This window comes from Sarcophilus harrisii, chromosome 6, assembly GCF_902635505.1.
Source record: "Sarcophilus harrisii chromosome 6, mSarHar1.11, whole genome shotgun sequence".
Classification (NCBI taxonomy): domain Eukaryota; kingdom Metazoa; phylum Chordata; class Mammalia; order Dasyuromorphia; family Dasyuridae; genus Sarcophilus; species Sarcophilus harrisii.
In genome coordinates this window covers 16,537,382-16,825,739 of record NC_045431.1, presented here as the reverse complement: position 1 = coordinate 16,825,739, position 288,358 = coordinate 16,537,382, and the positions used below count along the sequence as shown (strand labels likewise).

The following is a 288,358-nucleotide window of genomic DNA, read 5'->3' as shown; positions in this document are numbered from 1 at the left end:
GAAAAATTGATTTGCCAGCTATATGGACAGATTGAAAAGGAAAGAAAATAGGAAAAAATAGGGGAGTAAATTAGGAAATTATAGTCTGGGGGAAAGATGATCAGGAGCTGAACCATTGTTCTAGTCTCATCTACCATGAGGATATTATTGAGATCATTCCTCAGCAATGAGTCACCCTTAGAAGTGGATTTAACACTGCTAGCTCAGGATTCTAGCTCAGCAGACGCTCTGGAGCAGCTTGAAGATCAAAGCTCCTGCAGCATCTCATGTGAAGGTGACTGCAGGTCTCCCATCAGCCTCCTTTTCCCACCCCAGACACTGGAAACCAAACCCACCATCCTGAAGCAGGGCAGCCCAGGCTCTGCCCTTGGACTGCCTCGTCACTGTCCCGCAGGCCCCAGAGGCACTGGACCCTAACCAGGGGCCCTTATGCTGAGAGCCCGGCTTCGGGCTTTGGGTTCAAAGCCCATGAGCCCCTGCCGAGTAACCTGGTTGCTGTGTCAATGAGACACATACCTTTGCTCAGGTGACGATCAGTGGCAATTCTGCTCACCAGCTGCTGCTGCTCAGGGCTAGGAGCTGGTTTAAATGTCAGCCGTGCAAGTGGAGTTATTCCCACAAAGGAGCATCTGGCCCACCTGAGCAAACATGCCCGTGCCCCCTCTGGGCTCTGCAGCCTTCTCCCCTCTTGGCACAGACACGACCTAAGACTTGAGATGATCCCTGCTGTCCGCACCCCAAGAAGAATCCTGCCTAGCTAGACATATTGTTGATTACTCCCTGATCTTAATGAGGAGGAACCCCCCTCCCCAAATGCTGGAATTGGATTGTGGAGCAATAAGCCAGCAAAGAAGGCTTGGTGTTCTGCTTTACTTGGTTCTCTTCACTGGTTTGGGGGTTTTGATTGGGGGAAATGTGATTTTGGGGGGTGGATTTTTGCTTTGAGGGTTTTTTGAGGGGGATTGTGATTTTTTTTTTGGTAATCTAGCAGCTGCTCCCAGGGATGGGAATTACTCACACACAAAGGTGAATGCTCTCCACGAGAGGCTTCACACCAGTAACATTTCCCCATGTCTTGCTCTGGATAAATGCGTACAGATGATCACAGCAGGAAATTCTCCATGCCCCATTGGGTGCAAAGCCATTAAATATAGACAGGGCTGATGGAATGCAGTATCGAAACCGAATCATTTTCCCACCCTGACTGCCTTAATTTTTCCAACGGTTGCTCTCACCCACCCAAAATAAATAAGTGAATGTATGAATAATATTTCTAAGAACAGGCAGCTTTAAGACTTATAGTTGGTACTTTTCCCTCCATTACTTGGAGGCATTTCAGATAAAAGATCATTTCTTTTCTATTTTTAACACTTGACTACACTCATGTTACTAAAAATAGGAATGTGCCCCATTCTTTCATTATGCTGACGGGGTCACAGATCATAGAGATGAGGGCCCATGGGGAAAAGTGATCACAGTTCTAAAGAGTTGGTTAAGCAATGAGTATTAACAACACCGTTGCCTCATAATGTCCCAGAAAAAGTCACTTCCCACCCTTCCAGTGGACATTCTCCTGCAAACTCTTAAGCCATGACCCTTATCAGTTAGATTTTATTTTAATCTCTGAAGCCAAAAAAAAACCCAAAAAACTCTGTGTCATGGATTTCTTTAGCAGTTTAGTGAAACTTATAGACACCTCTCTTAGAATAATGGTTTTAAATTCATAAAGTAAAATTATAAAATTAAGAGCCCTGGAAAATTTAAACCCTCCAAAAAAAAAAAAGACTTCCTGTTATATCTTCATCCATTCAGCTAGGAGTCTGACTAGATGAGTTCTAAGTCCTTTCTAGGTCAATGCTCTCTAATTTTTATGAACTAGTTACTTTCTACCAATATCCTAATTAATCCAATGCTAAAGCCCCAAAGATGTTCTGGTCTCACAATTTCCTTCTGAACTGTTCTTTTCTTCCAGATTTTTGTCCTTATAAAATCTAATCCCAAATACTTCACTAAAAAAGACCTTAGCTTAAACACTGCTCCCAATTTCCTCCCCTATAAAATAAGGGACTTTTCCAGACTTAACACTGTATGAACCTATGATGAGATCACTGAACTACTGAAGTAATGTGGCATTAGCTTTTTTGGTCACTACATCAGATGGTGTAAGTTTGAAAGAAAAACTGAAGGCTGCCTCCAAGAATTCTGGTATATCTCCTAATGACGATTTACTTGGAAACCGGGACAAAGAATTGACAAAGGATAAGAAAATATGGAAAAGATATACTTTGAATAAGTGAGAAAAATTGTCATCTGTCTTGATTCTTTAAATTTGACTTTGTCTAAGATCAACGATTACTAGCTTAGTTTTTTTTCTAATAAATTCTACTCCTTATCCTTTGATGTAGTATTTGTATATATCTCTTATTTCCTATCCCTGCTAACTTTTCTACTTTAATTCTGCTCCTTAACTTTCCCTGCTATTACTTAACTTTCCTCTACCCATGGATCCCTCCCTTAATTTCTCTTCAATCTTTTCCTTCCTTCTTTATTCTTGCCCATTAATCTATACACTTATCCCACTGCCGCAAAGCTACATCCTTCTATATCCCACTTTATCCTATGCCCTCCTCCCTATTTCTTTATTGATTCTGGAGGATGCTTTACTTTTTATGGTGTATATGTGTGTATATGTAATGTTCCCTATTTTACATGAGTAGGTTTTCAGAATTATAAGCCCTCCTTCCTCCTCTAATACCTCTGTATCTGTCTTCCTCTGCATCTCATTTTATAACATAAATTTTACCTTTTCCTAGACAGTATTGCTTTTAGAATCAGATTATACTCAACTCTACCCTACTCTTTATTTTGAACTACTCAATTACTGATTTATACATTTCCATGCACAAAACAGAAATGATTTGTCCATGATGAGTTCCTTGATATTGGCTTTTGTATGCTAAATTTTCTATTAAGTTCAAATTTGGTTGAGACAAAGTCCTGAAATCTGCTAGTTAGTTGAATATCTTTTGTTTTTCATTCAATATTATGGATAACTTTGCTGAATGTGACATTGTCAAAACATATGCATGGACAATTTTTTAACATTAACCCTTACAAAACTTGTGTTCCAATTTTTCCCTCTCTTCCCCTCACCCTTTTCCCCTGATGGCAAGTAATCCTATATATGTTAAACACAGTAAAAATATATGTTAAATCCAATATATCCATACATATTTATACAATTCTCTTGCTGGACAAGAAAAATCAGATCAAAAAGGAAAAATGAGAAAGAAAACAAAATGCAAGCAAACAACAAAAAGTGTGAGAATGATATGTTGTGATCCACACTCAGTTCCCACAGTCCTCTCTTTGGGTGCAGATAGCTCTCTTCGTCACAAGATCATTGGAACTATCCTGAATCATTGCCCAGTACTAATTTTCAAAATAATGATTTTCTTCTTAAAGACTATCTCCTTTTCTAGTTGGTTAGCTTTTTTATATAATCTTGTTTTTCTTGTATGGTTTTTATTTCATTTTAGTTTTAGTTTTTCCTCAATCTCTTTGACTTGGTTTTAAAGTCTGAATTCCTCTATAAATTCTTCCTGGGCAGATAGCCATTTAATATTACTCTGTGGAGTAGAAGAAGCTTTCCTGTGCTCCCTTGAAGATGCACCCAGGTCTTCCTTATTCCCATAGTAAGTATGGTTGGCGTCTTTTTTCTTTGCATTGTCATTCTTTTGAAATAAAAACTATTAGTGTGCTCACTATGGTACACTATGGGTATAAGGATGGCGCCCCTGCCTCTGCTTCAGCTCTCCCCTCTGACCAGGAACCCCATATTAAAAGCTGCCCCTTCCTACAAGTGCCTACAGCATCTCTGCCCCCTTGTTTCTACACTCCAGTGTGTTGGCTCCTTCCCACCCAGTTTCAAGTCTCAACAGCACAGCTGGACCTGGAGTTCCTAGACCCCCGACTCCCCACATTGTCTGGAAGTGAAAGTTCTGCAGTTTGGGCCAAGGCTCCAGCCAAACCCAGATATCCCCAGGGCTTTTGCTGGCCATTTCTGTGGGGCTGCCCTAGACTGTGTTTGCACTTCACACTGGCTAATCCCCAACGTGGGGTCTTTCTTTGGGTCTCCAGGTATTCCAGGAGGCCCTCCAGGCTGCCCCAAGTCTTCTTGATTTTTCACTAGTCTATATTTTCCCTGAAGCACGAATTTACTCTGTTTATGGGAGAAATCTGAAGAGCTCGAAATTTACTGACCTTCTCCACCATTTTCCCAGCATCCTCCTCAGAGATTAGCTGTCACCTGAATCAGTGATACAATCACAGATGCTCTGAAATACTGAAAAAAGTCACACTTTGGGGATTACTTAGAATTTGTATTTAATGAAAATCCCTAGGGTTTTTGTTAAAGCAGCTCTCCCTTAGCAGTTCCCCTCCTATATTTTAGGACACAGATGATAGGGGATTTGTTTTACTTGACTATGCATATTTGTCGGGTTATTGGTGGAGAAGTTCTTTTTTTAATGGAAGGTGGAAGAATAAATTTGTTGATTGAAAAAATGTACCCTTAAAGCTTTATATAAATCCTGTTATTATTATTATTTGGTTGTTATTGCAGTATCAATTTAAGACATATGTGCTACTATAGTAACTTAATGATGAGTTGCCTAAAGGCTCCTCATGATCAAAATGATGATCATTCTTCATCAATTTGGCTCTTTCTATTTGGATTATCAGACAAATCTCTTCTGTTGACTTTTTTATTTGTGTATCCCCTTTACCTTGGATAAGGTCATATGAAGGGTCATTCAAATACTTTAAAACGGAGAGATTTAGTGTAGAAAGGGCATAAAATGAATTTTTATGTAAAATAAAATAATTAAGTCAAGTCTTAAAAGATTGTCACTGTTACAGATGAATATTTTAAGGCTTAAAAGAAATGAGACAAGATGTTTGATTTAGCTAAATATATATATATATATAATTCCCAGATTGGATTGAAGCAATTTCAAGTGGAAAATGAATTGTGGTACAGTGGTACAGGTGGCACAGTGGTTAAGCACCAGGCCCCAAACTTCCTAAACTCGATTCTGTTCTCAGACATTTAATGGTTGTGTGATCCTGAATGAGTCACTAAACCCTGTCTGCCTTAGTTTCCTCATGTGTAAATTGAATTAGAGAAGGAAATGGCAAACCACTTCAGTATCTTTGTCAAGAAAATCCTAAAAGAGCTCAAAAAGAGTCAGACACAACTGAAATGATTAAATAAACAAGTATAAACACTTAAATTGCTCTGTAAAAGATGGAGATCATGTTTGCTTGTTCATGAAATGTTTAGTGATTGAAAACAAAAGAGAAAGAACTTTTTTAAAATTGGAAAATATGATAAAGATATAGTTTAAAGACATGAAAAGAGATATCATGCTATGCTGAAAACTTAAAAGTGCTAAATGGTATTATGATCACAGCTCATTTGAATAAAACTATTTTATAATCAAATGTGATAAAATTTTTAAAACTGAAAAATCATAAAACTATTTGCAGACATAATTTTAAGACTATTAATTACTTAGATTAAATTTGGGGAATTGATACCTGCTAAGTGAAAGGTAATTGGCAAGAGAGGGATTTAGAAGTCAGGGATGAGCTTAGGGACAGTAAATAAGAATCATCTATGTGATGATGACGGTTGAATAATATAGAAAATAGAGGAAGAAGATAAAAGGACCAAAGAGATCCCCTTGGAGGACATCACCAGTTAGTGGGCATGTTTAAACACAAATACACATACACATACCCTAAATACATGTCTGTAGTGAAAATTATCATACAAAAAATTATTTGGAATCCATGATTTCATTGAGAGGGAATTCCTGGTATGAAAAATCTGTTCATCAATACAGAAAAGCAACTCCTTTAACTGAAAGTCTTGGAGATCTACCTGGCTCACAGAAAGGTTACTTGCTTATATCCCATAACTAATATATAATAGAGAAAAGACCTGTGTTTTCCTCACTCAAAGATCTTCAAACCTTTACACACTCTCAACATAAAATTATTGTATTAAAGACATAACTAGCAGGGCAGTCAGGTGGCACAGTAAATAGAGCACCTATCCTGAAGTCAGGAGGATTTGATTTATATTTAAGAATAAAACTACTGTGAAAGCTGATTTTCCATTTCTTTGTATTCAAATACAGATATTTTATTAATTTTCTGTTCACTGTCCTCTTTGTAATTATTTTATGGTCAGAACTTTCTTCCCAATCTTCCCATAATATGCAACCATTACTATTACTAAGAATGAAGTTATATTCCTCACTTAATTTTCCCAGAAGTCAAATATAGAAGCAACTGGCCTGTATTTGAACCAATGTGACATTATTCTTAATAAATGCGTTCTTTTCACAATATGAATACTTTTTAGATACTTGAAGACCTCTATCATATTCCCCACAAGTCTTCTCTTCTTCACATTGAACGTCCCCAGGCCCTCCCATTGTTCCATATATACAAGCTTTCTAGACCCCTCATTATCCAGATATCACCAATCTCGAAACGTTACAGTTTCTTACGCACCTCAAAGTTTAATGTTTCCATCCCTCTTCCCCACTTTCTTACCTTAACTTGTACTCATATTTGTGACTCATATTTGAGACCTCAAGAATCACTTCTTTTTCCCAAAGCTCCATTTCCTCTGATCATTTATTCCTTGGAGCATAGGGACAGAGACAATGTGATTTTATTGACATGGGAGGCTCTGGGTGAGGAACTTCCCACTGCTGACCAATGCAAGTCAGCATCTTCTCTGTCCTTTATACTCTGAGAACTGCCTGCAACACTGAGAGGTTGAATGAGATACCCAAGATTTAGAAATACAAATGGACCGTCTGATGTTTGGATACAAAAATAAACTTCACAAGTACAAAATAAGGAAAGCATGTCTTTAGACAATCATTATTCTTGGGGTTTTGTGGACTACAAGCTCCAGAGGAGTCAGCAATAGGATGGATCGGTCAAGAAAGCAAACAGAAATGGAACATATTAAAGAGACATTGCTTCCATGAGATGAACCAAATCAGTTCCAATGGAGCAGTAATGAACTGAGCCAGCTACACCCAGTGAAAGAACTCTGGGAGATGACTAAGAACCATTACATAGAATTCCCAATCCCTATATTTATGCCTACCTGCATTTTTGACTTCCTTCATGGGCTAATTGTACACTATTTCAGAATCTGATTCTTTTTGTACAGCAAAATAATGGTTTGGACATGTATACTTATTGTGTATTTAATTTGTACTTTAATATATTTAACTTGTATTGGTCATCCTGCCATCTGGGGGTGGGGGTGGGGGGAAAGAGAGGAAAAATTGGAACAAGGTTTGTCAATGCTGTAAAATTACCCATGCATATAACTTATAAATAAAAAGCTATTAATAAGGAAAAAAGAGAGAGACATGGCTTCCAGAAAGATGAAGTCCCTACTCTACTCAGCCCCGTTCATGGCTCAAATGGAGCATCGTGTTCAGCTCTGGGTGGGCTGTTTAAGAATAGCAATGGTAGGTAAGCTAGTGTGGCCAAGAGCACTTTGGCTAGTGAAGGTCCCTGGATTTATAGCATGGAAGGATCAGGAGGAAGAGCTGGAGGAGAAAAATCCAGGTGGGATTTGACAGCTGTCATCAAGTATCTGAGGAGTGGGACTTGCAGGGGTAGCATGACCACCTACCTGCAATGTTTCAGTGGGCATTATGTCTCACCCTGGCTGCAGTCTCCCTCTTCCTATTCTAAAAGTCTACGTTTCTTGTCTGTGGGCAATACAGATTCAAATACTAGCCAGGAAATGAAAAGCCTAAGACCTCTGATTAGATCATTCAAGATAGCTCTTGTCTCCCTATTTGTAGCTCCTGTCCCCTTCTCTGGGATTCCAATAGGATTTCCTTTCTCTAGCCAGATTCCTTCTAGTTATTCACATTTATTCTTTGCCCCATAGGAGGGAAATATCTTTGGTTCAGAGGCATTAACTATATTAGAGCACTAGGCCCGGAGACAGGAGACCTGACTTAAATGATTTTCTATCTGTAGGGCAATGAAGAGATTACCGAACCTCTCTAAACCTTTGCCTTCTTGGATGTGGAATGGGAATAATTTTCAGTAGGTACCATGTAGGGTTGCAAGGAAAGAGAATTGGGGCTCCAAGCAAAATCATTCCTAAGTGGAGTTCTGGGCAAATCACACTGTAACTTTCTTTATCCTATTTGTATGAGTCAGAATCAGGTTACGGTGAAAGTTAGTTGGATATCATACATAATAGATACAATAAATGTTTGTGGAATGAATAAATCATTGAAGGACAGTCTTCTCCTTACAAAAGTTTAATATTCAAGTGGGTTCACACCTTAAGGGGGAGAGTCTTGGTAGTGAATTAGGAGCAGAAAAGAGAAAACTTTACTGGGAAGTTATGAGCTGATTCTCTCCACAGATAAGCTCTTAGGACAAGCTGGCAAACCATCTTTCTTCTGTCTTCCTCCCAGAAGCTGCCTTGCCCGAGTTATCTGCCTGCCCCCCGCCCCGGACATAATGGCCTTCTGCAATCACTCCAATGCACCGCACCCCAGAAAAGGCTCTGGTCTCAAGCCCTTTTGTGATTCTCAGTTCATCTCTGCCCCTAATTTCACAGGTCATCCTATGCTATAGAACAAGGAAGAAAGCAAACCTAAAAGAAAAAAAACAAATAAAAAAGAAAAGCAGCAATATGGGAGATTATTAAAAATACTAAAAACCCAGGAACCACAGTAGAAATCACCCTTATATTGCACTCACAAAATCAGGGTTGTTGCTTTCATTTCAATGTCTTCAGCTCAGAGATATCCTCAGCTACTTAGCGACTGACATTTTTTTAAAGTTCCTTCTTTTAAAAGGAGAGGGAAATTGGAAGAGTGGGACAGAAAATGGGAAGGGGGAGAAGAGACACGTGTTTTAGGGCAAGGAGAGAGTCAGAATCAGGTTCAGATTTCGTTTTGCTCAAGAATTAATCTCCACATTCAACTCCAAGCTGCTATCGCTGAGTCAGCTCCATTCCTTTAAGTGACCTGATTCTGTAATTCCATTATTAATATTATGAAAATGGCTTTCCTCTACACTATTTTGTGCTATCAATGGAAAACCACAGCACCCCAAATGCATTAGCCGAGGCTGGGCTCCGGCAGGATTATTTGCATCAATACAAACCGAATTAATCACTGCCCCGATTTGAATAATCAGTCACATGGCAGCCTGGAACCCAGAGGATGGCCCAGCTTCATCTGACTGGGGAGACAGGGAATTTCATTTGGGTCCCTCATTCTCCTGAGCACTGCAGATTTTTCTTGCTCGCTATCGAAACGACATCTTGTCATTTACTTTGCCATTTTTCCCCCATTCCTTGGCAGAGCTGTAATGTCTGCTTCATGCTCACTAATCACCAGGTCTAGGGTTTTTACATGACATGTGCAAAAACCGATAAGCCCGGTAAGGGAGGGGAAAGTTCATCAGAAGAAATAACAAGCCTGATTGTGATAATAAATGTCAGAATAGATAGGGGTCCCTCATATTTTCTCACAGTATTAAATTGCCTTTGATAGCTTCCTCTCTACTGTAATATTTTAAACAAACTCTAATTTTTCACTGCAAAATGGTGATGTAGGAAACAAACAGACACCAAGAAGATGGTTCTCAATGGCTTGGTGGTTATGGTAGATGGTGGTGTTTTTCAGCTTAGCGCACCCAATGGCTCATTCTTTGTTGGACAGCTCCATGGACTAGGCTACCATGTGCATTTCTTAGGGTGCGACAATATTCCATTTTTACACCATAACTGGATTTTGTTGCCATAAGTATAGTTTTAATTTCATTTCACTTCTCAATAACAGTTGTACTAACCTGACCTACTTATGTTATTCCCCAAACTCAGCATTTCATCTCTTGCCTCTCTGCCTTTGCAAAGATGGAATGTCAAGATGAGGGAACAGTCAATTTATTCAAGGTCTATGATGCACTCCCTCCTCACCTGACCCCCTTAGAATCTTCAGCTTCCTTTAAGGTTCAACTCAAGGGTCTCCTTTTCCAGTCCCTCATTTGTGATTAAGTTATCCATCCTGAAATTATTTTATACTTATCTTCATATTTATTGTCTTCCTCCAGTAGCTGTGTGACCCTAAGCAAATCCCTTAGCCCTATTTGCTTCCATTTTCTTATCTATAAAATGAATTTAAGAAGGAAATGCCACTCCCCTGTGGGGAAAATCCAAATGGAGTCATGAGGAGCTGGATGAGACTAAAAGGACGAAACAACAATAAAAACAAATAGGTGCTTATTAATTAAGTGCTTATTGAGTTGAATTACCTAAGGAAGTTCTGTAAGGAAGGTCAGCTAATGCAATCAGCACAATACCATGTGCAGAGAGAAGAACATGAAGGGCTTCATCCTCTGTAAGAAATCTCTCTTCAGTTGTGATTGTGGGATGGCCAACTCCTATGACAATGGGAAACCGTATCAGAGAACATATATCTTCCATTTGTGTTCCTTGCTTGATATAAACAATCAAACAGCCATGGAATAGATCTATACCTCTATATTGTTAGATCTCTCACGGAACCTTACATGATTTAAACAATAATGGAACACACTTTGCCTAAGAGAGCTTCTGAAGTACCATTTTGCTATACCAGATTAAATACATTTTTTGTCACCAAGAAATATTCTTTTGTTCCCTACGTTTTTCTGTCAATTGTGACACTGTAAAAATGGGACCTTCTGTAAAAAATTTTGCCCAGAATGCTGTTTTTTTCCCTTCTCAGATTATTTATATACCAATTTTAAACAGCTGAGAAACTAGGCCCGTGGGTTAGTTACTACTGATGCTTTCTTGGTCATTTTTGGTGATCATATCTGTGATTTTTTTCACAACCATTTTACATCTTTGCCTCTTTCAAAAATTCTGTAGACCAATGCTTCAACATGCTCACAATTACTTTGCCTCCAGCACAGACCTCTCCTGTACAGATAATGCCCAGAAATGTTCAAGAAATATTTATGAATGCTATGTAGGAAATCCTTCTTTACAACCTCCAGTGCCTGCCTTTCTCAGAGATTCAAACTAGAGAGGGCACTAACTCCATCCCCATCCATATAATTATCAATTAATTCAGATGGCATCGGTCTAGGGGACTAGGGAGAAGCACGAAAGTGACGCCCTCCTTAGGAAAAAGCTGTCTCAGTACCAAGGCAGAGCAGAAGATAGAAGCTGAGTGGTTTTCCCATTCCAAAGGAAAGTTCTATTCTTTGGTTCACTCCTGACTACTTCTAATCTTCTCTTTCCTAATACTCTGCAGACGTTCTCCAGGTTTAGCCCCAATCCAAAAGTGATTTGTTTTAGAATGTGGGGCTTAAGTCAGAATGTTTTTTAAAGCCTTTCAGTTCCCAGAAAGCACAGGGCTCTGATCACCACAACACACAGCTAGCTCAAAAACAGATACTGATTAAAGTTTCCAACCAGAAAAGACAAGAATGGGACTGGAAGGAGAGTTTGTTCCTCAGTATAAAATAAGAGGAGGAAAAAAAAGGCAGTTTTGATTTTGAAAGTGCAAAGACACAAAGGACAGATGTAAGCATCCAAGTATATTTCTCCAGGAACACATATCACTGTCTGTGACACTGTTTGTTATTCTGGTGGGAAAGACCTACGACACAAATAGTCTCCTTGTTATTAGAGACACAATTGAGGGAATCCTTGAGTCTGTCACTGCAAAAATATTTGCAAAATCCTGTGCAATATCTATCCCAAACCATGACTTGAATGGGACCAGAAGCAAAAACTTTTAGTTCTTAAGCTGGAAGTGCTTTCTGAGGCATTTAGTGCAAACTCATGCTGGAGAAGGGAAGGGACTTCTTTGCTTAGCGTCGGACTGATATCTCTGTCTTGGAGTTTATGCCAAGGTCACAGATGGCAAAGAGGAGTGAAAATGGGGAGAGGATTGGAAGCAAGACAAAGCAGAGCAAAGCAAGTCCTTCTATATCTGAAAGAAATAAGGGGGGGCTAGATTTAGAGCTGGAAGAAATCAAACAGACCATCTGATCCATGGCTAATTTGACAGAGAACAGACCAGGAAAATAAAATGACTGGGGGCAAGGACTTAAACTGAGTTGGACTTAGGAGCCTGCACTCAATCAGAAAAAAGCAAGTGTGATGGATTTTTAGCCATTTTGGAGGGAGCAGGTAGGCTGAGGTCATATGCCCATGGAGCATAATTATTCCCCAAACAGAACTGAAGGTTTTATGAGGAAATAAACAAAGTCACACCTAAGAGAAGCTTTATCAATTTAAAAGGCTTCCACTCTTACCCCCAAACTGTAAACTATAACTTTTTCTCTGTGGAACTTCTAGTGAGACAGCCCCATAGAGCTCCATCCCCACGTACTCTGAGTTCACCCAGGACAACAGGGGCAAATAGTACATGGCAAATAGAGTAATGCTCGGGAGGAAGGTCCTAAGGAGTTTATTGAGTAGGAGGATAACATGGTCAAATCTGCACTAAAGAAAAATCACTCTGACAGCTGATTGAAGAATGGACTAGAACTTGAAGAGATTTTTAAGAAAACGACCAGCTAGCTATTGCAATGTTGTAGTCCGTCCCTTGTTTTCAAAGAGGACCAATAATGGAACTGGTGACGTCTTGACTAGTATAAGAATTGGATTTAAATGAGGGAGAGCTGCATAAAGTCACCAGCTATGTGCTCTCTTCCAGAGTCATCAAAATCCAGTGGCAGGACAAAAGTCAGGGTCACCAGCGATGGTGCAGGATGCAGAGGACGGCCTTGGCATCTGCCATGTCAGAGCAAGCTTTAAGCACTCATGGCGAATTAGAACAAATTGTTTTTATCCATCCATTCTGCTGGGGGAAATTTCCCTTCCTTAGGGTAAACATCTCACTTAATCCCTGATGGATCTGGGACCTGTTGGTTCCCCTCAACCTGATTTATCCCAGTAGTTCTCAAAGTGTGGTCCAGAGAATCCTGGGGGTCTCCAAAACCCTTTTAGAGGGTCTATAAATTCAAAATTAATTTTTATTTCAGATATGATAACCATCCATAAATATATCTCACATAAACAAACACTTTTTGGACAGAACCTCAATAATTTTTCATAGTATAAAGGGATCATGAGAACAAAAGTTTGGGGACCATTGATTAGTCCATCTGCCAAAATGATTTTACTGGAATCGGCTGCTGACCATGCTACAGCTTCTTGGAGCTAAGGGTGAGAATTGGATGGAAGGGGGCAGCTAGGTGGTGCAGGATAGAGCACCAGCCCTGGAGCCAGGAGGACCTGATTTCAAATCTGGCCTCAGACACTTAACACTTTCTAGCTGTGTGTGACCCTGGGCAAATCACTTAACCCCAACTGCCTCAGGGGGAAAAAAGAAAAGAAAAAGACAATTGGATGGGAGGTGAACACCAAAGATAGAGAGCAGCCCTGAAAAGGGCTCAGGAAGCCCTGAGATCTAACCATGAAGTGATGAGTACCTATAACTGGGTGACAGCAGCATGGGAGGAGAGGAGGGGCCAGAGATTCTGAAAGTAAAACTGACAGGACTTGAAAACAGATTGTGTCATATGGTGGAGAGGGGGGGGGAAAGAGAGGGGATGACCTAGACTGTAAACTTGGATGACTAGGAAAACAGGGCTCCTCTCATCAGGGAAAAAGTTGGGGAGCAGGAAACAAGAAAAGGAGTTCGGATTGAGACATGAATTTAAAATGACATAGGACATCTGGTTCAAGACATCCAATAGGCAGTCGAAGATGAAAAATAGAAATCTTCAGATAAGTTAGAGTTGAATAAGTAGATTTGAGAATCATCAGCATGGAGATAATAACTGAAACCACGGGAGCTGATAAGTTCATCGAGCAAAATAATACAGTGGGAGAAGAGAGCCAGGAGAGAATCCTGGAGGGATCTCTATGGTTAGCAGCTGTGTCTAGATGAAGACCCAGAAAAGGAAACTGGGAAGAAACTATCAGAGAGTTAGAAGGTCAATAAGCACAAATGTGGATCTCAGCAGCTAGAGTGGTCAATGGCAACCAGGTGGCAGAATAACGGTCCTTAGCATATGCAGTCACAAAATAAAGGACAGTGGCAGTTCATTGTTAAATGCAATATAAAAATCCTCAGCCCCTCCACATTGCTGCCAGGACAATAGCCAGGGATCCTTGTGCAACTTTTCCTCAGGAAGGCTTAGAGAGCCAAGAGGTAACATTGTTGGGAAGAGGTTTACTTTCTGGCAACAAGGTAGATGTAAAAGTATCTAAACAGCACCTGCAGAAGAAAAGGGTCGATCCTTTGGGGGCCTCTCATGGGACACAGATTTTCTATTTCCCCATCTCACTTAAAGAGCCTTGGTGCATCATCCAATTGGTTAACCCACTATCCAGCGGGGCCGGCAGAGGGAAATTTTCCCTGTACTATCTTAAGGATCAATAACAGTCCAGGAAACATCATTATCTTTGCTGTAGCTCTGATATTCCCAGTGCTTACGCTTAGTTAGAGATCTGCTCCAAACTGCAAATACATGAATGACATCATCTATCCCCTAGATGAGATCGTTTCGACATCAATGGTCTTGGGTTCAGTCACTCTTCCAAACTTTGCAGGGTTTTGTTCTCTGTTACATTTCTCTTCCTGTTTTTCTCTTCTTCCTTTAGGGCTGCCTGTATCCCATTTCTTGAACATAAGGGTTATTCAGTAATCACCCTAGGTCATTTAAATGGTGTAAGTTCATTATTTATGAACTTCCCACCAAGGAGTGGAGTATGGCAGAAGCAATGACCTATTCCTTGGCTTTCTGCAGGTTAGGCTAGTTGTCATTAAAATACACTGAGACCATCTTCAAGATGTGATTGGTTCAGTGAACTACACTGTTGACATCATTTTCTCTCCCCCTGGGTACAAAACAACTACCAGGAGCTCCAGGTGCTTTCTCATATACTTAATAAGTTAATATTTAGTAATAATATACAAGTTAGACAAGAAAACTTCACTCAACTGAATCAACTTGGATTGTTCTCAGTGCGTGTCCTTGATAATAGTCCTTCTGTTATAGGTAAGTACACGCCAATTTTGTTTACTACTGAATGATCTGTAAGTATTACATTTTGTTCTTTGGCTAAGCAGCCAAAGGTCTAAACTAGTCCAGAACAAGGAGTTTTAAATTCCCAAGGGCCGTGGACTGGCAGTGATTATAAAATCATAGGATGTTAGAGTTTGAAGAAGCAGGGGACAAACCCAGTGATGTCGAACTCACATGTTGATCAACAACCATTTGGCCAACTTGTTATTTTCCCTTTCTTTATCCAAATAAAGCAGAGGTTCAAAAAGGACGATGATTTGTTTTTCTTTGTATCCCTACCATTTAGCAGAGTTCCTGTCATGTAATACAGAGTTGATAATGCTTCTTGATTAACTGAGTAGTTACTCTCATCTTAAAAAAAAAAAAAATAGGATGATACTCTCATCTAGAAAAATAGGAAAAGCTACCTAAAAGGCAATTCCTTCCCACAATTCACAAAAAACAGACCCATTTATAACCATGGTCCTTTGCACAAAACAAAACTGTGGAATAGCCACCAATAGGACTATAGCTGAGCCTCCAAGATGTACTAACACAACGCAAACTTTGACTACCACAGGAATCAAGGCTTCCCCTTCTGTAGAGAAGTCTTTCCAACTTCATCGTTCGGTTTCACAGCAAGAATCCTCTCTCACAAAAATACTTTTCCCTTCACATAAAAACAAACAAATAAATAAGAACTTCACTCAAAAGACAAAATCTAATCCTGGATCAATACTCCCACATTTTACTGAGATGAGCATGTTAATGCCAAGGATTGCAGAGAAGTAAAGTTTTAAAGCCCATCTAAATTAAATATCAGATTTCTGATCACTGCATATTATCTGGGACTGATAGAGGGTCTGTTTAAAACTAATGAAGCCGGCACAGTCCTCCAAGTTCAAGCCGACGGTCGTGGGCCAGTCTATTAGAAGTAAGCGTTGCTTGCCATTTCACTTATTTCTAGGAAATAAGTTCTCAGAAATTGTCACTTAAATTTGATTAGATGGTGAAGTGAAAAGGTGCTGGGCTTGAAATAGATTGGAGACTGTCAAAGTGCTTTGGCTGAACATTTGAATCATTAGCAAGGTGTAAATAGGAACGAGAGGATGCTAGACCAAGAGCAATTAAACTGAATTCTTGTTGGAGTGGTCACCTATGTTCGTACCTTTCTTCCTTGCTCTCCTCCCTCTCTTTAGCACTAGTTCTGTCCCCTCAGGATAAAAATGTAGACTGTCTGAGATGATGACAGCCCACTAATTAATTCAATAGAAAATGGCAGTGATGTCTTGTATTTTTTAGAGTTCCAGCCTTTTACCAGGATTTCACTATTATTCATACAGTATTTAGGAAAAATCCTTTTTGCTCTTTGGTTTGCTCTTTGAAACATAGTGCTCCCAGTGTTCACCACAGTGCTATAAGCATTCTAGCATAATTATCTATACCTATAAAATGGAGTTAATCTTGCTTGTACTTCCTCTCTCAGAAAGATATTTTGAGGAAAGAACTTTCCAAATATTAAAGACTTGTGTATGTTTTCAGTTAGAATATTTATATTTATCCAGGACCAAGAACAAACTTCGTCTATCTCCCCCCGAGAAAACAAACAAAAACCCAGTCCTGTATACACAGGAGATATTTAATAAATATTTATTATTGACAGGCAACATATGGGTGAAAGGAAGTCACCTAGCTCCACTCCCACCTAAGGAACAATCTCCTCTGTATTATTCTTGATAAATGATAATGGGGGGGGAGCAGTGGGAGAGATGCAGAGAAAGGAGATATTACCTCCAAAGGCATCCCTTTCCCCTTGATCATATTTTCTGCACAAAAAAACAGACTGGAAGGTGTCAGAAGGAAAACTTGGGGTATCAAGAAAACAGAGCCTATCATGTAACAAAAACAGGGTTTTTGCAATTTTATTTATATTTTACTGTGAAAACGCTGCCTTCATATTCATGGTATAGTGGAAAGAAGACAGAATCCAGAGTCAGAAGGTTCAGATTCAAATCTCATCTCTGAGGTTTACTACCTACATGACATTAGATAAGATAAACAGCCTTGCTGGGTCTCAGTTTCCTCATCTGGAAAATGAGAAAAGGACTAAATGACCTCGAAGCTGTTTCTAGGTCTAGATCTATGGGCCTGTGCTCTGTATCCCAGAGACATGAATCAATAGCTATCAAGTAGCGAATTTGCTATGGTAGTTTTAACCCTAAGTAAGAGGTCATTAACTAATTGACTGTTTGGATGATGGTGTGAGTGATCCAAACAGCAGTAGATCAAGGGACAAGAAATTTGTTGCTTCCTCCAAGAGAAAGCAAGCAGCTTGAGAGTGGGAGATATTTAATTTTTGTTTCTCTATTCCCAGCACCAAGCCCAGTGCCTGGCACTGGAGAGATACATATTCTTCATTCACTCATCCATTAATGCACCAAGTGTTTATTATTAGCAAGAGGGGTAGAGTCAAGATAGTGGGGGGGGGGAACCAGGAACTCCCCTGGACTGTTCCATATTCCCCTCCAAACAATTTTAAATAATGCCTGAAAATGAATTCTGGAGCAAGAGAATCCCCAAAAGAATGGGGTGAAATCACTTTCCAGCCCAAGACAACTTGGAAATTCAGCAGGGGGAGAGGAGCACAGTCAGCAGCAAGCCGAGCCCCAGCAGCCCAACGGCAGATCTTGTGGGTGACTATGGCTCAGAGGCAGCTTCCATAGATAATGAGGGGAAAAAAACTGGTCAGAGGGGATGGTGGGGATCCTTTTGCTGACCCTGGGTGCAGCCCTCTGGCACACTGCCCACACTATGATCTGGGGGACAGTCCCACATTGCAGTCCCAGAGCACCTGCACACCAGAGCTGGCAGCTGCACTTCAGAAGAATGGGGACCGTGCTGACAATTTTCAGGGCTGTGCAGGTAAATATTTAACAATATTGCCCCTGGGAGAAAAGACAATTTATGCCCAAGATTTTTTTTTTAAAGTTTAATCTATATCATTAACATCATCTCCTTCACTTTCTTAAATATCAACAAAAACAAGATCAACAACAAAACAAAACAGAACAAAAACTCAAACCCTTGTTTGAAGTCTTTCTAGATTTCTGAGTCACAAATGCTTACTTTGAAATTTTAACAATTGCTCTTGGGAGTTGTAAGGAGCTGACTTGGAATATTCCCCATAGTCTTTTCCCATTGCTCCTTAGCACCCATTAACGTGGCCTATACTTTTTTCCTGTATATATACAATTTCTCAGAAAGTAGGTATCAGAAGTCTAAGGAAACAAGACAGAGAACAGGCAAATCCTTCTCTTTAATTGGATAAAACCTTTTGGAGCTTGGGACACGTTGCCCATTGAGGACAAGCCTAGATTGAATGACCACAATAGCAAAGAGAGGTAGGAATCCAAATTTCTGCACAAAAGTGTGCTGGAACTAGACCATGGCCCAGTGTCTTATGCACAATAAATATTCATTAAATCCTAGTTAAAGAAATTAAAGAACAAAAGCCAAGATGGCGGCAAGTATCTACTTTATCTTTTTCCCAGGGCAGGCACTGGCTGCATGGTCTTTTGCATTCCTAGGGAACTAGGATCATGAGACCTTAGAGGTCCTTCAGTTCATCTCCTCCATTTTACAGATAAGGAAATCGAGGACCAGAGAAGCTGGGTGACTTATCCATCATCCCTCAGAGAACATCCAGTTGTACCTCCAAATCCATTGTTCTTTCTATTAAAGCACACGGGCTCCAAGACAGCCACATGAGCAGCCCCCTGCCCCTCATCTGGCTCAATGACTATCCACTTGGCTTATTGAGCTGCTATTTAACCTCAGGCTCCATTTTCTGCCTCCCTATGGTTAAATAGCAGAAAACTCAGATGTGAAAGGAAAGCCAGCATGGAGTGACATTTAGCATGTTGGTGAAGTTCCAGTTAGAAGTCCTATTTCTCTTGGCAAGGACTGGGAACCATCATTTATTCCTTCAAGGTAACAAATCTGGCCATTCATAAAAGTCAGGTTAGATTTAAATGGATGGAATTTGAGAGTAAACGGTCTTTTTACAGCTGAGATACCGAACGCCAAGAGGGGCAAAGTGACCTGTGCTAGGTCAGAGACTAAATTAATGGCTAAGCCAGGACTTGACCCTAGACCTCCTGCCTTTCCATACACTGCTCTTTCTGCTACAATATACTTCTCATTCTAATCAACAATTATTGAGTGAATATATGAATTGAGTCTCATGGGGGACAGATAAGACTATACTGTGGCTGTTCTTCAGCAGTAAAAATGCCCTATAAGTAGGAGGTAATTAAATACAATGGAAAGGCCATAGGACTGAGGAGTCAGGGGGTCTGGGTTCTAGCCTAGGCTCCCAACCTTCCCTCACATGTATAGTCTTAGTCACCAGAGGAGAGCTATTATATTCCTTTAGAACTACAGTGACTATCCCAAGGAGTGTTTCTAATGCTATACCAGCTACAATCAGTGCATCCCTCTCCATTGTTGCCATTTAATCATGTCTGACTCTTCATGACCCCATTTGAGATTTTCTTGGCAGAGATAGTAGAGTGATTTACCTTTTCCTTTTCTGCCTCATTTTATAGATGAGGAAATGGAGGCAAACAGGGTTAAGTGACTTGCCCAGGGTCACATAGCTGGTTTCCGAGACCAGTGTAGACTCAGTATAGATACTTAGTACAAACGTATATTATTGATTCATATGCTACTAATTCAGAACTGATAACAATCAAATAGAGGCTGGGCTAGGTATACCTGTGCATTAGTTATAGGAGGAAAGGTAAGTCAAAGCATTAAAAGATAGTAGAAAGTTTAGATGAAATGAAAAGTGCTTAAAGAGCTTACAAACATCCACTTACAATAGCAATTGAGATTCTAGCTTAATGTATACTTTACTATTTATTAAAGGAGTTCCTTAAGATCAATCAATAAGCATTTATCATATATCAGATTCTGGATTTTGACTCTAGAAACCAGAGCAGCACAATATATGAGTATTTGCTATAGATTCATTCACTGGTTCCCATCTCCAAGTTCTGATATTTGATAGTTCTATGAGCTGAGCAACTCGACCCCTCATCTTAGATCCTTAGTTTCATCATCTGAAAATAGCACTAACCATGTTTACACTATCCAGATCAAAGGGTTGTTGTGAGGAAAGCACTTTGTAAATCTCAAAATATAATAAATATAAAATATTGATGTAAGGAAATTCAAAGCCTAAGGCTTCCCCACTTTCACTCATCCCAGGTGGAAAGAAAGGAGACTTAGGATATTGGGAAAGCTGCCTCTAGAGAAAAGGCTGGTTTTCTGTAATCTATTAGTACAAGGGTGGGATAGAAAACATTTACCCTAAACTAGAATAAAGTCTCCAACATAAAGATCCAAGCTCCAATAACCAGGAAGCCAAGGTTATTTTTTTAAGTTTTTAATATAATCATAATACTTATGTGACTCTGATAAAGAGTTAGAGGTGGGGGAAAGAATTTTCTACTGCAGATAAAAAATCTTCTTTAGTTAAAACCCTAAAAAAGACAAGTCATTGTTTGAGGGAAAAAGCCTGGGAAACTTGTTTTGGTGGTTTGGGAGGATTCATGAATGAAGATAATGAGAGTTGCTAATTTTCTGAAAGCATTATGGAAATTGTGGCTTTGAATGAAAAGGAAAGGGACATCTCACTCTTCTCAAGAGGAATAAATAACACTAGTTTAGGATTCCAGGATACAGTCAGAAATTAGAAATATATAAAAACCACACAAGTACTTTTCAATAGCATTGTATATGGTAGCACCCATTGTATATTAATATAGATAAAATAATACGATGAAAAGGTCAAGGGAATACATATGGTATATGTATATACTTAGAGACAACACACCTAGGAGAAGCCCTCAGGAGGACCTGGCAAGAGCAGCAGGATGACATTGCGAGGAGACTTTGGCTACCCTGTGCCTTCCTAGGGATGAGTTAGTTCTCCACATGGGGACCCTGAGCATCTGCCTTCATTATCTCTTTCACCTTGTGTTCAGTATATGTCTATTTTCCTCACTGGGATGTGGGAGAATGCCCAAGGAACCCAACCACATCTTCTCATTACATATGATGTTTGTCCACACAGTCCCTTAAGTCATCCTTACAATTTGACAGTACCAATCTTCTTGAGAATATGGCAGTCCTTCACTTATCCACCTGTTGTCCTCCCCCTCCTTCCCTTATCTCTTCTCCTTTCTTCCCTCCAAGGAAAGAAAGGGAATGAAGGAACAAAGGAATGAAGGAAAAGCATCTCTCAAGCACCTATCAATTGCCAAAAGCTCTAGGAATAGAGAGAGGCAAAACAGTCTGTTGTCTCAAGGAGCTCACAGAGGGAAACAACATAAATTAGACATTTCAGCATGAAGTCAGATGAAAGGGCCCAGTGGTCTTCAGCGTATAACAGCAAAGCAGATGGTAATGCATCTCCTTAAGTGCCGTTTCTCCTTCCCTTCCTGCTGTCCCTAGAGGAATATCATGACGCCTCGTGAAAATATACATAGGTTATATTTCAGTGGTTCACAATCTCACTGAAGTCAATACATCCTCCAGTGGATAAACATTGAAACCCATCCATATCTTCCCATCACATGTACTCTTGTCCTTGTGGCCCCATAAGCTGAGTCCCACAAGACTTACCCAACATTCTGGAGGCATTCTGGGCCCTTTTAAAAACATTTTTTTTGTAAAATTCAGCAGTATTCGAATTACACAATTCTTTATATCTTCTCTGTATGTTTCTGTCTCTGTCTCTGTCTCTTTCTCACTGACTGACCTCTAGCTGTGCTCATGACCTTCCTTCTTGATGTCTTTTATACCCCTTCTTGAATCATCATTGTCCACATGATATAACCTACTTACACTGCATTTCTCTCCATTTCAGAAGTCAGCTGCAATTCTGCTTCTTTGATCTTCTATAATGTGTAAAAAAAAAAATAGGATGTTATCTCAAAGAACAGCTTAAAATCATTGGAAGCGATTCAATTTCCCAAATTCAGAATTTCTCATTCTGTTCACTTCTTTCCATTCAGCTGAGCCCAGATTATTCTAATACATGCCCCAGACATACATACTGATGGACTAATTCAACTCTCTGTCACAGACTGAACAATAGGTATGTTTGTTCACTTGAAGTTTCCTCTCTGAATTATTAGGAATCTCCTGGAGATCTCACTTAGGATATTATACAGTGTCCAAATCATACATTTTCCAATCTAGCTAGGAAACAAAGTCTAGAAAGACCTGAGTAAAAAGTAGAAGAGTAATCCCCCACATCGTAGGCCAAGAGTTGTCTTGTATAGCAAAATCTCTCCCCCATCTGACTTCCAGAGTCACTGAAATTCCATCATTCCTTTGGGACTACTCTTTTCAGATATTTCCTTAATAATAGAATTTAGAATGAGAAGGGACTTTTGAGATAATTGAAGACAATTCTTTCATTTTAGAGATGGGGAAACTAGGAGCCCTAAAGGTCACTAGTCACAAGACATATAGGGAGTAAGCAGCAAGGCTGGAATTTCAAACCTAGGTCCTCTGACTCAAATTCTGGGTTCCAGTTTCTGGTTGACATTCAAATCTTCCCAGGGTACCCTATTAAGCCAGTATCACCTTAAAGTAAATTGCCACCTAGAATAGAACTTTCCATATATACAGTAATACATAAATTATTGAACTGACCTGTTGGATTTCAACAAATTACTTTACTCCTCCAAAACAACAGAAAAAATTCTGAAAAGTGGGTTGATGAAAAGTACCAAAACTAGGCTCACAAGAACGATGGCTTCAAACCATTTCCTTTTTCCCTGATCCATCAATCAGTCAACAAATTTTGATCAAATGCTTCTTTTGTGCCAGTCACTGTGTTCCCACTGGAGATATAAATACAAAAGAAAAACAGACCTGATCGCTAAGGTTTCATTTTGTGCAAGCTCTTTGGTGTTACCTTCCATCCCACTTTCCCTCAATGTATGTTCCCATCTCCTACTTTAATGAGATAATTGAAGCTCTCTGTCATGAATTCCCCTTGTTTCCCTCCTTCAGATCTCAAACATACTCATTTTTCTTCTACAAATATTTTAGTCTGGCATTCAAAGTCCTTTACAATATGAGTGCTACCTACCTTTCCACATGACTTGCCTCTCACACCCTCCATGTCCCAGTCAGACTTCTCTCAGAGCTACCATCCCATTTCCCATTTCTGTACATTTACACAAGCTGTCCTCCCTGTCAGAATCTACTTTTTCTTTAATTCAGCCTCTCAGCTGCTCTTCTGTGAAGCCTTCCTTGATCTCCCTAGTCACTAATTCATTCTTGTTCAACTTTCATTACACTTGCTTATTTGTATTCATATTGTACCTGCCTTACAGAATGTAAGCCCCTTGAGAAGAACTGTTTCAGTTTATTCTTTATGTCCCCAAGTCTGAAATACAGTAAATTAAAATTTTGTTGAAGTGAATTTTTTAAAAAAGAGAGATTAGTTCAAAAACAAATTTCACTTATTTTATAATTTTATCTAGGGCTTGCCTCAGACACAATGAATAGAATGCAGGTTACCTTTTTAAAGTGATTATAATTTAACGATAAAATAATGCGATGAAAAGGTCAATGGAAATAGTAGCTAATAAACAAGTCAGCAAAGACAGACAGTCCTGATTGAGACAACTTTGGAGACATCACAGCAGGGAAACATTCCATCCATTCAAGTTTCTCCTCCCCCTCTCATTAGTGAGACAGCTTTCCCTTCAGAAACCAAACATTTATAAACAGCTGGCCAAACAATATCTACTACTCACAGATGTGTGGTTTTTTCCTCTAAAGAAAAAGCCTATTTCTCTTTCCCAGCTCATTTCATCCCCCACCAGCCCCGTTCATTCCCACATCTGTAAAGCTTCACCCGACACCATTTTGAAATTTCACTGTTAATCTGGGAAAATATCTAATTTCAGTATTGAAAGGATTAAAAGCTATTATGGGAGAGAATAACTTATTTCTTATGGGGAAAAAGCAAGGGAGAGAAAAAGCACCCATTTCCTAAACTCTTTTGTTTCCAGTCAAAAAGAGGCCCCAGCATGTTTTCCAACAACCTCCCCAAAGTCATTATGGCTTCCAAGCCAGCTGGATTACTTGATAATAATAATTCTTTGCACTTACAGAGTGCCTTTCCTCTGAGGAGCTCCAAGTAATTTACAAACACTTATTAATTAATCCTCAACACCCATGTGAGATGGGGATGTGCTATGATGCCCCTTTTGACAGATGCTTCAAGTGGGCAAATGGAGACCAAGTGATGTTAGATCTGAGTCCAAGGTCACGACATGGTCAAGCTTGCTGGACAAATTCCCAGATCCACTGGATTGCCTCTAAGATATATTTTTCTTTCACTTTGCAGCTTTACGATGCCTTATATTGCCATGTGTCACACTCCTCAGAAGATTTCAAATTTTCTGGATGCAAGAAAGGCAATACAAACATGATTTGTTATAGTGCATTAATATTTTGGTTTGGTTTTTTTTTTCCTTTAAGATATAATATAGTCCCCAAGAAGAGTCTGTTCTAAGAACATTAATTTGATACTTAGTACACACAAATTTCACTTATTTTCTAAAAAAAAAAAAAAAAGGCTGAAATCTAGTCTAAGCAGAAATAAAAATGCCATAACAGCTCAATAAGTGTGAAAAGGGGAACAGAGAAAAGAAAAAAAAAAGCATGTGCTGCCTTCACCAGGTCTTTGTATTTTTACAGCAACATCCAATTAGGAAGTAAATGAAAATTTACTTTTCCAAACAAAATGCACTTAAAACAACACTCAACTCAACTCCCTTAAACATAGTCCACTTCCATTAACAACTAAGCATTTACACTTGTCAGCAACAGCTTTTCTTGGCTGTAGGTAAAATTCTGAACCCAAATTCAGGAATGGTTTCCAATTCATTTTTAACAGCTTCTTACTCAGTTGTAGAGTGGCATTTTTAATCTTTTCCCCACTTAAAAAACCATATAATTGGTTTGTTCCTTAAATGCAAGAAAAAGCTTGGGGGGAAAAATAAAGAATTTATATATGGTACACCAAAAAATCAGATACATCCCTAATGACATTAGTCTAGGCCACATCAATCCATCTAAACTGCTTAAAACCAGGAAGACTCAGGTGGTGCTATAAAATTGACTGCAATCATAAACCACAAGTACACAGAACTAAAGATAAATCATGCTTCCCACTTCCTGCCAAAGAAGTGATAGACTTAAAATCCAGAATGAGAAATGCATTTTTTAACATGGCCAATGGGGGAATTAGTTTTGTCAGGCTACAAGTGTTTATTGTAAAAGATTTTATTTTTTGGTTTTCTTTTTAATTGTTCAGTGGGGAGGTGAGGGGAGATGAAGTAGGAGAAATCTAACAAATTAATTTGAATTTTAAACATAAAAATATCAAATTGATAGCTACTGTTTCCCTTTGGTAAACTAATATTGAAAGCATGGAAGACAGAAACCATCTCCCTTGGCGGTTACTGGTGCTTATAGAAAATTATTCTAAACAAGCTCATAATTCAAGGTCTGGCTCACAAGGCAGCCCGTGTCACTTCAGGATAGTTTTCATTTTTAAGAAGTTTTTTCCTAACACTGACAGTGGGAAGCAAGATGGGCTGCTTTACAAGATCCCCAGGGATAAGGATGTATATCCTATATATCATTAGATGCATTTAAGCAAAAGTTAGAACACTTGTTTGCTTATTACAGAAAGTGTTCTAATTATGGCACAGATATGAACTAGATGACATAAAGGTGTTTTATTTTGGGGTTTTCCTAGTCTGGAAAGCTTTAATTTTCAGAGGCCAAGATCTTTTGACACAGCTGTTGAATTAGTGCAGGGATTCTTATCCTGGGATCCATAGATGGATTTTGGGGAGCAATGGTCCATAAATTTTAAAATGAAAATGCATCTATATACACATAGATGTGTATAGATACACACACACACACACACATATATATATATGTATATATATATATAATCTCTCACTGAAATCTTTAATTATAAAAACCAAGGTCAAAGGAGAGAGTCTTTGGATCAGAATTAAAGTATTTACAGGAGTAATGATGTCAATGAGTCTTCAAGAAACCTCAAGACCATTCAACTGATGGGTTTATGGGTCCCTGTAACATGTCTCTGCCCTGCAGGACTTTACAATCTCACTGAGAACCTACTGAACACTTGAAAAAATGACTAGCAAAAGATGGTAAGCCAAAAGAAAGAGACAAGTGAGATGAAATCACTGTGGCTTGGGAAGGAGATGAAGGGTAAGCCTCCCTAACCAACCTTACCTTTCCTTTCTGATATCTTAAAGATGGAAGATTCTGGTCTTGAAGCTTGAGGAGGATGTATTTAAGGCCAGCCCTCGGCAAAAATGTAAAATAAATGATGTGTCTTTTGCAAAATACAGTCTAATAATTACTTTGGTTAAGAGATAATGACTAAAGAAAATGAACTGTGGGTATCACGTATTCAGGATAGAATTTCCATTCAAAAATTCAAATGGCTCACTAAAAATTAGAAAAAAAAAGTCTGATCTGATAATTGGGTCTTCAACTAGGAACCCTTTTAATTAGTAACTAATAATTTAAGAAAAAGGAAAGAATAGTTTGAATTCACCGTAGAGTAACAAAGATAGAAATTACAGGCACAGCCTTTTGGGGAAAGGCAAGAGGAATAATGATTAATTTACATAAATGTTCAGCAGGGAGTAAGAAACCAATTAGTCACTTGTTTGTTGTCAGCTCCTATAATTTAAAATATTTGCAAAGTACTTATCAAATTTGATGGAGCCCTGTCTTAGAAGGTAAGCTTCAAAAACAAGCTACAAGAAATTCATGCTTTGCTTAAAGAGACTAAGGGGAAAGCTATGAGAAGACATGAAGCAAGCCTCTTTAAGATAAGGAAGGTAAATATAACAGAAAAGAATCTGAAGACAAGTTTATTCATCTAGTGAAAGATTCTGTATACTGGATAAATCACAGGATGATTTATGGAATCAGTTTCATTAATTTTAATACAATGTGCATGTGAACAATATATAGTTTGGTTGACATCTGAATAAATGAACTAGACTACGATGACTTATTGACTCTGTACCACCCTGATGTATCCCTATTATTCCTGATCTGATTGGCTAAGAAGGGTAAGGGAGATTCAAATCTATCCTGAAAAACAAATAGCTTAACACATTGTAGATGGGGTTTCTTTTAAGTATTTGTTCAGCATTGATGGTAAGGAAGATGGACAGGAAAGGGGAAATATAGAGAGTTGTTAGTGAAATTGGAAGACTTGGCCAACTTATATTGGTCAGATGAAAGGAGCAGACTATAGAACAATATGGCTAGGGTCAGAGTAAGAAAGTGCATCATGGGCCAAGATGATGTAGAAAAGGCAGAAAGGTAGAAAAAGACTCCTATAAGTTCTGCATAAATCCTCTACCAATGCCTTTAAATAACCAACAAAACTATTCCTAGAGTGGAAGAACCCTCAAAAGATGTGGTGAAATAATTTTCCAGCCAAAGACAACTTAGAAGGTTGCCCTGTCACATCTGAGTGTGAGTGACCCACAGTCCAACTCAGGTCACATCAAATCAGGAGCAGCCCTTGGGAACCACTGAATCAACAGCTAGAGTGGGCACTTCTGGACTTCTCAGCCCTCAGAGAGTGGACATCGAACAATAGTCAGATTGCAGTGTTGTCTTTGCTAGCCCTGAGGCAGGATTCTATTACTTTTTCTATACGTGGATCCCGGTCACAGTCCTGGGTAGCAGTCCCTGAGCAAGGAGGATCATTAGCACACCAGAGTCTATAACCACAATGAAGATGGACCCTCTTCCTCACAGTTCTGAGGCCATTCCTAAGTGATCACTCATAGCTCAGAGCACAGGCCAAAAGGGCAGTAACTATACCTCTTAATGTCATACCACCTTGGAAGAACTGAAAACTTACAGTCCCTGGAAGAATCTCTAAAAATAGCCGCACAAAATGTCTGAATTTTGGGACCGTGCACTCTCCATCCTGAAAGTAGAGCCCTACTTTAACAAAGAGTTAGAAGTCTAGTAATATGTTGGGAAAATGAGCAAATAACAGAAAAAAATTCTGACCATATAAAGTTATTATAGTGACAAGAAAGATCAAAAGACACACTCAGAAGATAATAAAGTCAAAGCTCTACATCCAAAGAACCAAAACAATGAAAAAAATAGAAGACAATGTGAAATAGCTCATTGGAAAAAAAAACAACTGACCTTGAAAATGGATTCAGGAAAGATAATTTTTTTAAAATATTGGACTACTTGAAAATCATGACCAAAAAAAGAGCCCAGACATCATAGTTCAAGAAATCACAGAAAACTGCCCTGATAGCATAAAAATCAGATGATAAAATAAAATTTAAAAGAATTGACCAATGTCTTTCTGAAAGAAATCCCAAAATGAAAACTCCCAGAAATATTATATCTAAATTCCAGAGGTTCCCAATTAAAGAAAAACTATTGCAAGCTTGGAATCTGATATCCTGGAGGGTGAAGGAAGAAGGTTTATAACCAAGTATCACCTACTCAGGCAAAGGGAGTATAATCCTTCAGGGGGAAAATGATATTCAATGAAATAGAAAACTTTCAAGCATTCTTGATTAGAAGACCAGAATTGAATAGAAAATTTGACTTTCAAATACAATTCTCCTAAAATGATAAACAGGAAAGGGAAATCATAAGAGACTTTCTAAGATTAGACTGTTTACATTCCTATATATTTGTTACTCCTAAGAACTTTGTCATTATTGGGGCAGTTAGAAGGAGTATATATAGACAGAGGACACAGGCATGAATTGAATATGAAGGGATGGTATCAAAAAAAATAAAATAAAATTAAGTGGTGAGAGAGAAATGCACAAGAAGAAAGGGAAAGTGAATGGAATAAATTATGTGACATAAAAGAGGCAAGAAAAAGCTTTTACACTGGAGGTGAAGATAGGAGAGGTAAGGGGAAAGTGAGCCTTATCATCATCAAAATTCGCTCAAAGAGGGAATGACATATATTCAATTGAATACAGAAATCTATGTCATCCTGCAAGAAAGTAGGATGAAAAGAGGATAAGAGAAGAGGGGATGGTTGATATAAGGGAGAGCAGATTGGGAGATGGGGTAGCACATTTCTCTGATAAAAGCCTCATTTCTCAAACATATAGAGAATTGAGTCAAAAAATTTAATGAGTCATTCCCCAATTGATAAATGATCAAAAGATATGTTAAGGTAAATAATCAAAGCTATTGGTAGCCATATTAAATATGCTCTAAATCACTGTTGATTAGAGAAATGCAAATTAAAAACAATTTTGAGATCCTACTTCCAAATCTATTAGATTTGCTAATAGAACAGAGAAGGAAAATTACAAATGTTAGAGGGGACATGGGAAAAGTGAGATATTAATGCACTGTTGGTAGAGTTATGAACTACTTTAGCTATTCCACAGAGCAATTTGAAACTATGCTAAAAAGGATATAAAAACTTATCTACTCTTTGAACTAGCAATATTACTACTAGTTCTGTATCCAAAAAGAAAAGGACAATGCACAAAATATTTATAGTGGCTTTTTTTCTGTTGGCAAAGAATTGGAAATTGAGGAGATGCTTATCATTTGGGGAATGGCTGAACAAATTGTAGTATGTGATTGTAATGGAATACTCTTGTGCTATAAGAAATGGTGGGCAACACCATTTGAAATGGTGCAAAAATGTTTGTGGCAGCCCTTTTTGTGGGGGCAAGAAACTGGAAACTGAGTGGATGCCCAACAGTTGGAGAATGGCTGAATAAGTTAGGTATATGAATGTGATGGAATATGATTGTTCTGTAAGAAATGATCAGGAGAATGATTTCAGAGAGACCTGGGGAGATTTACATGAACGGATGCTGAGTGAAAGAACCAGGAGGTCATTGTACACACAAACAGCAAGATTATACAATGATCAATTCTGATGGACATGACTCTTTCCAACAATGAGATGATTAATGCCAGCACCAATGATCTTGTGATGAAGAGACCCATCTATACCCAGAGAGAAGACTGTGGGATCTGAGTGTGGATCACAGCATAACATTCTCACTCTTTTTGTCACTGTTCACTTGCATTTTCTTTTCTTACTCATTTTCTTTACTTTTTTTTATTTGGTTTTTCTTGTACAGCAAAAGAATTATATAAATATGTTTATACATATTGGATTTAACATCTATTTTAACATGTATAGCACATATTGGATTGGTTGCCATTTAGGGGAGGAGGTGGGGGAAAGAAGGGGAAAATCTGAAACACAAGGCTATGCAAGGGTCAGTGTTGAAAAATTATCTGTGCATGTTTTGAAGCTAATAAGCTTTTATAAAAGAAGATTCTTCCAGATATAAATGTATGATTCTTTGATCCTTTTCTTTTTATGCCACAGTAATTTTCTGATATTCCACCCTTCCTCCACTGAGGACTCTATTTTAATAAAAAGCTACAATTGGAAAAAAAAAAAGAAACAATGAACAGGATGATTTTAGAGAGGATTGGAGAGAATTACATAAACTAATGCTAAGTGAAATGAGCAGAACCAGCATTACATTGTTGACACATATATAACACATCAATTTATTGTCTTCTCAATAAGGGGGATGAGAAGGATGGGAGAGAATTTAAAGCTCAGCTTTAAAAATGAATGTTAAAAATTATTTTTACACGTAAATGGGGAAAATGTTTATCACTGAAAAATTCTCTAATACTATCACCAGGGCTAGGTTCTTGAACATAATACCAAGTATATACTGTAATATGAATTTTAAAAGCATAAGACCATCATTCTTGAAAGCTAACAAAGGGACCAAGCCACTATAAACACCTATCTAAAAGACCAAAAAGACACAGAAGCATTATCAGGAATTAACCTCTATCTATTACAATGGGATAATATTCTTCATTTTTTTTCCTTCCAGAGACACTCCCACCTTTGTTTTTAACTTTGGGTTTTCCTATTTGGTGAAAGTAGTGTGGTAAAACCTGAGTTTTACCTAGGTTCTGCCTTTGCTAGCTATGTTTGTGAGTACTTAATCTCTCTGACCTCTGTTTCCTCATTTGTAAAATGAAGGTAATTTGACTTGTAATACCTACCTCAAAGAGTTTTTGTAAGACAACGTGAGTAGTTATTAGTTCAATTCAATCTGTCTTTTTGGTTTCTTAATCTCTACTATTTGGAGTGTACCTTGAACACAACAGAGAAGATGGGACAGCTAAGAGTGGGATGATGTGATACTAGACACCTTGCTTCCCTTGCTTAAGTCTAGAGGGATACAAGTAAACTTCATTTCACTTGTTTTTATTAGGATGAAGTCATGAGCTGTCCATTTAAAGGTGGTCCTGAAAGAGAAATACTGAGAGCTTAAAGAAGCAGAAATTCTGGTTTCTCTACAGTAGCAAAAATGCTAGTGTGGATATCTACTGGATGCTGCAAATGCAACATCAAACAGCAACCGCTCAGAGGTAGCCTGATTTATAATGCCACCAGGTAGCACAATTTATTTACAGCACTCCCAGAAAGTCCTAACACCCAGTTTGTCATTGTCTACTCTCAAGTCTATGACTAGTTTGCTTTTTTTTTTCCCTGAAAGAAACTATCCCCTTCCTTCCTCACTTACTCTAAGCCCTATGGTGGATCCTAATCCTTTCCTCTTCATCATCCCAGATAAGCCCTTTATATCTTCCTCAGCATCCTATCTAATACATCGTATACAGCAAAAAAAAAAAAAAAATGAATGAATGAATGAATGGTAGTAAGTTGCAATAAAGAACAGAACAATAGAAATTGGGGGGATTTGGTTAGAATCCTTAAAAAAGCAATAAAAACCATTTCCTCTCAGAAAAGCTGGCTAGGATGAAAATCCAAAACTTCTGAGTTCTGCTTAAGCCTGCTGCAGAAATTCTCCATAGGAAGACCCCGACAGGAATTTATTCTAATGACTCTCCAGAAATAGTTATGGAACGTGTAAAAATATGTATACATAGCAGGTGAGCTGATCTAAAACTTCTTATCATTTGCAAGATGCTTGTTATTGGTTAATTGGGTGTCATATCAGTGGTGAGCTGACTAACAACTCAGCCAGCTAGGGACAGGTGCCATAGAAATACTGGAGGATACAAAAATGATCTAGCTGAAGATGCAAAACTGTCTTTCTACTGCTGTTCTGAAATTAGTGGAGGAACATAAGACATTATCAAATTTAGATGCTTTTATTCAGTGACTCCTCTATCACTTCAGAATTAATTTTAAGTGGGGGCAGAAACATCTTCAAATGAATGTCTCCAAATGGGATTGAAGCCCAACAAGTGATAATTTGGTCCTCATGTCCCTCAGAGAGGTTGTGGTCCAAGGAAAATCTACACTAAAATCCCAGAAAGTACAGCATCAAGGTATATAACACATCTGAGGTAAATTATTAGTTCATATAACAGTCTTTCTAGAGATTGCTACTCACAAGTTTACAAGATCTATGCATTCATGTTTCTCAAATTTACATTTAAGAATGAACAAGAATATGTGCACATAGAACTTCACTTTGTAAGTTGTTTTTTTCAAGCAACTCTTTTTTTCCTTTAAAGCTTCAGACATGATGGAGAAGGAAAGAGAAGTGCTCATGTTTTCATCTGAGTGGTTGTCAAACCCACTCATATTTCAGTACATCAGAAAGAACCGTATGTTGCTAAAATTCAAGCAGCTTGATACAAGTTTATTTATCCAATGGACCTAATTCTTCAAAGGTCACCTTATTCCAACATGAAAGCAAATCGCTGTTTGCCTGATCATTTTTAAGGAAGACCCAAAGAAATCTAAAAGGATGTTTGCCAGTTTCAAAAATCTCCACATTTCATCTTATGGATCACTAATAATGTATCCTTAACGCCAATATCGGGATATTGTCTCCAGGCAACATGATTTACAGAAAGTACCGAGACCTAGTTCAGCTACCATCTCCTGTTAGATCCAGTGATAGTATTTAAAAAGAAACAATACTCCCTCTTCTCCAGTTCCCCCAACCCCTATGGTGGGCTCTAATTCTTTCCCTGTGACTGCCAATGGAAAATGATGGGCAAGACATTAAGCATCCTTCTGCTGCAGGTTCTTTCTTTGCACAACGGTAATTCTATAGCACAGATTACATGCTCTTAGGAAAAGAATTGTAGCTTCATCTACATTTTTCCTGAGCCAAATACATTTGGGGCATTCAAAAAAACTATTCCTTATAGCCCCCCTTAGCAATGTTGTGTAGATTAATTAAGGATGGTAACAGCTCTGGGAATAGGGAACATCTTAGGATTCTGAGACAAACAGAGCTTACAGCAATTCTTAATACAGCGAGAATCATGAAAACAGTAAGAGACTGAGACAAGCCAGAAGGTCCCTACACCAAGGGGAAGGTGACTCCTGCCCAGTTGTAAAGACAAGTGGCAACAAAAGCATAAGCCAGTATTTCCACAGTGACACGACATGCAAGCTGTATTTGCTTTTTGGATGTTAGGGAAACAAATTACACATACACCTATATACAACCTAAGCTGCAAAGCAAAATACATGTCACTGCATAGATAAAATGATTGTGCAGCTCAGACAAAATTCTTTTTCTGAAGGGACGGCAGCGAGAAAGATTATATGCTCAGAAGCATTCAGTCATACCCGACCTTTCTTACTGAAGATTATGATTAATCTGCAAAAAACATGGGTCATGTCACTTTAAACAGTGCACGGCCACATTTGTACTAAGGACCTCAAGGTTTCTATCATGATAGATGGCTACAGTTCTGTAGCACTATTTAGAATGCATGATGTCAAAATCCTCCAAGTCAAAAATATTTTTCACCATATATCACTGATTACAACATAATAAAAATATAATAGATTTCTTTCAAATCCACTCCCCAATTGGGAGACAGTTTAAATGTTGTTCATGACAAGGATACCTTTATTATTTTAGTTACTAGAGGAATTCTCCAGTTTCCAGGTCAATAAAAAGGATGATATTAGGAGTCGACAGAAATGCTAAATCTAGGAGCAGAGGCTTCTGAAGATTTATGTGTAAATAGTTAGGGCTCAAAAAAAAGGAAAGCTGTACTTTTTTATGTTTCTTTCATTTAGGAATATTTATATAAGTCTTTGAACCAAACTCCACATTAGAGATTTGTAGCACCATGTTCCCACAAACTTATCAAATATTAAGGAACCCATTTGCAGAAAAATAATGCTACACATGCCAAAAAAGATAAAATAATATTTAAACTCTTTCCTTTCTTTTTCCCAAAAAGAAACTTTTGTTTTTCATTGACCCTCACAACTTATTGAAGAAGTCGTTAAAAGTCTTTCTTTGAATGATCCTTTATGCCCTGCTTATCTTATTTCATTTATGAGTTGGGGAGAAGGGGGTGGGGGATAGAATTGGATCAACTAGTCTCTAAGATCCCTTTCAGGTTTTAATCTATGATCTTATGATCAGTTTCACTGAAAGTAAGCAATGTAATAGACCCAGAATTTAATCAGAGGACAAATTTGGATTGGATAATATTTAGGAAATTGACAGAATTTTCAATGATGCTGAAGTAAAAACTATCATCAAAACCCAGACTTTAACTCCAGGACTCTTACTGGTGATGTATGGTTGTGAATCATTTGTTTTGGGGCTTGGGGGTTTTTTCTGGACACTTTTCCTGACCCCACATGGGGGGTTTTCTTGGCAAAGACACTGAAGTGGTTTATCAGTTCCTTCTACAGCTCATTTTGCAGACAAGAAACTGAGGCAAGCAGGGTTGAACGATTTCCTAAGCGAGTAATGTGTCAGAGTCCAGATCTGAATTCATGAAGATCAATCTGCCTGATTCCATGTCCTCTGCTTTATTAGTATACTAGTCTCTCCCAGAAAAAAGCAAAGTTGTAAGTAGCACTAAGGGCAATGGACAACTGTCTGCAAGGTATAAGCAGCCATATTACCAATGATGGTTTATTCATGAGAAATGACATAAAACATAGCTTTGAGAATATGCATTGCTAGAAAAGGAGGTAAGCCAGGCATACAAGAGTGGAACAAGACAAATGAATAGCACAAAGTGCTCCACAAAATATTAAAAGAATGATGAGGAAGTTCTTTATCTAATGAAGAACTAACAGAAAGTCACAGCCAAATATTATGCCCATATATTGAGATCTTAGAACCATTTAAGTACCAAAGAAAGAATTTAAAAGGGATGTTGAACCACATAATGCTATGCAAGATATACCTCTAAGGTGGAAAACTTATTTACTTAGGAACATATTTCAAACTCTAGGGGCAGAGTCAAAAATGTTGCCACAAGAAAAAATAGTATTTTTATTATGTGTTATAAATTCCCCAATTAGCCTTGAAGTATACAAATGAAGTCAAAATATCAAAAAATATTTTTAAAAACACAATAAATGTGAGTTTAATTAAATTATATCTACTTGGTTAGTCTAACAGCATTCACAACAAGCAAAAACAATGTATAATTTTATGGAGTGAGCTTTTGTGCACACTTCCATCCTAAAAATGAATTCATTTGTCATTTATTAAAGGCTTTTGACATTGATCAGAGAGGTGATTCTACTAAAAATCATTAATGGGTCTGGATTTTGTGGGATGAAAGTTGCATCTGGTACTTCTAAAATGGAAGTGGCTGTTAGTCAGTAAATATAATCTGAAGCACAAATTCTTTGTCAGGCGCGAATTTATTTTCTGCCCTTGAGGAACTCACAATCTCATAACAGAGATAACATGAAAACAGATATAGATATTCACTGCCACATACATATACATGTACAGAAGTATACAACACATAAAGAAGTACATATACACATATGTATGCATACACCACTATATATACAAGATATATATAGGATAAATTGTTAATAATCAACACTGAGAAGTCCCTAAAATAATGGGGGATTAGGAAAGGCTTTTGTAGATGTTAGGATTTTAGCTGAGACTTGAAGGAAATCAAGGAACACAGAAGGCAGAGATGAGTAAGGAGTGACAGGGTTTGAAGTGTAAGAAGGAAAGACATAAATAGGGTCAGGTTATAAAGGACTTTAAATGTCTTACAAAGGATTTATACTTTTGATCTTGGTGGTGATTGAATGACATTATTTATTTATGTGTGTGTATTATGAGATAGGGAAAGAGAATGACTGTGATATCTGCACTTTAGAAAGATTAATTTGAAATCTGACTGGATAATTGTTTGGAGTGATGGAGACTTGTGGCAAGGAGACCAATTAGGAGGCCTCAATTTACTATCCTAAAAGCCTACAATTAAGACACAATTTCTTATTTAAGTAGGTAATTAACATTGATAATAAAAATCCATACAGATGTAAAACCATAATTAATAAATCTACTTTAATTCTCCACTCAATTTTCTCCAAAGTTCTATCATACCTAACTTTTTAAAAATTCTATTCACATCCTTAACTCCTTTTTTGTTTGTTTTGTGGTTAGATTTATTTAGTTCTGATAGAAGGAGGTTGCAATCCCCAACTAGTTTAGTTTCGCTGTCTATTTCTTTTTGCAATTCACTTAACTTTTCCTCTAAGAATTTGGATGCTATTCAGTTGGTGCATATATGTTTAGTTTTGATAATACTTCTTTATCTATGGTACCCTTTAACAAGATGTAGTTTCCTTCCTTATCTCTTTTAATTTGATCTATTTTTGCTTTTTACTTGATCTAAGCTCAGGACTGCTACTTGTACATTATTTTATTCAGCTGATACATAACATATTCTGCTCCAGCCTTTTACCTTTACACTGTATGTATCACTCTGCTTCAAATGTATTTCTTGTAAACAACACATTGTAGGATTCTGATTTTTAATCCATTCTGCTATTGCTTCTGTTTTATGGGAGAATTAATCTGATGGACATTCTCAGTAGAGATTACTAACTCTATATTTTCTGCCATACTATTTTTCCATGTTTATATGTTTCTCTCTCCTTTCCCCTTTTCTCTTCTTCCAGTAATTTGCTTCTGGTCACCACCTCCTTCAATATGCTCTCCCTTTTTTAGTTTCCCTTTCCTTATCCTTTTCCCCTTTTACTTCTGCCCTCCTTTCTATTATCATCTCTTTCCTTTCTTTTTTTCCCTCCTACTTCCCTTACAGGCTGAGACAAATGTGTGTGTGTGTGTGTGTGTGTGTGTGTGTGTGTGTGTGTATTCTATCTTTGAGCCAAATCTGATGAGATTAAGATCCAAACACTGCTCACCCCCTCTCTTCTTTCCTTCAATTGTAATAGGTCTTTTATACCTCTTCATATGAAATAAATTACCCCATTTTATCTCTCCCTTCCTCCTCTCCCAGCACAATCCCTTTTCCACCCCAATTTCTTTTTTATATCATTACATTAAAGTCAACTTATATCTACATCTTCTATGTATATCCCTTCTAATTGCCCTGACAAAAATACAACTTTCAAGAGTTATCTTCCCATGTATGAATGTAAACATTTTAATGTTAAAATGTTTGTTTTTATTTTGTTTACCTTTTTATGCTTCTCTTGAGTCTTGTATTTGAAGATCAAATTTTCTGTTCATCTCTAGTCTTTTCATTAGAAATGATTGAAAATCCTCTATTTTGTTGAATGTCCATCTTTTCCTCTAAAAGATAAATGCTTGATTTTGCTGGGAAATTTATTCTTGGTTAGTACAAACTTTTTTGCCTTCCAGAATATCATGTTATAGGCCCTTTGATTCTTTAATGAGGAAGTTACTAGGTCCTGAATAACCATCATAATGCCTCATCAATATTTGAATTATTTCTTTCTTAGAGCTTACAGTATGTTCTCTTTGATCTGATAAATCTGGAATTTAGTTACAATATTCCCTACAGTTTTCATTTTGGAATCTCTTTCAGGAAGTGACTGGTGAATTCTTTAAATGATTATTTTACTCTCTGATTCTAAAATAGCAAGGCAGTTTTCCTTGATGATTTCTTAAAAGATATTGTCCAGGCTCGTATTTTCATCATGGTTTTCAAGTAGGACAATAATTCTCTGATTCTCTCTTGGATCTATTTTCTAGGTCAGTTGTTTTTTTTTTTTTTCCCAATGAGAAATCTGGAAAATTATTATACTCTGAATGCTTCATGACTCCAAAATCCATTCAGAGGCTGGATCTGAGAGAAACTGGGGAGAGCTCAGACAATGTTCTGTCTATTCTCTGCCATCTTGATTCCAGCCCCTAAATTAAATAATTTATAGGATATTTCAAAGAGGCAAGTGAACCATTACTCTGAGCAAGTAAACCTCCTGGTACTCTGTTGTTTGTTGTTGTTGTTGCTGTTGCTATTTTTGTTGTTGCTGCTGCCACTGCTGCTGCTGTTGTTGTTATTTCATCTCTAAATTAACAAAAAAAACAAAATCAAGGATCTTTTATTGCCCCCCCCAAAAAAGACTAAGTCTGAAATCAAAGAACTTTGATAGTAGAATCTTCTTCCCTTGGCACCTTCTTTCACAGTTTCCTCCCCTACAACAGGTCACCTTTTTACCAATTCAATCTATTCTCTTGAGTTTATTCTGATGGGAGAAGTAGGTTTTATACAAGACATATTTAGGCAAACTAAAATTGTCTCAAGGAAGATCACAATCCCAGATCCATTAAAACTTGATCCTGCTAACCAAAGTTTGTGATGATAAAAATACATATTATTTATTAAAGAAGTCATCTTCTAATCAATGGTCAAAGCATAAAATGTTTCAGATACAATGAATATTTGTTTCCTCCCATTTAGCTTATTAAGGCTACCCTCAGCTCTCAACCATATATGATTATTGTATGTAAATCATATTAATGCCTTCTCTAAGTTTGCTACATAGAATTCTGAGATTCTTCCTTTCTATCTAGCAAAGATTTTAGTAGAGTAAATAGGCTGATAAATATTATTTCTTGCTCTCACATAATAAGTTTATGTTTTTCAGTCACTCATGACTGAAAAAGATGGACAAGATATCTCAGAGAGAAAACAAAAAGAAAAATTTTCCTTACCCATTCCAGAAGATTGGAGCTGGAAGATTGTGATGAAAGAAGGAAAGGTTCACTGGTCCTTTGTTTTTTTCTTCATCACAATCACATTAAAGTGATATAATAGGTTATCATAGTCGGTTATATAATCGTTTTTCATAAAATGTGGGATTGGACTTTCTTAGGAAGTAGGGATTTCTTACGTTCCAAGAAAAATAATGTAGATCTAGAAATGCTACCAGGAGATAAATGATTCCTAATGCCAAGAAAAAAAGGGAGCAGTAACATAGTTGGTGACACCCTTTTGAGGGGTACTGAGTCATTTATGGGTCAACCTGATATGAATCATAAAGATATTAGCTATATTATTAGAGCATGCATTCAGAATGTATGGAAACAGAATGGAAGATGTTTGGCTAAAAATCAGTAGAGGAAGAAACAAAAGTAATATTACTTTTTTTATGACTTTTGAAGTCCATGACAAAAACAAAATGGAGACTTTAGAGAAACAAGTAGCATTTGTCACTATAGATAAAAGGTAAGAGAATAAAGACTTGGAAAGTACACAGTTGTTTAGGAAGTTGGTGTGATTGGAAGCAATTTGGATGTCTGCACTATAGTTTAAAATAAAGGAATAATGGACTTTCATTCCAAGAATGGAAGATGTTTGGCTAAAAATCAGTAGAGGAAGAAACAAAAGTAATTATTTCCCTAGAAATAGTCCATATAGACCACCTATACAGAAGAAAGAAATAGATGAGGAAACAAAAGATTGCCTAGAGTGAGGATATAGTATTGATAGATTATTTGAACTACACTGGGATGTATGAATGTGTGTGTCCATGTTTATGTGCACAAATGACAAGACTAGAGGAGTGAATAATTTCTTTACTTAACTTAAAAATTTCAGAGGGCCGGAACTCTGAGAAAAATATGCTTGAAACAAGAATATATATAACAAGGTGTTAACTCAATGGAATTGATGAGATGATGGTTCTCTAGTTCACATATTTAGCGTGGTGATGTAATGGTTCTCTAGTTCACACATATTCAGTATGCCGTAATGATATAATTGTAATAGGGTATTTAAGGGCTGAGAAAGACTGGAAAAGACACATTCCATGACTCTCCTGACTTCATCACTTCTCCACTAAGACCAAGGACTTAAGCTGATCCCCAGGACTTCCAGAAAGCTAGCCTGGACATTACAAAAAATAATCCTATTCTTCAAATGGCAGAGGAAGTGACAGGACACTGCTCATCTGTATCTGACTCTTACCTACTGGGTCAGTTTAGAAAAGCAGCATTGATCAGCAGAGGTTCAGCTCACTTCTCACTTCCTTTTTAGTCCCGATTACTGGATTGGCCAGCCATGAAGATATCTGGATATTATCTGTATTTCTCCAATATCTTAGAACAGTAGGAACTTAATAAACACTAAATGTTTGCTGGATGGGTGGATATATAATCTGGAAGACTTCCTAAAGAGGGCAAACAGAACAATGAAATTAGAAACTATGCCATGAGTGAATTCAAATTAATTCCACAAACATATGCTAATTTCCTATTATGTGCAAATGGTTCTTGTCTTCCAGAAGCTGACTCCCTCCTGGGAGGAATTCAACATGTACAAAGATAAACAAATAACCTGGAAAACAGAAGACTTGGCCCAGGATTGGGAAGGTCTGAAGGGTTGTCATGTGCAAGTGGGATTATACATTTCTCTTCTGCCACAAATGACAAAAAGGAGAGCAGCAGAGATGTCATTTGGCTTGACCCAAGGAAAAATTTATTCACATTTTCTGCTTCCCAAAGTGGAATGGGCTGGCTTGAGGAATAGGAAATTACTTTTCACTAGGATGTCTCAAGTTCAATGAATACTTTTTAGAGATGTTGATAGTACAGTGAATGAAGCACTGGTATTTTGTAAACCTTAAAGAGCTACAAAAATGCTAGCCTTTATTTAAAAGATTTCCAATTCAGGTACAAATTGCATTAGATGACCTTCCAACAATAAGATTAAAACATTATTGTAAAACAGCAAATAGCTCATGTTGAAGGTCAAAGAACATATGATAAAGAAGCAAGGAAAAATAAGGCTGAAAAAACAGGGAGTATCAATTTGTGGAGATACTTGAATGCCAAACTAAGAAAATTGGACTTTATTTGTTGGGTTAAGGAAGCTATTGACAGCTTTGATGGAATTAGATTTATATATGTTGGAATATTTAAGCCTGAAAAGGACCCTAAAAATCACACAAGTTCTCTCTATTCATAAAACAGGAAACATGTCTAGGTCTATTTTTCATTCTGTTTTTTCCTCTAGTGAAAGACATAATTCCTTCTAATCTGTTGCCTTTTGGGGGAGACAGTAGTACCTGTGAAAGAATTTGTATGCTCCATGACATTAAAATGAATAGATATGGTTCTTTTCCTTTTTTATTGTTCTTCTAGTCATGTTTGACTCTTCATGATCCCTTTTGGGATTTTCTTGGCAAAGATCCATTTTTGGTTTTTTTGCCATTTCCTGTTCCAGTTCATTTTGCAGATGAGAAACCTGAAGTAAACAGAGTTCAGTGACTTTCCAGGGTCACATAGCTAACAAGAATCTGAGACCAGATTTGAACTCAGGAAGATGAGTCTTCTTGACTCCAGACTCAACACTCTATTCCCAGTGCCATCCAGCCGCTTCATTTGTATTCCTAGCAATTAGCAAAATAACTGGTATATAGTAATAATTGCTTACTTACTTGACAATTCTGAAATTCAATGATTGGAAGTGCTACCATGGAGAAGCATTAGGCTTGATCTAATTGATCAATCCAATAATAATTTATTAAATAAGCCAAAAGATAGCCCCTGTCTTCAAGGAGCTTTTGGACCAATGGACCTCTGAAACTAGAACCAAAACATCTTGCCCCACCATAATCCAGCCCAATGGGAAAACTCTGACACAAGAAAATATTAGATAGGCATCTAGGTGGCAGAGTGACTAAAACACAAGACATATAGTCAAGAAGACCTGAGTTCAAAGTCTGCCTCAGACTAGCCATATGACCTTGGACAAGTTAAACTCTCCATGCCTCAGTTTCCCTCATCTATAAAATGAGGAAAATATTACTCTATCACCTCACATAGTTGTTGTGAGAATCAGGTGAGTCCACATATGTAAAGGATTTTGCAAACTTCAAAGCACTATACAAATACTAACAATTATAAGTTATAATATCCTAATAAATATAATGCCTTAAAGGAAACATATATTCTTGCTGGGAAATTCTCTCGGGATGCTGCTGGTCCCAGGATGCTTTTCTTTTTCTAATTCTAGAAAATGAGCTTGAGAAGGCAGTATTGACTTCCTGTTGAACTGATTGTTTCTTTCAGAAGGCAGATATTCCAAGCCAAAGTCCTAGCTTTCTATCACTTGGGGCAGTTTTATTTACTTTCCAAATATCTCCAAAGAGATTGATAACCAGGCCATAAGTTAACTTCTAGGACTTTTGAGCTTACTCATTTGACTATATCTACAGGAGAAATTGTTAAGTAAAGAGGGAAGATGATAGGAAATCGAGCCAGTCTGTCCAGAAAGAGAACAAAATAATGAAGTGTAAGTAGCAGCATGTAAAGTCTAGTTGAAGAAATGGAGAGTATTTATAATGAAGACTAATAATCACATTAATTCACATTCTGAAGTGCTTTAAGATTTATAACATGTTTCCTCACAACCAACAAGTAAAAGAGGAAGTACAAGTTTTATTCTCTCCATTTTACACACGGAGAAACCAAAGCTTAAAGAAATGAAGTTTGCCCAAAGTCATATAGCTCATATATGTCAGGAGAAAAGCTTGCAGTGGGGATGGAACTAGGAGGAAGAGAAAAAAAGGAAAATTGGAAAATTGAAGGAGACTGCAGATTTATACCATGTCCTGGATGTCATGACTATTGGTAGATTGCATTCTGCTCATGCCCACCATTCAGCATTTCCTTGCCTGTTTTGGTCACCTAAAAGAATCATTCTGCTAAAATGATGATGGTCCATGACTTACAGCTGCATGCATCACTTGGAGTTTATTCCAATGGATTTCTAACCCCCTGAATGCAGGCAATCCAGCATAGCACAGTGGGGACAGTGTTGAATTTAAGATTAGAAGACTTGGATTCAGATCCTGGCATTGCCTATTATTAGGGTAACTTTGAGTAGATCACATCATTTCTGCTATTTCTTCATCTTCCTCAGTTTCCTAACAAAGAAGTTACAAATAGATTTTTCCAAAGGTCTCTGCCAAAGCCTAAATAGTATATTATATAATAAAATAATATTATATAATTACAATATATAATATTATATAATATATGGTGTGTATAATACATAATAAATAATTATATATAATAAATATATAATCCTATGGTCCACAGCATAGGACTAGGATCAGTGGGTGGAAGATAGAGTGAGATAGAAATGGGCACAGGACAAGGAAAAACTTTCTCCAAGAGTTGTCTAAGATGAAAGGAAACTGCTTCTTCCAAGTATTAGAGCTGAGCTAAGTGGTCATCTGCCAGGAATATATCCTCAAAGAGATTCCTTCATTGGCACTAAATTGGATGACCAGACCCCTGTGGTCCCAGCAATTCTAAGATAATATCATTCATGTCTGATCATGGAGAAGAGAGAAGTTGATTCAATTTGGATTAACCTCTAAAATGGAAGTGTCCCAATCTCTGACTTTCCAAATTCAGATGACCCTAAGGTACTTTGAAAATCTAAAGCAACAAAGTCTAAGTGTTAAAATATGGAGATGGGATATTACTGGGATGTGCTTGAACATAAAATTGAATCCTTCATATTTTTTGGTCCTGAACCAAAGACAATTTCACAAAATAACTCAACATGAAATATTTAATTAGCGGCTCTTAAATAAAACATTCACTTAATTAACACACAATCTTAGCTTTTTATTGAGTCTCTGTTTCTGTAATGAGACTGATGTATAACTCACATTCCTCTGCCTGTTAACTTCTCCTTTTGTTTACAAACTGTTTTCAGCTCTCTTGTTCAGTGCAATTGTGAGCAATATTCATATTCCAAGAGATATCAAGAAACCATTCCAAACGAGAAGTATTTTATGTTCTAAATTGCATAGAAAATAGAGGTGACTTTTTTGCAGAGTGCACTGCAGATGTGGCATCTTAATGCAAGTGCTCACAAAAAAATGTAAAAGAGAAACCTGCATCATGGGGACAATTATATCTTACAATACATTCTCTTCCCTAATCAACTCAGGCTGCTCCAAGGAGAAAAGAATTGTCTTTTGTTCTTTTTTTTAATGTAGCTTATGGAGTCTACCTGCTTACTGATAAATCTGACATTATTGAAAAAATAAGGTAACAGATTTAGAAACAAAAATTATTCACACTGAAAAATTATATAATTAACAGATTTGTCTTCCAGAGGAAAGGCTCAAATATCATATTTAGTGCAAGGTTGCCATCTAATGGTGAATGAAAGAAGATAACACAGAAACGACTGGAGGTTTAAGAGTTTCAAGAAGCAAAAAAATGAAGGGATTTAACAGGCTATCTGATCATGAAAAAGTCCACAGAAAATGATTCAAGTTTCATAAGGCCATTGTTTTCATTTAACATTCAACAGAGCAAGGACTAGGACCTTTTATTCTTCCCCTTCTTTTTCTATTTGAATTGCTAGAAAGAAAAATGATTAGCACTGGATGTGTCCCAACAGTATAATAATTAATTAGAGGAAGCAGGGGAATAAAATGAAAAGAAGAAAAGCATATCAGTAACTGGAGAGGAAAGGAACACTCTAAGGTTTTCCCTTATTTCACACTAGAGAAATATTACAAAACGATTTGAGAAGGTTCTAAAAATTCACCCATTCCTGGATTGAGTCTATGTAGATAATGAGAGAGAGAGAGAGAGAGAGAGATGATAGATAGATAGATAAGATAGATAGATAGATATAGATATTCTATTCGTGTGTATATATGTATATACATATGCAGGAATATGTTGAAATCAGCTTAAAATGCTCAAAAGAGTCAGTTGTTAAATTTTCTGTATGATCATTTACACTTCAAAAATTGACAAATACTACAAATCATGACTTAATTTATTGTTTTGTTGATTGTCTGGATTTAAGAAAGTGACAAAATCTTAATGATGTCATTCAACTTAATGACGTGTTGTATATACTTTTTTTCTGGAGAGTTTATTGTTAAACATTTATCAGCACATCACTATATTCATGTTGTATAGGTATGAATTTGCTAACCATTTATCCTTTGGGAAATAGCTCAGATTCTTATAAATCTGACAGATTCTTTATATATTTAAAAGATGAGTCCTTTTTCTGAGAAACTACTTATAAAAATCTTCTCCCAATTTTCTGTTTTCCTTCTAATCTTGGCTGCATTGGTTTTATTTGTACAAAACCTTTTTAATTTAATGTCATTGAAATTATACATTTTTAGCCTTACAATGTTTTTTTTCTTTATTCATAAGTTGTTTTCCTGCCCATAAGTCTAATAGCTAATATGTTCCATGCTCTTCTAATTTTTTGTGAAATATCTCTTTATATCTAGGTCATGTATCCATTTTGACCTTATCTTGGTAAATGGCATAAGATATTGGTCTATGTCCAATTTCTGCCAGTCTGCTTTCCAGCTTCTCCAACAATATTTACCAAATAATGAATTCTTATCCGAAAACCTTACATTACAAAATCTTTACATTTGTCAAACACAGGGTTATTATAATAATTTACTACTGTTCTGTTGTATGTCTACTTTGTTCCATTGATTTATCTTTCTATTTCTTATTGAATAGCAGATAGTTATAATTAGTTTTAAAGTATAATTGAAGATCTGATAGAACTGAAACTCCTTCCTTTGCAGTTTTTTCATTAATTCCTCTGATATTGTTGTCCTTTTTTCTTCCAAATTATTTTTGGTTATGAAATTGAAGTGACATTGAATAAATAGATTAGATTAAATTATTTTATTATATGCCTCTGCATAATTATTTTCCAATTTTAATTGATATTTCCCAATTATTTAAATATGACTTTATTTGTATAAAGAGTATATTGTATTTTATGTTCATCTAAGTTCTGAGAGGTTTTTTGGTAGGTATACTTCCAGGTATTTTATAATGCTTACAATTGTTTTGAATGGGTTTTCTCTTGCAATCTCTTTTTGAAAGATTTGTTGATGCTAATGATTTAAGTGGTTTATTTTATATCCTGCTACTTCACTAAAATTATTGTTTACCCTAACTTTGTAGTTGAATCTTCAGGATTTTCCAAGTATATCATCACATTATCTCGGGAAAGAGATCATTTTATTGCTTCATTGTCCATTTCAATGCCTTCAATTCTTTTTTTCTCTTATTACTTTTGCTAACATTTTCAGTATGGTACTTAATAATATTGGTGACAATGGGCAATGTTGTTTTATTCCTGATCTTGCTGGGAGGCTTCCAATTTATCCCCATTACAAATAATGTTTACTGAATGTTTTAGGTAGATGTTTCTTATTACCTTAAGAAAAAAATCCTTTATACATATGTTATCAAGGGTTTTTAATAGGAATGAGTGCTATATTTTATCAAAAACCTTTTCTGCATCTATTTATATAATCATGATTTTTGTTATTTTTGCTATTGTTCAAATCAATTACTATAATAGTTTTCCATATGTTAAGCCATCCCTGAATTCCTGGCATAAATCACAATATATAATCATGGTAATGTATAGTTGTACTCTCCTAGCTAGGACTTTATTTAGGATTTTTTTTTCATCTACATCCATCAATGAAATTGCTATACAATTTTCTTTCTTTGTATTTTTCTTCTTAGTTTAGATATTAGTAGCATATTTGTTTCACAAAAGGACTTTGAAAAGATTCCTTCTTTGTTTATTATTGCTAATAATTTAATATTGGAATATTATATACACACTTGAAATTGGAATAATTAATATTGGAATAAGGTACACATTCAAGTTATTTAACTTTGGAATTATTTGATCTCTAAATGTCTGGCAGAATTCACTTGTAAATCCATTTGAACCTGATGCTTTTCTCTTAAGAACCTCATTTGTAACCAGTTCAATTTCTTTTTTAAAATAAATTTATTTATATATTCTATTTCCTCTTCTATTAATCTAGGGACTTTACATTTTTGTAATTCTTATATTTCACTTAAATTGTTAAATTTGTTGGGCAAAATTGTAATTGCTTTGATTTCTTTTTCATTTGTGGTATATTCATCCTTTTCATTTTTAATACTAGTAATTTGCTCTTCTTTACTCTTTTCAAAATCAGATTAACCAATTATTATGTCTGTTTTATTGATTTTTTCACAAAAATAACTCAATTTTATTTATTAGTTCAATGATTTTTTTCTTAGATTCAATTTTATTAATCTCACCTTTATTTCTATGATTTTTTCTTTAAGATTAGATAGTTTAGTCTCCAACTAGTTTTTAATCTACATTTCCACAGCCTCTTACTAAATGTCATTTTTAATTCTTGGGATCTAAAAATGATGCATTTTATATTTCTTCTTTTCTGCATTTAACTATAAAGTTTTTAATGTCCTAATATATGATCACTTTTTGTTTAGGTACCATATACTCCTGAGGAAAAAAAAGGTGTATTCCTTTATATTTTCACTCAATTCTCTCCAGATAACTATTATTTCTAGCTTATCTAAAATTCTATTCGCTTCTTAAACATCTTTTTTATTTATTTCTTGCTTAAATTTATCTCATTCTCAGGGGGGAAGGAGAAAGCTCTCCAGTATTTCTACCTGTAGTTTATTTAACTCTTCCTTTAAAAATTTAAATGCTCTAACATTTGCTGCATAGAGGTTTTGTGTTGATATTATCTCATCTTCTATGGAATCATACTGTAGTTTCCCTTTTTATATTCACAATTATTAACAATTAATTATTCATTAAATATTTATTAGCTTTAATTTTAGTTGATCATGATTTTTTTACCTCAGTTGAAGCAAAATAGATTCCACTTCAGCTCTTATTTAACTCTTTGTGTATCTCTCATTTTTTAAATTTGTTTCTTGTAAACACAATATTGTTGGATTCTGATTTTTAATCCATTCTGCTATTCATTTCTGCTTTATGGGTGAGTTCATCTCATTCACATTCAAAGTTATAATTACTAGTTGTGTATTTTTCTCCATCCTATTTTTCCTCTCCATTATCCTTCTCACCCTCTTTTTGCCCTACCCTTTTAAAGAATCTCTTCCTTATCCTCCTATGCCTTAATCTCCCCATCCCTATAAGAATCACTTCCTTTCTTTCTCTCCACCTTCCTACTTCTTGATCTACAAATCCTTCACCCTCTTGTTTCCTTATAAATTTTGAACATTCATATGCCCTTATAGATGCATATGCTATTTCCTCATTTAATGCAGTTCTGATGAGAATAAAGTTCCAGCACTACCAGCCCTCTAACCTTCTTCCACTGTAACAGTTCTTCCATTGATTCTTCTTTTCTATGAGATAACTGCTCCATTTTCTCTCTTCCTACCTAACCTTATTTTTTTGGAATCATCCCATCATACTCAGATCCACCCCAAAACTTTAATCTATAAATGATCTTTCAAACTAACCAAATAATAACATTCTTAAGAGTGCAGAAAACCTTTTCCTACATAAGAACTGAACAATTTGACCTTCTTGAGTCCCTTATAAATGGCCTTCAATGTTTACCTTATGTTTCTGCTGGATCTTACATGTCAAATTTTCCATTTTTTTTCCTTTTGTCACAAATACCTGAAAGTCTTTCAATCAGGGTTATATTTAGTTTTATTAGATAAATTATTCTTTCTTACCAAACCTTCTTCTTTGTTCTTTGAAATATAATGTTTCAAGTATTCAGTCTCTTAACATAGGAGCTGGTCGATGTTATATTGTCCTGTAGCTCCATATTATTTAAGTTGACTTTTTTTCTAGTTGTTTATAGTATTTTCTTCTTAACTCAAAAGCTTCAAAACTTGGCTGTGATATTTCTGTGAATTTTCATCTTGAGATCTCTTTCAGATGGTGATCAATAGATTGTTTCTATTTCTATTTTATCTTTTGATTCCAGGACTTCTCTAATGATTTCTTGCTATAGAGAATCTAGACTCTTTTTATAATCATAACTTTTCAACAATTCTTATATTGTCTCTCCTAGAGTCTGAGGCATCAACCCTGCCCTGTCCTCAGGCTTGAGACTAGAATCTGGTTTCCAAATAATATTTTGCATTTTCTGCTTTTTTCATTGTTTTTAATTTTATTTTTTCTTGGAGTCATGCCATTAAATTTCCCTTTTCTAATTTTTCAGGAATTATTTTCTTCCCTAAGTTTTTGAATCTCTTTTTTCAATTAGTTGGCTTTTTTTTCATAATTTTCTTGATTTCCTTGATTTTTTTTTAATTTCCCCATTTTTTCTCAACTTCTCTTATTTGGTTTTTGAAGGCCTTTTTAAATTCCTCTGGGAATACTTTGGGGATTAGGGCCATTTAACATTTTTCTTTGAAATAGAAATGCTTTTTCTAAGTTCTTGCTAAGTCTTGCAGACTTTGGACCTGATTTTACTTTAGAAAGGCTTGTCCCTAGGTGAATCTCTAATAGACAGCTGCTGGCCCAATTAAAGCAGCTAGCTGGAAGGTTCTGCAGATTCAGAGCAACAGAACTGCAACCTTCATTTTCCATAATCCCTTTTTTGGGACACATGCCAGTGACCTGAATCTGTGATCCTGCTCTGGAGTCACAGAGCAAAAATTATAGATCTACCCCTTGATCTGCACCTATAAGCTAAATCTATGTCCCTATTCTGGGATCAGAGAGACAAAGTTTCAGGTTCACTCTTCTTCAAAAGTCACCTCAATGGTCACTTGCCCATGCCTGATTTCCCAATCTTGGCCGGAAAAAATGAGGAACTAAGATTTTTTTCTTGGATCTCCCCATCACTATTGGGGAGAATCCATGTCGGAATAGTGGTGGAAAAACATCTGAGCTGTTCTGCTTCCTTCTAGTCCATTATTTCTGCACTTACTTCTGCCAGGTTTTGACCATAGTTTACCCAAATTTTTAGCAAAACTTTTGATAAAATATCTCATACTATACTTGTGGAGGTAGAGAGATGTGAAATAAATAATAATGTAATTAGATGGATTCAGCACTGGTTGAAAAGCTGGTTTCACAAAATAATTATTAGCACAATGTCAATGTGGGAGGAAGTCTCCAATGAAGAACCTCCAAGAATCTCAGGCTGCTTAGCATTTTTATCCATGCTAATGAACATTGTAGGTAACCCTGAGCTGGGATGGATAACCAACATATTGAATGACAGAGTCAGAATCCAAAAACTTAGAGAAATAAGATAAAATTCAAATAAAGATACTTGTAATATAAAATAAGATAAAATTCAATAGGGATATTTGTAATATTACATCTGAGTACAAAAAGTAATTTCAGAAATAGAAAATAGATGCACCAGAATTTTTACATGGAAGAGAGGAGACTTGAAGGACATGGTATGATATATCTCTTCAAGTATTTGAAGTACTGTTGTTGGGAGGAAGGATGTGACTAGTTGTCTTGGGCCCATAAACAACAGAACCAAGAACAGTGGGTAGCATTTGCAAACAGCCGAATTGAAGCTTTCTATCAGATTAAAAGAAAAAACACTTCGTGAGAATAGAGATATCCCAAAGTAGAATGACCTACCTTGAAAGGTTGCTCAGAGGTCCTTCAAGAAGTGGGTGGATCATCACTTGTCAGGTACATTATTATTGCACATAAGAGCTAGACTAAATGTGTTGGGTACTCTGCTAAGCACTGAGGAGACAGGGACAAAAATTAAGTAATCACTGCCCTCAAGGAATCTTATTGCAGTGGTATAGTAGAATAAGCTTGGACCAACCCAAATCAGTTCTCTTGAGAATCAAATATTAAGTTTTCACTGTGATCATTTTCAGTTTGGAAATCAGTCACCATCACAAATCAGGGTTTGATTTATTGTTTTGTTGACTGTCTAGCTTTCAAAAAGTGATAGAAAAATTGCTAATGCAGATTAAACTTAAAAGAATGTCTTACATACTTGTTCCCCAGAGAATGGATTGTTAAATATTTAGCAGCAAACCTCAGTTTTGATGACAGCAGTTTCCATTAAGAAATGAGGTCAGAAGTGAGAAGCAAGAATTAAGAAGGGAGTAAGAGAAAAAGAAGTGGACCTATTTTAGAAACCCTTTCAAGGAGTTAGTCACAAAAGGCAGGAGAGACATAGAATGGGGGAATGGATGAGGTAAAGAATTTGGAGCCATGTGGAAGACATGAGCATGTTTGTTGTGCAAAATAAATTAAATAAAAGGTGTTATTGAGGGTAGATATGGCCAGAAAAGGTGGCTGAGTTGATGACATAACAAGAACAGCTTCAATGGTACCTTAACTTCTTGTTTAGTCTTTTTCAATTATTCTACTCTTTATGACCCTATTTGGGACTTTTTTGACAAAGCTGCTAAAATGATTTCCATTTCCTTCTCCAGATCATTTTAAAGACGAAGAACTGAAGCAAACATGGTTAAATGGTTTGCTTGGACCACTCAGCTAGTGTCTGAGACCAGATTTGAACTCATGAAGTTAATTCCTAGTCCAGTGCTCCATCCATTATACCACCCAGTATCACTGAGCTAATAAATGAAGACCTCCAATAGACTCTCAATGAGGAATATGGGAAAATTTAGAAAAGAAACACAGAATAACGTATGGAAGGGATACAAGTGATATTATTTCCCAGAAACACTTCCAACCAATGAAATCCAGAATGAACCAAAGGGACAAAACACAGCTCTTTAAGCATTATTAGTCACTTACATCTTGATGTGAATAAGTCAACCTGGTCATTTAGTAAAAGCAGGTTTTGATAAAAGGCAGGATGAGGAGGGCACAAAAGCATCTGCAAACCAAGAAGAACCAAGGAGCCAATGGTACAGAATGGGGAAGCCTTCCCCTCACCACTCATGCTTATTTCAATCCGACTAAGGCCAATTTTGCACAAAAAATTAACAAAATAACACCCATAGCAAGCCCTTCCCAATAGCCCTGTAGATAGATAATGGAAAGAGTTCTGCTAATGGAATAGGAAGCTTCAAACCAAAAAGTTTGTGACACAGTCATAGTTAAGTAACCTTTTGCAAAGCCAGATATGCCAATCGAAAGTTTTGTGCTCTTTCTACCATGTCTCTGATGTGTTCTACTACCTGGTTACCACCCTCTTCCCTTTCTGCTGCAGATATCTTCATCACACTTGAAGGAAGAGAAAAGACAGCTAGCTTCCATACTTTTTCAGTATTTTTTTTTAGCATTTTTCAGTTTGTAGTTTCACTCATGATACAAAATCTGGGGGATGTTAACTTTTGCTGATATTTGAACTATTTAATTACTATTTACTGTCTCTCAGCATTTTATGTCCATATTTTCGTTGGGTTTTTCAGTTGCTTTTCTAGGATTTATTTTCTATTTGCAACTTGCCATTTCCTCCTCCTCGATTATCCTTCCTCCAGACACAGCATCCTTTGGTCAATATTCCAGTCACATAGATAATATCAGAATCAGTCTCTTGATTCCAGGTCTAGCCCTCTTTCCACCATACTGTACTATATATGATGAGAACCAGGTCAAAGCAAAATGCTAGGCTACCAACACTTTCAGTAGAAAGCTGCAAAATACAAGGAAATGTAAAATTGTGAAATAAAGCATCATCAAGTTAAAGTAATTTAGAAAATAAGATGTAATATTATGCTCTATGAGTGGTCAGAGGAGTCTCTGATCCCACTCTCCAAAGTTTAGTTCCTGTTAAGGTCTTCGAAAGTTAATGCTGATCAAAATTGGGTCATAATCAACTATGATCGACCTCATTCTCGACAATAAAGTGATCCAAGACAATTCCAGCAGACCTAGGATGGAAAATAGCATCTGAACCCAAAGAAAAACCTGTGGAGACTGATTGCAGATTGGAACAGACTATTTTCATCTTTTTTATTTTTTCTTTTTCATTGCTTTTCCCTTTTGTTTTGATGTTTCTTTCACAACATGACTAATATGGAATGATTTTACATGTATAACCTATATGAGATTGCTCTCTATTTTGAGGAGGGGAGAAGAAAAGAATGGAGGAAAAAATTTGGAATTCAAAATCTTACAAAAGTGAATATTAAAAATTATTCTTACATATAATCGGGGAAAATGAAATACTATTAAGTGGAAAATTTTACCAACACAAATTTAAAAAGAAAAAAGAAAGAAAGAAACATTAACCTAATATTCTCCTGCAAGATTTGTTGATATGGCACATTCTAACTCTACTTTCTCCATCCTGAGAGCTTCTGAGCTAAGGTATTCCCAATGAATCTTCAGGAAAAACTCCTTTGCTATTAGTCCAAGCTACTTAATTCCATTGCCACAAGTGGTTCTGGGTCTTCAACTTGATTTAACCCCTTGCACAACCCCCTTCCAAGAGGCTGAAGGAGTTTGCATGGGACTCCATGTCTGCCTAAATTGCTGTATATCTGCCCATAGTGGTTGATACTAAACCTGAGAATCAATCAAGCATTTTGACCCATCCCAGTGTGCCTTTGTGCCATTCATCTCAACTCAACTCCATGTTTGTATAGCCCCTCTCTCTTTAAAAGTAACCGGTATTACATGTGGAATCCAATACCTAGGTTCATATACTGGCTTTGTTCATTTTTACCTCCATGCTTTTCATTTCTGGTTTTATCTCCAAGACAAGTGTTTCCTTTAACATAAAATTCATGATTTTTTTAGATTTGAGTCTTATTTCAAACACTGGGCACTTCACTTAACTTCTTTCATGGACCATTATTGTAAGAAAGTTCGAGGTTTCAACACACTGATAATGGGGTCCATAACATAGCCACAGAAAATAGAACTACAACCAGTAGATTTCTGAAAATATTTCTAATCCTAAATCCCAATTATAGGCAGACTTTTTAAATTTTTTATCATACTTTACAAATATTAAGACTTTTGTGTTTTGTTTTGTTTTACAAATTCAATGTGGTGACCCTGCTGCAAGCAAGTCCATCAGTGCCATTTTTATTTCATGTTTTTTTGGAGGGGTTGTTGTTTGTTTGGGCAATCAGGGTTAAGTGACTTGCCCAGGATCACACAGCTAGAAAGTATCTGAGGCTAAGAATTCAGTTCTTCCTAACTACAGGGCCAGCCCTCTTCAATACCACAGAGGTCCTCAAACTTTTTAAATAGGGGGCCGGTTCACTGTTGGAGGGCCGGACTATAGTAAAAACAAAACCTTAGTTTTGTGGGCCTTTAAATAAAGAAACTTCATAGCCCTGGGTGGGGGGGATAAACATCCTCAGCTGCTGCATCTGACCCATGGGCCATAGTTTCAGGACCCCTGATGTCCTAATGACTTCTTATCAATACTATTTTTCCAGTAGCATGTGTTCACATCATGTCTGTGACATTTTGGTCATTTGTACAGTATTTCAAACTTCATTATTATTATTATATGTTATGGTGATCTGTGATCAGTGATCTTGGATTCTTACTATCGTAATGTTTTGAGGTGCCATGAAGTATGTCCATATAAAACGATGAACTTAACTGATAAATGGGTTCCTCCTACAGCCATTTCTTCTCTCTCCCTCTCCTCAAGCTTCCCTGTTCCCTGAGACACAATAATATTGAAATCAGGCCAATGAATAACCCCCTCAATAGCTTCCAAGTGTCCAAGTGAAAGGGAGAATCCATCAATGAGGCAAATTTCTTGTTTTATTTTATGAAATGGCCACCACACCCCAGCCTTCAGCAACTCCCACCCTGACCGATCAGCAGCACAGAGGCAAGACTCTGCCAGCAAAAAGATTACGACTTGCTGAAAATTCAAGTGATGGTTAGTATTTCTTAGCAACAATTTTTTTAAATTAAGGTGCATTCTTTTTTTAGACATGATATTTTTGCACATTTAAATATGACTTTCATATTCACTAAAAAACCAGAAATTTCATGGGACTCACCTCAGGGTGCTATATGCTTGACTGGAGTGGTCTGGAAGTGAATCTGCAAGATTTCTGAGTTTTTCCTCTATGTCACACTTGAAAACCACCACACTCCCACTTAGTTTTATGTCTTTATGAAAAGACATTGGAAAATACGATCCAGCAAATTTAACGTGTGCCACAGGGTGGCAGCATTGTGACTATTTTGGGAGTTAAAGGCAGTTACTGAAAATCCTGATTTTCCTGGGTGTGAGAGAGATATCAAACTTCTGAGTTGAATATAAAGAATAAATATATTGATATGCTTTTGGCAATTGATTCTTGTTTGTCTAATAAATAATGAAAAACTAAGTGTCCCAAAGACATGGGCATCTGTGAACTCAAGGCAAAGTTTAAAAACTGCATAAATTTGAAAATTGAGCTTCCTCTGTGTTCTAGCCCTTCTGGAAAGTAACTTGGAATGAGGTTTCAAAAGTTACTACAACCAAAGTTGTACCTTTGGCCTACAGAGGCTGCTAACACCTCAAGGTGGTCAAAGACAAAAAAAAAGACCCAGACTCACCCCAAAAGGGCTCCATTGAGGTACCCATTGATGGTGGAATAGCTAAATAATGAGCAAAATGCAATAATCATGTTGCTATGAGAAATGTGAAAAGTGTCAAGAAACAAGAAAAGGGAATTGATGCAATGAAATAAGTAGAACCAGGAAAATAAAACTTTAACAATAGAAATGGAAAAAAAAATAAATAAAGCCATATCTGAAGACCCTAAAGAAGAGCAGAGAAAATTAATCACAAAGAGAAGACATAGGTATGAGTGTAATTGCCTTTATTGTCAGATGAAATCAATGTGATGGGTGATTTTGCATCCATCTATTCTTTTTTTAAAAAAAATCCTTGTTACAGGGATTGTGTTGGAGGGGAGAAAGGGCTCTATTTGAAAACTACCATGAGTAAACAGCAGACTTTATCATTTCCTTCCTTCCATTTGGCCTGTGCTGTGAGCATCCTTCAGGAGCATGGCAAACTTGGATTCAGTGAGCTCATTTGTGTTTTGTTTGAAGACAATAGTCACTTAACAAAAAGTTATTAGGGGCACAATATAGGGATTAGGGCCTCAAAGCCCTAGATATGAGGTTTGTTTCAAACACCAGACACTTCACTTCACCTCTCTCAGATCTTTTTTTTTAATCTAAAAGATACAAATGATAATAATAATAATATGTATAGCATTTGTTTCACACTAACCTCAGGTTCTTTTGCGAGGTCCAAATGAAATCACACATACACCAGTAAATTTTAAAGTGATTTATGAGTTACTATTAGTACAATAATGACATAATAAAGGGTGAAAATGATGGCCTATTAGAAAGAACTCTGGGATTTAGAGTCATGGTGAAGACAGATGACTTCAAGATTACAAACTCAAGTGGCTGTGTGCGTGTGCGTGTGTGTGTGTGTGTACTGGAAACCAAAAATTTATAATATGTATTATCTCTGAAAGAGGGAGACCCTCAGGACAAAAAGAAACAACTGCTATTTACAGTCACTCTGAACTACTAGAGCCCAAAAAATGGCCAAGTGAGCTTCACCTGGGCTTGAACTTATTGGTCAATTGATGAGGTCAGATTGATTTGGGTTTAAAGCCAAGAAGATTGTGAATATTTCAAATAATAGAGTTTAGAGGAGGATCAGGTTTGAGGAGAAAGAGAATTAATTTGGACACAAAGAGTTCCCTGTAAGGGCTGCATAAGCAGTAAATCCATGTATGAACCAAATATTTCTTTGGCAAAACATTCACATAAGCACAGGATGGAGACTTGGTAATTATCCCCTGGAGGAATGACTCACGCTTAATAATAATCAAACAATTAATTCAGAATTACAGAACCTAAGAATTGTAAAACATCTCAGAATTCATTAAGTCTAACCTGTATCTGAATAAGAATACCATCTATATTGGAAATGTCAAACACAAATTCAAACAAGGTCACAAGACTTAGAAAAACCACATATTAATGTGATCTACACTATGGTGTTTTTATTTCTTTTGTTAAATATTTCCAAAATACATTTTTATCTGGTTCAGGCTGCACTCAGAGGATAGGCTGTGTTTAATGCCTCATATCTACAATATTTCCAAAATGATGATGTCCAGTCTCATTGGAATTACTCCAGGGATAAAGAATTAGCTACTTCTAAAATTGCTACCCATTAGAACTCCTTATAAATGATCAGGAGGAATTTGACTTTGGAATACTATACTATCTCTCATTGTCCACTTCACCCTTTGTATTACCAAAGCCCTTTCCTCAACTCAATCACAATACAAAACATGAAATCATTTCATTTGGTCCTAGTTATGGACTCTGATAAATATTAAGGATGGACCCGATAACCAGTACCCTGTTAATTCAATTTTAATTTTCGGACATAAGTTGCTGAACAGTTACAAAAAAAAAGTTTTATTTTGCCCTAACCCAGCAGATAATTAAATGTACATGTACACGTGGCTTCTAAAGATGGTGGCTTTCTTATCTCAAATTTATGGTACTTCAAATAGTCTTTAGACACCTACCACGTTGGAAGGTCCATGACTCCATGTGGGTGACAACTTTTATGGATTAATGTGATTATTGGGGAACTGTATTGGGTTGTATTTTTTAAAGGAAATTTATCCTTGTTGCTAGGAAACAGGAGGACATCTTAGTTCTATCATAGTATTTTTATTCCAATAGTTTTGTGTTTTTCAGTTTATCACACACTAGATTATTGTGCTTGATAATTCTAGGTCGTATTTAGTCATTTTGTTTCATTGATCAACTTTAAAAAAAAAATGTTAACCAATACTTAATATAAATGACAGTGTCTTATATTTCTGTATCAGATCTGGCAATATTATGCCTTCTTATTTCCTACTTTTTTTGTCTTTCTCTACATTTTGGCCCTTTGTTCCTCCAGATGAATTCTATTTTGTTCAGCTACTACAATGTAAGGATAAAGGATACCCCAACCATTTTGGAGAGTAGTTTGGAACTATGCTCAAAAAGTTATCAAACTGTGCATACCCTTTGATCCAGCAGTGTTACTACTGGGATTATATCCCAAAGAGATTATAAAGAAGGGAAAGGGACCTGTATGTGCACGAATGTTTGTGGCAGCCCTTTTTGTAGTGGCTAGAAACTGGAAACTGAATGGATGTCCATCAGTTGGAGAATGGCTGAATAAATTGTGGTATATGAAAATTATGGAATATTACTGTTCTGTAAGAAATGACCAACAGGATGATTTCAGAAAGGCCTGGAGAGACTTACACGAACTGATGCTGAGTGAAATGAGCAGGACCAGGAGATCATTATATACTTCAACAACAATACTAGATGATGACCAGTTCTGATGGATCAGGCCATCCTCAGCAACGAGATCAACCAAATCATTTCTAATGGAGCAGTAATGAACTGAACTAGCTATGCCCAGAAAAAGAACTCTGGGAGATGACTAAAAACCATTACATTGAATTCCCAATCCCTATATTTATGCACACCTGCATTTTTGATTTCCTTCACAAGCTAATTGTACAATAATTCAGAGTCTGATTCTTTTTGTACAGCAAAATAATGTTTTGGTCATGTATACTTATTGTGTATCTAAGCTATATTTTAATATATTTAACATCTACTGGTCATCCTGCCATTTAGGGGAGGGGGTGGGGGGGTAAGAGGTGAAAAATTGGAACAAGAGGTTTGGCAATTGTTAATGCTGTAAAGTTACCCATGTATATATCCTGTAAATAAAAGGCTATTAAATTAAAAAAAAAAAAAAAAAAAAAAAAGGATAAAGGATACCAATAAAATGTATTTTGAAAGGAGAACTTCTATAAGATCTGATAAAAAAAAATGTCACATTTTTCAATAGTTAATTATCAATTCCTATCAAATTTCTAGAATGGCTTACCAAAGTGGTGGTTGATGTACATTTACAAAAGAAAACAAATCACGTGTTCACTAAAAACAAGTCAGGTCAAACTAAATCGGTTGGCCTTTTTGACTGATAGTTAAAGAGAATATACATAATACATTTTATTTCAGCAAGTTATTTCACAAATTTTTTTTTGCAATTTATTAAAGTGAAAATTCAATAGAGTTGTAGCTGATTCAACAATCTTATTCAAGAGTATTGATGATAATACAATGTGAGGCTGCAGGGAAGTCTCAGTATTATGGCCCAGGAATTGATACTTGGGATTTTCATATTTTTACTATGAACTCTTCCTATTTCTTTTTTATCAATGACTTGAATGAAGACAATGAAGACATACTTATCAAATTTATTTACCTAAATGTTTGATTAATTGAATGGAATATCACAAACCTGAAATAATAAGTTGAATAAAAGAATCAAGTTACAAAATAATTTCAATCAGTTTAAATGATTTTAAGATAATTTACCAATACACAAATCAAAAAGTTAAAAAGTTATTTTCTCACAAGACAAAATTTAATAAGTATAAATATAAAGTTCCCTATTGTCATTTAGTATATTTCATAAATCTGTTATTTCCCTGATGTGGAACTCCATTAATGTATATTAAAACTCCATTACAATTTAATGAATGCACTTCAAGAGTTGTACAGACAAAAAAAGACAAAAATAAAATAGTTCACATATATGTAATATGCCTACATGTATACATGTGATATATATATATACATATATAATACATATAATTATTTATTCATTCATTTACTCATTACCAGAAGCTATGACTTGGGGGAAGGCACTAGTAGCTTCACTTAGAAAGTAGAATTTGAGTAGTGGCAAGAAACTGGAAATGAAGTGGATGACCATCAATTGTGAGAAAGGCTGAATAAGTTATGCTATATGAATGCTATGAAATATTATTATTTTATAAAAAACAATCAGCAGGAAGATTTCAGAGAGGCCTGGAGAAAGTTGCCTGAACTGCTGCTGAGTGAAATGAGCAGAACGGAGCATGGCAACAGCAGGATTATCCGATGATCATTTCTGAAGCATGTGGCTCTCTTCAACAATGAGACGATTCAGTCCAGTTCCTTTTGGTCTTGGGATGCTGAGAACCATCTACACCCAGAGAGAGGATTGTGGGGACTGAGTGTGGATCACAAAGTAACATTTTCACTTCTTTTATTGTTGTTTGCTTGAATTTCATTTTCTTTCGCATTTTTTTCTTTTTTGATCTGATTCTTCTTGTGCAGCAGGATAATTGTATAAATACACATGCCAATATTGGATTTACATATATTTTTAACTATTTTTAACATATTAATATAATTACTTGCCATCTGGGAGAGGGTTTGGGGAGATAAATTGGAACCCAAGGTTTTGCAAGGGTCAATGGTGAAAAATTATCTTTGCATATGTTTTGAAAATAAAAACCTTCAATTTAAAAAAGTATAATTTGAGTTGAGTTTTGAGGAAGACTGGATTTGAGGAAGTAGAAGTGGGGAAGAACAGCATAGGAAATGAAAGATAGTACTTTCAAAGAATAAAAAGGACTACAGTGTGCATGAAAGGGAATTATATGTGTAGTAAAACTAGAAAATTAAGTAGAAATCATGCCAAAGTTTTTCTATGACCTAGAGATAATAAGGAACCATTGGTGTTTACTGAGTAGGGTATTACATAGCCAAATACACATTATAGAATTATCACTTTGGCAGCTTTGTGGAAGATGGATCAAGGAAGACAAGACCTGAGGGAGAGAGAGCAATTAAAACTATTGTAATAGTTCAGGGTAGAGGATTAAGATCTGAAATAAGGTGTTGGGGAATAATTAGAAAGAGTATGCAAGCAGAAGACATGTTAGAAATTCTGCAATAATTAGATGGTAGAATTTGGCAACTAGGGAGCTGGAATTAGAGTAAGTAGTGGATGACACAGAGGTTTTTAATCTGGGAGGCTAGAAGGATTAGTGGAGTCTTTGGAAGAAGTAGGTAATTTAGAAAGGGTTTGTCTTTAGTGGGAAGATGATGAGTGCTGTTCTGGACAAAAATGCCTATGAAATATCCATTTTGAAAAGACCACTAAGTAATTGGTGGTGCAGGCCTGGAGCTCTGGAAACTGGAAGTGGGAAGGGGAGAAGGAAGGAAGTATGGGAAAGGTCACAGGGATCCACTGCTCAGACATCACAGATGTCAGAAGTGACCCCTGAGGCTCTCTGGTCCACCTCTTTCACTTTCTGGACTATGCACCAAACCCAGAGAAGTGAAGTGGCTCAGCCCAAAGTCACACAGGAAGGCAAGGAAGAAGGAAATTTGTGAGGAAGAAAGTAGCTTCAATGGCTGCCTAACCAGGGTGCCTATTTTTATGATAAGGATCATACAATAAGTCATCCCAGCCTCGGAAAACCTATATTACCTGTAAGTTTGCAAAGAAGATTCCAACTAAGCCCTCCAATGTAGATGAAAAAAAACTGTTCCTGAAGTTGAGACCCGGGTTCTCATTACAACCTCTTCCCCTGTGCTAGCCCTCCCATCGCAGATGTTTCCAAGTGTGTAAACTGGCCCTAATGAGCTGTAATTTATGCCCAACTTTCACAGCAGAACAGTTACAAAGCGTGATAGGATTCGAAACAGGGTTTTTAATTCTATAAACATCCATATATGCTTATGAAAAAATAATCAAATTTGATTTCATGGTAAAGAAGGGCTTTTTGGTGTGAATGGAAAGCATATGTGCCAACATAAGGAGTAGACTGTACAATCACTTAAAGCTTTAAAAAGCTAAATATTAAACATCAAACAGAAAGAGAAAATTACATTTAAATTTTTTTGCTTCAGTGTAGAAAAAAACTGTTATTAATAAAGCAAAAGCCATCAAATGAAACGATGTTAGGAATGGAAAGGAGTTCAAAGACCATTTAGCAAACCCATATTTTCTAAAACAAAATTTTGACGTCTTTTGTTTCAAAGATTATATATCTTCTTCTGCTTTATCCCTAATTTCTCCAGAACCATTCTTATTACTGATGAGGAAAATTAAACCCAGAGGGTTAAAATGACTTACCTGAGTTCATATAAGTACCCAGAACCAAGACAGGGGCTGGGTTCCCTTTCTCTGCCCAGTATTTCCTTCAGTATATCATACCTTCTTCCATTATGTTAAAAAGCTCTGCAAATCTTTATTTCATGTATGCCCAAATTATAATAACAAAATGAAAAGAAAATTCAGGATCTCATTAATAAGAGAAGTAAAAGTTCACCATGAGGTTCAAAGCTTATTTTTAAATATCTAAGAGGAGAATAAAGTGTCTTGTGGGAGCAAAAAAGATTACTAAATAAAAACACCATATTTTCTGGCATTGTGAGATATTTGACAAAGAAAATGCAAAAGTGCTATATCACTTCAAATATCTTCCACAAAAAGAAGCTTAAAAAGGTGACTATAAGCACTTATATATTCTCTTTTTAAATTTACATGTTACCTGCTATATTACACATATCTCTTTATATTTATGTGTACATTTACATACAAACACACATCTTGGAGAGGGCAGGGAGAGAGGAAATACACTCTGAACCTGTTCAGCAGCACAGAATTTGTCTCACACAATCCAACAATGACAGACTAGCAAACACACCTTTAAACTTCAACTTTAGACAAGCAATCCACCCTCACCTACACACTCAAACTCCAGGCCATCAATCTGTTACCACCTCCATTCTTACTCGTCTCCTCAGGACCCATTTCCACTGTCCTAGATCATATCTAACAGACATACAGTCCACAAGCCACAAGCAGCTCACAATGAGCTGAATACAGGCTGAACCAGGTTAAGACAGAATTGGGGAATATTTAGAAAATAATATAGATAATAAATAAAATATAGATAATGTTCTAGGTGGTTTTCCAAGCCAACGTGAGTCCTTGGATTCCTCAAGCACAGTGTCCCTTCTTTATGATGGAATTCAGCACCACTGCTCTAGATGATTTTAGTACCAGGAACATAGTTTCCATTTTTCACTGCATTTATCATTTTTGACCATTTAGCCTTTATACTGATGACTCATGTGACTTACCGCTTCTTCACCCTCTATGATTTATGGCCTTCATCTCCACTCCACATTAGCCACCCACAGCAAGACTCTATATTAGGCCCTATCATCACTCCCCATGGCTCCACTTCCAAGCTTTCAAATGAGTTTTTCTTTTGCTTTTAATGGCGTATTCAATCACTCATTCATACAACAAGAACTTTCAGATACTACACAAAGACAAAACCAGATTAATATCTGTCTACAAGGAACTTCTGTGTTAGTGGAGGGAAGCAACGTGGACACATACAAATCTATAAAAAATACATTAAAAAATATTGGGGGGAAGGATGAGTCAGAGATAGCCTTGTGGGGAGGGGGGCCCTTCAGCTGAGTCTTGAAGGGAGCTGAAGAGTCCAGGAGGGGGAGGGGGGAATTCCAGGCTGAGAGGACAGGCTGTACAAAGGCAAGGAGAAAGGAGATAGTGTGTCATGTACAGGGAGCGACAAGTCGGCCAGTTGGGGCGTAACGTGAGATTAGTCTGGAAAGAGCCCTTGGAGCCAGATGCTAAGGACACCAGAGGGAAGAGGGGGTTTTATTCTGGGAAGAAAGGGCCAAAACTACGGAAGGGCAGCTAGGTGGATCCACTTACCTTCCTAACTTAATTTGGGCTCAGATACCTGCTCCCGGGTCACCTGGGCAAGTCACTTACTTCCCCTGGAATCAGCTTAACTATCTATAAAGCGGGCTAACAGAAACTACCTCTCAGAACTGCTGAAAGGATCAGTCATTCAATACCTGTCAAGCACTTAGCCTGGAACAAGGTAGGAAATGTCTAGATAAGTAGCCCTGGGGTCCCGCTCAGTGGATGAAGGGCCAGATCTGGGAGCGCCAGTCAAGCCCTCAGGCAAGGCTATACAATCATCTGCTATCATCACACCATGGGCAATGCCATTCTTCAATCACTCGTCTTCTTCAAGTCCAAAGGACAACAGCCAACCCATTCTCATCTGAGTTGTTGGACTGAATTCTTTTGTGTGACCTCAAAGTCACAGAGGAGACTTTATAATATCTAAGACATGATACAATCAACCCAATGTCATCCATTAATCGGAGTCTCTGGAAAATGTCATCATCAATTATGAATCTTTCATTTGAACTCCACATAGAACCATGAGAATGACTTAGGCTGTTGCTGAACCTAGTTCTTCTTCTTTATATCTTCCTTCATTTTAATTTATTTTTCAAGGAATTTTGAATGACTTATGCAAGAGACTTGTTAATCTTTGAGATGCCATTTTCTCCTACTAAATGTGATTTTTAAAAAAATGAAAGCAAATGACAATAGAATCCTGTTTTTCATTTTTGTTAGTCAATTATTTGAATGTGTAAAGAGGAAAAGGGGTCTACTAAACAATACCATGTGAAAAATCTGACTGCTCATTTCCTGTATTTTTCTAAAGAATGCCTTTTGACATATATATATGTAGATTATTTTGTTAAAAATTTTTGTTTCTTTTGATGTTGCATGCTTTCCAAGATATAACCCTCCAGAGATCTAGTTGCTCTAATAGAAAAGGAAAAAAAAGGAGTTAAATCAAAAACTAACTCACCATGTCTAACAGCATATGTTTTTTCATACCCTTATTCCCACCACTTCTGCAAAGGAAGAGGGTACATTTTCTTTTTTATTTTCCAGGCAAAGCTAACTTATAATACTCCAAATTATTTTTAAAAATTGAAGAATTTGAATAATTGAATAATTAAAATACAAAATAATTACTCTCAATATTATTGTAGTTAAAATCCCAGAATCACCTCTACTCCATGATGAGTCATAAGAATAGGTCTGTGTGGTACACCTGTTTTTATTGCATCTTGCAGATTTTTTTTTTAACAAACTGAAAGTTTGTGGCATCAAGCAAGCCTATCAGCACCATTTTTCCACAAAGTGCTCCCACTATGTTTGTGTCATATATAGTATGTGAGAAGCCCTCCTCCAAACTGTACTAAGGTACTTCTATTAAGCAGACAACCTGAAAACAAAATTAATATTTGAGGGCTCTTTCAGTACCTCGGCAAGCACCAAGGCATTTGTGAGCCTAGAAAGGGTAGGACTATTATGCACTGTTTGTGTATGAAAATGAAGTATATTCATGGGTTTTGCCCAGGAATTTTTGATTCTGAAAACACCTAGGGACCGAAATGGGGCCCTATGTGAAGCATTCGAAAGATGTTCAGGAAGGAAAACGATGCGATTGGATCCTTGTGCAAGAAAAATCAGGGAGGTCCAAGGACCCCAAAAAGATACACAGAGTATTCAGACATCAGTTACTAAACTCCATGTTTGGCAAGGACATCTCTGGAGGAAAACGTCCTCTGACCACACAAAGGCTTGCTGAGCAGTGGGACACCTCACCACCCCTCCACTTGAAACTAGACGCAAAAGACCACAGAAGCATGGTGGGGAGTCATCCACCAAGCCCAGCCCAAGGGCCCTGCTTCCAATAATCACTGTTACACTTCTCCCCATCTTCATTCTGTCTCCTGCTTTTTCTAAATCCCTCCAAGCTCCACCACTTCCACAAGAAGTTCCTGCCAGTCCCCCTAACTCTAGGGCCTTCTCTCTGCTGAGTGTCTTCAAGCGATCATGAAATTACCCTGTACAGCTGACCAAGAGCTCAGAGGAGCAGGAGCCCTCGTCTTTCCCTCTACACCAAGCGCTTATGCTCCTGACACAACTGGGCAAGGCCCCCTGCCCTCCTTTCCCCTCTGGAGCCATCTGGGGTCAGTGGCCAGCTACAGACCAGGACGGGCAATGGCCCGATAGAGGGGGAGACTTGTTAAGCTGAAGTCTTTAACAGGTCTCAGTTTGACTGAGGCACAGTCCATTCAGTGATTAAGGCAGAGAGGCAAAGGAAAGGAAAGGAAGAGACAGAGAGAGAGAGGGAGAGAAAGGAGGAGACCAGGGAAAGAGGGGAAGAAGGGAGAGCTCGGGGACAAACAACAAACATGGGTGGAGAACATCTTTCCTTACTCTAACCTGTATCATGATCATTTCTGCTACATTTTGCCTTTTGCTTTCAATAGGAGACAGAGTAGATGTCATTATTCTTCAAGCCTACAGCAAGGGACAGCAACATCATGACCAGATCCATTAATGGAAATTATTTTAAAAGTGAACAGTGTAATATTATTTAATAAGTATTCTCAAAGATTTTAACAACTTCTAACATCATCTGGATTCAAATGTACTAAGTATTTAACATGTTTGGATGACTCAAGCACTTAAAATCCAGCAAAACAAAGTTTAAAAAATGAAATATCAATTAGAAAGATTACATTTAAACCCACTCAGAATAAACAGTTTCTCCACAGAACTACTCCTCCCCCAAGAGGCTTATGCTAAGAACTTTTGGTTTCCACTGTCTTTTGTTGCTAGTTGCCTTGTAATTCAATAATAAAATTCTAAGGAAAATAATGTAAGCTTGCTTGGAAATTGACTTTCAGTTTAACACGTAAGATTTTTAAGGTTATTCCAATGAGACCCAAGAGACCCAAAAGGAATATGTCATTATAAGACCCAGCTTCTTAAACTATGGTTGAAGACTCCATTCGGGATTTCATAACTTACTGTGGAGAGTCATGAAATTATAATTTATCAACACTAAATGTTTGATTTGCATACCAATTCAAATACCTATATATCCAGGGTGACATAAAACATAAGCTCTTAGACCATTGATTATAAACTAAGGGTTTACAAAGCCTAAATAGGCATTCTTATTCTCCAGCATACAGACATCTATATAATATCAAAGAGCCTAAAAGTAAAAAAAAAATGCTTGAAACTATTTTTAACTAAAGTGAGATACCACCTGTCATTTTCTAGGACACCATTCTACACAAAGAAAGAACCTAGAAGTGGAGCATGAAAAGAAAAGAGGGGGAACAGTAGGTCATGTGTTTGAACTCTTAATATGGATCTTATTAGCTACAGAAATGTAATACAGTTAAATGTATAAAGACTTGGGATGGGAAGATGTGTCTGAGTGCTAATGTCTATGACATTAGGGAAAGCATTTAATTGGAATTTAGTTACGAAATAAATGTCAGAATATTGGATAAAGGATAAAGGACCAGCCTTGAGGTTGGTGCCCAAGCACCAACTCTGACATTTCATGGGTTTATGATTTTTTTAATAAATCATTTAACCTTTTATTGTTTCAAGAAACTAAAATTATAAATTGCAAAACAAATGTCAAGCTGCATTAAGAATTTTCTTGACCAGAAGTTCCCTTAATTGTTACTCACATGCTAAGATCAAAAGAAAAGAGACCCTCCAAAAAATTCACTTTAATCCAATTCACATAGAATTAAGACATCATTACTTCCGTGATTCCTCCTAGAATTGTGGTGAAACAAACACTTAAAATGTGGGAAAGGGAAACAACACTGCTAAAAGTTGTTCTATTCATTTTTTTCTAGTCAAGGAGCAAAGTTTATTGAAAGTAATATAATGCAGACTGAATTAAGGGAATTCAGTGAAGAAACAGATCCAAGGAGAGTCATTTCATCCAGCTTCTACCATAGAAATGCTAATTCTATAGCTCAAGGGTAGGTTTAGGGAATAATCTCCAGATGAATTAAGGATAATCTCCAAAATTTGATTATCACTGACCAGATCATCAGTTGCTGACTATTCCTTAAAGATATGTGGCTCATCAGTGCCCCCTCCCCTTTGAAATATTTTCTAGTAATCTAACACATTTCATTATGTCATAAAAAATAATTTGGAGGATGAAGTCAAAAGGGCAGAGAGAATCCAGGAAGTTCCCTGAGCTCTCCCGAGTTTCACTGAAAATAACATTAAATCAAGCCTCTAAAAGAAGTCTGAAGTGAAAGTGGAATTTTGGAATTCCAATGTCATTGTCTGGAATGACACAATGTCTAGAGTGACAGAATCCACAAAAAAAGAGTGAAATAATTTTCATGTCCAAGATAACTTCAGGAAAGGCAGCCCAGCGCCTCAGTCTCCTTGTATTGTTATCATCCTCTCACTTGAAGAGATCTATTCTGCTGGTCAGAATTAGATCTCCAGTAGCCACTACCAGGTGGGCTCCTATGACACTGGAAGAAAATATAATATGCGTAAGCTGAAGTTTAAAAAAAAGAGCAGGGCAGCAATTCTGATCTCAGACAAAGCAAAAGGAAAAATAAAATCTCATTAAAATGAGACATGGAAAGAAATTATCTCTTGCTAAAAGCTACCCTATAAAATGAAGCATTATCAATACTAAACATATATGCACCAAGTGTGTATGTATGTGTGTGTATATGCATGTGTGTTTATTTATGAGTATGTATGCATCCAAATTCTTAAAGAAGAAATTAAACAAGTTATGGGAAGAAATACATAGCAAAACAATACTATCAGGGACCCTCAATCTCCCCTCTCAGAACTAGATAAATCTATCCACAAAATAAACAGAAAGAAGTTGAGATGAATAAAATTTTAGAAACATTAGATATGATAGACCTTTGGAGAATACTAAATAGGGATAGAAAGGAATATAGGTTTTTAATGCCACTACACAAAAAAATGACCATTGCTAGACATAAAAACTTTGCATACAAATGCAGAAAGGCAGAAATATTCTTTTTGGAACATGATGAAATCAAAATTACATGTTACAGAAAGCCATGGAAAGACAGATTAAAAGTTACTTGGAAACAAATAATCTAATCCTAAATAATGAGTGGATCAAATCACAAATCATTAAAACAATAGTTATATTAAAGAGAATAACAATAATGAGACAACATATCAAAATTTATAGCATACAGTGAAAGCAGTATTTGGGAGAAGTTTTATATCTCCAAATGCTTACAATAACAAATTTGAGAAAAAGCAAGGATTTATCTATCAGATCTGTACAGAAGGGAAGAATTTATGACCAAACCAGAGACAGAGAACATATGAAGATATGAACATCACATATTGAATCTAAAATGGATAATTTCAATTACATTAAATTAAAAAGATTTTGCACAAACAAAAGCAATGAAACCAAAGTTAGAATGAAAGCAGAAAAATGGAGAACAATTTTTACACCATTATGTTTCTGATAAACTCCACATCTATAAAGAACTGAATCAAATTTATAAGAATACAAAATCCTTCTCCAATTAAGTCAAAGGATATGAACAGGCCGTTTTCAGATAAAGAAATTAAAGATATCTAGTCATAAAATGCTCTAAGATATTGATTAAAAATGAAAATTGAAACAACTTTGAGGTACCACCTTATATCTATCAGATTGACTAATATGACAGAAAAGGAAAATAAATTTTGGAGATGTGGGAAATTTGGGGCACTAATGCTTTGTTGGTGAAGTTGTGAACTGATTATAGAGCAAGTTTGAACTATACCCAAAGAATACAAAACTATACATGCCCTTTGATCCCTCAAAACCACTACTAAGTCTCTATCACAAAAGATTCATGAAAAAAAGAACGGGACCTACATGCACAAAAATATTTATAGTAGCCCTTTGTGTGGTGGCAAAATATTGGAAATTGAAGCAATGTCCATCAATTGGGCAACAGTTGAACAAATTGTGGTATATGAATGTAAAAGAATACTTACTGTGCTATATGAAATGAGAGGCAGATTACAGAAAAATGTTGACATATTATATTGAGTGAAATGAGCAGAATCAGAAGAATATTGTACACAGTACCAGCACCATGATGCAATAATCAATTATAATAGCTTTTAGGAATACAATGATCCAAGACAATTCCAAAAGACTCATGGTGAAAAATACTTTCCACCACCAGAAAAAGAACTATGGGATCTGAATGCCCATCAAAGCACATTATTTTCACCTTTGCAGTTGTTTTCACAACTTTTTTCCTTTTGTTCTGTTTCTTCTTTCACAACATAACTAGTGTGGAAATATGTTTACATGATTGCCCATGTAATCTACATCAGCTTGCTTAACACCTTGGGGAAAGGGAATTGGAGAAAGGGAAAAAATAGGAACTCAAAATTTAATTTAAATTGAGTGTTGAAAACTATCTTTACAAATAATTGAAAAACAAAATACTATTTCCAAAAAAAAAAAAAAAAAAATTGTCACATACTGCTGAATCCTGGGGCAGAAAGCTTCTGTAAAGTTTAGCACATAGTTCTCAAGCATTTGAAAAGACCTCTGAGTGCTCCTAGCCTTTCAATTTCGTTTAACTTATAGGGCTATACCATAAGCATTCTTGTGCATTTTATGCAGAGCCACCCCAAGGAAAAAAGACTTTTTTGACTTTGTAACCAAGTCAGTGATCATAGAGTTGGAAGAAACCCAAAAGACCATCCACCTAATACAAATATCTCATTCTAAAAATAAAGATGATGAAACTCAGGGAGACCCAAGTTTTTCCTCTCTTCTGAGACCAAAAGCCTGAGGAAATCTTGAAATTAATATGACTTTTTAAAATTATCTGACATAACTGGTTTCATACAGGACCAATCAAAACTTTAGAGAACAATAATGTCAACAATTACTGTGTGAGGAGATGATCTTCAGACAGCTATATGAGCATGTCAAATTTCAAATTTAGATGCATAATACTTATCACAATGAAAGCCATAGGTGTATCAGTTATCAAAATATATCACTACATGCTGAATCAGCTAACACATAAATATACATTTTCCCAATCTTATTTAGATTCCTTTTCTATACTAGGTTCTATCACTGACTGTGACAACCATGATTAAAATGGGTTTGCTAAACATTAGCAAACATCTATAGGTAAATCGCCAATTTACTGTTGGTAAGTTATTAATTTATGGAAGACCAAAAATGATCTGTCATTATCCTATCAGATTGATTCCAGTACTTTTCCTCCTATAATCTTATTTAATGGGGAAAAAGAACTGAAATTGAAGTCAGGATTCTAGTCCTTCCTACACTATTTATTAGCTATGTGACTTTGAATTCCATTTTCACATCTGTAAAATGGTGCTACTATTAACACTGTTCACCTCTGGGTTACTGTGAAGATTACAAGCTAATGAGATAATAAATTAAGTAGTTTATAAATATAAGCTCTTGCTACAACTTTTGACCAATTTGAAACTGTTTTTCTTCTCTCTACTTCTATGTCACTGTTTCTCAAAAGTATATCTGCTTTTTAACATTGTATTATATTGTGTCATCCTGTTTACTTGATTGTAAAACTGCAGAAGTTCTGATTCAGCACTTCTTCCAAATACTCAAACTTGTTGCAATGCAATTGATCAGAAAACTTGAGCATCATACACATTTCGTATTTATGCCAGAAGCCAGCTACCGTCACTATTTATTATATTTATGTATTTCTTGACCACTTAATGTATCTAACTGTGCTATCATCTATATTAGGCTCCTATCTTTTCTATTTCTCACGGACAAAGTTGAATGTCAACTTTGCAACTCCATTTTCCCCTTAAGCTCTATGGTTTTTATTACATCATTTTGTATAGCATGGTGATTTTTAAGAAAGCACATATTCCACATAATGGAACAGACCATAGTTGGAAACAGAGCACAGTGCTTTTGTGTACCCCATAATCTAGCATAGGAGACCAAAGTTTAACTTAAAATGAATTTAATTCTTAACTTCAACTAGACACTAAAGTAACTTGAGATGCCTTAAGATCTGAGAATCAATTATAATATGAGTAGTATTTCTAAGACCAAGTCTAAACCCAGTAGGTTATTTTAAAATTATGACTCAGTTTTTAATAATATGGATTAAAAGACAGACAATACAATTTTTCATTTAGTAATTACTTCCAGTAGTATAGCGAATAAGACAACAGCTACAGTTACAAGTGGAGCAAACGCTTCTACAAGGTCATCTTTGATTCAAGTAAGGGGAAACATCTTTAAATAAGGTAAGATGCAAAGGGTAGGGCTTTAAAAAAACTCAATTACCTTCATTTGTTTTTTAATAAAAAGAACAATTTATCAAAATATAATTCTAAATCAAGTTTAAATAAATCAGCACTGAAGATTTTTAGGTTTACTAAACTCTGCAAAATATTTTAAGTGTTTTCAAACTCAAATTTCACATTACAGTTTATGATAATCACCTACTACCTAAATCTTGATTTCTTGTCAAACTTTTATAAATCTGTGACTTCATCAGAGTGGATATATTTCCACTCCCACAAATGCAAGTTGAAATCCTTTCATACCTTAGGAAATAACACTGCATGATTTTTTTCTGGTCTTTTAATTTTTTTTTTTTCTGGTGAATCTTTTTGATAATGTGCTTCTCTGAACTCAGAGACCCCGATCCTGGAGGGAAAAAAAGCCTGTTGGTAGGCCATAACCTTCTTAGGTTGACAGGAACTTTCTGAGTTTTTACTCGATAGAATAAGCACCTGTACAAACTGAAGGTCATATTGCTAAACAGATCAAATATAAAAAATCAGCCATATACATATACATATACACATATACATACATGCATGTGCATGTGGAGATGGACACCCACACAAACAACAAAAAAATAAAAAGCATTTATAGTAGCAAAAAAATGGAAATAATGAAAATGTTTATCAAGCAGGAAATGACTAAACCAATTATAGTAAATGAATATGCCATAATAAACTATGACAGGGACAGTTTTAGTGAAACCTGTTAAGACTTGTATGAATTAATGCTGAGTGAAAAGTGAGTGGAACAAGAATATACATAAGAACACTGACAAAAAAAAAATAAAAACAAATTACCTCGAAATACTTAAGAACTATAATTAATGCATTGGCCAACCAGGATTCCACACCACTGGACTGATGCAAAGCATAATATCTACTTTCTGACATTTAGGGTTCAGAATAAGACTTTAGATAGATAGATATACCCAGAGAAAGTAGGAAAGCAAGAAAGCAGGAAGGAGGGGGGAGGGAGGGAAGAACAGAGAGAGGAAGGGAAGGAAGGAAGGGAGGGAGGGAAGGAGGAAGAAAACAGACAGGAATCTATTTGTTCAGTTTGGGTTCTTCTCTCTCTCTCTCTCTCACACACACACACACACACACACACGGTAAAGATTGGAGTGAAGTTAAGGGGATGGGAGAGAAAGAAATATATATCCATTTTTTCAAAAACAAATAGTTTTTATAGAAATATGGTTAAAATATTTGTACATGTGTAACTTGGGTTGGATTGCTTACTGTCCTGGGCAGAAGGAAGATAAGGAATGGAAGGAGAAAAAAATTTACAACTCAAAATCTTATTAAAAAATGAATGTTGAAAATTATCTTTGTATGTACCTGGAAAAACATTGAAATCTGTTTTTATTTTTTTAAAGGATCACTTCTCCCCTTAATAAATGAAAAGTAACATGTCAATGAAGCAAATTATATATTCATCTAAACAAAGAGGGACAAGGGCTATATATTTTGAAGGTTTGTAAGCTATTAAATAGCTAAAGCAATGAAGGATTTAAAATTACCATCCAGGTATTTTCCTTTTTCCCAGATTATTACTGAGTATCCTGCCAGAAAGCTGAAGGAGTAAGGATTCTTCTTGAGTTTCACTGTATCCAGTTCTGTGACATATCATCTATACTTTTGTATTTCCTTCTTTCTGTGATCATAGGGAAACAAAAGTTCTACTTAAGGAGTTTTTGTAACTTAAGTAGGACTAATTATAATTGTGTGTGTGTGTGTGTGTGTTTGTGTGTGTGTGTTGTCCTAGAAACCTGGTACATAGAATGATGTTTCCATTAAAAATGCTTTTCTCTTCCCAGCTGTGTGATCCTGGGCAAGTCATTTAACCCCAATTGCCTTAGCAAAAAAAAATAAAATTAAAAAAAATGCTTATCAAATTGAGCTCAGGAATGATCTTTCGGATTAACCTCTTCTTAGTTTGGACCTACATAGATAGTAACCAAAAAAAAAAAAAAAAAAAGTCTGACAGTTTCTCATTTTTATCATCTGAAATCCTTCTAAATCGAGCTGGGGATTCAATATCTTATAAGATATGAGTCTTCAAATATGACCCTAACATCCAATTTGGAAACCACTGCATATACTATTTGAATGCCAAGGATTTCCAAGGAAATCTAGCAAAACTCTCTGAAGAAATATGAAATTACAAATTTTAATAATTGTTGAATTTCAATTTGGAACTTGTTATAGCCAATACACTCTTCATAACATATCACTAATATCTGAACATCCAGAATCCTGAGCTTCCATTAATGAAGCCTGGTAATCTGAATATAAAACAAAGGCACTTCTATTTTATATATAGTCAGCCATATACATATACATATACACATATACATACATGCATGTGCATGTGGAGATGGACACCCACACAAATAACAAAAAAATAAAAAGCATTTATAGTAGCAAAAAAATGAAATAATGAAAATGTCTATCAAGCAGGAAATGACTAAACCATATAGTAAATAAATATGCCATAATAGACTATGACAGGGACAGTTTTAGTGAAACCTGTTAAGACTTGTATGAATTAATGCTGAGTGAAAAGTGAGTAGAACAAGAATATACATAAGAACACTGACAAAAAAAAAACAAAAACAAATTACCTCGAAATACTTAAGAACTATAATTAATGCATTGGCCAACCAGGATTCTAGACCACTGGACTGATGTGATATATATCTATATCTATCTATCTATCTACATATATATATATGATATAGATATATATATCTATATCATATATATATTTGACTCAAATTACCTATGAACGTAATCACACTACCTAACATGCTAGTAAATAAATGACTCATGTTCAGTAAACTCAGGCCCAGCCTTTATCCAAAAAATGTGGAATTCAAATTAATTACATTTAATCAAGTTGAAAAATGCATTCTAAATTCTAAATAAATGGCACTTTTATTGCTTCAAAAAATTAAATTATTAAAAAACTTATAATAAACTCCTTACCTGTAAAAACAAACAAACAGAAAAAAAGGACTTGAGATTAAAGAATTAATTTAACTATTTACCATGTAGATAGTTTTCACTGCTAAGGCCAAAAAATCCATGTATTTTCCAAAGTTGCCAGTTGAATGAAAATTACCAATCTCTGTCATAAGTAAGTGGCTGACTTTCAAGGTATGACTAATAATTATTAAGGCCAAATGAATTTTGGGTACATGAATCACTTTAGTCTTTAAGCCCTTTTTAATTCTTTAGAACTTTCACCTCACCTTCATCATTCTTTATTTTCATAGTACCTCTTCCATACTGAAACATACTCTTACTTTTTTTCTTTACCCTTTAAGCCAGTCTATCCTAATCTTAGTTAATGTTTTTTTTTTTTTGTTTGTTTGTTTTACTTAACCCCTTTTTTACCTTCATTCTGGAATTTGTAGAACAAGCACCTTAAAATGTAAAAGAAATCACTTATCCAAATTCTATTCTTAAGAAAAATCTTAACATGTCCTTAAACAAGTACTAAACAGAATTAATAACTTTAAAATTACATGAGATTTCAACTACTAACATTCATATAAGTGAAAGCATTTCTTTGGAGTGAAAATTCTTGTTTACCAATCAGCATTTTCATGTAACCTTAACAGAAAAGCTCAAATATCTTTTTTTTTTTTTTTGGGGGGGGGGGAACACCCATGATATGCAACAACTGACTCCAGACAATAAGGATACATCTTTCATCCAAGCACACACAATATTGAAGAGATCTCTGATTTTTTTTTTTAAGTGCTGAGAGGTGAAGGAAAAAAAAAATCCCAATTTCTATACATTTTATTGCTCTAACTTTTAACTTTTTAAAGTAAGCCAACTAAAGGTATCCCTCCAGAAAATTACACCTGCAATATCAATTTAATGAATCTCAAGTTAATAAATTATAGCAGGCTAAATGCATGTTTGCCTTAATATTAAAACATTTAAACACTGTATGTTATATACATCATAAAACAGGATAAGAATTTTTTTTGGAAGCTCAACTTTTAAAATGCCACTATTATTTAGAAGGCAATGAAACAACTAGGAAGCTTAGCACAGTTTTCAAGCAGCCATATATAACTGTGTAAGTGGTGTGTCACCCTCAACATAAATCAACGCAATCCCACACAATAACGTCTCCAATTTATTATCTTTTCCACAGTACAAAGTTTCACAAACCAAATATCCTTTGTAGGTATTCGAAGTCTGTAAACAAGTGCCCATTCTCCCCCCACCCCAGTTTAAGTTTGTGAATGTTTAAGTCCTTCAATCAAGTTCCAGGTTTGTCACTTGCAAAAAGAATCAAGAATCTCCGCTCATTAAATTATTTATATCTTTTATCATACAGCCTGCAATGCAGTAAAATCACAGTGAAAGCCCTTGGGGAAAAAACGACAGAAACAAAAACCATGATCTTTACAGCAGGACTTGAAACTTTAGAGTAATAAATGCATCTAAAGAAGCTTCCCATAATAAAAGTGTGGGTTTCCATTTCCAGAAATCAAGTCAGTTAGAAATCCTAGGTTCTACTTAAAAACCCATTTAGATTTAAAAGTGAAAACAGCCTCCTCAACTTCATTTTTTTTTAAGCCCTAGACAGTTTCACTTGCAGAGATTTTTTTTTCCAGTCTGGAAAACAGTAGTGCAATTAGTTTTACTTCTTTTAAGTAACTTAGTCCAGTATTGTAAATAACTCTGTGGAAAGATAAGAAGATGCTCTGGTAAACAAGAAATTTTTGCAAGCCCATGCCGGCTTACTAGTCCATTAAAGCTCAGAAGTCCAAAGTGGCTTTCAAAAAAAATTTTTTTTATATACATAACTAATAACAAAGCAGAAATAAATAGGCAGGAATAACTGTAAACTGTCTCAATGTTTTAATGATTTTTTTTTTCAGTGACAGCTGGTTTGACGATGGTAGAGTCACTTTAATAAGCAAACAGTTGCCTTTAAGGGCATTCCACTATGGCATTCATTCTGGAAAGCCCAAATGGAATTACATTCCTAAAATTTTAAAATAACAAAAAAAAAATTAAGTGAAAGATAAAGAAAGGTTTAATGACGCCACACTTAGGGATTTCTACCAGCCAAGTCACTTGGATTTCTTCTTAAAAAGGCTTTTAATTTTGGATGGCTTTTTGCTCTTCTCCCCATTCTGACAAAGGTCCTGCGGGATGCTGCTTATCCTGGGAACGTGTGGAATTTCTTGAATGGGTTTGCTTTCGTTGTTGGCTGAAGAACACGAAGTGTGGCGAGGTTTGGGAGCAGGCAGACCACTAGAAAGCTGGTTCATGCTGCAGGATTTCTCCAGGATCCCATTGTACACTTTGCTTGCAGGACTGAAGATCATACTCTTAGTTTCTGTCAGACCCATACAGTCAGGAGAGCCTCTGGAAATATTAGCAGTTACTGGCGAGTCTCCTCTGGATGAATCTTCCAGTGAGAGTTCCTCCCTCGATATTTTTCGAGGAGACAACGTATGGTACATCTCAAGGCTTGAAGGTGGAGATTGTTTTCTTCCAATGGACGAGTTTAAGGAGTCACATTCTGAAGCTGTATCTGGTACTTCCCTAAATGAGACAAAATCAAAACAAGAAAGCTAAAGATGAAATTCTGACATGAAAAGATGACAACATAATTTAGTTCACAAATAATTACAGCGAATCTATGTAATTCAAAAGGAGGGGAGGGGGAGAGAGATCCTGAAAGTGACTTCCACAAGTTTCAATAAGCAAACCAAGAATAATCTTCATCATTAAAATTTACGTTATTTGCAAAAATGTAAAAATCTGATGTTTTATTTAGGAAATGGAGGAAATGCTAAAATATTTTTATTTCTGATCTGGAAAACAGTTTATAATAAATTGGAAATAGGACTATCTAATGTAGTAACACTTTAAACGGTTTATTTTTTTTTATTTCAAGATCTACTATAAATCATTGTCTTGTTTAACATGTATTTCAAAGCATAACTGAGTATTAGAATTTGAAAAATTGTTCTCTTCATTTTCCCTCTCCCAGTCATTGTTAAATTATTTGGTTAACTGGGCAGTTAAAAATTTACAGTGGAAAACTCAGTTTCATTCATTCAAAAAAAGTAGAATCAATTAGAATGCATCAAAGTACATGGTTATGAGCATGTTAAAGATTGTGTCATTTAAAGGGGAAAATCATAAAAAATAAAACTGGTCAGGTTGCTCTTATTTAAATCTTAAAAAAGCAAACATTCCTTCCAAAATTGCCTTAGTAACTGACATTTTATTGAAATTAGATAGATATTTGCATTAGAATGTTCTACATTAAATTAAATTAAACTAAATTAGAACAAATGAAAATGTGTATTTCCACAGGTACAAGCATCTATTTGGAAAAGATGTTATCCTAACCCCTGATTTTTTCAGTCATCTGATTATACTTTTAATTTCTGTCAGCACATGATCAAAATGACATCTGAAAACATTTGCAGCTAGTCATGATCCTAGTCTGGATCAAATGAGAATTATTGCCTTGATTTTTTAAAAATTAGATAGAAGTCTTTTATTTTTATATTTAAAAATATAAAATATTTTAAAATATTTCTCAGTTACTATTTTCCTACCACTGATTCCTACATATCTTTGAAGAGGCAATGTTTGAATTACCACACACCACTTTAAGGACACTCAGTCAGTTAACTTAAAATCAAAAATTAAAGTATAAGAGGCAATTAAAAAAAATCTTCTTATTCATTAAAATGCTCAAATTAAAGGAGCATAAATAACTAGGTATATTCCTATACCCACTCCTTCATGACTTTTGTATGGCTTCTTTCCATCCCTGAGAAAAGTAAAGAAAAAGAAAAAGTATTTATGGTAGAAAGGAATAATGAAAAAAATAGGGGAGATAGTCAAGAAGACAAATAGTAAACAAAAGGTAAAAATGGAATATAAATAGAGATGAATGCTAAGGAAAAAAACTTCACAAAACCACCTTCTAAACTATTGTTGTTCTCACAACTCACACCTGTAACCATCCATCCATTTCTTGGAGTACAGCACCATGACAATTTTCCAGTATTGATTGAGTGTCTGAGTCCAGTTATAGGTCTGAAGACCTCATGTAGGAGGAAACTCTCAAATTTACCACTACCACTCGCCCTAAGAAGCACAAGGTAGGTGAAAGCATGAGGAAGCTGAAGACATGAGTAATCACATATTTCTGATACTATAATTCGAGTTGGAAAAGCCTCCTTTTTAGTAGAGGAGCATTTTTTACTAAACTCACATATAACTTATCCTGGGAAAGATTAGTCCTCCTCCTGCCAGAGTAGCATTCTCTACTAATCAGCAGAAATGCTGCCTATTTGTTTCATTTCACAATTAGACTTACTAAATCAATATTTTAGCAGAGGCATAGGAGAGAGAGACAATCTCAGGTTTAGGAAAATCTGGGCTCAAATCCAGCCTCAGATATGTATTGACTTCGTGATCCTGTGCAAGTCATTTAACATTTCCATTTCCCAGGTAACTCTTTAAGAAAATGAATAGGAGAACAACTGTTCCGACGTATTAGTTGGGGGAGTTTTCTCACCAGAAGTTCCTAACTGATGATAGCACAGGTGCAGACCAAGAAGAAATAAAAACAAAGCATTATTTAATGAATTGAACACTGGATGAGAAGTAGGAAGAACTAAATTTTAGTCTGGACTCTGTAATTAATTGTGATTTTTCAATAAGTCACTAAACCTTAAGCATAACTATAACTATACATCCCTAAAATATGAAAAATGAACATGACTAAAGTAACAAAACTCTAAATTGCAATCATTTCTAATATATTCAGAATGATTTAGGGTCCTTCTCCACAGCAGTTTCTTTCCTATCCTACATAATCTTCTAAAGACACTAAGCTTTAATATACATTTAATACTAATATCTAGTCATTGTTACCAATAATTTGTTGTGTACAAATGCAGTGTAAAAAATGACAAAGACAATTGGAAAAAGAAGTAGACTATTCATATTTTTTAAAAAATGAATAATCAAAAATATAACCTGACTACCATCCCAGGGACCTCAAAATAATATAAGACCAAGAAGAAATACTCCATCATACTGGATAGCTCTCTTTTGAATCAAACTGGTTAAGAAGGATATGTATCATGAAAACTCTGTGTGTGTGTGTGTGTGTGTGTAATGTTTTTTAACCATTTTTGTAATGGCAAAGAACTGAAAATTAAGAGAGTGCATATCAATGGAAAATGGATAAACCAATTGTGGAATTGTGGTGTATGAATGAAATGGAATGCTATCATAAAATATTATAAAAGGGACAATTACAAATAAACTTGGGAAAGTTTGAATACAGAGTAAAGTGACCAGAACCAGGAGAACAATTTTAAAAATAACAACATTATAAAGAAAAACCAACTTTGAAAGTCTTAGGAACTTAGAGCAATGAAATGACTAAACATGACTCCAGAATGCTAACAACTCATTTTATCTTCCTGGTAGAAAGGTGCTGGATTCAACATGCAAAATGAGAGAAATATTTTTTTGGACATGACCAATATTGGATTTTGTTTTAATTGACTATGTGTATTTGTTATGACATTTTTTAAGAGTAAGATGCTATAAGACATCTTATAAGACATGTTCTAAGACAAAATATTATAAGACACCTAAGAGTAAGAGAGAGAGTTTGTGGGGGTGTGACAACATTCCCCTATACTCCTCCCCCCACACACACACACACCAGAAATATACAGAAAAATTTAAAGACAAGCAGAAGAGCTTTGAAAGTAGGAAGTTGTGTTTTAAAATAAAAGCAAGCAATATATGGCGGATTTGGAGTGTCATGTACAATCCTCTGAAGCTGTACAATGTTTACTGAAATGCTGATTTTATTTGATAATATTTGTTAAAGTTCAGGTTAGAATTGTTTTAAAGGTATGGATGTATGGTACTCTGTGCTGATGGAGGGTATACTAGAACATACGAAGTGTGTCCCATGGTCTACTAGTGCATGGAACTACTGCTTTCATCTTATCATTTCCATGTGCTTTACACTCATGTCCGTATAGATGATAACTTTACGAGCTTATAAAATTCTTAGACAAACTCTTTCAGTGTAATTTTCTTTGAACAACATGGCATAAATCAATAACTATAGGATTGATTACTTTAGCAGGACTTTCAGTTCAAAGCACTTGCACCTAAATGATCTCATTTGGTAGAAACACAGCACAATTTAAAGGCAAGGGGCAGTATGTGCACATGTGGATAAATAGCCAAGGCAGGACCAACAGTAACTAGACAGAGGCTCTACCACACTTCTTCCTCTAGGCCTAGATGACCTATGACTGAATGGCACATGTCATTATTCCCTGAGAGTGGTTTTCTGAGCCTCCACTACCCTCTGTATTCAGATAGTCATTTTATAACTAATTATTTACTTGATATTTTGTTATGTGGATCAGCTGTTCTCTGTCATTTGGCTGCTTTGTGTGTGAAATTCTAACCCAGGTTAAAAATATTTCACAAGATAGTATCCAAATAAAAACCTAATAAAACTAAACCCCATAAGATATCAAAAGGTTTCTATCTCTACAGACTCAAACAAGTAGATTAAGTAATTCAAGTAAGTTGAGCTAGTTAAATTGAGTTTTCCACATTCCTGGATTTTCTCTTATTGTGTATATATAGCCTGTTTTACTGCAGAAGTACATAAATAATTTATCATATCAATTATTGCCAATTTGGACAATCTGGATTCTCAAAAGGTCAAATTAGAAAGAGGAAAGGAAATATTTATTATTCCCTAATAATATTATTCTAATAATCACTTTAACTCAATTTTCTTTCAACTTTGTAAATGCTTAAATGTCTACAATGTGATAATTTTGTAGCTGTATCAGTCTGCTTTTTTTGAAAGATTTTGGGCCAGGTAGAGAAAAAATGGTCATAAGTACTATATATAGATAGTTTAGATCAGTCTCCTAGTATAAAAGGCTCCTAACAATTGTAATTACAATGCTAGTAACTGACTTGTGAAAAATTAGAGTTAGAAACCATGTGGTCCTAAAACTTCATTTTAAAGAAGAGGAAACAGACTCACAGAAGTCTTATTTCCTATTATTTCCATTAGCACTAGCCCTCTTTGTAATGAGATTGTGCTTTACCATTACTATACATTCTCAAGTAATCCTCACAATGAGGTGAGAATTTCCTGGTGATTAAGAAAACTGAGCCTCGATGAGGTTGACTATGACAAGCTCACAGATAAAAGTAGCCAAAGTGCAGCAGACTCTCAATCCAGAGCTAGCTCAGAGAAAGACTCCTGTAAATGTTATATTTCCAAGTGCTTAAGCCCACCAAAGTTTTACATAGTAAGTCATAACTCATACCACTGTTTGTCAGCAGTGAAGTAAATGGCCTCTTCCTCCTCCTCCGTGCGATAAAGAGCGGGGCAACTGGAAACTGAAAGAATATCAGGATCAGGGGAAGGCAAAGAAGGCTGCATGTGCTGAGGATGCCGAGGATGAGGGGGGTGGGCAGGAAGCTGAGTGTGTGGACACTGTGGAGATGATGGCACAATGCTCCGGCGGGAACGGCAGAGACTGCTGCTTCTGGCTAATGATACAGCAGATTTTGCTATGGACCCTAAAAAAGGAAATCAAATATTTAAAGAACGCTTCCCCACACAAGATGCAAACTGCAATCTCGACCACAAGCTGCCTTTATTCATATTCACACACAGGAGAGAACTGAGGTACAACTGTTTGACCATCTTTACCACATTTGCTTTCTGCTTTTGGCCCAATATCACTTGCTCCTAAGAAAATTAAGTGGTTTTTGTTTGTTTTTAAGAAATAAATAGTTGTTTTGATGGCAATTGGCTTAAAAGCCAAGAGAAATAAAATGAATACAAGTATACTGTAAAAACTGAGCAATATCATCACCAATTGTCTATTGTTGATCTGTCAATGTTAAAGTTAAAGATGACTAGCATTGTTAATGTCACAGAATTGCTAAAATAATTTAAAGGATACTTCTGTCAACTGCAAAAGCATTAATGGTTCTGGACTTTCTTTAATCATATAGTCATATTTTGGGGTTGATTTTAAACAGATATTTTTTCAGACACTACAATCAAATACAGATACTAAAACCACATAACTTGAAAACATTATAAATTAGGAAACCTTTTGTCCTATGTTACTGTCCTTTTTTTTTTTTTTTTTTTTTCCATATTGTGCTTTTGCTGATTTAGGGAACTTCAGATGAGGAAATCCTATTGATCAATGGAGATGGGCCTCTGCTCGGCAACTAACTTACTGTATTAGAAAGGACACTAAAAGCTTAAGGGACTTGCCCAGAGTCACAAAGCATGTGTCAGAAACAGGGCAAAAAGCTAGGACTTCTTAAATTTGAGGTCACCTTCTATCCACAACATCACTATAAAGTTACATACCCTTTCAGGTCTTCTCAGCTTAGAGTTGAATAAACTGAAGCCCCAAGTTGTGCCTTGCCCAAGACCATAACAAATATTTTAACTCTGGGGTTTCCATTTGGTCCATTTAAATTTTCAGGAACTTTGCTACTTATGGGAAGATTTTATATTTCCTTTGCCAAGCTCTTAAATCCCTTTCAAATTGTTTCTTCCACAGCTCTCATTTCTTTTTCAATTTGGTGCTCAGGTACTCGTTTCATTTGTACAAACATTTTTAAGCTCATTAAGAAAAACCAAAAGCCTTGCTTCATCTTTTGCAGGAATTCTGGATGAACTGGTGCCCAAGCTGTGCTTTTCTCCGCAGCTTTGCTTGTAGTTGTTTGGGGCTCATTCTCTTTTTCTGAGTTTGTCACCATAACTTTTTCACAATGGACCTTTTTTGTTGTTCCCTTTTCCAGCCTCCTCGACACTGGACTGGTCCTGCTGCTGCTTTCTTGAGAACATTCATTCAATAACACATTCCAGGATCTCGATCTCAGAGAGAGCTTGGGCTCCAAACTGCAAGCACTTTTTAATGCTCCCAGAGTAATAGGAATCTAGCCCGCTGCTCTAAGCGCTGCAGGTTTTGTTCTAAGCAACATGAAATGTAGGTCCCAAGTTGGTCTGGATTTCCTGTCCTGGTTGTTCTTCCATGGGGGTGGGGAGTAGGGGAGAGGCCCTTGACGCTAGAACGGAGACACCTCTCGTGTGGGCTGATCTACACTCCGCTGCTTCCGCCTGAACTTCCCCTCCTTTCTCAGTGAGCTAACACGCTCTGGGGGCCTCCCTGCCCAAGCTTCCCTCCTCCATCTGCCCCGTGTGACTAAGTTCCCCCCAGCGGTGCCTTGGAGCAGGTCTGCAATCTCCTCCAAGCCAGAGCCCAGCCCAGTCTACGAGCTTTCCCAAGCCCCGGGCTGACTGGTCTAGGCAAATGGCCCCTGATCTTTTTCTGGAATTTCCCATAAATCCTCGGCCTGGTGTGTTTTCTACATCTATTGGGGGCAGTTTTTCCTGGGGAGCACTCAGTTCTATGACTTCTGTCTACACCATTTTGATTCCAATTATACATAATCTTTCTAGGTTATTATTTTTCCTTTTGTTTATAATTAAAATAGAAGTTTTAAGAGCAGTCATATGTAAAAATAACCATAAGAAGGCAATTTCTAAATATTCTATTTTTTAAAATAACCTAAAGTGGTGAGATCCTTAATTTCACTATATCTTAAGCCCATTTTTTTAAAAGGTGTCTATCTCTTTCCATTCTTTGTGTCTAACTTTCTAGTAGCAAGCAAGGTGAAATTAAGATTCACCATAAAGAAATTTATCAAGAAGACCTGTTTTCTAGGAGCATATATATTTTGGACATCAAAGATTATCCAGTACAGTAAATATTGGGATTTATATGTTTTTAATATCCCTAGCACTTAGCATAGTGCCTACCTTTTAAAAAGTAAGCACTTAAAAAATGCATGCTAACTCTCTTTAAATTTTGCAAGACATTACACACTTTATTTCATCTGAGCTTCACAAGACCCCTATACAGGTAAAGAAACCAACTGTCATATATAGCTTTACCTACAGACAAGTCCCAGCAGTTCACTATTTCTTATTAGAAGTGCAGAATTACTAGTAAGGTTATTTTTCAGTCACTTAGCATTAAGTATCACATGGCAAAAACAAGATGTGCATCATGCACTTCTTGGTTCCCTATTTATTCTTAACAAAAGGATAATACATTTTTACATTCTTTTTAAAAAAATATTTTCCCAATTACATGTAAAAACAATTTTTAACATTTGTTTTTTTTTAATTTCAAGTTTCAAATTCTTTGCTTCTGTAGATTATTCATGTGCCATTCATGCAAAACATATTTCCATATTGATATGTGAAAGAAAACAGATCCCTTCCTCTCTCCCCCTCAAAAAATTAAGAAAAATAAAAAGAACTTAAAAAGTATACTTAGAACTACATTCAGACTCCATCAATTCTTTCAGGAAAGTAAATTTTGAACATGGTATCATTATACAGCATCAAAGTAAAAATGAACTCATTTAAGGATGAATATACACACAATACATATGAGCACACACACACAAAATATATTTATATGTGTGTGTATGTATGTATGTGTCTCCTTAGGGATAAGGAGAATAGAAACAACATTTTGGAAATAAATTTCATTGTTACATACACAATATATTATTTTAAAATCCCAAGCTTGTTTTTATTTCTACTTCTTCCCTGTATTTTCTCACTATAAATATTCTGATTTGATAGCTAAAATTTTTAAAGTTATGTACAGTAATATCTGAAACTCCTGGGTGTCATAAAGATAATAAAAAGAAATTTTGTAAACCTGAACATGGCATAAAAAAATGTAATTTATAGTCATCATTACTACAGATTCATTAGAAATCTGTTTTAAGGCTAAAGCATAAGTAGCAAAGCATTGATCTTGGAGCCAGAAGACCTGACTACCATGTTCTGTCACGTGACTTTTCTAAGTCCCCATTTCCTCATGTATAATATGGACTAGATAGGTTGCCTACATCAATAGTTAAGAGGGCCAGTCTCCATGTTAAGAACACTCGGGCTCAGATTTACTTCTGGTACACAGTGATTTTGTGAACCTGGACAAATCATTTAAACTTCTCAATATTTATTTAAATTCAATAATATGATGGTTTCACAAATTATACTTTTGAATTCTGAGTATTTAAATGATAATGTGAAAAAAGCCTCAGAGAAATTGAATTAACAGATTGTTAGGCAATGATAAAAAAAACTACATTAGAAATCTGGTTTAAAAAAAAATTCCATCATCAATTTTAACTATTTTAATTATAATCATCTATTACATTATCTATTTTAAGCATACGACCTTACCTGAAAACTGTGAGACAATTGGAGGTGTATCTTCATCTAAGTCATCAACTCCGCCAGCGATTGGGTAGGGTGGAATAGAGACTCTGGGCATCACTACCCAACTGTGATCAGAATAAAGAGAGGAGGTCAGGCTTGGTAGTCCTGAATTATGGGCTATCTGAAAACCACAGATCTTCTCAATCTGCTGCCAGCGAAAAAGTCGTTCTCGTAAACAAGTTGTCAACTCAGAGAGAGCTTTCCTGGGAAAAGTGAAGACAGTGGTTCTCATCATATGAGTGAATTTGATGTGAAATAATAAATGTGACTTATTATAAAGAGTTCACAGTAAAATAATCAACATATGTATTTATTGAGACTGGGAAAGGAAAAAAATTAAACTTTACAAGGACACATAATTTGTACAATTTGACATGCCAAATTCTGATGCAAATGTCTGTAAATTAATCAATTTTTTAAAAAATCATGTTAAAAGAGATTACTGATTCCAATTTTCTTACTTTGCTTCCAGAATTTTATGGTCCACCTCATCCAGAGATGAGCTGTGTGCAACATGCAGAGTTCCAAAGACTGTGTTCCTCTTTTTCTTAATCTTCTCTGCCTAAGAACATTAGAAAAGAATGATCTAAACATCAACCTTAAAACACATTTATAGACAATACCTACACATTACTGAAGTTTTATTTTGCTAAAAATAAATTTAATAATCATGGGAATTACTACAAAATTAGTAACTCAGAAAACATTTTTATGATAAATAGAACAATGAAGAAGCATGCTTTCTCAAAAAGCATTATTAATCAATGGAATTCAAAATCCTGTTCTAAATACTTTTCCCCTAATCTCTAGTGCTGAAACAAACAAACAAGCAGCAACAACAACAAAACCTGAGTGGTTCCACTGAGGCCATCAAAAAAAGTATTAATGAGACCCTACTACAATGGAAGGAGTTAGTAAGCACTTGGGTTTACCAGAAACCAAGTTAACATTTCGTCTTATTTCAAACAATTAAATAAGGCATCAGATAAGAACTTTCAGTTACTACTAACCTGAATCAGATATGAAGCAGCAACCTAAAGGAGAAAAGCTCCGTATAAAACATTTGTAATAATGATGAAAATTTTAAATCGTCATTAATTTTCTCCTGGTAAAATACATATTCTTCTAAATTTAGCATACATTTTATAACCTACTACTAAATATTACTCAGGACACTCTTATACCTTAGAAAGTTAAAATAATTCCATTCTTAATGTCTTATTAAGAAACAAAATCAACATGTTTTTAAAACAAGAGACAAAATAAAATACCTCATCCTTAGCGATTGCTAATTGCATTTCAGCATTTTGTCTTTTGATATTGTAGTACTGTACTTCTACTTCATGTGTTAACTGAAGCCATTTTTGCAATGCATCTGGAACAGACCAACTACTTCTTAGTTCAAATTCCTTCTCAGCTTTTTTCAGAGCCATCCGAACCTTAAAAATGAGGAATATTTAAATGCTTAAGACATCACTGAGCTGTATATTAAAAAAAAAAAAAAAAAAAAACCTAATTCTTTTTTAATGTTTTAATGAACTGCTCTAGACAATTTTTTTAAAACATCACTAGCAGACACACCTACTCACAACACTTGTAACAAAACAATGTCTTATATCAGACGGGATGCTTGCTTTTTTAGACTAAAAGGAAAAAACCTAAGGCAGGACCTTAAATCTATGTCATATCTCTATAAAATCTGCCACAGAGAAAAAACTGAATTAACCTGCTAAATTTATCACTGAAGGCAGATGTGGATACTGGGCAATGGTTGTACAGATATAGACAATAGTGGTAAGAATCTGGAGAGCAGAATTATTGTGTAACATGGATACCAGGTAAAGAGTAGTAAATCAATGGTCTGGAGTATTGGTACTAGGGAAGCACAGAATTAGGGATGAAGTCAATTGCTCATCTCCCACTGAGAGAAGATATAAAAAGATAGGATTTATGTGAAAGGAAAAGAACAAACTTTGAAGAGCTTAGTAAATTCAAAATATCAAAAATTTGAATAAGCAGCCAAAATCCCATTTCAGGCTACACTAACAGAAGTATGCCCAGGTAGATAATAACTGTATCATTCACTACCCTGACTATGACAACATCTGAAATAATGTGCTGAATTTATGGTGCTTCATTTTAGAAAGGACACTGACAAACTGGAGTCAGTCTCAAAGAGAACAACTGAAGATCACCTGAAAGAGCTATAGTTGTTTAGAATAAATTAGAAAGAATAAGAGTTGGGGAAAGGAAAGAAATGGCTGGCTTAAAATATTTGAAAAATAATTAAGGTAGAGATGGAATTAACTTCATTCTGCTTGATTTCATGGAGAGAAAACTAAGATTAACAGGAAGAAGTTATAGAGAGGGAGATTTCAATTAAAAAACATTTCCTTACCATAAGCTATCACCACTTCTCAGTCACTTTCCTTTTTTGAGAAATCTATCCCCCAGTCAAAATCTGGTTAACTGTTACATATAGACCTACTAGACATTTCTCTTCCTTCCATAATGAGTTCAACATTCCTAATTCCTGATGATTTCAACAGACTTGTTGATACTCCCTCTAAAACCCTAACCTCCCAGGTGCTCAATTTACTCATTTTTTAATGGCCCATTACAGCCATATACAAGGATGAATTATATTTTACGTCCCTTGCCCCCTTATATTGATGAGGTTGCTCTGCCAAGTCCCAGACTTGCACCGCTCCCATCTGCATTCCCATGCATGGCAGGCATCCATCTACCATGAGTCCACTACGAATTTTTGCCACCTAACTTTACCTGAGCCCTAATGGATCCTTTTAAGCCTCTGTGCAGAATTCATGGCTTGCACAAAAGAAATAATTGATAAACAGAACAACTTAAAATGGCAAATCTCACCAAAGAACCAAAAGAGAGAACTGATTGGAAATGAAAATATAGAAAAGTAAAAAATAATTTGGAAAAGATTTAAATAGCTATTATGTTTTTTTTAAAGTTTAATCTCTATATAAGCAAAACACCTTGATATCAAAGACAGGATGTAGAAAGACAACTTCAGGATCAGCGGACTCCCAGAAAAAAAAAAAAAATGTCAGAAATCTAAATTCCATAATGCAAATAATAACAGAAGAAAACTGACTAGAACTACAAAATGCAGATAAAATACCAGGTGAATGGGTCTAGACATCACTTCTAGAAAAAAACAAACAAACCCAACCCTAAGATGTTCATTCCAAGAAACATAGTGGGGTTTAGTTAACATTTCCAATGACAAACAGCAAATGTTGTTAGGAAACAGATCAATCTTCAGATGTAAAGAAAAGGAAATGTAAATTACACCAACACTATTCAGCACCTGCCATAATGTATTACAGAGAATAAAAGAGTTCAGGATGTAACCTATAGTAACATGTCCTGTAAAATGAGCCTACCCATTAATGGAAAAAAGATGGATATTTAATTTTTAAAAAGAGTTTGAAGCATTCTTAAAAAGAAAAGAAAACAAAACTTCAATTACTTGCTTTTCAAATAACCTAGATAACAGAAATACAAGAAAGGAAAACAAACATAACAACTAAGGACAACAAAAACAAGTAACAATGAAGAGGTCAATGAGAGATTTATTTCCAAAAACATTCAAGGAGACTGGAGTAAAAGCAAAACAAAAACAGAAGAAGTAATGGTGGAGAGAAATAGGCCAGAAACAGAACAGACTTCACACTTCACTATCTACAGATGAATCAATGTTTTAGAAAGACTAAATTAAAGAAAGGGGAGTGTGAAAAGGGGAACAGGGTAGGAGAGAACAAAAGGGAATAAGTCATCACTTATACATTACCCTAATCAAGTCAAAGGTCCATGAAGAAATAACAATTCCTCTAGTCTGTCAACAAGAAGAAAATCTACAGGAGAATGGGCAAGGAAGCAAAAGGAAATACTAAAAGAGAAGAACAAATGGGCAAAACTTTATTACAGTGGGGAGAGAAGGTGCTATTTAAACAATGTTCTCAAGAGGAATAGAGATAGTCTATAAAGAGAAATGAAGAACTTAACAGTAAATATAAATAGGAATTTGGTTCTTAAAAAGCACCAAATTCATCCTGACTTGTAAGGACAATCATAGCTGGGGAGGGAGGGATCAAGAAGGAATAACACACAAATGACACCCAGAAAAGGAGAACAAAGAACAAGGAAGAAGATCTCATGGCAAATGACCATGGGGAGAGCAAAGGTTAATAATGAACTGTACAGTGAAGGACAGAGAAAAATTCCTTAACATCGGGAGAATAACCTCTCTATCTCCTACAGGAATTGGTATTTCTAAGAGTGAATAACAACACGAAAAGGGCCATGGAACAAAATATATAAAGCAATAATAAACTGTTTAGAAAAAGAAAGGATAGACACTTTAAAAGGTTTAACATCATGAAGAAAACATAGGCTAAAGAACTAACAGATATAATGGCCAAGAATTAAAGAAGTCTACAATAAATAGAACAGGAAAATAAATAATAAAAAATGAAAGGAAAATTACTTTTTAGGGGAAAAAAGGCACAGGAAATAAAATTCTAAAACATTACCAAAAAAACAAGTTAAAGGTAAAAGAATAGGGATTTTATTTCACTTACTGAAATGAAAAGGAAAAATGGGGAAGAATTAAATAAAAATGATTCGATCTATGATGTGGGGTTTGGCACCAAAAGTTGGGGTTTGGTCATGTGAAGAATTTGCAATGGCTATTTTCTTTGGCAAAAACATAGATTCATTTAGGTAAGAGGTTAGAGACAAAATGAAGGAACATAATAGAAATCGGGAAGGATAAATATGAAATGGAGTTGGGACAGCATATGAAAGACAAGTTCCTCAGTAGAACTCACAATTACCCAGTGGAAAGGGAGCCCCCATGAGACTGGGGCACGTCCTTAGCTGACAGGCTAAATCCTGAAAGAGACCTACTCCCCCAAAAGAGCTAGTTATTAGTAGGGAGGAGAAGGGAGGGTGGGAAGCATAGAGAATTAGGGGAGTTACCACGTGTTATGACCATGGCGGGCTAACCCAAAGGAAGGCAACAGCCATGGGATGGCCCGTAAGTAGATTCTATACAGAAAATGTAACCACGGGGACTTGACTGGAATTCCTGAGGGCACAGCAAGGTGAGACTGTGGAGATCTCTACAGAGGGAGGTCTCCAGAGATTGACAAAACCTGGGTTTCAGACTGGATCACCTCCCCAGAAGGTGGGACCATGGAGCTCAACGGATCCCTATCAAAGCCTTCTCCCCTGCTTGCCTCAGGGCTCAATTCTTTGATTTCTCTCTGTCAAAAACCCCATTCATAACCTCATCACTCTTATGAAAGTCACCATTATTTTGGTAGTTTGAAAGAAAGGCTTGGGCTGAGCTGTGGAAGATGGGTGATTCTAAAGAAAAAATTTGTGTAAGGAGAGATAAAAAAAGAGTAATTATCTCCTACAAATGAGACAGATTTGTAAGGAAGAACTGATGCAGAAACTTGTATGGGGAAAGGCAGGTAGAGCTGGAACTATACTTTTTTGGGGAATGGGTTAAAGAAGAAACATGTGTGTGTGTGTATGTACATATCTGTTTATATCGAATCTGTTATGTTCCTTTTTTCTTCTTAGGTATTTAAAATGAATAGAAAATTTTACAAAAGAAAGAAGAGAATCTAATAAATTGAAAAAAGAATGACAAATTGGTTAAGGAAAAAACCTCACTTGTAAGCAATCTTGCTTTTAAGAAACACACACACACACACACACACACACACACACACACGACAGGTTAGGGGAAAAAATTACTATCAATAAATTAATCCAAGATAAATCAATCCAAACAGTAAGAGTTGCAAACACATTATCAAATATGCAAAGCCAATCATTTACAACACAAAAAGGGAAAAAGGAGGCAACTAAATTATGCTGAAAGGAACCATAGATAACAAATTACTATCATTAATAAACATATTGCTACAAAGTGCCTTATTATTTAAATTCATTTTTTAAAAAGACAATAATACAACACTAGCTGGATATTTCAATGATTTCTCCATTCTGGACAAATCTAACAAAAAAGTTATACAAAAAAGCAAATACAGCATTAAAAAAAATTTCAGGAAAAACTATAGCTAAAAAAACCTATCATATCTTCTAAATGAATCTGCTAAAGAACCTGCATTTTTCTCAGAAATAAAAAAAAACACACAAGGAATTGAGAGATATATGGGTAAACACACTTGAGGCAGAGTGATAGAAGCAGAGCTTTGAAAACACATATATAATGCAAATAGAAAAAAAATAACAAAAGAAATTGAATGTTGTGTAATTATAATAACCAAACAAGGCCCTAAAGAAAAATTGAAAAAAATATGTAACTTTCCTCCTCCCTCTTTGAAGGGTTAGACATGGTTAATGGAATGGTTGTTTTGGCTAAATTACTGTTTTTTTCTTTCATTGGGGATGATCAATGTAATAAAAAACAAAAGATCAAAAATATTAAAAATTTTAATTTGTTGAATGACTATTAAAGCTTAAACAACAGTTGATGGAACAGTTAAAAAAAAAAAAGAGTAAAACTATATATATGTAAAGGTAATCCAAAAGTTAATATATAAAAAAAACAAAATTTATAAATGATTACCTGCCTGGTAGAAAATGTACTTTTTGAGAAATTCTTTTAAAATATAGAATCTATATAAATAACTAAAAAAGATCCCATTAAGGTAAACAAACTTTTCATTTGTAAAAGAAAAATTTCAACCTATGATTCTTTTATTACTCATGATTCCTGGCTTGAAAGGTGGGTGGAAGCTTTAAAAATAAATAATAAAACAACCTAGATTATTTGCTAATAATTGAAGTAGTAGAACTATCATCTTTCCTCAAGTCCTATAGTGTAACACCTAAACACCTACATTCAAATGCAATTTCTTTAAGAGGATGAATATGTTGAGATGGACAATCTTTAAATGTCATGAATTTTTTACAAAGCCAAGTAGGGAGAACTTGTGATTTTATTGTATGTAAATATATCCTCTATAATTAAACATATAGAATAAGCTAACGTATTGTCAGTGATGCTAAAAATTAAAGGCTTATTAATTTTTTTTTAAGCTAAAGCTCAAAAACTGGTATACAGTAGAGACCTGTATCTTTTAAGAAAATTTCCATATGGACTATTTTTAAATGACTATCTCCTAGAAATCAAAATAAAGTAGTAAATGAAAGAATGAATGAATGAACAAATAAACAAACAAATAAATAAATAGGTTGGAGATAAGTGAATGGAGACTACAATTCTATTTATCATGACTTATGAGCAAAGAATCAGCCAGCAACACAGTATTTCACTGGAAGAGAATTAAAATGGAGGAGCATGTCGGTATTTTGATAATGTTACTGACCAAACATTACTCCGAAAAATAATTCACTTCATTATTTATTTTGTGCTACATTTGTCACTGGCAAATAAATGTGTGGTCAGTATTTATTCTATCAATACAAAATTATTTACAAATAAAGCAAATTAAATAGAACACAAAAATATGTATAATATATACAGATATAAGAAAAGGGAAATTAAATACCTGTTCCAATTCCTGCTCTGCATACTGGCGTCTACTCAATTCACATTCAGCTCCCTCCCGCAATTCTCTCAGTCGACAAGCCTCCTCCTTTGCATAATTGATTTCATCCATCATTTTGCGCTCTAAATTTTGCTTTTCCACAGCAACATTTCTATTTTCTTCTTGTGCCTTTTCAAGCCTTAGAACAGAATAAGGGGGGAAAAAAAAAAAGCAAATGACCACAGCAGTCTAATGTTTGATAAACTCAAAGATTCAAGTTTTGGGGTAAGAAATCAAGAACTAAGAAAAATTGTTAGGAAAACTAGGAAGCAGTTTGGAAGAAACTAGGTATAGATCAACATCTTACACTGTATACCTAGATAAAATCAAAATAAATAAATGATTCAGAAATAAATGATGAAAGTATTAACTAAGCACAGAAAAATGTAGCTGTTGGACATGAATAGTTTATATCCCAAACAAGAGATAACAAGGATTGTGGGAAATTAAAAAGGGATAATTTTGATTACCTGAAATTAAAAATGTTTTCTCCAAACAAAGCTGATGAAGCCAAAAACTGAAAAGTGGGAAAAAATTTTCATAGCAAGTTTCTCTGATGGAGATCTCATTTCTCAAATATAGAGGGAACTGATTCAAATATATATAATTAAGAGTCCCCAAAATTGGGAGACTCACTGTACTATTGGAAGAGTTGTGAACTAGTCCTTCTGAACTCTGCTCAGAGGGCTATAAAACTGTGCATACCCTTTGGCCAAAATATATACCATTAGGTACATGTCCTAAAGAGATCCAAAAAAAAAAAAGGATCTAGTTATATAAAAATATTTATAGCCATTTTTGTGGGTTTGAGTTTTTTTATTATTTATTTGTTTGTTTCGATTGCAGAGAGTTGAAAATTGGGGGAAGCCCATCAATTGGGGCATGAATGGCTGAACAAGTGGGATTGGAGACAGAATACTGTTGTGCTGCTATAAGACATGATGAGCAGGATGGTTTCAGAAAAAATTGAGAAGACTTTTTATTAACTTAAACAATGTAAAATGAGAAGAACCAAGAGAATACTGTTCACAGTAACTGCATTATTGTATAAAGATCAACTGTGAAAAATTTACCTATTGTGATCAAGATAATGATCCAAGACAATTCCAAAGGACGCATGATGAAAAATACTATCTACCTTCATTTTTTTAATTTTCTTTTTCTTTTTTTATTTTTGTTTGTGTTTTATTTTGTAATATAGTTAATGGAATAGTTATATGACTCAACGTGTAAAGCTGATTTTTGCTTTCTTAAGGAAGGGGCAAGGGTGAAAGGAAGAGAGAGAATATGGAACTCAATTCTTTTAATTGTTTTAAAAAAATATGTGCAACGGGAAATATTTAATGAAATTAATGAAAAATATATTAAAAGTACATAAATCACAAATTGATGCTAAATTTTTATAAAAATCACTTTATTTTCCTATGTAAGTTGTCAATATCACAGTGACCTTAAGCAGCTTATAAGACATATAACTTTTTCTCTTCCATACCTCTCTTGTAAGTCCATGAGACTTTGCTCAGCAGTTTGCAGACTCTCTAGGTCTTTCATCATTTTGGCAACATGTTCTTTGGATGTCTTATTCTGAGTATAAGCAAACCAGCAACCTCCAACCCCAATTACTATGGAAACTGTGAGCACAAAGTCCTTCATCCAGTTGTGAGGTGGACCTACATAAATAATAAAATATGTACATGGGACATAAAGATTCAAATTAGTTTATCTGGTAGAATAGTAGCTCATAGAAGAAATTACTTTGAAAAAGCAAGCAGTAACAACATCCTAATAGTTTAAACTTGAATCCCTTTTTAAAACCATTTGAACACAAAAGAAATGAAATCCTTCACTACTGGTTCACCTCTAGCACACATCAATATTATATCAACAATACTATATTGTCTTTTTACACGACAGCAGGGAAAACTGCATTAGTAATTTGTTTTATCTAGCTAGGTTTTATATTTATACCCAAATAAAGTCAATTACAAACTCATGCCACCCATCACTCCAACAGTAATTTTTAGGAGCACTGCAACACCAAAAAGGCAACAAAGAAGTATGAAAACATAATTTGGGTAATATATGACAAATCGTGTTCTAATTTTCAAGTTTTGCTATAGCATATTTTCATGTATTCTGTTTATTTATGAAAGAAACCTCAAATATAACTTAATTTATAATAACCATCCAAAAAATTCTTCATTAAAATATATAAACTCTGGGGTAGCTAGTTGGTGTAGTGCATAGAGCACCAGCTCTGAAGTCAGGAGGACCTGAGTTCAAATCTAGCCTCAGAAACTTAACACCTCCTGGTTGTGTGCTGGGAAAGTCACTTAATCCCAACTGCCTCAGCAAAATAAATAAATAAATAAATGTGTGTTTGTGTGTGTGTGTGTGTGTGTGTGTGTGTGTGTGTGAGTGTGAGTGAAATAAACTTTAAGGAATTTCCAGAAGCTTTCTGGAGTTAAAAAATAAAAATACAATAAATAACAGACTAATTTTTAGAAAAGGCCACTTATATAAATACTAAAAAATGATTGACAAATCCCTTTTCAAAAATTGTCTGTACTGAACCCTAGCCTAATGATTAAAAAAAAAAAAAAAAAAAAAAAAGCTTCTAACATAGAAGAATATGATAACTTAATATTATTCCAAATGATAGAGAGATTAATGATATATCCTTAAATTAAATGAAATTACTCAGTTATAGACTGGTAATCAGAGTTCAACTGTACTATAAATATAAGTCAGAGTTTGATCACTAATTTCTATAAAGGACCAATCCGAAAAATTTCAGGTTCCACTTCTGGCATAATGAAATTGCAGAATACTTTGTCATTGAAAGTCCCTAAAGTATGAATTCTTCTTAGCCAATTACCAATTCCTCCTACATATTTCCTACTATTTATTGTTATTTCTTCACTTAGTTAATTGCTAGCCCTTTAAATTATTCTTTACCTACTTGGGTTAGAATGAATACTAACGTGTTAGAGGTCCAAATAAAACGACATCCAATGCCTTTAGCTGAAGTTTTTGTCTATGACTCCGATCAATTATTTTCAACTGAGAAATCACAAATACTGGTTCAGGTCCTGCTATCCTGTTCAAAAAAAAAAAAAAAAAAAGCTGAAATGAGAACTCATTTATACATATACACACACACACGCTCTCTCCCATATATATGTGAATGGGAATTTAATTATGGTTATATTTGTATATTAAAGTTTGCATATAACCTCTGCAAAATTGAAATAAAAATTATACTGTCTTAGATTATAATCAACAATTTAGCTAAGACTAATTTTTTTATCTGTATAACTAAAAACGGTAATTTAATTAGCATAAAATATCTATCCTTATTATTCAGATGCTTTATAATTTTTAAAATATTTTAAAATGACTGATAGCTATATATTATGACTACCATGCAAATAAAGTGAAAAGCAGCGTAGTTATTAACTTGGGATCCATGACCTCAAGGGTCTCTGGAAAAAATTTAAGGGGATCATGTACTTAGACAAGGGAAAAGGGAAATTACTTCTTTGCTTTTACTACCTTCTAACTGATGGATAGCATTTCTTTCAATTATCTAAAATATTATTTGGAGAAGGCTTCTATAAGCTAAAACAGAATGCCAAAGGACGCTACAGTACCAAAAAAAATTAAATAAAACCTTGGGTAGTAAACTAATGAATGATTCATAAGATATAGTTCTAAATCCTGGCTCTCCTATTCCCAACTTACATGAATTTGAAAAAATCATCTAAGCTTGGAGCCTCAATTTGCTCATGTTTAAAAAATGGAAAGCTAATGCTTGTTCTACATCATAAGTCTTCAGAGAAAAACAAAGGAAAATATGTATCAAAATATTTTAATATGTCAAGTTATTATATTATCATTAAAACAAATATCATCATCATTACCACACAATGAGGATAAGAATCTGAAAGCAAGAATTTGCTCTTAAATAGGCTATTACATATGCTATTGTATATAGGGAAAAGAATATTGGGAGGAAATGGGAGAAGGGAGATTCCCATTTGCCTTTGAATTTTGTGGGATATATACCTAGTAAAAATATTTTGTTCTTATTATATAGAAAGGATGATAACTTTTGATATCTTTTAATTCTATTTTCATGAAACTAATAATTGTCTAGTGAGTATATTTTCTGATTCTCTGTAGTTTCCTAAGTGTTGTCATGTTCTCCTCACCAATATTATACCTTGATTTTTCTCCCATCTTGCTTCTAAACCTAAAGATTCCAGAACATGTCAAATCAGTAGGAAGCGAGGTGATGCTGGCTTTCAGGGATAGAGAACATCTATTAAGCATCTCCTCCATGGCAAGAATAGCAACACTCTCAGGAAGATAATAAACTCACAGAAGGATATGCAAAAAACTATACACTAAGCAGATTCAAATGAACTGGGGAGAGTGGCAAGAAGATAGCAGGGAAGACCAGGATAGATCTAAGGCAAATGCAGTACTTGAGCTCAGTCCTTGTGGGAAGGGGCTACATCCCAAGCCCTGAGGATATGCAAAGACAAAGAGATGAGAGATGAAAATGTCCATTGTAAGCAATGGAAAAAAGAATCATAGAGAACATGGAAGAAAATAATATGTAATAAAGCTGAAAAGATAGGAAAGAGCTTTAAATGTCAGCGTTAACAGGGAGCTGCTGGAATTTAATGGATATAGAGGTGCCATGGTCACATCTGTCCTGTAAGAAAAATCATCCTTTGGTAATTACTTGCAGAATGGACTGGAAGAAAAGAGACTAGAGTCACGAAGATCAATTAGAAGGCTATTAGAACAGCCATAGCATATCCTTCTATCCATAGCATAAATCCTATTGGCTCTAAGTCATTAATCTTAGGATAGATTGCTGTAGTTGCTTTGCTGATGTTTCTTTTATGTGTGTGTGTGTGTGTGTGTTTGTGTGTGTGTGTGTGTATACATACATACAAGAGAACTGTATAACATTTTCATTAATCTACATTTTGCAAATATATATATATATATATATATATATTTGCAAAATGTAGATTAATGAAAAGACAATATGGAGGATGAAAAGTCAAGATTTGGCAAGCAACAACATAGAAGGGGAGTAGAATGATAGCAAAGAAGGATAATACAGGAGTGGCAAAGCTGGGAAATCAGAGTCATGACAATGTCTAAAGAAATAGTGAAGTCTAGAAGGGAAGTAGATTTAAAGGAAAAGATAATGGAGTTTTATCTTGGGCACATTCTTTCTGAGATATCTTTGGAACATCAAGACTAAAAAGTTCCCTTCCTCTTCCCCTGGATTGATATAAGAACTATTTTTCTATCACAAAAAGAGCCTAGCAAAGGATCTAGATTATAACTCTCATTCTATAACTTGTATATATACTCTCTCTCTCTCTCTCTCTCTCTCTCTCTCTCTATATATATATATATATATATATATATATATATATATATACTCTATAACACTTGTATAACATGGGATAAATGCTTTCTCCTCCCCAAGACTTGATTTCTTCAGCTGTAAACTGAGATGACTGGACCAGATAAATACAAAGCTCTCTTTGTTCACTAATCCTATTATCCTATAATCTTAAAATGGTTTGTTTCTTTATGGTCAAGAATAATTCTAGTAGTCTAAATAATAATTGCTTTTCTGTTGGAATTCATCTGCATAACATTTTAGAACAAGTTTTAGGAATAGTTTATGTCATGAGTTTCCTTCCTAAGTCTGGTTTGTTTAATATGCCTTTTCTGTTTTGGTAATATATGGATATTTGATAGACTTGTAGATATTCTTACATTTCATTTAAGAAATCTGTTTTGTTGGTATGAATGCCTTGATTTTAGTACAGTTTTATAAGTCTGTTATGCTGTTTCCATAGAAATGAAGACCAAAAGAAAGTCCAATTGGGTAAATTCACAATTACTGAGGGGCTGAGTCTAAAGAATAATTCACTAAAGATCTTGGAAGTATTCTAGTGAAACACTCCAAGGACCTATACTTGGGCTTCTGCAGCATGACGTTTACTCAGTAACTTAGACAAAAGCATAAATGGCATGCTTATCAAATTTCCAAATACTGCAAAGTCAGGTGGGGCAGATTAAGATGCATAAAATATCCTAACAAGCATCCTAACAAAAAGCTAAAACATTGGGCTGAGACCAAGAATATTAAAATTAATAAAGGTAAAGACTTACACTGCAGTTTTAATCTCCCTCATAAGTATATGATGTAGAAGGTCTAGCTAGAACTTTTTTTTTTTTTTTTTTTTTTTTTTTTTTTTGGCTAGGTGGGAGGTTAGTTCGCTCAAAGATATGGCAATTTTAGGAAACTCCAGTTCAATGGACATCAATGGTATCATGGCAGCCAAGCAAGTGCAACATGAGGTTGCATTGAGAAGTATGGATACAATAAGTAGGGGCAGAAAAGTCTCAGCGTAGTCTGCCTTAGCCATACAGACAATAGAGGATTCTAGTCAGTTTGAAGAACATTTGAGAGATGGTGGTTTCAAATTTTAAATCTCTGAACCAGAAACAAGTATTCTAATTTCATGCAGCTCTTAGAACTGAGTAGGATACAGACGCCCACATAGTGAAGAGCCTTGTTTCCTTCAAATGATCCTTCTATGGCTGATCTATAGGGACAGAAGGAGCTCATTTCCCTGCTGTTGACACTCTCTATCTTATGAATGTCCCTTCTGTGCACCCAGCTACAATTGCATCAGCCACATCATTCAGCACAAAAAGACTCAAAATTCAACAGTGATGATAATGTGCCTGCTCTCCTCACAGTAGCTGTGGCTCCCAAAAGTTGGCCACCTGGCACAAGGTAAAAAAGAAAAGGGAATGCTTCTTCCATCAAACTCTGAGGACAAGAAGTGTGTTCCTCTCTAAGCAGTATGTTTGTCGTACATAAAGATATTCTTAATGTGTATGCATGTAAACTGGGAGCCATCTATCATTTCATCAGTAAAATATCTACATTTATCTAAAATCTCTATGGGTAGAAATGTACGCTATCTTTTTAAAAATACATCTCTGGAGAATTTGTTTTCATTTCAATATAAGGTATTCAGTTTCCATAATGAAAAAGGTATTTCCAGAATATCCTTTTTTACAAAAGGAAAAAAAAATGCCTTTTAAAAACAAAAAATAAAGAAGGAATCACCTGGGAAGGGTTGTTCCTTTGACGTTGTTTTCCCTAAAATTCTTCTCATACTGAGGAAGTTCAACCACTTCTATCAGCCACTGAAGGGTGTCTTCAAGTGTCCAATTGTGAACTAGAAAAAAAAATAATAAAGGACTCCTTTCAAATACATTTTCTTTACAAAAAAAAAATTAATTCCCATAAAGGAAAATAAAACCATTCATTAGGCTGGGAAGTACATTCAATTCAATCAAGGAAATGCCTATAGCATATTTAGTACCCAGAGGAGAGGAAATACATAATAACCAGAAAACATAATCCCTGCCTCAGGAGGCTTACAATCTATAATGGACAAGAAAGAAAACAAAACCTTTCCAGTGGCTAAATGAAAGCACAGTTCTAAGAATAGGTATTTGCGCACATTTTAGGAGGAGTGGAATAATCTAATAACTCCCAAGTTACTGAAGAATTTCAGGAGAGTGACAGAATGAGAGAGAGGGGGAAAGAAGCTGTTCCATGCACAAAGGAACCACCAATAATGGCTTAAAGTTGAATCTAGGAAAAATAAATGTGGGAGAGAATTAACATATTTACAACAAAGTAAATGATACTGTCCAAACAGAGAAAAGCTAAACAATGCAGCATGTAATCAAAGATTACTGTAAGACTTTTGATATTATTTTTGTGAAAGATGTAGAAGGTTTTGAAAAAAGGAGTGACGAAATGGAAGCAGTTTTTAAAAAGTGCTTTTGTTGCAGCATCAAGAATGAGAAAAAAAATCTTCAGGTAAGAAAGTTCAAAGAACAGTGAAGCAGTTAATATTTGAGTGAAATATCAATGAATTCAATGGAATTGATTTAAAAAGATGAAAGAAAGCATCATCACATACAAATAATTGGATAAAAATGGCAAGTTTAAATAACCTCTATATCATGTGACTGAATGTAAGGTCTGCTAGAAAAATTAATAAATACAGAATATTAAAAATGGCTAGAAATTGAGAAATCATCTAGACTAGTTCTCTCACCTTACAGGTGAGAAAGCTAATAGCAAAAGAACTGAAGTGATCTGTCTAAAGTACTCTGCTAATTTCGGTATTGTATATGCATAATTTTTAGGTTCTGATTTGCAGAATATGAGAAATGCAGCAAGAGAAAGAGTGTTGAGAATCAACTCTGTATGAATAAGCTTCATTAGTAAAATAGTCATCCACTAGCAAAATGAATTTCTGGTCATTTACTTTTCTCACGTACTCTTTAAAGACACAATATAAAGAAACTGAAAATAAAAATAGATTAATGTTTTTATAAATATATATATACCTGTACCTTTCAGTATGTCACAACCTCCAAATGATCCCCCTAGTCTTTAATACTAGAAATGACATAGAAGGTGCTGGCCTCCATTGGCAGAGGTTCTTTATCTGGTAGCTACCTATACGAATTAAGTCACAGGTTCTGTCCTTACCCCCATCTCTTTTAGCACCGGAGAAGCAATGTGTTCTAGTAGAAGTCACTAGTCAAGGAATTTGAAAAAATAAACATGATCTTAAATATTTCTCTCATATTTAAAGCTATGTGATTATTAGCAAGGGACCTCACTAATACAAAATAGTTCCAAATAAAGAAAGTACCTCTGACAATTCAGCTTGTGTGTGTGGGGTGTCTTATCAAGTACCTTTTAGAAATACAATATAAAGAAATTTTAAGTTAAAACAGGTTTATATTGTTATACTGTGTATTAACAGAAATACTTATTTTTCAAATTAATATTTTTTAGAAATTTTAGGTAAATACAAAATTGTGGAGATCCATTTTTTTTTTTTAATTGTTCTCTCAAGGTCTAAATCCAATCTTCCCACATGCAGGAAAGTCCTAAGTTAGGACTATATACCTGCAACTGCAATAGTAATTCTGCCAAATAACTAAAAATACTAGCAAGAAATAGAGGAGATGGATTCCTTTCACTCAATTCCCACATCAGAGCCAGTAATTTCACTTTTATACTTCTTCCTGTTCAACAACATCTTACAGTGAGAGTTAGTCAATCTTAGCGGCCAAGAAACTACATCATAACTATGTTTGGCACAAGTGAGCAGCCCTGCGTGCACAATCAGATGGTTGGTGGCTGTCTTTGTAGTTGAAGAGGACCACAATGACATCACCATGTCAGAGGTGAGTGACAGTGGGTCGGACTGTGGCCAATCAGAGCGATGTGGGCTCAGAGGGCTCTCAGGGACAAACAATCCCTATGAATGCTTGAGGAGGACTCTCTAACTCTGCTGGTCTCACGTTTCTTCTGGGCTACTTCAGTCCCGCTTTGCTCCTAGAAGCCAGCACCTTCTCTGAGGAGGGGACAACACGCTGGGTGATCCTGTGTCAGTGTCTTCCATGTCACAACTAATTCTAAAGTTCTTAAGAGAGACTCTGAGTGTCCTTGTATTGCTTTTTCCGACCACCTGGTGAACGCCCACCCTGTGTGAGCACTTTATAAAATAATTGCTTTGGTAAATATACATTTGACATTCACACAATGTGGCCAGCCCAATGGAGTTGTGCTTTCTGCAGCAGAGTTGAAATGCTGGGCAGTTTGGTTCAAGAAAGAACCTCAGTATCTGAAAAGTGATATCTCTCTCTCTCTCTCTCTCTCTCTCTCACACACACACACACACACACACACACACACACGAAAATAGGATTAGACTCTCTATGGTATTTTTAAAGCTGGTTAACTTAAACTTCCAAAATTATCTTAATTCCCAGCATCAGCATATGAAAGAATGAGAATATATACTGCAAAATAACCTACTGATCAACCTATTTTCATAAATTTCTAATGGCATATTGTCTTTGGTAATGTTTTGGGGATTTTTTTTTAACGACTAATAAGTTGCTCTTTGTCACCTGCCATTATTTTTGTGCTTCAATGAGATGCAAAAGAAAAATCTTTATCATATTGTCTAAAATAAAAAAGTTTATTACATGGCCCTTACCACAACGGTTAATGATCTGCCTGCACTATGTGCCTGACCTCATTGATGACAATCCCCCAGACAAGCTTGTTTCTACGTAGCCACTGTATGATTTGCAAAGAAGTCACAGTCCCACTGGATGTGACTGGGCAAGTCACAACGGAAGTTAATTAAAATTTAGGGTTTGGATAGACAAAAGTAACATGAAGGACATCTAGAATAAGGTGATTGTGATTTGTGCTCTCAGTAAGAGTTCTCCTTTCAAAGTACAGAATGTGACCCACTGGACTTGGTTAGGGTGATGTGAGTTCAAATTCTTTCTCAGACACATATCAGCTTTCTAAAAAAACTGAAAATCACTTAACATGTCCCAGACTGAGTTTTCTCATCTATAAAATGAGGATAATAAGAATATCTGTCATACACTTCAGTGTAAGAAAAAAGAAAGAAAGAAAGAAAGAATATAGGCATAATAACTTTGCAAACTTTAAAGCACTAGATAAATGTCAAGTAATTATTATTTTAAGTAATTCTGGAAAATATAAAAGCATGACTGCTAGACTTTTAACAGATTCCACTATTTCTTTCTTTTTCCCCCCCCACTATTTCTTTCTAAGAAAAACCATTTCCAAGGCAAATATCAGTTTAAGAAAATGAAGACCTGCCTGCTCTTCACTGTCTCCCCAAACACATATTTGTTAAAGAACACTAATAATACAGGTCTTTGACACTTCTTCCGCCCAAAGTTTATAATTTCTAATTTTTAAAAAGAGTTTTCCATAAAGCCATTTGAAGACAAAAACCTGTCCAAAAGCAAAAGGAATACAAATGATTATCAGAACCAAAAATGAGCAATAAAAAGTAATAAAGAGATCTTTGGAAGAAAATAATGTTCAAAACAATAAAATAACTCAAGGAGCAATCAACATTATTTATCTTTTTAAAATATGTGGTGACAAAGAAAACTATTTCAAGATTGGAAAAACTTTTATTTCCCAATCTATACAAATGATTATCCAAGAAAAAAAAATTGAAATTTTTAGTGTAGGAATATTAACAGAAAAGCATTCTGAAGAAGTTTTCTGTTTGATTTGCAATTCTATATGCCTGCTTTATGGGACGTTTTAACACCTCACCGGTTATTAATAATGAATTTTGTTTTTCTGTGAAATACAATTTGTAGCAAGAGCTTCACTTGTTTAGAGTTGATGAATGAAGTTTTCCCATTTTAACCCTACCACAAAAGATAAAAAATAAACTACTAACTGTCCTGCCCACTGCTACTATCTAATAGTGGATAGAAAAATCATTGGACTTGAAGCTGAAGGTCTTTCATCTTTGTCACTTACTTAAGGCACCTTGAACAAATCTAGACTTTACCTCCCACATCAATGATGGGGTTGGACCAAGCAAAATAAAAGTCCCTTACAGTTCTCAAGCCATGACCTTAACCACTAACTGAGAGGGGAAGTGACTGGCCCAACAATACAGTGGTAATAAGGAACAAAGCTAAGATTCAAACACAATTTTCTGACTACAAACCAAAAATTCTTAGCCTGCAATGTTATTTACAGATAGAGCCTAACTTTCCTTATTAAACTTGTGAATTCCCTGAGGACATGGATAATGTTTTTATAACTGTTTAATTGAACAAATATGTATTTTATGTGTGGAGGTATACATAATGAGTTATTTTTTAAAGTATTTATTTAAAAGATATGCCAAAATACTTTTTAAAAATTACTAATTCCTTTTTCACATGAATTAAAAAACAAAACCTGAAATGACTAATAGAATCCACTGCCTAAGAGAAAAATGCCTTTAGAAAACCTATTATTAATAGAAACTATTCATTATCTTAGACAGTAATGACTAGGGAATATTTTAATTGCATTGTTATAGTGACTGTGCAAAATTTTCTTCTATTTCTGATTTTAGTTTGTAACATTTCATAAAATCTTACTACATCCATATTCCAAAGAAATCAATACAATGACCATCCATGATTACAGAAGAATGATAGAGAAACATATTATCTACCTCTCAACACAGGTGATAGATTCAGGATGCAGGATAAGCGATGACATATTTTTGCATAGAGCTATTGGTGTTAATTCATTTTGCTTGACTAATACAAATTTATCAAAAGGAAATTTTTTTGGCCTCTTTTTCCAGAGTGCAGAGATGAAAAAGAAAGAAAATAAACTTCTAAGACACTTTAAAAACAGAGAAGTTGAGAAGAGTGCTACAGATGTAAATGTTGCATGCAACACAGGGTCACTGTGTTACTAGTTTTCTTTATTATTCTTTGTTATAAGAGAATTCTAATGGAGTTGGGAGTAATCTAAAAATAATAATGTAAAAAAAACCCTGTCAATAAACATTTTTTTAAAACAAAGAAAAAGGCAAAGGACTCATATGCAGAAATATTTACCATGATTTTTTTCATAGTAATTCAAACTGGAAACTTAAAGGAGTGTCTGTCTACAGGGGGATAACTAAGGAAATTATAGCATATGATTATTATAGAATACCACTGTGCATAAGAAATGTCAAAAATACTCAAATTTTTGGAAGAAATTGGGAAGATTTATGAACTAGTAGAAAGTAAAAAAACATAACTAGGAGAACAATTTACACAGTGACAAAAACATCTTTCAAAAAAGTAACTGTGAAAGATTTTACAAGTGACAAATAGACGACAATCTTCAAATCCCGAGGAATGAAGTATAATATACTACTTATCTTCTGCCACTGAGATGATGAATTAAAACCGCAGAATGATATATTATTGGATATTAGCCAATGTGAGATTTGTTTTAGTGAACTATGCATATCTATAATGAAGGGTTTTCTTTTTACTCTTAAAAAAAGTGGTTCAGTATAGGGCAAGGGAAAAACTATAGGCAGAAGAGATATTAAGTGCAAAAAGAAAAAATTTAAAGTCTTCCCATGAGTCTCTGAAATCTTTCTTCATTCATTATGGCATAACAATATTTCATTACATTTATATATTACAGTTTAAGCACTCCTAGATTTATAAACATATTCTACTTAGGTTAACTAAGGTCTTTTCTTATTATAAAGAAAGCTCTAAGTAAAAGGAAAACAACAATTTAGTAACTTTTCTTTCAATGATGATACCTCTCTACTTTTTCCATCATATCCCTTGATAACTTTTAATGATCAAAAAGATGTGTTTTTTATGATTCTGTAACAAGATACACTGGGTAAATTAATGAGCAGAGCAATATATCTATATGGATAATTTAATATTATGTTTTATACAATATTTTGACATGAATTCTATTCTCTCTACAGTTATTTGGGACTTATTTTTGTAACTTTTTTTATACTTACATTTATTTATCTAAATTCCACAGTGTAATGATAGGTTAATTTCAAAAAATGTATTGAATACTGCTACTCATAGAGGGAATTTCTCTTCTTACCTTTAACACCCTAGGTTTGGAATATAAAATAAAATAAAATGGTTTATACATTTACTTTGTATGGCATGTATTTGCTAAAGCTTTAAGTTATTTCAAGTTTTCATCAATTCTCAGGAGTTCTTGGTATAAATCATGATATCCTCTGCAAACAGAGATTATTTTAATTACTCTTTACCTATGTTTGTTCTCTTATTTTAAAAATCTTATTGCCATGATTACTTTTACTAATAACCTGTCAAATAAGTGAAACCATTAAGCAATTGCTTTATTGCTGACCTTAATGAAAAACTTCTATTGTTTCTCTGTTATAATAATTTAAGCTTGTGGATTTATTTGTCTTCTGTTTTGTTTTTGCTTTTTTACCACTGTCACTTCCTATTACCTTACCATCATTACTCAATTCTCCAATGTAAAGACAAAACCAATAAAACAAAAAGAAAGAAAGCACTTTTCATCATCAATCTCTCAGGAGAGATTAGTCATTACAATTAAACTAGTTCTATTGGGTTTCATTGCCATCTTTGGATATATTATTGCAGTTGTTATAAATATTTTTCTAGTATGATATACTAAATTAAATCTTCTTTCCAAATTTTCCAGCCATTCTTGTCAAATATGGAAGCTCCCTCAATCACAACACCAGCATGGTTAAGTTTATACTATTTATCAGACACTGCTGCTAAAATGCTAAAAATAGAAAAACAAAATCCAACAGTCAGAAGCCTACAGTAGAGAGGAAGACATACACAAACATGTGCATATGTTTTTAAACACACAGACACACACAACACAAAATACATACGAAGCAGAGAGAGTACCATGGGGAATGGGGCAGTGAGAAGGTTTATCACAAACAGGGAAGATCTGAAAAGGCCTCATGGAGAAGAATCACTTGTTCTGAGTCTTGAAAGAAACCGGGAATTCCAAGAATAAGCAGTTTTTTAAAAATGAGAACAAATATTCCAGATATGAGAAACAATCAGTACAAAGGGAATGAAGGGGGTTTAATAATATCAAACTGATCTGAAGAGCTGCCCTGTAGAGAAAGGAGTGATGTACAATAAATGAAGTTGCAAAGACAGGAAAGGCCTGGTTATGAAAAGTCTAAGTCAAACGGAAGATTCTGAAGATGATCTTAAAAGTAATACCATTATTTTATTGACTAGGAAGATACATGAGGGTGGAAAACATAATATGGTATAATTGTGATTTAAGAAAATTATGTTGGTAACTGAGTGTAAGATAGATTGAGTGTGGAGAAGCTTGAAACAGGATACAAGATAATGAGGACCCTGAATTAGGATGGTAGCTCTATCAGTAAAGGAGATATAGTATTCAAGAGACATTGTGGAAAAAGAAATAACAAAATTTGACAATTTTGTGATGACACCAAGGTTGTGCAGCTAGGTTATGGAGACACGACAATGCCTTCAATAGCATCAAGGAAGTTGAGAAGGGAGATGGGTTTTCAGGAAAAGATAAGCTCAGTTTGGGACAGAAAGGAACTATAGTTCAAAACACAACTGATTCTCTTCTCCTTCACAATCACATCTGAGAAGATAGAAAACGAGATCCAGAGATCTGATCATCTTTGTACAGTACTGAAAGTGTAGGGAGAAGAAAGAGGGCCCAGGACAGAGCCCAGAGGTAAACCAGTCAGCCAGTATGACACTCATGGTGATCCCACAAAGGAAAACCAAGATAGGAAAAATTTGGGAGAAAACCAGGAGAGAGGGAAGTGAGAGAAGAACCCAGCGAGTACACATTCAGGATGGTGGGTAGGAGTCAACCATCAAAAGCCACACATAAGTCAAGGAAATGGAGGACTGAGAAAGGACCACTGGATTAATTAAATTTAATAGGCAATTAATAAACAATAATAATTAAATTAAATAAGCAATTACCACTTTTTGTGGTACCTGAACTCATCAAGCCCTGGACTGTCAATGGTTAAAGGATCATGAGTCTTTCTCAGTGGTATGTGTATTTGATGACTGACCTAGTCAGCAAGACTACAAGTCAAATCCCACTTCATACACTCACTACTTGTATAACTCCTAACCTGTTTGCCTTAGTTTCCTGACCTCTAAAATAGGAAGGGTAATTGCACCTACATCTCAGAAGATAGTTATGAGGTAGAGGTACCGGTAAAATGCTTTTTAAGTCTTAAAGTACTATGTAAATACTAGCTTTCACTATTTCACCATTCTAACTTTCTATTTCTAAATTAGTTTTAACTGACGAGTGCCTTATAACATAGTTTGAGATTATACAGGAATATTGCACTTCTTTCACAGCTTATTTCATTATTTTCCTTTGAGAATAAGGAATCCAAAAAGTTTTCTTCCTTCTAATAAAGTGGCTCTTTTTAAAATCTTCCCAAGTTTTATAGTAACCCATTAGGAGCTTGACTAGTATAATACTAAGTTTATAGAATAATTCAATTAGTTATCATTTTTATTATACAGCTCAAGCATGAATATCGCATATCTCTTCAATGTCTTAAGATTTTTATTTCTATGAAATAGAGGTGGTTCTTAATCTGGGGTCCAAGAACATTTTTTATTAAAGCTTTTTATTTACAAAATATATGCATGGGTAATTTTTCAACAATGACCCTTGAAAAACTGTTCCAATTTTTTCCCTCCTTCCCCCCATCCCCACCCCTAGATGGCAGGTAGTCCAATACATGTTAACTATGTTAAAATATATGTTAAATCCAACATATGTATACATACTTATACAGTTATCTTGCTGCACAAGAATGTAAAAATCTAGATCTAGATCTAGAAAGAAAAAAAAAAAAAACCTGCGAAGGAAAACAAAATGCAAGCAAGCATCAACCGAAAGTGTGAAAATGCTATGTTGTGGTCCACACTCAGTTCCCACAGGCCTCTCTCTGGGTGTATATGGCTTTTTTCATCACTGAATAATTGGAACTGGTTTGAATCATCTCACTGCTGAAGAGAGCCATGTCCATCAGAACTGATCATCGTATAAGTCTTATTGTTGCCTCAAGAAGAACAATTTTTGAAAATATTTTGAAAACTATCTTTAATATAATTGGTTTCTTTCATAATCCTCTGTATCTTATTTTATGCATTTTAAAATATTACTATGAAAAAAAAGTCCATCAACTTCACCAAACTGTCAAAGCAGTCCATAAAAAAAATATTACCCATATGAAGTCTGAGTGTCTTTTCAGGTTAACTCCCACAAATTTTTATATATTTTATAATTGTTTTTCATGGAATTCTCTACTGTTTCCTCTAGGTTTGCAAGCAGTTACTTTACTAAAGCTTTCTTTTTACTTTTTCTTATTTCTTTTTTTGATTTCCTGAAGTTTCCAAGGAAATCATCATTCTTATAATTATTCCTTCCATACCACAGGAGTAAAGAGTACAGCACTCCTGTGATCTGGAAAATTTATATAAAATTTTTTTGGTTTGCCCTTCTTACCAAAGAAGCTTGATTTTTTTTTCTTTTATGGGCTAAAGCATTCTACATATAGTCTGAATTTCTAAATTTTTACTGTTATCTGCCTTGTTTGCCTTCTTTGCATGTCAAGTGAAGCTTCTGCAAAATTCCCAAAAATTCCCATTTATTATGCCAACCCACGATATACTGAAACTACAATGAGGAAAGTCATGATGTAGAAGACATAACTGTGTTTAAGGATAATTTGCCTCCTCTTTGTCAATCTTTGGTGCCTTTATATCCTGAAGGTGTTTCTCTTATCTTACTATCAAAACTAACAACACACATGTAGATTATTCCCTCCAAATTCTGCTCCCAGTTTTTCAATCTTTCTTATATTTTAGGACTGATCTCCTCCATTCCACTTCAGTCACACAGAAAGATAATCAATCATACTTGATTTCCACTTCTAAAACCAATACTCTAAATTAATGTTATTTCCTTATAACCTTGTATCATCCCATTTCTTTCTGTCCTTATTCCCAAATCTATTCCTCATTCCCAAACTAACATTTAATTGCTCCATCTCTCAATACTTTTTCTATGCCGACATCCCATTTCTGGCTATTCTCTTCCTTTCTTAATTTCTACCATTTAAATCATAAGCTCAACTCTACATAATATCTTCTCCTCAAATTACACTCCCCTCCTCTCTCCTCTCCCTGTGTCTGTGTGTGTGTGTGTATGCGTGTCTGTCTGTCTTGTCTGTCTCTCTCTCTCTCTCTCTCATCCCATCATGATTATACTCGTTGCCAAATGTGCCAAGTCACCATACAACATACTCCAAACCCAGAAGTCACACAATTATGCTGCCTAAATCCACTACAAATTGATGTCACATAATCTCAATGAGGTTTTCACTGCAGTAAGTCATTCCTTTGCTCCTCCCTAATTGATTCTCTCTAGCCTACTCACAAAAGCATCTCTTTCAAAATCATTTTTCTCTTTTCTTAAACTATTTTGCTTAAAAACAACAGCAACCTATCTTACCATGCCATCCCATGACCCAATTAATGACTTCTAGCAGAAATATAACCCCTTCTGTTTGGGTTTTAAAGTTTTTCACAAACTGTCCCTTTCCACCCTTTTCACTTCCCGTGTACTTGGAAGCCTGACCATTTGGTTTTCTTGTCTCTCCACACCCGGGATATTCTAGCTCTGATCTGTGGGCCTTTGCACTGTTTAGTTGCTTGGCCCAATCTGAGGTCCCTCAAGCTACTGCTGTCTTCCCCAGTCCCCAGATCTCACGTCTGCTGCTTTATATGTACTTTTACAGACACTTTTAAATTCTCCCAATTGAGTGCCAGGTCAGAATACAATCTTCTTGTGGGGAATGGAGCACTTTGCTTTTCCGTTTCCAGCACCCAGCATCGTACTCGGCACATGCATAAATGTTCCTGTTAACCTCTGCAATCTCTCTTGCGTGTGCTTTCTGACACAGCCTCCCTGGAAGAGGCCCTCAATGCTTTCCACCTAGACTCCTGCATCAGCACTGCCTCAGTTCTCTCCTTAATCCAATCTATTCTCCCTTCGGCTGTCAAATTAAATCTCCTAAAGCAAAAATCCACTCCATGTCACTCCCCAATCCCAATTCAATAAGCCCCTGCCAAAGTAGGGGATGCCCGGGTGTGGAAGACTTTGAATACCTCCACATCCGGGCCTCCCCTACCTTGGCAGTCTGCTTACACCTTCCTTCCCCCACCAACTCTCCAATACAATAAAGCCCACTAAAAACAACCCAGCATGAAAGACTTAAGAAGTCTCCCTGACACAATAAACAACCATTACTTTAGAGAATCCATGTTAATGCAATACATTTTATGTAGGTTTGGTAATAAATGAAAATGTTTCTTTTATGAAGCAATGAGAAAGGAATAGATGGGGAAGGGGGAAAGAAGCTTAATCTAGTCCCCCCATTTTGTAACAGACAAGCTTTTAATCTTCAGAATACACAGTATGCATTGTGCTCATGATGGTCTGCTGTGCTCTTTTACCCTGAGTCCTAAAAAGCTTCATTTTGGATCAGAGATTGTGAGTTAAAAGAGACCTTGGAGGCTGTCTCAGACACCTCCCCCCCCCCCCCAAAAAAAAGCACTATTTAAGAAATCCTAAGTGAACAGTCTTCAGATCTATTAAAACCAGGGAACATAGCGAAGACAGAAAGAAGTCACCAACTGTCCCCAAAGGAAGGATAAGTCTCAGGAACATGAAGCCAAAATCCAGAGCTCCTACCTCAAAGAAAAAGGATGGCAAGTATCCAAAAAGAAGCAGTTCAAATACCAAGGAACAAAAGTCAGGATTACACAAGACTTGGCACATTCTACTTAAGAGAGAGATCTTTGAATAACATTCCAAAAAGCAAAACAAGATTTACAAAGAAGAAAAAATTTTCCTACAAAGCTGAGTATTATCCTACAGGAGGACCAGAGTTGGGAGGTGGGGAGGGAGAGAGATCTTTAATGGAATAAGAGGATTAGCAAGCATTTCTGATGAAAAGACTAGAGTTAATAATAATGTAAAATATAAAGACAAGGGTGGTCCAGAGAAATCCAGAGAGGTAAATTTATTGGAGCAAATAGAAGGAGCTTTATGATGATGTAATACTGATATTTTAACAGGAAGAGAAGCAAGGATCCCTTTGGAACCCTAAGGTGTCCAAAGGGTCCTGAGAAAGGTAAGAAAAAAAGAGGAAATGTTGGTAGATTGGTTCTCTTCTTAGTATTTGAAGAGTAGAAAAAGGAGAAAGGAAGAAGGTAGGGTGGTACTTGTTATTGATCCTAATTGGAATGAGAGAGGTATACAAAATGTATCATAGGGTGGCAGAATATATATTATATGAATTTCATCCTTATCTAAAATGGAAAACACACTTAGAAAAGAGATTGTTGCAGAAATGCATCAAATTCTATTGGAAAACAAGTGGCATTGTGGAAGACGGTGGATATTAAGTGGGAAAATAACGTTGGGGGGAGAAGAAAGTTACAAGCAAACAAACTTTTAAAATCTGATGAGAGAAATAAGAGTTACTCAGCTCCAGACACAGAGGTGATGGATAGATAGCACAGAGATATGCATTTATAGACATACCATTATGTGAATTTCTTTTGCTTGACTGAATATATGTTACAAGGATCACTTTTTCATTCTTTCTCTCAGTTTGGGAAGGTTGGTGAGGAGGAATTACCAATAGTGATCCCCAAAATAAGAGAGTCATTGAAAACTTTTTTTTAAAATGCATATAAGAGAAAAGAAGGCAGTTCAGAAGAAAATTCTGAATATGTATATTTTATTGTATACATGATTTAAGGCTAAGTCATAAAAAATTAAGACAATTTCAAATAAAATTTTTTTTGTGTTCTTTTACTCATCTATTCATGAAAATGTTCTTTTTGACATTTAAATTTAAAATTTTATAAATTAAAGTTAGAAACTTAAAAATTTAAGTTCAGGACGATAGAATAGGTCTGAAACTGCAAAAGTAATCTAATGCCAAATCACAGAATAGAGGAGAGCCTGGGTTATAACAGGTTATGTCAGTAAAACAAACTCTATCAAGTCCAACCAAACTTAAAAAGCTTTAAATATAAACCTAGCAATGGTCTATCATACAACTCCTTTAAATGTTTGTTTGTTTAAAGGATATAGACCAGAATGTAACATTTCTGAAGAATGGACAGTTTAGTCTATGAATTACACTACATAGAATCTTATATGTAGAACTTGCTTTATTTGAGCAAATAAGAGCAGCTCTATAACCTTCATTTCCATTTTAATAAATAATGATAAAACTGTTTCAAACTTCTTAACACCAAACATCAAAACAAATCTTCAAGAATATCCAAGCATATTGCAAGGGGCCATTTATAGATTTGGGTCTACTCCAAATAAAAGGGACTATCATCCTCCCTAGCGATTACTCCAACTTTCTGCTCTCTGAAAACCTGCTTTGCTTCATAATCCCTCCCTCCTCAGAACATCTTTTGCTTTACTGTGGAAATTGAGGCCAGCTGCTATGTACTCCTCCTCCTCCCCCACTTGCAATACTTCAAAACCTCTCTGCACCTCCACAAGTTCTCACCTCCTTTGCCCAAGCTAACCTCTCTAATCTGCTCCTTTACATACATCTCATTCTATCTTATCTAGAAATCAGTTCTTACAATTATTCCAATCTGCCCCCACCTTCAATCTCTCCCTAAACATTGCCTCCTTCCCTCCTGCTCAGATCATTTTGCATCCTTGGGGAAAAAAAATCTTCACTTAATTATGCCATGCATTCAAGGCAGCTTCCTTTTTTTCCTTCTTTTCACTGCCAACCTCCCAGATTCATCTCTATTTCCTCACTACCTCTTCATTTCTTAGTTTCTTGAAATCGAATTTCTAACTCCACTATGCTGTTCTATCAAAGGTTATCAATTACCTCAACTGCCATATCTTAATGGCTTTTACACTCAATGCTTACCCTCCTTGACATTGTGTTCAGTTTTTGGCACTGCTGATCATTGTCCTTCCTGGACATTCTCTCTTCTCTTGGCTTCTGTGAGGAAAGCTTCACTGTATGTCTGACCACTCTGCAAAGTCCTGTTCTGGATCATCACTCATACCCCTGATCCTAAAGCATGTAGATCACCAAAAAACTCTTCAAAGCCTCTATTATACTAACACTCCCATGAGGGTTTGATCTATCCTCTGTGATTTCAATGATCATTTCTACACAGATGAAATGCTAAATTGAACTTCTCAGTTACTACCTAAAGTAAAAATAGCTAGGCTTTATATAATGCTTTAATATTTTTAAATTCATTACCTCATTTTATCCTCACAACAATCCTAGAAGGTAGGTATTAAAAGCATTACTGTGTCAATTTTGCAAATAAATAAATCCAAACTCTATGTCTGCTTGGCAATAGACTATAAACTTCCTGAAGGGAAGGGCTATTTGATTTTTATTTTTGTATCTCTAGAGTGCTTGACAGAAAGTAGATTCATTGATCCAAGTGACCAGGATGACAAAGATTCTAAATGACCACAGCAGACTTTGAATTAGATCTCAACTTAAAATACAGAGTTCTTTTCACATCATGATATTTTTTTCAAGAACTATTGCCAAAAATGTTAGAATGTAATTATTACTACATCACTTTAAAACAGCACTGTATCAAGGAATATAGTTACTGTTTCATTAAATGAGTTCATAGAATCAAATATATTTCCATGGAAAATCTCAGCCATAGAAACACTTTTTCCAAATCCGATGAACACAAAATTGTATCTAGAATTGTTTTTTTAAAGAATAAGTAAATTTATTTAAAAACTTCATGATTTGGTAAATATACAGGTCTTACACTCTCTAAGTTTACCATGGGCTATTTTTAAAACTTAATTATACCTATTATTCTATAACTTTAGATTCATTCTTTTCTACTGCTACCTTTGGCAAGAACTTTGAGTAAACTCAAGTGACAGAATTTCCCAAAAACAGCACTACAAACACCTTCCTACAAACACAGTTTTACTGATGGGTGTAATTTGGAAAGCCATGCAACCAACATAGCCGCACAGTGCTCCCAGACAACACAGGCATCTTGCCATCTGTGCTACTGCCCACCTCTTGCTACTGTTCACATTTCCAAACTCCCTCTATCACCCCATTGGGTTAATCCACTCGGTTTTGGGACACCACTAGGCCAGAACTATCAAAGATGGAAGTCGAACAGCACCTCTGCATTCTATAACTAGCTGACCCAGGACACATCTGCATCCCAGCCAAGAATTCTACCAAGACACCTAGTAGAAAAATCAGTTGTCTGAAGTAGTCCCATACTCCCTCTCTTCTTTTCTACTTCTTTTTTTTTCTCTCAGAGAAACACAATCAAATCGACATGACTGGAGAGGGCATGAAATTCTACTGCCTTGTGCTTAATGGACTTCTCAGAAGGCTATGACAATCATTTAACTTCTGAGAGCTGGTAGATAACTTTCTAAGACAAGCAAGCATAGATCAAAGCCCACTCTCAATGTCAGCTTGATTCCTCCCTGATCCCATTCCCCAGCAACTTCCATTTTGCACTTTTATTACAACCTATGAACATTCCTTTTGTTTTTAATAAATTGCCCATAATAATCAATTTAATTCTGTTAAATGTTAGGTACGATCCTAAAATCACCCTAGTCTTCAATTTGGTAATTAGAGGTAAACATGGTAGTGAATACAGTGAGTGATAGGTCTGGAATCAGGAAGACCTAAGTTCAAATCCAGTTTCAGACATTAGCTGTGCGAATCTGGGCAACTCAGTCTCTATTTGCCTCACCTTCCTTGACTGTAAAATGGGTATAAAAGCAGCACTTACTTCCCAGGGTGGCTGTGAAGACCAAATGAGATAATAATTGTAAAACATTAATCATAATGTAATGTAATCATCATTTTTCCTTACTCTCTCATTTCCTACAGATGAGTTAAATTCTATCAATTCTATCTCCACACCAGTTTTATATCTATCCTTCCTCTTCTCTCCATTGAAAGTATCACCAGTCCCCCTGCTACCACTGTAACAACCTCCTGACTAGTCTGCCTAGTCTTCCTTTCTCAAATCTTTCTTTCTCCAGTAGCCCAACATAATATTCTTAAAGCTCGGGTCTGATCATGTCACTGTGATTTCTCTTCTGAAGAAGCTGCAGTGGCTCCCCATTGTCTGCAATGTCAAATACAAACCCTTTGGAAGTTTTTTTTTAATAATCTAGCTCCATCTTACCCCTCCCTCCAGGATAAGAACAAAACTCTCCCTCCCACAGCGTTAGGTTTATGTGTTATCCATAGAGACAATGCTATGGGCTCCAGAGCCATCTCTCTTCACATTATCTTTCCAGATTTCCCCAAGTTGTTAACATGCCCTTCCTATCTCTGTGTATTCACTCTGTATACAGTATGCTTTCCCTCATAGGTGGAGATAGTGTTCACCACAAAGGAGAAGCACTTTAGGCCTAAGCCCCCAAGGCCACATCTGGGCAGTTCAGATTTTTAGCAAGTTCTTCCTGATGGTTGAGCTTACACTCAAGTCTTCCCGACTTCTTCCTCCCTGATTCTAGTTATACCCTATAATTCCTCTTCGACATTATAGTCCTTCAATTTTTTTTTTTTTAATAACCATCATGTCTTCCCTTAAATTTGTAATTGGCCTAGAGCCCAGACTGTACCTAGTCTGGGTCCTGAATGAATGTTTTTGATTTGTCTGATTGATAGCAGTGGCAATAATGAAATCATTTATAAGCCTAAGTGAAAGGAACACTATTAGGCTGCTGCCTTTTGGAGAGATTAATTTAATTAACTTTCCTTGTTCCAGAATATCCAATATTTCCTTAAACAACTCAGCTGGCATACTTTCTCTAAGATTTCAGAGCCTTGATAGACTAAACCATATTGTTTTTACACTGATATATTTATCAAGTTGCTGAAAAAGAACCTGTAAATTTTACTTTTCAGATCTCATCCCTCAGTGTCAGCAACAAATTTGTCCTTTTTGTTAACTAAGTCATCAAAACTCTATGTTATGTAGAGTAAATTTGGAGTAGTTTATCTTCTCAGTGCATCAATGCTACTAAGTAAGAAAAGAAGGTAATTTCAAGGTATATAGTGGTAACAGAACAGAACCCTTTATGAGTCTTTTTTTGCCCTTCAGCTTTCTGGTCTCCAGAATGCCTGGGACTGGACCTTTTGAGAAACAACTGCTTCAAGTCTTATAAGTAATAAAATGATAATTAACAAAAAATAACTAAATTCCTAGAGAAAATAGCAAAAACAGCAGTAGTTTATGTTTAAACTGAGAAATTTATCTTATCCTCATAAAACCTAAGAGCTGGACAAATAAAGAGTATCTAGAAAGATATTTAAGATCTCTTTCAATTCAAATTCTGATTTTGTATTTTTTCCAAAATCACATTAGACCATTTGATGAAGCATGGGACCCATTAAAGCTCAAATTTTTAAAAACAAAACTACAAAGTAATGAGAAATGTGGCACCCTTTATACCAAGAAATTCAAATACATTGTGCAGAAAGTAATATAATAGTCATTCACTAATTTCCAAAACCTTGAAGACTGTATGTGTATCCTCAACAAAATACTTCTGTGGAGATTCTATTATAAGATACATGGAGAATATGTATTTTATCATTCTCAGAAACCACCCATTTGGGTTGGGATGTAGGGGGAAAGGAAAGGGAGGAGGAGACAGGAAGAGAAAAAACTGGTAAATAATACAGACATAAGCCTAAAACACATTTTTACTAACAGCACCAAAATTTTCCTTCCTTTTTCAAAAGCCCCCAATTACAAACACAACGTGTGTTGTATTATTGTTATAATCGGATTCATGCAACTTTTAGCATGCTCATTAAAAATACATGTTATTGATGAGGAAAATCTGATGATCAACAGACACTCACTGAAAAAAAAAATCTGTCTTAAAGTAACTCACACTGCATTCTGAGATATGCTTACCTTTGTTAAGGTCACAGGCAGTTGTTCAGAAGTGTGCGACTAGCAGGCAGAAACCTCGATTATTATAGAAAGACTCTAGCCTCTTTATTGTTAGATTGCTGACAACAAAGATTTGGGACTAGACAAAAATGGAAAATAATAAGTTTCTATTTCTATAAACGTATAATGCTAACTGTTCAAAATCAAAACAAAAACAACTGTGCTTAACTCACAAAGACAAAATTTCTTGATTTACCCTTTATTCTCCTCAATCTTCTAAGAAAATTAAATAAAATTATTTCACAGGGAATACATTTTTAGAAATGGCCCAAGCAGGAATTTGCTTAGTCACACATATTTTAGAAAAGTTGGGGGTTTTCCCTTATTTTCCTCAAAGAATAAGTGAATTTTTTAAAAAGAACATCTTTAATAGGAAGATGTATCTGTTGCATTCTAAGCGAGTAACTCTCAAACTCAGTAAAATACTCAGATTCTTGAGCATCACAAATACAATGTGTTAGCATTTTTAAAAAATTCATTATGTCAAAATATTTACTATACATATCCTTATAATATTAAAGTAAAAGCACACATATGAGTGAACGGAACTCATATGTAAAAGTACACTATTCCTATTTAAAAGTACAACATTAGTCAGTACATTCTGAGTTGTTTTCTCACCCAATTCTTCAAAGACATACAAACAACAAGTGATTATCCCCTCCTCTTCCTGGTTCTGTCCTCAGTCTTTGATCACTCCTTAACTGTCTGCTTTACTTTATTTCTAACTATAGGTCTTTCTCCTCAGACTATCTCCTCAGACTCAGAAAGTACTACTCTTCTCTATCTATGTTCACTTCCCCTTAGTTAACTCATTCCCCTTGGACAAATTATAACTTATGGGAATTAATTTCAAATTTACATATTTAGTACCAAGCTTCAAGCTGTAATGCATGTCTGTGTTTCCAATTGCCATGTTAGCTTTATGTGGATTTGTGTTGTCAATTCACACTTGTCACATCCAAAATAAAATTCATTAACTCTACACCAAAAATATCTTCCCTTCCCTACTACTCCTTCATTATTAGTAACAATATGTTCTTTCAACTTTTTAAGGTTAGAGATCTTGGGAGTTGGTCCTTCAACTTCTATACCTTATCTGGCACTCAATCTAGTTGATTTTTCACTAAAAATATCTCCTGCATTCACATATTCTCCTCTATTTCTATTACTACCATCTTAGTCTATGATGGTATCATCCAACATCTGAATTACTACAAAAGCCTCCAATATCTATTAACCTTAAATACCACTGCCAGACAATTTTTTCTTAATTACAACTTTGATCAAATCACTCAGCTCAAAATTCTTTAATAGCTCCCTATATTAAATCCAAATTCTTCTCCCTGTCTTTCTAGATTCTCCATAAACTGGTCAAATGCTATCTGACCCATTTAACTTCATTTTCCAGTCATCTTAAATTCACATCCTCTGTTCTAGTCAAAGTATCCTCATTATCTCCTGAATACTTCATGTTCTTATTTGCCTCTGCCCCTTCATTCAGGTGTTTGGCTCACTTTCCCTACTAGCTCCCATCTGTCTCATTCTCATCTTCCAAGGATTAGATCAAATTCCAACTATTCTGTGAAGAACATTAGCGTCCAATGCACTACACCCTTTTCTGATTTGCTACTGTGCCATGATCAGTGGTTAATAATTTAGCACTTAAAATATTTTCTAAATGTTTCATGTGTACAAATATTCTCTCCTCAACTATACTGAGTTCTTAGTAAGGACATACAAATATAGTATGCATTCAAACAAAACCTTCTAAGTGAAGAACCAAGTAAATTTCCTTCTCCCAGTTAATAGATTTGTCCCTTCATTACTTGAACTGTCCTATACTCCTTTAATTAAAAAAAAGAACAAAAAAGATTACTTAAGTAATCTGAAATGAACTGTGAAGTCTGAAGGATTTATATAGGATTCACATTCTTCAATATGCTTTAAACTTGAGTGAAGCTAAAAGTAAAAAGATAGATTAAAAAAAAAAAAAGAAAAAAGGCCAAGTGCTATAATAAACATGACTAAAAACACTGGTTAAGAAAATCTTCATATGCCCAGTAACTACATGATATAATACATAGAAATCAATTAACCTGAGCTTTGATTATTATACTCTACAGAAGAGAGAGACTGAATATCGATAGAAAGAAAAGAGCTTTCTAGACAGGATCCTTGACTATCTCAAAGATATGGCAGTTTTTTGTTTTGTTTTGTTTAATATTCTCCCAGATGTCAAAAAGTAATTTGGAGTCTAAAACCTAAGATGGCCAGCCAGGCAGCCCAGTGGATAGAGTGATAGGCCTGTAGAGAGCAAGATTCATCTTCCTGAGTTCAGATCAGACTTCAGACACTTACTGGCTGCATGATCTTGGGCAAGTTTTTTAACCCTGTTAGCCTCAGTGTCCTCATTTGTAAAATGAACCAGAAAAGGAAGTGGCCAACCCATAACTTTGCCAAAAAAAACCCCAAAAGGCATCACAAAAGGTTGGTCACAACTGAAAAAAAAAAAAAAGAATGAACAACAAAACTAAACTATGTTTAAAGAAATGAACTGCATAGTCAAAGTTAATCTTTGAAAGTTCAATTTTTCATCTAATTTGTATAACTATAAACCTTCCAACCCTGTTGCAGCTATATCAATAAACAAGATAGCATAATGAAGAAGGTTTAAAGAAAACAAAAGAATTATTTTTAAAGTAATCAAACAATCAACACATTTGGAGGGAAGGGATACTAAAAAAAAAAAAAAAAAAAAAAAAAAAAAAAGTTCTGCTTCCACATTAAAAAGGAGATACAATAAAATATTAGTCCTGTTTGGAGTAGAATTGGATGTTAATAAATATTTTATGCTTGCATGCATTTTAATGCCCAGGACTGTAAGCAAAAGTCAACCTCTCCCCACCCCCTCAAAGATTAAGAAAGTTCAGTGCAACACTTCAATTTGCTCTCAGTAGTTGGAATAACAAAAAACAATCTACTGTTCAAAACAAGCCCATGGATTCTAAATAGTGAATCACAAACAGTGACAAGTGGCCAGCCCTCATTTTTACCTTCTGGAGAAGGCTCTGCTACTGTACTTCCAAACTTGAGGTATCCCTTGAGTCTGTGAACATAGCAGAGGAAAAATGCAGAGCAATTCAGGTGTGTAGAAAACCATAAGAAGGCAATTCTGCACAAATTCACACTCAATTTTTGAAAAGCATACCTTGCAAATTACATTGAAAACATGACATAGTTAATTACATTCTGGAAAACATTCTACCTTACAAAGGAACCTGACAGTGAAAATATGTATTCTCAGAGATTTTACGAAGAAAAAAGTACAGAAAGATAGCGGTGATGCAGCTAATTTATGTACATTTTCTTGACACAAATTATAAACTACTGTACCCTGGAGTGCTGACAAACAAGATATTAAAAGGTACATAAGAGAAAGTCAAGTCCATCTGAAATGCAAATATCTTCCTCAAATGCAAGAGATGTTATTTATTCATCTTTAAAACAAAAACAAACAAAAAAAACTAGACATCATGGGTTCTTGGGTCCTCCAATTTCGAAGATTCCTCAGTTTCAGGTCCCTCAATTTCATAATTCCCAACAGGAAAAGTGAAAAATGAAGAGAAAAAATTAACATAATCAGACAAATCCCTGATACCCATCTTTATGGAAACAGTAACCAGATGATCATTACTCAGAAACTAATAAACATTTTATGACCTCCAAACTTACTTATTTGGCTACTTCTGTATACCACAAAGTGAGTTATTTGATTAAAAGAGGATCAGCAGCAGCCCGTAACTGAAAGTACATAGATTAATTCTTATTTATAGGAAATTCCTAATTTCCAAATCCTTAAACTAACTTTTAATCTACTTGATTAATAAACTTACCCTGACCATTTTATAATGTTTGTAGAACTCTTTAATGATCAATGTGAATCTATGATCTACTTTATATTTAAGAGAAAGTAAGGGCTTTTTCATCAGAGGTCCCAATAACAACACTTCTAATATTCTGTATGTATATGTCACCAAAAAACAGACCTTACTCTGTGGACACAACACTGTATACAATGAAAAATGAATACTTTCTTTACTGAAGAATATGTTTATCTTTAAAATAAGAATATTATAGAAAAGTTTATGAAAGCCAAAATTTTAAGAAAACAACAGATAAAGTTACAAAGCATTAAATTTTTTCTTAATGTCTTAATATTACCTTTTCCCCAGCTATCAGAATAGTGGAGAACCCCACCAATAGAATGATACAGTAAAAATCCCATTGCATCCAAGACAAAGAGGTTCTTTATAGACAAAGTTGTTTGCAAGTTCCAGATGACGGCTCAAAATAATAGATCCTGTTGACCTGGTGATGACAAATTCTCACAAATAACATGATAAAATACTTTCACTTGTTCCATATCCACCTGACATGACAGCACAGAAAAATGTCATATTATAAATTATTTTAAACAACTGACAAGAGGGGGTTTTACTAGAAGGAAAGAGCATGATGCAATGGAAGAGCTAGCTGGACTTAGAAGCAAAGCCTAGATTCAAAGGCTAGCTACACTGCTTACTGTCCAATCTTGGGAATGTGCACTAAGTTTTCTAGGCCTTAACTTTCTTAGCACAAAAATGAAAAGGCTTGGCCTAGACAGGTTTCCAGGTTTTTTTCTGGCTATAACTCCACAATTGCCATCATGTTTTTGGCAACAAAATTCAACAGCCTTAAATTTGGACATTCCTTCCAACCACATGTTAAATAAGTCAACTTCACTGAAAAAAGAAAACAAAAACAAAAAAGAAGTAACAGATGTCTTTAGCATATTGTTTGTGGTGATTAAACAAAGTTGGTCTCAGAAGACTTTATTTGTAACATGACACTTGCCTCTCTGGAGCATTTTTCAACTCAGAGTATTAGAAATAGAAAAAACTTACTAATATTGTAAATTACAGTTTTTAAACAAAAGAAATAGTGATGAAAACACTGTATCCAGAAACACTAAAGTCACTAACATTATTAACAAAATCTCCCCTTACAATGCAGGTTGGCACCCTCTCAGCAAATTAGTCCTTAAGAGGGTTCTGAAAAGCACTGAGAGATTATGTGATATGTCCAGGAGGAAAAATTTGAATTCAGGTTTTCCTGGCTTTTAAATTAGCTTTTATCTACTCTCTTCTAAAATCCTTTGTGAAAACAAATTTACAAAACAATTTCAAAGGGCCTATTAAATTATTTTAATGTCCTTTTATTAAATATATATCTATTAAGGTGCTCCCATGTGCTAAGCACTGTTTTTGGTGAGGGGGGTAGAGAAATAAAACTTAAATTGGCCCTACCTTCAAGAAGTATAAATTCTATTGAAGGAAATAACACATATACAACAAAAGGTAGGTGGGTGGATGGATGGATGGATGGATGGATTCAAAGAATGAATGATACAAGTGAATTGCAAAGTATAAGAATCAGGTCAAAATCAACCTATCCTATTTAGCCCCAAAATAGAACACATCTCTAAGTTTGGTCCTAACATATTTATGAGGTGAAAATATATCCTAGTCAATCAATCTACCCAATCTTTGAGATTAAGTGAGAAAAGTCCTTGAAAGTTCTTGGATAAGGTGATATTCTAACTAGTACATGACTTAGGTATAAGTGAGACAGACTGGCACAAAGTCGCCCATCTCACTCCCTCTTCCAGAGTCATCAAAGTCCACTTGGAGACTGAGAAGCCACGAGTCGGAGTTGAGTTAGAGGCAGAAGCTGGCAGAGGCAAAAGACAAGCTACAAGAGCTCTTGGAACCAGGGAGGGAGAGAGGGCTCTAAGAAAGCTAACCGGGCCCAAGGAAAGAGACAAGACTTGGAAGGAGAAAATAAACATTTGGATTTTATCAGCTGGCTGCATTTTGAGTGATTATTACTTTGAACTAAGGCTGCCTCCAGAGAACCTCCCCTGAGAAACCTGCTCCCAGAGGGAACCATTATGTATTTGAAAAAGAAGAGAACACCACATTTTGGCAAGCAAGACCAGAAAGTCAGGACCGCAGATGGTCCAGGATACAGGCGATGACCTTGGAGTCCAATGTCTGATGAGGCTCTAAATGTTCCACAGCACCTGTCTTAACCAGTTTAAGAGCAGGGAATTTGATAAAATCCAATGGGGAGTTGTATAAAATCAGAGAACTAGTTAAGATTCCAAGAAATTCAAGCAAACAAGAAGACTAAATCACAAAGCAGTTAGGAAAGAATAAGTTGTAACAAGATTGAAAAAGGAGAGGGTTAGGTTGTAAAAGGTCTCTGAATGACAAAGGAGGTATATTTGATCTTAAAGGTGATAGGATGCTACTAACTTAGAGGATAACATGATCAGATCTGAGTTGGAAGAGTACTTTGGTTGCTCTGTGGAAAATGGACAGGATTGGGCAGAAACTTGAGGCAGGGAAATCAACTTAGTTAAGAAGCTGGAAGACTGGGAAAACAGTGAGATCTTCAACAGTAATCCGGAAGTTTGGAAGAGGGAAGGTTTAGGAGGGAAGCCAATGAGTTCAATCTGGGACATTAAGATTGAGATGTCCAAAAAACAACTGAAGCTGCAAATGTGAAGATCAGTATAAACAGATTTGAGAATCCCTAACATAGAGATGATAATTAAATCTGTGGGAGTTGATGAGATCATCAAGAAAAATAATACAGAAGGGAAAGAGAAGAGGATCCAAGACAGAGCCCTGAGGGACATCAAAGACCACATTCTCAAGAAATTTAACCATAAAAGGGAGGAAAGCTATAGCATGATAGCAAGCAGAGATGGATGGATCAAGTAAAGATTTTGGAGGGTAGGGAAGGATGTTTGGGTAAGCTGGAACATTGTGCTAGGTGCTGGTTATATAGACAAAATAGTTCCTGCCCTAAAAGCATCTTAATTCTATCAGATGAGATAACAGGTAAATAAATAAGGATACATAAAATATCAAAGATAAATCCAAAGGTTGTTTTGTTTTTGATAAAGAAGAAATTGGCATGTGGAAAAATTAAGAATAGTTATTTAAAGAAATGGAACCTGTAGAGGGCCAATATTGAATAAGTCTATGAACAGCAAGGGTTCAGTCCAGGTCTTACTTGAGACCTACTCTCTATTGGGATGAACTATTCAAACTATGGGCTCACCATCTCACTAACAATTGTAAAGCTACACTTGGTAAATTCAGGATAATCTTAATGGAGAATGCATGTGGCAGGAACAAGGCATTTTAACTATAAATTGAATCAAAGATATACTTGGTAAACTTGGGACAGGAAAAGGCATTTTACTATAGAATGAATCAAAGACATACTTGAGGTAAATATCTTGCTATGATAATTTCTTCTCTGTGATAAATATCACTACAATTCTGTTTACAATTCTGTGGATGTTACTGAACATCACAACTGTACTATTTGAAATTCTGTGGTTTTAGGTATTGATAGTTAAGGGGGAGACAGAAATGTCAAAGTGTGTATTGTACACTGACTCTGAAAAGGAAATGATGCTAGTGACACCAGACTAAAAAGCAGAAAACTCTGACCCTCACACTATAATAAAAAGAAGACTGCACAGAATATCTTCCTCCTGGTCCTCGGTTATTCCTTCACATTCCCAGAGAAGGGAGAGACTCCTTTGGCTGGACTAGAGTGCAAAAAGGGGACAGTGAATAATAATGTTAAATAATTAGGTAGAATAGAATGTGAAGGACTGTAAAAACAAAAGAAAAGAATTTATATTTGATGCAAAAGGTAATAGGACACTCCTGGAGTGGAAGAAGCAATGAAGTGATGTATATTGGATTTAAGAAAATTGTTGGGATGCTGCTTGGAAAACACAATGGAAAAGAACAGGAGTTTAAGAAAATTGTTGGGATGCTGCTTGGAAAATACAATGGAAAAGAACAGGAGGCAGGGAGGCAAATTAGGAGCCTACTGCAAGAAAGCAGATAAGAAGCAATGAGGACCTGAGGAAAGGGCAAGGCTAAGTGAGGGAAGGAATCCTGAGTGAGATGTGGTGGAGGCAGAGACAACAAGATTGAGCAATTGACTAAACAAGGGAGCAGCCTGACAGCTCAAGGCTAAGAACACCATTGGGGGAGGGGGAGACACTTAGATGATCGCCCCAAGACAGAAGGACCCACAAGCTTCAAAGGCCTGACTCAGTCTCTTCTCCAAAATCTGCTGTAGCTTCATGTCTCAAGAGAGAATTCACTATAATTCTGTTATAGGGGAAATTACTTTTTTTAGAATTATTGATAAAATGGAAGGAAATACAGATGCATACATGATGTAACAGAACTGTGTACCCCTGATCTTTGGGGGGGGAGAGGGGGCATGGACCTGGGTTGGAAAAACCCTAAATCTCAACCTCTCTTGACCATTGGAAGTATTTCCCCTGGTAATCAAGTAGGAGGGTAGGGATCCTCCCAAAGGTTGGGAGGGGTTGAGATTTAGGGTTTTTCCAACCCAGGTCCACGCCCCACCAAAGATCAGGAGTATACAGTTCTATTACATCATATATATAAAGTTTTCTCTGTGATGAGAGTATAAGCAGCCATGTCTTTGCATCCCCCACAATGCATGGCAGGCAGCATATCACACATAAAATCCTCATCCAACATACATCTGTTTGTTATTCCACTGACTCTACATTCATATAGTTGGAATTTTTAGTTTTTTTCTTAGCAGTTCTTGGCATTTCCTTGCCTAATAACACACTCAATACAAGTGATCAGGGTTGGAATGTGAACAGAAACACTATATTAGATACCTCTGAATAGTGATCATTTACAGAGCCCCTTTTCATTTCCTAAACAAATAAACTAACCAGCCATTATTCACCTAGCTTTACTATAATATCTATCAGAAGAGCTAGAAGAGACATACTTTTATATAAAACTCTACTTTCATTAGAACTACATCTTATCACGAATAAAAATAATCTATTTTGGAGAACAGCAATTGCCATGATCTTTCTGAAGGTTAAAAATTTAACAATCCTTATTATCAGCAACTTATTCTTTATATCTAAGAGGGAGCACAATACATATTAATACTCAGAACACTTGGGTTCTAATCTTGGTCACACCATTTAAACAACTTTAACAAGTAACAAAAGCCCACAGCCTTATCTAAAAATAAGGATAATTTTATCTGCCATAAATTTCTCACAAATTTGTTGTAAGTCAACAGGTAAGGTAAAAGACAGTGAATGTGAAAGTTTACTATCAATCATAAAGCATTATCCAAATGTAAAGCATCATCATTGTATTTGACCTGAACTTTCTCTAATAAAATGGGAACTCATTTGCACTTCTATTATTTTCAAAGGAGACAGAAAAGACTTACTCTCAAGATAAGACACTTCTATTTACTTAAAAACTAATATCAAATTGAGTTATATCCTTTTCTTCTCTCCATATGAATAACTCAGATCTTTATAATTCCCCTCAAAAAAGTAATAACTTAATAGCATTTTCCTAAACTTATTTTAAGATTTCAGATTATAACCTTTTTAAATTCTGAAGCCTAGAATTGTACACACTGTTCTTAAAAAAAAGTTAACTATTGTCCTGTAGGAAAGATTACTTCGCAGTTCTTAGGAATACTATATAGCATATTGATCTATTCAGTATCCTTGCTTACAAAGTACAGTGTTAATGAATAAATGTTTTTCACTATGAACCTAAAATTATCTCATATAATATTGTATATAATTCTTTCCATTGCCATATTTTAATTCACTTCTCACACTTATCAAAATCACTGTGAATTCTAATGACATTCCAAAATCACTCACATTGAACAACACTGCTTTCACTGAACTGCTGCCATTTGCAAACCAAACAAATAAATGGAATTATCATTCAATATAATAACAAAAATGAGAACCTATGAACCCCAATACAAACATACCTGTATAACTTTATTTCTCCCCAACTGACAATTATTTAGCAACAAACTATCTCTAGAATCAAGAGATTCTTACTGTTTATTGTGTCATGAGCCCCTCGAGCAGTCTGATGGAGCTTATAGACTCCATCCTGGAATAACATTTAAAATGTATAAAATAAAATATATAAAATTAAAGAAAATAAAAATGGAGGTTTTCCCCATGTCAGTTAAAAGAATCCTCTGAAATATGAACTATGGACTATTTGATGGTCTGTAGGATCCTGGGTTAGGACCCTTTGCTCAAGATTCAGACTTCCAAAAACATAGTTTCATATTTTTCCATTTTTTAAATGAATCTCTGATGTAGTATATAGCCAGATGGTACAATGACTAGAGTATTGGGTCTAGGGATATAAAGATCTGAGTCCAAATTATGTCTCAGAGACTCAGTAGCTATATGACCCTATTCATCGCTCATTTGTCTGTTTCCTCATCTATAAAAAGGAGAAGATAATAACACTCACCTCCCAGGATTCTTGTGAGAATCAAATGAGATATATGTAAAGCATTTTTGCAAACTTTAAAGATCTAGATCAAGTAAGCCATTAAAATCAATATCATCATCATGCAGAAAACAAGGTCCACCAAAAATGGTTATCACTGAGTTGATTGAAGAATCTTAGCAAATGATGGTCCATATAACTGAATTTTTTAGGCAACTGCACTTAACACTTTAAGCACCAAAACTTTTATTTAAACAACTTTTTGATAGAAATTGCTCTAAGATGATACTATGTGCACCCAGTCTCTCATAGCGGAACACACTGACTCTGTTTTGATAGATCCAATGCATAACATAAATACCTATTATTCTGCCAGGACAGTGCTTGGTACTGGGATCCTTGGACTGGGTAGTGCCACATTGCTTTTTTATAACTTTTTGACTCATTTTTCAGAGGACCTGGTCCTATAATATGCCTACAGCATGATACAGATGGATAAACTCAAATCTATATAGACATGGAAAGATACCTGATGTTGAATGGATTAAAGCCCAAGTATTAGTGTCTTTGCACCTATACACCAAGTCTTATAGCCATCTAGTGTCTATATTACATGTACAATACTAGAATTTCCTTTAACTTTCAGTGACCCTCAAAAAAGCCCTCACTACTTTTAATTTGCTACTTGATTTTCTACATACTAATGTGGATGATGAACTGAGAAAATGCTCCCATAAAATAAAGTGCACAGACTTTGTGACCACCATTATACTAATACTCTAGCACTGAGCACAAAGTGCTTTTCCACTTATTCTAGAGTCATGGAAAATAAAAATTCAAAACTGTTAGATATCAGACTTCTAAATAAATAATTATTTTGAAACATTTAACATTCTTTCTTGATCTGTTAATTCTATTTATCAAGAGATAAAAATTAGCTTGATATGAGTACTTAGCAAAGCCATGCTTATTACCTAGTGCTGCACTATTCTCAAGAAAATTAACGTCATATTAATTTTCACCAGTAATTGTCTGTATACAGGTAATAAGCTTAAAGATTTACAATTTAAAGGATACTCCCTATTCGAACAGAAGCATTTAAAGAACTTCTTTAACACAAGCTGAACTTATTATAATTACCAATAAGAAACAATAAAATTACTATTTAATCAAAAAAATATCAAAATCACTAAATATTCTGCAATGACATCCTAATCCTCTTGAAATTATGTAAATCACTGAAAACAGATTTTAAAAGACTAGGAATTTTTTTTTTAATTATCTTTTTACCAGGTCTTCCCTTTCATTTTAATTTTCTATATCAATCTACTGCTCATACTTTTTTTGTTCCTTTTTCTAAACATAAAGGTTGGGAAAACCTCTATAAATATTCATTTTACCTTCATTTGAATCAATTAAGCATTCATCTCTTCCTTTAATAAACAATATTTTTATTTCCATTCCTTTTGTTTTATTATATATAATCATAAATTTATAGGTGCTTCTATTTGAAAAAGAGGTAAAAGATCACCTGGAAAATCACAAACATAAATTATTAGAAAAATGTTCTCTAAATTTTAATTTCTATCATATATTTTGCATGATTTCTTTAGCATTCTTGTTTACATTCCTAAATATTTTACTCTTTCCTTCCAGTTTCCATTTTTCTTTACTATATTATCTTGCAACTGCTTTCCAACTTTAAAACTAACAACTTTGGGAGGAGGTGGAAGTATTATGGAATGGAAAAGCATACATTAATCATGTATTATAGCCCAAGATATGTATTAAATGCTGGAGATTCTAAGAGAAACATTAGATAACTGCTATTTTCATAAAGCTGATGCTCTAATTGGGGAAGAATAACCATAAATGAGGAAAGAGTTCATGCCAAGATGGAATGATCAAATGGTCCTTAGATTCTAATAGAAAAGTACTTGGCCAGATGGCAAAGCCCTGAGGACTTTGGGAAGCAATGGCAGAACAAATGGTCCCAGGGCAAGAGAACTGTGGCTCCAAGAGTCAGAGCAAAATGAAGATCTGGGAAACCTACAGAAGAATTGGGGATGGAGGATTTAAATCAGCATCCATCTCAGAGCTGATATCATTCAGTACAGTTGTGAAATAAATGCCAGTTTTAAGAACTATAAGAAACTTAATAGCAATAAAGGTTGAGTATCCAAATGAATTCATGATTCACTGCTTCTCCCTTCTCTGTGTACTAATGATTCCAACTTCTACTTTGCCAACATTTGGGAAGAAAGGAAAAGGAGACAGAATTTAAATCAGTCAATTTGGTTAAAAATATATATATCAAAATTACTATTAGATTCTAGCATTCCTTCAGTATTTCATTTGCCTCTCAAAACCAAAAGTTACTCAAAAAAGTTTTATTTGAACAGAAATATATCTTAGTGACTGATAAACTAAATATGTCCATAAGTAAATTAAACCTTAAAATGCTAAAAAGTTATCACCAGACACTGACATTTATTATTAATGAAAAAAAATTATTTCACTAAATGTTTTGGGAAAACACACAAGTTAACAAAAAATAAATGGGGAAAAATGAAAAGTTTCGATCTTGGCATTTTGAGTTTTTCTTACCTTCTGATGTTTTCCATCTTTTCCATAAATCTTCAACAGTAATATGCTTATCTTCTCTATGCAGATGGCTATGTTTATTAGTAGCATCCTTATATTTCATATCTTCTCTGATAAACTACAGAAGAAAAAAAACTAGGTTAAATGCTAGTAATCCTAGAAGGAAAATTAAATGTTATTCTTAATGAACTGATGAATAGAACAAATACTCAACTGTACTGCTAAAGGAAAAAAAAAAGTCTTATACTTTATTATTTATGGATAGAATTAGATAACTTCTGAAGTTGCCTCTAAAACTGAGAACATCTAGACACCAGAAAATACTAACTTTGGTCCGAACATAAGGAACATAAGGATGATGGGAGGCAGAAGCAGATATTGACTGAATGAATCAATCCCTAGTCAATTCAAGAAACAGAGTATCTAGTTGTTCCTTAATACTAGCATTATGCAGTGAAATTAAAAAACATTTATTTCTTCAACTATGAAGCTTCTTTTGGAAAATGGAAAAAGTTTATATTAAAATTTAAAGGAAGTTTTTCAGACTTCTTTTAAAATAAATTCCCAATTCTTATTTTTAAAAAACTGATGAAATATTTTTGATACTTTAGATTTATAATAAATAATTTTTGAGAAAAGATTATTTAAATAATTCTTAGCCACAGTATACTCCCAAATGTACTTCCATATACATACTTATACTATACAGGTTCACACATTTCATGTTGAAAAGGAACTAAGAGATAATCTAGTCCAACTCACCTCCACTCTCTTTTTCCTGTTTAACAGGAAATGGCAGTTTCAGAAGGTAAGGTGATTTGCCCAGTTATAAAGACTCCAAGCAGCAGAGCTCTAATTTGAACCATGCATTCACGCTACTGTGTCACAATGTCTTCTTAAAGTTATTTCTTATTAAGAAGATAATGTCCAAAGATATTCTATTATTTAAAACATTTGTATTTTGCCCTTTCTAAAACCAGATAAATGGCGGCAATAGCAGCAACAAGCAGGGATGGTGTCAAAGTTAAAGTCAAAAGTAACCAATAGTGGAGTATTGCTATCAGATTAGAAAAACATGATTTTCACACTTGAAAGTAGTTGCTCCTTAAGCCTTATCCATAATCTCAAATAAAGATATTGTATAAACTACAAAAAAATTCATTTTACTTATTTTGTTCAGAAAGTCAGTATGTAAGCGTAGTAGAAAAAGCTGCTGGCTTCAAGGTTGGAAATACTGATGTGTACTAAAGACCCTCAAAGACAATAAGCTGCAGTGATGGTGGTGGTCTACATTGCTAAGGGCAGTTTCCTTATCCATAGGAGTTCTGCAGGCCACTGAAATCATACTTTCAATAAGGACTCTATTCTTAATCCTTTGTTGTAGTGTAGTGTAGTAACACTAAGAAGAAAAGATTCTGATTCCCCTGATTGAGAAAGTTGGGAACAATCAATCACAAGGAGTTTTTTACCCAAAGAAGAGGTATAAAAATTTTCAAAACTTTGTGTTAAGGGAAAATTATAGGGAAGCGTACATAACTATAAAAAGACTGAAAAGTTTCAATGACAAATGAATCTTAGAAACCAATCAACAAGTATTGATAAAGTGCCTACTATGTGCTGGGCACTGAGCTGCTGACACAAGTACACAGAAAGAAATAAATTTTACTTGCAAGGGGTTTACAATCTAAGAAGGGAGATAACAAATATATATATGTATGTATATATATATATAATGTATGTACAATATAAATATAGTATTTAAGTATTTTAGTTAAATATAAGACAGTTTGAAAAAGAGAGCAATTGCCACAGAAAAGATTAGAAGGGAAGATCAGAAAAAGCCTTATGCAGAAAATGACACATGAAATATGTGTTAAAAAGAAAGAGATGGGCCTCATGAGATAGAATTGAGAAAGGATTCCATACATGTGAGAAGCTCAGTGAAAAGACACAAGATAGCACATATGATGGCATATGTGAAACATAAAGTTTGGAACATGAAGTATGAGAAAAGAGTGTCTAACGAGGCTCAAAAGAAGGGCTAACTTGATTAAATATCACTACCCACCAAATCAATCCAACAAACTATATCTATGATGCACTTTTCTCATGCAAGTCACTATGCTCTTTGTTACACATCAAGGTTACAAAGACAATCTGAAAAAGCAATTTCACTAAAGAGATATAATATGTAAACAGGCTTGCTTGACAAGGAAAAAGAAAGCACAAAGAACTAAGGGACCCAGAGAGGTTTCCTACTGGCGGGAATGTAAATCTTAAATGAAAATAAGAATTCTATGAGAGGTGGATCTCAAATCTATTAGGATGACAGGAAAAGATAATGACAAATGTTGGAGGGAATGTGAGAAAACTGGGACACTGATACATTGTTGGTAGAATTGTGAACTGATTCAACCATTCTAGAGAACAATAGGGAACTATGCCCAAACAGCTATCAAACTGTGTCACCCTTTGATCCAGCAATGTCTCTACTGGGTGTGTATCTCAAGGAGATCATAAAAGAGATAGCAGGTAGGAAAGGAGGGAGAAAAATATGGAGCACAGGGTTTTGGGAGAATGAATGTTGAAAACTATCTCTGTATGTTATAATGTCCAGACTAACTTTCTGGAGGGCCTCAGGATTACTCAAAGTCCTTGGTCTTTAGGAGGAGAAGTGAAGGAGGCAGGGAAGTTGCCAGATGGCTTGTCAAAGATGGATCCTGGACTCTGGAGTCTGGAGCCTGAAGTCCTCTCTCCTCAGCATGCTGTGGCAGAGAGGCTCTGACCCTCTCCCTCAGCCCTCCAATTCTTGCCTCGGATTACCTCAACACAACACATTCAGCAAGCACCAATCCTGAGAAGGGCCATCACATCATCATATGTTTACAGAACCATTATCACACATTGAGTAAGTAATTAGTCTTAAGTGCTTTGTTGTCTTAGATTCAAATTTACCTTTTCAGGGTTCTAGCCCTCTACAGCATGTATTTTGAAAAATAAAAAGCTATTATTATAAAAATAAAAGAAAGAAGTGGGGAGATTGCTCTGAATTGGGGAAGAGTTGGGACAGTTTGTGAAAAGGCAGAAAAGCTGGTCATAAAATGTCAAGTTTGAGAACAGCAAGAAAGCTAGTCTGTTTAGAGCACAGAGGGGATAAAAGGGAGAAATGTAAAATAAGCTTGGAAAGGCAGAATGAAGCCAGATCATGAAGAGTTTCAATATCAGGCTGAAGATTTTGTCTTTCATCCGAGAGGCTATAGTGAGCCACTAAAGATCCTTGAGCACAGAAGTAAGAGAGTCTTCTGGCATATATGTGAAAGACATATTGGAGAGGAAGAGAAACTAGGTACAAGGAAATCAACAATTCAGACAAGAGGGAATAAGGTTGTGAGTTATGGTGGTAGGTGCAAGAATAGAGAGAAAAAAAACAGATTCATGTTTTGCTATCAAAGTACAGCCAGAAAAACTGGTGCCTAACTGATTGGGTATGGAACAGTGATTCAAGATGACCAAGGTTATGAATCTGGATGACTAGCAGATTGGCAATGCCCTACACAGAAACACAAAGAGATTTCTAGGAAGGGTGGATTTAAGAAGAATATCAAATTTCATTTTCAGCATGGAAAAATGAAATTGAATCTAAAGTATCTAGAGGACCTTCATTTGGAAAAGTTCAATAAAGAAGATGATATGGAGGTGGTCACTCAGGAGTAAAAAATAGAACAAGGTATACCGATTTGATAGTCATCTATATAAAAATCATATTTAAACCCAGAGAAGCTAATGAGTTTCTCAATGAAAGAGAAGGCCAAGACAGAAATATATGGGAAACTCTTCTTAGAAGGCAGGATATGGATGAAGACTGAAATGCAATAAGAGAGACAATGTCATGACAATCCAAAGAAGAAGGATGATTCAGGAGGAGAAGGAATTGGCCGTTCATGTCAATGGTAAAGAAAATACAAGAAGAGTAAGAAACAAGAAAAATTCTTCCAATTTTGCAATTAAGATACCATTGGTAACCCTGAAGAAGTCAATTTTAATTGAGTGTTCCAAGAAAAAATTACGTGAAAAGGGGTTTAGATTTGAATGGTAGAGAGGAAGATGTTCAGAGTATAAACAGCATTTGGACTCAAAACAATGAATTTAGCATTCTGGGTTGATATTTCAATCCTAAATGTAAAACTGTACATTTATTCTTTAAAATTTCTCTTTAGACTCATTTCATCATTATAGTCTGCCACAAGTGAACAACCAGCCCACAAACAGCTGGACACACGTGCAAGACCCTATTCGCAAGTGAAAGGAGATAGGCTCTATTAAGAAATAAGACACGAGTATTTTAATAACTGCAAGCTGTATGTACATAACCTAAAATCTAAATCTAAAACTTTATCATCACATGAAAAATGACAGGACTGGAGGAAAAAGACCATCACAGCAAGACAAAAAGGAATTTTAAAAACATACCAGAATTGTTGTAAGGATTCAATGAGATATTTATAAAACTCTTAGTACTACTCCTGGACACTAAGTATTTGCTTATTACTCTGCTAATAAATGTCTATTGACTAACCGGTGGTACAAAATGGGAAGTTCTGTCCCCTTTTATATATTCTAGTTTATTAATTCTCCAACTGTGATCTGATGGCAGAACATGGGACGACTAGCACCATACATTACATACATTAGGAAATAAAATACATTGGCTCAATTAAAATGAAGGAAGTGAAAGCCTGTGCTGTTTAAACAAACCAAACTTAGAAGGCCAAAGGACATAGATTTGCACCCTGACTCTGCAATTGGACCCCTGGGTGACCAAACAAATTAGTTAATCTCTGTGGGCCTCATAAAAGGAGAAAGTTGAACTTTCATGTTTAATATCTTTTCTAGCTCAAAATCTGTGGCATTATTATCTTAGCTGATCACACTGAACATGCAAAAGAAACAACCTGATATTTAGAACTGTATTGTTTTTGAAATTATGCAAACAAATCAGCAAGTTAATTACAGCTTAATTTCTAAACACTTTGAAGGAAATTAGGTGATTCTGGAGATCTATGGAACCCTTGACAAAAAAAAAAAAAATCTCATTCCTATATTACATAAATATAGAATTTTAGAAACAGAGCACGTCATCTCAAAATCCTACTCAATAACAGAGAACTATCAATAGTAGAGAATATGCTCCCTTGTTGGACAGAACTTTCTTCCTTTAGACAATCTTCCTCTGATTGTTGGGGAGACTTTTCTTACAATCAGTCAACTCCACCTTTCTAAAGAGCCAAGAGAGAAAGAGAGAGAGAGAGACAAAAAGAGAGAGAAGGGAGCCATGCAGCACCTTTGGCACAGAACCTTCAAGTACTAACATGGTTTACATGACTGTAAATTATCTACATGTACATGACATGTACATTATCTGACCAAGCAGCTAGGTCAAAGGTATTAGGCCAAAGTCAGAAAGGCCTGTATTCAAATCCAGCTTCAAATACTACTGTGTGACCTTGTTTACTTCAATTTGTTTGTAAAGTGAGTTATAAGGAAATAACCAATCAGTCTAGTATCTTTGCCAAGAAAAGCCAAAAGGAATTACAAAGTGTAATATCCGGACTAGCTTTCTGGAGGACCTCTGAATGGGACTTGGTCTTAGGTGAGGAAGTGATAAAGGTAGGAGAGCCACCAGGAAGATGGTCATGGATAGAGTCTGGAGTCTGCTTATTTCAAGTCCTCTTGGCCCTTAAATATCTTAGTATGATTACATCACTACAGCACACTGAACATGTGCCAACTGTAGAACCATTACATCACCAGATGATATTATATGCCAACTAAAGTGATTATATCATTATATCCCACTAAGTATATGTGAACTAGAGAACCATTATCTCATCAATCACACTGAGTAAACACCCTGCTGTAAGTATCCCTGCTTCAAGTATACCTTTCCCAGAGTTCTCCACTATCTGTGTCCTCTACAAGAGTCATATACAACTGAAAAACAACTATTCATTTAACCCCTCAGTGCACCAAGAACTCTCTACCAGCTGAACAATTCCATATGTTTTTTGAGATTTCTTTCTACTCTTCAATGATCTGAGACCTTTTATTTAAGTTCCAAGTTCTCTCTCACTCCTGGTCCCTCCCCACCTCTAAGAAGGCATATCATTGAAACATGATACCTTTTATACATCTGAAGTCATGTAAAACATATTTATGCATGTGTGACGTTCAGGGTAAGGGAATAAATAGAGAAAAATGCTTTGATCTATACTCTGAGTACAACAGTTCACTATCTGGAAGAGAATAACATTTTATATCATGAGTCTTTTGGATTCATGTAGGATCACTGGATTGATCAGAATAGCAAAGTCTTTCATAGTTGATTACATTTAACACATTGCTATTATTGTATAGACTGCTGTCTGGGTCCTATTCATTTCATCTGTTCATATAAGCCTCTCTAGATTTTTCTGAACCCATCCTGCTCATCATTTCTTATAGCACAACAGTATTCCATCACAATCTATTATACAACTTGCTCCACAATTCCCCAATTATGGGCATCTCTTCAATTTCCAATTCTTTGTCACCACAAAAAGAGGTGCTATCTAGAAATATTTTTGTACAAATAGGTCTTTTTCTTTTGTCTTTGATCTCTTTGGAATACAGACTTTATAGTGCTCAGTTCATTTTTTCTAAAACTATGCCCTTCATTGTTTCTTATAAACACAGTGGTATTCCATCATATTCATATACTATAACTTGGTTAGCTATTTCCCCACTGATAGGCATCCCATCCATTTCCAATACTTTGCCACCACAAAGAGCTTCTCTAAATATTTTTTATACACATGAGTCCTTTTCCTTTTTCTTGATCTCCTTGGGGCATGAACCTAACAGCTATATTGTTAAGTCAAAAGGTATGAACAGTTTTAAAGCCCTTATGCATAGTTCCAAACTGCTTTCTAGAATAATTAATGAGTCTTTAATTTTAACACTTACAATATGCATTAACGAGGGAGTTTCCTCACTGGGAGCTTTCTAACAATGAAATCATAGGTTCAAAAGCCCCTATATTTCCCCTTCTCTGCCAAAAGCACCCTTAGGGCTAAGCATAACTCAAAAGCCTCTTCTCAAGACAGCCCATCAGCAACTCAAATTTACTATGCTATTCTCCTATATATCTTTCTCCAGACTAAGTATCTCCAGCTTCTTCAATTATTTATTGTACAGCATATTCTCCACTAATCATTTTATTAGGGAAGCTGCCTTTCTTAATATGATTTAAGATTATGTGAACATTTGTAGCTACAATGTCACATGATGACTCATGATGCTGAGTTTTTAGTCTCTAAATACCCCTAATCAGTCTGATCTCTAAGAATATCATTCTCCTGAACTTTGGAACCAGAGAATAGACATTTTAATCCTATTGAAATTTTTCTTTCAATTCAGCCCATTATTTTAGTCTGTTAAGATGTCTGATAATGAAGAATGGGATCGGAGAGGTGATCAATGGTCTCAACCCTTTTATCTAAGTATCCTGGAAAATTTCTTAAAGAACTAAGGATGCTCTATAGCTCTCAGAAATGGGACCTACTCTTATAGTTTTACCATTCTACATCTACATGAAATGAGAAATCCCTCCCTTATTTATGGATATTATTTATTAATATATAATGCTTGTTCACCCCACATCCTTTTCCTTGTTGTCCCTCCTTTGGAATACAGCACATCGAATATGTATGATAATTCAGTCATAGATTTCATCCCATCAAGCTTTAGTAATAACTGTTGTTGAAATTTGTCTCCCTACATTAGGATATCTAATTCCTCTTGACTGTTGCCTGGCATTTGTACATAGCTACATAAACATCCGAGGCAGTGGTTTTACTGGGTTTTTTGTCTTTTGAATTTCTAAGTATCCAATAGCTCTTTTTTCCTTTACAGGGACTATTTTTTATATTGTTTTTATATTTTTATATTAGATAATATAGATAGTTTGACAGATAAGAATAAGAAGTTTTTTCCCTCCCCAATACTTTGTCTTTTAAAGTATCTCTGATTAGATTTGAAAGATCCTTGCATCATTAATTGCTTCTTAATATATTTTCAACTCAATATCTTGTAAGCATCTCAAAGTGTTCAAAACAGAAATTATTCTCTCTCCCATCTTTTCTTCTCCCCAATCTTTCTCTCATTCTAACTTTTCTATTTCTGTCACAGATACTATCATCCTTCTAGTCACTCAAATTTACAATTTCAGAGTCATCCCTGACCCTTAATTCTCTACTATACATACCCCAAACACTCACCAAGTGTGGTTGATTCCACTTCTACAGTATCTCTCACAAATCCTTCTCTCCACTTAGATAGCTACTAACCTAATCCAACCCTTAATCACGTTTTGCCTGGACAAGTGAATTACATGTTTATCAGATTTCTAGATGATAAAAAGTAGAAGGGATAACTAAAGTGTTAGATTACAGCATTAGGGTGTAAAAGGATGCTGAAGCAAGGACTTATGAACTGAATTTAATAAAACGCAATTAGCTGAGAAGTGACAATTCTACACTTGACTTGAAAAAGGCATTTCAAAAGTACATAATAGTAGAAATATGACTAGATAATAGTTAAAGAAATTTTGGAGGGGTTAACAAGATGCAAGTTCATTATCAATTAGCACTCAGCCTAAATAAGATAATCCCTAGACTGAAATAAGAGACGCTTGGTATCAAGAATTAGGGAGATAATAATCTTACTGGACTTTGCCCTAAGTATAACAGAAATAAATTAGAAAACTACCAAGTAATTACAAACAAGATGTGAAGATACTTAAAAATTGTGGCATTAATGCCATTTGTTAAAGACTTTGGGTAAGAGGAGAAATAGTGAAGGAGACAGGAATGTTAATAGGAATCATGAGAAAGAGATACTAAACTTGTTCTCTTTGGTTCCAAAAACCAGAAACAGAAAAAGAAACAAAAAGTAAGATTTAGGTTGATCTAAACAGGGTCTGAAATAGATGACCTTCACCAGATAGTAGTGTGCCTCTGTTGTCCATAGGAATATCTATCTGTCTGTGTGTTTGTCTCTGTCTCTGTCTGTCTCTTTCTCTCTCTGTCTCTCTCTCTGAAATAGAATTTTAATTATTTGGTAAGATGTTTTTCATACAATACTAATTTTTCCTTTAATTAAAATAATAGAAAATGGAAGTATTTTTCAAATACTCTATCATTTTGTAGTTTTAATCAGTAAACCATTCTAAAGTTGAAGTACAATGCCAGGTCCTAATTTTTTTTTCCCCCTTTGAGCAAACATGTGATTTCATTAATACAGTGAGCTTCCTATGAAAAACCTGTTCTAACAAAACAGACTGGCACTTTAGCAGCAACTGACAGTCTTAGAGAATTACCTTGAGTAATGAGAAATTAAATGGCATACCCAGATTCCCACATCCATGAGTCTAAGACAAGACTTGACTCCAGGCCTTCCTATGTCTAAGACTGTTTCTTTTTGTCAACCATCCATATCACCTCTTCAAAGATGGCAGAAATAAAAAGACAAAAAAGTAAATAGTACTTTACCCTCAGAGAGTTTACATTCACTAAGGGGAGACAACACCCTTACTTTTAAGTTCTGTTATTCAATGTGGCTCATATGTTTAAAGTGTCAAAGTAAGAGTTTTTCAGAAATAATTTCCAAACAGGAAAGCACAGCCCTCCAGCAGAATGGCTATTAAAGACTCTCTCAACATAATCTTAGATGCTTTTGCTTCATCCTAAAATTTTATCTTGGCAGTAAGTTTACAATGAGTCTAGTGCAGCTAACTGAGATGTGACACAACCTTTGAACAACTTCAGAAAGCTACAAGATAAGAATATAGATAAATCTAATGTGTAATGTAAACCTGAAAAAGCAAACAAAATGACATGAACCAATCTGCTTTAATAATTCTTTCAAAATTCAAAAGCTGCTCAAAGTTGATATTAGGAAATAAAACATGCTTTAAATAGATGTAGTAGTTGCTGTTCATGCTGGTGTGGTTGAAGGGAAGATATTAGTACAGTGAAAATAAGTGAGAACTACTCTTCTATATGTTACAAGTTTTAAGACACACAAAGTAAGCAAAAAAACTAAACATTCAAGCATTCTTAAATTTCTTAAATAAGAAAATGAAATTTCATGCCAACTTCAAAGAAGCAAGTCTCTCAAATGAGATGCCATTTTTTTTCATTATGATTTGGTACTTTCTCTGAACATTATGCTAAACATAGTCATGCTTCTATATCAGACTCACTACTAAAATATAGATAGATTTTGAAATAATTACTAAAAATCCTTAATATGATATGTCTTCTTTGATTTCAATCTAAATCTTTTCAAAGACTATGCCACTATTACTGATTCCTATACAGGTTCGGTTTCTCATCTACTAACTTAATCTATAAAAAGTAAAACAGAGAATATTTTTTTACTTGCTCTCTCTATGCATTCTGTGCTACAAAGAAAATTTAAGAAGTATGATTGCTAAGACAATTAACAGGTCATTCCACAGTAAATTGCATCCTCCAACTCAAGATATTTTTTAAAAAGTAGTCAAACCCCAACATTTCTGCTAAGAACTGTCTAGATAAATCCAGTAAGTCCTTTGTAGTCCTATAATCCTATCACAATAAGCTTGCCAGCTTTCATTTTTGTACTATGCCTAACCAAAGAAAAAATAGAATTCCATCGCACACTAATGAAATGAAATATAGTGGGATGATAGGAAGCAAAGAGAAAAAGAGTCATTAGTAAGCACTCTCTGATAAAGAAAAAAGTAAAACAAATAATAATATATATTATTAGAATATGAGTTTTATCATTCATTCACCTGCCAATAGTAGGTATTCACTATGTCTTTTGTATTTTACTTCTGTTTCTTAGAAAAGTTGAACAATTTCCTTTCATTAGAAACAAATCTGTGTGTGTATACACATAATACACTTTATATCGTTTCTAGGAAAAACGGTAACAACTCATATTTAACATCTAAGGATAAGACTTCATGCTCAATTAAAAATACCAATTCTTCTATCTGGAAGCTGATTTCTTGGCTATTTTATCATAAGAAATACAATAATTAATGATTGATCTGGGACCACTAGGAGGTTATTACAAAATATTTTAAGATAACTGAAACCTACGAAACCAAATTCTTCCATTTTCATTTCTTATGAAAAATCTTTCTGAAAAATCACAGAGCAACCAAATTTTTTAAAAAGTAGTTTTGAAAAGAATGGCAACCTATCAACAACTACATGAAAGATCATTCAAATCACTAATGATAAGAGAAATGCAAATGAAAACAACTCATACCCAGCAAATTGGCAAAGGCATAAGATGGAAATAGTCAATGTTGGAGAGGCTGCAGGAAGACAGGCACACAAGAACACTTGGTGAAGTTGTGAATTGGTCCAACCATTCTGGAAAACAATTTGGAAGTATGTGAGCAAAGTCACTATAACATTCATATCTTCTGACTCTTGAGATCCCACTAATTGGCTCATATCACAAAATAGATCACAAACAAAAAAAAGCTTCATATGCACCAAGATATTTCCAACAGTACTTTTATGGTAGGAAAAAAAACTGGAAACAATATAGACTCCTCCTGAATGAAGATTACTGAACAGATTCCAATATATAAATATAATGCAACATTACTATGTTATAATAATGAATATGAAGAATTCAGAAAAACTGGAAAGATTTATATGTACTAATAATAGAATGAAGGAGAATCAAAAGAATACAAGAAATTATTATAATACTGTAACTGAAAGCAGCACTAACATGAAACCAAATTTTAAAGGAATTATAATGACTCTAGAAGAGGTGAAGAACCTCCTCCTTTAGAGAGAGATTCAGATATTATAGTTGCAGAGTGTGACATATACTGCCAAATGTGGTAGCTGCATCATTTGGTCACATTTAAGTGGTTTTCTCTGCCACATTGGAAAAGAGGGTACAGTGTTTAATATCTAGAAATGACTGTGACAGAAAAATAACAGGTATCAATCAAATTTATAAAAATAACATGTAAACTAGACACAGTTGCTATATTAGTTGACTTTATCAAATGCTATAGTATATTCTTAGGAAGAGGGTAAAGAGGACATTTAAGTCATTAAACGGTCAAACCATTTCATGGAGATAACATATCAGACATTTGGCCCCAGAGATCAAACAGTAAAAAGATATATAAAATATTCAGAGCAGCACTTTTTTGTAGTAGCAAAGAACAAGAAATTAAAGTGGGCACTCATTGAATGGACAATGGCAAAACAAACTACAATGGAATAAATCAAGCAATATAAAATGGTGCTGTAAAAAGGGAATCTATTTAGAAAAACTTGAATGGGACCACAGCAAAGGGAAAGAGCACTACCTCAAGTCACAGACACTGGGTTCAGGTCCTCCATGACACCTACTGTAAACTGTTGGGCACATCTCAAAACGTTCCGGGAGTCAATGAAATGGTCAGACTGGCTGGTCCATCCTAATGGGGAGTGAAGAGAATGGAGCAAGAGAACAGCTGACATGGAGACTACTACACTCTAAGCCAGTGAAAGTGCTGTGAGATCTGTGATGTGTGAGCAGCGAGTCACAGTTATCTGTGACTGCTCCAAAAAGTGATCATTCTTTCTTTCTCTTTCCCTCTTGGAGGAAGAAGGTGAAGAATAAGGCTTGCGTTTGCAGAATGTACTGTACTAATTGTTGTAGGGTGAGGAAAGAAGGGGAGGATAATAACAATAATTTTAAAAGACAAAAAATGAAGAACATCAACAAAACATTAAAAATATATAGAGAGAAAATAGCAAAAAGGAGGTTCAGACAAGGATATAGAAGAGAAGAGCTGTGTTGGAAATATAATTATATTTAACATGTAATATATGTATATGTGAGATTGCCAGTGACATACAAAATCATCTTTTTTCTGTTCTTTATATGTGGAAATGTTCATGTACTGATGTTTATCAAAGTCATAATATAAATACAAGAAAATATATTTTTATAAATTTAATAACCTTGAAATTTTTTAAAGTATACCACAGAAACAATCAACAAACTTAAAAAATTGAAATGTGCTCACTGTGCATTGTAAACATGAAATTATAAGGACTGAAAAATGCTTATTATCAATCCCAATGATTTCATTAGGCCACTTTGCTTACACAATTTTTCAGAGCATATACTTTATCCAGTGGAGGATGGTTGGGGTATTTCCATCTGCTAGAAAATATCTATTATATAAAAAACAAAATGCAGCACCAAAAAAATGTTTAAACCAAAAAAGAATTTAAAATTAAAGGGATTTCAAGTTTTACACAATGAAAACCAAGGTCAGAAAGATTGAGTGACTTCTCTCGAGTTGGACAAGTAGTAAGTACCTATCAGAATCCAAATGAAGATTCTCTGACTCCACATCCAATCCTCTATTATAAAACTGTCTCTAAGTCCCATTCCTTAGTTTGATATTTTTGTAATTTGTCACTTTCCTAAGAAGATGCAGTTAAGCAAATATAGTTACAAGAAGCTCAAGGCTATACAAAATGCTAAAGCAGCCGTCCCCTTAAATGACTTTCTCGATAAGCCAAAAATCTTTATACTTCACTGTTATCAATGGTCTCTGACTTCTCACCGTCACTTAAACTACTGTCTATAATGTCTATATTGTTAAAAAAATAATGACAACAAGACTGTATTGTGGATAAGACCAAAAAAAAAAAAAAAGTGTCAATTCAGCACATCAAGGATTTCAGTTTGGTGATGATTATAGCATTAAGCATTTGTATTGGTGCCTACTCTGACAAGCACTGTGGTGAATGCTTTAAAAATATCAACCCATTTTTTCCTCACGATCTTCAAGGATATATGCTGTTATTAACTACATTTTGCAATTGGGGAAACTAATGGAAAAGGGATGGGATCATTAAGGCTGATGTGTGCCTGAGGCTGCATTTGAATTCAGGTTTTCCTGACTGCAGATGTAATATTATATTCATTATGACACTTTGTTACCCTAAGTTAGCAACTTCATCTTAAGGTTTATAAATTCATCATATAATATTATAATCACTATGACACTTAGTTAGCCTAGGTTAGCAACTTCATCTTAAGGTTTTATAAATTCACCATAGTTCACATATGATATTACTACTTTAAATATTACCAATTCCTCTTTTCTTCAAATACTTCTTGGTATGTGAAATTGTTTTTTTTTTTTTTACTTCAGATAGAAAGGACATTAAAAATTATTTAGTTTTTAATAGGACTGAAAATTCACTAGGATGTTTGTATAATCATCAACTCTACTGAAACTTTTCTATCATTCATTTTACCTTCTGAACAACCCTATGATCTAGTTAGCATAACTGATGTAAATAACTTTAAAATGGTAGACAAGATAAACATTTGTTTGATTTTACTGAGTTTAAGTTACCCAAAGAGAGTTCTATAATTACATTGTAATAGAAGTATAAAATCAATAACTATTTTTACAATAGCTTTTTGTTTTTCCAAAAACATGCAAAGACAGTTTTCAACATTCATCTTTGCAAAGCCTTTTATTACACAAGAAAAATGTAGATAAGATAAATAACTCAGAGTCAAAAAGAATCTCAGAGGCCACTGACTCCCATCCCCTTGTTTTAAAGCTGAAGAAATTAAGGTGAATGAAAATTATGTGATTAAGCCAAGGTCACACTGATGTAACTGTCAGAAATAAGAAAAGTAGCTGTGGCTAATCAATCTTTAGCTCAGAAGAATAACTTTAAAGGCTGCTTCTGTCTAAAAGGACATTTTCAGGTCATCCTTAGAGTGACTGGCTGAAAAGTTATCCTGTGACCACTCACAGTCATGAAAATCTTTGTGACAAGGCATAGACAACAGAGTCAGAAATTTTACGTTCTAGATTAATCAAGCACATAACAGAAGACTATAGTATATTATGTTAAAAAGCTCTTTTCTAAACTTCAGTTCATGCATCTGTATCCCTGAGATACTAAAATTTATACTATTTTCCACAAAGAACATTCACCATAGAAGCATTTTATCAACCAAAAAAAGTGCCAGAGCATTAAAAGAATAGTAAGCTAACATAAAGACATTCATTCATTTGTATCATGTTCTATAGTTTCTATTTAATTTTCACAGTACTCAGAGTGGTCTAGTTCTTTTTTTTTGAGGGGGGGATTTATTGAAATCTAATCTCTTCTCCAAACTATATACTGTCTTTCCCTCCCAAGTTCACTTTGCTGGCTTTTTTTTTTTTAATTTGATTCCCTTTACAACTTCAAGCGATGGAAACATCAGTTTTACTTGTTCTTATAGAGCTGATTTCTCCCTAAATCTTTCCTTCTGTTCTTTTCTCTTTCTCTGTCCATTGATTCTCCTGCAATTACATGTTTTCGAAGTAGAAAAGGCCAGTCTATTATAAATGCTGGCTACCAGTGAGTTCATGCTGTATACTCAGAGCAAAGCGAACAAAGTTACAAAACAAGTAGCGTTTGGTGGTTCTTGGCTATGCTTGCTTGCAGCTAAGTGCTCAAAAACTCTCTCTTTAGCACCAGATAGGACTACTCTTTCCCCTCTCTTCTTCTCTGATCAGTTAGTTCTTTGGCCATTGAGTTTTCCGGTCTTTTCAGAAGCCTACTCATCCCAGAGAGCCCAAAACTGGCTATCCATAAAAAACTTTCTGAATGCAAAGCAAGGAAATAAAGAAATAAACACAATGAGATTTTTTTTTAAAGATTAATTCTTATTTTTTTCTCAATCACATATAAAAAAAGATTTTTACACTTTGTTTTTTAAAATATTGAGTTTTAAATTATCTTCCTTTCTCCCCTCCTGCATAGGTCACACATTTGCAATCAGGCAAAACATATCTGCATGCCATGTGGAAGAAAGGAAGGAAGTCAAATGAGGAAGGGAGGGAAGAAGGGAGAGAGAAAAAGAAAAGAGAATGAAAGAGTTTAAAAGTATGCTTCAATCAGCATTCAATTCTTTTGCTGAAAGTGGACAGCATTTTTTCATCCTAAATCCTTCAATACAGTCATGGATCATCGTTATTTAGTAACTAAATCATTCACAGTTGATCTTCAACACAATATTGATGTTACTATAGACAGTGTACTATTAGTTCTGCCCCATTTCACTTTGCATTAGTTCAAGTAAGTCTTCCCAGGATTTCAGAAAGTAATCTACTCACCATTTCGTATAGCACAATAGTATTCATTGTAATCATATATCACAACTGTTTAGCCATTCCCAAATTCATAATTCCCTCAATTTCCAATTCTTTGCCACCATAGAAAAGAGCTGCTATAAACATTTTTGTACATATACATTCTTTTCCTTTTTGTTTTTTCTCTCTTTTGGGATACAGACCTAGTACTAGTATTGCTAGGTCAAAGAGTATGCAAAGTTTAGTAGTCCTTTGGGCACAGTTACAAACCATTCTCCACAGTTCATAATTCTACCAACAATGCATTCCTGCCCCAATCCTCCTTCTGTCACCTTGGTCAATCTGATAAGTATGAGGTGGCACCTCAGAATTGTTTTAATTTGCCTATCTCTAATCAATAATGATTTAGGGTATTTTTTTCTACCTATTGAGTAAAATTATATGATTTTTGTTGGGGTTTTTTAATTGAGCTGGTCAATTTCGCTGATCCAATATTTAACCAGCTCTGCAATACTGGTATAAAACTCAAATGGTTAAAGTGCATGATTTTTGTGACATATTACTATCATCTCCTTGCTAGTATTTTATTGAAACTTTTTGCATCAATATTTACTGGGGAGTAGTTTTTGCCATTTTGGCTCTTCTTGATTTAGGTAGCAGCATCATATTTCTATTACAAAAGCAATTTGGTATGGTTCCTTTGCAATTTTTCCACATAATTTATATATTAATTGTCCCTTAACTGTTTCATAAAATTCACCTATGAATTCATCTTGCCCTGGGGACTTTTTCTTAGGTGGCTCCCTGATGGCATGTTCAATTTCTTTTTCTAAGACCGAATCTTTTAAGTATTCTATGTTCCCCTTGGTTAATCTGGACAGTTTATATTTTTGTAAATATTCATCTATTTCACTTAAATTATTAGATTTACTGGCCTAAATATAATTGGAAAAAGTAGTTCCTAACAATTGCTTTAATTTCATTTGAATTGGTTGTCAATTCACCCTTTTAATTTTTGATACTAATAATGTGGCTTTCTGGATTTTTAAACAAATTAACCAATGGCTTATCTATGTTAAGGGAGGGGGTCCCTACAAACTCCTATTTCTACTTATTAATTTAAAGATTTTCTTATTTTCAATTGCTTCATTGATTTTTATGATTTCTAATTTGATGTTTGATTAGAGATTATTAATTTGGTTTTTTTGCTTGCTTTTTACTTTCATTGCCCAAAGAGAGCAATTTATTTGCTCTCTTTTTGCCATAAATGCTGCTTTAGCTGCATTCCATCAATTTTGGGATTTTGTCTCATTATTTCTCATTGTTTCTCTTTTAAACATTTATTGTTTTTGATTTGTTCCTTGATCCAGTCATGTTTTTGGTGTTTCCATTTAATTTTTAATCTAGGTTTCCATGGTTCTTTAATGAACTAATTTTCATTGCATTATGGTCTGGAAAACATATATTTAGTATTTCTGCTTTTCTGTATTGAGTTGTGATGCTTTTAAAACCTATTATGTGGTCAATTTTTGTGAACATGCCATATACATCTGTGGAAAAGGTATACTCCTTTCTTATTCCAATTCACTTTTTTCTAGAAGCCTATCATGTTTAACTTTTTGAAATATCTATTATCTCCTTACCTTTTTTTGTTGGCACTTATTTCATCTCGCTCTGAAGGAGTTAAGTTGAGTTATCCCATTTATATAATTTTACTATTTCCTCCATAACTCATTTAACTTTTTTTTTAAATTCTAGATGCTATGACATTTGTTGTACATAAGTTAAGATATAAACTCACTGATATAAGTTCATTGTCTATGATACTTCTTACTAAAATATAATTTCCCAGATTATTTCTTTTAATTAGGTCTATTTTTGTTTTTGCTTTTTGTCTGAAATCAGGATTTCTAGTCCATTCTGTTAGCCACCTCTGTTTTACGGGTGAGCTCATCCCATTCACTTTCACAGTCATGATCCTTCCTTCATATTTTTCCCCAGTTTCTCTCTCCTTTCTTTTGCAAGCTGTTAAATCTTGTGCACTTTTCACTGTGGCTCTATATTTAAATTGTTTCTTTCTGACTACTTGCAATATTTTCCCTTTATCTGGGAGCCCTGGAACTTGATTATAATATTCCTGGAAGTGTTCATTTTGGTATTTCTTTCAGGAGATGATTGGTGAGTTCTTTCGATGTGTATCTTACCATCTGGATTTAAAGATTTTAGAGCTGTTTTCTTTGATGATTTCTTGAAATATCATGGCTAAAAGTCTTTTTCTTAACCATGGATTTTAGATAGTCCAATAATTCCTAAATTATCTCTCCTCAATCTATTATCCAGGTCTGTTTCATTTTTCCAATGAAATAGTTCAAATTTTCTCCTTTTTTTTTATTTCTTCATTTTGTTTTATTATTTCTTGGCATTTCTAGAGTCATTAGTTTCTAGCTGTCCAATTCTAATTTATAAGGAATTATTCTCCAATAAGCTTTTGTTTTTCTTTTTCCATTTGGCCAATTCTGTTTTTTAAGGCATTTTCCTCTTCAAAAGATTTTTAGGCATAATTTAACATTTGGTCAATTGCAGTTTTTAATGTATTATTTACATCAGTGGGTTTTTTTTGGAGGGGCGAGGTTAACACAGTTATTGAGTCTCTTTTTATAATTTTCTTGTATCACTCTCATTTTTCCCATTTTCCTTATTTGATTTTTTAAAATTCTTTTTTAAATCTCTTCCAGTAGCAGTAATGAACTGAACCAGCTACGCCCAGAGAAAGAACTCTGGGAGATGACTAAAAACCATTACATTGAATTCCCAATCCCTATATTTATGCCCACCTGCATTTTTGATTTTCTTCACAAGCTAATTGTATAATATTTCAGAGTCTGATTCTTTTTGTACAGCAAAATAACGTTTTGGTCATGTATACTTATTGTGTATCTAATTTATATTTTAATGTATTTAACATCTACTGGTCATCCTGCCATCTAGGGGAGGGGGTGGGGGGTAAGAGGTGAAAAATTGGAACAAGAGGTTTGGAAAATTGTTAATGCTGTAAAGTTACCCATGCATATAACCTGTAAATAAAAGGCTATTAAATAAAAAAAAAAAACTCTATTGAGTTTATGTCCACTTAACATTTTTCTTTAAGACTTTGCTTATAGCTGTTTTGACATTGCTTTCTTTAGGATTTGTGCCTTGATCTTCCCTGTCACACTAGTAACTTGTTTGGTCAGATTTTTTTTTTTTGTTATTAGTTCATTTTCCCAACCTATGTCCTGACTTCGAACTTTGTGTTAATGTTGGGCTCTGCTCCTGGGGTGGGTACTGCCCCAAGTTTCAGTTCTTTCTTACTACTGTTTTCTGAGCTAGCTCTGAAGACTGTGGGTTTTCAGTGCTTCTAAGGTAGTATAATCTAAGGAGTGGTATGATCTCCTGGCTGTACTCTGGGCTGGACCTTGTTCCCCTATAGTCAGCAGTGCTAGCACCAGGGCTCCCCTCTATCGTGGAACTGAGACCAGGGTCCTTACTCCTCCATGAGTGACCACAACCAATCCTCTCTGCCCTGGAACTGAAAGAAGAGCCTCTGCACCCCTGCAGTAGCCATAAGCGCTCAGGACCAAAAGTGATCTTTCCCAACCAGTTACCTAACCCTCCCAAGCCCTGGTCAGTTAAATGAGAGAGCTCCAGAAGCTGCTGCTGCCACCAGTGCAGGTACCACCCAGACCCTGGGCTTGCTGTCATGGCTTATGCTGCATGAGTTGCACTGAGCTCCACGTCTGACAAGACAGACTTTCCTGCTAACTTGCTAAGCTGTTGGGGGTTAAAAAATTGTTTCACCTAATCTTCTGCAGGTTCTACTACTCCAGAATCTTACTTGAGGCATTATTTTAGAGTTGTTTGGAGGGGAATTGGAAGAAGTCTGCTGAGTTCTGATCATAATCAAGTGATACAATATAAGATTAAAATAACCCGAACACCATTAATAAGTGTCTATTGTACTTACTGCTCTAAAAGATAGTAAAATACATTAAATCTCAATGATAGCAAATTACGCTATTTACTGTGAGAGTGCTCTTTCCATATGCTGTACTTAGTCATGAATACTTTAAAAAGATGTTCTTCTATGTGGAACAACTTTCACAAAATTCCTTCTGTGGAGCCTCACTGTGGTGTGGACACGATCCATGGTTTTCAAAGGCAATGTCAACAAGTTCCAACTGTCTTAACACAAATACTTCCATATTTCAGATTCTACAAGTCTCCAAGATCATTTAGTGAAAATTAACAAGGTTATGATAATTTGTACTAGTAAAGGGAATTCCCACAAAAAAAAAAAAAAAAAAAACTACAGATCTTTGAATTCACTCAGAAGTAGGTTCCTTTGCTAGTTTCAAACAAAAAGTCGAATAACTACTTGTTAAGGATATTGTGGAAGGAATTACTGGTCAGGTATGGGTTAGAGTGGAAAGCCTCAGAGGTGCCTTCTAAATGTATCATTTGTTGCTCTGAAATAAAGTTAGCCAAGTAAAAGGATTTATTCATCACTGCAGTATTTTAAATAAAGTTAATTTCATGCTTCTTATGCAAATCTTAAAATACCAAAAAACACTCACAAGAATAATATTTCAAATTTTTTTTTAATTTGATAGCATCAACACTCCCAACCACTCCATCTTCTTTGAGGTGAAGGCTATAGAATTCCTCACCAAAAATTTATCTGCAGTTATGTTTGTATATTTATGGCTATGATTGAGAGAAAATAACCCTAAATTATAGCAAAGGATACTGTTTTTACTGTACAGTCTAATAATTTCCATCAGAGTTACTGAATTTGTTGTGTTATTATAATAAAGATTTATCCCCTTTAATATGGGTCAATGTCAGTAGACAGCAAAAGTGGTATTATTCTCCTAAAGTTAAAGTAGAAATCCGTATGGATATTGCTACCAACCACATCTCACATTTTTCCTGATAGTATCAGAATACCAGAAATAAACTGAGATGTCCAAAAATAGAACAATTATAAGAAAACAAGATATGTGGGGGTAACCAGATGGATATGCAAGAATTTTCAAAACCACTATCATTTGATCATTTTACTAAAAACTGAAAGTATTTTCTGCTAACTTTGCTTTGGCATGTTATTTTTATTTTTTTTCCTTGTTTTTGATATACCTATATAAATTGCTTTTCCCAAGAAATAGTAGTAGATATGCACTAATGTTAATATATATTTCATAGGTAGAATCTTTGCATGAAAGTTTAAAAATAGAATTTTTCAAATGATTTTGCTTTATAATTAACTACACAATATCAATCCAACCAGTATAAAATTAAAGTCATTCTTGACATTTTTCAAAATGTCTACTACTACAATAGGAGTCAGGGAAAAGAAGAAAAATGAGATATGAAAAGAATGGGAGTGAAAAAAAGAAAAAGACATCACGTAAAAGCCAAAAGCAATCAGTATTTTATCACCTTTGATTACAAGAATATGCATTAACAATATACATTTCCATCAATTTGCCTTTTACTAGGAGGGCAGCTAAGAAATACAGTAAGAGGAAAAAAAAAAATACAGGAGTAAGACCTGCATTCAAAACCAGCCTCTGAAATGTACTAGCTGTATGTGACTGGGCAAATTACTTAACTCTGTTCAATCGGCTCATGAGCACGGGAAAGAAATAGCAAACCACTCCAATATCTTTGCCAAGAAAGCCCCAAATGGGATCACAGAGTGTTAGACATGACTTAAATAAATAAATAAAACTACTAAGATAGAGCCACAGCAGAGGAAATAGTAGGTATCTACAGTGTCTACAATGTGTCAGGCACTCTGCAAAGCACTGGGACAAAATAGCAGAATAGCCACCTGTCATCAAACCACCTCACAAAGTAAATGAAAGAATTAGCAACAGGAGTCAAATCATCTGGGGGGAAAAAACTAGCATCATCTGCATCTAGATATCTCCAAACATCATCATCAAATCTTCATCATCATCATCATCAAAAGGCCAGGCCTGGTGTAGAGACACTGAAGCCATAATTGACCTTAGGTCAAAATATACTGCCCTGGATTAAAACTTCCATCCTATTTCTAATCTTCAAAAGAGCAAGTTCTTCAAAAAATTTATTTTATCATAATTCCAGAAATTTCAAGAAACTACCTCCCCATTCTGTAGAAGGCAACACAGCAAATGAAATTATAAAAAAGATAATCCATTATTTTTTACACATGCAGAAAATAAAATGCAGGAAGAGCATGCAACTTCAATTTCACATTTTAAGGGCTATCAGGAGTATTTCATACTTTGCAGTTATATCTTCAGCACCTAGTACAGTCCCTGGCATATAACATTTAATAAATACTTATACTTTGCTGACAGAATTACAAAAACTTGTAAACTATGTTAGCTTCTGGGATTTCAACAAACACAAATTGCTATACCCATCTTAAACTGACAGAAGAATTACTGAACAATACAAGCAACTAATATAGACTTGGGGCAGCAGAGTGGCAAGTGGATAGAGTGCCAAGCTTGGAGTCAGAGGGACTCATCTTCCAGAGTTCAAAGTCAGCCTCAGACCCTTATAGGCTCCGTGACCCTATGCAAGTCACTTCATCCTGTTTACCACTGTTTCCTCATGTGTAAAATGAGTTGGAAAAGGAAAAGGCAAACCACTCCAGCAACCCTGTTTAAAAAAAAAAACTTCAAATGCAGTCACAAAAAGTCAGACAGGACTGAAAAAATGAGCCAGGGACAACAACATATATTCCTTTAAAAGCTGCTATCATCCCAAATCACTGATTGGGCCTAATCCAGGAAGGCCCTGTATACATAGAGCTAAACTTCAAGACATCCAAGGATTCTGGAAGATCTACAGATGCTAGAGGGCTTTTTTGTGTCACTTTATTTTGCTTTTACTGAAACCAATGACAACGTTTCTTCTAATCTATGGTACAGAAATTCTGTCCACCTCTGAACTTTCAGGAATACAATAAAAAAAAAAAGGTTTCTAAAACTGCTTAGGAGCAATGAACTTCTACCAATGAATATTCAGTCATTCTAGTAATCCCATTTGCATATCCTCCCCCTTCCTCCAGTCTTAGGAGGAAAGGAGCCTGAAGGAACTAGGCCACATCACAACTAATACCATAATAAGTTTAATTTTAGTCAAAAGTGCTCTATGTTAAATGATGATGACTAATAACAATTTATATAGCATTATGAGTTTTACAAAACACTTGTCATCTCATTTGATCTGCAATGTTCCCTGAATTCTTTTTCAACAGCTGCACAGACCTATAATTTTTCTGGGCAGAAATTTTTCCTTCAGAACTTTAAAAGTTTGGGGTTTTTTAATACGTATAATATAAATACTTGCAATGAAAATTAAAAATCTATATGCTTTTGATTTTATTTGCTAATCAAATGATACAATAGAATTTATTAGTTTTATCAAAATGTTCACATCAATAGTCACTATTTACACAGGTGTCTTTGCTTTCCTTTTCTAATGATAATGTCATCTTTATAACCTGATTTTAAAGTCTATCTCACAGAACTTTCTGTTGCTAGATGACTTTAGTAAAGCAATAGCTCCAACCAATCATCATTTTCCCATCCATATAAAAACAAAAAGACACCTAGATCATTTCTAAGACCAGCCAAGATCACATGGCTTCAATGGAGAAATCCCACAGTAGTTGATAAACCAATTATAACATTTAGAACATCAAGAAAGAAAAGCAAATGTCAAAAATGTAATTAGTTAACTTAAAATCAGTAGTGTTTTTAAAAGAAAATTTCTGCTACAAAGTTAAATGACTTGTCCAGGGTCACACAACTAAAAGGTATCTGAGGTACCTCAGATATGAACTGAATTCAGGACATAACTCTATATTGTGCCACCTCAACATGGTCGTCTTATTCTAATTAAGTTTCTAAAACAGGCATAATACAGACTTACATAACATGTCTTTCAATTTGCCATTATAAAAATATAATCATGAAAATATTCATATTTGGGGTTCTTCTTGGAAAAGAAATCAGAGTCAGTATAGAAGAAAATATTCAGAAGTAGTTAACTTTCCAAATAATGATGCATGAATTCTACTATTTTTATTTATTGTACTTCTCTTTTGAAATGATTATAAACTTGAACCACTGAGAAAATTGGAGTTTAAAATAAAATAATTTTAAAATTTTATGCCAATCTTTTTTTAAAGGAATAAAATGAATCTCTGTTCTAGAATCACTTTAAATTAATAAAGAACAAGGTACAGAGAACATTAAACTTAAGAGAAGATCTTCATGAATCTTAAATGTTTATTTGACTTACTTTACCGGTTAGTCACCTAAACTTCTCCAAAACTATTTCCTTAAAACCTAAGACTTTTCCACGATTTGAAAAATTATGCCTTTCACAAAATTCCACAAAGTTTCATCTAACTTTAAAATGTAGTAAAATTAAACAAATAGACAGACAGAAAGACAGACAGACAGATAGATAGATAGACTGATAGATAGATAACTTCCAATAGTTGGGCAGCAACAAATTTATTAAGCTTGTACCTGCCATGTGCCAGATACTTGGCTAAGATAAATACTAAATTACTCATCTAAAGTGTCCCACCATTACATGGAGGTGATTCTGGGTCTACAAGGTTATACAGGTGAAAACTCTGGGAGGTCCTAACAACTGGAAAAGTATAGGAGAGATTATGATTATAAAAAGAACAATATTTGAAGTTAGACTTAAGTTAGGTCAATTTAATAAATTAAGGCTGGAGATTTAAAGTTCAATTAAAACAATCTTTACTATCCGGAGAAACCCTGGGGCCCCTACCCTGCTCTAATCAGTAGTTTCTAAGTGCTCCCAAGAAACTCATACATACCCCAGCAATTTCCAACCACCCTAGTACTGGAACACCTGGCAAAACTAATCCAAGGATATTTCTACAACTTTGTTTCTATAACTTCTCATCTCTCCCCTCCTGCAGCTGGATTGAAAGAACAAGCTTCTAGAGTTACAAGGATTTCCCAGGGCTACTCTTTTACTTGTACTCACCACAGCTATCCAGGGACTTTGTCAAGTTCAAAGAGAAAAAACTCTCCCTATATTCCAGTGGAGTTTTGGCTTAAACTTTTGACAACTTTTCCCCTGATGCTGGGCCTTTTTATGCTCTTAAATGACTAAAACAAACAGGCTCCCCATCCCCTTCTAAAAAAAAAAAAAGAAAGAAAGAAAAAGAAAAAGCTCGGCTGCATGCTGTTGGAGCAATGTGGAGAGGGAAGGAGGCAAGAACAAAGTGATAAAGGAACATGCAAAAAGAGGCAAACACAACTGGCCTTCAGCATTTGCTCCTACTCAAAAGCAACCTAGGGCAGCTCACCCACCATCGGTACAAATGTGGCTCAACTCCTACCACAAAAACCCTACATTCAAGAATCCTGTGTGCAGGGACTTATAGTAGGCAAAAGGTAAAATGAAACCAAAACTCGGATGATGGAGACAATAGTATAGAGCTTTTTAAAACGCAAGTTTTGAAAGTAAGTAAAGTCTCTGAAAGTGAAGAGGAAGAAGAGAGACTCAGAGGTTAAGACTCGGGCTTCAAAAGGAGATGGGGGGTGGGGGGAAGGTAAAAGGAAAACCAAAGGCTTTTCCTTTCAGAATTGAAAACCACAAATACGTGAAAAGACAAAGCCAAAATTTCATGGAAAGGAAAAGAATGAAGCAGACTAAAAAAATAAAGATGGCAAAAAAGGGAGAACGAAAAAAGTGCGGGATGATGATCCCTGGAAAGACAGGAATAGTCAATTAACAATTGAGAATTAAATATCAGGACGTTGAAGGAATAACCCCAAGATCAAAGTTCTACAAAGTTATTGTTTTTTAAGTCTTAAGAGAACATGAAGGAAAGCCTTCTTGTACCTACTTCATCACTTTCCTCCACTTCAATGCCACCATCTTTGTCATCATCCATTTGTTTATGTATTGTTCGAAGAGCTTCTAGACTAAATCTGTCTTCTTCAGTAAAACATGGTGGACTCAATGAAATGCAAGGATCTGAAAAGAAATAAAACAGGACAATTACCAATCAGCTACAAAAAAACAGATTACAATTAACAGTTTGAAGGAAAAAAATGTTTTAATCTCAAATCAAGTTAACATTTCCAACAAAGAATGCTATGTATAGCAGTACATGTTCTTAAACAGAATTTCATCCAATTCCATTTAAATGAATGTTAAATTGCTACTTCATAAAACATTCCAATATTAAATTCAAGTTTGTATTTTTCTACCTAAGTACACTATTTCAGCATATATTAATATCTTTTTTTCCTTCTCTTCAATATCCACATTTAATATTCATCTAAAAGAACATTTAATAATCTCCTCAGGCAAAATGGCCATCAATGAAGCCATAAATGACAGTAGATCAAATAGATTTTCTGCAATACAGTTAAACAAAAATATGATTTTCAGAAACACATCTGAAAAAACAAGATATCACAAAAATGATATATAAAAAGATTTGGTTGAGAAAATATTAAATGTCTGCTGTCTCCTGTAAACCAGGAACTGTGCAAAGCAGCTATAAACACTAAGAATTAAACAACTATTACTTTCCTACAACCTGCTACTTTTTCTAATAAGAGAGAGAAAAGGAAAAACTAGAATTAACAGAAGTTCGGCAATTAGAAAGCTGGTCTTTTGCTTAAAATTAGAAAATCAAATATCCTGTCCCCCCAAAAAAAGTCTTAGCTATTTTAAACAAGTTCATGGGATCATTCAGCAGTAATATATAGGGGGCAAAAGATTTAAAGAATCACAATTTTATCTATTTTCTTCAAGATTTTTTAGCTAAGTCTTCAAGAAGTTAAAAAAAAAAAAAAAAAACAACCTAACGTTTAAGAAGAAATATGAATGATCATGAATTGGAAATGGATTTTTTTTTAAAAAAAGAACATTAATGAAATAGCTTTTACCATTAAAAATTGAAAAAAATAAAAACAATGAAAAAGATAAACTTGGAATGAATGTACTGATAAAGAGTAAACTAAGTAGAACAAAGAAAGCAACACAAACGTTAAATACAACAGTATACATCACAAGAACAATTAAAAAAAAAAAGAAAACCATGTAATGACAGTATTAAATCTTGATTCAGGTAAGGAGATGAAAAGAGAAACTACTTTTTGTTTAAAAAGTTGGGTTTTAGATTTCTAGTCATATGAAAAGGTGCTATAAATCACTACTGATCAGAGAAATGAAAATTAAGACAACTCTGAGATACCACTACACACCTGTCAGATTGGCTAAGATGACAGGAAAAGATAATGACGAATGCTGGAAGAGATTATGGGAAAACTGGGACACTAATGCATTGAACTGATCCAACCATTCTGGAGAGTAATTTGGAACTATGCTCAAAGAGCTATCAAACTTTGTATATCCTTTGATCCAGCAGTGTTTCTACTGGGCTTATATTCCAAAGAGATCTTAAAGGAGGGAAAGAAACCCACATGTGCAAAAACGTTTGCAGCAGTGCTCTTTGTAGTGGCAAGAAATAGAGTGGATTCCCATCAGTTGGAGAATGGCTGAATATATGATATATGAATGTTATGGAATATTATTGTTCTTAAAAGAAACCATCAGCAGGATGATTTCAGAGAAATGTGGAGAGACTTATATGAACTGATGTTGAGTGAAATGAGGAGAACCAGGAGATCTGGCAACAGCAAAATCATATGATGATCGATTGAGGTCAGTTCCAATGATCTTGTGATGAAGAGAGCCATATACTCAGAGAGAGGACTAGAGGAACTGAGTGTGAATCACAACATAGCATTTTCACTCTTTTTTGTTGTTTCCTTCCATTTTGTTTCCTTTCTCAATTTTTTTCCCTTTTTGATCTGATTTTTCTTGTGTAGCAAGATAATTGTATAAATAAAAAATAAATCTATATATTGGATTTAACATATAGTTTTAACATGTTTAACATATATTGGATTACTTACCATCTACGGGAGGAGGTGGGGGGTGGGAATTAGGAGGGAAATTGAAACACAAGGTTTTGCAAGGCTCAATGTTGAAAAATTATCCATGAATATGTTTTGAATTTTTTTTAAAGTTGGGGTTATAGAGTTGAAATGTCACATCCAAAAGGAAGGTTCATGTGAGTAAGCCCTACACGATAAAAACTTTTTTTTTTCATTAGTCATCCATAAAGCTACCGAAAAGGGAAGAAGAGAAATACAGAGTTGTCATGGTCGGTAACCATGATCTTGAAAAGTGATCAAGAGGTTACCGTTTATACTTACAATAAAATACCCAATGTAGCAAGCAAACCAACATTTTAAAAGCCACTACATTTAGTTGGTCTTTTAACGAATTCACAAATTTACTCCTGATCATTTAAAAAGAAAAAAATCTTAGAATCAAACTATTCCCTTCACATCTCCCCAATGGATTCACTTTCCTATTAAACACAATGGCTCTTCTAAACCTTTTCATTCACAAACCTTCTAAAGCTTCCCTTTCTCACACCCTCTCAGCTAAGAACGTTGCCTCATATTTCACTTAAAGTGAGGCAATTCACAAAGAGGTCCCCTCTTTTCCCCTGTTCCTCTTCTCAAATCACTCATATGCCTTCTGCCACTATCTCCTCCTTCACCCTTTTCTCAAAGGTAGCCTTTCTCCTTGCAAAAACTCATTTCTCTATAAGCACAAGGGATTACAATCTATTCCACCTTTTCAAGTAGTTGCCACCTCAATCATATTCCCCTTCTCTCATCTTCCACCTGATTTCTATCTACTGATTACTTCCCTAAATGTCTACAAAAATGCCCATCTCTCCACAGCCCAAGCCAACTTCATCTGTCTATCCCTGCAAACTATCATCCTTTATCTAACTACCATTTTAAGGCTAAACACCTTGAAAAGACCATCTATAAAGAGCCCATACTTCCTTTCTTTATATTTTTTTCTCTCTGCAATCTAGCTTCAGACTTCATCATTCAACTTACACTAGTCACTAAAAGTCTTCATCCTTCTTAGTTTTCCTGCAGCCTTTGAAACTGTCCATTATCTCTGCTCCTTGATTAATATTCTCTTCTCTATATTTTCATAATATTGCTCTTTTCATAACATTTGCTCCTACTCAAAAGCAACCTACCATCAGTACAAAATTGGCACAACTTGCACCACAAAAACCCTATGTTCAAGAGTCTTGTATGCAGGGACTTATAGTAGGCAAAAGGTAATATGAAATCAAAACTCAGATGATGGAGACAATACTATAGAACTTTTTAAAATCCAAGTTCGGCTCCTCCTCTGTCTTCTTTAGGAGATCTAAAGAGAAGAGGCCCTTCTTCCATATCATGTGTACTAATTGTAGGTATCCTTTAAGGCTCTGTCCTAGTCCCTCTTCTTTTCTCCCTCTATACTATCTCACTTGGCAATACGATAATTCCCATGGTTTCAATTTTCACCTCCCTGCAGATAACTCCCAGATTTACCTATCCAGCTCTAACCTCTCTCCCAAGAGGCAGACCTATCTTAAATTCAACATATCTAAAAGTGAATTCATTATCTTTCCCTTAAAACCCAATCCCTCTTCCTAATTTCCCACATCACCATACTTCCAATCATCTGGGCTTACCAGCTCCTTATTTTGTTACCCCATATATCCATTTCTCACAGCATGTCACATTGATCCCAGTGTTGGCTGGGATTAAAATACACTGCCATTTTAATGAGAAAATAGGCATTCTATATCAAAATAGAAAAAGGCATTCTGACAAAGAAAATTAATATCATTATAAATACTCAATGACTAATTCAGAATGCAGAATAAAGTTGGATAGCAAGAGAAGGAGTTCACATTTATAAAGCTCTTTTTAAGGTTGATATAATCAACAAATGGTAAATAAGATGGTCAGGAAAACTGCCTAAGTATCAGTAGAAACAAGAATAATTATTCTATTTGCAAATATTTTAAAAGGACAGAGATAAAGACGTACTCAGGTACTTATAACAAGTACCATAAAACTTTATATATAACTACCACTGAACAACTTAATATAGTAGCCCTGGGTTTAGGAAGTTGTTTCACATCTGAGAAGACAATGAACAGGAGTGAGGAGAGAATGGAGGCAAGGAGAGGAGTGAGCAGGCTGTGGAAAGAGTGAAGACATGAGGTGATGGAGAGGGTGGAGGCCATGCAGAAGAGAGAAGGGGATATCTGTGAGAAATGGGGTAAGAAAGTAAGGAGCTGGTAAGCCTAGATGATTGGGAGAATAGTATGTGGTCTACAGTGATAGGGAAATTAGGAAGGAGGATAGTTTTAAGGGAAAAATGAGTTCACTTTTAGGCATATTGAATTTAAGATATGTCTGGGATATGGAATTTAAGATATCTAAAAGGCATTTGGAAATCTAAGGCTCTCGGGAGAGGTTAGGGCTAGCTAAGTAAATCTGGGAGTTATCTGCAGGGAGGTGAAAACTGAAACTATGTACATCTTCTAAGACAACTTTCAGGAGCCACTGTGACAGAAGATTATTACCTGGCAACCAGACTTCTCAGATAACAAGACAATCTTCAAAATAAGCCTGTACTCAAATACAAGCCTTAGAGAATTCAGAGTAACCACTCCTCTACAATGAGATATCATATTAGAATTGTAATGGAAGTTTAATTGAGGTTAAGATACAAGATAAATTTAAAAGTAACATTTTGTGATAAATTTCATTTTGAACATTACTTCAAATATTTATTTTATTAATATTGTCACATTATAGACAATCTTAAAAAATATCCTAGTGTGTTTTACTATTTGATAGTTACAAAAAACCTGAAAAGTTTAAGAATGTTATCATTATCATTTTATCAGAGGATGAGGCTTCAAAAGGTTATGATTTTCCTAAGATCCCAGTCAGCACGAACACTGAACTAAGACCAGACCTCTCCTGCCCTCTTTTATGTGCTATCTCCCAAAATGAGAACATGAATTCCTTAGGTCAAAGATTGCCTTGAATTTCTATCTATATTCCTTTCGTGCAGTGCTAAGCTACTTAAAATTTACTTAGCCAACTTTCTGTCTCTTGAATCCATTGGGTTTTTTTCCCACTATAACACATGATCTCTTTCTCTTTCTCCCTCATTCATTTCCTTCCTATTTCCTAAATTCTGAGAAGTAATAGAGTTTGACCTTAGAAACTCTAAAGCTATGCACAACAAAGCCAAAATCATCTTAAAAAGGAACAAGATTCAGATAATAACAAAGTTTTGTGAAGCACAAACCATATGAATGTACTTTACAAATTCTTTACCTTTAATATCAATACTGATGCTTTTAACAATAAGAATGGAACGTTAAAAGCAGAACTGATAAATAAGGCTCGAATGGACTTCTTTACACAAGAACATTAGTAAAAATTAATAAAAACACTACTGGTAAAATTACGAATCATTGAATATTTTTGTTGTTACTCCATGTGACAAATTTGCCAACAAATCAGAAAACTCTCATGGCTAAGCAGACTACTAGAAAAAAGAGCCAATGTTGAAGTCTAAAAAATGTTAAGGCTCCTTACCTTAGCCTCATACTGGAACATTCACATGACATGACCTGTCATGTTCTCTGGTACCTAAGATTTAATCATCTTTTTTGATGATAAAGGGAGTCTCCTCAATGAGTTTTCTCCACTAAGACATGACAGATCAGGACCGAAAAATCAAAATAAATAAAAAGGTTTGTGCATGGATGGGTTAGCACCAATGGTTTTCGAACTTGGTGGGAATGGAGTATTTTTACACCTTTGCTAAAGTACATTATACATTCTGTTTTAACTAATTATTAATCATGAGACTCAGAGGCAAACCATTTCATGTCTCTCAGCCTCAGTAGCCTTACCTATAAAATGGAACAATAATATCTATCTCACAAGTTTGTAAGGATCAAATGCCTTAACTAATGTAAAGGACTCTCTATACCTTAAAAACACTATATAAATACTATCTATCATTATTATTGCTTAGAATTGATGGATGAGATATAACTTATTACGTATACTGTAATTATACTTCTTTCAAAAACCCAGAAATTCAATGGAATCCCAGGATTTTGCAAAACTTTAAAATTACTACTCAAGACCATGCTGTTTTTTGTGAGCATGCTAAATTTAGTGATACCTGCAAAATATTTTTGTGATCTGTATTAGTAAATAATTTTGAATAAATGGAATGCAACTGACACCAAGCTGGGTGGGGCAATTGAAACTTTGGAAAACATAAGGAGGAAAATTCATATTTATGTTAAACTTTATGGATTAAATGGTTTTATACACATTAATTCAATCTGAGTCTCAACTCCTTAAGTCAAGTAAAGAAATTATTATTCTGTATTTTACAGACTTGGTTGAGTTTACAGAGTTAATAAGTATCAAATCCAAGTATACTGTTGCCAGTGTAGTGTATTCACTAGCACCCTGCTATTCTGGGACAGTGGCTTTTAATAATACTGAAAAGTTAAGAGTAAAATATCTATCAAAAGCAAAATCAATCACAGCAGAGTAGAAATTTAAATTATTGTACACAGATCCAAAACAGAGTAGATAGAGGACTGAGAAAAGAGCAGAAGGGGGGGGGGGGGGAGAATGTGTTCATATATGACTGAAAATTTGTAAGCAATTTAAGGTTATTTCTACAAAATATTCTGAATTCATCAATACAAGTTTGACAACAAATAATACTTTTTCTATTTTTGACATTGGTTTCATCTATACAGAAAGGATGTCTGAATTTTAAGGGGAGCACATATTAAGAACACACTGAAACTAAAGAGTAAGGAATAAAGGGAAAATAACAATAAAATAAGAAAACAATAACCTGGAACTAATCTCCTCTAGATAAACCCAGCATATTTTGATGATGCTACTATCTGCAAGGGGATAAATTTCTACATCCATGTCTCTCAGTTCCGGCCTTCACGCAAATCACTTAACAGTACAGGGCGTTTGGGAATGGGAGGTGTAATGGTAGAATTAATTAGTAGTGGAATCACTTTTAGATTAGATGATAAAATTATGAAATCAGAGGAATAATTGAGAGTTACATCTAGTTCTAAAAATCTAACCAATTTTCTTGTTTGATAAATTGAGAGATCATAAGTTCTTGGATCATTCTCAAACCTTTGTTTTCCCTTACTTCCTCTTAGACTTAATATTGACTCCAAAAAACAAAGCACATCATCAACCCAGATCTTCCAGCCAATGTAATAGTTAAGACACTACTACAAGCAAAAGAAATTGAAAAGCTGAAAAGTACATATTAGCTGAGACAGAAATGATCCAAAAAATAAAATAATTTTGATCACATGAAATGTAAAAGCTGTTGTATAAAAATAATGCAGTTAGGATAAGAAGAGGAAGTGTTAGTTAAAGGAAAATATCTTTGTTATCAAACTTCTTTGAGAATGTTTCTAAGGAACCATTCCTCAATAGCAAGTGGAACACTGATGATTATATATACACACATATGTGTGTGTGTGTATATGTGTGTGTGTAGTTTTCTCAACACTGTTCGTATTTTGCTTCCTCCTTGTCTAAGCTTTTCTTAGTCTCTTTTGTGAACTCATCAATCATATCAAACGCTATAACTATCTTTCCCCAAGGTTTTGTCTCAGGCCCTCTTTATTTCTCCTTCTATCAAGTCTGTCCTCACACTCTCAACAGCTCCTATGAATTCAGTTAGACTAGCTACTTATTTTGATATTCATTTTGTTTTTGAAGTTTTACATACTCTAATTTTATATGTTTAGCTGCAGGAAGAGGTGATGATTGCTTTCAATTTTGTTAACTTCTTTTTTGGGTTTAAGAATTTGCACTTTAATCAAAAGTTTAAATGTGTTGCTTTTTCAAGGTTTTTTGTTGCATTCTAATTTTGTAGGTGTGTTTTTCAACTCTTCTGTAAAAACCATAGATATTAATTTTCCACTAAGTACTGCTTTAGCTGTATCCTGTAAGTTTTGGTATGTTAATTTATTGTCTTCAGTTTCTCTGATAAACTTTCATTGCTTCTAAAATTTGTGCTTTGATCCACCATTTCTCTGGCATTAAGTTTAGTCTCCAATTAAGTTTTCATTCTCTCTTCAATTCTCTCTACTCAATGACAAGGAAAAACAACAAATCTTAAGAAAAATAACAAAAAATGTAATCAGAGAAACTGACAGTTAAACAATATCTTAGAAACAACAGATTTCAAAAGAGAAAAACAAAGGGACTATGTGCCAGAACTTCAAAGACCCTGTATTGAATATATTGTTTATTTCATCATGGTCAGTAAAGTATGTGTTTTATGCATAATAAAAATGATGACTTCTACCCCTTATCTTCTAAGTTAATTTAAAGCATAATAGATTCTGTTCACATGACAATGTTTTTTTTTCCCCTTTTCTTATTTTGCATTTAAGTTCAAATTTGTTTTTTTTTTTAAAGAGGAAATATGACTAACACTTGATATCTATAAATAAATGTGATGTTTTCACAATACTATCCTTCTGTGACACTTGCCAGGTGTCATCACAGACTTTTATTCTTTTTTTTAATCTGCCTCTTCTTTTCCCCATCCAAAATTGAAATTGTTTTGTTTATATTTTCTCCTACATCTAATCCCCACCTTTTCCTGCATCCAATTATTTTTTTAGTTGGAGTAAATGTACAAATACATTTGGTGTATCTGTATTTGTGTGAGAGTACTACACCTTCTCTTGATCTAATTCAGAAAAATACCTTAGTCAAACTACATAGAAAACATAGCTCTAACATCAAAACTACCTAACAAGTGTCTATTTTTAGGTTTTCATTTTTTCAAAAATCTTTCCCTTAAAGTTTTCCTGCCAAATATATTACTGTCTCCTCAGACAGCAATCTATCTGGCTTTATTTCTTCCTACTTATTTTCACATCTGTTATTTTACAATCTCCTACAGCTTTAAATGCAAAGATTAAGTGTTTGAGCTGTATTTTATAAGCAAGGGTGAGTCTCTGAAAGTTAGTTGTTTTAATAATAACAGTAACATGCTGAGAGGAATGCACTAAAAAAATTAGCCCAAAGATAAAGATCTGAACTAGGTAGGTGGGGTGGTAACAGCAGGAATGGGAAAAGACAAATGGGCACATAACATTAAAAAGGAAACGAAACAAGATGCTTTGCAATTGATTGGATTAGCTACAAAATAATTTAATTATATATCAGATGTTGCTTCACTAACCTATACTTCAAGGCATAAATGTCCACATTTTAATGTCTATTCAGTCCCTGCAAATCGATTACAGCCTATACAACTGTTATATGGAAGAGCTTTCCAAAAATTAAAGTTCAAAACTAAATTCAACTGTTAGGATTACTGCTGAAACCTGTTTTTCTACTATTTAAGAAAAAATGGGCTGCATTTATGCCCCCCAAAAAAGGCACATTTTAGGCAAGATAACAAATGAGAAAAACTCAGACTATACAAGTTGACCCCAATACCAAACTAATGACTGCATTCTACTAATAACTCACAACATCATTAACTGCTAAGAACTTGGCTTACTACACTCAAAGTTATTTCTGATGCTCATGATTAGGATTTTCATAAATAAATCCACTGTTTTTCTCCCTTTTAATTTTTATTTGAACTAATGATTGTTTTCAAAATTAACTCTGTTTCAAAGTGAAAATTTCCTTTACGTTTTAGTTCTTTTCTACCAAAAACTAATATTCTTGGTTCCATATTGATATTGAAAAATCAATATATGATTTTAGAGTAAATATTCTCAATCACTTTAGATTCTATGAGCATTACATACATGTGCTCCTTGACATGTAGATTTTCAAAGTTATTTTAAGAATAATGAAGATATTTCAAATTCATAAGGGAAATGAACAGTACCTTCTCTGTCCTATTCAATTATATCCAAAGGAGTTATCCTTAGACAGATATTGCAGACTTTAATAAGACTCAATTCAATAGAGTTAATAGAAAAATAATTTAGGGAAGCATTATTAATATCACAAGAAAACTTACATTCCTCCATAATTTAACACATCACAATGCTTTAACTCCCTAATAAAACTTAAATAAATTCTATGATTTCTTAACTGCCAAATCCAATGATTTTTCCTTTTTCTTCATTCTTCATAACATTTTTTCAGCCTTTGATACAGTTAACTACAGTATTAATTTCTTTCTTCTCTTCTTTCTCTCATTCACCCAGACACCAGCCTACTTTAGAACATCACCTCTCCTCTACATTACTACAGAAAATTTCTGTAGTTAAGTGGCTTCTCCTCTCTACAATCCAACCTTCCCAGAATTGTCAAGCTGATAGCCTACCCGGCTATAGGAAATAGAAACTTATTTGTTATTTAAACCATAGTTTGTCATTAAAGCTACAATGTAAGTTCCCACCTCTTTCTTTTTTTTATTGCCTGTTACTCTCCTCCACAAACATTGTGATGCAGCGCAAGTGTCCTCTGGCTGTTGCTCATACATTGGACTCCCTTTCCCAATATCACAGCTTCACAGCAGCTGCCTCTCATACCTTGAAAGCTCTTCCACTTCACTTCACTTCACTTCACTTCACTTCACTTCACTTCACTTCTCTCTCTCTCTCTCTCTCTCTCTCAGTATTCCTAGTTTGCAAGTCTAGTTCCAGTGCTACTTCCTAGATGTGATCTATTCTGATTCACCTAATTTCTAGGTTATTTCTCCCAAAAATAACCTTTTATACATTTTGCATATACTCATAAATGTGCAGACTTTCTCCCCTAGATAGACTAAATTTCCTGAGACCTGGGACTGTTGTCTTTTTTCTTTGCAAAGTGTATGATAAAGGCACTCAATAATAAAATACTGTTGACTGATTTCCACAGCACCAAGAAATCCATTAAATCACTTATTTAATTCATTATATATTTCGAAAAATTTTATATTGGTTTTATATCACCAACCCCAAAACCAAAGATACTTAAAATAACTGTATAAGACAATGGTGTCAAATACAAAGAGAAATGAATCACTGTGGACAGCAGATTAACGAGAGAAAACCACAAATTAACATTACCTATGTCGTATTACACACAGAGATATATAGATATATATTTACACACATATATATACATATAAAATTTTCTTGAGCATTTTCCAATTACATTTTTTCTGGCTCTAACCTCACTTAGGTATCTAGGAGTTTTGTGCACAATAGGTGAAGAATTTGATTCCAGTCTAACACATTTATTTAATCTCCTTCTTATGATTTTCTTCACTAAGTTTTAACTTGAGAATGCAACATCTAAAAGAACAATGGCTTAGGAATACAAAAGACTGAATTCTAAGAAGCTGAGGTCTGCCACTGACTGCATATGTGAATAGCAGTTTCCACTGATAGGTATCTTTTAGCTATGAAATGATAGTTAAAGTCCCTAGGTCACACGATCAAAAATGGAAGCCCAGACATATTCTTTGATCCTCAATAATTCTCAAAACTCTTCAAAGTATGAATTATGATCAAATGGCAAGCAATTGCAAATGTCTCTACAGACTAAAAAACATCAAAAACCCTAAGGAAGTAACAATCTGAAAAAGGCAAAGGAAACAAATCCTTAAAATGATCATTTCACTGTCTTCCCAATCAGCCCCCAGACTTTAGCAGAATCACACAACAGTATCCATGGCCTCATGATCTGGACCCTCAGCTGCTTCTGCTTCAGTCTCTACTATAGAATACACTGCCCTCACACACCCTTTCTATGGCCACACAGAACACTGTCCCCTATTCCTGTGTTGAAGAAGGGAAATAGAAGAACTAAAGAGACAGCTAGAATAACGCACTAGACTGTGAATGGGCTATAACCGTTTTGAAGGAAAAAGGATTATTAGTGTGACAAGCTGGGGCCAGTTCTGTTCTTCTCCTACCCCCAGGGACTGGGATTGAGACAAGTGAAGGGTGAACAGGCCAGGGAAGGTAGGAAGAAGCTGAGGCAGGTAGGAGGTCTAGCCCTGAAGGAAGGGATTCAGCACCAGAAGGAAAGAATAGCTGATCTCACTGCAGCTGTGCTTTCCCCAACAATGAGACTTGTGAACCATCTATTTCTGCCCATTGTATCCATGTTTGTCTATGCCTTACTACCAGTCTTCCCCTAGGAGAGAGAGTAGTAGACAAAAAAGGGAACCTGGAGAGAGACTTTACAAAGAACTTAATCTTAATAAAGTTCTCCAAAGTAAATCAGTACATAACATTCGGTTATTTCAATGAGGTGAAAATAGGGCAGAATATAGAAAATTTTTGGAAAAGCTTAATAAAAATGGTCAAAGACTTTCCAAAACTCCAAAAACCTTAAATTTATGCATCACAAATATTTGTTTCATCAAGAAAGTCACAAGTTATTGAATATGAAGAGCAAAAGGATTTCAAAAAAATCACCAATGACACATTAACAAAATGGAAACAATAGATACTAATAAAAGGTTTTGTTTTTTTTTTCTATCAGCTCCCTATGTCAAAGCAAGTTAAAATATAAGAAAGGATGAATTAAGGCTAAAAATGACAAAAATACAAATAGTATTACAAAAGATCCCCAAACTGATTTATATTTTAAAAAATCAATAATGCTAAAACATTAGAGATGCAGGAAATCATAATAATAACAATTAGCATTTCTTTTAAGTTTTAGGTTTGCCTCAAAGGCCTCTTTTTCATAATAACTGTAAGGTAGATATTATCCCCATTTTATAGACAAAAAAATTGAAACTATAGGGATTAAACTTAAGCAATTTGTCCATGTTCACATAAGCAATAAGAGGTAAGATTTTATCCCAGGTCTGTTGACTCCAAAACCAGTGCTCTATTCATATGCCACAACAGACTATAACCATGCCCTCAAGTAATCTAATGATAATAAAGCAATTAACAATCCAAGGATGCCAAAGCCTCCAGAAATTACTGGCCATCAATCAACATAAAGGCAGTCACAAAACACATTTCAATAACGATTATAAATTCTTAAAAGCAACTCACTAAACAACAAAAAAAAGTGAATGGTAAAATAAACCTGCAAGAGAACATAATGAAATGAAATTGAAATTGTTGTGCCTTTTTTTTTTTAAACAAACTATTTTCCTTATGGATAATAATGAAACCAGATTAGGACAATACCATTTTACAGAGATAGATGTATGACAGGAAAGAAAAAAACACCATGATAGATAATAGTAGCACTTATATAGTGCCTTATGGTTTGCAAAGCACTTTACAAATATCTCATTTTATCCTTAAATAGCCCTGAGAAATTGATGCTATTATTTTACCCAGTTTACAGATAATGAAACTGAGGCACAGAGATGGTAAGTAACTTGTTCAGAGTTATACAAATACTAAGTATCTGAGGATAGATTTGGAGTCAAGTCTTTCTGATGCCAGGTCCAAGATTCTCAGCCACTCTTATTACCCAGCTGTGGGCTCCAACTGCACTAATACATTGTCAGAGATCTAGAGGACTGTCCTCAATTTGATTGATAGACCCTAGGAGAACACCCACAGTAGAAGATAGACAAGAATCATGTGAAATGGTCAGAAATTGATGGCTTATAAGTCTTACTACTGGACCAACAGCTAGAGAAAGTACTGCTTCAATGAGATCCCAGACCTAGTTACTTAAGTAACTCAGTATCCACTGTGAGAAAGGAAAAAATGGCCTTAAAAGAATCAAAGTTGATCAAACTGAATACATAGAGAACAAATCTGTCTTTTAAACTATTGCAGGGATCTTCAAACTATGGCCAGCGGGCCAGATGCGGCAGCAGAAGACGATTATCCCCCTCACCCAGGGCTATGAAGTTTCTTTATTTAAAGGCCCACAAAACAAAGTTTTTGTTTTTACTAGAGTCCGGCCCTCCAACAGTCTGAGGTACAGTGACCTGGCCCCCTGTTTAAAAAGTCTGAGGACCCCTGCTATAGTGTTTTGAAGGTACTTCAGGATCAATTATTTATATATCTTAAATGGTCAAAGTTGTCAAAATATTGGGGGGAAATCAGAAGGTTATTACACCCTCCCAAAAAAGGCAATTAAGATACCAATCAGTGATCCATATCTTTTCTTATCTCTATAATACCTTTTATAAAAATGATCTACATATTTATCAAGAGTATAATCTTTACAGGAATAACATATATGTATATATTATATTTATATACATATATATGTGTGTGCATATACATATACACACACATACTTGTATGTATGTATATATGGTAAACTTAATGATGACACAAGAAGGTAAATAAGCAGGCTTTCACTGATTAGATACTCCAACAGACCACATATCTTCACAGTCACAAAATTGCCTGAAAAATCCAAGAATAAAAGATCCCACAACATTTGTTTATTGATTTTTTTTAAAAAGCTCCATTTCTTACATCAAAAATAAAATCGTAGAGGCTCTCTTCTAAAAAGATAACTCCCAATGCATTTGTTAAAATCATTTAGAATCCTCTGATAGATGCAGTAAGAAACAATTTTGTTCAATGAGTTTCTGACTACCAGTGTCAACTGCAGCCTAAAATAAGGAAACTTATGTTCATAAAAATTATCTAACACTGTTAGGGCTGATGTCCATCACAGAGTACAAACGGAAACGATTCCCTATAGATGGTACAGTCCTCTAGATGCTCCCGTTGGCTATGACATTATAACTGTTAATGCAAGGCCAAGAATGTTGCAAAGTCCCTTCAAGAGGGTCACAGATATCCTGAAGACTTTGGTCCAAACAATTAATTCAGAAAAAAAAGCAAGCAGATGAAGAATGTGCACTGTCCATGATGTATCTAGTTGGGTAGACAGATTTTTGAGTTACTTTATATTTATATTTTCAACAGACATTACAGATGAAAAACAAGGTTAAGTCCAGAATTGAACAGGAAGAAGAAAAGAAACTGATAGGGGGAGGGGGAAGAGGAATAAGAAAGAGAAGAGGAAGAAAGTTAAAGGGATGGGATTCTTGTAGCTCAATACATTCACTTTTATCATAAAGAGTTTTTATTTCAGCAATCATCTATCTGCCAGTGGAAATTTAAAGATATGATAAAGATGTGATAAAATATCATCACACTTTTTTATTAAAGATATAAAGAGAATTCACTTTGAGGTGACAAGTTAACACTTTGGGGGACCTCTCTAAGCTTCTCAGTTACTAAAAATTGAAAGTAGTATTTCAGATTTATTTTTTCTTAAATTTACTTAAAATTTCTTTGTCCTATCATCTGAAGAGTTTTAATTTTTATGCCTTCTGTCATCATTTGGTGGAGGAAAGGAAGTTTCTTTTATCCATAGTACCTCACAGTTTTGTTCTGAAAATCAAAAATGCCTGTTAAGCATCAGCATGGGAAATGGAGAAGGAAAGAGACATGAAGACACACAGAGAGAGTGTATCAGGAAAACCATACCATTCTTTTCAGTTATCACAAACTAGTTCTGTAAAATCAAAAAGCAAGCATTTTAAGTGTCTTCTAAATGCCAGCACTGTGCCGAGCAATACAGATATAAAGAGAAAATTAAATAGATCTTGTTCTTGAATTTACTTTCTAATGAGGGAGATGAGATGTATATTCATAAATATATACAAAATATGCACAAAATAAATGTAAGGAATGAGGAAAGGACTAGGGCTGAGAGAGAGGGAATTTATTGTTTGGACCAAAGTCTTCAGGATATCTGTGACCCTTTTGGCAGGGCTATGCATATTAACAAAATCTAATCTTGTTATTTTGCAAAATTTAATCTTGCATTAAGCAAAATCTATAAAGAAATAAAGGGGAAGGAGTAGGTATTTGGGAAAGCAAAGGATGAGGGAAGAAGTTTAAGCTAATGTGTGGATTCCTCGTTGTTTACTCAAAACATCTGGGAAAATGTGGATTGTCCCTTGTCAGACAGTTATATAGAAATTAATATTTCTTCAACCCAGACTTGGGTGATCAAAGTCAACTAGTGCAGGACCCTCATGGAATATACCCCAGTCCCTAATTGTAATACTGACTCTCATTGTTAACCAATCAGAGTTGCCTGTTATCTACTCTTCCAAGGGCACATAAACTGTGAGTCCAGCACCCTGAAGGATCTTTAGCATCTGAGAATGTCACTGGCCTCTTTTTATTAATAAAGATGGTAGCCTTATTAATAAAAATGATTAAAGCACCCAGAAATTATGTCTCTAAAACTTTTTAAACATTATACTATATATGTGTCAAATACTTTTTGAAAATATAATCAAGATGATGAATTTTGGGGCTACTCTGACTAAGGCCTGGAAGAGTTACAATCTGTTGTAGATGAAGACTTACACTGATAAAATCAAGAATACTTGAAGTTTTATACACACACACACACACACACACACAGAGGCACATGCACACATACATGCACATGTGGGTGGGTCTATTTACCAGGGAAGAGATGATCTTTAACCATTCTCCAGGCAAAAACTTTTACAATTATTATCCATTTTTATTTTTACTCTAGATAAAATGCCTAATAGTAAATGTAATGAGATAAAACTAAGCCATTGTGTGACTAAAATGTAAAAAAGTTAAACTGTCTGAGGTGCTGATCTGTAGTAATAAAACCTTTCTTCCCATTTAAGCCTTCCTCCCCTTCTCCTCTTGTTAATAGGAAACCCACACTTGCACACAGTCCAAGAAAATGCCACCTATCATATGACAACAGATGGAACGCGACAGCCACGGCTTACTTCCACAACTCAGGAACTACTACAGCATGTAAAAAAGGTAAGAGTATAGGAAGATATCTGCCTAAATAGACTGGCAATCACTAGTACGTACCATGCATTCTTCCTTTCTCCAGAATTCCACTAGTAGTTTTAAAAAGTGGTTTAGGTGGACCTATGATGCAATGAATAAAACAATTCATGAAATTGTCTTGACAACTTTAAAAAATATTCTTCCCTGTTTCCCTGAAACAGAATAAACATGTGAATTTATAATGAAAAACTATCTTCTTTTCTCCATGAGACAGAAATAAGTTTAGTTAATGTAAAATTAAAACATCACTTTTCTCACTGAATAACAAGAATAGTACCATAAATGTAACTATATTTTAACATAATATAAAACTGCAAACATAAATAAACATAAACAGTGAACATAAAACAGGTCAACAAAATGGAAATTTTCAATACCCTGGAACTATCCTGCTCATTTCAATTTGTTTTTTTAAGGTAGAAGAAAATGTTTGCTTAGCTTTGCTATAAGAGTCACAAGATTATATTATTTCTATAGTAACTAGGAACAACTGAATGAATGACATAGAATTTATTAGGTGCAAAATGCTATGCTAATCTGGAGATACAAACAGAAAATCTAGACAGTCTATACTCTCAAGGAGCTCCCTTTCTAAAAGAGGGGACAATATAGATAGAAGCTTGCTACTTACTGCAAGCCAGATGGAACAGTTCCATGAAGGCCTCAAATCCTTAGAGCTAGTCAATCAGGTGGATACCTCAAGGTCAGTACCTCAAATTATTTTTGTTTTAAAGTTTATTTTATTTGAAAAAACAGAGTAAGGAAAAAAACAGAAAAGAAATGCAAAACAAAAGAAAACATTGTGTCATGTGCCCACCAGAACATCAGGGAGGATTGAAAATGTATAAGAACAAATTACCAGATCAAGAAAGTATATATATTAGCAAGAAATTATATTCATAAACATCCATTTTTCTCATTGAAAATTGTAAATAATTTTTCTGGATATGATTATTTTTGGCTGCAGACCTAGTTCTTTTGATTGTCGATAGGTATGATTCTAGGACCTACAGTCTTTTTATTGTAACTGTTGCTATGTCTTATACAATCCTAATTGTAGCTCCAGCATATTTGAATTGCTTTTTTCTTGTTTTTTGCAAAATGTTCGCTTTGATCTGGGGGTTTTGAAATTTCACAAAAGTACTCCTATATGTTTTCCACAAAGGATCTCTTTGAGGTAGTAATCAGTGGATTTTTTTTTATTTCTGTTTTCCCCTCATGTTCTATTACTCCAGGACAATTTTCTTGAATTATCTCCTGCATTATTGTGTCAAGTTTCTTTTTTTGGTCACAACTTCCTGGTATTACAAATATTCTTATAGTTTCTCTTCTTGATCTGTTCTCTAGATCTGTCATTTTTCTTATAAGCTGTTTCACATTCTGCTCTATTTTCTCATTCAGTTTTGTTATTTCTTGGTCTCTCTCTTAGTTTCACGGGCTTCCCTTTGCCCAAATCTAATTTTCAAAGAATTATTTACATCTTTGAGGCTCTGTACCTCCTTTTCTGGCTGGTTAACTTTTTTTTTTTTCATAAGCTTCTTGTTTCTCTTAGATGGTTTTTTGATTTTTTTTTCCTTAATGTCTCTCATTTGATTATTGAATTGTTTTTTTGAGTTTTCCTATAAATTCTCTCTGGGCAGGGAGCCATTTCACATTACTCTAGGGTAGAAGCTTTTTTTTTTTTTTTTTTTTTTAAACTAAAGTGTCCTCCTCTGAAGATGAACCCCAGCCTTCCCTGTTCTTTAAGGTATATTCTTTAGGACAACACTGGGAGGTAGATGAAATTATCCCCAATTTATAGGAGAGGAAACTGAGACAAACTGGGGTTAAGTGATTTGCCCAGGATCCCATAGATAATAAGTGAGGCTGGAATCGACTTCAGGTCTTCCTGACTCCAAACCCACCACTTTATTCACTGAGCTATTCAGTTGCCTTCTAGTTCATAAAAATAAGTTAATCCTAACTCCATGTGCATCAACTTAATGGGGCAGAATGATTTTTAAAAAGAGAAGGTAGGAGGTCAGTAGGTTTCTCAAGTAAAATCAAATACCGGATTATAAGAAGTATAAGAAAAAAATATGCTTCTCTATAAAGTGATAGAGAATTTGAGAAAACTGTCATCTTCTACCCACTTTTCAAAGAGTAATATAGGTGGAGAAAAGTGGAAGAAATCTAATGTCAGAAAGTTTCACTGGGAGAAGAGACAGGGCCAGCCATAAGCAATTAATTTGAAACTTGACTTTCACTTCTTCCAGCTTCCATTTTCACCTCTTCCCTGAATCTACTAACATCTACTCTTCCAGTACTTTGACTAGTCAAAGCCTCAGACTACAGTATACCCAGCACGGTGCTCCCCTCATGAAGCCTGAAATTCCAAGATTAGCCCTTTAATTCTTCCATGTCCTCTGAAAACAGATCTAACAGAAAGAAAGAGGACTATCTTGAAGTCAAGCGACCTGGGTAATCATCCTGGTTGTGAGCCCCAGGGCAAATCTAAAATAACCAGTCTTCTTCAAAGTCCTCAACAAAAAAGAATGAACTCCAACCATTGATCTCCAAAAATCTCTTCCAATAGAAAAAAAAAAAAAAAATTCAGTCAAGTATTGACTACAGATCTCAACTGGTAATTTTATTATGACTTGACAAAGAAATGTAAACTTTAACTACAATCTCCTTTCCCACAAGTCATGTTGCCACAACTTTTACTATTTTCTCAGTATAGTTAAGGGAAAAGGGAAAAGAAAGCTAAGAATTCTATTAAAACACAGGTGGTAAGTGAATGGTTGACCTATTCATTTTCCCTCTTATCAATGTCCTTCTCCTCTATTATTCTTCTCAAGAGTATATGCTACCAGGTTTCCTTTAAAACAGTAGTTCCTAAACTTATTTGTCTCCAGCCATCTTTTATACTTCTAAAAATTATTTAAGATTCACCTAAGAGTTTTTCTTAAAGTCATATTTGTTGATATTTGCCATTTTAGAAATTAAAACTTTTTTTTTTCCTTAAAGAGAAAAGTGTGCCCCAGGTGTCAATACTGGCTTTTAAAACACATTACTGAAGCAAGTATAAATTTCTCAGTACATTCCTGAGCAGGGGAATTTCAATTAAAAACCACTGACTCCAAAAGCACATATTTAAGTCACATAGGCCAGCTATCTTTCAAAACTTAAAATTTTATTGAGGTCAATAAAACCTTTTTTATATGAATAATTAGTAAAATAATAATAATAAATGAATGAATATTTAATACAAGATAAAGCAACTAAAAATCCTGTTAAACTATCTATATTTAATGTAAGTGATGTAGGTTGCTACCAAGAATTAAATAAAAACTTATTAAGTAGCAGCACATATTACAGTATTTAGGTGGATTTTAATCTCTGTAAAGCTCAACAAGGATTTCTTTGTCAAATTCAAGAAAAAAATCCAATAACTCCTTTGATGGCAATTTTAATATGTGGAAACTTAGAAACTTTAGTCTTAAAATTCCCTTCTTTTTTTCTTTTAGTGTCACATGCAATTTTCTACTTAACCCCCTGCATAAAGATATACTGTATTATATATTTGAAGAATTTAAACTATAATAATTTTAAGGTGTTCGTTAGCTAGTCTCTTACTAAACAGCTTACCTACACCAAAATATCTCACCTTCTTTTCAAAGTATTATGACTTAGAAATCTTGAAAGATTAGAAAAAATTTTTTAAAAGTTTCAAAGCCATTTTTTCTACTCAAAAGAGTATCCATGTATACACACACACACAGACTCAAGAACCTACATAAGTAATCTCTCTGTAACTATAGTATAAAGGCATTCACAAGAAAAAATTTAACAATAAATGCATTATTCATTTTTTCAAATGGTAGTTTTATGACTGACAAAAAAATTTCATAAAGAAAATTAATTGCAATAGAACAAATAATTTGGCTCCACTTCTTTTTCAATAAAAATCCTTCTATTCAGTAAACATACCTCATGTATGCAGAATATCTAACTAGATAATTATAATTACTAACCTCACGCTATGTTGTAGCAAGTACTAAAAAAAAAAAAAAAAAAAAAAACACAAATTCAAACCTAAAAATCTGTATTTCTCAGATTTATAAGTTGGTATAACAATTCTCCTAGTCGATGACAATCCTCTTTATCTTATGGCATTCTTATCAGACTTCACACTTGAAAAATAAGCAGACATTTATTATCTAAAGATATATATTTAGATATAGAATAAAATGTTCACTTTGCTAATTAAGAGAATGTGTTTAAATGACGGAATTTAACTTCTAGAGAAATACAGGTATAAGGATAGAATATAAGAAAAAGCTGTTATAAAGCAAAAATATCATAATGAAATTAGTTTTAGCACATGAAAATTTAAACTATCATAAAGATGTTTTCTTCACTTACAATCTATTAACTATTTTTTTTATTTTTATGATGGTAAGGACAGTTTATTATCACAGCTTAACTTTTATTTATTTTTTTCTCTCTTTATTTTTTATTATAGCTTTTTATTTACAAGTTATATGCACGGGTAATTTTACAGCATTGACAATTGCTAAACCTTTTGTTCCAATTTTTCCTCTTCTTTCCCCCATCCCCTCCCCACCAATGGCAGGTTGACCAATATATGTTAAATTCTATTAACTATTTTAAATGCTAATCGTATTTTAATAATTGTTTTTCTTTACACCCAATTAATTTTATTTTATACATTTTAAAATGTTATTCTGAGAAGGAGTATAATTGACTCCTTCAAACTGACAAAAGGATGTATGACACCCAAAAAGGTAAAACTGTCTCTTCCTCTGCACTGTCACTTGTACTAGCTGTCTTCTCCGTAAGAGAGAAGTCCTGCTAACGTTGAGACAAGGGGAAAGGCTGGTCTATTTCTGCTTTGTCCACTGCCTCTTCCATCTCTCTTCTGTCCTCCTTCTGCATCTCTAAAGATTCCTTTGAGGTTCACTCCAATTACCTCTATCATCCAAGCCAGTTGCTGTGATCTGTTATTCTCCCTTCATTTCTCAAGGAGGTAAGCATTTCAACCAAAATTCTCCTGGCCTACAGACCCACAAATGCCAAATCCTATCTTCATAATTAGGAGCTTCAACATAAACATCTTGTTGAAGACTCTGGCCTCCTAAATTATTAACCTCAAATCCCAACACTTACATTTTCATACCATTCGGTCACTCCATCTAAGCTGATATCTTAAATGTCACCTTCTTTTCATCCTTTGATGAAAAAGATTAGGGTGAAGATTTCCCATCCATTCCCTTTTCACCACTCAAACACTCAAAAATCCTAGTCTAGGCCATCATTACCTCCCATCTGGAGTACTGCAACTGTCTTACTATTCATCTCCCTGCCCTACATCTTACCCCTACAGCTGCCAAAGTGATACTCAAAGCAGAGCTCTGTAATACTTCCCTGATCAATAAACCCCAATAGTTCTCTATTATCTCAAGATCAAAATAAAAGCTCTTATTTAGCACAGTAAACCCTTCACAATTTGTCTCACCTACCTTTATAGGCTTATTATACATTATTATCCTTTGTGTACCCTTTAATCTAGTCATCTAATCTTATTCTTCCCCACACATTTTATTCTACCTCCTAACCCTTGTGCTTTTCTACAGGAAAAAACCAAGAAATCTGCACAATATCTAGAAAAAAAGCCTAAAATTAATAGCATCACTTAATCAAAGACTCAACTAGAATACTTGGAAAAAATGAAGCAAAAGTTAAAAGATACTATGAATTGAGTGCTCTAGAGGAAAGCTGCTTAACTTGGGGTCTATTCAAAAAAATTAATTTGATAACTGTATTTCAATATAAAATGCATTTAAAAGCATTATTCTGAGAAGGCCTGCATAAACTTCACCAGATTGCCAAAGGGATCCACAATGCAAAAGAAATTAAGTAGCTTATTTTAGAATAAAGCAAGGGAAAATGAAATGAGTATTCTAGAATGGGGCTTCTTAAAACTTTTTCCACTTTTCAACCAAGAAACTGTTATGTAATTCAGGGTACATATATATGTAAAACAGGTATACAAATCAAACATTTACTGATAATAAATCATAATTTCATGAACCCCCACATTCAGTTATGAGATCCCATCTACACACACAAAAAAAAGTGTAACTAGTGACACAGTAAGAGTTAAATACCAATGAGCCTCAGTCAAGATTTGGCAGATGCTATTAAGATAAACAGAACTTAAAATACATTCTTCCAGGAGAAAAATAAAATCAAGTTATAAAATGAAAAGCTTTACCTATCAAACCTGAATATAATCCTCCAATAGAAAAAAATTACACTTTAATAAACTACAAGACTTCCAAAAATCACTGATGAAAGTAAGAGTTGAACATATATATATATATACACATATATATATATTATAAAATATACAATAAAGAATCAAAAGAACAAAGCAAAATTTTCTGATAAAGAAGTGTTCACAATCAAATAGCACTGGAAACAAGTGTTCCCTCAGAATCCTGATGCTCAAGAGGGCATAAATAAGACACATTTTGATGCTCTTAAGAGAGGAAAGAAAAGTATTAGAGAAGAATGAAAAAGATAAGACTGACTTTCTCATATAATCAAGGTATGCAAAAAAGATCTTTTATTTAAAAAAATGATGAAAGGGATTCTGCGGAGAAGGCTATATCCATGAACCTTGTTTTCATCTGAACAAGACAGATGAATGGATAACATACATACAGAGGCTGAGGATTTGGGGTGGGGGGAGGAAGGGGTGATGCACACACAAATGTGTGTGTCTATGTTACTGTCATTGTATTAATTTACTGTGCTACAACTACTATCTAATTGTCTCAATTTTTAGTTACCTTCTAGGGTTCTTTAAGTAGGACTTCATAGCTTCAAAAAGCAATGGTTTTGTTTCTTCTTTGCCTTCCATATTATATCATTTTCCTTTTCTTATATTCCTCTGGTAACATTTCTAGAATACTATAAAATTTCATGATGTATATCCTTCCTTTCCACTTTATCTCACTGGAAAGACCTCAAGTCTCTCTATTATGTCTTACACTGTCATTTTACAGAAAGGCCCATTCATTCCTATTCTTTTTCAATTATTAATAAACAAGTATATAATTTTGTCAAGTTTTTCTCCATTACTCTGCATCTATAATCATTCCATTTTTTATCACAGAATGTATTACATTTTTAAAGATAATATCAATCCTGAATTCTCAGTATAAATCCAAATTGATCATAATGTCTAAGCTCTTTGATATTTTGCTGTAGCCTTATTGCTAATATTGTATTCAATATTTTCTATTACTATTCATCAGAAATACTGGTTGGTAGTTTGCTTTCTCTTCTTTGTCTATTTCTCCCAGATTTACACACCAAGACCATATCTTTGCCAAGAAAATCCCAAATGGAGTCAACAAAGAGTTGGACAGATTGAAAATGACTGAACAAGAAAATGTAAGACCAAGAGTCACTTCCCAATGGAGAACTGATCAAAGGATTGGAATTAATAAACTCAAAAGAAGAATTTTCAACAACCAAATAAAAGATTATTCCATACCACTAAAAAGAGAGATATAGAAGAGATAACTGAAGTTTCTCTTCACACCAAATTAGAAAAAAAAAAATCAAAAAAATTTCCTTTGTTGGCAGGACTGTACACTAAAACACTGTTAATGGAAATGTGATTAAGTCCAAACATTATGAAAAATAATTTTAAATTATGTGAGATATCATTATATGGTGTTCATATCCTTTAATCCACTGTGGGGCATGTATCTCAAGAATGTCAAAAGATAAAATGACCCCATATATATCAAGATATTTGCTTAATATGATGAAAAAAACAAACAAACTTGGAAACAAAGCTGACATTAAAACAGACACACACACACACACGGAATTCCAACAAACAGTTCAAACTGATATTGACTGAAGGAATCAGAACGAAGAAAACAATATAACCACAGTACCATCAATAAAAGGAAAGGAACACGAAAACAGAGTCCAATGTTCTATAATGACCAGTCTTGACCCAGGCAAAGAAATGAGAAAATGTACTTCCTTCTTTTCCTCAAAGAGGAAAATGTGTATAAATGTCGATAGTTGGTCGTAACTGTTTTTCTGTAACAAGGAAAAGTCACTGGGTGGAAGGGATACATCTACAAATGATTATGATGCAAAGATAAAATATTCAAAAGAAAATATTTTAAGACACACAAAAAATTGAATTATCAGTAAATTCTAAAAAAAAAAAGATAAAAGTAGAATGAGAATTTGTGTTTAAAAAAAAAGCATTTCAAAATGCTTTGTATTAAATTTTTAAAAAAGCATTTCAAAATGCTCACTAATGGTAACAGTTAATATTTATCTAAGTATGTAGGTGGTATAGAAAATAAGATCAGTGAACCTATGTTATCCAAGATATTGGTAAGATCTTCTCAGAACCTACATTTCAGAACAGAGTCCCAGATTATCCCTGAATCGGTGGAGTTGTCCCTATGCATGCCTCAGGTACCTCTTTACTACACTCCTAGAATCTCTTCTTTCATTTGGTGAGCTCTAACTGGAAGTTGAAGTTGAATTTTGAATTCCTCTATGGGTAGCTTACCTTCTCAAATGGGTAGTTCCCATTAGGAAAGAAACTGTCTTTCCCTTTGCTTTCCCTGTAACTTCAGTACTTAGCACATAATAGTAAGCACTTAATAAATGCTTATGATGACTGATAAGCAATTTAGGATGACACAAAGTGGATTACTCAGAAAGTTAATGACTAATTCAAGGTTACAAATATAACAGGTATCTAAACCAGGACTTGCACAGCAATGTCATTTCCACTATATATTCAACTTTTTTACTTACATGTCTTTGGGTGGAAGGTTATAAATGCTCTTCCTGCCTCTAACTGAATTACTGGGGCAGATATTAACTCTACCAGAGAATATAAAGAACAATGAACTATTCTTATATCACTTCAGTCCTGTTTTATTTTCTTAGTTCAGAATAAGCCTCTTTTGTTTCCTAAAACTTTAATCCAATAACAATTTCATGCAATTTTATTAGCAATAGCTTTTCAGGGGCTATGATGGTATAGATATATTCCAACATTCATTCAGACAAACATATAAATTTAAAATACAGCCCTCACATACCATCAGTGCTATATTTATATATTTACACAAATCCACAAAACAAAGATGTCTTCTTTTTTCTTCAATTGCAAAAGGAATATCGTTTGATCATTATTATGCTTGGGGAGGAATTTTTTTTTAAATGTTACAGAAATCATTAAATTTGCTATTAAAGAACTAAAAGTCTACTCAAGGTTTGTTATAATTCATACCCGCTACTCACCTAAAAAAAAATCAAAGTCTATCCAAGTAAAAGGTGCTAAGAGCCTGAACTACAATGGGGACTAAGTGAGGGGTTGGAGAAAGAGGATCTGCTTGCAAGAACTGCTGGGAAGGCAGAACCAACAAGAGTGGACCCAAGTAGTAATCACTAGATGTGAAGGAGAAACCCAAGATTAAGAACCTGGGAAGCTGAAAGAGTACTAGTAGGTGCCTCAAGAGAAATAGTAAAGCTAGCTTTTGGGGGAGGAGGGGAAGAACATTCCATTTGAACAGTGAGGAGTCTCCAAATTTAAAGAGTCAGTGTACTCCCTTTCCTGCATAGCCTTCAAAAAGGCATTTTTCTCAGGGGCAGCTAGATGGCACAGTGGATAGAGAACCAGCCCTGAAGTCACGAGGACCTGAGTTCAAATTCGGCCTCAGACACTTAATACTTCCTAGAAGTATGACCCTGGGCAAGTCACTTAGTCCAATTGCTCCTGCATTTTTTTTCTTCTCCCTGTGTCCTAGTTTCTTCATCTTCATCTGTATAGTAAGGAATTTTGGACTGTGTAACCTCTAAGGTTCCTTATAATTCTAAATCTATGATCCTAAGAATAGCAAAAGTAAGAAAATTAAAAGTTACTAGACAGTACAGACAAAGAAGGGTTTAATGAAAGGGGATCAAAAGAGCACCTCCAAGAGAGACAAGAAGGTCAATAGGATAGCAAATAGGTCACCAGTCTGAAGGCCTCTTCAGTATCCTCAAACCACTTCCCAAATATCTTCTAATGTATGTCATTCTTCCATCTTCTCTTCCACTAAATATTCTGATCAACAAAAATGTATGACATGTACAATATTTTCTCACTATTGAGAAAGAAGTGCTAATTTAGAAAACAAAGTCATATACAAGACTTAAAGAGCTATCACAAGGAAAAACAAAGTAAATTCAAAATTATGAGATTTATTAACATGTCACATAGGCAGAACTGAAAAGCTTAATTGTCTATTTTTACCACAAAGTATTTGCCATGTCAGCTATACTTATCACAGAAGAAAGAGTAGGGTCAATATTATAATAGTATACAAGTCATTATAGTAACTCCACACCCCAAGAAATCTGTACCTGCAGAAGAACAACTGGGCTCTATCAACATTAGAATAAGAGGAATCGATAGCCACAAGGAACTGCTTACAAAGAGGAAGGGCTGAGGGGACTTTTCCATTTCTCAGCTGGTTTTTTAAGTGTTGACCAAAACAAAGGGAGGAGGGGGGTCAGCAAAACAAAAAACCCACCATTTTGAAGATATTGCTGAGATTTCAGTTTTCTTACATTTTTAAGCTTTTAACACAAACACCAAATTAAAAAGACATATCTATAGTAGAACAGAAAAAGAGGATTATAGATAAAATTGCAAATCTCTATTATGTACAACTTGCTTTTAGCATAAGTATGATAAAAATAAAGATATGCATTTATGATTACATATTATGGAATATACTCTATGATGACACAAGAGGATAGATGATCATAATGAATTCAATATCTAATTTTATCAAATTTATCCTGCCTATCTGTGATTCTTTCTGACCGTCTGTACTTTTCTGTATATTTTGAAAAATACTTCAATGATCCTTTTTTTCTCTCTTTTATTAGTCTGAAACTTAAAATTTTTATTAAAAATTCCAAGAAGTGAAAGTATTCTAAGAAAACATAACATTTGCTATCTAAGGCCAAAAACTGAAATTTTTTTCATAACACACCATTAGGACAAGACATGAATTCCACTACAACATCATGGCTAATCCCCTGGGATAAGTCACTTTCCCCAACTTAAAATGTTGAAGGACTGAGATAAGAGTCTTCTCTCTTTTTATTTACTTCCCAAGATCCCAAATATATAGATTAAAGGTGGCAATCTCTTCCTTCCAAGGATTGCTTCCATTTAACAACTGCATACTACAGCTATCTCATAAAGGCATAGAATGCACCTCCCTTCTCAAATCCAAATCTGAATTCAACAGAGGTCTTAATAAAATCAAAGATTCATTTGTATTTATTTTGTACCCTTAACTTTGACCTTCAATCTCTACTTTTAATCTCTGTATGCAAAAAGACCTTATATGAATTCTAAGTCCTTTTTATTATTTTAACACTTCTGTGGGCGTGGGGGTGTGGGTGTAGGTGTGTTCTCTCATATATTAAAAGATCATTGGACTTCTGGATTTTAATATCCTGAATCTCTAATTTGGTTAATTTTCTACAATAGAAGTGAATTTGGAATTTTTCTCTTCTCACTTAAGAAGATGCTATTTATATGAATATTTATTAATGTGAATGATATAAAAAATAATGGGGCATCTAAATGGCACACTTAGAATCGGAAAGACCTCAAGTTTAAATGTGGGCCACAGACACTTAAGTCCTCTGTTTCAGTTTCCCCAAATGTAAAATCCAGAGTTGCTGTGAGGATCAAATAACATAATAATTGTAAATTGCTTATTATAGTGCCTAGCACATAGCAACTACTACATAAATATTAGTTCTTGTTATTGTTGTTGTGGTTATTGCAGTGGTGTTATTTAGCAGCTGGTTAACAAATTAAAATTTCCTATTTAAATCTCAAAAGCAAGAAAACACTCAATTCACAATATTCATTTATAGATGGGATGTCAAATTGCATATTTTTTTCTATAAAATAACACTATATGGGACAGGTTCAGCAAAAGTTGAATACTGTGTAGGAGGTTGAATTATATGGCCTTCTATGTAGATTAAACCATCTCATAATGAAATGGGCTGTATCTTCAAGAACTGAGTTTCTAACTTAATTCTATCTGTCAGGAATATTGTAAAGAAGAAATTACTACAGTGACTAAAAGAAGATTAAACTAAGCAATTTTTAAGTTCCTTTCTAATTCTGAGATCCTAAGATCCATCCTCAATAATGTTTTTGCTTTTTCCCTGGGCATTAACCATGCCCAAAAATATCTTTTAGAATTTTAAGTTCATTGCTTCTCTGCCGGGAAGTTGGTAGTATGTTTCATATTCATTCTTTTGTATTGATTTAGGTTTATCACTGTGTTTGTCAAAGTTCCATGATCTTTCATGGTTGTTTCTCTCTATAATACTGATATCATTATATAAATTTAAATTGTTCTACTAATTCTGCTCACTTTACTTGATGTCAAATCATAAATGTCTTTCCAATCTATGTCCATTTCACATGGCTGCCAAGTGACTGAGATGTAATGTCAACCAAAGTCTTCTTCAGTCTAAACCTAATGCATTCTCCATTATATGAAATAGTTCACAATTCAAAATTACATGGATCCCAAAGAACAATGAAGGTAAAAGAAGTAGGCAGATTTAAATATATTATAAATTATTACTTATCAGTCAACAACCATGCATGAATTGCAACATGATTTCTTTCTTGTGATTTCAATGGAAAATGTTCATTGGGAAGAAAAGATTTAGAGGCAATACAATCCAGCACAGATCTGCATAATTATTTGGAAAAAATGGAAAGGATTTAAACTACCTACCTTATTAATGGCTTTTTGTGTTCTTCCTACTCAAATGCTATTGTGATGCTATTTTGATATTTTATTAAGCATTTACTAGGAACCAGGGATATAAGAAAGGCAAATACATTACTCTTGCCCCCCAAAAGTGCATATTCCAATGGGAAAGTCAATATGCAAAAACTTCACATGCAACCTCTCATTTTATAGATCAGAAAAATGTGGTTCAGAAAGGCTGACTTGCCCAATCTCAGAGGGATAATAATGAGAAATCTAAACTCCAAAGCTCTTAAGTCCTTTCCAGTGCACCATGCTGCCATCTCAGGAAGAAGAATGATACTAAATATATAAAATATGTAATAATAGTATATAATAATAGGATGTTATAATAATTCCCATAATAGTAATTTCCTTATCCCCTTTAATTCTTTATTACCAATCATATGAGTTATTAAAGAGAAAGTATTATTATCAGCACAAGCTCTTAGGCAACAATAGGAACAGGGAAACACCTGAAGAGATCAAAGAGCAGAAGTGAGATTAGACAAGTGAAACGTTATGGATACTAAAGGTTTGGAGAATTAGGATAAGGAAAATACTTTAAACTGATATGGTTAGGACTTCTAGAGGCAAAATGAATTCTAGATAGCTCCTTCTGAGTCAACTAATTAGGAAGCATATTACATTTCATTTTGTCCCAATTTCATTTCCTACAAAACTACAAAATGCAGTTCTGAAAGCAATTAACAAAAGACTCAGTCACCTTTTAGAAATAGAATGTCACAATATGATCATGTACTATTTCAATTGAAAACATTTTAATTAAATTTAAATGATAACCTAGATTTTAAAACTTCAAATTATGCTGCACTAAAAAAGAGATAATTTCATAATCATTAGAAACATTTTGGATTTTCATAATCTAGACTCAAAGTTTTAAAATATAAATCTTAACAGAGAAAGAATTTTCTTCAAAGATAAGTAAATATTAAAGACAACATGTAATTTCACTGCACAACTGGTTCCCAAGAGTCATATGTCTATAAAGATAAAATGGAAAGTTGTTGCTCGTCTTTACAAAGACATAAGTAACCTAAAATGGCAACAGAAAATTTTGATTAGATATGATGAAGGACTGGACTGTAAAGCTGATTAAACCCTGGAACAAGCTACCAGAAGCAGCTTTATATTTTTCATCTGTGGAAATCTTTAAAAAATTTAACCAAAGTCTATCATCAATATTTTATCTATAATCATGAAACTTAGACTAGACAACTTCGAGATCCCTTTCCAGCATACTTTTATACTTTTATGGAATTTTTTATGACATATAACAAACCACTCTAATGGAAAAAAAAAAAAAAAGAACTGTTAACTGGGAATCAAAAGACCTGGACTGTGTGTTCTAACATTTTTTGTGACAAAGAAGATCATGTAATTTCTCAGGGTCTTTTCTCCACATGAGGAGAAGGCTATAGTGATCTTTAAGTTCTCCTTCAGCTTTGATGGCTAATGATATATAATTTTACCAACAAAAGGAAGTGGACAGAGGAGTAAAAGTAAATTTCTGTTGACTGAATAAATCAGAATAATGACAAGAGAAAGCCTAAGGTTTGTTAAGAACCACAGGAAGATTTATTGTATTAATATCAGTCTTTCTACTTTAAGCAGTTAAGTGCTATTGAAATCTCATCAACAGTTCTTTATCAAGCCACGCAGTATGCTCCAAAGGATGAAATAAGCAGCCCATGGGAACATTATTACAACAAGAGTACTTTTTATTAATTATATACTTCTTCCTCAAAATTAATGATGGATCATCCTGGGCCATACACACAGGCCTGGAAAGGTCTTAAGTCCAAACATTTCATCCTACAAATGAGAAAAATAAAGCTTAAAAGGTTCAGTAAATTGCCTTGGCCCAGCCTAGCCTGACCCCAGGGCCCTACAATAATGATCTTTGCATTGTATCACAAATACAAATTTGTATTATCTCTATTTTCTTTACACAGGAAATTATGAATCATATGGAAACCTACATTTCCTGATAAAGGAGTCTTGATGCCAACTTAAAGAAAATGTTTTTATCAGTCCAAACCTATGATTTCATGGGGAACTTGCTCCAGAGGGATTGGCAAACAAACTTTACAGAAATATATCATCTTAGAAAGCTGCCTGAAATCCTGAAAAGTTCCATAACTAGTGCAACATGAATCAGGAACTAGACTCCAAGACCCTTTTCATGAAACAATTCTGCCTCTACAAACATCAATGTAAATTAATGTAGATCTTAAATACATCCTGCTATGATGCAGAACATGGGAAGACAGGGACCCTCTTGGCAAAGGACTTCCAGAGACTCATTTGATGTTTTCAGTGTGGTAAAGTAGGGCATCTAAAAGCTCAACGTAAGCAAAGAGATAGAGTAAGAAGACAGGTGAGACTCACTGATGCTTTCAGTGTGGTAAAATAGGGCATCTAAAAGCTCAATGTAAGCAAAGAGATAGAGTAAGAAGACAGGTGAGAGAACAAGACCCAAAACCCCATGTCCAAAATGCCACAAGGGCTTCACTGGGCCTCAGAATGTTGATTGACCCAGGGAAATGAGAGGCAGGTTCCAGCTCAAGACTTCAAACAAAAAACAGGTAGGGCATGATGGCAGCCAAGATTACACCCAGAGAGTCTTTAGAAGTTCAGGACTTTGATATGATCAATCCGCAGAGAAGCAATCAGATGGGAGAAAGGGATTACAACTGGGGAGAATATAGGCTTTTTAACCTGACAGAAGAGCACTGTCCAGTTCGAGCAGCTCCAATATAATTGTCAGGTGATGAGGAGAAATCCAGAAAATGGTGAATGGAAGGGACTAGACAGGTTAACTGCTTGGGAGAGAGGGTTTGCTTATGTCTCTACAGAAGGAGAAAGAATCAGATGGGTACCAATGAGCACCTTGGGAGAGACAGAAAAAGGAAAAAACCTCAAAACAAAGGAGAAGACTTAAGAAACCTCTGACACTGAAAGAGCATGGCTCATAATGAGATTGTTGCAGGACTTGAAAACCAGCAGGAATCATTGGATTCCTGAGATGAAAAATTGTTGATAAGAGTATTGCAAAACTTCAAAACCAGCAAGGAATCATTGGATTCTCTGACACATGATGAGATTATTGCAGGACTTCAAAACTTGCAGGAATTATTGGATTCCCTGAGACATGAAGTAATGGGCAATAGGTTGGTTTTGGACTATTTCTAGGACGTATGGACATGTATAATTCCTCATGTTGATTCATGTTGTTTGTTAAGTCATTACTAGCTTGTGCTATATTGCTATGTGCTTGTGTAATATGGACTTATGTATACCTGTTTCAAGTGAGACCCTTCAGAAATGCACTAATCTGATTTGATTCCCCATTTCCTTTGGTGTTTTCATCTCTCTTCCTGAGATTTCAGGGAGGGCGTATCACCTCATTTGGGGGGTTTTCACCTCCCTGAAAAGTCAGGGCCCTCCCTGACCATGACCACCTATGCTCTAAAACAAAAGAAAGCTCTTTTGAGCCAGAACTCTGTACTTAAAATAAGGATTCTTACAAGGTGCTAACTCAGTTGAATCAATAATACAATGATTATCTAGTTTAGCACAGTGATTAATAGTTCTGCAGTTCAGTACATGTATTTAGTACTTAATATAATACTACATACAAGATTCACACCTAGAATGATGTAATTAAAATAGAGCATATAAAGCTGGGACAGACTCAGCCAAAGACATTCCATCATCCACCTTTGTGGTGGCTGGAGGCTGAAGCACAAGCCCTGGGACTGAGAGCTAGATCCATTCACTTCATCTCACACCACTATGGAGGCTGGCCTCCTGCACTTCTCCCACTGAGACCAAGGCTGGTCTGAAAGGCTCTCCAGAAAGCTAGCCCGGGCCCCAGGCAAGGAAACTAGACTGTGAAGGAGATAATAAAGGATTTGGACTTTAACACCTCGCTATACTTGTGGTGATTAATCAACTGAAAAGAAGGCTGCCCCAGAGACCTCCAGAAAACCAACCGAGAACATTACACACCCTATCCCTCCACTTCTAAAATTCCTTACCACCCCTTACCACCCCATGTTAAGGGTAGAGTATTATAATCAGTTATAAAAACATGGCATAAATTCTATGCTAATCAGATAGGAAGAACACATTAAACATAAACACACTCAATAAAAACTAATAGTAAAGTAACAAAGAAAAGGAAAAATGAAGTAAGATTTTCATCCTTAAGTCCCATTTTCAAAGTAAGTGCAATCTCTCAGGAATAAGGAAACTATATATATTTTGGCGGGGGGAGGGTTAGGGTGACTCATTCTCTGAATTAAGGATGTGATAGGTGGAATACCTCTCACTGTTGCTACCTTTTCCAGTTAATCACTGTTCCACTTCTCAAAGCACCCCTACTCCAAGTTAAAAAAAAATCTTGCTCTTCCTACACAGTTGTAAAAAGTTTCTATAGTTTCTTTTCCACCCAGATAATGATATAACATACTCAAGGCCAAGTGTTACTGATCTTCTGTGAGACTATCCTGGTTAAATGACAGCAATTAATCAATATATTAGTGTTTTAATTAGTCTGGTATCATCAAACCTGAAAGAAAAGGGCTACTCAAAGGCTAGGAGAAACTTGACTCTCTGACAACCCCCACCCACACAGGACAGCCAGTCCTCACTTCTACCTACATTAGGAAGAGCAAATACACCTCCCTTCCCCATCATGATCCCATCCACCTACCCCTTCCTACCGTTACAGGCAAGGTACTAGAATCCATCCGCTGATGAGTCCTGAACTCACTTCTTTTGCCTTTTTAATTCTCAGCAAAACTCACTTCCATGCAAATTGCAGTTAAACTTCATGGAGGCACTTTAAAGCGCTCAAGCCAGGCAGAGCCAAGATGACAGGTTAGGGGAAGCCATCCAATGAATTCTCCCAACATTCCCCACAAAACAACTCTAAAATAATACCTCAAAACAAATTTTGGATGGCAGAGCTAACAAAACATTGGGGTGAGACATTTTTCTGGCCTAAGGGAACTTAAGAGGTTGGTAGAAGCCTGTGACCCCAAATGAAGGCTGGCCAGAGTCCACACAAGCAGCCTCTATTGCTACCACAGAAGCAGCAGCCGTTTCAGGATCTCAGCCCAGAAACAGTGAGGAGGTCAAACAATTAGTAAGAAATTACAAGGGACCCTTTGCTATCACCAGTATAATTAGTGCTGACGGGCAACTTCTTTGTCCATACACACCCCTGGATAACACTTCCAGAGTAAAAAGAACAAAGTAGTCGATCAGTCACAAGGGAACAGGGGCCTCATCAGAGTTTCAAAGCAAAGAAGCCTGACAGCCCTTATGGCTGAAAGGGGTCAGGGTCTTCTGAATAAGGCCACAACCAGAAAAGTAGTGATCACCCCTCTCCCAGGACCAAAGCACCAAAAATCTGCAGACCCCCCCCCCAGGACTAAATTTGAAAACAGCAGCCCCAAAAGTCTGAACCTTGGCATAGTGCCTGGTAACTCCCAGGTGAACAGAGCCAATTTTTACATAATATTCAAAGTGAAGAAAGAGCCCAGAGAAATGAAGGAAGGGAGGGAGGAAAAGAGGGAGGAAAAGAGAAGGAAGGAAAGGAGGGAGGGAGGGTGGGAAGAAAAGAAGAGAGTAAGGGAAGGAGGAAAAAGAAAGGGAGCAAGGGAGGAAAGGGAGGGAGGTTTTTGACCATAAAAAGACTCTAAAGTGGCAAGGAAGAGCAAAAAAATAAGCTCAGGAAAAAAAATTAAAAAACAGTTACCAAAAAAGCCTCAAAGAAAAATGTTAATAGGCCCAAATCAAACAAAAATTTCTGAAAAACTTAAAAGAGATAACAGTGGAAGAGTAAAAACTGGTAAAAAGAAGTGAGAGTGATGCAGAAAATTATGAAATTTGAATTAACAGCTCAGTAAAAGAGGCACACACCAAAAAATACTAAAGATAATAACAACTAAAAAAACAATACTAGCTTAGTGGTAAAAGAGACTCAGAAATCCACTTTAGACAAAAACTCCTTAAAATGAAGAATTAGCTACATGGAAAAAGAGTTATATAAGTTCACTGAAGAAAATTATTGCATATTAATTAGAATTCAGCAATTGGAAGTTAAGGCCTCAAAAGACATCAAGAAACAATAAATCAAAGTCAAAAGAATGAAAAAATGGAAGAAAATATGAAATATCTCATTGAATAAACAACTGACCTAAAAAAGAGATCAAGGAGAAATAGTTTAAAAATTATAGGACTACTTAAAAAGCCATGATCAAAGAATAAACCTAGACATCATTTCAAAATATTATCAAAGAAAAACTCTTCCAATATTTTAAATCTAGAGAGAATACAAGAAGAATTGAAATAACACCAATTACCTCCTGAAAGAGATTCCAAAAGGAGAGCTCCCAGGAATATTGTGGCCAATTTCCAGAGCTCTCAAATCAAAGAGAAAATACTTCAAAAATAGCCAACTATTGAATTTACAACTCAGATTATCAAGGAGCTCACTGTCAGATTAACACAACATTTAGTAGTTTTCACATTAAAGGAATGGAAAACGATGTTCTGGGAGGCAAAAGGGGAAAAAAAAAGAAGATAGGAAAGAAAAGAAATTGAAACATTTTTAAATAAAGACATAGAAGGGAGTTCAAGGGCTCAAGAGAGAGAGCTAAATTCCCAAATCAGGAAAATGTGAGTTCAAATCCAGACTCATTCACTTACTTAATATCCATGTGATCCTGGGCAAGTTACAATCTCTATCAGACAACAGGAAAACAGCTGCTCCCTATTTCTCAAGATTGTTAATGAAGATAATTGTAAAGCATTTTGCAAATCTTAAAAACCTATCTAAATACTAGTTACTGCTATTATTAAGAACAGAAGAAGTTCAAAATGAAACAGAAATAGAGCTCAACTTGGAAAGTGTTGCTATATTTAGTTATACTTTTAAAAAAATAAGATGTATATAACAATCGCAGTTTAAACATATAATCTGTTCTACTTTGTATATGAGAATGTTCTTTTATAATCAAAAATTTCAGGAAAAAAGTTTAAATATTAAACTAATAGAAACATATATCTCTGTGTAAAAGATTGAACTTAAGAATAAAATGGAAGATATACACAATAATTTGGTTGAAAAAAATTAGAATTTTTTTTAAAAAGCCATAAGTTCAACTTGTATTAAGACAAGCAAAAATGCTAATATAATTATAGACTGCCTTAAGAAAGGCATCGAATCCAAGAATAAGGAAAAATTATACTTTCATTATACTATATCAGACAGAACCAGATCTCAAATACTAATTACAGCTAAATACAATATTGACTAAGGACACTGATTTGTTAAAGAGATTTAAAAGGAAGGAAACCAAAGGAATAAAAGGCTTCAAAGTTCATGATGTGAAAATCAGGTGAAGGAATTGAAGATGTTTAACCTAGAGAAGTGAAGATTTAAGAGAACATGCTAACTTTCATCAAGTATTAGATGGATTACTCAAGAGGAAAAAGGGTATTAAAATTGTTCTTGTCATCCTCAGGAGGCAGAACTAATAATACTAAGTAGTTATGAAAAAGGCAAATTTAGGCATTATTGAGAGAGAAATTTTCATAATGAGAGTCATCTCAAAATGGAATGAACTGCCTCAGAAGTAATAGGTCCCTCTACTAAAGGTTGTATACAAAGACTAGCTCTGCTGTATGTTTACTTGTCAATCATGTTACAGAAAAGATACTTTGGAGAAAAGCTTCAAAGGCCCCTTCCAATTCTAACATTCTGTAGTTCAACTTCATCCACAGTTTCAAATAAAATAAAATAAAAAATTTCTCTCCATTTACATACAGAAATTAAGGTATTCACCTCAGCAAATAAGTCAACTCAAGTTAAGCATTTATGTTCTTTGAAATTTGTGCGAAATCACTAGAAAAGGTAAAATTCCGGTGTTTTAAAGTCATTGCTGGGAAGCAAGGTTTATTAAGAATTTTAGGTAAGAAACAAATGAAACACAGACATGGAGTATAACTGTGCAAAGGCATGGAAATGGGAGGTAAATTATTGTGGGAATGACAGGGGGTAATGTGTAATCAGTCTAGAAAAATAGGTTTCAGGCAAAATGCAAAGGGCTTTAAATAGCAAACTTTAATTAACAAACAAAAGGACTTATATTTTATCCTAAAAAAAAATGGGAACAACCAAAATTCTTGGCAAGATAGCAGCAACTTTATCTGTACTGAATATAAAAGTCCTTAATTTTTCTATGTATATTTTCTACTCCAGAATCTCATACTCTGTTTAATTAATGTTAAATTTATTAATTCTTAAAAGTAAGCTGCCAGTTCACTCCCAATCATAATTTGCATTTTTACACTCTCAGTGTTAGCACTTCTTTTTAGGAAGCAGTAATAGATTTAGACCCAGGATCTGTGAATTAGTTTTAAAATATTTTGATAACTGTACTCTGATATAATTAGTTTCCTTTGAAATCATGTATTTTTATTTTGCATTTAAAAAAGATTGAGGTGTCCACAGATTTTAGTAAATAACCAAAGTGATCCCAATACAATAAAGCTTAAGAACTCTGGGTTACAAAGAAACATGTCTCCAAGAAGTTGAAGCCATTTCAGCCCTGCTTCAATTAAAAAAAAAAAAAAAAAAAAAGGTTAGACTGCTCTTGGCTACAGAAAATAAAGAGTTGCTGGTAGAAGTTGAAGAAAAGCAGATTTAAGCTTGATATAAGGAAAAACTTCCTAGTAACTACAACTATGCAACTATGGAATGCCATGGCCTCAGGAGAATACAATGATCACATTTTGAGATACAGTCACAATGATTCTTAGGCAACGGCTGGACCAGAAAGTCTATGAAATCCCTAACAATTTCAACTTCTAGATTCAGGAATTTCATTTGTATTATGGTAGTCAACTTCACTACTTATTTTTACCTCTGCATTACTTATAACTACTTGCATGCTGAATGGCAATTTTTTTTTATACTGGACATTAAAAGTCCACACTTGAAGCCCTATTGTTCACTGCTATCACTTATAAATTCACAACTAAAACTATTCATCAAATATTTATTAAGTGTCTTAAGTACTTAAGTACTTAAGTATTAAGTATTAAGTATTAAGAATATAAAGTCAGGTGAGTTTTAATCAATGGTCCTCCTTAAGTATTCAGTAATTACATATGATCTCCTCAAAAGCAATCCAAAGAAAATGTAGCATTCTACAATATCTTGTTAACATCATACTAATCGTATTTGATTTTTTTTTTTGGAATATGTAAAGCACACAAGAAAGCCCAATCTAGAAAAAAAAAAAAAAAAAACAGAAATGAATTCTGTAGTACACAAAGGGACCAAAAACTAACTGTAAAAGCACTGTACTTTTCAAATTCAACGTATTTTAAATAATTTAGCTCAATAAAAATACAATAAACTACAGTGACAAAAATAAATTATGTAACAATTATTTACATTATGTCACATTGACTTATTTCTGAAGCCTATTAAGCTTTCTAAAACTCATCCTCTAGCAATCTTGAAATGGAAACTTTAGAGAGTTATAAAAACCTGATCTCATAAAGAACTGGCGACAAAGTTAGAAAGACCACTACAGCAAAAGCTGTTGTAGCACCTTGGAAAAGTTATTCTTTTAAAACTAAAAAGAAACACAGTGGTGAATTTCCTTATTATTAGGAGCTTCTCAAACGACAGTTAAGACACTCAGATGCATGCATGCATGCATACATACATATACACACTCCTTTAAAGACATCTTCTTTTCAAATAAAACTTAGAACAGGTATACAATATTACTCAAATTACAACACATATTCCCATAAAAACTATAAATTATGAAGGATATATATGTATTTTCCCTTTTTGTTTACTCAAATATATCAATTTAAATGTACATAATAATCTTAAGGTCCATGTAAAAACTTACAATAAGTCATGGTTTCTTCTTAACAATAACTTAGGAAATTATTATTTGGATGATAACCTGCCCAGTCATCACTCAGGAATGTTTTCATGAAAAGAAAATGCAAATGGAAATTACTTGATTATTAAAGCATTTGTATACACCTAAAAGAGCAAGCCTGAAGAAGTTGAGGTCTGCCTGATGAATTAAAGCCAGTTTTCAGTAGCAAAGAAGTTTCAGAACTTGAGATTTAACCCTAAGTGCTTATTTGGTGATATCATTCAAAATGTAAATAATTTCTCAATTATTAATCATTAAATATTTTAAAAGCATCTCTGAGTCAGAATGCTGATGTACAAGACTCTGGAAATACAAAGACAAAAATGAAGTAGTCCCTCTTCTCAGGCACCTACAATTCTTTAGGGAAAGACAGTTAATAGCTAATATTTGGATAGCATCTACTATGTGTCAAGATACTTTGCTAAGCGCTTTACAAATATACTATCTTTAATTTAAGTACAAGGAGAACATGGTTATTTAGGTAAGGACGGCACTAGCAATCTGGCAGGAAGAGAAAAAAGGAAAATCTATGGACATGCTTGAGGTAAGTATAAAAATATTCATAACAGTTCTTATGTTAGAGGCAAAAAATGGAAATTAAGGGGATTCCTACCAATTGAAGAATGGCTAGATTAATTATGGTATTGTACCATAAGAATTAACCAAAGGACAGTTTCAGAGAAATTTATGAGCTGAATCTAAATGAAGTGAGCAAAAACCAAATAATTTATATAAATCTACAAAAAAATTTGTGTAATAGCAATATAATGTATCATATAACAATATAAATATATAATAACAATATTATAAAGGCAAATAGCTTTAAAAAAAAAAAACTCAAGAACTTTGATCAATGTAATGACCAACTATGACTCCAGAAAAAAAAATGAAGCATGTTTCTGATAGAGGGGTAATGCACCCTGGTAAAGAATGAGACACCTATTTTAAAACACCTATAACATTGCTATTTGTTCTGCTTGACTACACATACCTGGGGAGGGGAAACTACAAAAGATGGAGATTTGTAGAAGAAAGGTTGAAGATGGAATCCATCGCAGAGAGGATGAAAGTAGTCTGGGTCCAGCTTGGCTAGAACATAGAATAAATGAAGCTCTAACATTAGATAATAAGGGAGAAGTAGAGGTGGAACCAGTTTGTGGAGATCTTTGACGATCAGAACTGGAGTTTACATATAGTGATACCATCATAGTAGTGCATTAGGAAAATTAGTCAGGTGAGCAATGTAAAGGATAGCTTAGAATCAGAGCAGACAAGAGGAAAATAACCACTTCGGAAGCCATTAAGAGATTCAGCAAAAGACAACCTGAAGGGCTGGTTGCAAAAATGGAAAAGAGATGCCAGATGCAAAAAGGGTTTGAGGAATAGATAAGACAGAAATGTGTCTTTATGTGTGATGTCTCTCCTATTTTCTCTGGCAGATTACCTCCCAAATAATCTCATCTATTTATTGAATCTGCCAACCTCTCTCTGCACTAGTTTACTACCTTCAAAAATGCCCAAGTTTTTTGTCCTTTAAAAAAAAAAAAAAAAAAAAAACTCACTCCAATTATCTCCTTATGCTATTGCTCTAGGTTCTCTTCATTCTGTTACATTCCATTCCACACTAGCAATTCCCTTTCTCCTCATTCCCACCAAAGTGACCAGTCATCTTTTGATTGCCAAATAACAAGATGTTTTCTTAGTCCTCACTTCATTCTGCCAACAGCCCTCCCCCCTAGATACATTCTCTTCTCTGATTTTCATGGGACCACTCAGGCCTGGTTGTCCTTCAATTTATTTGATGGCTGCTTTTCAGTGTCCTTTGCCAGTTGGTTATCTATTTCACAACCCCTAACAATGGTTATTCCCCATGGATCTGTCCCACTCTTTTCATTTCTTCCTCTTTTATCTTCTTTGTTGGTATAGCCATGCCAATTTTTTTCTAAGTCAAATTTAATGGTTTGGATTTTATTTATATTTTTAAGATTTGGCTTTAAAAATTTCATATTTATATGTATGTATACTCACACATATTCAGAGATGGTTGTTGAATCTATGGGAACTGATGCCATTACCAAGAATGACATCTCCCACAAACAGGATCAGGGGTATTTAGTGCTCCTCCAAACTTGGTTATTCCCATATGGGTGCTTTTCCACAAGCTCTCCCTACTCTAAATACACATCCCTACCTTCCGAACAATAATTCAGGCACCTTTCTTGAATAACTGATGTCTAGAATCTGACCAGTTTATTTTCCTCCTTTCCCATAGTCATAAAGCAATGACTACAAACTTTTTTTGATCACACAAAAAATTTATCAGTAAATTTTATCAGTGTAAAATGTTTATCTGTAAATATATCAGTATATTTGTCAGTATCCTGATATATTTATCAGTAAAAAAAAAAAAGCTTTGCATAAACACCTAATAAGTATATTTATAAACCAAACACAAGTATTACTATGTTGATATATTATACATTATTAAATGTAAAAAGAAACCTTTAAAAAGATGATTAAAATGCAATAACTACTTTATGATACAAATTCTTTTTTACTATCACTATTAATATTTAAGTCACTAAAATTACTATTTAATAATAGTTTAATGAAGACAATGTAACTGAATACCCTTTTTTTTTCAAGATCTTAGTTTAACACTCTGGGACATAAAGATTCAAAAGTCTGTCTTATTCTAGTTATTCCCATATAATTAGGTCTGCTATAACACTTGCAATTTTGAAACAACTAATTTGTTCCAACTTAACTGATATGTTAGGGAATATTCTGATACTCAATTACATCTACAAGAAGTATCAAGTGAAAACAGAAAACTACTCCACTTCACAATAACTTACAATTTATAAAATAAAAATAGATCTCTTCTGTTGCCCAACTCAATACTAGTTTTAGTTCCTCCAAGAAGCCATCTTTGAGGTACTCAGCTTGAAGTGATCTCTTCCCCCTCAAATTTCTCTGAGTTTTCTGTTTGGATGTGTCTTTATTCTGACTTGTATTATTATAGTTATACTCATCCTTTATCTCCCCTAATATACTGTAAAGCAAGAGATGGCAAAATAATATTAGACTGCATCTGCTCTGTAGCAAATATATAACTGAATAAGGTATATGATAAATGGATGGAAAATTATAAGGCTTACAGTGGCATTTTATTGCAGCATAATTCTTTTGCTGCAAAAATGGGTTGGGGACTTATTTTGGTTCTGTCACATTTTTACAGACAGGACAGTGGCTGCTTTTTATTAACAGCTTTACAAATTACCATTTAACAAAAATCAGCCTTCTCTGTTCATGGGCATTAATGCTATGAAATTTTAAAAGCCATTTATTTTTATGCAGAATATTTCATTATTCTATATGACTAAATCTAAAGTACTGATAACCTGCTTTCCTTTGCCTTTTCCTGGTGGTTTTAAAGGATCCCCCCCCCCAAGTATAATTAATGTCAGTATTTAATGTGAAGAATAAGTATATATTAACACTTCCTTACAAACCTCAAAGAGCTCAAAGTTTAAGATGTTATTTTCTAATATAGAGAATAGAGTATAGAGTATAACATTTCATAAAATGTCTGAAGACCTGACAAAACTATCCTCTCTAAATTCAAAAGTAACTGCTTATTCAGAAACACAGATTAAAATACTGTGAATACTCTGAAAGCAAGATGAATATTTTCATTTTTTTTCATAGTAAGAGAAGAATATGGAGTTTTTTTTAATTATCCTAAGTCATACTCTACTCAGAGCTTCTTCTTGTTTCTTATAACCTGTAGACCACTATCCTGCTCAAGAACATAATGAGACTTAAATAAGTAGGAGATAGTCAATCTCTGATAAACCTCAACACTGGCTAGCTAGTTTCTACGTTAGTTCTAAAGATCATAAATGTTCTTCAAAATAAGGAGTGTTTGCTTATTAATCAGACATAAAGAACATCATTGACACATTTCAAGTGCCAATAACTGCAAGTAATGGTGCGCTTAGCAATTATGTTGCAAAAAAAATTTTTTTTAATATAACATTATCCACAGCTCTCTAATGTTGAAACTGTTTAATCTACTTTTACATTAATTGCAATTGAACTATCATATATACAAAACATTATTTAGAAAGGTATTAGTCAACTTGGACCTCCGGAGTGCCAATACATCAATATTTTTGCCAATTAGGTCAGTAATAAGTGTGCTTAAATTCAATTTTTAAAATATTAAAGGACTGCTTTTATGGAAGATACTATACCAAGAAGATACAAACACAAAAACAAAACAGCTGCTACTCTCAAAGAGCTTACCTTCTTTTGGGAAGAGACAGGAATAGATACGGTAGGGAGTGAAAGAGACAAAGAGCAGAGCCTATCTAGTACCTGGAGAACTTAGAAAGAATATTAATGCAAAGCTCTAGAGGAAGGAAGGAAAGAAAGAAAGAATGAAAGGGAGCTTTGTGGAGAGAATAGCCCCTGATCTTACAGAAGGTAAAGAATTTTTAAATTAAAGATAGGAAATGAAGAATTAAAGATGGGAAATGGGAATAAAAATGGGGGATAGTGCAGAAGTGGACAAAGTGATATAAAGTTCATGAAGCAACAGTTTGGATGGAATAATACTATTGAGGTGAACTGTATGTTCTATAAACAATAGAAACTCACACTAGATTTGAACATAGGAGAAAAAAGTAACAAACTTAGAAAGGTTATTTTAGATTTTGTTTTGTCTGTTTTTCTCTTGGGCGAAAATGTTTATCTAACCTCATTCTGAAGTCTATTCAATCAAACAGCAGATAAAGAGAGTTTGTCTAACTACTTCTCAAAATGAAGCAAAAAAAGAAAACTATTTCTCACCGTCTTAAGTACTGCTTTATAGTTTAGAACTCACAAAATGGAGTGAACTCAAACAGTACTAACAGGGTGGGCCTGAGGAAAGATCCTAAAGAACTAATTTTTTTCTATTACTCATAAACAAGTCCTAAGATTAAAGTTCCAAGGTGCTAAAGATTTTCTGGAACAGATCAAAAGGCAAGTTTAGTGCAATTTTTTAGTCTACCAATGGGGTAGGTATTAAGTGAACCTCCTAATACCTTGTCTGCAACTTTCAGTCCAAGAGGTGTGCCTAGAACAACTGAGCAGTGAAGTGACTCACCCACATATTTACTTTCTCCCTGTTACCTAACTCAGTTTTCTCATCTGAAAAAGGGGGAAATACTTACACTACTTATTTCATAAGGTTGGTAAAAAACAACAACAGTATACTATGTAAACCTATATACAAATGTGTTCTATTATTACTACTAAAGTTTGGCCAACTGCAAATACTTAACCCATTAGTATACTAAAACTTTTAAATTCTGGCAGACCATTCTGCCACATACCTGGGATTCATCTTCCATCCTTACGGTCACAGGTCTTCTCTATAAAAGGATGACATTTTCCTTCAAGACTCAGCTCTGATGCTACCTCCTTCTGAAGCCTGCCCAGGCTATTCTCCCCCTCTTTTGGTAGTAGCACATTTCATCCTTTGCCCCTTACCCACAATTCTTTATATTACCATACCACATAGATTGTTGGTAAATTAATAGCTCCTTGAAATGAGATTCTATTATTTTTCAACATTCTACTCCTTAATAAGTACTTAGTGCTGTTGAATTGAAAAAAAAAATTCAATGATAAAATCTAAAAACATCAATATAATGTAATAAAATTAGAGAGAATCTAAGGAAGTATTCAAATAGAGGGTCTAAACAATTTAATGATTCTGAAGTATGGAATCTACAACATGTTCAGATCAAATATAACATATGTTACTACAGTAAGAACGGCCACCTCGGAACTGGAAGGCTACAGGAAATCCCCTTCCCCTCCCAGCTAACAACTCTGGGATTTCCCTTCTCTCCTCTCACTGCCAGATGTTTTCTTGAACCACCCCCACACTCTCCTAGTGACTACCCAATCTGATGTTCTCTTCAGGCAGAATATGTAGTAAAAAGACTGGGGAGACAGAAAGAGAAGGGGGAGAGGAAGGCTAAATGCACTCCAGCCTCTTCATCCTTTCCAAGTCCCAACTTTACAAATGAGGAACAAAGATCAGAGGATGGTAACTGGATTGCTCGCAGGGGTCCTCAAACTACGGCCCTCGGGCCAGATGGGACAGCTGAGGACAATTATCCCCCTCACCCAGAGCTATGAAGTTTCTTTATTTAAAGGCCCACAAAACAAAGTTTTTGTTTTTACTATAGTCCGGCCCTCCAACAGTCTGAGGGACAGTAAACTAGCCCCCTATTTAAAAAGTCTGAGGACCCCTGGCCAAGGTGACAGTGTTAGTAACTGGCACAGCCAGTTGAGTGCCGGTCATATGGTCCCTAGGCCTTTGAGTACAACCAGCTATTTAAGCTGATTTCATCTCAGACCCACATCTGAAAAAAATGAAGAATTGGATTCCAAGACCTCTTCTCAGAGCTGTCTTCAGGCTCACCTATGACCACAGGGTCATTTAGCCCTTGTTTATTCTTTGGCTTTTATAAACCTTAAAAAATCTCACTATAATTATGACTTGATATAACTAAAAAGAAGAAGCGTTTTTCCCTCTCAAACACACATCTAGCAAATAAGCAGGAACCTTCATATTCTACTTCCCCTTTGCTACTGGTGAAAAATTTAAAAACTTAGAAAAGCTCAGAAAAGCCATTTGCTAGAAGGCTAAATAAGACCCTATAATGTTCTAAAGTAGGCTAAAGATAGAAGAAGTAGCTACCATGAAAATCTACTAGGCACAAGAAAAGGAAATGAAATTTGTCCCAAACTAGAAATGACTGCTGCAAAGAAACCTACAAATGTCCTGTCTCATAGCACAGAGACTCCTTGGGAACCACATTTCTATTCCTAACTTTCATTCCCCAACCAATCCTCCAAGGCAACATTCCAAGAATCATCAGTGATAGAAAAGCTAAAACTTCTCGATTCTAAAACTTCAAAGAAGCATATATTAAACCTAAATACTGGTTCTGATTAAGATCCAATCAAGGCAAGTCAGTTAACCTCTTAAGAGTCTCAGTTTAAGAAAGACTGGGCTATGTAGTCTCTAAATGACTCTTTGAACAGCAGCAGGTAAAGGTATGACAAGCTGGAAGATAGATTCCTACTAACCCAAACTGAAATCAGAATATATTTTCCCATATCAAGACCATGATGTGTGGTAGTTGTGTTCTATATTACAAATAATATAGTATAAACTTCAATATTATGAACTTTTGCAGAATTGCCTTGAGAACCTAATCAACATTTACAACATTGATTCTCTAAGAAAATTTATTCTGAATTCCAAATCACTCAAAACAATAAAGACCTGCATGGTGTGAAATGGTATGGTATGAAAAATCATTCAATAATATAGTATGTAATTATACTTGCTATAGAACTAAAAATGCAATTTTAATTTAGGTTCTGTTCCATTAATACATTTTTATGGAATATTCTTTTTTTTACAAATTATTTCCATTCTAGAATAATTACTCATTCTTAAATCTGACTTACAAAGTAAAGCTTTCGTCCAAATAAATTTTAACCCATTTCCCCCAAAATTTTCTATCTAGAAAGCAGTGTCAAAAGGTACATGAATTAATCCATAAAATTGTCTTATGACATTGAATTTGAAAATACAAGAACCTGAAAAAAACTTTTAAACCAAATGAACTTTAAATAGATGTCATGAAATGAAGCAGTGTGAAAACCTCAGAAATGAGCTGATGACTAAAGTCCCATTTTATTATATAGCCCACTAGCTCCCTAAACATGCTGCCTGCTAAATTGCTTTCAATTTTACTCATAAAATGTATGCACTATATGTTGATTTTTATGATGTGGATTAGAATTTAAAAGCAAATATATATAATCTTCCATACACCTCTTATATTCTGAGCCACCTCCTCTGATTTCTACAATACAAACACAAACATAGACACATAGACACACACACACACACACACACACACACACACACAAAATCTATATACTTGATCTCTGGCAAGGCAGTTCTCAGAATCTGTTTCCTCAAGCTCTTCAAAATTAATGAGGATTCCTTTATATTCCTAAAAATTGAGGACCCTTATGAGCTTTTGTTTACATATAGAGTTGTACATATCAATACTATAATAAAAATTGAAACTTATTTTGAATATTAGTTCATTGATAATAACCCCATTAGATATTAATATAAATAAATTTATGAAAAGTGACTATATTTTCCAAAAGAGAGAACAACATTTAATAAAAATTGCACTGTTTGATAGATAGGTAGATAGAAAACAAGTGGATTCTCCTATTTACTTCTGCATTCAACCTACTGCAAAGGCTATGATTCAAATATAAGAGACTCCAATATCAAGTAGATATTTAGTTAGAAAAAAGAAGGAATATTTTAATAGGCAAATAATGCTTTAAAATCCTAAAGGACCCCTCCCCAAGGACCTCAGTCCATACTTTTGAGAACTGCTGTGTAAAGGTAAAACAGAAATTCAGATAGTGAAAATCCAACTTGATAGCTCACCAATTCATTCTGATGAAGTTACCATATTGTGTGTGTGAAAGCATTAATTTATTCAAGACAACACCCAAATAATTGATTTTCTAAATGTAATAAATGTCTCAAAATATATCAAACGCCTTCATTAAAATACTCAAGGCAGTCGAACTTCATTGAGAGAAAGTGTTTGAAGGAATACAAAGTCTTAAGAATTTTCCAAAGATGCGATGAACATGATAATCTGAAAAGGCAACAGTAAAGACCAACCAGGAAATGATTTTGGTTGTCTGTTTTGATAGAAACAAGAAGACTACTCATTACTAATAGAGATCTTTAATCAAGAGTAAGAGAAGGTACAATCATACCCTTAAAATGCTCAAGGATACTCAAATTTCAAAATGTATACTTATGTCATGTTCTCTACTTACTAATTTCTCTAAATCCAAACCATTTTTAGCACTACCCACAAAATAAAATGTTTAAGTTCGATCACTCTCCTTTTTGAAGGATTCCATACAATAGGAATGATGTTTAGGGTTTAACATGAAATTTCACAGATAGAAAGAATTAAGCAGTCTAATAAGGAGCTAATAATAGAAAGTTGTGAGGAAGTGTTTTGCCTGAGATCAAGCATATAGCTGTTCTTGTTTGTTTTTCTTAACTCTAATTCAAATAATAAAAATTGGCAGATATATATCATGTATGAGTAGAATTTTTATTAATATGAATAAAATGGAAAGCAATTTAGCATGATCAGGGAACTGGTGGACCATATAATAAAGTGGACTTTTAGTCATCTGCTCATTCTAAATTGTAAGGAAGGTACCTTTGAAATCATCTAGTCCAATTTCATGTCCAATATTCCAAATCGATAAACTATTCATGGCTTTTGTGCTAGATTCCAAGGTTACCATAAATGTAAAAGTCATGAGATTTGAAGGGGAAATAAACTAAATAACATACATCCTGTGTTAATTTCTTTTAAACTTTAAATTTCAATTACTAACATCACCAATATTCAAAAATGGGGAGGAGCTAGAAAGGAATTCCAAACTCAATATCATGTCACTGCATGTAACATAAAAGTCAATGTGAACAATGAAGCACAGACCTATTTGGGCAAGTCACCAATCTTTTGATCTACAGAGGTCTACCATTCCTTCTTTGGATATTAGTGGTATCTGGAAAGAAACCAAAGCTCTCAAAAGGATTATTAAAACAGAAATTCCATCAGACTACAGGCATCTTTGTATGACCTATGCAATACTAAGCATTTTGTGAATACTCTATAAAATATCGAGCTTTCTCAAACATTTGCTCAACTGTCATTCGTAAAATATTTAGAACCAATTTCGTAACAGAACTTCTCATTTCAAGTGGCTTCAAATAACTATACTCTCTTAATATCTATACCTCAAACCTTAATCTCTCCTTCCATTCACCAACAAACACACCTTAACAGTTACGCTGTTTCTACAATTGCTTCTTTGATAATACATTAACTTCTTATAAAATAAGCGTTTCAAGTTTCCAGCTACAGGAGTCAAAGAGTAAGTATAAATAATGGCAAGCAAAAAAAATAATAATCAATGCAGAATAACACTGCAAGTAAATAAACCAACAACGCTGAATTCTGGAGTTTGCATGTTTTTAAATGGGTTTCTTTTTTTTCTTTTTTAAAGCGTAATATAGCTTCTCATTCTACTATATTTCCTATTAAAACCTGAGTGAGCTGAGTTTTCTACCTAAACAATTCCTTTTTTGCTGTACAGTTATCATCCATGAGTGAAACTGCAGACTGGTCTCACAGAAGCAACTGGCTCCCCAGATCAATTCTCTGAGCATCTCTATTAGTAACGTCGGGACTCCTGTTGCAATGTCACTTCGGCTAGCAAATGATGGGTGCTCTTGCTACATTAATGCCATTTTACTTTAAAGTATACTTTTCCTTGAAACTAATGGGCCTAGAGAAGTTACTTTTCACATAATATATAACCTAGATAAATATATATATATATATATATATATGTATAACCTAGATAAAACGTATACTCAAATGTATAATCTAGATTTAAAAAAAAAAAAAAAAAAAAAAACAATTTCTGCAGCCAGTTACCAAAAGAAATCAACTTAATGATGCTCAGGATCCAAAACATTAGTTATAAATGAGGCCTAAACAAAAAACAAAATCTTAACTTATCCTAACGAACACTATGACGAGAAATCTCCCGATAAGTAACATTGCTCATCTTCCTAGTATTTAGAGATGCCGCTGCTAGCTCCACAGTCAGTTCCTCTAGAATGCCCTGTATGTGATGATGGCAAATATCTCGCTACTTGCCTGGAATCTTCACTCTCTCTCTCTCTGTCTCTCTCTCTCTCTCTCTGGGGGAGTTCTCCCTCTCACAATAATTACGGCCCCTCAGAAGGCCAAAGGTTTCCCGGAGCAGATGTCAGACCATTACTACGCATTCCGAGCCGCTTTAGCCGTCTCCCGAGGGACCCTGACTTAGCATGAGGTAGAAGGGATGCGTGGCAATGCCCGGGAAGCCTGTGCGAAGGCAGCCTCGGGGGCAGCTTCTCTACCGCATTGCTGCTGCCGCTGCCGCTGCCGCTGCCGCTGCCGCTGCTACTACTACTGTTGCTGCCGCTGCTACTGTTGTTGCTACTGTTGCTGCCGCTGCTACAGTTGCTATTGCTCCGCGGCCGCCGCTGCTGCAGCCGCGCCGACTTTCTCCAACCTCCCCCCCACCCCAGGGCTCCACAACTTGGAGGCGGCGGAGGAGCGGCGCCGGCACAAGGCAGAGCGGGGAAGCCGGCAGGCGGCTCCGGGCGCCTCTCCCCGCGCCCCGGCCCGCGACGCCCCCGCCACCCGCCCCCGCCTCACCTGTCACCAGGGCCGGGCTCTCCCCCGAGGAGGCGGCGGCGGCGGCGGCGGCGGCTCCGGCCAACGACGTCCTCCGGCCGCGCAGGCTCCCGGGCAGCAGTTCGCATCCGTCCGCCGCCCCGGCGGCCAGCAAGCCCAGCAGCAGCACCGCGGTCCAGCCGGGGCCCGGAGCCCCGGGGCACGGGGGATGGAGGCGCGGCGGCGGCGGGGCGGCCGCGGGCCACGGCCACGGCCCCGGCCCCGGCGGCTCCAGGGGCCGCCCCCGCCGCCTCGGGCTCGGGCGCCCGCCCGCCGCTCGCCCGCTCCCCGGGGCCTCGGCGGCGTCGGGAGCTCGGCTGCGGGCCCCGCTCATGGGCTCCGGTAGTTTTTCTTTTCTGACGCGGAGAGGGGGGGAGCGAGCGAAGCGCCTTCAGGCCGCGCACGACACCCGGCGCGGCCGCCGCGTCGGAACCTGGGGCCGCTGCTCTGGCGCCGCCAACCACCCGGCAACAGCGCCAACGCCGGCGCCGCCGCCGCCGCCGCCACCGCCGCCGCGCATCCCCCCGCCCCCTCGGCCGCGAGCTCCTAGTACCACGCTCGGGCTGGCCGCTGCCGAAGGCTGCTCCCGCTCCCCCGCCCCCCTGCGCTCCCGCCCCTCGCTCGGGCACCGAGGCGCGCCGCGCCCCACCTCCCGCGCACCGCGCAGGCGCGGCCCCTCTCCCGCGCAGGCTCCGAGAGGCGGCCCCGCGCGCTTCCCTCCCCCTCCCTCCTCCGGGAGGCGGGGCCCCAGGAAGGGGCGGGCAGAGATGCGGGGAGGGCTGCTCTTCGGAGCGAGCTTTCCCTCTGGGGTTTAGCCACGCACAAAAGTGGGGCGGGGACCTTGGGGGGAAGGAAGGAAGGAAGGCCTCCCCCCACCCCACTCCGCCCCCACTCACCCGAGCCGACTCTTAGGGCTTTGAGCCATTGCATTGAGGGAGAGGCCACTGCGAGTGAAAACCAATTGGAGAAATAGGAACAATAAAACTTAAAATTTCCAGGGAAACTTTGCGATCAGAAGAAAACTTATCAAATTTTACCCATTTCTTTCCCAATGTGAGTTTCTGTTGTTGAGGGGCGGACTACAAACTGAGGGGGGGAGGCAGATAATGTGGGGGCGCAGGGGACTGTTCACTTTTACTGCTCTCTCCCCCCTCCAAGGAACAGGTGTGGTGCACGCACACCGAAGTTTGGTTTTAAGTAGCATTCTAATGGTTTTGAGGTGTACAAAGGGGGAGGCTGGAGGTGGGGTTTTCTCCTAAGAGGAACTGGATCATCTTCGTTCAAGACAGACGAACCGGCCCGTTTTGTCAAGTACTGCTCAACTTTAGTGAAAAAGAATGCTGAATCCTAAAGTTAGATATTATTAAAGGCGCTGCACACTCACATTCCTTTTCCCCAGTACTAACTGCAGATAGGAACATATAAAAAATAGCATAAAAGTGTCTTCTTTTTTCCTACTGAAAAACTGACCCAAACACTCACAGAAGCTGTGGGCAGACAGACAAGTAAGAAAGACAAAGAGAAGCATTCTTTCCTGGAGAAGCAGATCTACAACTACAGAGAACAGTGCAAGATTTCAGCGCTGACAATCAATCAGTCAACAAATGTTTATTGACAGACTTCTTGAGGACTTGGTGGATAGGTGACAATTCTTTGTGGGGCAACTGGGAGGTTAGATTTCCGCCGCTGGAAACCCACCCAGTCAAATATTTGTTAAGTCCCTGACATATGCAAAATCGTTGTGCTGCTGTCCAGAGGGATCACAGAAGTTACAAGGAAACGGGCTAAGTTCCTATTCTCCAAAAGGTCACAATTTGGGGGGACTTTGACAAAATTAAGGCTCATAAAAAGGTAATTCCACAAGTATTTATTCTGTGCCTCAAGAATTTACAATCCTATTAGGGAGATAAGATTTATACCCATTGTCAAGGGAAGATTGGTTGGGACAGAATAAAACAAAAGCACATAATAAGCAAGAAAGTAATAATGGCAACATAAAGCAACAGATAAATATCACAGGATCATAAATTTAGAGCTGGAAGGAACCCTAGAGGTCATCTAGTTACCTTAGTCGTTTTACAAGTGAAGAAATTGAAGCCTAAAAAGGTCACATAGTGAATGGCAGAAGTGAATTTGAACTAAGGTCCTCTAACTCCAAATTCAGTAGCTCCCATGAGGCTGTTAGAGAATGGAGGTCTTGTGCAACGGAGTACACTGTGGGGCGGTTTTTATTTGTTCTTTTAGTTGATATTTCTACACTCTACAGAGGCCGATAGTTTTAGAATGCAGGGCGTTTGGAGGCTGCATCGAAAAAGAGGAAGTTTTAAACTCAGTAGGAGTTGGTGGCAGAAGCTGAGAAAGTAGAAACATGCTGGCTTCTATGGCAAATAGAGCACATCCCTGTGCCTCTTGCTTCTTACCTCTATTTCTAGCAACAAAAGTGCTGATGATGAAGTGGATTTCGGGAATGAAACTTATTCATTAAGAGAGTAGAATGCCCATGGATACAAATGAGGGAAGGGAAATTTCCACTCCTTTAAGACACACCTACTCCTAGCATCAGATTTCTCTGGATCCCTATGTACTTCTATTTGAAAGGCCAATATGTGAACCCTCTGCACCAGATGGGGTAGTATCCTCACTCTCTCTATCAATCACTCGATTAGGGAGTATTTATTAAGCGCCTATTGCGAACCTCGCTGAGCTTTTGAGCTGAATCCACATTCTGTGCACCACCTCTCTCCTGCCTCGGGCCATCTCTCAACATCTATTCCATCAGAATTGAACAATCAACAATCTGAATTGACGCAGTTCGTTGGCTTAATAGGTAGGGTCCACCTTCACGTCCAAAGATCAGAGTTCAAGTCCATTTTCATGCACAAGCTAGCAAATTGGCAATGTCTCTTAATCTCTTTGTCTTAATTTCCTCAACTGTAAAATGGGCATAATAAGTGCACTTAACTTGTGAGGATCAAATGAAATATTTGTTAAAAAGTGCTGACCACACACTTTACGCCAAATAAACGTTTATTCTTTCCCCTCCCTTCCCATGCGGAAAGTGCTTTGCAAACGCTCGAATAAATGTTAGTCAGGTCCCAATACGACGGTCCTCTCTCCTCTCTCGTTTTCAAAAGTTAAATAGGGGCCAGCTCAACTCCCACCTGTCCGGGAAAGCCAGCGTGCAAAATCAAAGCAGAAAGAACCCTGGTGGAGCTCGTACTGAAATCTCACATGTCATCCTCCTTTAACGAATTTCTGTTAGACTTCCTATCAGCACCGCGCCAATTAAGCTAATTATACGCCGTCTAGTATTGTTTTTAAGGGTTACATGGGCGGGTTTTGGACCACACGGCCAACGCCTCGAGGGCAGGCCCCCCGTGCGCAGCACACTTTCCTGGGACCCCCCCGAGGGGCAGGGCACAGCCCTTCTGGAGCACCAGCGGCCCCCGGGGTGGTCCTGCCTGGCAGAGGGGCAGACTCCCACCTCGCCCCTTCACCAGCGCCTCCCTGCCTCTCCATCACGCTCTCCTCGGGGTGCGCTCTCTGGGGCACTGGCCCAGACCCCCCTCGCAACCCACCAGAGGAAGTCCAGCGGGGCCCCTCCTCATAGCTGCGCCAAGCCCGCACTCGCCCCATTTCAAAGCGCTTACGCATCTTCCCTCTTCCCCCGCCCACGTTAATTCCAGCTCCCAGGAAGACGCTTCGGAGCCCATCGCTTTCCCAGAGCTTTGCGGAGATTTCGTGGAGCTAACTGCGCCTGCGCGCACAGCCGCGCTGACGCATGCTCAGTGCGGCCGATAACGCTGAGGGGTTGTGCTAGCACCTAGGTGGCCCGCTTTTCTTCAAACTGCCTGCCCGCAGTCGCTTCCACTTCCGGGTCCTTAGCCGCGGCCGCTCCCGGAGCGCTCTGGTGGCCTTCGCACTACGAAGTGGCGTCCCCACGTGGGTGGCGGGCTGTGGTCCGGAGAGCCAGAGGGAGGAGGAGGATAAGCAGGGGAGGGGGGTGGGAGGATGCGGCTGGAAGGTGACCGGAGAGATCTCCCTCGTTCTCAGGCGCGCGTGGGCTCCTCCATCTCTTCTTCGCCATGAGTGACATTTCCCAAACGCCTCCCCCCTAGTCCCCTCCCCCTCGCCTACCGACCGGCGCCGCGGAGAATCCCGCCCACCTCCTCTAGTCTTCCACGCACCTGCCGCGTGCAGCTCGGGACCCCCAGGGAGCAAAGCAACATGGGCACCTGCCGTTTGCAGCTCGGGACCCCCGAGGGAGCAAAGCAACATGGGCGCCCGCCGTGTGCAGCTCGGGACCTCCGAGGGAGCAAAGCAATACGAGCGCCTGCCGGGTGCAGCTCGGGACCCCCCAGGGAGCAAAGCAATATGAGTCCTTGCCACATTGCAGCTCGGGACCCCCCAGGGAGCAAAGCAATATGGGCACCCGCCACGGGCAGCTCGGGACCCCCCAGGGAGCAAAGCAATACGGGCACCTGCCGTTTGCAGCTCGGGACCCCAGGGAGCAAAGCAATATGAGTCCTTGCCACATTGCAGCTCGGGACCCCCCAGGGAGCAAAGCAATATGAGTCCTTGCCACATTGCAGCTCGGGACCCCCCAGGGAGCAAAGCAATATGAGTCCTTGCCACATTGCAGCTCGGGACCCCCCAGGGAGCAAAGCAACATGGGCACCCGCCACGGGCAGCTCGGGACCCCCCAGGGAGCAAAGCAATACGGGCACCTGCCGTTTGCAGCTCGGGACCCCCGAGGGAGCAAAGCAACATGGGCACCTACCGGGTGCAGCTCGGGACCCCCGAGGGAGCGAAGCAATATGGGCGCCTGCTCTGTGCAGCTCGGGACCCCCCAGGAAGCAAATCAATATGGGCACCTGCCGGGTGCAGCTCGGGGCCCCCCAGGGAGCAAAGCAACATGGGCGCCTGCCAGGTGCAGCTCGGGACCCCCGAGAGAGCAAAGCAATATGGGCACCTGCTGGGAACATCTCGGGACCCTAAAGAGAGCAAAGCAATATGGGCACCTGCCGTGTGCAGCTCGGGACCCCTAAGGGCAACAAAGCAATATGAGCACCTGCTGGGAACATCTCAGGATCCCAAAGAGATCAAAGCAATATGAGTAAGTACGTGCCAAATTGCAGCTCGGGACCCCTAGGGCAACAAAGCAATATGAGCACCTGCTGTGTGCAACTCACCTACCCGGAGAAAGGAGCAAAACAATAAAGAAAAAGCACTAGTCCTTGACTAGAAGTGGAAGAACCATTACCAAACTTCTCTAGATCTCAGTTTCTTCAGCTGTAAAGCTGTTGGTGTTGGATTCCTATCGTCCCTTCCGGATCTAAATCTTTGGTTCGAGTAGGGTAATAAGCCAGCAACACAAATGAATTAAGCCTTTATGAAGTGCCTTCCACTTTGCCACCTACCACCTACAGTAGATGCTGAATGAAAATAGTCATGTCCTAGAGCAGCTTTAGGGAGACAGTATTTATGTAAGATAGATATATAGTTGGATACATAAATATACACATGGGCATATACATAGATGGATAAAGAGATATAAGGCGATGGGGGATGGGAAGGAGGAAAGAGTCTTCCTGTAAGTGATGCTTAGGGTGAACACAGAATATAAACATTCAGAGGGAGGTGATCTGTGAATTCATTAAAGGTGGGGGAGGGCCTGTGTAAAGGCCCCCACACTCATGATAGAGGTCTCAGAAAGAAAAAATAAATCAACAATCGTTAAGTTTCTACTGTAACACTAGATACTGTTTGAAAAGTAGTCCATCTGGAAATGGAGACATGCATAATGGGCATAGAATCAGAGAACTTAAGCTTTTTCAAATGAAGAACTAAGATCCAGAGAACTCAAGTTCATCTCTTCCTCCTTTCTCTGCTTCTATAGCATCTTCAATAGATGCATTTCCTCCAAAAATGCAGATAATACCACATCCATGCATGCAATCCTGTAAAACTCTTGTTCACGGCCCCCCATCAGTTTACCACAGAGAGTCTACCAAAACCACTTGGGCCTTTGCCTTGAGTTCCTTTGATATTACAAGAATACTATCACTTTGGGCAAACATGTATTTCTTGGCATTAATGATCAGACGGTTGTCAAATAGTCTATTACCTCTTTATCACATGTTCTGTGGAATCTTGTATAACTTTTAACATGTACATGAGAGATCTCTTGTTGTCTGAGAGTCTCTAAGATAGCATTTTGTCCTACCAAACAAAAAACTTTTTTAATAAACAAAAGAAGAAAAGGGCAAGGGCACAAATAAAAGAGGTAACCTTGGAAAGACGGCAAAATGGAAAAGTGAAAAAGTATGAAACGGGAAAATAATTGAATTTATGACCAGTTTTTCTCAAGTAGGAAGGAAAGTGATCTAAAAAGATGTTGTGTGTGGAACTCAAACCTAATGAAAAGAGAAGACATGAAATAGATTTCTGGGAGCATTCAACTAAGATTAGATAATATGAACTGGTAGTAGACTCCATCATCTCGGTTTTATGACTTCCCAAGACAATGCAACTTAACTCAATAATTAGCCAAATTATCTTACACCAGCATTCCTCTCCCACTGAGTTGTTTCTCCTTTTCCCTTTATGGCTAATATACTACTTTCTGCTCTTAATAATATCCTTTACATCATTCTTCCTGTGAAAACCATTGTTGAAGCCAATTTAAATCAATTATACATCTTTCAATTCCCTTCAAGTTATGTGTAATTTTCATTCTTCCATGATCATGTTGTTCCTCTATTGGCAATCATATATTATCATTAGGAGACTACTGGTGCTAAGAGTATGGCTTCTGTGGCAGGAAATAGTCTGGGGCTTTTGAAAGTACAATGCAAATTTACTGATGAGATGCAAACCAATACCCTTCAACAGTATTTCAGATGTAGCTCTGTCTGTCTGCAGCACTTAATTAAAATATACATAGTGCTGAATGGATGCATAACAAACATTTTTCTTTAATTTTTTTTATTTAAAAACAAATAGAAAATAGAAAAAAAAAACTTTGTCATGTGCACAGAACATAGGAACGGATTCAAAATATAAAACAATAAATATTTATTTCAAGAAGCCTATATAATAAATACTACAGATTGTGCCCAAAGTGTCCATCTTTTCTTTGCTTCCTTGTAGGTTTTCTTTTGCTCTCGGTTGTGCACTTTTTACTTTATTCTTTTGTCCCCCTTTCATTTCCCCTCTTCCTCAAGAAAGCCACAATTATATATACATATGTGAATATACATACATATGCATTTATACATATATATACATACATATACATAATTATACATTTATAAGTATATATGTATTCATATACATCTCTGTAAGACCAGTATACTTGTTTACGCTCTATTTCTCTGAAGGTGGATGACATCTTCCCTCATAAGTCCAAGACTTTCCATATTTTTCAAAAACCACCAACTCATCATTTTCTACACCAAAGCAATATTCTAACCTTGCATTGCCTAGTTATTTTAAATAATCTGGAAATTTTCTAAGAAATAACATAAACTTTCTTTTTAGAATACACTAGTCATCAACCCAATTTTGCTGTTTTGTTATTTTTTACTATGCTAGTCTCAGAGCAAACAACTTACCTTTTTGAGTATTATCATATCAAATCATAGAATAACAGAGTTAGAAATTAAGCGATCCCAAGTTTTTAAAAAATCCTAAGGCTATTTGAAAAGTACAGAATACACTGTATCACTATTTTGTAAGCCCCAAAACTAAAAGCATGTTTACTGCTAATGAACAGTATGGTGAGGCAGATGGGAGAAGGCCACAGAAATGTACTCTCATAAGAGATAGCATGTGGGAGTAGACTTCTGGAAAAGCTGGTGGCTTATCTTAGTTAAGGAGGTGGAAGCAAAAACAATGGGAAACTCTTAGAAGGCTTTGTGATATACATTTATCTTTGTTTATGTATTTTCTGGCCAGAAATCACCCATGAGTTATTTCCTATGCAGAAAAAAACAACATTAATTTAGTTGTAATAAAAAGAATAATAGATTGTATATTCGAAGTCCTTTATTCTTATTTGCTGACACTTAATTAGATGAATCACTTCCAACAGTCACTTCACCTATCCAGGATTCCTTTTCTCATCTATACAATAAGTAGATTAGATAAGATGATCTCTAAGATCTTTTTAGATGTTGATGGAGAAAAAAATCAAAAATAGTGGATGCTGATATACATGGTATTGCCTAAATTCTGGATGTATGTTTGGCAACATGATGTTTTAATTTCTTTCTATGTTAGCCAAGCACCACTAAAACATTTTATAATGCTTGTGATCATTTTTATAGGAATAGCCTTTTAGTAGTTAATGCAGCAAGAGTTTAGATTGAATGCTGAAATAAAATATTCAGAAAAATCATTAAATAAAAATTTATGGCAATTCATTTAATCAAAAGAGAAAATAATACAATTTCAAAAACTATCTACATATCATTCTTTACATAGAAAGAAAAACATTTAAGTTTGAAAAACTAAATTTGATTCATCTAGAATTTTCCAGGACTTGTTGCTACAGGCGTATTGTAATTTTATCAGGATTTGGTATCAATGAACCACTGCAGAGTATAAGACCTAAAAAAAAATTACAAAATGATATTAAAGTTATTTTTAATTCTATTACTAATACTTAGTGAGATTTATCTGTTTTCAAGTTTATTAAGCATTTTCCATGTATCATTCAATACTACTACTAATAATAATAATATCTTATATTAAGAACTAATTATCATGTACAAGACACTTGATAAATATAGTCTCATTGGATCCCCACCTCAACCTTAGGAGATAAATGCTATTATCCATTTTATTGATGAGGAAACTGAGGCCAAAAGAAGTTAAGTGACTTGCTCAGATACTGTTAGTATCTGAGGTTAAATCTCTATCCGCTGGGGCCACTGTTTGAGTCTCATGACAACTGTGTGAGGTGGGTGCTCTAATACTTCAATGGATAGGTAGTCTTGCTGATGTGGTTATTTCCCTCAGCACTGCAAATCAAGTCTGCCTTTTCTGCGTGATTCTTGTCCATATCCTCCCATAAAATTATGTCAGGGTATCCTTTTAAATATCATTATCACCACTTTGCCGATAGTATAACTGAGATATTAAGTGATTTTGTCTATTGCATAGCAGAAGTAGGAGGTCTTTCTGACTTATCAGCTCTCAATCTATAACACTACATTGCCTCTAATATTAACAGCTTGTATGTATTCTAGAGCAGAAGTCAGAGAATGAGATCTTGTGAAGACCGTGTATTTTAAAATCAGCCAGAGTCAGGAATTCAGGTTAGGGGAAGGTCATCAGTCTTTATTCGCAGTGAAGAAAGATCGGAGCTGGAAGAGAATGGGCAGTAGCAATGTGTGCAGCTGAGTCAAGAAGCTAGCTAGACCAGAAGCCACACGACCAGCAGCTGCTAGCATGGAGCCCAGGCTCAATCTCTCCCAGTCTCTCTTCCTGTCTCTCTGCCTCCACCCACCAAAATCGTCATTTCCTATACAACACATTAGGACTTGCACAGAGAGTGGGCAGGGGCCATTCTTTATCCAAGCATGTATATTAATAGAGTATAGTCCAATTACTATTTAGCCTCACGTGCTTGGGACCTCAGTGCATCAACTCAAGCCTCAGCCCATTACAAGATCTGAACAATTAAAACGCAATTGGGAAATGTTTAACTAAATAAATAAAAATGCAATATAATGTAGAACCTGTAATTTTTTTTTTCTGAATCAATCTATGACTATCAGGGACCCATTTCTATTTGAGTTTGACACTATTGCTCTAGAATATCATCTGTTACCATTGATTACATCTCCTCCTAATGAATAGTCTGTTCTTGCTAGATTTTCATGGTATTTTCTCTCACCTGGTCCTCTTACACATGACTACTTCATTGCTGGTTCCTCATCAATTTCTTGTCCTGCAAATATGGGTGTCTCCCCAGGTTCTAGGCCCTCATCTCTTATTTTTCTAAACTCTTTCAGTTCTCATGAATGCAAATAGAACATACATCTCTATATCCCTAATCTCTCCTGAATTCATCCATCCAATCCAGAATTTATCTTCTGCTTTGTGTACATTTCGACAGTCAATCAACTCTTCTCTTTCTTTACTCCTATTCCTAATTAATAGTGCATCTGTTTTTCACCTTTCTGGAGTTTTTTTTTTTGTTGTTGTTTTTACTATTTCTACTTCCTCTGCATTACGTTGAGGACTGTGGTGGTAAAGTCCATGTGTAATGGGTTTATTGTAATTGATTAAGAAAACAGTTATTGGGATTTTTCTCTTATTTTTCTTTTTTGTTATCTTTCCAATTTCAGCCCTAAATATCCTCAGGATATTTTTGCTCTGTTGGGACTCCCACAAAGTTCTCTGTGAATTTCTTTTTCATCTCACTATTTCTTCCTGTTTCGTGAGGATATACTACTTATACTCTTCCAACATCTTCCTTCATAAGAACTTTTAAAAAATTTATTCTAAACCATTATTGCCATGGCTACAGTGTCTTTCCACTTGGCAAGGAAATTAAATATTTACTGATAGAGATGGTACCTAAGCTTTTTTGTTCTTGTTGTGGTAATTGCTTTATATCTTTTTTAATTTCCTTAGGAAGTGGTAATAATCTGTGGTGAAATTTGTCCCTTCCCATGTGTACAAAAATATTTATAGTAGCTCTTTTTGTGGTGGCAAATAATTGGAAATTAAAGGGATACTCATCAATTGGGGAATGGCTGAACAAACTGTGGTATGTGAATATAATGATATATTGTGCTACAAGGAATGATGAGCAGGATGATTTCAGAAAAAAAAACTGGAAAGACTTACATGAACTGATGCTGAGTGAAGTGAGCAGAACTAGGAAAACATTATACACAGTAACAGTAAGACTGTAGGAATTAACTCTGATAGACTCCACTCAACAAAATAATGATCCAAGACAATCCAATTGTAATGGAAACCGCCATCTGCATCTAGAGAAAAAACTAGAGTCTGAATGCAGATTAAAGCATTACTATTTTCACTTTTTTATTGTTATTTTTTTCTTTTGTTTTGTTTTCTCTTTTGTTTTGAGTCTTCTTTCACAACGTAACTAATGTGGGAATATGTTTAATATGATTGTGTGTGTGTGTGTGTGTGTATAACCTATCTTATCGCTTTCTGTCTTGGGGAGGGGAGAAAAATTTGGAACTCCAAATCTTACCAAGATAAATGTTGAAAACTACTATCTTTTACTATCAAGCAAAAGAAAGAAAGAAATTTGTTCCTTTATCTATTTCTTGTTTTTCAACATCAGTTCTGGTATTTTCTGGATCCATGATCTCATCTATATGATTATCTTCACTGATTTGCAGATGACATTGTATTGATTGCATCCTGTCTCTGATTCTTATAGAGCATCTCAAGTGATATCTATAATTGTTCAAAATAGTTTGGCCTAAATATCCAAGCAAAAACTCCAAGAGGATAAAGAATGCATAGTGTCTGTCACAGATTAATATGTGCAGTTAAATAAATGACCTATAAACCTCATCCATCAGTATACGTATCTTGGGCTAATCTTGTAAATGGATAGTAAACTTGGCCAAAAAGCTTATTCATCTGTTAATGCTCTATAGCTACAATTCTTTTGTTACGAAAGTCTCTAATAAATAAAATTTGAAGACTACCCAAAGGGAAATTAAGTATGCATGATGTACAGGAGCAGGCTATAAGATATTACAAATAAGCCATTACAAACAATTATACAGAATCAATGGTAAAAGATGTTTTTAGAGAAATGTATAACAGGGGTAAAATGTGTCATTCATGTGGCAGGGGTGAAAGATAACTAATAGGACCTACACGCTCTGTTAATATCCATATAATGTCAAGAGAACTTGTTGAAGATTTTTGGATGCATATTATGTCACAGACATTATGCCAGTGAGGATGCAAAGACAAAATCAAAACTATCATGCCTTTAAAACTATGTTTCTAAGCAACCTTTGCTGCCTTTTCTGCCATTTTGCCACTGTCTCTGAAAAAATTGGACAAAATATGAAAAAATTTATATTTTAATTGTCTCATTGGTTGCCATGTCAAAGAATTCATCCCCAAGTGGCCAGTCTGTTGGCAATGTACCTCTTTATGGTTAGACTAATTATCAGAAAGCAGTCATAATCTGTTTCCAGGATTATGTCCCAAATTTTTCCAACACAGTAGAACTACTAGTGCTTCTGTTTCTCTGGCAAACTTTGATCTTAGAAAAGTTAGGAGTATTGGAATAGAATCTCAGTATAGTCTCCCTTATCGTTTAATTTTTAAATTTCCTTCTAGTTTGATAATTCATTTGTATGCATTGGAAACTATTTCTGTATCAAATACCAGTCATTAAAATATAATTGTTTTCCTTATGTATGATGTTTATTCTTGTCACAACCAGCTCCTTTTACTCTCTCCTCAAAGTTTTAAGAAAATTCTCACGATATGTAATTATGATGCTTTGGTATAATCCACAAATCTTTTACCATTTTGTTTTGTTTTGCTTCTAAACAAGTTCCCCAACATATTCCAACATTGTAACATCTTAGCCATTTATAACAAGTATTGGATTAAATGAGTACTTACGGTTAGTGATTGTCACTATATCATCAGTTTTATTATCCATATTATTAGAAAAGCAATAGTATAACTAATTTTAAAAAATATTTTAATAGCAACTTACCTATGGATCATCTATTCAGAAACCTCAAGCGTCTTGAACTAAGCAAAGATCTTGAGCAACCAAAATAGATTTCACAAAGTCCTCATTCTAGAGTCTATTTAACAGCAAATTAGAAAGAGCAGATGGGGTTACTAGACATAGACATTCTATAAATAGCAAGTATGACAGCTTACAGGCTGATTAAAAGAAAAGATACAGAAGAGAAACAATTTATATATATATAATGTATATGTATATATATATATATATATATATATATACACACACACACACACATATATATATATACGAGGTATATATACGTGTACAGCTATTTAATGTCCACTTAACAACTCTATGTGTTGTTTTAACAGTTTACAAATAAAATACTCACCTAATCCTCACAACAACTTTGTGAGATAGATTAAAAATATTTTTATTACTTCCATTTTAAAAGGGAAGGGAATGGGATCCAAAAGATTAAGTAATTAATAAGAGGAGGCTTATGCACAATTCTTTCTCTAAGTCCTTTGTTCTTTTGTACTGGAACCTTTTATTCATAACCATAGCACTGAGTTCATTGAGAAAGTTCGACCATGAGGATTTCTCAATAATTATATTTTGGGTTGTATTCTTCACCTAAAGATTCTCCTAAAAGATAGCAATAAATGTTGGAGGGGATGTCGGAAAACTGGGACACTAAACATTGTTGGTGGAGTTGTGAACGGATCCAACCAATCTAGAGAGCAATTTGGAACCCTGCACAAAGGGTTATCAAACTGTGCATACCATTTTGATCCAGCAATGTCTCTACTGGGTCTGTATCCCAAAGAGATCATTTTTAAAAAGGGAAAGGGCCCCAAATGTGCAAAAATGTTTGTCTCAGCCTTTTATGTAGTGGTAAGGAACTGGAAACTGAGCCCATGAATTGGGGAATGGCTGAAAAAATTATGGTATATGAATGTTTTGAAATATTATTGTCATGAAATATTGCTGAAATGATCAGCAGGATGATTTAAGAAAGGCCTGGAAAGAATTACAGGTACTGATTCTAAGTGAAGTAAGTAGCACCAGGAGAACATTGTACGTGGCAATAACAAGATTATGTGATGATCAATTCTGAGGGATTTGGCTCTTTTCAACAATGAGATGATTCAGGCCAATTCCCATGATCTTATGATAGAGAGTGTCATCTGCATCTAGAAAGAGGACTATAGGGACTGAATGTGGCCCCAACATAGTATTTTCACTTTTTTGTTGTTATTCTCTTGCCTTTTTTTTCTTTCTCATTTTCCCAATTTTGATATGATTTTTCTTGTGCAGCATGATTTTTGTAGAATTGTGTATAGAAGAACTGTGCATGTTTAACATATATTGGATTATTTGCTATCTAGGGAAGGGGAGAGGGAGAAAATTTTGGAATACAAGGTTTTGCAAGAGTAAATATTGAATGAGATGATTGATGTCAATTCCAATGATCTTGTGATGGAGAGAACCATCTACACCCAGAGAGAGCACTGTGGGAACTGAGTGTGGATCACAACATACATTTTTACTCTTTTTGTTGTTGTTCACTTGCATTTTGTTTTCTTATTCACTTACTTTCCTTTTTAATCTGATTTTTCTTGTGCAGCAAGAGAATTGTATAAATATGTTTACACATATAGGATTTAACATATATTTTACCATGTATAACATATATTGGATAACTTGCCGTCTTGGGGGAGAGGGGGGAAGGAGGGGAAAATCTGAAAACACAAGGTTATGCAAGAATCAATGTTGAAAAATTAACATGTGCATATATTTTGAAAATAAAAAGCTTTTTAAAAATTAAGAGTAAATGTTGAAAGCTATCTTTGCATATATTTTGAAAACAAAAGGCTCTTACTTAAAAAAAAAAAAAGATTTCCTTAGTAACATGTATTACTCTAGGTACCTTTAGCATCCAGCAATCATTCAGGTGAAAAAAACAGGTCTTCTGGACCTCCTCAGGGCTCCATCAAATCTAGTTAATCTTTTCAGGTTACCTCAGATAGGCTCCCCTCTTCTCCTGCTTGTAATGCCAGTGTTTTTTCCTCTTCTCATATCTGTCTGGAGAGAACTGCTGCTACATTTCCAACTCTCTGACACATTGTCTCCATCTGACACCACTTTCTGCTGGGGAAGGAGAGTTGGAGAGTCAAGAATGATGGAAACAGAAAAACATTTGTGGCTCCTGAAGAGCCTTGTACCAGTGCATCTCTCTTTCTAATAAAGAGATCACCCGTCAGTGTATCGCTCTCTCTAAGTCTGTGTGTATCCTCCTTGTAAAGGCCAAGTACCAGAAGGAAGTTCACAACCATGGGACTCAAAACAAGGGGTATTTATGCTTTGTGAAGACAGACAGAGAGGAGACACTTAACTAAATCATTCTGGAATATGAGAGCATCTCTGTTACAACATTCTACAATACCTGATCATCATAATAAAGTATCAAGAAAATACTAAAGAATATACAGTTTATGCTTTTAGAAAAGAATAACATGTACAGCACCTTCTATAATGATCTCCACCAAAAGTAGCTAAAATAAAAGAAGTTTTGTATTTACTGGGGTAAGTTTAAATGGCTGGACTTTTGTAGAACACTTCATTTCCCTTATAATGTTTAGATTTTTTAAAGGATATTAGTTTCTTTATTTGTGGAACATGGTCTTAGATTTACATTTGAATATGAGTTCACAAAATGTTTTGGAGTTTCACAATACTACAAAGGTAATTAAATGATGAAGACTTGATTTACAAATGTGTGGAAAGCTGAAATTTACCAAACCAAAACTGCATCTCAGTATTCCCTTATGCTCTTCACCTCCTCTCAGAAGTAAATGCCATCATTTCTCAGATTGATAAAAAAAAAAATACTAACCCAAAATAAGATGCTATAAATTCACAAAAATATTGTTCACACCTCCCCTCACCTGAGGATAATTGGGGAAAAAAATCTGTCCAGTTGTCGGCAGATGGGGGAATAAAAGAGAATAGTAAGTGGCAACAATGAACTTTATAATAGAATCCCTAATTATGATAAGAACTTAACCATGAGATTCTGCTCCTGATAAGCTTCAATTTAGGTAATAAAAAGTTGATCTTATTATTTTAATCTTCTGAAATGGTGTCTATAAATGATAGTTATAATGAAACCTATTGTTGTAATTCCATCAAATGTTTTGGCTTATCATCGCCTAACACCTTGGGTTACTTGGGAAACTTCTGACATCTGCTAAGGGAGCTGCTGAGTGCCAAAAATGACATTATAACTTTCCAGTTTCTTAGTCAGGGAGGTCTCCATTTCCTGAACTCAATTTTTTAGGAATATTCTCCCAGACCAAGAACAAGATATTGTTCCCCAGTTCCCCAACCATATCTTCTTTCCCCCAATCCTCTTGTCCCAATATAATCCACATATGAGACACTTAGTCCTCAGTGAAGGCTGAATAAAGAAATATCAAATTTATGCAAATCTTGGTTTTCAATTTACAATTCAAAAATTAATTCAAAGGCAGAGCCTGGAATGACTGAAATTTTATTATTTAACTATTCTTTAGCATAGCACCTAGGAAACAAAAACAGAATAAGATTGTTGAGATCCTCATTTATTCTTTAAAATCTTGGATGCTATTTGACAATCTTAACTTTTCTAATAAATAATAGGTAAACTAATCATATCCTGAAAATTTCATAGAATAAGCAACATCGTTCTTTAAGTTACCCATTTTAATTTGTATAAAATAACCTTAAAATAAACAATGACAGTGTTGTTTAGATTTTAAAATATTTTAAAATTTATGATTTAAAAACATTTTAAAATTTATGATTTAAAAACATTTTAAAGTTTATTATTTAAAATGTCGATATTTTATTATGAATATGTATTTGGGTTTAAAAGCTTTCATTTTATTTTGGTTTGGTCAAATATTATAAGTCTATTATATCTCATTGTAATTCCTGCTGGAATAATTTTGAATACTTCTATGTCTTTTGCTCAGTGCCACGAGATTTATTTTCTCTATTCACAAACTGCTTTTTGGAAGATGGGGTATAGCAGCAGTAACCTACTTATAAAAGATCTACATGAATTAACTGGAATGAATTTATTGTGTTCTGAATCCCTACTAAATAATTACTTTTTAACCATGGTTTTCATTTGTATATCAAAGCACTGGAAGGCCTACAAGCTTACTCACTCAGCCTGTCCACCTAGCCCAGACTTAAAAGGAGTCACAGCCCAGACACTGACCTACTAAAAGTCCACAGGGACTTGTGAGACTTTAGTAGATGTCAACACTTCACAGTGACCGAATTTGTGCTATCTTCCTAGGAGATAAATATTAAGGACACATGACAAGTTATAATTGCAAACACAAGAAAGCTTCAATCACTTACTTTCCCATTCAATTGAGTTTAGCAGCTAGCATTCATTTCATGAATTCTAACAGTGCCTTTCTTTAGGAAATAATTATACGAACTATATTCTACCACCAAAGAAATTAGGTACAATTCTGTGAACAGATAGTAAGCCAACAAACATCAACAGACTCCCTAGTGGGAGGAAAAGAGGGACACAGTTTGTTTGTATGGGAAACTGAAATATCCAGACATAAATTGAAAATGTTAACCACTGTCGTGTTAGGGCCCTGTTATCAACAACTGATGGAACTAATTTTTTTTCTAAGTGTTGCTAATAAGTTTGATATCAAATAGGAAAAGTCTAAATTGACTTTTAGCTCCTAGTTCAGGTTTCTCAGCCACTCCCCAACTATTTACATTAATGACAACGAACAATAGCACAAATCATACAAAGTAATGAATGATGTTCATGTTTGGCTTTGAAATGTTGTCAAAGAGCAATATTCATTCATGCACAAATAAAAGTGAGCTGGCTATTTGGTTTGGGATGCCTCCAAGCTCTACCTGATAATAACAGTGCTTCTAAATCCAAGTTCGGGATGGGGTTTTCTGCAATTCTTTCCTTCATAGGAGGTCAGTTGACCCCGCTGTGTGGCTGTTAAACACCGCAAGACCAAACTGAGACCAGAAGACGTTTTTCATTGGCGATGTACCCATGGAAAAGCAAAGCCTACTGCACATTAATACCAGCCAGGCAAGCCGCTTCCTACCTGTACACCTTCAGCTGGAACTACTGCAGAATAATGTCCCTGGCCTGCAAGAGTGCCTTCAATCAGGACACCTGATTCTACACATACTCCCCAAATCAACACCCTAGATCCACTTGGTGGACTCCATCTGGCAAAAGAAATGAATCCTGAATGTGACCGCCCTCTCTGGGAAGGACTGCACTTGCCAAGAGAATTGGCAAACAGGCTGGAAATGAAGCTTGGGGATTAACTAGTCCCAGACTGAAACTGGCTGCCTTCTTTTATTTTTTAATTTCCCCCAGAAGCTTCCCCGGGGAACTGGGCTATGCTGGACACAATCAGTACATTTGCAGTGAAATTTTCAGAAATCTTCAAAGGCTGCAAATCAGGCTTTGATTTATATCATTTTGTCCATTGTCTAGACTTCAAAAGATGTTGATATTGTAGTTTCTACTTAAAAGTGTGTCCCAAGTAAAAAAATTTAAACTTTTTCTGGAAAGATATTTATCAGTGTACCCCTTGATTTTGTTAAAAAAAAATACAATCACTCATTTAAGAAGATCCTAGAGGCCAGGAGTAGGAAATAAATCAATATGTGGTTCATTTTAGCTGAGGAAAATCTCAATTAAATCACTGCTAAATTTTATGCTTTGGGGTCCATTTGAGGTGTCTTCAATTGGGAAAACTAGGTTCTCCCTGTTGATTGGGATGCTACAGTTGTTTCTGGGTCTCTGAGGTAGCCAAATCTAAACCATCTGCAGAATCAAAACCTAAACTCCCTGCCAATCTCGGAGATCCCTGAATTGAGATCCTGGCTCCCTTGAGAGCCCAGATTCCTGAATTCGATCCTGTCACTCTATCAATTTGCACCAGTATGGTGCTTAGAAATCCAAGATTTGACTTCACATCACACACAGACAGACAGACAGACACACACACACACACACACACACACACACACACTCATCCCAAGCATTTATTGCAGGAGAAATCACATATGATTTTCTTCCTCTTCCTCTTCCTCTTTCTCCCCCTTCCTTTTGTTTTCTCCTCCTCCTGCTTTACTTCTTTTTCTTCCTTTCCCCCCTCCATCCAAAGTAAAATTGCCTATAGTTAAAATATCAGTTTCCAAATCCAAATGTGTGATTGGGTTTTCTGCAATTCCTTCCTCTAAACTAGGGGATTGGGAAGAACTGACCTCACTGTATGGATGTCAAACACCACAAAACCAAATTGGAACCAGAAGACAACTTTCATCAGCAATGAAATACATGGGAAAGCAAAGGTATGTTATCACTTGAAAAACAATTCAATCATTCCCTAGAATCTCTGAGGATTCTTGCAAAAGTTATATCCCTCATCTGTGATCTAGAATTTATCCTTTCTCTCAAGATAGACTTTACACAAGGATTCATTTGATAATATCTATTAAATTGTAATTAATCTCCTTTAGGAAAGGGACTTCATCCCAGAGCTTCAACGCTTTGCATAATCAAGCAATAATCATTTATTAAGTGGCTACTATTGTCCCGGGTACTGTACAAGTCAAAAGAAATGCAAAGACAAAAAAACCAAAAGATTCTTGTCCTCAGTGACTTTAAATTTTATTAGGGGAGACAGCATGAACATATATAAATATATGGAAGAGGCAATAGCAGTACAAGCATCAGTAAAAACCTCAAATACATAATGGCACTTGACCTGAACGTCGATGGATCCTAGTTATTTTCTGAGGACAAAGTGAGGAGAGAATGATGGACAAAGACTTAGAGATCTTGGCTGCTTCAAAAATTACTGATAAAAATATTCTTGTACTTACCAGATCTTTCCCATTTTAGACCTTTTTAGGCTCTAGTACGATCCAGTTTAAAAAAGGAAGAAGGAGGAGGAGGAAGAGGAGGATTGGGAAGTAGAGGAGGAAGAAAGAAAAAAATCTATTTTTGTTTAGTTAAGGTTTTCCTCCCTATCCTGAACTGTGCAAGATAATTTCCTCCATTCTTTATTTTTTTAAATGATATAACCTTTTTTAACATTTATATTAATTTGCTATTTATTGTGGTATACAATCTAAGATATTGGTCTAATTCAATTTATGTTCTCTCTGTCTTTGTCTGTCTGTCTGTCTGTCTGTCTCTCTCTCTCTCTCTTTTTCTCTCTCTCGTAGTTTTCCCAGAAGTTTTGGCCCAATGTAACATACTATACTACTAGGTTCTATTGCTTCTGGGTCTTACTTAACTGGCCTATTCCTTTGAGCAACTTTTGGATTTTTTAATCAGTATGTTAAAAGATAAATTCTTTGAGTTTTTATCCTGATTAACAAGGCAAAACTCAGGAAAAGAAAATTAAGAGTTTATTAAAAATATATCAAGGCAACAACACACTGATTACTAGAGATTAGCTAGGGATTCAAGACAGAGCCAGCTTTTATTGAAAATTTTCAGCATGAGATAAAGATAATTCAGATAGGTCCACATCAACAAAAAGGGATGAGCCATTGCATCTTAGCTCATCCCCTACTGCCTGTATAGCACTTTAACCTGCTATGTTATAGATAGTAGCTAATACAAAAGACACAGACATCTCCTACTACTGATTCATAAGTGAGAATGGGAACAATGGGTCACTGAGTCAGCCTAACTTTCAACAAGTACAAGATAAGTCTTCATGAGGTTTTTGGTTGTACTTCAAGGGCCTACAATGACGTTCTCATGACGTTCTCCTGTTTTCTCTCGTATTTCACCAATTTTATTTTTCTTTACTCCCCAGGATGAACTTTGCACTCCATTTAATAATTTGCCCTTATACATTCATTTATACTACCTGGCATTCTCCTTTTTTTGCCTCCATCAACACAGTAAAAATCCAGATAATATTCGCCTCCTTATTCTTCCTTTCCTTACTTGAAAAGTCTGTACACATCAGTTTGAAGTCACTTGTTTGTTTCTTGGTTAGTGGTCTTTTTCACTAACCTGTATTTATTGTACCAACTGTTTATTAAGCTCCTTCAGGGTAGAAATCATGACTTCATGTTCATTTGTGTCTCTCCCCATGGTTTCCAGTACTGTGTTCAGTACATATTCAGTAAATATTTACAACTTAGTAGTCACTTTATCATAAGGGAAAGCATCAAGTTGCATGCCAGAAAACTGTTTTCCCAGCAGGAAAGCATCTTCTAATTACAAGAGCTTATTGTATTGCTTTGACCTTTCCTTTTTCACTCAGACATTTATTAAAACACCACAGCTTTAAAGCTTTCAAGTTTTTTGTGGAACAAAGGATAATAGAAAGGGGGAAATGCTAAACTAAATATTGGAAGAGAAGATAGAAGAATGAATATGAAGAGTTAAAATGGGACTTAAAAATTTTGCCTTTAGAAGGAAAAACTCCATTTTTAGGCCTCACTTAAAGGTTTTGTGTTATTTTTGTTTAGACTGACACAGCCTGAAGACAATACCTGCATAAATTTAAAATGCCTGAAGCATATAGTTCTCAAGGATACCAGGTCTCTAAAAATAATAGGTCTTAAGAAAGAGAATGATTTCCCACCCATATAAGGCCTTAGAGTAAAAGAATTGTATCATCTGAGGTTTCTTTTGCTTTTGATTTTTTTAATTAAAAAGTCAAATTACCTTGAATTCGATAGAAAACATGAACTGCTGTTTTAAAAAATACACCGTGTATATTTGTTTGTTATATATCCCAAAAATTTCAGCCACAAAGAATTCTTGAATACTACTTAATACCATCCAATATAAGATTTATTGAAAGAAACTTCTTGGAAAAAAACAAAAAAGAAATTCATTGAAACAAATACTGTTATATTTAGTAAACATACAAAAACCAATAGACACAATAATATGAATAAGTACTTTGTATTTTCAAGGTAGCTTGAAGTTGATAAATACTTCAGCTCTAAGAGCATGCTGATAATTTTTTTATGATAACTTTGAAAAAGTTGAGAAAAAGCTCTCACTGAAGTCAGAGAGACTGGAAAATTTGCATTTTCTCACTTGAATCCTATATTCAAACCAATATTCTTTAAAAAATTTTATCGATACCTTTAGTTTCCATGTTCTGGATTCACCCCATCCATTTTCTTTTCACATCCACTGAGCTTTCTATTGTAGCAAAGGAAAAAATAACAAAACCAACAGTATAGCAAACTAGTCTAATAGACCATACAATTTAGTCTCCTCTTCAAAGGAAGGAGAGAGCTTCTGTCCTTGTCTCTTATCTGGGCAAGATTCAGAACTCATACTCTTAATTCTCCATGTAGTTAAGAAGTGGTTTCATCTTGCTTGATGGTCTAGATTATCTAATGTAGCCATGAGTGAACTACTGAATCAAGGAAACCTTTTCCAATCCTCCTTAAAGTTAGTGCTTTCCCTCTCTTTATTATCTCCAATTTGTCATATCTAAATCTTGCTTGTTATGTTTAGTTATTTTCATGTTATGTCCCCCGTTAGACTGTGAGCTCCTTGAGAACAAAGATTGTCTTTTACCTTTTTTTGTAGTCCTAGTGCTTGGTACAATAATTGGCTCCTAGTAAGTAGGTGTCTAATAAATGCTTATTGACTGACTCGCTACCTATCTCCAGTTGGTGGTGTTTAATAACATTATCAGACTAAAGAAAAGATTTGCTATAAAGTGGAGAAAATTTTTATTACTTTCAACTGGCTATGTCCATTGAGGTAGAACACGTGTCCTAAAAAGAATAGCATAGACCATGGGCCTGGCTGCATGGGAAAATACTGAAAAGTATAAGCTTAGTCTCCATTTGTTAATATGTACAAAAGCATATAGATAATAGGGAAATAAAACTATTTTCTGCTGAAAAGAAATAAATCAAACTTGACCCATTCTTGATTCATTGAGAAGATGATAGGAAAAATTGTGATCTTGGAGGCAGAAAAGATGTGGCTTTTGATGACCTGGAATATCCAGCAAGAAACTGGCAGAAGGGGATAAAACTTTTATCCAGTTGAAAGTAACCATTGCTGGAACAGAAACTAATTGAAGAAGAAGAATAATGCTAAAATATAGGAAATAAGAGTAGAGCCATCCTCTTCTTTCTGAGATAATACTTTTAGAAGCTGTGGGTGCTTCTAAACCTCTCTCACATTCACATTTTTAACTTCAGGTCTGATATCCTTAGACTTCCCTAAACCTGAATCCTGAAAAGATAATTATACTTCTAGAAAGTTATAATCCAGTTTAATTTTTGTTGCTTCTGGGATTGTATGGTTAGCATTTTATATTAGAAATAAAATTTCCCATGTGAAAATTTTTCTTTCTTCTGATTCTCTTTTTAACTAGTTCAGAGCTACATTTTCCTCTACTCTTGAATCCTTTTTGTCTTTAACTACCTATTGTATATTTTATCTTATTTTTATTACTTTTTTACCTTTTATTTTCAAAATACATCCATAGATAGTTTTCAACATTCATCCTTTGTGTTCCAAATTTTTTTCTCCCTTCCTTTCCCCCATCCCTCTTAGACAGCAAGCAATTTAATATATGTTAAATATGTGCACTTCTTCTATACATATTTCTACATTTGTCATATTAAAACAAGAAATATATATCTTATTTTTTAATGAACAAAAATTTATTTTTTTTTCTTTTACCTAATTTCCCTCTCTACTGGAAACCAAAAAAAGAGAAAACTTTTGTCACATATCCCTAAATCATAAAATTTAGGACCTGCTAAAAGTTTGTAGCTCCTTGGTTTGAAGCCACCTTTGTGATCTTTGAGGATCGAGGCATTCAGTCCCCAGAGAACATAGCAACAAGAACCCAAATAAGGTAGACCAGTATCATATGAAGCTCAGCATTCCCTCTGGGAAGTCCAAAGAACTAGCCCTATAATAACTTGTGACACAAAAGCGATTTAAAGAAGAAAGGTTGGAAGAATGAATAAACAAAAATGACTTTCAACATAAAGAGGTATTATGGAACTGAAAAATCCTCTCTTCCAGAGGAGGAAGAAAGGAATCAACAGAATTGGTCTGAGAGCCTCCTTGAAATGGAAGTTCTGGGGATGAATTGACCAATCAAAAGAAGGGATCATAGGTAATCCTATGTGGAGCGTAATCTTTCGTAATGAAAAGGCTTCTGAGGATGATGGTGGTAAAGACATCTTTCAGGGTGAAGTGGCTACTGGGATATGGTAAAGAAAGAAGTCTGAAAAGTCAAGAATGGAAGCTAACAAAGAATAAAAGAGTACTTTCTACTTACTGTATTCACTCAAGGCAGATTCTTGGCTCTTTTCTTTTTTCTTTCAATATTCTCTCCAGAGACAATCTGATTGTAGAAAATTGCAAATCATATTATTGCTATTCCAAATGTGAAATCTTTATCAGTGATTGACAATTAACATATAACTAGAGGAAATTGATTATATCAAAGTTGACATTCTCAAAAAAATTAATTAAAGGACATCAATATCTAATAACTTCCTAATAGACCTACTCTTACTGTTACATGTATTTATAAGAATAATTTACAAACATATCAAGGATATGGTTGAGGAAAATATGAGAAAGGAATAGTTAGTTTCTCATAATCCCATTCTATAGAAAATCATAACTACTAAAAGTCAAACAATCTTTCTTCTGATTCTATTTTTAACTAGTTCAGAGCTACATTTTCCTCTACCCTTGAATCCTTTTTGTCTTTAACTACCCATTGTGTACAGAAAATCGAAAATCTCACTGTATTTGACAAAAAATTGCTTTTGATTCAATAGAGTAAAATGATTCTCTTCCCACGAAATAACACTTTTCAATCATTCTCCTATTAATATCAAGAGAGATATAAAATAGGGAACCAAATGGACCTCAAAGTATTGGAGGAGATTAGTGTTGGGGCCCACTACATATAGTAAGGTTCTATACATACTTCTGTTTACTGTTAATATTAGGCTTGAGTTATGTATCAGCTCTTGAGTTTGGCCTAATTAACCCTGAAGGAAAAAGCCAATGGAAGAAGGCATATTGTCTAAACTGTGGTATGTAGTTGAATGGACAACCTAGAGAGTTCATCCATCAATCAAGTCGAGTCAACAAACATCTGTTAAGCACATGTCCTTCTATGTTCTGGGTACCATGCTGAGTGCTGGAGATACAAAGAAAGGCAAAAGATAGTCATAATTTTTAGGAACTCACAATCTAATATGGAGACAATATGTGAACCTATGAATAAACAAAATATAGTTAGGATAAATTGGAAATAATTTACTAACAATCAAGAGGATCAAGAAAAGCTTCTCGCAAATAGTGGAATTTTAGGTGGAAGGGAGCCAGAGAATTCCTGTATATGTATCTCAGTGAGACACTGAATATGGACAATGAATTGAATCCAGAAATGAAACAGGAGCAGAACAAGTTGTTTTCCTTTTAGAAACTTCAGGTTCTTTTTACTATAATTTTTATTTTTTGTTGTTCTAAATTTGACAAACACAAACATTTCCAAACACAAAGAACAGAAAAAAGGATGATATATATGAAATTATGAATCTGTATCATACACAACTAATTTAAAATATATATACATAATAAATTCAACACAGTTTCAAAATTGTTCTGCTTGTCTTTGCTTCCTTATTAACTTTCTTCTGTGTATTTAAAAAATGCTTCATTCTATTTTTTCCTTTTTTTTGAAGGGGGAGAATCATTCTTCCCCTTTCTCCTTCAAAATTCCCTTCCCCCCAAACTCCTTCCTCGTAAAAATAAATAAGCATAATCAAGCAGAACAATAGCTTGGCCCCTGTCCCAAAATGCTCATGTTCTGTATTTCTGGTACATCATTCCTCTTTCAGGAGGGAGATAGAATACTTCAACCACTGGCCCTTGAAATCATGGTTAGTTGTTGCATTAATCAAAGATATTTTAATGATCTTGAGTTTCTCCTTGAAACAAAGGGTTATCATTTTGAATACTCACATTTTTCTAGTGTATCATAGAACCTGACAGTGTCTGAAGGACTAAAATTACACATCATCCAAAGGACAATGAAAAAGTCCATCATTGTTGTGAGTAGGCTCTAACCCATTACAAAAAGATATTTATGCAATTAAAGTTATATAAGATCTTAACAAATAAATGTGTTGCAGAGAGAAAAGAATGTAGTTAGGTTGGTCATATGGCAAGAGAGAGAGGATCCTCACTGCAGACCTCAGAGTCAATCTAGTCCAATTCCTTCATTTTACAGATAAGGGAACTGAGGCTCAGAGATGTAAAAGTTCAACTCTACAGATTGTATCGTATGAATACCCAAGTTTTCTGACTTCAAAGGCACATCTTGTTTCCACTCTGTCACAATGCTTCAATAATGTATTTGTGTCATTAGCATGTCCAAAACTCCCAAGGAAATCACCCATCCACCCTCTTCCTCCCCAGCATATGGTAAATGCACGTCTCCCTTTTGGCAAACTCCATTAAGAGTATGGACAAGACTTTCACAGGTTGGGCAAGTAAGGACAAGGTGTGAACAACTTCATTGGAGGGGACTTCCAAATTGATGAGATCATCAATCTCTTAGTGAACTGAAGTGTCTGCAGAGTTGTGGGGCTTAGACACAGCAGATACCTCATAAATTCTTGTGGAATTAGATTAGGGAATGGAGCCTTAATTTTGAATCAGGAATCCAATTTTTTTAATATAGATATATATCAATGAAAATTAATTTTGATACAGAAATCTTTAAGCTAAAATTGAAGTTTATCAGTTCTGTGATCTAAAATGTAATGTTTATCTAAAAGAGAATAATAACATTTGGGATTCATATAATCCTTTGAAGTTTGCATATATTACACACATTATTTTATTTAATCATAACCACAGTCCTGGGTAGTGGGTGTTATTATTATTACAGTTTTACAGATGAGCAAGTTAAGTGATCTTTTCCAGTGTCCAACATTTAGCAATGTCTGAGGGAGCATTTGAACCAATTGAACCTGATTCTGGTCTGTTGCTGTCTTCACCAGGTCATCCTGCATACACACAACAGTGTGTGTTTACGAAAAGCAGCATCAGAGAACCCAGCCTCAGAGTCCAGAAGATCTGGATTCAAATTCTGTCTCTGACACTTGATAAGGAGGCATTAAGTCATTTGTCTCTGCTCATAAGTCTGAGTGCCACTAGGCAAATCTCTAAGACAAACTCTCTCTCTCTCTCTCTCTCTCTCTCTCTCTCTCTCTCTCTCTCTCTATATATATATATATATATATATATATATATACAGATATATTCTCTCTCTTTTAGACTCACATACACACACAATTGATTTAGAGCATTCACAATTAACTTCAAATATCTGATAAGACCAAGAAATTATTTTTCCTGGGACTGTTTGCATTTTTACTCCTCTCAATTTTAATAAGCATTCAGCTAAAGGATTAGTTTTAAAGTTAGAATTTCAAAATCTAAACTGCCTGATTCCTCAAATACAATCTAGCCTTTTTCTAATTCAATTCCAGTCTACCTTCACTGTCCAAATATATAGGTTCTTCCCAAAACGTGTTTTAGGCATATGATGGACTAGCCTAATGGGCTATCCATAGGATTGCAGTCATAGTCCTAATTAAAAAATAAATTCTTCATCCACTTACTTTTTCTCATCTGGAGTACAATTCGGATAAACTCTGCTGAGGGACTGTGGATTTCATATAGGAGGCTCTATGTTGTTCCAGAGCCTGATACAATCAACTCACTGATAGCTCGTTATTAGTGTGGTTAAATATTTTTTGGACCTCAAGAACACCCTGAATTTGTACCATAATATGATGAAGACTAATATTGATTCTTCTTACATAAAAGACATTCTTTCTTTTTCTTTTGTGAACAAATCTACCATCTTTTATTTCAGCCAATGAGTCAATGTTAGCACAACTCCAATGAAGTCAACATAAATTCCCTCAGCCTTCATTTCGTTACCTGCTGTGATTGACTGGACTAAATTATACCTAAGTCTGTTAACTTCAAGATCTCAAATGTTAGGGCTCCATGAATTGCTTGATGGTATCTAACTGGTAAAACATGATGTTGAAACCTACCTCTGTGAAACATTCTCTAAACCTAAGTGAAAGGCGAATAAGGGAAGCTGCATGTCTATGGGAGTGACTGTGTACTCAGGGAAAACCTCAAGGAAGGCAAGAAATTCCTACATATTGGAAGTGATTTGACAAAAAGATCAGGAAAACCCTACAGGACACTGGGAGTGCTGTAGGAAAGCCAACTGTCATGTTATCAAGCCATTCTTCCATGCAGACCATGGTCAGGGAGGAAGAACTGGCTTTGGAATTGAAACTGCTTTTGAATCCTGGCTTTATTGTGTGATTTAGGCCCTCAAGTGTCTTCAGCTGTCAAGTGAAGGAGTTGCACTAGTTTCTGACTCCAGATCTATGGCCCCCTGATTCATGAAACCCTTTCTCATTCTTCTGTCACTTTGGCAATGACGTTTCCCTTTAGACTTCATATACTAGTTTGACCCGCACTTCTAACATATTTATGCAAAACTATATGATCTAGTTACTTGTACTTTTGTTTTATTCCCTTAGTGACTGCAAGTACCATGAGGGAAGTTATACTATTTTAGCTAAACTGTTTCTATCCCTAAGTGGAGGAAGAGAAGGGAATATACATTTATATAGTGAGTAAATACTCTGGTCCAGGTTCATTTCACCCCAAGTACCTCAGCAGAATCTCCGAATACAGAAAAGATGGTAAATATTAATTGACTTTAAAACAAAATCTAGACTACCTTGAACCTCACTTTCTTTCTTCTTCCTTTATAAAAGTTTAAAACTCTCTCTTTTGGGTATGATCTCTAATTTTATAAAGAAAACTGAGGGTAAGTCATCTTGTCACAAATACACCTATGTATACACAGAGTGAAGAAGTCTTTGAGCAGAGTTGGCCCATCACCTGATTTAAGGTAGAAGTAAAGGACACCGGCTCCCCTTTCTAACTCCCCTTTACCTGATTCCGAGGTCAGGGTCAATTAAAGTTTGTCCCAACCTGCTTAGGGTGTTGGTAAAAAACACTTTGAGTGTGTGCCATTTATATAACACCAAAATTTGCATGTATGTTCCCAGTGCATAATAGGACATAACTGGGGAACAGATGGGGTGCTTGCAAGCACTTGGATAACTGAGGGCTGAGAAAGTAGAAAAAAAAAATTTAGGATTCTTTCCAAATTCAAAATAATGGGGCAAGTTCAAAGGAAAAATATGCCTAATACTTTTCGACTAAGAAGTCTACATTCCTAAGGAAGGTAGACTGAAACACATGTGTTAGGAGAGATGGGCTATGACTTGGTAGGGTAGCACGAGAATGACCAGCTCTTCAGATCTGGCCCCCAGGGTCCCTTAAATGTGTCCAGCCCCCTGTTGTGATGCTCTGGGAATGTGAGGCTGGATGCAGAAAGAGTTGCCAAAGATAAGCAACAACCTGGAGAGATTTATCACATACAGAACAGGCTGTACTAATACCTGGATCAGATTACATTAACTTGCTGAAGTACTTCCCAGGGTGTAAAACCCCACCTACTGGATATTCAGCCTATGCTCTCTGTCCACATGGATCACAAAAGCCCAACCTAGCATCACCATTTCCTCCTGCTGGAATCTAAAAACAAACAAAAACCCTGAGCGGCCAGAAAGGAGATCTCACAGGAAATCGTATGTTTGGTGACATATGTTGCCTGCAAATGAAGCTTACTTCTCTCTATCCTATTTGAGATCAAAACCCTCTCCTTAAAACTGTGACTGGTTCTCCAGAAATGCAGTCACTGGATCTTAGGTTTCTTTTGAGGGAGCTCGGTACTGATAAGGAGACGCCGTTTGATGCAGATTGCAGCCCAACAGAAATGGCACATCCTGACATTTTAAAAATAACCTTGCTACTCCAAGGCTTTCCCCATTAAGGCACTTTGGACAGGCAAACATTTAAGAGTAAACTTCCCATGGGCGGATTTGATGGTCCATTAACGTACAAGCTATTTCCTCACATGAACTGCTAATTGCCCATTGTTTCTGAAGAACTGTATATTTATATCTAAGCAACTTCTTAATCAGTGTTAGGAGAGAGTTTTGGTAAAGACCGTGGCTGCAATGTGTAATGAACACCATAAATGTAAAACCTTGTTATTCTAAGCAGTACCACCATAAGCATCAAAAATATTAAGTAGGATACCTGTATGAGATTGCTTGCAACAATCTCCAGCCATGGTAAATGACTTGCTTGAGTGGTAGAGTAGAAAGAATTCTAGACAGAAGCAAAAGAGTTGAATGGGAATCCTAAGTATCCCATCTGACTATGGGAAATCATTGCTTCACCTCCCACAGGTTCAGTTTTTTCATGGTCAGTGTGGGGGTTGGACTAGATGATTTTTAAGGGGCCTTTTATCTTTAATTCCTACAATCCTCATTTGCAGTTTGAGGCTTTATCTACAAATGGTGTTCCATAAATGGTTTGAAAGTAACAAAAATGATGGAGTTACAATCTAATGATTAAAATATCAAGAGTAGCAGGGCAAATTCCATGTTCACCAAGGTCTTTTGTTGTTGTTGTTATTCATCCTTAAAAAAGTTTAGTTACTAGAAAGTGAGTGGATGCCCATCAGTTGGAGAATGGCTGAATAAGTTATGGTATATGAATATGATGGAATATTATTGTTCTATAAGAAAAAATCAGCAGGATGATTTCAGAAAAGCCTGGAAAGACTTATATGAACTGATGCTGAGTGAAATGAGCAGAAACAAGAAAACATTGTACAAAGCAACAAGATTATATAATGAGCAATTCTGATGGGCGTGGCTCTCTTCAACGATGAGATGATTCAATCCAGTTCCAATGGCCTTGTGATAGAAAGAGCCATCTACATCCAGAGAGAGACTGTGGGAACTGAATATGGATCACAACATAGGATTTTCACTTTTTGTTGTTGTTTGCTGCATTTTGTTTTCTTTCTCATTTTTTTCCGGTTTGATTTGATTTTTTTTGTTCAGCAAGATAATTGTATAAAAATGTATGCATATATTGGATTTAATATATATTTCTACTATTTTAACACGTATTGGACTACTTGCCATCCAGGGCAGAGGGTGGGGGAAGGAGGAGGAAAATTGAAAGACAAAATTTTGCAAGGGTTAATATCAAAGAATTATTCATACTATGTTTTGAAAATAAAAATTTTAATAAAAAAAAGTTTAGTTACCCCAAAGTAACCCAGCCTGCTTTATTTAATGTGTTCATATTCCTCAGCTTCTCTGAATGGAGTACCTAGTTAGTTCAAAAAGGAGCTGATTGACAAGTTTTTTTAATTAACTCTCTCCTCTCATGTCACCAGCCTTAAAGCTGATTGTAAAAAGGTCAAACAGCCAACATGTATAAAAGACACAACTTGAACACAGAACTTCCGGGCTTTAAGGCAAGGGATAGAAAAAGCTCACTATCAGACATTGGAATCAAAATTGTAGTTATGTTTGTCAGAGCTGCTGAGAAAAGGATAGAAGAGGTGCAAAGCTTAAATTTATTTACCTTTTCCCCCATCATTAGATTAAATAAGTGCATGGAAGGTTATATATTTTTAAAAAGCTATGAAACCTCTTCAAGAAAAGTTTGCATTAAGAGAAAGAGTTGCCTGGCTTCACAGACTCACGCCAAGCCATCAGGCTGGACTAGAAATGAGGTCTTTGCTTGTTATTTCAGTCCAAAGCGTTCCTTTGGTCCTGCCATATGTTTATAAAAAGCCCTGGCCTCCCTCCTCCACTTCCTCCTGTACTACCCACCCTAAAACACTTACATGCCCATCTTTTTGGCTTTTATGTCCTGTAAGCAGAGAAAATATTGCCTTTTCTTTCGTGCTTATAGAGACAGAATTTAATAATAATAGTATTTACATATGGCTTTAAGTTTTACAAAGTAATTTTCATGTTATCTCATTTGATCCATTCACCAAACCAGTGAGGTAGTTACTCTTATTATCCTTATCTTACAGATGTGAAAACAAGACTGAGATTTGCCCAGGATCATATAACTCAGTAGCTGTCCAAGGTAGAATTTGAACTCGGTCCTTCCTAATTTAAGTCCAATGTTCCATCCGTTCTATTTGCCTGAAAATTTGCCTCCAGCTCTTTACATTTATCTGCAACAATATACTTCTAAAAAAACCCGAATCCACTATTGAAATTCATAGGTTCATAGCGCTAAAGTTGTCATTTTACAGATAAGTAAACTGAGGCCCAGGGAGGTTCAATGGAGTTTCACATCTAGTAAATGACAAGACTGATATTCTACCCGAGTGGCCTCTTGTTTTTATGGAGTATTCCTGAGTGGGTTTTTAAGTTCTGACAGATTCTACCAAGGCAGAAAGCCTCCAAACACAGCCCTGGATTGGTAATAGAGCAGCATAAAGGCAAGCAGAGAGTCCCATTCTTAATGTGATATCCTAGCTTGTGACAAAGAGTGGGCATATTATTTTAGGAACTAACAAATGAATCTTGACATTCTTGTTATAAATGAAGCCAAAAGGAAAAATGAAGTTGTAGCTAAACGAAAGGTTGTCACACATGATTCCCTTAGAGAAGCAAAGAAAGTAGCTAGTGGAATTATTTTTATGTTACAAGAAACTCCATTTCATAAAGAAAATTGACCATCTTTTATTGATGATGGTAAACTAATGGTAATAGTGAATGGTAAGCATTTGCAAAAAAATATCAGGCAGATAATGTGGCTTTTGTGCCAATATCTGTTGTAGAGAAAGAGAAGTTGGAGAAATTCTCTGAAGGATTTGATAAAACCCTCCAAAGTAAAAGAACATCTACCTGAGTACCTGATAACTTCAGTGCAAAGATGAGCTTAGGGAAGGAAAGCAAGAATAAGAAAAGCAAGAGATTCTGAAAAAACTGGAGATGAGGAAGGGGAGAATTCCAAACCATGTGGATGAGCCTGGGGCATGGATTCAGGAGATAGAAATTATATAAAGGAAATAACAAGTAGGCTGGGTAGGCTGATTGTTGCCAATTCTAGCCAGATTTGCTTATTTTTAACATGTACTGATCAATTAAAAAGATATTCCCTTCATTTATAAAGACATACACATGCATATATATGGAGAGAGAGAGAGAGATGATTATATATATACACACACATAGCCTACCCCCATCTCCCAGACAGGTATTCCTTAAAAATAAAAAGAGAGCAAATAAACAATTCTCCAAAACTAACCGACACATCAGCTGAGTCTGACATCATATACAGTGTTCCACACTCATATTCCACAACTCAGAAAAGAAGAGATAGAAATACATTCTCTTATCTCCTCTTTGAGACAAAGCTTGGTATTATAATTTCATGGCATTCAGTTTTATTTTTTTTGTTGTTATTCTTTGCATTCATATCATTGTAACTGTCATTTTATGTTCTTTTCCTGTTGTTTCATTCTGATCAGTGAAGGATGTACTGAAGCTAACTCCTACTGGCTGGTGAGAGTCAACGGTTCATTTCTGTGAACATCTATGCTGTGGAAATTGGCAAATGCTACAAATCAAGGCTTGACTGCTTGTTTTGTTAATTATCTAGATTTAAGAAAGGGCTGGAGAAAGCATTAATAATGTAAATTAAACTTTAAAAGTGTATCTTTTTTTTCAGAAAGTCAGTTATTAAAAAATTACCAGTATACCACTGCACCAGTTTATGTACCAAGTCTTCCCATGCTTCTCTGTATTATTTATATTCATAGTTTCTTAAAAGCAATGATATTCTGATATTCTGTTATATTTTATGTGTGGCTATTTGCTTAGTCATTCATCTATTGATGGGCATCTTTGTTTCCAATTCCTTATTATTACAAAAAATTCTGCTACAAACGTTTTGATGTATTAGACCTCTCTATTTATCCTTGATAAATAGCCTAGCTATGGAATTTTTAAGTCAAACAATATCAATATTTTATTCCCCTTTTAAAACGTAATCCTGAATTAAATGGATTTATTGAACTAAATGTTAATATTAATAATGGGAAAGAATAGACATTGGGACAGACTATCACCATTACCTAAGGAAGTTTAACCAATAAAAGTGCCAATAAATTCCCTGACCTAGCAAATGTTTTATCTCCATATCACCCACAGAGAGATAAAATGCAAGGGCAATGCCAGTTAAGAATATAAACTCATTTGTAAAATGCTCTAGAATAGGAAGGGAGAAGATTATGAGTACTAAATATGATCTCATAAAACAGCAGGAAGCAGTAGAGGAAAAAATAAGTTTACATAAAGCTTAGGAAGAGCTTCAATTAAATCAGGTCATCTTGTATACATTTAGCCTTTAATATTTAAGGAACAAAGTGAAAGGTGGATGACCAGCCAAAATGGAAAGGACTGGAAAAATTTCCGAAACATTCTTCCCCCTCTCTGACGTGGAGCTACAACATCTGGACTCTAACATCGGAATACTTTATTTGTATGGAATGCTAGAGAGGGTATTAAAGGAAACAAGCATGGGAGATGCAGCCAGACCAAAGGTTTATCCAGAGATGGCCCAGACTGGGGGCAACACAAATCTGAGGGTGTTAAGAGCTCAGGATGCCAAACACTTGGGGGTAGGAAGAATCATAGAACTTGTTAAAATCCCCCAAAAGTATAAGGTAATTTCAGTAACTTCTAAACCCATAATCCTTACTTTTTCTTCTGTACATGTAATCTTCACATGTTTCAAAGGCATCCTTGAGGGAGGTATTCCTTTTGTAAGAGGATAGATAGGATTTGGTAAATTATATCCTTTAAGAACCCACATCTTTACAGTCATATCATTAGTTGGGAGCTGCAAAGAATATAACATTGCCCTGTACTTACATCCCGACTTCAGAATATTGATTTGGAAAAATAAAATTCCCCCTTATGGTCTCCCTTCTGGCAACTACGCATATGTTAAAATTGTGATTTTTTTTTAAGTATAGAACAGATACCTGTGATGATAGCTTGAATGTGCATATTAAATAGGGAAGCTCCACAAAGATGTTTACTACTTCCTGGAGAGAGTCAAAATCAGAAATTATAGGTAGAGAAGGGGAAGTCTGTCAGATTCTTCAATTTGTCATCGTCAGGACGATGACTGCATCAAGCCCTGAAATGTTAAAAAAAAAAAAAAAAAAAAACTCCTAATGACATTCATGATCACTCAGAAGAAGTTGACCTAACCTAACCACACAGGAAAAGGTAAGTGGGCAAAGAATTGAGACTTTATCTAAACTGGCACATATAGTTGAATAGCAAACTCACAAAATGTGCGTTACTGTATTTGGGAAATTATGTGATGATTTTTGATAATGTTAAGTTTTTCTATGTAATAAAAGTGTAGGTTTTGTTGGAGAGTTTTCCAACATAATTTACATTTCTATGTATTTCTTTTTGGTGCTACTGCAGAAGTAAAATCCCAAGTCACTCTGGAAAAGCAGAAATGTCTTGTGGGCAAGTGGAGGGTGTAGTGTATTACCTAACAAAAAATGCCTGAGAGAAGTGGTTTGAGAGTTATCACCAGAAAGCTAGCTGACCACAAAAGGAAGCAGGCCAATCATGAATTAAGAGCAGGAGCTATCAGATGGACAGCTCACCCATGAGATGAAGAGGAAAGCCTTCAGCATAATGGGCGAGCTTCCTCCAAGGCCCAGCATGAGAAGCTGTCCCCTCCATGAGGCTCTCCCTGAACTATTTCTTCTGCCTCCCAATGGACTCTCTGTAGGGTCTTTACAAAATGACAAAGGCAAGGATGAGAAGCTTTGTGTGACGTAGCATCTGCAACCCTGAGGATGGCCCTCATGTTTATGAAATTACAGATGTATCAAGGGATGAAAGAAGCTTATACAGTAACAAATCATAATGATCATGTCCTCTACCAGCTCAAAAAAGTCTTCAGTTGCTTCTCATTGTCTACTGAATAAAGTAGACATTTCTAAGCTTGACATTCAAGGCACTGCATAATCTATTTCAAATTTACTTTTCAAACTTAATCTCATATTCTCCTTCCCAACATCCCATGCTCCAGGCAGACCTCTTTACTTGCCCCTCTTGTCTTCATCACACCACTCTCTATGTGAACTGTACATAAATGCTCACCCATTATGCTGAATGAGAGCATTGAAATAGGCAATTTTATATTTTTTCTTAAGTATATAATTTTAAAATCTCTTCTGACTAAATCCTATGAGCCTTGAAACAACTGGAAAGAGGCTAGGCTATGACCTTAGGAAGGCATGTTTTTGGAGTTTGTATAAAAATGTTTATATCAACACCTTGTTAATAGCAAATAGCTGAGAACAAAGTAGATGCCCAGCAATTAGGGAATCATGAATGTAAAGCAGTATTACTGTGTAGTGAGAGCCATTTAATATAATGAATAGAGAAGTATAGGAAGATGTATATGAGCTAATATAAAATAAAGTAAGCAGGAGCAGGAATATATATATATATATATATATATATATATATATATATATGTAAAACAATTAAACAGAAAGAATAACAACAACAAAGTAATTGGAACTGAATGAGGCAAAATTATAATAACAACCCTTGACCCCAAAAAAGAACAAGAGAAGACATCTTCTTTTCTTTACAGAGGTGGAAGGCTATGGGTATGGAATATGGGTATGGCTATGGACTTCCCCCCCTCCTTTTTCTTCTTCCTTTTTTTTTTTAAATAAATGATGATTAGGGGGCAAAAGGGAGGGGAGCAGAAAGGTTATTTGAGAAATGTTTGTTAAAAATCACACATATTTAGAATCAGACCCTCAGTTCAAAGTTATTTTTGATGTATTTACACAAAACTGAAATGAGGCAGGAATTTTCCCAAAGATCTATGTCCTTAAGTCCTTATTAAATGTCTATCTTCCTCTATAACAGCCACAAAAATGGAAACCAAGGAATTCCACAGGGAAGAATGGTGAATAACACGAGGGAAAATCCAGCAGTGACATCCTCCAAGCCATCTGGTCAGATGAAGGAAAATGGAGGCAGTAAATCCACAGTTCTTTGGAAAGAACATTGAATTCACAGGACCTGAGTCCCATTGAAATTACTCTATTTGCTGCATCCACATCCATGAGCAAGTGACTTCTAAGCTTCCATTTGTCCAGGGAGTGGGATTAGATTTATAATCATTTCCATGTCCAAATCTATGACCCTGTGATAAAGTAATAATGAGGGGACTCAATCCCACATGCACCACACACAAGTAACATTCCTTCATATCACTTCCTGGAGGCCATTTTATTCCAGAGTTCCTTATGTGTTGCGATCCAATAGGCACTTGGAACTGCAAGGCTGGAAGTCAGGAAAAAGTTTAGGGCAAGATCAGTAGTTTCAGAATCTTTAGCACAGAAATGAGCGTTGAATCCAGGGGAACAAATAAGATCACTAAGTTTAAAAAAAAAAATAGAAGAAAAAGAGAAAGAGACTCAGGAGTGAGCGTTGGCAAATATTCATGGTGAGAGGGAGTGACCTGGATGAAGATGCAATCACCATAATATGGAGCTGCTGAAAGAGATGTAAGTCAATGTTGATTTTCTTTTTAATTCAAAACTAAAATATTTTAAAGGTGCACTTGAGTTTTCCTTTTTTACAGCCTTTTGAACAATGACTAGAATGAAACAAAAAAGAATTTATGAAGAGCTTTACAAGTACTAAGGCTTAGTGCTAAGTGCTGGAGATAACAAATATAAACAAGCAAGAGAATCCCTGCCTTCAAGGACTTTATATGTGATAAAAGAAGAGCACACTTATAGAGGAGCTAGCCTTGGAAGGGGTAGCGCAGAGTAGGACCAAAATGTACCATTAACGTGAATGATTGGATGAAAAAGACAAAAATGTTCAATCAAAACATATGCAAAATGCTTCAATACATTTCCCTCTGTGGTATGGATAGAAAGATTACTTGTAAAAAGTTAGAAAAATTACTTATTTAAGTCCACTTCACTTGGTAATCTCCAAGAAGAGCCATTGGTGGGCCCCGACTTCTGGAACAGAGGGTAAATGCCTTTACTATGGCAACTTCGCTGAGGAAGTAAACCAACTGAGATTTTAGTCGCGTCTCCTAACCCCAAGTTCTGTATTCTTTTGACTAGGCTACCCTATCTTTCAAATGGGTGAGAAATCGCTCATTTTTCATCTCTGTATTACCTAATGATGCTTTACACACAGGCACTTAATAAATGGGAATTGAAAGGAAAAGTCCATGAATTGTTAAGTATATTTGAACCTTGCTGCTCTGATCTCCTCCTCTTCTCCTTCCTCTTCCTTCTAAGGGAAGTCTGGTACCCTGGGCTCTGCTTGGGGAACTTTTCCTCAATTCACCCCTCACCCCCCAGGTCCCAGGTCCCAGAATCATATATATACTACATTCTAACCAACTAGAGCTCTTCCCCATACCCGGCAGTTTCCAACTTCAGATGGCCCTATGTATTTTCTTCCTTTAAAAGACTCTTAGGGCCTTAAGAGCAGGAAACTATTCTTCCTTATTTGTATTTCAATCAATCAATCAACATTTATCAAGCACCTACAATATCCCAGACACTGTGCTAAGCTATTTGGATTCCCCAACACTTATAGTTCTTGGAATATAATAAGCACTTAATAAATATTTTTCATTCATTAATATACCTACTATTGTTCAAAGAACCATCAGGAAAAAAAACACCTTTGGATGCAATTTTAAAATATTTCAGGTTTGAATTTTTAAAAATACAGACCAAAAACATCTTTACCAGCTCCTTTGTCGGGGTGACTTTAAAGTAAGTGACAGAGTGATTATCAGTAGTGGTAAGTAGAGTTCAAGTGATAGTTGTAAACATATAACTATCTAATTCCTAAGGATAATATTAAAAGTTTCATTTGTTGTCGTTTTCTGTCATTTGAGTCGTGTCTGACTCTTTGTGACCCTATTTGGGCTTTTCTCACAAAAGATACTGGAATGGTTGGCCATTTCCTCCTCCAGATCATTTTACAGATGAGGAAACTGAGGCAAACAAGGTGAAGTGATTTGCCCAGGGTCCCACCGCTAATAAGTGTCTGGGGCCGGATTTTAGCTCAGGAACATGAGTCTTTCTGATTCCCAGGTCAGTTCTCCATCCACTGCACCACCTGGCTGCCCCCAAACTGTGTCTGCAGATTAATTTATTCCAGGTACTGTCAGTTTAATGACCATTAGCACAGTTTGAGAGAGCCAACCAGTCCTGCAGCCTCCCGAATGTGAATTCTACAAAGTGGCACAACATTCTACAAATTTTCACTAGGATTAAACAGAGTTGCCCAGATGCAGAATGGCAGCCCTGGACCATGCTGGTTATCTTGGACTTTAATGGTCACACTAAACAAACACAACAGAAACACTCCTTATCTTAACTGAAAGTCTCTTTGGGCTATGCGTGAGGCTTTCAGATCAGTGAGCACTTTGGAGGCTAGGCGAGGAAGGAAGTGCAAAGGATTTCTTCCCACTGCTTTTTTTATTTACAGCCCCAGTTCAAAGTCAGGCAAGATGACAAAGAGCCACAAAAGCAAACAAAATGGCTTCACGCCTGGCCTTTGGGCCATTTGTCCAACACATTTAGCAGCTGATTTCAGAGGACTGGCAGGAACCGGTGGGATGGATCTGGAGCAAGGTGCTGGCTTCCGAAGCTTGGACAAAACCTTCCCCTCCTGGCAGCTACAGAAAGACTCTTCGATGATAAATAATGTCATCTCCTTCCACGGCAACCACAGAAATCCTCCTTCTCTGACAGCTGAAAAGGAAAAAATCCACAATGCTAATGTCATCGCAAATGAGACACGACCATGAAGGTTGCATGATTCACATGCTATGTGCAGACAACAGGGGGACTTGGCATCCGATGTGGCAACAGGATCTGCTTTCCCTGTGGCAGCTGCTGCAGAAAAATTCCCCATCTTGTCTTACATGAGTCAACCAAAGAAGCAAGTTCTGCACAAGTACCACACAATGTCAGTGGGAGCATCTCTGTCCCGGGGATGGGGAGGGAGTTGGGGAGTGGAGGGGGCTGCGAGGGGGCCACAGGTGAGGGACCAGTGGGTCAGCAGGGGTCTACCACATAGAGAAGAGTGGTCCACAGTCAGCCACAGTGATGAGCCTTCTGACCGAGGTCCGGGAGAATGAGTGTTCTGGATCTCCGCTTGTCCCCACGTAAGAATATGACAGACCAAGAGCCAGAAGAGCAGCTATGTTCTCTATGCTTGTCTCGAGTTGTTGCTCATTGTCGTTTGCTTATTGTTCATTGATCTGGCCATGGGCCTGCCAGATTGCACTCTCTTATGTCTCCAATTATCCAACTCCAGTCCATGTGGTCGCCATCTATACAAAAGTCCAGGCTGCAGCTTTCCATGACAGGATTAGCATCCCCTTCCATGTGACCCCTTAATCCCTTTAAAAACAATTAGTCCAAGACCAAAGAATGGTAACATTTGATTTTGCCTGCTCCCCTCCCCAGGCTCCAAGAAACATAACAGATCCCTCTGGAGATGATCTAATCCAACCTCTCCCCATTTTATGGATGAAGTACAGGGAGGGGTATGGCTTGTCCTAAATGGCAAATGGCTGAGCTGGGATTTGAACTCATAATGTGACTCCAAGTTCAGCCTTTTATTTTATTTTTTTCCAGTGAAGTACACTGCCTTTTCCCAAATGTTAACTAACCCTTCTGGGGACCAATAACAAAAGATAAGAAAAACTATAGTCATTTCATGGAGATGTGAAAGAAAAGAAGAAATGAAAGGGAAAAAAAAAAAAAAAAACAACCCTTGCATTTGTTAATCATTAAGAGCCAGGGAATTTCTTATGTCCTTACTTACTTCCTGCTGCTGCTCTAAAAGATTTCAGCCTGCTGAGATTATTTAACTCTTCAATTTCTAAGAATCCACTTCCTTGGGAAAGCACTTACAGCAAGTCACTGCCCAGTGTCAGGAAAACTCCTATAATGTTGGCCATTCAGAAGCTTCTCTAAGACTCCCCCTTTCCCCCCCTGATAATTTGGAGCAACAGAAAGAGCCTGGGGTAGGGGTAGGGAGCAGGTGGGGGAAGCAGGAGATCTGGGTTCTAATTCTACTTTCACTATAAATTTGTGTAATTTTAGGCAAGTCAAGATCTTTATGGAGCACACTTTCTTCCACAAGTTGGACAAGATAAATCCTAAGTAAGGGCCTGTTCAGCTTGAAAATTAATTGATTCTATGAAATGATGGGTCAGATCAGAAGAAATTTTCAAAACCTTGTTTTTAGTTAGTCAGTAAATCCAATGTTTCATAACACTAGTGATCCTCTCTTTGTAGAAATATGTATAGAAATATTGCACATGTGCATTCTAGGGGAGGGAGTGGGGAGAAAGGAGGAAAAAAGTTTACAACACAAGATTTTGTAAGGGTGAATGCTAAAAATTATCCATGTATATACATTTTGAAGTTAAAAAGCTTTAATTAAAAAACAAAAAATGATTACCAAAAACACTAGTGATCTGCTAGTCTGTATCATATATTTAGGAACAGGGTACATAATCACAATTTGTTGTGACTGTTCACTCCTGTCTGACCATCACCTTGTCTGTCTCCTTGCAACATCATTTGGACTTTTCTTGCAAAGATACTGCAGTGATCTGTCATTTCCTTTTACAGCTCATTTTTTATAGAGGAAAATAAGGTAAATAGGACTAAATGACTTTCCCAGGATCACACAGCCTGGAAATGTCTGAGGCCAGGTTTGAACTCAAGAAGATGAATCTTTCTGACTTCAAACTTGAGGCTCTAGTCACCTACCTCTGCCCCTATCCTATAGTAGAATATAACTAAATCCTTTTGTCTTTCAATTTTCAAGTTAGAGCATAGTTTCATTCTTATTTTCTCATTAAGGAGTTTTAACAATTTTAATTTTTAGTAGCAATTTTAATGTTTAGATAGAAAGACAATGTGAAAATGGTGTAATACATTAAATCCTATTATGGAGATAATAACAACAAGAATCCAATTAAATAAAAAGTCAATAATAAACGAAAATATTTCTACAATCCCGGCTTATTTTTAACAAGTATGTGATACCACAAAATTCCAACACCACAAAGTAATTTGGACAGCCCTGAGAGATTTTAAAACAGGATTAAATCTATCTTGCACCAGACCTGGAAAAGTCTATTGCCTGAAATATATAAAAAAGCTAAACAGCTTACAGAGGAAATTTTCATGAAGCTCAATGTCGAATCAGTTGAACTAAATTTGTTCCTCATAAGGATATGTTTGTGATAAGAAGAGGAAGTTCTGGAGAACCAATTAAAAACTACAAGTAACTTAATCCTGTTGATTGTTCCCAGTCCACAGCCAACGCCCTTGTAATGCTAGAGATGCCAACCTCAAGAAAAGGCCAGATGTTCAGACCGGTTTTACAGTCAGAACAAATCTTAGACAACTTTCCAGTAAAATTTAAAAAATTCTGAATTTCAGAAGGTCCAAAATGAAGGGCTGTTCCCCCCTCAATTTGCCCCTCCTCCAAACTTCCCTGTTTTAATCCAAGATATCGCACTGCTTGCAATCACCCAGATTTACAAATTTATTCTTATCTGTTATGCTTAATGCTTCCCTTCTCATATTCATCCATAAAGTTTGATCAATTCTATCTTCCCAGTATCTTTTAAGCATTTCACTCCACTAATACAGTAACCATGCAAATCCTCACACTGGCTGCCTCTTGCAGAGGACACTGAAATAGCTTCTTGACTATTCTCCCTTTTATAATTAATTCTCCAAAACAATTTCCCTAAGACACAGGGTTTGCCTTGTTTGGGAAGTTTCACTGATCCCTATTCCTTTTAAGATATAAAGCTTTTCCCAGACAGATTACAGCTTATCTTTCCAGCCATTTTCCATTACTTCCCTTCAGCTCTACCTGTGAAATCACAGGTTCAACCTCCATTCTTGATCTTTTTCCCATTTTATTCTCTATCATTCCCCAAACACAGGACTCAACTCTCACCTCAGTGTTTTTCAAAGGCTAGGCCCCAAGTCTGGAAAAACATTCTCCTTTGTTCACCTCCACCTCTGAGAATCAAAAGCTTCCTTCAAGGCTCAACTTTCCTTGGTCAAATTATCTTATATTTAATTATGTGTCTAATTGTAGTATCCCATCAATGTAATAAAGCTCCTTGAATGTAGGGATTATTTTTTTCTTCATTTGTGATGTGATGTGAGTATATCACATATTATAGATGTTTAACAGTTTTTGTCAACTTGAAGATTAAAGATCAAAATTATAGGGAAGAGATTTTTTTTTCTTTATATGGTTTTAATCCAGGGGATAAAAAATGGAAAAGATTGGTTGGATGGAATATTAGTAAAACCAAGATTAAACACTTGTGTCAAGAATATTGAGCTAAAGAGGGAAAGAAAAAAAATCAGAGCCATCAAAATACTTAAAGTATACTCAAACTATGGCCCGTGGACCAGATGCAGCAGCTGAGGACAGGGCTATGAAGTTTCTTTATTTAAAGGCCCACAAAACAAAGTTTTTGTTTTTGCTATAGTCCGGTCCTCCAACAGTCTGAAGGACAGTGAACTGGTCCCCTATTTAAAAAGTTTGAGGACCCCTGACTTTGATTGTCTTTCACTGGGGATGGAGGGAAAGGACAAAGGCAATCAGTGGAGACGGCCTTGTCATTTGTTTATTTTAGCTGCCTACAACGGTTTTCAATCCTCTAAGAAAGACTAGAGGCAGTCTCCATCAAGTGAGTCAGGATACTCAGAACATTTCTTTTTCTGAAATATTTGGAGTCTGAGGCATTCAGATTAATGAGCCATTCCAGGAACCTCTGAGTTACAATAAGTACAATGCCTCGATTGCCAATTTTTGGAGAATCACAACACTATGAAATATAATTAACACTACAATTGTGCAGGATTTAAACTTTTTTCATGATTTAGAAGGTCCTTCAAGAGCTAAGATTACATTAGAACAAATATTATGAAGGATGCTTGTCACTGAATAGTACTATCAGGAAAACTAGTTATTTGAATTCTGGGGAGTCTTTTATTCTGGAGAGATGAAAACTTACTATATATTTGAAAATCTGATTTTATTCAAAAGATAGATGGAGTGCAGTTATTTGCTTTTCAAAAGATTCTTTGATTGGAAAATCGTTCTCAATAGGAGGCTTTTAATAGCAAGTACCCCTGTTGAATTCAAAATATGAATGGGAAAAATAAGTTTATAACTTTTCTTGAATGTATCTATTGAATAAAATGAAGTTCACCCATACATTGTAGAAGAGTTCTGATCTTCTCTTTATGGCTGGAGTCCTTGGCAGAAAGAGAGATTGTTCCTTGGGATTCTATAGACTTCTTTGAGTAGTAATTGTGCTGGCAGGCTTCCTGGTCACAAAATCTCAGAAAGCCACAATTCTCAGAATGATCTAACAGGAAGCCTCACCCGGCTAGCAGAGGAAGCATAGGAAGGAAGGAAAGATGGTAGTGTCGGGGGAAGGGACAAGCTTCAGAGCTCTCAGTAGATAGAATAATAAACAAAATCACTCGGCTCAGTCTACACAGCCAAAATGAAGCAGGAAATTGGGTAACCAATTATCTGATTAATTCAGACAGCTTAGCTAGAAAAACTACATAATTTAGATCTCTCAAATGGTACAATTTAGGTGACATATCTTTGTGATTCCCTCTTTTCCCACTAAAGTGTAATTTGTAGCCTTAATTTGAAGATTAGGCAGCTGGATGGTATAATGGATAGAGTGCTGGGTCTGGAGTCAGAAAGAGTTGAGTTTACATTCAGCCTCAAATACTTATTAATTGTGTGAGCTTGGACAGGTCACTTAATCCTGTTTGCCTTTATTTTCTCATCTATAAAATGAGCTGGAAATGGAAATGGAAAATCACTCCAGTATCTTTGCCAACAAAATCCCTAACAGTCTGACCCCAAAGAGTCAGCCGTGCCTGAACAACAACAATAAAAATATTATTATCATAAGGACTAGTTGGCTGAACCACTGGAGTAAACACAGTATGATATATCTTTATTATTGGAAAAAAAATGCCTTTCAGAAATTAATCGTGGACCAAAGAATAACTGGGAATTCCTGATTCTCAAGGAATGTTTAATACTAGCTAATAATTTCCAGCATCTCTCTCAAAAAATTAGTTGAAATTATTTAGAGATTAGATAGGGCGATTGGATCTCTAGATCTTCCCTCTTTGTTCACATTTAATAATTATCCTTTGCAAAATGACAATCTGATCTGTTTTCATGGATTCAATGATGACCTTTCACTCTCAAATAACTATGTTTCTCCCTGTATGGTGGAAAGAGTATTCACCCTGGAGTTGAGAAGACCTGGATTGAAATTCTGCTTCCTTTATGTACTAGTTGTATGAGCAGGAGCAAATCACTTCATTTTTCTAATTCCCTGTTTCCTTATTTGTGAGATAGGAACAATAATCCCTGTATTCCCTCTCTTGTGATTGTTATTAGACTCAATTGAGATAACATATGGAAAGTGTGATATGGATGCTAGTTAGTAGAAGGTAAATTCCTGGTAAGTAGGATTATTTTTTCACTATTAATTATCTTATATTAATTGATATCTATATATCCAAAATGCAATTCATTGATGCTCTTCCTTCTGTTGAAAGCACTAGGATCTTTCCATTCCCCTTGGTTTGAAGTTGTGGAGTTAGTTTTGATTTTTCCATCTCCCATCCTGGGTCTTCTATCCAATCAGTTGGACTTACCCTATTGCTTCTGCCTCCGCAACTCATCTCTATTTCCTACTCTCTGCTCAGATGTCCACTACTTTAATTCAGGTCTTCATCACTTCCTGCCTTAATAGCATCCTAAAGGTCTCCCAGCTTTCAGTTTCTTTCTTCTCTAATCTACCCATGATACAATTGCTGAAATAATGTCCCTAAGATATGGGTCTTACCACCGTCATTCCTCAATTGTCTCTAAGATATTGTTTCTAAGATAACTCCAACAAGATAATGCCCAAAGTCCAATATTAAAGGCTCCTAATTGTCTGGAAGCAACTCACCTTTCCAGCCTTATTCTATGTCACTCTCCTTTCCATACCTGACATTCCAGCAAAATGGAACTATTTGCTTTTCCTGGAACTCACCATTCTTTCTTTCACCTCCAGCCATCCCCCCAGGCCTAGAATGCACTCATTCCCTTCTCATCTCTGCCTTTGAGAATCTTTACTCTCTGGAATGAGTAAAACCAGAACAGTGGACACAGTAACAGCAATATTATGTGATGATCAGCTGAGAATGACTTAGCTATTCTCAGCAATCCAATGATCGAAGACAATTGCAAAGGATTCATGATAGAAATATATACTCCAGGGAAAGAATTGATGTACTCTGTACGTGGATCATAGTATACTATTTTTCATTTTCTCTATTTTTGTGGCTTTTTCATAATGTGACTTATATAAATGTATATATATATATACATAATATACATATAACATACATATATATAACCTATATCAGTTTCTTTACTGTATCAGGGAGGAAGCAGGAAAGTAAGGGAAAGAATAAAAAAATTCCAAAAAATGAATGTTCAATATTACTTTTATATATAATTGGAAAAAATACATTATCCTAAGGGAAAAAAAAAACTACTTTCTCTCAAGATGCAGCTCAGGTATTACTTTCTCTAGGAACACCTTTTCTGATTCCTCCCTCCCTTCCTTCCTCTTCCCTCACTGCTCACCTTCATTTGATATTGCTTTTTCACTTTTTAAATACTCTTTATTATGATTATGATATTGTACACATTATCACTCTCTCCAAATAAATCAATCCCTCTGCACAAGCAGAGGGAGCTGACTCCTGATTGGCTGAGAGAATGCTGTCTGTGACACTGTGTACTTGCTGGAAGGAAGTCTTATCTTAGGTGATACCAGAACCTTTGGAGAGATAGCCATGGGCTTGAAGACTGCCTGAAAGGCAATTGAGAAAGACTTTAAATAGTAAATAGGAGTTCATCAGTTGTAGACATTTTTTGAGAGCCGACGTCAACATGTTTCTTGATCTCTAGGGCTTGCAATTCTGAAGACTAATGAAGGAAGACTTTCTCTGGATAAGAATATTCTCTTTCTCTTGTTTTGAGCTGAAACTTTGTCATATTCATTTTTGAAGTGCTCATTTGTTCTTGTATATTCTCTGGGATATTCTAATCTATAAAACTTCTCCAATTTCTGTTTGCTAATTTGCTTAGATAAGTGGATTTATTCAACATTCACTATTTCACTATTCTTTTATATACCTAGTATTTGGTAGTGACTTTTGCCTTAAAAAGGATCAGGGAAGAGGCCTTATTCTGAACCAATTATATCTGCAGACCAATATTAAAGGGATAGCAGATAGATATGTTATGTTTGCATATACATAAGTATATGACTATATATATATATATATATATATATATATGTATATACACATGCTATTTCATTTCCCCTACAAGTATTTACAAATACTAATTGATAGATACATTTGAATCTGACCTCCTCTTTCTCTGATATAATTTGAACTTGAATCTAATGAAGGGACAGATTCAATTTGTTTTGATCCTCAATATCTAACAAAATGTTTAATGTGGATTAAGTGTCTAATAAATAGTTGCAAAATTTGAATTTAAAATAAAATATTTTTATGGCATAATTATCAACACATGATATCACAATTCATCTTATGTAGGACATTCTTTAAATTAAAATTTGTATAAAATCCCTCCTTATTGCCATTTAATACTTTATCTATGGATCTCTTAAGTTTTTTTTTTTAAATCCCAAATGAGTGAAAGTTCTTTCAGACATACCTGAAGCAAGAACAGTAACATTTAGAGGAAACACTTGAAGAAACTCTAGTCTACAACAGAAAAAGGGAGTCATCTTCCTGCAAAGTGGGGATAATGTAAAGAAGTGAATACATGCAACATCTTTTCTTCCCTTTGGGTCAGTTGGATGGTACAATTGGGGACAATATATTTTTGTGACTCTTCCTTCCTACTAAATCACCTAGTCTTATTTGATCAATAAAGTTAGTAAAGAGTTGCCTAGGTCTAATTGCAAATTTCACTTTCCTATGTAACAGGGAAGACCAAATTCTCCATCTAGTCACTTCTTCCTTTTGAACCTCCAAAGAAAAGCTCAGGAGAATAGGAATTGGTAGAGGTCGCCATCTTGGAATCTAAGCCAGGCAGAGTACCTTCTTCTGGAGCATCTCCTTGCACTTCTGCTTTAAGGCAGGTAAAGAATGTAATATACTTTCCCTCATCTGAATCTCTCAACAACTGTGTAGAGGACAGTCCATTTTATAAAGCAGAAAAGTGAGAAATTCAGAGAACTTAAATGATTTGATTACTGTCCCCCATCTAGAAAGGATCAAAATCAAAGTTTTAAGCCAAGTTTCCTTTGTCCAGGAAGTGTACATTTCCCATCTCACTTCATTAGGCTAAAAAAAATTCTGTTCAATCAGCTTCAGTTATCTGATGCTACAACTCTTTCCCCTTTGGTCAGGAAACATTTTGAAGTTGAATCATATCCTAATAACTGCAGCCTGTGTCAGGGCTGGAGAGCTGGTGATGAGCTAGTTACTGGTCAGGACGCCAAGCCATAGCCTCAGAGAAATGTAGGAGGAGGCTAAAGAAAACTCTAGATTTCCTCTTGTGTTGGAGAGAACTGAGAGATACCCTCAAGAACATTGTAGATCAAGACCCTCCCCTCCACTTATAAAACTTCTACATCCAGACTCCAACATCTAGAGATTAGTAGAATGGGAACCCCATTTCTAGAACCTAGGTGAGTTTCCCATATGAGCCCCCTGGGTTAGGAATATCTCACAGACACAGAGAAGGGATGTCTTGCCCTTTCTCTTGGTCCCTAGGACTGTCCTAGAAGTAGGGAGGGTGTTGAAATAGGAGAAAGAACTGTCCAAAAGGGGCAGGAGAAGGGAGGCTTGTGGCCAGTCTATGCCAGAAAAAGGAGTCGCCTTCATGCAAAGTGGGGATAATGTAGAGAACTGAATAGAGAATCGCACAACATTTTTCTTCCCCTTGGGTCAGTTAGATGACACAGGTGGGGACAAGAATCCTGCTTGACATATTTAATAGCTGTGTGACCCAGAGTAAATAAATCACTTAATCTTTCTCAGCATGAGTTTCCTTGTCTATAAAATGGCAACAATAATAGCACCTGCCTTCCAGGGTTGTTTGTAAAGATCAAATGTGATAATATATGTACAATTTTTACAAGCCTTAAAGCAGTCTTTGGATTAGTGCTTATTATTATCTTGACTACTAGTCCTAACTTGTCCCTGTTTTATAGATGGAGAAACCAAAGGCCGGAAGAGTCAAGCCATTTGTCCACAATCACATGATCCCGGGTCTCCACACTCCAGGTACGATACTCTTTGCAGCCCATTGCTTCTCTGGGTCACCGACTGGCTGTAGTTGTGGCAACTGTGCAGTAGCTGTGGCAACATCTTAGGTTACTCCACTTCTCTGTCACAGGAGGGATTTACAATCTCTCTGGTCGCTCTCAATTCTAATAGTTGTGACTGGACAATATTAATCCTCTGAACTTCCGGAAAATTTTTTTTCTTTAACTATGGGGTTTATTTATGAATTATACTTGACCTCAGAAAAATCTTCAGTTTTCTCCTAGTCCCATGTCTAAGTCAGAATATTTACAACTGTCTCTCTATTTCCTCTTTGACTAAATATTTAAATTGGATTTCAACTTTTCCTCTTCAAACTTTCTAAATAAAAATAAATCCTGCACTCTGGACTGTGTCTACAATTTCCCGTTTATTTAAGGAGTTCCATTTAGTCCGTACGACACGAGTGCCAATAAAGTAGAGTCTTGGCAAATTCATCTGCTGAGTTCAGGTAAACTCGATTAGGCCACGTGGACTTTTCCAAGACCAAAATTCATCCTTTTCTTCAGGAGCAGGACATTTTAAGCAAAATCAGGACTTGGGATCCAATTTCCCTTGACTGGTAGATTGGCCCGTGAGTCATTCGGTCCCTTGGTAAATAAGACGCTTGTTCTCAAGCAATTCCCTTCTGTGAGACAAAGCAGAAAATTTGGTCCCTGTGGTTCCCTCCAGCTAAAGGGCTCGGGAGGCACGCACAAGATATGCTTTCAGATACAAGGGGCTGTGAACAAGATCTACTGTAAGATATGATCAAGTGTGTACTTTTTAACTAATGCTGAAAAAATGTAGCTAGATTACCGCCTGGAGTGACTGTCAGCTTGCTGGAGTTCTGGAAGCTAATGGAGCAGAATCCATGTGCTGGATTCTTTTAGGTTTTCAGAAAATCCCATTCTTCTTGCCAGTTTCCCCTTTTCATCAAGAGAGAATTCTAGCAAACTCTATTTTGTAAGGTTTGCAAAAAAGCTTGTTCCCCAAACTCTAGGAAATAAAAAAGTGGAGCCTTTTCTCTGCCCTCTCTCCCTCAGCCCTCTTCTCTTCTCCCGCTTTTGCCAGATACCTCCAAAGCTTGCCAAGAGCCACCCAGGAACAGATTTCTTCATTTATCTGTCACATCTGCTCCTGACTCCTACTCCCTGGTACTCTCTCCAAGTGAACTGCTTACCACAAAACCATTTGGGACAACAGGGACCATAGAGCTGATCCATATTGCTCCGATAACTTAGATTGGTTCACTTAATTTTTCAAGTACGGTGAGTACTACCCCAAATCTATATAACTGATGCAATTATCTCCGACTCCGTTAATCCCGAGTCCTGCTCTTGATTTCAAGTCAGATAAATCAAGTTTTTGCCCTTTATTCATTTTAAATAATTGACTTAGAAATCAGACAAGCAGGATGGTTTTAAAAGCTAGAGGTTCATCTTAGGATAAAACCAAAAAGAGGAACAAACTGTACATAACAGAGATCTGTACTTTCATGCACAAATCTCTTTTGTAAGGTATATATATACCACATATATATATATACATATATATGTGTGTGTGTGTGTGTGCAAATGTTTATTTTATTTGGTATCAGCAAAGTTCCTAATAAAAATAACAACAAATGTCAATGATATTTGTCCACAAATGCTTCAGGGAAAGTCTAGATTTTCAGAAAAGTCAAAAGTCTGAGGCTGAATTAATACCTCAATAGTTGACTGACATGTGACTATAACCATCTCTGAGTCTGAATTTCTCCATTTCCAAAACAAGGAGTAATAATCGTTCTAGTTGTCCTATTTTTGCCAAATGCTTTGAAATTTTATCTGAACAAATGTATCAATACCCTTTCCAAGCCAGTTTGGGAACACTGAAGAAAAGACAACAATATTCTAGAAAAAAATCTCAGTGGCAAAATCAACACCAAGCCATCCATCCTATTCTGCCGGCCATCATAACTGGTAACCCAAGAAAAGGAAATTTTCCTTGGAGAGGGAAAGTAAAACCGCTGGTGATCTCAACTTTGTTCTCATTGAGGCATTATTGCCTCATTGAGAAGCATTATGGCATAAACAGGGAATGTGGAGGTGTTTTGTATTATGTCCCGACATATGCACACATCCTGGTTAAAAAGATAACCTTTTAAAATTTTTTAAAAAATGAAAAGCACACAAATATACAGTTAACCTTTAAGCAGCTGTAATGTAGCCCTGGCTTTGTGAGAATCTAATTCATCCTAAGAGATACAACTCTGAGCACAGCAGAGGCACAGAAGGGGAAGGGGGTGGACTCCTATTAAAAATGCATTGCATATTCTATACCATCCAATCCAAGGAATATTTATTCATTCGTTTTGTATACAAGGCACTGAGCCAGCTCCGAGGTTGTAAGGCAAAACAAAATTCTTCATGGAAAGGGGTTTTTCCAGCAGCGAGGCCATTCAGAACTTAGACCTGGAGACAGGAAGACCTCAATTCAAATGCTTCATCAAACAGCATCTTTGTCTGCCTCAGTTTCCACTTTTACAAAATAGGGATAAACCTGCTTCTCGGGTGTGTTTTTGAGCTGATAAATAAATATTTGCAAAGCTTTTGTAAACTTGAAGCACTATGTAAAGGCTAGCTATTATTATTATTTATTATTATGACACATCCTCCTGGATAATTACAAAAAGGGTGGCAATTTACCTAGTATGACATCATGTCTGCAATAAACATTTATTACCTTTGTTGATATAAGGAGTGGCCCGGCACCCTTAGCTCTGGGTCTTTGTGGATCGGATTCAATAATAAGGTTACTTGATCCAACTCAGACATTTGCTAGCTGTGTGATCCTGGGTAAGTCTGGCAGTGCTGGGCAAGTTCTCTGTGGTTCTGGGGGAGCAGGTTGCACCTCCTTCTCCATAGCACGGGCTGCATTCCTCCTCAGCTCTTCCATCCTTGGAGGAATGATTTTCCCCCAAAATGGAGGAAAAGGGAAGTACCTAAGAAGGCCCCATCTCCTAAGCCCATCCCAGCTCCTCAGATCCTCTCCTAGTCAAAGCTGCCACCGCTCCCTAGAAAGATGCAGGGCAAAAGTATAAATGAACAATTCTCTTTCTGCAGCTCAGCCCACTCTGGCCTCACATCCCAGCCAGACAATTTCTCTGATGAAAATTAAGCTTTAATTATAAAAATATATATTTCTCTTTCACCTTAAGCTGCTTTACCTTTTGTTTCTCACTCTGTCCTGTTGGAATATTGAAATCTAGAGCAATAAATGCAAGAGTTAATTAAGTTTATCATATTTAAAAGATAAGAGGAAGCAGGAAATGTATTCTTAAGAAACAGAAATTGGGAGAAAGGCTTTTTCTCTTTCTCTGGAAGGAAGAAGTGGAGGGAGGGAAGGAGATTTCATGCATTGGTCTGAGCAAACTGAACAGGTCTCCCTACTCTTTCCCACTCCGGGCCTCCTGTGTGTGGTCCAGACCCAAAGCCCTCTGCTGCACATTAGCCTGGTTTTCTCTGCCCCTAGTTCCCTAGGAAAGATCCTGGCACGGCATTAAATCTCTAAGGCTGTGTCTCTTGCCAGAGCCCGTATGGGTATTCTTGATCCCCTGCCTGCTTCAGCTGCCCCTATTCCTTTTCTGGGAATGGTCGGCATGGGCTTGTCAGCCAGGTCAGGGGCAGAGGGAACTCATTATAGCCCTTCTGATTCAATAAAAAATAACCACCACTTATCAAGCACCCAGGGGCAGCTGGCCAGGGCAGTGGGCAAAGCGCTGGGCTTGGAGTCAGGGATATCCAAGTCTGGCCTGAGATGCCAGCTGTGTGACTCTGGGCAAGTCGCTGCACCCTGTTTGCCTGCGCTTCCTCCCGAGCTGGAGAAGGGAATGGCCAGCCCCTCCAGTATCATTACCAAGAAGCCCCCAAATCGGGTCTCAAAGAGCTGGACAACAACAACAGAATATCATTCCAGGGTCGTGTGATCTCCAACCAACCAGTGAATCTGGCTAATAGCTCCAGTTCTGTCACTAACTTGTCAGGTGACAGCAAGCAGCTTTATCTTTACCCAAAGCAGTAAGATTTCAGATGAAAAGGGCCCCGAGAGATGATCTCATTCAACCATCTCTTGCTTTTCAGGTAGGGAAACTGAGGCACAGAGAGACAAAGCAGCTTCCCGGAGCCCACACACGGGACCAGCCCCATTTGACCATAAAACCAGGGGCCTCTTTCCACTGCAGGATTTCTCTCTGCATCCTGATTTTCTCTTCTATCCAAGAAAAGGGGTTAGACTTAATGATTTTTCAGATCCCATGAGGCGTCCCTGTATGATTCACAATAAGGAGAGTCTTGCCACTAAACCATGCTGCCTCCTAATGGAACCAAAGCCCTGGATCCTGGTTCCCTTTAGGAAAAAGGCCCTAACTTGCATCCCTGACCCCACCGCCTGCCGCGGCCTGAGGAGATAACCTGACCTTTCCCAGTAGCCTAGGCCCAGGGACGAGTTTTTCCTGTGTTTCTCCATGTCGCCAAGCAGCTGTGTACATCCACACACCCAGACAATAAGGCTAACATCCTTCTCTGTTAAGCATTTGGCTTTTTTTCTCTTAAACATCCCTCAGCTCCAGCATGAGTCATACAAACTGTCTTTCTGATGCCATGACTCACAGGTAGCCTTTATTTAACAAAGGAGTTTCTAGGGGATTTGTTTTCCTTCCTAAGATAATCCTTAAAAAGACTTTTCTACTTAATAGTCCTCCAGGCTTCTTCTTCTGGGCAGGCCCCCCTCCAGTGGTCTAACATTGAAGCTCTGACTGATGGGTTGAGAGAGGGGGGCTACCCCCAGGCACGGAGAACCCAAGAGCTAGCTAGAAGGGGGATGAAATGGGAAGGTTTCTAAAGTACAAAAGGTAACCAAGGCTACAGAGAGCAGCTCCATGATCTCAGAGAGCCGCTGCTTGAACCCTAAGTAAACAAGAATCCTTTCTCCAATATTCCCATGCAAGAGTTTAACTAGTTCCTCCCTAGAGATCTCCATGGATAGAAAACTCACTCTTCCCAGAGAACCCACCGGACAGGTTTCATGGACAAGTTTAAGGACCCCGTCATTTCCTTAAACTTTCCGGTTTTCATTTATTTTTAAAAATGTGTCGTTCAGTTGTGTCCAACTCTTATGACCCCATTTAGGATTTTCTTGGCAAAGATATTGGAGCGGCTTGCTGTTTCCTGTTACAGCTCATTTTACAGATGAGGAAACTGAGGCAAATGGAATCACATGGCTAGTGTCAGAGGCTGTATTTGAACTCTGATCTTCCTGACTCTGAGCCCAGTGGACTGTCCACTGTTCCACCTAGCTGTCTTAAAAATAAACAACTAGATGAATGAATGAAGTAAGTCTGAGATGATCTCTAAGAGTTCCTCTCAATCTATGACTCTAAAATGCCCTTTGTTTCATGGAACTTTGCTCTTCCTCACTTGTACCCATTGCTTTTAAGACTGATCTGTAGGACAGTGCTAAGGAGACTGATTCTCCATCCATACGGAGCCTAATCAATACTTGATTGTTGCCACGCTGACCTCCTCTCCCTATGGCTCAAGTCTCTTCTTTTTCATGTTAAGCATCCCTAATGCCCTCAAGCGCTCCTCCTACAGCATGGCACCTGCACGGTACTGGTGACCCTTCTCTGGACCATTTGGGGCTTTGTGCCGTCCCAGTTTCTGGATGTGGGAACAGGCTCGGATACGGACTTCTCTGTCTGGCCAAGGCTCAGCGTCCCTCACATCCCACTTAGCCACCTTCTTGCCATCTGTCCTATTTGTGAACCCTGCAGACCAGTCCCAGAGCTCTGGAGACAGTCTCCTAGATGTGCAACACCTGCCGTGGAGCCCAGCCTGTCCTGACTGATCAGGGCAGCGACACAAGGTCCCAAAGGCCTTTCTTTCACTCATCTAGCCATCCATCAGGGCAATCTCACCATGGTCTTGCCTCCAGCAGCCTCCCCCAGCTATCCCTTCTTGCTCTGGAGACCTTAGTCAAAGCAAACCTGCCATTGCTATGAAAGGAGCACATCCATCAGGCCCCCTCCCAGACCACTCCCGGTCCCTGGGGCTTCCAGGACCAAAGCTCTGCTCTTTGGTCACCATCTTCTCTATGTTCATTTCTTACACCGGCCTCCAAAGCCCTCCACAGTTTTTTTTTTTTTTTTTCCAATTTACACTTCAGGCAGCCATGTTCCTGCCATATGAATCAATACCCCAACAGGCTCCTTTATTCATTGCCTCCCCAATCTGCCCTCTGCCACCTAGTGCCTTCATCTCACCTTTGTTCAAGCTTTTTGCCCTCGCCTAGCAACCCCCAAAGCAACCTTCACTCTCCCTAGCTATTCAACCTGTCCCTATCACCCAGCCTGCTTCTGCCACGGCCCCCCTCCTGCTCATTCATTTTTCATTAGAAACAAAAATGAGGGTGAGAATGGCAATAGCTAGCCTTGAGATGGCCCTGGAAGATTTGCGGAGCACTTTTCTTGCATTATTCCATTTGCTTTACCTTATCTGATCTTCACGATGACTCTGTGAGTTAGGTAATAGTGTTGACGCTCATTTTACAGATGAGGAACCTGAGGTAAGTAGGGGTTAAGAGTCTGCCCAGGGTTATCCAGCTAGTAAGCATCTAAGGTGCAATTTGAATCTAGGTCTTCTTGCAAGTCGGAAAGCCCAATGTTCTGTGCTACCTGTTCAATAAAGAAATATGGTGGTGAAGTGAAATTGGAAAAGTCAGGTTTGAATTCTGATTCTATCACCACCTAGCTCTATGGGCACCAAGAAGTTATTTTTAACTCTAAAAGACTATTTTCTCATCTCTAAAATGGGACTAATGATCCTACGACTAAAGCCCCTTAGCTTGTTCTGAGGAGGGGAATGCTTTGTAAGCTAAAATGCTATGGAAATGTGCATTATCACTTCCTTAAAAACCATTTAAATGTGGATTTTTGGGAAGTATGTCTCTCTTTTTCTGTCTCTCTCTGTCTCTCTTTGTCTCCCTCTGTCTCTTTCTCTCTGTCTCTCTGCCGCTGCCTCTTTTTCTCTCTCTCCCTCTGACTCTATCTCTATGTCTCTCTGTGTTTATCTTTTTTTTCTCTCCTTCTGTCTCTATCTCTCTGTCTCTCTCTCTCCTGTCTCTATCTCTCTGTCTCTCTTTTTCTCTTTCCCTCTCTGTCTCTCTCTGTCTCTGTCTCTTTTTCTCTCTCTCTCTCCCTGTCTCTATCTCTATGTCTCTCTTTGTCTCTTTTTCTTTCCTTCTGTTTCTATCTCTATCTCTTTTTTTCTCTCTCTCTCTCCTTCTGTCTCTATATCTCTTTGTCTCTGTATCTGTCCCTTAAATTCATACAATATTGGCTGACTGCACTTTTCATTTGGCCCTTCATGCTGTACCTTGCTAATCACTTTTAGTGTGTACAGGTACTAGTTATCTCCCCAGTGAGATTTCCATCCAGACCTGGCTCTCGTGCTTCTCCTCTGTTCCCTCACAGAGCCTGATGTTCACTAACACAGTTGTAGAGTCCAAGTTAGAGGGGACCTCCCCAATCCTCCTGTGTCACAGCTGTGCCCTCCCGCCTTGGTAAGTAGTCATGCAGATCCTACTTTAAGATCTCCAGTGATGGAAGCATTACTTCCTGGGGGACGCCCATTCCATTTTTTCCCCCAGATAACCCCACTATGAACATTTCCCCTCCATTAAGCTGCAGCCTCCCTCTCTGAAACTTCCATTTTCCTTTCCCAGTCTTGTCCTCCGAGTCAAACAAGAAAAATCGAATGTCCAATTCCCGATTCCTAATTCCACTTGGAAGACAGATGTGATACCTCTTCCTTCGCCCTCCAGTCTCATCTCCTTTGGCTTAAGTATTCCCAGGCCCTTTCCTATACACGAATGACGGCTGTTCATTGATTTATGGGCAGATTGCCCAGATCCTCTCAAAAGAACTCTTAGAATGTAGCCCTGAATTCCTTGTGTCGGGGGTAAGCAATCAATGCAATCCCACTGGTGAGGTAACTTAATTGGATCATGGGATTGGAAGGGATCCCTGATTTAAAACCACCTCCCTTACCTTCTGAGAGGCACGTAGGACTAGGAAGAAAATCCTGGACTGTAATATAATATTATGCTGAAGATTATAATCACAGGAAATGCAGTGTTAGGGTTTCCAAAGCAACCTTAATTCTTCCTCTGTCTCCCGGATGCATTACCCTGGGGTTTCACATTACAGGCTTTTGCCTCATACCCAAAATACAAAATACTTTGAAGGAGCTTCTAAAATGGAAGAGAAGGCAGACTTTTTAAAAGGCTCCTGGGAAAATTCAGCATTTAAAATGTGCCTAAGGAAGTAGGAAACAAGACAAATGTCCCTAAGTAGGAGCCAGAGGAGTTCTTGTACACACACACACACACACACACACACACACGTGAAATGAGACAGCTTGTATTTTTTCTTGGTGTAAAGAGCTAGGACAGAAGCCGCTCAGAAGCTTCTATATGCTTATTGACAAGCTGTGAGCTCCCGGTTCAAAGCCATGTTTTTTTAAGGAAGACAAAACCATCAGCCTGCGTTTATGGTTGGGTTTCGTTTGCCATTTAAATCCAAGGCAGTTTTTGAATTAAAAAAAAAAAGCCAGTTTTCTCACAGTTTAGCACATTGTACAATATTAACATTGGAAGGAATAACATAAGATTTTCATTTTATGGTAGAATATCTAAGATCAAGAATGAAAAAAGGGACTTGCCCTAGAGCCCAGAGTGGTGGTAAAGTGGCAGAAGTCCGGCTCACTGCCCCCCACTCACTGGCCCACCCTGTGGTTCCCAGTGCCACCCAATGGCAGGCAGGAGAGCACCACGATGCTCAATATTTCCCACAAATCTCAAACTGTTTGGGACGCGGGCTCAGGCTCTTTTGATCTTTCAAAACCTTCAAAGATTACTTTTACCTTGGGACAATCCTGTCTATTAGGCAGAATAGATTAAAACTTCACAATTAACCCAAATCAGCTAGAAAGCAACAAGATCTTTTGTGTTTTGTGGCCCCCTCTGACAATCTTAACCCCTTTCCAGAATGATTTTTTTCCAGAATGATTTTTTAAATGCACAGCTTAAAATATTACAAAGGATTACAGATGAAACCAGTTATATTGAAATGTAATTATCTGCAATAACAATAACAGACCAACCAGTTCCAGACCTCGGGTTAAGTGCTCCTGCCTGAAGAGATTTCCAGCTGTCCCCCTGCCACTTAGAGACCCTCCTGGGGTTGACAAGCTGCACCTGCTCTACTTGAGACCCTCCTTCTCAGATCCTTTGGATCGTGGTAACTAAATTGTAGTTTTAATGGTGAAATGGTAATTAACAATAATTCTTTGTGTGCAAAAACATTTTGTAGAAGATTTCATCAGAGAGATATGTTCCTGGAAGAGGAAGTAAGTGAGAGTGAGGGATGACAGCTAGCCCAATCCACTCCTGCCCGGGTACCCAGGGAGTGCCAAGAACCTAGGGGAAGGCCTCCAGGACATGGGTGGACTCACAGAACCACTGGCATGGAAAGGCTCCCTCCGAGTCTCTCTGCTGGAGCAGTCTTGTCGCCCTGGATGGTCGCTGCGATCACTGGCCCCTGCCTGCTGGAAGCTCCATTCCAAGGAAGGGCCCCCATGCACCCTTCATCCTCCTCCAGGTTCTCCTCCTGACCGTGTGCCTGTGGGAGCTCCTTTTCTCTCCCCTGCCCCTTCCAGATACCTTCAACGTGTCATCACCCTCCCATTAACAACAACGACGGCTAACGTGTTTAAGAGCTGTGGTGATGTGCCAGATACAGCACTCTGCACTTTAGAATTCTTATCTCATTTGATCCTCACCACAACCTGAGAGGTGGAAGCTCTCAGCATTTTCATCTTACAGATGAGGTCAAGCAGGTGCTAAGTGATTTGTCCAGTGCCATCAGCTAGTGAGTTTCTGAGGTTAAATTTGAACTCATGCCTTTTGATTCCAGGCTCAGAATTTTATCCACAAAGCTACCTAGGTGCACACATTTCTTTCTTTCTTTCTTTTTTTTTTTTTGAAGCTTTTTATTTTCAAAACATACGAAAAGATAATTTTTCACCATTGACCCTTGCACCTTGTGTTCCAATTCCCTTCCCTTTCCCCCACCCCCTCAATGGCAAGTAATCCAATATATGTTAAACATAGTAAAATAGACAGTCCATATTTCTTAATAAATGATCTTTGATTTGACTTGAGCAGTGGTTCTCAGACTTTTGTTTTCAGTATCTTTATCCTAGTAAAAATGATTGAGGATCTCTCCAGAGTGTTTTTGTTTATCTGGATTATATTTATAGACATTTACCATATTGGAAATAAAAACTATTTTTGAATTTGTAGACCCTCTAAAAGGATTTCAGAGATCCTCAGGATTCTCTAGACCATACTTTGAGAACACTGGACTTGAGGATGGAGGACCCACATTAATGAGAAAGCCCACAGATTCATCCATTTAAATACTTAATTATGATATAATTTATGTTCTCTAATGACAAAATTCTCCAAATTTAGCAAGACTGGAATCAAATTATAGCCACATGGAAAGATTCTAACATCTATACTCCAAACCTTTTCAGCGTGACATGTAAATATGGTCTGGACCCACCTGCACCTGAGAGAGGCACATTTTTACTGATCCATGCTTTAGGTAGCTTAGCCTAAGGGAAGAATCACAAAGCTAGGGACATTAGCTGGGAGATAGGGATGGTGCAGTCCAGGTTTAGAAACTGGTTTTCCCTTTCTTTTGTTTCCTATCTACTATCTAGTAGTGTTATCACTGGGAAAGATGGTAGACAGATTTTAATGGCTTCCTCCTCTCTCCCTATCATGTCTTTACATAGGCTATCTCTCATATCTGAGATTATCTCCTTCCTCCCCTCGGCCTTTTAGAATTTTAAGATTTCCCCAAGGCATCATCCAGATGTCACATATTTTATCCCTTTCCCGATTCCCCGATTGCTACAGATCACAGAATCCTCATTGGAACAATCTGTTTTAATAGATGGGGTCCATGATCTTGCTTTTAAAAATATTTTGATAACTATTTCAATACAATCATTTTCCTTAGTAGTATTATATTTTGTTTTATGCTCTTAAAGTCATTAGTCTGAGAAGGACTTCAGCAGACTGCCAAAGGGTTCTATCACACACACACACATAGGTTAAGAAGCCCTCATCTAATACAATTTCTGTTCACTGCATGTATCTTATCGACATTATCCTCAATAATGCTCATTGCACTTTCATTTAAAATAAAATGAAAGTGAACTTCTTATTTCCTGAGGTAGCACATTCTGCTCTAATTATTAGGAAAGTTTTCATCATATTGAGTCAAATTTCACCCTCCCGTATTTTTTGCCTATTGCCATCTCTTTGGGGCCAAACAAAATTCTGATTTCTCTTCTCCATTACACTTCAAATATAGGGAGAGAGCTAAAAAGGTACAGAAGAAAGAGTCTTTAACTTGGAGTTTGCTAACCTCCATCCAACTCTTTAGTAGCCTCATAAACTAAGAAAATCACTTCATATCTTCTGATCCTTTCCTTATTTGTGACATAGGGATGATGATATTTGTATTACAAAATGAGTAATGTGTAAATGAGTAAAAAATGAAACATATATACAAAAACTACGCTGGAAATCCATAAGACTCACTTTTCAACAAAAATGAAAGTGGGAAGATTCCCTTCATCTCCAGTGCTGTAAATAATGAGAGCTACAAGTACAAGAAACTCCGATTGCCTGAGTGAACCAATGTCTCTGACCACCATCTTCTGCCTCTGTGGTTTTTTACCTCAGAGTAGATGTGCAACTAGAGACTTGAGAAATAGCCTTTTCCAACTTTGGCAGTAACTTAAATAATAGCAACAATAATAATAACTAACATTTATTTAGTGCTGTGAGATTGTAAAAAGTTATATTATTTCATTTGGTCCTAACCTTAGAAGGGGGAGAAAGGTAAAGATTATTATTTCTGTTTTACTGAAGAGGAAATGGCCACAAATAGAAGGTAAGTGATTTGTCAAAGATCCTACAGCTAGTAAATCACCCAGGAAGGATTTGAATATAGGTATCACTTCTCTATTTGCATTGTGCCAGGCAGTCCACAATTAAAAAGATGCTTTTCATTTATTTATGTACCATTCTCCCTTCTCAAATGATCTTATATTCACTTATGTCCATGATATGTTCACATCCCACCCTCTTCAAGTGGAATGTAAGCTCCATGAGCACAGAAATCAGTTGTTTCTTGCTTACCTTCTCTGCACCTAGTCCAATGCCTTACATACAGTAAGTACTTAATAAATGTTTAGATTTGACTAAAGAAGAACAATAGCCAAGTTGTCCTATAAATCTATAAATCACAAAGCAGTCACTTCTACAGTAGATTACTGTTGCGACAACTCTGACCTCAGTATTACAGGAACTGGTTCCCCAAACCTAAGCACTTGGGAGCTGACACAACTATCAGCTGCAGCCCTTAATATCTTCTTCCTAAGAACTGGTGAGATGATTCCTATAGGCCTGGGATCTTCAGAAGGCTTATTTCCTATACAGACTTATTCTTTCTGCCCTTTCCCTGTATAAGCTTCAAAGAAGGGAATGGAAGTGTCATGGAGGGTTTCCTTCCCTAGAAAGCTCCAAATATGCAGCTAAGGACTACACACAATTCCTCACTCCCAGGACTATTTGGTTATAAATAGGAATTATAGGAATAAATAGAATTATAAATATGAATAGATTGAATGAGGGGATGGAGGAATCTCTCTTTGAAATTGCTGGAAGTTAGAGAATAATTCAGGTTGACAAGAATACATGGCAGGAAGGGTTGGGATGGAGCTATCAGTTTAATTAGATTGTTTTTTGGGATACTTAATTGAATGGCACTGACAAGAAGGAAATTTGTTGATGTTGAGAAAAAATAGGAAGGAAAGAAAAGTGATTCTTGGAGGAAGGATAGACCTGGTTGGATGCCCAAATTTAGTCTGGAAAACTAGAGGGAATGGTCCCCTATGGGGTAAAAGGAAAGCAGTTAGAGAGGAAGCCCATCAGAGAGACAAAACTTGCCTGTGGTGGGCCCTGTCTCTTCATCTACACTCAGAGAGCAAGTCAGCTGTCACTTAAATTTTTATCCAGTGACTCTCCTATCCTGCTCCCTTCCAGAAGTGGCAAGATGAGGAGAGTGTGAGAAAGGCAATGATTCAGCAGCAGGGAGGTGTTTTATAGTGCTGAATGTGGAAACTGGGGAGGTAAAACAGGCTCCTCACCAGTTACATGCCATTAAAAGGTGGTGTTTATGCCTTGTGCTTCAGATACGTCCGTCTTTAGCTGGTGCTGTGGCAAGCACCTGTTACTCTGACTTCCATAAGACAATAGTTTTCTCTTCGATTTGTACAATTTAATCCTCTCATCTCTTTTTATTCAGTTTCATTTCTTTTATTATTTTATTCAGTTTCACCCACTTCACCCATCTTCAATTTGCCATTTCTACTACCTTCCTTAATCACTTGGATCATGAATCATTCTATTTTAAATAGAAACAATAGACAATGAACATCCAGGAAAAAAAGCTTTTAAAACAAGGAGGATTTGAAGTAATCATGACCGCTAATGATCTTAACAGAGCTACTTATAAGAGGGTTATCCATGTAAATTCTTCCATACATTTTCCCGGAATGTTTTTCAAATATAAATAGGAAGTGCTCTTTAATTACTATAAGCTAAAATCAGTTGTCTAATTTTCACTTTAAGTCAAGCAGTCTAAAGTGATATTCTTTATTCCTTCTACCAATATAAAATACAACTGGACTTCATTTCTAGCTGAAATGACGCCAGTTTTCCACAATCTGACCTTCACATGACATCAGTGGACCAGAACCATTCTTTCAAAGCAGCACATGTATTTTATAACTTAGATGTCCAAGATGACGACAAAGGATTATCTTTAGTCACTAAAGAATGTACTTGATGATAAATGGAAAGAGTTGCCCTAAAGTTACTTTCTTTCTGTTGTCAAAGAGTGTAGTTTACAACTTGAGAATCAGAAGTTCCTTTGTCTTTGAGAACAATATTGAATTAGGTTAGATTTATAAAGCTGGCATTTTACAGTCAATTTTTCAGTATAATTGGGAGTCACACTATATGCAATCCGCAAAAACATCCTAACCAAAAAAAGAAAAAAAGAAAAGAAAAGAAACACAAGAATACTATTTGTGTTTTTAATTCTCCGTATAAATAAGAGTTTATTCTGGTTCAAGGAAAATTTATTGACCTGAGGGTTTTAACAAACATGCCAATTTTTGTTCTTCTACAATCATTTTTTAGTTTTTTTTTTCTTTTTAAAGCAACATTGTCATAAATAAAAATTTTATGTGCGTCCTGTTTATTTCACTCTGTGAATAATGACTTTGTCCATAGAGGGGGAAAGAACTAAGAAATCTATAAATAGCTAGTAAAAGAAATATTAACTTGACACTGATGACATCTTAAAAGATCCTTTTTGGAGATAAGGAGTTACTCCCTTTACTAGGCAACTAGGTAGATAGAATCAAAAAGTCCTGAGCTCAAATTTGACTAAGTAAATAAAATAAAGATAAATAAAATAAGATACTTGTTTATTATGTGACCCTGGTCCAAACCTGGGTTTGCCTCAGATCCTCAACTCTAAAATGGGGGTCTTAACAGCCCTCCCTGCTGGGTTGTTGTGAGGAGCAGATGCAAATATTTGTAATATACTTAGTACAGTGCCTTGCATATAGCAGGTACTGTATAATTGCTTACTCCCTTCCCTCCCTGGTACAGTTTATAAACCAGCTCTGTTTTCAATCACACAGTCAAGAATCTCTCAATTTCAATAAAAGCTGAAACGCTTGTATTGTTCCAATTTGGTTTTCTAGGTGGCTCCGTCACTTAGCAGCTGTGGTACACCAGGTAGCTAATTTAATCTCTCCAAGTCTGTTCTTTATTTGTAAAATGCTTGATAACAGCACTCGCTCCATCTACCTGACAGGTTTGTCTTGAGCATCAGATTAGCTAATGTATGTTTCACAGGCTCCTAGATTTAGCTGTGGAAAGGACCTCAGAGACCATATGATCCAACTCCTCACTGCTGATGAGGAAACCAGAGAGTTAGGCTACCCAGACAGTGAACATCAAAGGCAAGGACCAAGGCTGCTCCTCTGACTTCAGAGCCAAGGCTTTTTTTACTCTTCCTCGCTGCCCAGGAAGTCCTTATCCTAGCACATTGCAATTACTCTGGGATTTAGGCTCTGTAGAATAATTGGATCAGTCAGTAATCTCTGGATGCAAAATCCTTGGTTAGCTGGGTTTTAATTCACACTAGAGAAAGTTTAAGGTTTGAGGTTTGAAGGGGGGCCCTGAAAAGAGGTGCGGCACAAGGGAGAAGGAAAGGAGGTCCATGTCTACTCCAAAACCATGGCAGAGACCAGCTCTTCCAAAGGAAAGGGGGAAAAGATTAGAAAGGAGGGAATGGGAACCACTAGGAATACCACCAGGTCCTCAGGACTTTGGATCTTTAAGTCCTGACAGAAGGAGGAAGGAAATCCATGGTGGTCTTCTGAGAAGGCCTGGTTTAACCAAATTATAGCAAACTATTCATTAGTCTTCCTAGGTAATGAGATACCTAAGTCTAATATTGCTTTACCCTTCTACTTATCAAGGCAAAGACCTGGGATTTATGAGCAGATTGAGGAGGGGGGGTGTCTCTAGTAGATATAGTTGGTTAATTTCCCATCTCTGATGATACAGGCAAAGAGGGGCAAATTCATAAGATTGTAGGGGGCTTGGAATAGTGTAGGACATTTTCACCACAGAAGATTCCAAGAAAAAGGCACTGGTACAGGTAGGTTAAGGGGGAAGGCATGTTTATCTAGATAGCTTGAGATAACCTTTCCCCTATAAACTTATGAGGGTAAAAGAGTTCAAAAATGAGATTTTAAAGACTAACACAATACTCTATAAATGTAAATTGTTTTCTTCTACCTGAGGTTTAAAAAATAACTTTAAATCTCATATAATCCTCTCTTTTCTCCCCCTCCCTTAAGAAAAGAAAATTAAAAATGATTACTTGGGTACTTTGCTTGTACAAAAACTAAATGTTTTAGTAAAGTATGAATTAAATCTGTTAAGCTATTTTGAGGCAAGCTGGCTTAGAAATGTGCATTTTTTTCTGCTTTTACAATAATCCTCATCCTTAGGCCTATAAACAACACCCAAGATAAAATGAACTTATTTAAACATAGGACCAAAGCAAAAGCATTAATTAAAAATGTATTAAAACGGATGCTCATATAAGTGTGTAGCTATTATAAGTCCCTAATCTCTGCCCCTCATGAAGTATAAAGTCTGTTTTATGTATTTAGGTCAGCGCTTGACTGGTTTCATAACTGAACAGAAGGACACAGTCAACTTAATGTTCTTGAACCAACCGATTCTAAAATGGCAAAGGTAAGGGACCAGCAAATGAATTATCTGAAATGGAAACTGTTAAAGACTTTCCTTTAACAGTTTCCATTTCAGATAATTCATAACCAGAATACGAGAACCTTTGAACACTGTTAAAGAATTATGAAATGTTCCATAATGTATGAAATTATGAAATTAGGAGGAAAGGCAACAGCATGATCCAATGGATAGAGAGCTAGATTCGGAGTCAGAAAGATCATCATGAGTTTACATATTTTTTTTATGAAATTTATTTAAAATGATGAAATTTAGTGATTTTTCCAAATCCAAACCTTCATTTGAATATTCATCATCAGAATATTCCTCATTCAAATATTCATGCTGCTAGAATAAATGCCAAGCATCTTATTTTATAAATAAGGTAACCAAGCTCAGAGGGTGGCAGCATGGCCAGTATGCCCAAGCTTATTTACCCATCTATGAGTTGCACATTTAGAAAGTTAAGTAGTACATGTTTATACTGCCTATTTTCCCATTTTGAAGTTCAATTCCACCAGAATCTTTAGGGTTTCTCTACCCAGAGAGATATTACTCCTTCACTACATGGTTGATGCCTATGAATTAATTAGCTAGTCCAAACTAAAGGTCTGACCATAGTAGGGTCATTAATTACCCTATCATGGTCAGACCTTTAGTTTTTATTGGTCTATAGGGTATATATTGGTATATAGGGTAATTAATGACTTTTCAGACCTTGGAGTCTCCTATTTTATTTCTGCTGCTTAAAGGGTATATTTAAGTAACATCAAATAAAGGGTAGTAATTGGAAAAAGAGCAAGACAGGAGAGGGAATTTAATTCTGCTTGGTCCAAAAGAAAGGCAAGAAATCCAACATTAAGAGTTCTAATAAAATAGAATTTAGGACAGACCTCATTCTTAAGCAGTATACCGACCTTTGGGAAACTATTTAACTACCCATCTATGTCTCATCTGAGAAAGAAAGCTTTCCCTTGTTTCCCCCTACAGGGTTCTTTAAAGATTAATTAGTTAATGAGCCTGACTCTATCAGTAAAGGAGAAACTACCTCTACTTTTGGGAGTGAATTAACTCTTTCAGACATCTAGGATAACCTTTGGTAAATTGCTAAAAATACATGGATCCTTAAGGATATCCTACCTGAGTGAGTGAGTGTGTGTGTGTGTGTGTGTGTGTGAAAGAACAGTACCTTAGGGTATAAATTCTGTACTCCACCAGGATAACAGACCTCTAGCTTTATAGTCATATGGTCAAGTTCTTCCAGATGCTTAAAAAGAAGGTGTTCAATCTATGAAAGGAAAAAAACATATTAGAAATTTTTAAGGAGTGAACAAAAAGAAACAGAATCTTAAGAATGCTCCAAGGAAGGGTGTCTGGCTGGATGTTTTACATTCAGTTTCTGAGAGATTCGAATTTTCTTTGCTTTGATTTTTCTTTATCAACATCCTACAAAATGAAATTTCCGAAAGTAATTATTCCTTGGTAAAGTATGATATTCATGCTAAATGAAGTGAGCAGAACCAGGAGATCATTGTACGTGGCAACAATTATATGACGATCAATTCTGATGAACGTGATTCTTTCCAATAATGAGATGATTCAGACCAGTTCCAATGATCTTGTGATGAAGAGAGCCACCTCACTCAGAGAGGACTGTGGGAACTGAATGTAGATCACAACACAGCATTTTCACTCTTTTTGTTGTTGTTTGCTTGCATTTTGTTTTCTTATTTTCTTTTTTTGATCTGATTTTTCTTGTGCAGCAAGAGAATTATATAAATATGTTTACACATATTGGATTTAACATATATTTTAAGATGTATAACATATATTGGATTGCTTGCCATCTAGGGGAGGAGGTAGGGGGAAGGAGGGGAAAATTTGGAACGCAAGACTATGTAAGGATCAATGCTGAAAAATTATCAATGCATGTGTTTTGAAAATAAAAAGCTTTAATAATAATAATAAAGAGTTTGATCTTCAAGTTAGTTGAAATTCTAGACACCAAAAAGGGCCAGTTGACCACAACACAAAGACATTTTTAGCTGCCAGGAAGTAACAGCAACCCAACCTTTGTTCCACAATGTATAAAAAAAAAATACCCGTATATGGTGGTGGGGAAGGGGGGAAAGAGCACAATCTAAATGAGTTGACACACTTCCCAATGCCGTTCTTCAAGGACACTCCAGAGATTCCAGGCAGTCAACAAATGCCAGTCGTGCTGATGGCTTTGGTCTTGCTGGAAAAGACGCGAACATTTATAATTATAATCTAATGTGAGCACCGTGCGTGTTAGGGCTCGCCAAATTGCAGTCATCATGGTAAAGCTTGCATCTCCCACATCTTGCCAGCTCCAAGAGCAGCACAAACTCGGTCATGACTTGTCTGAAATGCCTGCTCCACTGGCGCTTCTTAGGTGAATAACTCACATTGTTTAAGATGCCAGCTGTGTGGCTTAGGCCTTCTGGGAATGAAGAAGCACAGAGAAGTCCAGATGCTTTTCATCAAAAGGTCAGCGTGGAGTTGAGGAACGAAGGCTGGGGTTGGGATCAACGTGCCAGAGTTTCAAACCTGGCTGCGGACTTTATTAGCTCTGTGAGTCCCAGTCCAGTCCCTTGACCTCATGGGACCTCGGTTCTGATCTACAGAAACAAGGAGACTAAGTGACCAAGGTCAATTCTGGCCATGGAGACGAACCTTTCTGATCCCTCAGTGAGGCTAAATGAACAGTGCCCGTGTAAGTCAATGACAATCCTCAGTCATGAAAGGGTAGAGGGGGAAAAAGGGAAAGAGCTAGTAAATGGAGTAAGAGTTAGTAAATGGAGTAAAAAAGAGCTAGTAAATGGAGTAAGAAAGAGCTAGTAAATGGAGTAAGATAGGAGGTAAGGAGGAAGTAGAAAGGAGGGAGAGGAGAGTTCCAGATAAAAGAAAGGGGTGTGGGCACCTTTCAGGGAAAGGTAGAACACCACCCCGATTGCTCCAGGTACTTTTCAGTGGCACCCATACCACAGGCTGCCCACCCCTGCCTTAGACAATGGGAGATATTGGGATGTATTTATAGGCACACCCTGAAGAGGTGGAACAGCCTAAGAAAGCATAAGGGCATGAGGAAACCTTAATTTATAATGTGCTCTCAATGACTAGGAGGTGAAGTCTTGTGTCACTAACCTGGAGCCCACTTCATTCCTCCAATTGTAAAGCAGCAGGATTACTCAGCTATTTTAATTAAACTTCCATGCCCTAGGCTTAAAGGCGCAGGATTTCGAATTTTAGTTTATTCGATTTAATTCTCATCCTCCAAGTACAGGTTTATAGCATGGTACCCCTTATTGAGGGTGACTGGATCCTTTGAGATATCTATGGGACCGCTTGTTTGAAATACTACACAATAGATGTAGGAGCGCAGTCTGGGAGACTCAGGCTGCAGACACAGACGTGGGTCACTTGAAGAGAGATGACTTTCAGCTGATAGCATGGACGAAAGTCAGAGAGAAAATGTAGACAGAGATGACCCAGATCAGAGGCCTGGCAAAGGGACAGCCTCCTTCGGTCTCTTTCTGGGGTTTGGACTGGGCCTTTTTGGATACTTTTCAGTTCTAAATATATTATCCTATGATTAAAAAACAAAAAGCAAGTGGATAAAAGAAAACAAATTGTCCAGATCATATGCTGTTGAATGACAATCTATCAAACACAGAGGTCATTGTATCATTGATAGATTCTTGCAAGCAGACAATCAGTTGGGCCTGGAGTCAAACATTAGAAAAGTAGCTGCCTTTTGGAAATGTTCAGTTACTGTTGCAGTAATGTCTCAGTGATCCCTGCTGGGATGTTCTTTGGCAAAAACACTGGAGTGTTTTGCCATTTTCTTCTCTAGAGCATTTTACAGATGAGGAAACTGAGGCAAACAGTGTGTGGTGACTTCCTCGGGGGTCACAAAGCTAGTAAGTATCCGAGACCAGATTTGGATCCTGGAAGATGTTTTCCTGACTCTAGATCCAGCACTTTATCCCTTGTGCCACCTTTGGGAAATAGCAAAGTTCTTTTAATGACTCCAAGCTTATCCATGAAATTAAGACCTGCCTTTTTTATTATTATTATAGCTTTTTACTTAGAAATTATATGCATGGGTAATTTTATAGGACTGACAATTGCCAAACCTTTTGTTCCAATTTTTCCCCTCTTTCCCCCCACCCCTTCCCTCAGATGGCAGGATGACCAGTACATGTTAAATATGTCAAAGTATAAATTAAATACACAATAAGTATACATGTCCTAACAGTTATTTTGCTGTACAAAAAGATTCAGACTCTGAAATAGTGTATAATTAGTCTGTGAAGGAAATCCAAAATGCAGGTGGGCAAAAATATAGGGATTGGGAATTCAATGTAATGGTTCTTGGTCATCTCCCAGAGTTCTTTCCTTGGGTGTAGCTGGTTCAGTTCTAGTGGAACTGATTTGGTTCATCTCATTGCTGAGGATGACCAGGTCCATAAGAATTAATCATCATATAGTATTGTTGTTGAAGTGTATAATGCTCTCCTGGCTCTGTTCGTTTCACTCAGCATCAGTTCGTGTAAGTCTCTCCAGGCCTTTCTGAAATCATCCTGTTGGTCATTTATTTTTTTTAATTTATTATTATTATTATTTTTTTATTTAATAGCCTTTTATTTACAGGTTATATGCATGGGTAACTTTACAGCATTAACAATTGCCAAACCTCTTGTTCCAATTTTTCACCTCTTACTCCCCCACCCCCTCCCCTAGATGGCAGGATGACCAGTAGATGTTAAATACATTAAAATATAAATTAGATACACAATAAGTATACCTGACCAAAACGTTATTTTGCTGTACAAAAAGAATCAGCCTCTGAAATATTGTACAATTAGCTTGTGAAGGAAATCAAAAATGCAGGTGGGCATAAATATAGGGATTGGGAATTCAATGTAATGGTTTTTAGTCATCTCCCAGAGTTCTTTCTCTGGGCATAGCTGGTTCAGTTCATTACTGCTCCATTGGAAATGATTTGGTTGATCTCGTTGCTGAGGATGGCCAGGTCCATCAGAACTGGTCATCATCTAGTATTGTTGTTGAAGTATATAATGATCTCCTGGTCCTGCTCATTTCACTCAGCATCAGTTCGTGTAAGTCTCTCCAGGCCTTTCTGAAATCATCCTGTTGGTCATTTCTTACAGAACAGTAATATTCCATAATTTTCATATACCACAATTTATTCAGCCATTCTCCAATTGATGGGCATCCATTCAGTTTCCAGTTTCTGGCCACTACAAAAAGGGCTGCCACAAACATTTGTGCACATACATGTCCCTTTCCCTTCTTTATAATCTCTTTGGGATATAAGCCCAGTAGTAACACTGCTGGATCAAAGGGTATGCACAGTTCGATAACTTTTTGAGCATAGTTCCAAACTGCTCTCCAGAATGGCTGGATGTGTTCACAATTCCATCAACAATGTATTAGTAAGACCTGCCTTTTTAATGCCAATATTCTTCCATTATTATTGTGTCTGTGAGTCATAAAACACTATTGTCCCAAAGAACTGAACCTAGAAACCATACAAAGGGCAATGGAGAAGCACTTGAGCAGGCTGCAAAACATTACAAACTGGGAACTTTAAAAGAAGAATGGGTGCAGAGATGTCATAGCAAAAACATATATGAGGAAGTCACGTGGCAAAAGCAAGGGAAGACTGGTGGGCAGCACTTGGATTCCACTGGTACTTTCGCCATGTTTGATGAACTTGAGAAAGACACTTATGATGTCGAGAGCAAATCCTGTCACAAGTTTTTGGGAGGACACGGATAAGAATTACACAGGATAGGTAGACAAGGATGGATCCTAATTTCCATTGAGGGGATTCACAAACTGATGAAGTCGTACACTTATTATTAATATTTAAGAATGGTTAACTTGTTATTTATTTGCTTGTTATTTAAAGGAAATAATTTGTAAAATAAAGCATCTTTTCATAGAAATAATAGGAGGTATTTTTTATCGAAAGTATTATTTTATAGAAATAATACAAAGAAATAATCTCTAGTTTTTAAATCAGAATTCTACTCTGACTTCCTCACTGGGCACATATTTCTGGCAAGTATTCACATACTGTTCCTGATGAACTGAATTTTTTAGCACTCTCTACTTCATTTCATATTTTGCTTTTTGAAAAAAAGAGGCAACCTAAATTAACCTCTAGGGTTTTTGGCAGAAAAATATCAGAGATGCTTTGTCCTCTAGTGTATTGTAGACAGCTTACCTGAAGATGGAAATGTATTCTTCCCCAGGCTGCAGAGAATGTGCCCATCCTGGAGCACGTGAATACACTGTCCTCCCAGCCACATGTCTGAGCTGAGCATTATCCCTTCCATCACAGCCAAGGCCTCCTGTCCTTGAGTGAACTATTAGCACTCAGAATATTCTGGTTCCTCTGAAAGATAGGGGATTATTTCCTAACGTATAGAAAACTTTCCTCTGTGGGACTCTGCTTATTCCTATATATTATGAGGGTGCTTCTTAAACAATTATGGATACTACATTTAATACTCTTTCTGAATCTATCTTGAATAGGACAATAAATAATTTAAATAGCTTTTTTTTCTTTTTAATGATATTATTGCTTTTAAGATAATAACTTTTAAAAATTTCCTTTTTGGAGAATTCTGAAAATTGGACATTGTTTTCTATTCAAGGCATAAAGTATTAAAACTACGTTTCCATTTTCAAGCAAAACCATATCCAAATAACACCCTAGACAGATAAGATCATCTAATTTTAAATAGGAGATTCTACAACTTAAAACATATCCCAGCCACTCAGATCCATAGACTTATTCATTATGATCTCTGGATGATAGGGTTTAAAATCAAAGGACCTCAGAAGCCCACTCAAGGTCATCATTTACAGAAGAGGAAAATCAATCCAGTGTGGAAGGGATTAGCCAAAGATGCACAGGTGCTATTATTTCATTAGAAGAGACAACTCCCAGATAAGGAAATTTTCTTTCTAAAACAGAGTATCACCTTCTAAAAATATATTTATTTTTCCCCAATTGTCTATAAAAACAATTTTTAACATTCTTTTAAAAAGTTTTTGAGTTGTAAATTCTCTCCTTCATCCTTCATCTTCCTGTTCCCTGAGGCAGCAAGAAATTTGATATAGGTTATACATGTGCAAGCATGCAAAATGTATTTCCATATTAGTCAGATTGTAAAAACACAGATTTAAAAAAAAACATAAAAAAGCAAAAAATAGTATGCTTTGATCTGTATCCGGACTCCATCAGTCCTTTCTCTGGAGAGGGATAGCATTTTTCAAACTAAGTTTCTTGGAATTATTTTGTATTGTTACATTGCTGAGAATAGATAACTCATTCATAGTTAATCATCACACTGTCTACATTGTTCTACTGGTTCTTCTCTCTTCACGTTGCCTTAGCTCATGTTAATTTTTCCATCTTAGAGTAAAAGGATCCTGTTCATTAAAAAAAAAAAAAAAAAAAAAAAAAAAAGATAGCACAATAGTGTACCATCACAATCACGTACCACAATTTTTCAACCATTCCCAAAATGACAAGTTCCCCTCAATTTCCATTTTTTGCCATCAAAAAAAGAGCTATTATATTTTTGTACAAATAGTTTTTTTTCTTTTATTAAAAAAAAATCTCTTTGGGATATAGACCTAGTGGTGCTGTTGTTAGATCATAAAGCATACAGAGTTTTATTCCTTTGGACATAGTTCCAAATTGCTCTCCAAAATGATCAGATCAATTCACAGCTCCACCAAGAGTGGATTAGTGTCCCAGTTTTTATTTCCATATTTTCTCCAACATTTATCATTTTCTTTTTCTGTTAGATTAAACCAATTTGGTAAACTGAGGTGGTACTTCGGAGTTGTTTTAATTTGCATTTCTCTAATCAATAGTGATTTAAAGCACTTTTATATGATTACAGATAGCTCTGATTTCTTCATCTGAAAGCTTCTTCATATCCTTTGACTATTTGTCATCTTTTGATTTTTTCATCTGAAAACTGTCTGTTCATATCTTTTGATCACTTAACTGAGGAATGATCTGTGTTCTTATAAAGTTGACTCAGATCTCTATATATTTGAGAAGTGAGGCCTTTATCAGAAACATTTGTTGTAAAATTTCCCCCCCTAATTTTCTGCTTTCTTTCTAATTTTGGCTGCATTGGTTGTGTTTTTGCAAAATTTTAAAATTTTACATAATCAAATAAATTTTATATCTAGTAATACTGTCTTGTTTGGTCATTAACTATAGATCTGACAGGTTAATTATTCCATTCTCCCATAATTTGCTTATGGTATCAACCTTAGTGTCTAAATCATGTGCCCATTTTTATCTTTTCTATCTTCCTTACAGAGACCAGCTCTCTCTCCATTTATCTTACATCTTATTTTTTTAACAAGACAATTTTAAATGTTTGATTAGTTCCTGTAGTCTTAAGGCAGATTAAATTCCTGGATGAAAAAAAAAAATAACAAAATGTAAAAATGTGTTTAAAGAGAAAAAGCAATGATTTTTCTTTCAGTTAATTCTTAGGATCTTCCTAATTTTGTCATTGCCACTTTTAGGAGCAAAATTTCTTTATAAGAAAATCAGTCATGTGGTAATAGAGTCCTAGCATGAGATTGCACTGATGTAAGGATCTCCTGGATAGGAAACTTCCCTTTTCTGAAGCCCATAGGTATCTTCTTTATGATCTTGTTATTGTGGTGTTTGCCCTTTATTCTCAAAGGGTATCAATGACATCATGAGCGTGATGTATTGACTTTCAAGTGAATTGGATTTAGGTTAAGCAGAGTTGAGTAAAATAGTCAGCTTTACTCCCTCCTCCAGAGTCACTGAATTCTAGTGTCAAGACAAAAGTCAAGATGACTGGTGATGGTTCGGGAGGCACTGTTATATTTTACAAGATACTTTGAAATATGGAGACTAGATTTTTAAATTTTTCAACCATTCATCCATCTGTCCATCCATCTATCTGTCCCTTCAAGTTGCTTAGAATACAGAGAAAATAAGTGACATTTCATTCAGAAGTAATACTTGAAGTCTTGCTTTCAATTCACTACTCCATGCTGTCCCTAAAACCAACTTTCATAAATCTAGCAAAGTATTATTGACACTTGTCATTCTATCTAATGACAACTTCCAAGATTCAAAGTACAGAAAATACCCTATGATAGTATTTGTTTGTCCATGTTCTGTTAAAGGTAAACTAATCCACCCTTAGCAAAGTGACAATTCATCAAAATGTCCTACATCACATCCTCCTCTTATATTTTTTCTCCCTGTCTTCAGACATTCAACATTTTCTCACTAACCTCTCTACACCCAAACAGAAAAGATTCTGGATATTAGTCATCTTGCACAGAAAGCTTCTCTACCTTGATATTTAAATCAATTAACATTGGCAAAACTGAGGAAGATGATGAAAGTGGACCTCTTAAACAATTATATGTCTCCTGGACATAACACCATTTTAATCCTTTAGTGTGAGCAGTTCATCAGATATTCTCCATTTTTCCTGAAAAAGATTTTCTAGAAGCTAGAGTTACTTTGACTGGAAATGCTTGTGTTCTGCCCTGACTTTTCCTAGAGTCTAAGAACATGGAGGCTGCCATGACTTTGCACAAGCTCGGCAGACTTCCTCACTCCAAGACTTTCCTCCAAACTCTCCTCACTTGAGTAGAGCTCAGGCTTCCCTCCTTGCCTTTGATTTTACCTCTTTGTTTTTTCTCCCCTAAATTCTTAAATAATGTTGCCATTATTTCAGGTGCTACTTAATGAAATCTCCATATCATAACCCCTTTTGTGATGTCCTTAAACAAATTTCCTTATGTCTTCAATATTTTTTTTTCTGGAAATTGACTATGACAGCAGAGTTTCTATGCAAATAAGCATGACCTCATCAATAGAGCACTGGGCTGGAAATAACAGCAGGCAACAACACAGTCTGTATTCTTTAAGTGTACCTCTTCCCCATAGCACAATAGGAGGATCACAGGATCAGAAGGTTAGAGCTGGAAGGACTCCAGAAGATCATCTGATTCAATGCCATTCTACAGATGAGGAAAATGAGCTCCAGAAACTGGTCCACTTCTGCTCAATGAGAATATAGGGATGGACCAAGCAGGTCTCAAGCATCAGGGCTAAACCACTTTGAAGGCAACTGGAGGATATAAGGCTATTGATAGATTGGAGCTCATTTACTCTAAAGGAAGAGTTTCTCATTAGACGGAATAGTAACTGTTTTGACCTGGAAGGAAACTGAGTTTATGTGATGTGACAGCTGTCAGGTACTTTAGAGATGATTTAGTAATCTTTTCCTAGATGTAGGACCCAATGGTGGGGAGGCAGCCATGGCAGAGATCAACAGAACAATAGAGATTTAGTCTAAATGATGGATGCAACTGATCACGGTCCATATCCAATCCCAATCAGCTTCCCTGTACTCAAACCATAAGGATCCCTCTTCAGATGCTCATCACTTATAATAGCCTCCTAGGAGTTTTTTTTTAATCTACCTCCCTTCAATCTGACAACCAATTAGCACTTATTAAGCATCTTTCAGGTCCTAGGAATTATTAAACCCTGGTAATACAAATCTAAAAGTTAGAACTAGTGATACAAATCTAAAAGTCCCAACTCTTCTACAAGGACAATATCAGGGAATGGTGGCCAGGGAAGGGAGCTCTGATCTACAGAATTATTGAGTAGAATAATAGAGTGGTAAATTGCTATGTTTTTTTTTTTCCAGAAGCAATGTTAATATTGATTTCTTTTTCTCTTAACAAAAGATAGAAAGGGGAGGGAAGTTTGTGCACAGTGGTACTGGAGATATATAAATAAATGACAAGATTGTCTTGAGACCCTGATATTTTGGTGGATGATAATTGGATGGAATAAAACAATCTGGGGCTGGTCAGCTAGGTTGGGATAAGGAATGACTCCCTCAACCTCCAATCTAGGACTTCTTGTTCATTGTTCCTGAAAAAGACTAATGGCAACACGAGGATTCAAGTAAGGCAACTCTACAATCACCTCCCACCCCAGTCACATCTCAAAATTATGAGTTAACGCCATCATCCACACAGTTGCCATGACTATATCCTTCTCCTGCTCAAAAAAATATCTGATGACTTTAGGTTAAAATATAAACTCTCCTGTGTTCTTTAAAATCGTGCAAAATCTGGTAGCCACCTCTCTTTCTAAGATGATTACACTTGACCTTGCCTCTTATGAACTATAATAAATGTTTTAATGAAATGATTAACATCTCTAATAAGACTTATGAAATTAAAGGATATCGTTCTGTTTTTTTTTTTTTTTTTTTTTTTTTTTTTTTACTTTACTTTTGTTCCACATTAAAGAAATGGCAGATCTCTTTTCTGGGAGTTACAATAAAAATTCTATAACAAAATGTTCTAACTAAATCTGACTGCTCGATGTTCCCCACACACATCAGCCTGTGTCCTACTTTATGCCTTTACATCAGTTCTCTCTCTCCCCTCCCCCAACACTCCCATGACTAGAATAATCTCATCTCTCTCCCCACCTCCCCCCACCAAAAATCCCATGATTATTCTCATTCTTCACTTCTGCTCCCCTGGAAATCTCCAGCTCACTTCAAGGCTCAGTTCACATGCCAACTATGTCAAGAAACCTTTCTTGATTCCCCCAATCTTCATTATCATCTTCAAGTGTACTGTTCCCTTGAAAATGCTGGCTTAGTGTCAAGAATGACCTCATTTTTGTATTGAAATCCCCAGCCTGTAACAGAATCCCTATCACATAGTAGGATCATTTATTTTCTTTTTGTGGATGAGGCATCTGATGCCCTGAAATATTCTTCTCCCAAGGTCACATAACTGGTTAGGGGCAGAATTAACACTAGATTCCCCAGTTTCTGCTGTTAGTTCTGGACTTCTGGAGGATGGTAGGTGGCCTCTATTGGGATGGGGTTCATGAATTTAGTTTTTTAAAAAATGATAATTGGATTTCAATAGAATTGTTTTCCTTTGTAATTCTACAT

At 35.9% G+C, this 288,358-nt stretch overlaps 1 protein-coding gene and 1 long non-coding RNA gene across 6 annotated transcripts; one reads left to right on the top strand and one right to left on the bottom strand.

The window, feature by feature from the left end:
- Positions 1–76,479: 76,479 nt before the first annotated feature.
- Positions 76,480–210,855, bottom strand: STIM2 (stromal interaction molecule 2). Of its 5 annotated transcripts, none has more exons than XM_031941950.1 (14): positions 210,420–210,855; positions 176,112–176,171; positions 159,168–159,298; positions 133,000–133,114; positions 101,553–101,664; positions 97,354–97,469; positions 95,862–96,039; positions 94,331–94,508; positions 88,016–88,183; positions 87,755–87,778; positions 87,206–87,306; positions 86,709–86,947; positions 82,738–82,810; positions 76,480–77,923 (listed from the first exon to the last, which is right to left on the bottom strand). In XM_031941950.1, the coding sequence occupies exons 1-14, from the start codon at positions 210,769–210,771 to the stop codon at positions 77,446–77,448; spliced, it is 2,325 nt and encodes a 774-aa protein (XP_031797810.1). In that variant the 5' UTR covers positions 210,772–210,855; the 3' UTR covers positions 76,480–77,445. The 5 variants fall into 5 exon arrangements, with proteins under 5 accessions (XP_031797810.1, XP_031797805.1, XP_031797808.1 ...); XM_031941945.1 differs by having other exon boundaries at positions 82,738–82,993; positions 210,420–210,854; XM_031941948.1 differs by lacking the exon at positions 176,112–176,171 and having other exon boundaries at positions 82,738–82,993; positions 210,420–210,854.
- Positions 210,856–258,898: 48,043 nt separating this feature from the next.
- On the top strand, positions 258,899–261,192 carry LOC116419927. The gene is made up of 3 exons (XR_004230252.1): positions 258,899–259,141; positions 259,667–259,739; positions 260,832–261,192. It is a non-coding gene; the product is annotated as an uncharacterized LOC116419927 (long non-coding RNA).
- The last annotated feature ends 27,166 nt before the right edge of the window (positions 261,193–288,358 follow it).

What these genes read in the sequence shown, in the direction of transcription:
- STIM2 (XM_031941945.1), bottom strand. Translation starts at nt 210,771, where the DNA reads ATGAGCGGGGCCCGCAGCCGAGCTCCCGACGCCGCCGAGGCCCCGGGG. An exon ending in TTTATTTGGACCTCTAACAC is followed by an intron (nt 96,040 to 97,353) that starts GTTAGTATTCAT and finishes TTATTTATGTAG; the next exon opens with GTCCACCTCACAACTGGATG. An exon ending in CAGAGCAGGAATTGGAACAG is followed by an intron (nt 88,184 to 94,330) that starts GTATTTAATTTC and finishes CTCATTTTTAAG; the next exon opens with GTTCGGATGGCTCTGAAAAA.